At 41.1% G+C, this 288,358-nt stretch overlaps 3 protein-coding genes across 6 annotated transcripts; 2 read left to right on the top strand and 1 right to left on the bottom strand.

Annotated features, from left to right (window-relative positions):
* The first annotated feature begins 29,727 nt into the window (after positions 1 to 29,727).
* STMN4 (stathmin 4) lies at positions 29,728 to 37,501 on the top strand. 2 transcript variants are annotated; one of them, XM_032216640.1, is made up of 5 exons: positions 29,728 to 29,740; positions 31,143 to 31,238; positions 31,785 to 31,990; positions 36,625 to 36,816; positions 37,442 to 37,501. In XM_032216640.1, exons 1-5 carry the CDS (start codon positions 29,728 to 29,730, stop codon positions 37,499 to 37,501), a joined length of 567 nt encoding a protein of 188 aa, XP_032072531.1. The 2 variants fall into 2 exon arrangements, with proteins under 2 accessions (XP_032072531.1, XP_032072530.1); XM_032216639.1 differs by having other exon boundaries at positions 31,782 to 31,990.
* A 44,592-nt stretch (positions 37,502 to 82,093) lies between these two features.
* POMC (proopiomelanocortin) lies at positions 82,094 to 85,903 on the top strand. Its single transcript, XM_032216464.1, has 2 exons — positions 82,094 to 82,225; positions 85,244 to 85,903. The coding sequence occupies exons 1-2, from the start codon at positions 82,094 to 82,096 to the stop codon at positions 85,901 to 85,903; spliced, it is 792 nt and encodes a 263-aa protein (XP_032072355.1).
* Positions 85,904 to 130,651: 44,748 nt separating this feature from the next.
* EFR3B (EFR3 homolog B) lies at positions 130,652 to 243,411 on the bottom strand. Of its 3 annotated transcripts, none has more exons than XM_032216443.1 (23): positions 243,209 to 243,411; positions 200,148 to 200,224; positions 197,159 to 197,286; positions 184,569 to 184,719; positions 176,159 to 176,280; positions 168,184 to 168,333; positions 165,798 to 165,932; positions 163,942 to 164,020; positions 162,463 to 162,598; positions 161,788 to 161,949; positions 156,188 to 156,299; positions 152,449 to 152,500; positions 150,675 to 150,847; positions 149,089 to 149,164; positions 148,359 to 148,520; positions 144,596 to 144,727; positions 143,242 to 143,309; positions 142,450 to 142,577; positions 138,278 to 138,369; positions 135,104 to 135,152; positions 134,346 to 134,452; positions 131,891 to 131,940; positions 130,652 to 131,149 (listed from the first exon to the last, which is right to left on the bottom strand). In XM_032216443.1, the coding sequence occupies exons 1-23, from the start codon at positions 243,213 to 243,215 to the stop codon at positions 131,044 to 131,046; spliced, it is 2,454 nt and encodes an 817-aa protein (XP_032072334.1). In that variant the 5' UTR covers positions 243,216 to 243,411; the 3' UTR covers positions 130,652 to 131,043. The 3 variants fall into 3 exon arrangements, with proteins under 3 accessions (XP_032072334.1, XP_032072335.1, XP_032072336.1); XM_032216444.1 differs by having other exon boundaries at positions 162,463 to 162,592; XM_032216445.1 differs by having other exon boundaries at positions 243,214 to 243,411.
* Between the last annotated feature and the right edge of the window lie 44,947 nt (positions 243,412 to 288,358).

Raw genomic sequence — 288,358 nt, 5'->3', positions numbered from 1 at the left:
AAGGAGATTTATGGGGCTAGAAATAGACCCAGTAACTCTCATTGGCTCAGATCTGAGAATATTATGTCATCATTGCCCAGTCAGGGTAGTTCACCTTCCTATCGGACAGATGTCGAAGACTAGCTGAGAATTAATTCCTTTGTGCTTCTGGAATTTACTTTGGGTATATTTCTAAATGTATAGTTCAGTATCTTATGCAAAACTAGAAAATTTCAGTAATCAAATTAAGGACCTTGTATAATTGTATAACTCTTTTTTCAGCACTGCTGGTGGAGAAAATGTTGAAACTGGGAAAACAAAGAATTATTCTGTAATAAGGTCTCCTTTGTGTACTGATTTTAGCCTTTGCGGTGTCCTATACCCCCTTTCCCCTTCCAGGCGTTTCATTTTCTGTTTTATGGCTATGCAATCATTAAATACAGTTCCATTTAAATTCTCCATTTCACTTAAATTGTCTAACAGCCACTCCTTTTAATCCCTTTCTTTCCCGAAAAGAGGTTGAACCATATTGGGTCATGCAGTGGCACTGCCTGTGCTCTTTATTGACACCTCGGCTTTGTGATATAAATCCCAACAAAGGAAAACCAAACACATGTTGCAGGCTTGCAGGTTTAACTGCGAAGGGGCCGCAACTAGTGTTAAATTCTAACAATGCCGAAATGTTGGTCCTGTCGTGCACAAACGTCCATCCATTTTCAATTGCATTTAAAATCTTTTTATGGTACTTGAATTCTCAGAGATGTGAAAGGTAACTAAGAAATATTAAATGAATGAAATCCTTAACTAAAGCTAAACCTTTGAAAGCTAAGATCTGTGCCAGATTGATCAAAGGTCTTTGTCAATCAGCCTTCCATTCCTACACTGTTAGCTGTACCAGTAGGAAATTCCCAAACAGCAACCGAGAGCCAGTGGAGTGTAATAGTAAATAGCTGGACTGGGACAGGAGAAACTAAAGATCAATTTTATCCTCAGTTATGAAATCTGGCTGAATTTAGACCAGACACTATTATACAATCAAATCTACCTTATAGAATTCTTGTGACAAAACATAAGAGGTGGACTCCTTAGGATCTTGGAGGAAAGACAAGATATACTGTAAAGTAAGTCAAATGATTAATGACAATAATAGTGACCTTGTATGTCAACAAGATTTCTGCCAACCTAGCAGTTCTAAAGCATGTAAAAAATGCAAGTAGAAAAATAGGGACCACCTTTGGTGGGAAAGTAACAGCATTACGTGCCCCTTTGGCATTTAGTCATGCCAGCCACATGACCACGGAGACATCTTTGGACATCACTGGCTCTTCGGCTTTGAAATGGAAATGAGCACCGCCTCCTAGAGTCGGGAACGACTAGCACATATGTGCGAGAGGAACCTTTACCTTTTACCTCAATAAGAATGGCCTCATGTCTTCTGCTCTCCAATAACCAGAACTGAGAGAAAATATTCAGCCACTGATATCCCTGATTACTTTATAAATTTGTGTAGTTTTTGGGTTACACACCCAACAGCTTTTTGGGCAGTTGTGCTACTATCATTATTCCTTCTTGGCTGCTGCTGGAGAAAAGTGCATGTAATTCACACAATCGGGGAGAATCATGTGGGAATTTTCCATTGGTTCTGTGAAATTGGATAGCTATGAAATCACTAGTTGGATTATTTTGGGGGCAATGTCCCAAAGTAGAGAGCAGAATGAACCTGAAGACAGAAAGAAGAGCTACTGCCAAAACATGGTCAGATAATAGGAGCTTGAGCTCGGGCCAAGAAAGAAACAGACAAGCCCCCTGTCAGCTTCTTGAGGTAGTCCTGAAAAGAAGCAGAAACCACAGGTACTAAGACGACCTTCATTGTGAGGTTACAGTAACAGAATCCTGCAAGTCTGAAAGTTTTTCTCCCATCCTTTATTTTTACTTTCCAGGAAATTAGGGCGGTTCCCTTCTGAGGCGCTTCTACATATCCTCCTATTTCTGCAGGCTGAGATACCTTTTGCATGATGCTGCCTAGTCTGCAGCTCTTTCTCCTGTCTCCCAAGGTTATTCCTACATAGCATCACAAAGATAAAGTGAAGGAGTGGGAAGCACATTCAGACTTGAAAGTTACTATAAAAACGGTAAAGGTTGTCCAGTCATGAAGACTCTAGGAGGCGGTGCTTATTTTAGTTTCCTAGCCAAGGGAGCCAGCGTTGTCCAAATACACTTCTGTGGTCAAGTGGCTGGCGTATACGATGCTGTTACCCTCCCACCAAAGTGGTACATATTTATCTACTTGCATTTGCATTCTGTCGAACTGCTAGGTCGGCAGGAGCTGGAGCAAGTAATGGGATCTCACCCCATCACGCTGTCCTTGGGTCTGCTAGGCCATCATACTCCATTCTGTTACTATAGCTGTTACAATAAAAGTATTTCTGCCCTACATGGCATCTGTTTCTAAGTCAGGCCTGTCTTGTTTGGCTGACGCCCAATGGTATTCCCGGGGAGGTGTGAAAGTTGGCCATATGGTGGATGGAGAATGACAATCCCTTTTCGGATATATGCTAAAATTGCATGCATGTTCAAAAAAGCTATGGTTTTCAATGCAATCGCCAAGATTTAAAATAAATCCCTATTCCTTCTTGCGTACACTTCATATTCTATTCCTTCTCAGGAATAATCCCTTTTATAAATTTGACTCGCCGTCAAAAGCAACACATGGGAATTTTTCCAAGAGGAATTCTATCACTTACAAAAGCTTGTCAAACTTGGTGTCAAAAGCAACATATGGGAATTTTTCCAAGAGGAATTCTAACACTTACAAAAGCTTGTCAAACTTAGCATTCCATTATTTGCATCTACTGTACATTCTCCATGGACTATTAGGGAGGAGCTGTCTTCACCCTTTTTATCTCGCACATAATAGGTAGTCTAAGTTTTTGGAATGCACCCCTCCTTCCTGGGAATCTACCTCCTCATTCCATTCCATTGCATCTAGCAAAGTGCTGAAGTGCTAAAGAAATTCACATTTGATGGATTTAAAAAAACACACACATAGAAAAACAATTCCTTTCTTAACCAGCAATTCTTCAGTGGAAAGGAGGAGCTCAGAAACGCTCCTCTTCCTCTGAAGAATTGCTGTTTAAGAAATCAATTGTTTTTCTGTGTTTTTTTTAAAATACATCAAATGTGTAGAAATGAAAGTGAACCATGGTTATTGTTCAAAACCAGCCCACATTTATAAAGGGAAAATGTGCTAAATAACAATCCTGGAATCCTGTTTACCAAAGGATGTGAGCCTTCCTCTGTTTTAGTTCTTAATCTCCTCTTGAATATCCCCAGAAAAGTGTGGAACTTTTTGACCCCGCCAAAGAGAACAGGATACAAATTCGGTAAAATATTGCTTTAGGGTTAAAAGTTCTCAAAAAAGAAAGCAAAGGAACGCATATTGTACAGCTAGGATAAATACTAAGATTTAAAAATACTAATAAGTCCTGGTATGATATCTAAAGTCAATGGATGAAATGTCTTATTAGGGCCTTTCTTGATCAATAAAAATACAAAAGCAAACATTGCAATATCAATAGAGTCAAAATACTGTATAAAAGAAGTTCATAATAAGCACATATATTTTATAATAAATTTAAAAATGATCCTCCTAACGGAAATCCACCTTGACATCCTTTGGAAGAACAAATTTTGGCCACCAAATGGCCAAAGCCACCAAAGAGAATTCATTGGAAAAGCCTCAGATGTTGGGAAAGAATGAAAGCAAAAGGGGAAAAAGAGGCAGGGGATGAAATGGCTAAATAGTGTCATTGATGCAATGAACATGAATTTGGGCAATTCCAGGAGACAGTGGAGGGCAGGGGGTCCTGGTGTGCTGTGCCCATTGGGTGATGAAGAGTTGGACACAACTGAACAACAACAAAAATGATACATTGCCATTTAAAAAAAAAATCTAAATCTTTATAGCAATAGCACTGAGACTTATATACTGCTTTCCAGTGCTTTACAGCCCTCTCTAAGCAGTTTACAGAGTCAGCATTTTGCCTCCAACAACCTGGGTCCTCATTTTACCCACTTTGGAAGGCTGAGTCAGCCTTGAGCCTGGTAAGATTTGAACTGTCAAATTGCAGTCAGCCGGCAGTCAGCAGCCTACAGTACTGCTTTCTAACCACTGCACCACCGTGGCTCATATAATATAATGTGCCCATTTATAAATAAAAAAATAACTACCATGTTTCCCTGAAAATAAGACAGGGTCTTATTTTCTTTTGATCCCCAAAATAAGCTCTTGGCCTTATTTTCAGGGATCTCTTATTATTTTTCAGGTACAGGAGGCGGAGAACATTGTCACCTCATGACTGCTGCTGTGTTGCAATATTTTCAGGGAGGTCTTATTTTTGGGGAAGGGTTTATTTTAGCGCATGTGCTCAAAAGACCGAATTGACTTATTATCTTGGGAGGTCTTATTTTCAGGGAAACAGGATAGAAACCTTGATCTCTAATCATGCTGGGATGCTACTAGTTTTTGTGCAAATAATGAAAAAACAACTGATTTAGTATTATTAGTTTGAAGTTTGAAGTTTTATTTTATTTATATGCCGCCCTATTCCCTATAGGGACTCAGGGCGGCGAACAACTCAAACGGGAAAGGGAACATACAGATACAAAACAGACATTTAAAATAACCAACAACCACACCTGTCGAGAGGGGAAGGGAGCTCATCAACCCCAGGCCTGCTGACATAGCCAGGTTTTAAGGGCTTTTCGGAAGGCCAGGAGAGAGGTGAGGGTCCGAATCTCCGCGGGGAGTTCGTTCCAAAGGGCCGGAGCTGCAACAGAGAAGGCTCTCCCCCGTGTCGTAGCCAGAGGGCATTGGCTAGTAGATGGAACCTGGAGGAGGCCGACCCTGTGCGATCTAATGGGTCTTTGGGAGGTAATTGGCAGCAGGCGGTCTCTCAAGTACCCAGGTCCAATACCATGAAGGGCTTTATAAGTAATAACTAGCACCTTGAAGCGTATCCGGAGACCGATTGGAAGCCAGTGCAGTTCGCGGAGGATAGGTGTAACGTGGGTGTATCAAGGTACACCCACAATCGCTCGCGCGGCTGCATTCTTAGTGTTTCTTAGGTTGTATGTTTATATATGTGCCTGTGTGTGAACCTGATAGTTACACAAACTAATTTCCTGGGCAGAAAATTATGTTTTTTAAAAGGAAAAAAAATGCCTGTGGAGATTCTCAGTCATCCAGATCCTGATTGTCCCAAAGGTGTTTTTTTTCAAGAGGCAACTGGACTTGTTTTTTCTTTGAAGACATTTTGCTTCTCATCCAAGAAGCTTCTTCAGCTCCTTCAGAAAAAAGCACCTTTGGAACAAAAGGAAAAAAAAATGTTCCTGATAGAAGATATTGTATTAAGACCTATCTAATGTTTATTTAATTTTAATATTGTGTAGAGGAAAGATAAATATTTGAATAAATTATTAATACAAGAAAAAATGCAATGGCAGAAGGCTTTCTAGATTGCTCATACTAGAGGACACAGTTAACAGTAATCAATTCAATAATGAGCAGCTACACTGTTAAAAACCACAAATGCTCAGCTGATCTGATAATTTATACCAGTGTTTCTCAACCTTGGCAACTTGAAGACGTCTGGACTTCAACTCCCAGAATTCCCCAGCCAGCGAATGCTGGCTGGGGAATTCTGGGAGTTGAAGTCCAGACGTCTTCAAGTTGCCAAGGTTGAGAAACACTGATTTATACTAAAACATGCAAGAATATAATTTATTAATTTATGGCAAGAGGCCAATAAAACAATGCACACAAAAGCAGGATACAGGGGATTAGTAATAAATCTCTAAAGATACAAAAATAGAATAACATAAACATAATTAAAAAAATAAAAATAAAAGATAGATGTGAAAGTTCAGTCTTGCCCTTAATCTGCATGAGAATGAAATCCATTGGAACTGAGCAAAGCTTTGCCTCATTCCTGGGAATTGCAGTGGAGAAGTCAGCGGGTTAAAAAGTAAATAACTTTTAATTTCCTATCAGCTTGATCTCTTCACACTGAGCACAACACAAAAAGCAGTGAAATAAAACATGGCTTACTGATTTGTTAGTGCAGTGTTGGAAAACATGCAGAAACATTGTGCATTGTGCATGTTGGTGTGTTGTATCTCCCATCAGCATGTGGGGTAAAGCGTTAAACTTTGCTCTTCTCTGAGTAGCAGAAATACAGTGGTAATTGGGTGTGTGTGAAAGTAGTATGGAAGACGTCCCTAAGACAACAGCAGGGGTGAAATGCTACTTGTTTCGGACTGGTTTGCCCGAACTGGAAGTAAAAAATGCTACCGTTTGCCTGAACTGGTAGTTAAAAAATGCTTTAAAAAGTTTTTAAAAAGTTCCGACGATCAGCTGTGCGACAATCAGCTGTGCCTGATTGTCTATGAGGTTCCTGCTTGTTGCAGAGGCCATTTTATGTGAAATCCAGCTGCTTTTACATTGTGTATGAGTCAGTTGTGCAGTTTTATTGTTATTTTTGTGTAAAGTGTGATAGTTGGTTTTTGAGCTCTCCGTGAATCTGTGAGTTTCCTGCTTGTTACAGGGGACATTTTGTGTGAAGTCCAGCTGCTTTTACATTGTGTGTGAGTCAGTTGTGCAGTCACGCCCACTTGGTCATATGATCACCAAGCCACACCCACCCGGTCACATGCCCACCAAGCCATGCCCATAGAATCGGTAGGGAATTTTTTTTAATTTCACCATTGGACAGTAGGGTGGATTTTCAGATCTGTCTTTATCTAGTTCAAGGATGCTTTACTCAAGTTTTTGCATGGATTTGCCTTTTCCCAATCGTAGACGGACCAGAATAAAAAAACCACAGAAGGACAAATTGTTGGCAATTATCTTCCAAGTCGAAGTATCCTTATTTACCAAAACCAGTTGGGCCAGCAATTCACCCCAAATGGGTCTGTTTTAGCTAGTATTTCAGATGACCAATCCTCATTTGAGGCGCTAGAAAGGGGCATCCACATTTTATCCAAAAATAAAAAATCATATTCTGATTGAATTGAGAGACCCATAATAAACTTCTGATGAGTTTAGATCAAGAATAGAATAGAATAGGATAACAGTTACAAGGGACCTTGGAGGTCTTCTAGTCCAACCCTCTGCTTAGGCAGGATACCCTATACCATTTAAGGCAAATGGTTATCCAATTTCTTCTTATAAACTTCCAGTGTTGGAGCATTCACAACTTCTGGAGGCAACTTGTTCCACTGATTAATTGTTCTAACTGTTAGGAAATTTCTCCTTAGTTCTAGGTTGCATCTTTCCTTGATTAGTTTCCACCCATCACTTCTTGTCCTGCCCTCAGGTGCTTTGGAGAATAGCTTGACTCCCTCTTCTTTGTGGCATCCCCTGAGATATTGGAACACTGCTATCAAGTCACTCCTGGTTCTTCTTTTCATTAAACTAGACATACCAAGTTCCAGCAACTGTTCTTTATATGTTTTAGCCTCCAGTCCTCTAGATCACATGGCTTTCAAAATGTGAATACAGGTAGTCCTTTATTTGCAACCGTTTGTTTACTGACTCTTCTACAATGGGTCCTTGCAGCTGCTACTGTCACTGCGTCCCCACAGTCAGATGATGAAAATTCAGATGTTTGGCAGGCAGTATATATTTACAATAGTTACAGCTTTTGGGGGTCATGTGATTGCCATCTACAATTGGTTTTCAACAAGCAGAGCCAATGGAGAAAGCCAGATTTGTTTAACCCGTGTATGATTCACTTACACCTGCAGTGATTCACTTAACAATTGTTTTTAAAAGGTTGTAAAATTGGGCATGACCCTCTTGTTTAGCAACAGAAATTCTGATCCTAGTTATGGTTGTAAGTTGAAGACTATAATCAGAGTATGCACTAAATTGGACACCAAGGAACAGTAGGCTCAACACCTTAGCACTGAAGATATTAATGGCTACCTGGAGCAATATATTCCCATTGCAGCCAGCTAATCTCATGACTTCCTAGGCAGTTTTGTAAGTTCAGACTGTGAGCTGTCAGGTTTGCCATATCCAGAAAGTGGAAATAGATGCCAAGATGTTTAAATACTTTCACTAGCTCAGTGGGGTAGCTACCAATTTCACATACCTGCTTGGGGAAAATCAACACTTTCATTTTTGAATAATTTGTCTCCTAATTTAGCAATGTGCAGCCAAGCCCTGATGGATACACTGGAGTCCAGTTTGGGTGAGGGAAGAAAATAGTTATTTTGTCAGCATAGAGTATAGAAATTAGTCTCCAATTTGGGGCTGGTAAAAGTCATATTTGAAAAGCCTGAACTATCACAAGTGATTTTTTTTTAAAGGGAGGGATGTACTCTTCTTGAAGCTTCCCTTTTGTGTGGAGACTGGTGCTATCAAAATACTGCTGATATTGCTTTAACTTTCATTGAATTGCCTTCATCTGTAGGCAGCAGAGGGAATGACTTTGAAGGACAGGAGGAAGAGCTGCTACCAAGGCAGTGGTCCAGAGGTTGGTTGCTCCCAGTTCGGCCAAACCAGTAGTGTTTTTTTTGGCCTGGGTCGTGGAACTGGCAGCGACCCAGGCTGGCCATGCCCCCAACCCCATTTCCTGGTCTCTGCTGCCATTGCTGGCATGTTGTTTTGTAGTGTGTGTGCTTGCGCATTTCACATTAAATTGTTCTGCGCATGCACAAAGAACCATTTACATTGAACTGCGCACATGTGCACTGCGCACATGTGCACTGCGATAGTGCGCAAAGCGTGCACGACGTAAACCAGTAGTAAATCTGGGAGCAACCCACCTCTGCAGTGGTCAGATAAAAGGGGTCTGAGGCAGGGCCAGGATAGTAATATGAATACATGCCTCAAACAAGCTGTTTTAAAATAGCCGCTTTGGCCTTGATAGGGTACATTTTTTACTGATGCAGAATTTTGAGGGTTTGACTGTAAGAGTCCTTAGTACAGGAATAGCATTATCTTTAAGTTATTCTTTAGTAAGCTGCAGTAATTTGAATAGCTAAAAGAGTCTATCCCCAAACTCCTCTTGTTATGCCTTTATCTTCCGTGTTATAATGGCAACGTTGAGACTGGCTACATTCCAGTTTGACAGTACAAGTAGTCCTCGAATTATGACTGTAATGAAACCTTACCTTGCCCATCATAATCATCATGAGTCAACCATGTGATCAACCCTTTTTTTACTGCAATCCTTAAAGCAAACCAGTGATTCTCTATAAGCCACTTTTGCCAAAACCCAGAAGTAAATGTTGGTTTGGGGAGAACCATCATAAAACACAGTCTCATGACCATGGGATTCTGCAAACGGGCATAAATATGGGCTGGTTGCCTAGCACCTGCTACGCAAGCATGTGACCTTGGAGAAATGGGGGTTTGGGACAGCCTTTAGAACTTAGAAAGTGGCCTGTAAGTACTCCCAGGGAGGTCCATCCTAACTTTCAAACAATTGCTAAGTCGTAAATTGAGGACTATCTATAGGGTGAGATCAGGAACTGGTTGAGGGGATCTGACAAAAGGTGGATTATTTAGGCATGGGGAAATTTTATTTGAGTTATATCTCATGTTGATATACTTGAACAGGGAATGGGCTTCTTGAGGTATAAACGGATGGGCTGCTACAGGTTCACCCAGGTTCGGGAGAACCCGTAGCTAATGTTATGGCTGGTTTGGAGAACCTCCAAATCCCACCCCTGGCTGGTCTCTCTCATCCCCCCTCCCCTCCCACTCTTTCCCTCCCACCCTGCCCCTCCCAGGAGTCTCCACGCGGCCCGTTTTGGATGTGAGGTAAGTGTAAGGCCTGTGTGGAGGCTCGGGGAGGGGGAAAATGGGCCTCATGGAATTTCCAGAAGGCTGGAAATGGGCTCATTTCCAGCCTCCGGAGGGCCTCCGGAGCCTAGGGGAAGCAGTTTTCGCCCTCCCAGAGGCTCGAGAAAAGCCTCTGGAGCCAGGGGAAGACGGCCCTACCTGACGGCTGTGGTACAGGATGCCGACTAGGCCATGCCCACCATGGCCACGCCAACCCAGCCACCAGACAGAGAACCATTGCTGAAATTTTTGAAGTCCACCATCACTAGCTGAATGGCTGCTGAACTGTGGCCCAAAGCAGCTGTTGGAGTAGCAGTTAATATTCTTTTCATTATTGCAGAGGAAATTTGATGTTTGTGGGTCAGTGACTTCTGTAGTCCAGTGTGGATGCATGATCAGGCAAAGTAGGAGAAGAATGAGGTAGAGGTACAAGTGTAAATGTTGGCAGATAGGAATTTCGCAAGCAATTCGTCATCAGAGTTTACAGTAATAGAACTTGTATTAGGTCATCTACTCATGAAAGAGGGCTCAGCAGTTAAAGATGCTGAGATTGTCATCTGGAAAGCTGACAACCCGAGTTCGAGTCCTGAGTGCTGCGCAATGGGGTGAGCTCCCATTCCCCCCCCCCCATGCAATTTGAAAGCATGCAAATGCAAGTAAATTAATAGGTATCCCTTTGGTGGGAAGGTAACAATGTTCCATGCACCTTTGGAGTACAGCCATGAACTGGCCACATGACCACAGAAAATGTCTTCGGACAACATTAGCTCACTCAGTCAAGAAACAGAGATGAGCCCTAGAGTCAGACTTTACTTTTGAAGTACTCCTTTGGTAGCTGGGTAACTTTGCAAGGTTTCTTTGGGGAGGACCCTGGAGCTGAGAGAGTTAAATGGTCCTTGAACAAGTCACGGATATCTGTGTTCAAGGCTAGATTATCTTCTAGTTGATATTTTGGAAAGTACCGGTAGTTGTGTTTGAATAAGAGATTTGGCACAGCGCCCTTGTTTTATGTTAGATAGCCAAACTTTAACTTTATGCTAGAAAGTCACAAGAAACATGCTTCGGGTAGGGTTTAAAAGGACTCCAGATATTTTGAGTAGCAGGAGCAGGATAATTGAAGTTTCGAATTTAATTAAAATTTTGCAGTTAATGAATTTAAGAAGCCATTCCATTGTTTCTGAGTCTCTATGGAGACTAGTGCTCCTAGCAACTGCCACAAAGTGAGACTGGCTGACTATCGGCATCAGTTGCTAATGTTGTTTCTAATAAGAAGTTTGAGCTGAGTTGGTCATAGAGAAATTAGATGAAACATCAGCCAGGATGGAGTAAATGTGTTTCATTGTGATCTGTAGTCACTTTAGTTTCCCCAAGGAGCAATACATTGCCCCTTCCTCATCTATAAAAATAGCCTTTCAGTTTTCCAGCAGTCAGAAGAGTGACTTAAAAGGTTGTATATAGCATCATATTTTTTGTCAATGGGTTTAAGATTCAGATAGATTGAAAACACTGTGTCAGCTTTAAAAAGGGGGAAAACCCCCACTATTTTGCCAGCAATTCAGGTTGAATGGCTGTTAAATTCTTGGTCAGATCCTCTGTGATGGAGCTGTTCAGTTGGTTATTTGACAAAGGGTCTAATTTCCAAGGAGAGGGCTCATTTTTTTATAGCTCTATAGGTCTTCAGGTTCATTTTCTGTTAAACGTAGAAGGACAGGTGGGTTATTTGGGGTGAATAAATCATCCCCACATACTGAGATTCAACCCACAGTCGGTATTTACTTGTCACTCTTATAGTAATTGTTTTGAGGTTTTCCTGGGATTTGGGTGGGTGGAATTTGTTCAAACCATTTCTCTTTTAAAAATTCAAGGTTTTAAAGAAATTAGTTTCCTAGGATAAAGTTATTCCTAAAAAATGGGATGAAGGAAGATGAAAACAATAAAATGAAACAAAATGAAACTTATTGATGAGAATAACTAGGGGGATATAAAGGAGTAAAATAATAACTATCTCATAAAAACAATATTAAAAGAATGGCAGAACAGAGAGAACTAAAGCAGCTGTATAATTCATATGCCATCATGAAAAATGAAAAAAATAATATAAACATTCCTCCTTCATGATATTATTTGGTACAAATATTGATTTGAAGATACAGTTGTTAATATAAGACAATAAAAGCAAAATATGCTTAGTTGAATGCACAACATGAAGGAGGAGGTAAGGCAAAACTGTGATGTCTGATTCTTTAATTTATGGATCAACGTAGAAATAATTACTGTGGCAACGATAGTGGGGAGTTGGTTGGGGATGCAAACATTTGTGTTCTTTTGTATGTAGTTTCAATTTGTTGCTGGAACATCCAAATGTTTTACAGATAAATTATATGATGTGATGAAAATAGATCTGAAAACTAAGAACAAAGGTTTTGGCAGCAAAAAGTAAAAAGTCGGTAAAATATTGATAAAAGTTGTAAAAAATTGAGAAATTTTAAGATGGGGGCAGAAAGATAGTAGGTAACATGTGGTTAGTTGCAAGAAATGTTTGTTGAAAGACGTCATTTTGTTATCTAAATTTATTGTTCATGCTTTAACCCTTGTTTTAAAAATGTAAATTTGTTTGATGCTGTAATTTGGAAAAAACCCCCATATAAATCAATATTCTAATCCAATATGAAGGCCTTGACTTTTCACAACGAGCCTGCAAAAATACCTTTGGACAAAAGGCTTTGCACAGGAAATCCCATTGTCTTGGGAGCCATACAGAAAAGCACCCATCTCTCTCTTATTGAAGGTGAGGAAGAGACACTGAGATGATCTCAACAGCTAATGTTTGCATAATACCGGTAGTGAGTCATATGATAGTGGCACTGGATCGTTTCTCATTAAAGGCAGCCCCCTCCAAACTCTTTTAATTCCTTCCAGCAAGAAATGATGTAATCAGTGCAGTATCCTCAACACTGCATTTACAGTCTGCCAGATCCTGAAAATACCTTAGCATCTCATTCTAAATCAGTTGTTAATTCTCTTTGAAATAACCGTTCGTATGAAAGCAACCAAGGTGTCAGACCTGCAGCCAACTTTTCTTTTGGATGTTTGGCCTGCTATACTTTCTATTATTCTACTATGCATTTTCTATTGTGGGAAAATGGGAGGGGGGATTGTACGGAGTTAGATGCTATGTAGCCATAACAAAATTCTTTCTAGAAAGCCAAGGTCATCCTTTGTCTCTGCACCTCTGCACCTGACAAGAACTGGATGGGTGGCACTTCCAGCATGGCAGTGGAAGATTGGACCATGTGATGGACTTGTGGGTGTGGGGGCAAGATCATGAACTTTCAACTGGGTGGGGAAAACCCAGGAAGTTCAGATTTGGGTTTCCCCAGATGTGCCAACATGGCTCTCTTAATAAATTGGAACTTTGAGCAATACTTTGCCTTCGACTCTGATTTACTTTTGGATGCTATTTGGAACCCTGACATAAGGTATAAAAAGGTGATTTGCTGCCCAGTATCCTAAAGAAAGCATATGATTCTATATCAATCAGTTGCAAAAATAATAATAATAATAATAACAATAAGAATCTAAGAGGGTTTTTCAATGGAGGCTTTTTCCATTGGTGAGTTGAAGTGCTATCCACCCAATTTTGTGTTGGCAGATAACTGGATTGGCATAAAAATGGTGCTTCCTGCCACTGATTCCTATTCTGCCTCTATTGTATCTAGTCCAAATCACTGCCAGTCCCCTAGTTCTGCTCCAAGTAGCGGCATCTGCAGAGAGGAGTTAGTCAGGATTTGCATCATTGACTCTTTCCCTCTGTCAGCCCTTTGAGGTAGTCCAAACAAGAAGCACCAACCATGAGTAGTAACACTACCTTTATTGTAAACTTGCAGTAACAATCTTGCAACTTTGAAAGTTCCTCTTCCCTCCCTTACTTTGACTCTCCTGAAAACTAAGGAGAGTTACTTCTGAGATGCTTTCCTCACTCCCAACCAGTGGTAGGATACGACCAGTGTTGGGAGCACCAGGTACCATTCTGGTATGGTGCTCTGGAGGGCCTACCCACTGGCCTTACCTGTATTTGAGCTGATCAGGGCTTCCGCGCACGCACATGGAGCATATGGCACCTGCACGACGCTGCACCCAGCAGCTGGAGCGTCGCGGAGCTGTTGTGGAGCATCGCGGTCGGTAAGTACGCGTGTGTGTGCTGCATGCATGTTGCGCACGTGTATGTGGTGGACGCCTGGTCCCGTTGCAGCATACCGGTTGCAACGGAATCTGGAACCCACCACTGCTCTCAAATAACTTTCAGACTCAAAATTTTGATTATTAAACCAGTGTTTCCCAATCTTTTGAACAACAGGGACCAGTTCTGTGACAAGAGGCTTTTCCGTGGACCAGAGGGTGTGTGGTTTTGCATGCTGCCTGCATCCCACAGATGGGGCTTTGCTTGTTTGCATGGCCCGGTTTCTGCCATGCTGTGGCTTGGTGCCGGTCCATGGACTAAGGGTATATTAGACCATTGGCAATGTGAGGGCCCTTCTTCCTCCCTCCCAAGGTCATTTCCACATACCATTGCATCAGAGGTGGGTTTCTCCTGGTTCAGCCCGGATCAGCTGAACCGGTAGTGGAATTCAGACCTGGGTCGCAGCAACCCAGGCCTGCCACTCCCCCAAACCGGTTTCTTCACTGCCCCTGCTGCGCCACCATTTTGGTTTTTAGTGACTGCATGGGCACAGTTCATTGTAAATTGTTCTGCGCATGCACAAAGAACAATTTACATTGAACAGCACATGTGCGCGGGTTGCAAACCGGTAGTAAAACCGGCAGAAACCCACCCCTGCATTGCATCATCTGCTAACAGTGCCACCTTTAACACTGTTGCACTAGGTGAACAACTTAACAAATTTTACCCATCTCAAGACTGCCTTGACTGTTAGAGTAAGAGGAGAAATGCTATTTTAACACAGGTGTGGTTAAGGATGACTTACGTCTTATTTGTGGGATGGAGTTGAGGCAATTGTGGGACTACCACAAAGACAAAGATATTGCCAGGGCATCCGAATGATGTGGTTCAGTACATGCAAGGAAAGGTCTGAAAAGTTATAAGCCAAAAGATCTTGGCAGTATTCCATTATTTCCTTCCTATCGGCTTTTCTGCATCAGGAAAAGCACAGCAAAAGATGGGTGGAAAACAGAAGGTTTTAAAAGAAAGGCAACATAATAAGGATTCTGTATAGGACAGTGATGGCGAACCTTTTTTGCCTTGAGTGCCAAAAGCACGCTGTGTGTGCCAACCCCAAAAATGTAATCCCCCCGCACCGTGCCCACTGCGCATGCGCATGTGACCCCTCTCCGCTGCCCTGTGCATGTGCACATGGCTTTCTTGGAGCCTGGGGAGGGCAAAAACGGCCTCCCGTGCCCCCTGGAGGCCTTCCAGAAACTGGAAACGGCCCATTTTCTGACTTCAGGTGGGCCTGGTAGGTCCGTTTTTCTCCCTCCCAAGGCTCCAGAGGCTTTCTAGAAGCCCGGGGAGGGAGAAAAACAGCCCAACACACAAACTGGAAGTTTGGGAACAGATTTCCAGGTTGCCCCTTGGGCCATTTTTCTCCCTCGAGAGCAGGGGTGGGTTTCTCGCCCTGTTCCAACCGGTTCGGTTGGAACGGGGCTGGCGGCGTCCTCGTGCACGTGCGCGGTGCACGCATGCGTACTAGCGTCTGTGCGATGCTCCAGCTGCTCCTGGAGGATCACGCAGGCGCTGTATGCGTCCTGCACATGCGTGGAAGCGCAGAACTTGTCAAAACCGGGTAAGGAGCGTGGGCGGGCGGGTGGGCCCTTCGCCATTCCCAGAAGTTACTTACTTCCGGGTTCGCCGACCAACCTGCTCCAGAGGCTTCAGGAGGCTTCCCTGAAACCTCCAGAGAGTGAAAAACAGCCCAACACACAAACCTGAAGTCCATTCCCGAATTTCTGGTTTGCCGTTGGGCACTTTTTTGCTCTCTGGAGATTTCAGGGAAGCCTCCTGAATCCTCCGGAGGGTGAAAAACGGCCAAACTCAAGGCTGAAAATCAGCTGGCCCGCGTGTGTATGCGTGCTGGAGCTGACAGGGCAACACCTCACATGCCTTCAGAAATGGCTCTGAGTGCCACCAGTGGCACACATGCCATAGGTTCGCCATCACGGGTATAGGAGGTTTTGGCAGTGGCTGACAGGCTGGGAGATGCAACTCAACCTCCAAATTTTCTAAGGCTGGTTTTTCATCTTTTTCTTATCCTCTTCTTCCTCTTCTCAGCTTTTAGCTGCCATGATACATCAATGACAGTTACACAATCTGGATCTTTTGGCAGAACATTTGTGAAAAGAAGATAATCTATTAAGGGAAAGGACTTCTGTTCCTAATGTCTAGTTTCTTGCTGTAGGAGGGCTATTGAGTTATATAACGTACAATGTCAAGAGAGGCTGAATTCACACATTACGGTACACGTACAGTCTGCTTAGGCCTCTTTAGCTCTGACTTAGCTAAGACCAGGCAGTTTTGATGCATTCAGTAAAACATCCTTAAAAAAACATGGCTTAAAGTGATGTCATGTGGCAGATCATATGTTCCTGAAAGAGATTTGACTATTTTATAAAATGACATTTAAATGGGGAGCCATTCAAAGTGGAACTGCTAGGCTAAAATTCTTATAACTGGACGAATAAGATCTTCCCTTTCAACAAATATTGCCTTTCATAAAGATTTATTAACGGTCAGCTGACAGCACTGAAGGAGCTAAAGGTGATATCCACTGAAGCTACTATGCATCAGAGGTGGGTTCCTACTGGTTCAGACTGGTTTAGCCAAACCGGTAGTAACTTGGCGACCTGCCACACCCCTGTACCAGTTCTCTCATGGGGGCGCCATCTTGTTTTTCGGTTCTGCACATGTGCAGAACAATTTTCAGTGGAAATCCCCCCCATTTGTTAAGATTTTGCGCATGCGCAGAACTTTTTATTTGCAAATGTGCCCGCGTGCGTAGCACAATTTTTGAGGCACTGAACCGGCAGCAATACCGGCAGCAACCCACCCCTGCCATACATCACAACAAAGGTGCCCTGTGAAGTAGGCTTGACTGGACAGAGAGATCAGCCCAAAGTCATCAAGCAAGCACTATGGAGGTAATCCTTGACTTACAACAATTGGTTTAGTAACCGTTTAAAAGTTACAAGGGCACTGAAAAATATGACTTATGACAGTTTTTCGTGGTTACAATCTTTGATGATCATGTGATCAAAATTCAGGCACTTGGCAACAGATTCATATATATGACCGTTGCTGTGTTCCAGGGTCATGTGATCCCCTATTGCGACCTCCGTACAAGAAAAGTCAATGAAGAAGTCACATTCACTTAACAACCAGGTTACTAACTTATCAACTGAAGTGATTCACTTAACAACTGTGGCAAGAAAGGTCATAAAATGGGGGAAAACCTCACAAATGTCTCACTTAGCAACAGAAATTCTGAGCTCAATTGTAATCATGAGTCGAGGATTACCTTTCATTGAGTGGGGATTTGACCTTGGATCTCCCCAGACTCATTCAACATTTTAACCATTAAGCCTCCTGATCTATCTGAGTTGGAGCACTCATATTGAGTTGCAATAACTCTGTCTTGCTTTTCCTGGCTCCTGTAGGTCATGGGACAGAATCAAGTTTCCACGCCGCTTAAGATTGAAAAGAAGAAAAAGAAACAATGATTAGTAGAGTTACAATTAAGCACAGATGTTCCAGCTGGGCTTGCAGAGCATTTTAGAATTGGCTAAAATGGAATTGGGCAACTTGTGTACTTTTTGTGAATTAGATTATAACATTAAGGCAGAGTGTGGTTGATTTCTTTTGACATAGCAGGGAATGTGAGCAGAACAATTGTGTTTAACTCAAGGGTTTAGCTTTCAATTTGTTTGGGAACCAAGTGCTTAAGTGGGAGTCTAAGCCTGAGCATTTGCCTGCATCCTGTCAGTGTTAATCATGCCATGGGATGATGATCTTCAGTGTAGCTTTTCAATACAGGCTGATATCAGAACAACTTCACAAAATGTTCTTAATGATCAGAAATGTTTTGATGAACAGACAGATCTATTGGCAGCGCAGCTGCTCTAAGAGAAATTTTAAAAAAAAGAATGACTCCCCATTTGGTGTTATGTATTGTATCTTGTATAAAGACCTGGTGTATGTGTGTGTGTGTGTGTAAGGGATGCACACCATATCCTTGTGTGTAAAGTAGGGATAGCTATGGTAGCTAAAGACTGCATGAACTTTGCTAGATGATTAGATCCATCTAGTTGATTGCTCGATTTTCAGTAACAGCCCTTTAAATACTTTTGAGAAGTTAAATAGAGCATGAAAGGAAGTAATCCTCTTCTATGCTTTTAATCTGGTCCTCTGCCTTTGAACATGAACATTCCAATTATTCTGGAAGGCAATCTTGACCTGGTAAGCTAAGAAGGGGAAAAAATGAGTGAGGTCAAAGAGGAATTGGAATTTAAACAGCCTACCTTTCTGTCCAAATCTCACAAAAGTTCTCACAGATCTTACAGAGAACCTCTGAATCATTTCAAAAGTCAAAACAAAATTGTTCGTAATAAATTTCTTTTGTTCAATTAGGCCCAGTTCTTGGAGACTGCTTGGACAAGTCCCTACAATTTTCTTGGCCATTTTTTTCCAGAAATGGTTAGGCATTGCCTCCTTCTTAGGGCTGAGAGAAAGTGACTGGCCCAAGACAAAGCAAAGAGCTTTCTCATGGGAACCAAGGTCATCTCCACTGGTAACAAATAAGGTCGGGGAAGGAGTGACTGGGGAGTCCGCCAAATAACCTAATTGGCCAATGTAACCTGTGACACCTGGGGATGGGGTTATTTCCTATTTTAATTACTGTATAATGAAACCACGAGAATTATTTAGAGTTGGTTTTCCTTCAATCTGTGCCGATATGATGTAATCAACAAAGAGGTTCTTTGAGGTGAATTCAAGTCTCAGAGTTCTGATTTGCTTGGATTCATTCGTTGGAGCCTTAACAGACTGACTGATACTTTTAAAGCCTTACATAGCATGACACCAGTGTATCTGAGGGACCACCTTACTCCCATGGCTTCTCTTCCCATTAAGCTGGGCAGGAGGGGCATACACTGAGTCTCATCTATTAGTGATTGTCATCTAATGGGACCCAGTAGCTGCTCCTGCTGTCTAGAACACCATATCACCTGAGGTTCACCTGGCCCTGACTCTGCTCACCTTTTGAAAAACCTTGGGGACTTAGTTGTTTTTCCTGGCAGGGGGCCAGGACACTAATTGAGTCCACACTATCGGTGAATGTTAGGTTCAGGACTCATTTTGTGCTAACTTTCTGGAACAGTATTTTTTATTTCTTTAGTATACTGTGTATTTTTATTATGTTTTAATTCCTGTTAGCTGTCCGGAGTCACATTGATGAGTTGGGCAGTCATATAAATTGATATATGAAAAATAAATAACCATATTTAGCAGGTATGCAAATCATGTTACAGAAACTCATATACAATTCTGACAAATCCTCTTAAAATAGATCTGCTGTGGAGTTGTGATTACTGAGATGTCCTTCACCCAGAATTTCCCATGCTCTCATCCGCCATAGCATGTAATTGCAATACATGTAATGTTACATACTATGGCTGGGTGGGTTCACACAAAAAATTAAAAGCCAAATTTAGGTTAATTTATTATGGCTGATTTGATTTGGCTCATGCAACTTGCTAAAACAAAGAATGGATTTTCACAAGATGCTGAATAATTATCCAAGCCCATTTTAGTTTAATATAGCAACTGAGTGAACCCAGTCATTAAATGCATTTAAAAAAAACCTCCACTCCCACTTCAGCCAACTTCTCCCTAAATTGTAAAATAAAATTCATTTTTTTCTCCAAACAACCAAACAGTCTTGATTTTGTAGAGATTCTTCCTGGATACAGATGTAGAAATGCAAATTTCTGGTCCAAGCTTCACTCCCCCTCCCTTGTATTTAGCTTGGATAACAATAGCTAGTTGCCATAGAGGATGGAGGCTTGTCTTAACAGCCGTGGTGTGGGTAGCTTAGATTTCCTATGATGCATCCTTTTGAAGCAGGGGCTACTGCGTTTCCTTCTTTATCTGAAGAAAATCACATCTTTTGTGTGACATCATCCTCAACCCACCTGGCTCATCAAGAGATTACTCAGGCAGTTCCTTCTTCCCAAGAAGATGCTGCCCAATCAGCTGCTTCATTACCTTAGCCAATCAGCTGCCTCAGAGATGATGTCATGGTGTGAACTTGGCAGCCTGGTGGATGCTAAGTGGATCTTTTAGCATCACTCCCTGAACAAGAGCAAACGAGAAGCTGGGAGCGGCTGAACCAAGCATTGGACTTAAAAAGAGGTAAGTGCAGCAGGATTAAGAAAGGGTCCCATCGGGAACTGGTGCTGGGCAGATGGAGGAAAGAATAAATTTCTACCAAGTGTAGAAATTCTCTCTTGAGAGCTGGGCTTTCAAAATGAGGAATGCCAATAGGGGGATAGGTACAGACAGGATCCATGAATATTACTATTGGCTTTTGGAAACCAGCACTTAAGACTCTGGTTTCTTCTGGTCTTTCCATCCCATTCAGATCTTCAATTGCCTCTTTGCATATCTTACATATTAATATCTGCTTTACTATTTTCATAAACACATTCCGTCTCTGCATCTTGCTTTCCTTTTATCGGTGACCTCATTCTTCCAACTCTTGACTATTTAGTACTTTTTTTCTTTTTCTTTCTGTGCTGACACTGAATATGTCATCAAAACAGATTTATTTTCTTTTTTTCTCCCTTGTCTTCAAAGTCCCCTGTCCCTCCCCTTCCTTCTTAATACTTTTTTTATATCTTTGTATTTCTAACAATCCCCATACCAAGAAATAGCTGCTTCCTATTACTTGTTGTAATATGTGTAATACACTTCACATAACCTGCTTCGTGACCTGTGATCCAATATAAAATCTGAAACCCTTGAGATGTTGGGTTGAGAGACATCAGTAATTTTAGATCAGCAATGTTGTGGAAAACAGCTTCCAGACTATAACAAGTAAAGTCTGGTGATATCTTAAAGACAGACATTTATATGACAGCAGCTTTCATGAAATAGAGTTCATTTAGAGACAATGCCCCCATTCTCTGGGAGGTTATATCTTAAGTGCCATAAGTTTTCCTCAAAAGAAAAACATGGGTATTATCACAGAGACAAATAGAGATCTTTTACATCTAGCCATTTTTGCTCTGGATGGATGGAGGCACTTTTGTGTGTTTCTGTGTGTGTGTGGGGGGTGGCAGTGGATAGTTACAGAACATTTCTTTCTTCCTCTTCGCAGCTGTTTCTTCTCTTGCAAATTTGCAATGAACTCACCCTGATCCAGACAAACTAACAATGGGCAAGGCTGCTTTTATGGCACAATGCTTTCAGAAGGCAGGAAAGAATAGTCAAGTTAATTGGATGTGGAATTCAGGTCCCCGAAACATCCCTGGCTTTCTTTCTTCATAATTTCTTTGTTGATAGAAAGTTTCTTTTCTTCAACCTGGGCTGAAACCTCATTGCTGAAACCTCAGAAACCCGAGGAATGGCTGCATACATTTCCTGTGTTCAAGGGGAGAGTTGCTTTAATAGTTTTCTAAAGCTGTTCTTATCCAGCAAATCCAAGATTGATTATCACCCCGCCCCCCTAAAAGAGAAAAGCATTTGGACTTCTTTGTGTCTGCAAAAAGAAATAGATGTTTAAAACAGGAACGGTCAAATCTGGTTTTGTTAGCAGAGAAGATAGCTAGCAGATTTTTCCCCCAAAGGGAAAATTATGGAGTTTTCATAGTCTTTTATTATCGGTGCAAAGTTAGCTCTGTTAATTTGGAAATTCTCTTTCTGTGACTTGTATAATGATTACATTCATACACAGCACCAACCCTGGTCTCCTTAGGCTAAATGGTAATATCCATTGGCTGAATCTTTCTATGGCAATTGTTCTCCAGATTTAATTTTTTCTCTCCGCCTACTGCCCCCAATCCCAAAAAGTACCTCCGAATGCCTATAGACATCAACAGACTAAAGCCTTTTGACTCCATTTCTGGCTGGAACTTTCACATTACATGGTATGATCCCCTTTTCACCCCAGGTTTCACTAATCAGCCCACTTCTACTTTATCCTTTTCATATTGTGATTTAGGCTAAAAGATGAGGGGGCATCAGGGCTTAATATCGTCAAGAGTCAGAAGGGTTTTCTTCCTGAGGACTCTGTTTTAATCATCATCAGACAACCTTGGCAAATGTGAAGCATTACAGTAATGAATATCCTGGGACCATGTGCAGAGTGCTTTCCAAATAGCTCCAGGGCAGAAAAGAATGATTGGAAATGACAAGTGAACACATGGGATGCTTTGATTGGTTATAGGTTTCCCAGCAAGTCACATGTTATCAAATGCAGGTGGAAAGCAAATGTAATCTTTCCTGCCTGCACTGAAATTCCTCCCATGTAGGTAAAAGCAGTAAAATCAGATTCCTGTGGCATGAGGTAAGTGAGCATAGCATGTTCAACAGCAGGAACCCTTTGCTCTCTTTTCCTTTCCTTTATATTTGCGGATAATGTCTTTGCCACAGGTAACCTCATGACAGAAGAGCCATCTTCCTTCCCTCACTGCTTCCTTCCTTTAGATTTCATTGGTGGCATCTGAAGAAAGGCCAGCCCTCCATCTTTTCTTCCCCCCACCCCATTTCAGTTCTTCAAATGCCGAACAAAAACTGCAATTATTTGTCAGGGGTGGGCAGAGTCCTGCCTTGAAAAAGGGAGAGGTGCCAAATTATTGGTAAAAATAGAGACAGAAATGTTTAAAGGAGAGAAAGCACACATTCATACCTGTGTGGTTAAACCTGTGGTCTATATTAGTAATGGTGGATTTTATTTTATATTTTTAGAAAAATAGGAATCAACATGTGGCCTTTTTCTCTCTCTCTTTCCCTCCCACATCTGGAGATGAAGGCTGAGAGGCCTCTCCCACTTCCATGGCATTTATCTCAAATGGGTGTGGGATGGAATAGTTACTGAAGGGGGAGCAACAGCTGTTTTCTCTTTTAAAAAATTTAAAATAGTTTTTTTTGTGTGGAAATTGATTCACTTCTTTATTACCTAACCCTGTCCTCCAGCCACCACGGCTCTTGAGAAGGTTTGCACAACCACCAAGTAAAAGAACAAAGTCAGAGATAAATGAAAAGGCACAGAGAAAAATAAAAAAAAAGACAAAGTAAAGGGAAATATTTAAGTGAAGGGAATAGCGGCGCAAAGATCTAAAAGGTACGAATGAAGGTTGTTGGGTTAAAAAAAAAAGAGAGAAATTTAAAAGATCACGAAAGGGAAGAAATATATAGGCTTTCACTTGGCATTAAAAATGGCACAGTGGAGATAGCAGGGTCCTTCTCGATTACGTCTGTGTGTTTGGAAATATATGAGCACTTACTTTCAGGAGAGGGAAAGGTGTCCGATTGTTAATGAAACAAGCTCATATTGTACAGAGGCAAAATGTCTGTAAGTTCTCCAGCTCATCCTTTTTGGACAAGGCTGCAGTGTCAGGTCCTTATCATGCCCTCCGTTTTCTCCTCCCTCCCTCCCTGCTTTCAGCTGCTGTGAGCTCATCCCACATTATACAGTAACAGGGCTGTGGCTTCCACCTCCCTCCCTCCCTTACCGACCAAGCGCCACACAGCATGCCTGGTGGAGCCATTGGAAAGACAGCAGCCTTTCAAACGTCTAGGGCTCACTCTGTGGATTTGCCTCCCAGCCAGCCCCACGCTTCCCAAGCCGGCTTCTTGAGCCAAGCGCTTTCCCAGGAACCAAAGCAGGGGGGGGAGAGGGAGTCTTAGCAATAAAGCAATAGCGGTGAAGAGGGGCTGTGGGCAGATCACAGCCAGTCCCCAGAACTGCCGGTGAAAACGCTGAGCGCATGATCTCCTAACAAAGGAAAGGAGAGCTGTGGATCTTGGGGACTGAATAATGTCGGCTAATAGGTCTTGGATGAAAAGGAAGGGGGCTGCTGTGACAACCCCATTTGTAGAAACAGAGATTTCCTTTACATGAAGGGAGAAGAGCTTTTTTGAGGCTACTAGATAGGCAGAAGGAGGTGGGGACAGAGGAATGAAGTTTTGAATGAAGAACATGTCTTCCAAGTGGAGCAGCAGGAATTTTTCTGAGGTTGTGGGCAAACTCCACTTTTTTCACCAGGAGGAATCCCCAGTCAAATTCTAGAGGCTTAAGATTTAACAAGAGGACTTTTGGGTGTTGTATTAGGGGATTGGAGGCTAAAATATATAAAGAAGAACAGTTGCAGGAATAGGATATGTCTAGTAGGTTAATGAAAAGAAGGACTAGGGGAGACATGATAGCAGTGCTCTGATATCTCAGGGGCTGCCTCAAAGAAGAGGGAGCCAAGCTAGTCTCCAAAGCACCTGAGGGCAGGACATGAAGCAATGGGTGGAAACTAATCAAGGAGAGAAGCAACTTAGAAATAAGGAGAAATTTCCTGACAGTGAGAACAATTAATCAGTGGAACAACTTTCCTCCAGAAGTTGTCGATGTTTCAACACTGGAAGTTTTAAAGATGAGGTTGGATAACCATTTGTTTGAAGTGGTGTAGGGTTTCCTGCCTAAGCAGGGGGTTGGACTAGAAGACCTCCAAGGTCCCTTCCAACTCTGTTATTCCTATTCTATTCAATTGTATTCATTAGCTGTTGTAATTCAAGTAGGTAAAAGCAAAAACAAAATCATTTTAAAACTAGCATCAATCCTAAGAGGCACCCTTGTCTTTCTCAGTGTTGTGGCCCATTCCTGGGAAGTTATCATGGGGAGAGGGGGAAGGGATTCTGAACACGTGCTTCCTTCCTCTCAAATGAACAATCCTCATTGGTTTTGGGAAATGAATATAGCATTGTTCCTATACTCAGGTCTAAAACTGAATTACACCATGTTTTTTGAGAGCAAGCAAGCAGCCCTGGAAATGCACCCCCCCCCTCCAGTTTAGCTAATTTGACTTTCTGAATTGCTGAGCTAAAATCTAACCATCTTTTTTGGGGGGATCTCTATCATTCTTTTGTACTTACCTGCTGCAAAAATTCTGTATTCAATGACAGTAGCCCCCAACCTTTTGGACACCAGGGCTCGGAGGGGGCGTGGTTTCACATGCTGCCTGCATCCCATGTATTTCTGGCATGGCACGGACCAGAGTTTGGGGACCCCTGCTCAAGGAGACAGAATTCCAGGCAAATGGAATTCTTTCACAATTAATAAAGAGGGGTTTTTTGGGGGGGGGGGCAGACTGAACATTACATATCTCCTGATAGTTGAGAAAAAGCCATCTAATAATAAATAATGGCAAGTTTTTTTTGTAGTTCTAGTTTTATTGCAGTTTTATTGTAGTTCAAAGCCCTTGTAAGTTCAAAGTCTAATTTATGTGTTGCTTATAGAAATGGATTAAGAGTTCATTTTTCAACCTACACTCACTGTACACTGGAAAGCTTCTTCTTCACTGCTGCAACCTATTAGGTCTCATAATTAGTGAGTGGGGTGATCCTTATGGTTTCACAGAAACTGGGTCAAATCAAATGAACAAAGAATGGATGTATGGAACGCTGCTTTTTTTCCAGAGTTTCTTGTAGCAGCATCTGGAAGTATCCATGCATATACGATCAAACTAGTCATTTCTGGAAGAAAGGCACTAGTCTACATCAGAGGTGTTGAACTCAAGGCTTGGGGGCTGGATCTGGCCTACGGGGTGCTTCGATCTGGCTTGCAGGGCTACCCTAGAAAGAGCAAAAGACCAGTCTGTGGTGACTCTGCTAGCAAAAATGGAGCTTGGGAGGGTCACGTGTGGCCCTCCCAGGCTCCATTTTCAGCTGTGATGGCCTCCTGCCACCCTCTGCCAGTGAAAATGGAGCTTGAGGGAGCAACATGCAGCACCCCCTGAGTTCCATTTGCACTGGCAGAGGGCAGCAGGAGGCTGTCGCAGCTAAAAGTGGAGCTCTGGATCCTGTTTTTATTGGCAGAGCGCTTGGGCCACCATAGACGTCCCCGACATGAGTGATATCAAGCTGGCCACGCCCACCCTGGACCCAGAAGTCAAACACAATCCTGATGTGCCCCTTAATGAAATCGAGTTTGACTCCCCTGGTCTACATTGTATGAGAAGGACTGAATCTAAAACATCTCTTGTGTTCCACCTTTGTGTCATGTTCACACAGAACTGAATGATTCTTTCAGCTGGAAATTTAAGTACTCTAATATCTTAAACTGTCTGGACTATAAAAGAATGTGTTTCTGATGTTCTTGTTATTCTTCCTCCCCATCATTATGATCCGATTCATGTTGATGTTGATGTTTGATGTTTATTTTATTTATATGCCGCCCTTTCCCCCCGAAGGGGACTCAGGGCGGCTCCCAACTCAACTAAGGGAGGGGGATACAGACAAAAAAATTAAAACAACACGCAACAATACATAATTTAAAACACACAACAGTCATACCATTCGAGAAGGGGGTAGAAGCTTTTTAGCCCCAGGCCTGTCGGAATAGCTAGGTTTTAAGGGCTTTGCGGAAGGTCTGGAGGGTGGTGAGGGTTCGAATCTCCACGGGGAGTTCGTTCCAGAGGGTCGGAGCGGCCACAGAGAAGGCTCTCCTCTGAGTAGTCGCCAGTTGACACTGGCCGGCGGATGGAATTCGGAGGAGGCCTAATCTGTGGGATCTAATCGGTCTAGAGGAGGTAATTGGCAGCAGGCAGTCTCTCAAGTACCCAGGTCCAATACCATGAAGGGCTTTATAAGTGACATGTAACCATGGTTTGATGAATAAATTGCAGACATCTGAATTTGCACGTATGCTAGGCCACATTATGGCTCAGCACCATACCTGCACCCAGTGGGTTTTGTTTGCCAGACCCTTTTCAAGATCTCTGCAGATTTCTTAAAAGGCAGCGATCTAAATTGCTTCTGGGTGGAGCAGTTCCATCTGCCATTTCTTCTATTGTTTGAGCTACATTCTTCCTCCCTGGTTGTGAGAGCAGTGTTCACGCATGGAGTCACCCCAGACATGGGGCCAATGTGTTCCAAGACTGAATCAAACTCTCAAGTCAGCATTGCTTAGTGTGCTTCTTCAACTTCTTTAAAATGATCTCTGCAACTGAATGAAATCTAATCTTGATAGTTCATGCATGCGTTTTATTGATTTACAGAATTTATATGGTTGCCTATTGAACACATATAGGCATGTGGTGGCTCAGTGGCTAAGATGCTGAGCTTGTTGATCAGAAGGTCGGCAGTTCAGCGGTTCAAATCCCTAGTGCTGCGTAACGGAGTGAGCTCCTGTTATTTGTCCCAGCTTTTGCCAACCCAACAGTTCATCAAAAGCACGTAAAAAATGCAAGTAGAAAAATAGGAACCACCTTTTGTGGGAAGATAACAGCGTTCTGTGTACCTTCAGCATTTAGTCATGCCGGCCACATGACCACGGAGACGTCTTTGGACAGCGCTGGCTCTTCGGCTTTGAAACGGAGATGAGCATTGCCCCCTAGAGTCGGGAATGACTAGCACATATGTGGGGAACCTTTACCTTTACCTTATTGAACATAGCCATGGCTGTCTAACAAAAATCCAGAAAAGCATATTATAAAGCCTCTGATCACAAAATGGAAACAATATTAAAGTAACCATAACACCATAGCCAGGGCACCATTACAGACTCATAACACAACCACACTTAGAGTGTCTCAATATCGCATCCAAGGACCTGAAATATCACATATCAGTCATTGCAGCCTTCCAGAAGGCCAAGAGAGTTGTGGCCCTCTGGATCTCAGAGGTCAGGCTGCTCCATGCCAAGCGTCACAACAGTGAAGGCACATTTCCTAGGTCCCACCAGATAATATTGAGCAGAGGGGACCTGGAACACCCAAATTCTGTTGTGCCTGGTGGGATGGACAGAAATCCTCAAGAGAGAGGCACTCCCGCACGTTATCTACCCCGTTTCTTCACCATGGGCTCCCTTTAAATACCTTTTGTGGCCACAGGATATAGCCACGGACCCCCCAAGATTTAACTGAAGATTTAAACCAACTTCACCCTTATTTAAAACCATAACATTTCTTCAAACCTTCGTGGATTCCCTGTGATGATTTCATGCCCCCCCCCCAGGGGTCCATGGACCACAGGTTGAGGATCACTGATGTAAGGCTTTAAAGGTGGTAATTAGAACCTCAAATTGCACCCAGAAGCACACGGAGAGCCATTTCAGCTGGCACAACAGTGGCGTAGCACAAGAGAACCTTGGTGTACCCAGAAGAGAGCATGCCACTGCATTCTGAACCAGTAGAAACTGTTTTTTTCAAGGACTCATGGAGCATATAGTAGCAGCAGTCCAACTGGGAAGTGACCAAGGCGTGAGTGACAGTGAGCAGAACCTCCCAGTCCATGCATGGGTGCAGTTGCCACACAAGATGGATTTGTGCAAAAGCCCTTCTAGCCACAGTTGCCACGTGCTTTTTGGTAGGAGCCATCAGTCCAGGAAAACTCCCGTGATGCATACTACATTTATTAGGAAATGTGCTACCCTGGGAAGCCACTCTTGTTTTGCTCAGATTGACCTGTCGTTCTCCATCTAGACACTGATAGGCTCCAGACTCCGTTGATGGAATGATGGCATGATTAAAGTAAGATAAACTACAGTACCCTTCTGATGATTTAGGCTATGAGAAATGTGTGTAAACATATGCAAAAGGCATTTAATGCTACTTTTATGAATGGTGTAGTGGCCTAGAGGTGGAGCTCTCAACTCACAATTAGGAGGCTGTGAGTTTGATCCTAGATAGAGGCAGATATTTCTCTCTCTGGGCACACAGAGAATATATCTGCTGACCAAACTCTGCATTGGTGACAAGAAGGGCATCTGGCCAGTAAACACTCTGCCACCTCCATTCAGTTGCCTACACTCCACCTGGCAAGGGATTATGGGGTCGTTAAAAGAAGATGATTTAATGCTACCTTTATGAAATATGCTGTGTTTCTCCATGAAACAGAAAAAAGGTTGATCTTCACTGGCCAAATAGGCAGAAATTAAAAGATTAAAGGCCCTTTTTATGCTTGACTTATTGATGTTTAAATGCATCAAGTAACAACTAGGGAAACAAGACACAGAGTTTTGAATTGCACGTAATTTTGATCTGCATCTAAGAGTTGAAGATGTTTAGCACTTCCACATCAAAAGCCCTGCATTTCTGGGTCCTATATCTTTGTGGCCATCCCTCAACTAAGAGGTTATCAGTTAGTGAAACTCAGTCTTAGCAACTTTAAGGTAGGTGGACTTCAACGCTTCAAATGGTGTTTGATGAAAGAATTCTGGGCGTTGAGAAACACTGAGTTAAACTATTCATATTCAGCAGACCAATACTGGGACATTTCATAACATATTATAGTAGACTAAAATAAGGGTTTGGTCCTTGGTTGTTCAGAGTTAAAATAAGGAATCTATCCTTAAATGGAACATAGGGAAATTGGGGATAACAGAGCTGGGCCGAGTCTAATGGCTGATGGAAGGAACGTGAAGCTGCCGGGGTGAACAGCTCGAGATCTTTGTGGGAAATTCACTTTTGAGCACTTGACCTGAAGTGTCTTGCATATTGCATCCCCTTGCAAATCCCACCGCTCATTTCCTTAAAGGGACAGAAGCAAATTGAAATTCACTCATGTGTTGTTTTGTCTTTTGCTTGTCTCCTCAGGTTGCTAGTAGGCTCCACTGGTTGTGATCTTCCCCACCCCTGACAGCCACCAAAGCAGCAGGAGACTAAGAACATCAGACACCATGACACTGGCAGGTATGGGAATGCTTCCTTTTCAGGGCTTTTCTGCATTGGCCTTTGAACATAGTATAAGCATCCCCTGGTTACATTTCCACTCTGCTATTTCCTTATAATGTGGCCATATGTCACTCATAGTTCTGCAGGTGTTACAGTAGCGTGACCTTTTAGTAGGGTAACCCTTTAGACTGATTTCAATGCCCATGCTTTTAGTGACCCAAGAAAATGGAGTCAGCTCAATGCCCATTAGCCAATTCAGGCTTGTTTGGCACCACTCTTCCATCTCTGGTTTTTCTTCTATGTTATTAACAGAAACAGACCTTGAAGTGGTTGTGTTGGGTCTCTAACAATGCTTTGAGCTCTAAGCACATAGCGTTTATAAACAGTATCCTGAATAACAGGAAACGAGCTTCCTTTAATCTTCTCAGCTGTCCTTATCACTCTCTGTATGGACTTTCTATCTGACGCAAATCCTTGTGACATTCTCACAGCTGGAGTATAGTGCTCGTGCATTGGTTTAGTTGTAAAGTGGCCAAAAAAAGGGAGATAATATGTGTGACTATCCTGTCTTTCACTCTTCCATACTCACATCAGATATCTAATATTATCAGATATCTGTTTCCCTGGCTTCCCATGCTTTAGTTAAATCCCCAAGGAAGATATCAAAAGTATTTTTTTCCCATGGGATGTTTTAGCAGTAATGAAATTGGCATAGCTCAGGGGAAATGGAGAAATCATTGAGGGATTTTTTTTTCCTTCTATGCCTAGAGGAATTCAGATGAATCATCTCTGTATTTAATTTCTCTCCTTGAAAATTTGCTGGAAAACCTCTAAAGACCATTGGGCACCAAATTAACTACCCTGTTTCCCTGAAAATAAGACCTCCCGGGATAATAAGCCCAATTGGGCTTTTGAGTGCATGCACTAAAATAAGCCCTCCCAGAAAATATTGCAACACAGCAGCAGCCATGAAGTGACTACACTCGCTGCCTCCTGCACCTCAAAAATAATAAGACCTCCCCCAAAATAAGGCCAAGTTCTTATTTTGGGGATCAAAAGAAAATCATATCCTGTCTTATTTTCACAGTAATTGATTTGTCTTCTCTCTATATGGGTGCCTCTTTCCTCTCTTTCCCCAGTTCCAGAACTTCCTTTTGAGATATAATCACCAGATGTGGACACACAGCATTTCAAGTACAACTGTATTATGAATTTGTATAAAAGCATTATCAGAACTCAGCATCTGAAAATGAAGCCAATAGCAGCTCTTCCTCTCCCCTTCTCTGCCATTCCTTTCCATATCGGCCATGAGATGAGCATGAAAGCAGAAAAAACCCTGTCGCCAGGAACAAATGCCAGGGAAATTGCTAATAAAACCTCCTTTTTTGTAATTGTATTTCAATTTTCTTATTTCACACAGCCTACAAAGAAAAAATGAAAGAGCTCCCCCTGGTGTCCCTCTTCTGTTCCTGCTTTCTCTCAGATCCTTTAAATAAACCATCATATAAATATGAAGGTAAGTGGAAACTGATAGTCTTGCCAAGAAAGCTATAGTTTGTTTGTTTGTTTGTTCATTCTCTCTCTCTCTCCCTCCCTCCCTCCCTCCCCCCTCCCTCCCTCCCTCCCCCCTCTCTCTCGCAAAAATAGCTAAGCCAACCAACTTTCATGTTGCTCCATGGCAGCTGCTAGATTTCTAGATGAGCCAATAATATGAGTTGTATGAATTTAGCCTTTAAGAAGAAATATATATTACTGCTTCATTTTTATCTCTGGCTCAGTGTCATTTGCCAGCATGATGGAAGAATAGGCAGCAAAGAAGGGATTTTGCACACACTGATTTCCAAACTTGGAAACCTTTTCCTTTCATGCCTACTTCTTTGCTGATGAATCCCATCATGTCTGCACCAAAGGACCTCAATGTTGCAGGGGACACTTCAGATCCTCTGTGAGACACAGATTTCCAGTAGTTTTCCCTGCAGCCTACAGTAATTCTGCCCACTGCTAGTTAAACTGCTTCTTGGCATATTGATTCTTCAGCTTTTCTCTCCCTTTTGTTCAGTAGACACTGTAGACCTGACCTGGTGTGTCATATCTGACATGGAGGTCATTGAACTCAACAAGCGCACCTCTGGACAATCCTTTGAGGTCATCCTTAAGCCACCGTCCTTCGATGGGATCCCTGAATTCAATGCCTCCCTGCCTCGACGGCGTGACCCATCATTGGAGGAGATCCAGAAGAAGCTAGAAGCTGCTGAGGAACGACGTAAGGTGAGAAATAGTTTGTACCTGCATGATACCCACAGTGCAGTTAAGAAATTTAATGGGCTCTATGGTAACAGCAGGCCATCCCTTTGGATAGTAAAACATGTTATTTATTCATCCATTGAGCTAACCATCCTGTTTTGAGGATTCTCCCTCTCATTCTGCAGAGTAAGGGATTTAGTCTTTGCCTTTCCCAATGGCACCAACCTTGGTAAATAGTTTAGACATTGTAGAGGACAATTTGATCATGTGAATAAACCAACAGGGAATCTGCCCCACTCTTTTTAATGCCAGGAAAAGTATGAAGGTTTGTTCTAGAAACAAAGATTGTTCTCCAGAGTCTACCAAATTACTCTAGAAAAAAAACTCTCCCTGTTTGGGTGCCTCCAGAATTATGGACATTAATTTCTAGAATTCTTCACAGAGCCATGCTGGTTGGGAATTATGGAACTAAGCCCAACACCTGGAAGGGTCCCAAGTTGGGAAGTCTTCTCTAGAAGACAATATATAGTTGCTAATTTTCTGTGTTCTAACTAAACATTACAATGAATTTGAAAAACTGACCATTTTACACTGCCTAGTTGAGTTCATTCAATGTACTAGTTGGGTCAGGTAAGGGCTTCCTATAAGTGCTTCCATTTATAGAATGTGCAAAACCTGATTAATTTTAATCTTAGTTAGAGGATTCCCCCCACCCACATAAAGTGTTGTATAAACCCAGCTTCTTTGGTTAGTTTAGGGTTCAATATATTGTCCCTCTGTGAAGGAGATGGGCTGTTCCAAAATATGACAAATAAATCATGCAAACCAGATTAAGTATATTGTACAAACTCAGCCTCTCTCTTAATTGATATTATTCATATACATGTTTTATTACAGTTGAGATAGTTAAGCATTTGCTTAATCTAACCCTGTGATGGCAAACTGATGGCTCCTGTGGCACGCGGAGCCATATTTGGTGGCACACCAGCTGTCAGCTCTAGCACATGCATGATAGCTGATTTTTCACCCTTCCAGAGGGTCAAGGGGTGGTGGTGCGTTTTCACCCTTCCCATGCTTCAGGAAAGCCTCCAAAGGCTGGGGAGGGCGAAAAATGGTCCCAAGTGGCCAACTGGAAATTCGGGAACAATCTGTTTCCGGCTTCTGGAAGGCCTCCGGGGGAGGCCGTTTTTGCCCTCCCCAAGCTTCAGAAAAGCCTCCAGAGACTGGGTGGTGGTGGTTCATGCACACATGCGTGGGGGTGTGTGTCACACTTGCATGTACAGGTGGGTGGGGAGATTGAGTGGGCACGCGTGAGTGGCTTGCTGGCCATGTGATTGGGTGGGAGTGGCTTGCCGGCCATGTGACTGGGCGGGCATGGCCAACTTGTAAAATGTGGTGAAACTCACTTAACAATGCTCTTGGTTAGCAACCAAAATGTTGCCTCAGAAACTCTGGAATTTGTAGCACACAAGTCTTAAAGTTGTCAAGTTACAAGATTCTTGCACCCCTAACCCTTTAGAAAAAAAAAAACCCCAGGGGTGTTCAAACTTGACAGCTTTAAAACTTGTAGACCTCAACTCCCAGAATTCTTCCTCTTGCTCTTCATCTTGATGATGTGCGGACGGGTGGGGGGAGGGAGCTGGAACCGGTTCTAAACGGCACTGTAGATTCGTGGAACCTCTTCTATAGAAGAGGTTAGAAGTGGCAGGAACCCACCCCTGCTGTAGACCCATGACAAACTAAAGCTTGGATTTCAGAGAAAAATCAAATATAGGGCCAAACTTAACCCACATCACCAACTTTGCAATGGCTTCCTCAGTGAGGTACCCTTTGTGCCATCTTTGTTGTATTTTTGGCACCGGGCAAAGGCATTCTTTTTCTTCTTCCAGGTTTTTAATCATGATGGTGGCCATGAAGGTGTGATCAAAGCCCTGCTTATTTTATGTGCATTGCAGCTGGGGCTTAGATCATGGATGCCATCCAGGGGTGGGATTCAACTGGTTCACACAAGTTCGGGCGAACCAGATGCTAATTTTACATCTGGTTCACTGAACTGGTAGTTGGAAGGACTGGCTGGCCCCACCCTGCCCACCTCTCCCCATCCCTCCCAGGAGTCTCCATGCATCCTGTTCATCATGTCAGGTAAGTGCAGGGCTCGCATGGAGGCTCTGGGAGGGTGAAAAACCCGCCTCCCGGAAGTCTGGAAATGGGCCTGTTTCCGGTCTCTGGAGGGCCTCTGGAGCCCAGGAGAGGCCATTTTCATCCTACCGGAGGCTCGAGTAAAGCTTCTGTAGCCTGGGGAGGGCAAAAATGCCCCCCCCCCATGGGGCAGGAGGTCGAGTAGGCCACGCCTCTCATGGCCATGCCCACCCAGCAGCCGGGCAGAGAACAGGTTGCTAAAAAATTTCAATCCCACCCCTGATGCCATCTTAACTTTTTTGACCATTCCTTATGGAGATGCTTGATAGTGCTTTAAAGTAGATATCTGTTTGAATTGTTTTGTAAACCATTTTGAGATTTGTTTTGAAAAATGTACAAATAAAACATGGAGATATTTTGTGTCAATGAATCAGGTGCCATGGTTTGCCATTGATTTCTAGTAGGAGCTGAAAGAAATGAGGTTCTTTCAGCTCTAGCTTTCACATAGACTTGCTATATTGACAGAAACAGAAAACAAAACTGGGCAAATTCTCTTTAAAAAACAACAACTAGGGAAAGCAATCCATCCCACTTAAGTGTTATCAGGAGGCCATGGAAAATATTTTTGAAAATGCTGTTCTGCTGAAAATAGGTTACTCGCTTTTGCACTACGTGATCTTTGAAAGGTCATATCTGATCCATCTCATTACAATTACTTGACATTTTACAAATTAAAAGCCAGGTTAGCCTGTTTGGGCTGCTGGTTAATAGTATTCTATAAAGCAGTGTTTCTCAACCTTGGCAACTTGAAGTCAAGTTGTCAAGGTTGAGAAACACTGCTATAAAGTACCCCTTAGGATACATAGATGGAAGTGAGATCCTGACCTGCAAGGGAAACTGGTATAAGTTAAATTGAAAGATTTTGTCCCAACATTGTTACTTTAACCATAGAGAAGAAGGCTGGGGATATTAAAAAATCTGCATTCATGACACTGAACAGGTTTCCTGCTGTACTTAAGCATTCAGCAGGTGAAAGAAGATTTCCCAAATCTATCTTGATGAACACAGATTACAAAAAATATACTTGGTTGGAAAATGGCGATTGACAAATGTCAAAATCCCTATAAGGCAATTGGAAATCTGTCTTAGCAATAGCAATAGCAGTTAGACTTATATACCGCTTCATAGGGCTTTCAGCCCTCTCTAAGCGGTTTACAGAGTCAGCATATTGCCCCCCAACAACAATCCGGGTCCTCATTTTACCCACCTCGGAAGGATGGAAGGCTGAGTCAACCCTGAGCCAGTGAGATTTGAACAGCCGAACTGCAGAACTGCAGTCAGCTGAAGTAGCCTGCAGTGCTGCATTTAACCACTGCGCCACCTCGGCTCTAGCCATAGTCTTCTTAGCCATTCATCAATTTAGCTATGTACTTTAGCCAGGGTGGTGCAGTGGTTAGAGTGCAGTACTGCAGGCTACTTCAGCTGACTGCTAGCTGCAGTTTGGCAGATCGAATCCCACCAGGCTCAAAGTTGACTCCGCCTTCCATCCTTCTGAGGTGGGTAAAATGAGGACACAGATTGTTGAGGCAATATACTGAGTTTGTAAACCGCTTAGAAAGGGCTGTAAAAGTACTGTGAAGCGGTATATAAGTCTAAGTGAGCCAAGTGAGCCAAGGTGGCGCAGTGGTTAAATGCAGCACTGCAGGCTACTGCTAGATCAGCAGGTCAGCGGTTCAAATCTCACCGGTTCAGGGTTGACTCAGCCTTCCATCCTTCCGAGGTGGGTAAAATGAGGACCCAGATTGTTGGGGGCAATATGCTGACTCTCTGTAAACCGCTTAGAGAGGCCTGAAAGGTCTATGAAGCGGTATATAAGTCTACTGCTATTGCTATTGCTATTGCTAAGTGCTATTGCTATTGCTATTGTTGGACTACAGCTCACATAATCCTAAACCAACATAGTCAGTCTGGACAAAAGATTTTTGGAAAAGGAAAAGAAGGAAATCGCGATACAACATTTGGGAATGCCATCTATCCCCAATTTTAAATCAGGTAAAATAGAAAGTTTCTTATAAAAGTAGTGTTGCATACTTCACACGTATATATTGATATTTGTGCTGGAGTGTGCATGATATATTCCAGCTGCGTTCATCTCTTGTTGCAAAGCTCTTAGTAATAAACATCCCTAATTTTGTTTTTGGGCCAGGCCAGGAGGCAAGGGTTAGACATGAGTGAACTCTGACATACACAGCAAACAGGCTACTGAAGCCCAGTGCTGATATTTGACTTTTTAACAGGTTGTCTTTCTATCATCAGTCATTTAGGTGTTGAAATGTCTTTCTTCATCAAGTCATCAGATCCAATCTTGTTATCAATGCAAAATAGCCCAGTAAAGCATAGATTTTGTTAGCTGAGCTTCATTTGGAGCCTTCTGTGTCTAAACTAGGCTCTGCTGCATTGTCCTTTGGTCATTGCACCCGATATATGTACATCATTCTCATATTATTCTATGGCTACAGTACCAGGAAGCAGAACTCCTGAAGCATTTGGCAGGAAAGCGGGAACATGAGCGGGAGGTCATCCAGAAAGCCATTGAGGAGAACAACAATTTCATCAAAACTGCCAAAGAGAGGCTGATACAGAAAATGGAGTCCAACAAGGAGAATCGAGAGGCACATTTAGCTGCTATGTTGGAACGTCTTCAGGAGAAGGTGAGGGGTCAACACTAGTAAGGATGGAGATGGAAGGTGTGGATTGCACTGGATCAAGGCATGTGTGCTAGACTACAATGCGTGTGAAGAAAAACAGGGTGGCTCCTCTTTCAGGATTTTTATCTTCAGTTCAAAGAGCTGATAGCTGCTGAAGGTCCATTAGATGTATCTTGTATGAACCCAGTAATTGTGTTTCTATGGAAGCCAACTAGATGTCTCTAGGCACATGATAGCCTGTTTTTCTTTCATGGTTATTGATATCCAGAGATGTGCAGCTTCTCAAGAAGATTGATGGAAGCCATGGGACTCCTATGCATGAACATCATGGTGGCCTAGAGGTGGAGCTCTCACCTCACAATCAGGAGGCTGTGAATTCGATCCTAGCGGCAGATATTTCTCTCTCTGGGCGCAAAGAGAAAATATCTGCTGTGAGCTCTGCATAGGTGTCAGGAAGAGCATCGGGCAGTAAACGCTCAGTCCATTCAGTCACCCTGATTCCACCCCCAGTGCAAGGGATTACAGGGTAGTTAAAAGGGGAAAAAATGGGAGTCCTATGCATGAATTTGCCTATCCCACTAAATTGATGACTCTAGCCACATCTTGTGATATCTTTTTTTTTTTAAAGGATAAGCATGCTGAGGAGGTCCGGAAGAACAAGGAATTAAAGGAAGAGGCCTCAAGGTAAAGAGGCCTTCAAGCAGATAACAATTTGGACTGACAGCTCCAAGGAAAGATGGCAGCAGGCGGCAGTACATGGTGGAGGCTGCCTTAATGCAAAGTGTTGACTGAGGAACTGGGATTGTCCTCTGCTTTCGTTGTTTGTGAATGTAAGAATTGATGGGGAGAAGCCATCTCGCGTGTTTCAGGGAGGGAGGGGGACATAAGGGGAAAAGGAAGTTGTGAAGAAGAAATGTGCGTATCTGGGGAGGGAAGAGGGTGGGCATGGATGAGAAGAACCCCCCCAAACAATGAGATGATTTGTTTTTTGTTCCCACATGGGTCCTTCTGAAGATGGAATCCAAATACAGGAGGGTTGGTAAGAATACTAATTTTGGAGGGAAGTATTCCAGAAAGGGTGGGGGTGGGCTGGGTTAATGAAGAAGAAAAGGCAATCTAATTTGGTGATGAGCCCAGAGCAAGCAGAGGAAGTAAAATCACCTCTGGGGTGAGTGTTGTCTTGTGTGTTTTGCCATTGTTAGTCTCCCCTGTGTGATAAAAACACCCTCGTTTCTGTATCCCTTTGTAACTTTCCATCGTGTCTCTTAACTCCAAGGTATTACAAGCCTGATATTGCTTAACTAAAAGTGGCTGGGGTGCTGATTTTGACCTCACAGGCCTCTGTTTTAAAAATAATTGTAACAATAATGCCTTTTGCCAGAGATTCACCATGGTCAGCTATGGATATAATTTCCCCTGCTTTCCATTCAGATCTGTAGGGGAGACCCAAGTCTTTGAAGGATAATGAGTTTAGGACAATTGAAACATCATTTCCTTGGGATAGTAATAAAAAAAGAATATTTGCATGGATACTCTCTCAGTAGAAGCTATGAAACTATGTGATAAAACAAGCAGATTTAAACACCCACCCCACCCCCTGACTTCAGAACATAAACCTATAGACAGACAGGGGTGGGTTTCTTCTAGCACTACTGCTGGTTCAGTGCACACACAATTTTGTGCAAGGGCCTGACATGTACTCAGCGCACACGCAGTTGCCTATAATAGGTCTGTGCATGCGCAGAACATTTAAAAAGGTGAAAAAAAGATGTCGCGGGAAACGATTCGGGGGTGTGGCTGAGCATGGCCGTCCCTACCGGTTCAGAGACCCAGTTGCCATTTTCACTACCGGTTCCACCGAAACCAGTGTGAACCAGTAGGAACCCACCTCTGCCTATAGATCTTTATATGGCTAAGAATGAATTTATTCTGAAAATGAGACTTTGAGATTCCAGAATTCTCTCAAACCTTCCCCTCACGTCTACACATTGGTTAGCATTTTCTTTATTTTTACAACATCCCCTTTAAGAAGCTTGTTTGATAAACTGCTTTTAGAAAGAAAAACCATCTTTGGAAGAATATTTTGCATTTGATAATGTAATATTTAACATCATTTTTAAGGAATACACTAATAGGCAGGGTTAATAAGGCACTGTGAACAAATGATCAGCCATACAGCTGATTTGGTTGTGGAAAAACAATTATAACAGAGAGCAATATATGAATGACAAAATGGTAGGACTAAATAAAGTTTTAAATTCTTATGCTTTTCAGTGAAGAGTTAAACACCTATCTCCTACTTCCCATTCTTAAGAAATTCTACAGTTATATTTATTAGTTCATGTGCTACACACTATTGTTTCTCAACCTGGGCGGCTTTAAGATGTCTGGACTTGAACTCCTGGAATTCCCAATCTGCACAACTGAAGGTACAAAGATTGAGGAGGTGCTGTGGCTCAGTGGTTTAATGATGCTGGGGATAGTCTTTGTTTTGGTCAAGTCCCTAGCACTGTGTGATGGGGTGAGGCTCCCCATCCACTGACACTCAGCTTCTGTTACCTAACAGTTCTAAAGCATGTCTATGCAAGTAGTATAAATAGGTACCACTTTGGTGGGGAGACGAATTGGTGTTCCATGCAGTCAGTCAGATTCTGCTGGCTTCCTAGTTGTCTGGCACCTTTTTATGAGGCGGGTCTGGGGAAGGAGAGGGCCCATAGGATGGCGCTTCAGGAACAGCTGCTCATCTTTCTTTCTTGGTGCAAAGCCAGCTCGCTCTCCTCTGGCACATCTTGGGAAGCACATGAGCATATCCTACAACACAGCTGGTAAATTGGCAGATAAATTACTATTCTGCAAATGTATTGTTGTCTCCTAGCTAACACAACAATGCCATACACTAACAACAACAACAACAGCAAAAACAACCAGGATTGGGAAACATTATACTATACATTCCCCCAAACGGTACTCTATTCTTTGGAATAGCGTTGAGGTGTTCCTGTTTGTAAGATGCTGGATTCCTGCACATTCTGAAGCACAATTTCTGGATGAAATCTGAAATATGCACAATCCTAATATTTTATACTACAGTATAGGCTCCCAGTTTTTGTGGTCCTCAAACAAGAGGACCAGTGTACAAATAAAATAAGAGATGAGGCTAAGTTGGTGAAAGAAATGCTTAAGTTTTCTCTAAATTTCAAATAGAAAGAACATAGGCTGATTTTGTAACCGTAACTTGGCTAAAATATTGTCTAATTTGTAAGGTTTGAGTGTAGTCACGTTTATCTTTCCTAATGTTTGGTTTGGTTTGATTTGGTTTATTAGATTTATATGCCGCCCTTCTCCCAAGGACTCAGGATGGCGTACAACATTAAAAGAAACACATAATACTAAAGTTTTAAAAAAATTAAATAGAATATCCCAAACAAACCCAGTTAGAATTTACAACATTTAAAAAAAAATTGAATTAAAATTAACAATGATCAATAATTTATTTTGTTTTGTTCAGGCCAGGCTGGCTTGCTGGAAAAGCCAACTTTTTAGGGTGCGTCGAAAGGACCGGAGGTCGGCAATTATACGAAACTCTGGGGGCAGCTCATTCCAGAGGGAAGGCGCTCCCACAGAGAAGGCTCTCCACCTAGGGGTCGCTAGCCGACACTGTCTGGCCAATAGCACCCCGAGGAGGCCAACTCTGTGGGATCGCACTGGATGGTGGGAGGCTACCGGTAGCAGTAGGTGGTCTCGCAGGTACCCTGGGCCTAAGCCATGGAGTGCTTTAAAGATCATAATTAGTACCTTGAATCGCACCCGGAAGACAACCGGCAACCAGTGCAGGCCGCCTAAAAGGGGTGTAACATGGGAGCACCTAGGTGTCCCCATGATAACCCACGCAGCCGCATTCTGGACCAGTTGAAGCCTCCGGGTGCTCTTCAAGGGCAGCCCCATGTAGAGAGCATTACAGTAGTCCAGGCGGAGAAAGGACGAGGCATGAGTGACTGTGCACAGAGCATCCTGATCCAGGAAGGGGCGCAATAATAATACACAATCTATGTACAGATAACAGCAACCAAGCGGATTATGTGTGCAAATGCAACAGCTAAAATGTAAACTGGCCTCCTCAAGCATGTTGTATGAACACACATAATTGGATGATTTTATTAAACCGTAATTCAGTAAAGTCAGTATGTCGTGCAAATACAGCCATAGAGGTTTTTACAGCAGCTCCCTTCTGGGATGTTGTATACAAACCATTTATATTTGCAATGTTTGCTGAGTTAAAGACTGTATTTTGGGTTGAGGTGCCCTGTTAATTTCATTCATTGACATATCGGTTAATTAAAATGCAATCAACTAATGTGATTAGTCAGCAGCAGTGACGTGCGGTGAGCTTCATGGCCGGTGAGGCAAGCGCGAAAGCCCTGCCGAAGCCCCGGTGCCGCGTCTGCCATAGAGCAGGACCAGGACCTGCTCTATGGCGGACGCGGCGCTGGGACTTTAAAGCCCTGCCGCCACGGCAGGGCACCGGTGGCAGGGCTTTAAAGTCCCGGCCCCATCCGCCATAGAGCGGGACCCCGGTCCCACTCTATGGGGACGTGGCGCCGGACTTTAAGTCCTGCCGCCGGTACCTGCTGCCACTTTAAAGCCCTGCCACTGGAGCCTGAGCAGTCATGATTCCCCTCTCCCCAGCCAGCCAGCCTACCCAGCCCAATCCTCCCCTGCCACGCTGTGTCCAACAGGCCAGGCGTCTCACATTTATGGCGGACATAAACGCGAGATACCTGGCCTGTTGGACACAGCGGCGGAGACGGCCCTGCCTCTGCTGCGCTCCGCCGCCTTGCCCCTCCGAAAGAAACACACGCACACACACACACACAAATTCCTTACAAAAATTACAAATTAAATTATCATTTTGAATCCCCCCCCTCCTCCGTCCGATCCACATACCTTTTCCAGCTGTGGATTTCAACTGTCTTCTTGTCCACCCGCATGATGAAAATGGAAAAAATTAAATAAAAAAGCAACTTACTTAGGCAAGGCTGCCAAGGCATGATTTGCTGCTCCCAGAACAGGAGGCGGGAGAATCACGTGCCTCCTTTGCATAAGGATTTTTCGCCTTTTAGCCCTTGCTTAACTCTGAGCAAGTGTTAAAAGGCAAAAAATTCCTTATGCAAAGGAGGCCCATAGTTCTCTCGCCTCCCCCTACAGTTAGCACTAAGCAGATTCAGAGTCACTGTGACTCTGGAGTCTGGCAGCAGCTACCTTAGCCTTTTAAATTATTTTAAATATTCTTTTCTTTTCCTCATTACACTGGTGAGGCCCCGCCTCCCCTGCCTCCCCTGACTGCACGTCCCTGGTCAGTAGTCCTTCAACCTTTTCATCATTAGGGCACATTTAAAAATTATAATCTGATAAATCCTTTTAAAAGTCTTGGAAGGAAAATATACCCAAAAGCTTTTGGGAAGCACATGGAATCCTCTGTGCACGTTTAACCAATTTTTATGGAACAGATATCAGAATACACCAAGGAGAAGACCCCTCATCCCAAACATGCAAAACCAGAGAACAATTTTAGGAAATGAATTTTAAGGGAATACAATTCCAAAACCCTTATAATGAACATTAAGTTGCTGTAATGCAAGAGAAAACTGACACTGTTGTTGCAGTGAATAGGACCCATTAGTGACTAATGGTAGATGCTCTATATTGAATTGAAAGCTTCTGTACATCACCCGGAACACTCAGCAATGACCAAGGATTACTGAAGGGTAATCAGGCAGATTTGCTGGAGTTCCAAAGGCCCCAGAGGAATGAATGCTTCTTTAAAGACATGTCAGAGCATTTCATATAGGCAATTCCTAGCGCTAGCGCTCTCAGTGGGAATACCATCCTTTAGCGTATCCAGCTGCTATGGAGGTCCCCAGTCACTCTTCCAGCCCCCCTGGTCTGATCAACTTGCCTCCAGAAGTTGTGAATGCTCCAACACCAGAAGTTTTAAAGAAGAGATTGGCAATCATTTGTCTGAATAGTATAGGGTTTCCTGCCTGAGCAGAGGGTTGGACTAAAAGACCTCCAAGATCCCTTTCAACTCTGATTCTATTCTATTCTATTCTATTCTATTCTTCTATTCTATTCTATTCTATTCTATTCTATTCTATTCTATTCTATTCTATTCTATTCTATTCTATTCTTCTAGGTTAGCTGTCAGTCTGCCCTGTGAAGCAATTCCCCTTCCTTGGCAGCAGATGGCACTGTAAGCAAGCCAAATTTGCATGTGCACTTTTTCTTAAGGGAGATGAATTGTTTTTCCCTAGCTTTCTCCCCAGCCTGTCAGTGCTTACTTCAATCTAATAACATTGGATGTAATAATTCCCTAGAAATCTCAACAGCCAGTGGACCATTGATAGTGTTCTTCTTGACTCTAGGCCACCACAACCTCAAATCAATCATACAACCTCCAGTTACCTTCATTAGCGAGACTAGCCTTGCTAATGAGACAACAATAAAATAAAACCAGAAATCCTACTCTAGAAGCTGATACCCCCTGCAGATATCTATAAAAAGCCACAATTGCATTTCATACATCATTGCATTATTGCATGGGTGTACTATCATCAAGGGTTTTTAGGGACACCTATGATGAAGATTATTATGTTTGAAGGGGTGGCAATGACTGAGGCAAGGCAGTGACTCAGATAACAAGGTTTTATTACAACAGCTAACGCAACAGCAACTCCAGAACCAACAAGCTTGAACAGTTCCCGTTTGACAGCAATTTATATGCAGGGTGCCCCATGGGTAGCCAATCACTGCGCAGTAACTTTCCCGCTCCTGCCCTGCGCACGCCTCAACCAATGGCGAGACTCAGAGATGGAGCCACGTCTTCGAGGCTAAGACATAACACTCCTCTCCACCAGTCTGGCGCATGCGTAATCCTGCAAATATGCAGGCCGCCTGTGCGTGCGATCCAATCTTCTTGGCTTGGCTGGAACTGACCCAGGAGGAGGAGTAGGAGGAGACTTCTCCAGGGGAACTTCCCGTGATTGCACTAACTCTCCGACTGGCAACTTTGGATGCAACCGTGATTCCCCAGGTAAGTCTGGCACCAGAATGGTGGACTGCCTGGTCAGGCAACGCAGCGTTTCTGTAGTGGTGCCCAGAACAAACGGGGGTCTATAGGACCAACTGGGAAGAGATCAGCTGGCATCTGCGTCAAGGCCATACACGGTCACAGCTGATCAATGTGGCGGTGCCAAATGCACCCATCGCCTAGGCCAACTCTGTAAAAGCAGGGACCCGTTAATTGCAGAATGCACCCCGGTAACCACCTCGGCTCACCCCCATAGTTCCCCATGGGTCCCCCATTTCAAAACCCCTGGCATGGTCATTGTTGTGTAGGTTTGTCATTGCAGTATCTGGGGTTGAAGTCAATCAAGATTGGTCCAGAGACGGCGGCCCATTAACACCTGCAGGCTGCGGTTGGTTAGGGGACATGGAACTGTGTGGTACTAACGTTATCTGTCAATTTGGGCCTGCCATTTCCCCTGGTCCTAGCCTAGCCGAGACTCCTTAACAGATGGCCTTATCCCGCTCGCCATAACCATTGCTTGAAAGATGTAGGGCCACCAGACATGGCGGATGCTGTGTCCCGCTAGATAATCTGAAAAGACGCAGACTCTTGGGCCCCGTTATCATACCAATACATCCGGCACCCTGAGTTCCGAACATCTTTTGCAATGCCCTAATCAAGCCTTGGTAGTATGCTGATGGCATGAGAACGACTTCCACCCACGTTAAATGCATCACCCTACCCGGAACCATCGTCCATGGAAAGGTCCTGCACAATCCAAATGGATCCTAGCCCAGGATCTTGTGTCTTCCCACTTCCTAGGGTGTGCCGTGGGGAAACTGGCCTTGGACTGTTGACAGTCCTGACACCTACCCCCCAATGCTCAATATCCTGATCCAGGCCAACCACCACAACGTACTCTGGCCCAGGCCTTCATCCTGACTATCCAGGGTGCCCCTCGTGCAGACAGTGGATGATGTTCCTGAAGTTGAGGAGGAACGACCCTCTATGGCCCCACAGTAGGCACCCTTCTTGTACCGACAGTTCATGCTGCCTGTGTTTTGATGGCAGAACTGCGAGGTAAACTGCATCTGCGCCAACCTCTCCTTACCCAATCCAAACCTGAGCTAGATAGCATCCCTAGCCGAACGTGTGGCAACATCTGTGGCCATAAGGGAACCGGGCTGTGTCCTCTATCATAAACCATAGGTTCAGGATCCGGGTCACCTCGGTCACTGCAGGGGGCAACGACTTAGTCATCCGCATGCCCCCTGTTCCCGAGCCGATAGATCAGCTTATGAATTGTAACGCCCAAGGGATATCCGACCCAACGGGACATTGTGAGATGCGTAAGATAGAAGGAGTTGTCTATCGCCTGCCAATAAACCCAATAAGATTATGGTCTGTCACTAACTCAAAAACGTCCGTAAAGGTAGTTGTGGAATTGTTTAATTCCAGCTACCGCTGCAAATGCTTCCTTGTCTAATTGACTATATTTCGTTCCGAGGGACAAAGTTCTTGAAAAGTACGCAAAAGGTGCCTCAGACCCATTTGGAAGCTTGTGGCTCAGGATGGCACCCATCCCAAATAGTGGCGCATCACATGTGAGCATCAGAGGCAGGTGGTCGCAATACTGGACAAGGACAGCATTGGATGTTAAAAGCTCCTTTACAGCCAAAAAAGCGGCTGCCTCCCTAAGACCCCACCTCCAAGTGGCCCTGCTATCGAGGAGCCGATGCAAAGGCTCCGCTACAGAGGCTTTATGGGGCAAAACATGGAGTAGAAATTTAGGAGCCCAAGGAAAGCTTGCAATTGGGCCTTATTGGTTGGTACAGGAGCCTGCTTAATGGCTGCTATCTTTGAGGTGGTAGGATGGATGCCCTTGGCATCATCAGATACCCCCAAAATTCCACTTTGGTTACCCCTATCTGACACTTAGAAGGCTTAGGCTTTAACCCCCCGCCTGGAACTTCGACAAACAGCACTCAACCTTGCCATGAGTTCAGTGCTGTTTTTGGCAGAATAAGCACATCGTCGAAGTACGAGACAACTCCCAGATTGGCCATGGATAAATCGCTCCATGAGGCTCTGGAATATGCCCACGGCTACACTGATACCAAACTGGAGCCGCCGGCATTTAAAGCTCCCCTGTGGGTGACGATAGTCTGTGCTCCGCAGCAGCAGCATCCACAGGAAGCTGCTGAATGCCTGAGCAAGGTCCAGTTTGGCGAAAATGGAGCCCCGTCTCAACGTATGAGCAATTCCTGTACTACAGGGACAGGGTAGGGGTTGGATTGGAGACCCCTGTTATCGTGCATTTAAAATCCCACACAATCTAATGGAGCCATCGGATTTCAAAGGAATCATGATGGGGTTCTCCCATTTGGAGTAATCCATGGGCTCTAACACCCCTTGGGCAATCAACTTGTCTAGTTCAGCATCCACCTTCGGACCAGGGCCAGGGGAACCCTCCTGGCTTGAGACAGATGGGAGCGATCTGAGGGTCCAATTAAAACTAGTGGGGTTCCCCTTATTATTACCCTAATGACCATCAAAAACGCAGCAAACTCCTTAGTCAGGCCTACAAAATCGTCAAGACCCGTCATTGCATGCACCCCAGTGACACTGAGGCCCAGGGCATTGAACTAGTCCAGGCCCAGTAGACTGGGGAGGTTGCCCTGGATGACGATGAGGGGAAGCCTGCCCTCAAACCTCGGAGTGACCACTTGGAACCGGCCATGCCTACTACTGGAATATAGTTCCCCCTGATAGTTCCGCAACTTAATAAAGCAAGGTGACAGGTGCTTCTTTGATAGGGAAGTCACCAAACACTTGATAGTAGGCCAGGATACAATAGACTTTGAAGAGCCAGTGTCCACCTCCAAGCAACAGGGCTTGCCCTCGAGTTGGAAGCTGAGATAAATTTTATTCCCTGATGTCGCATTGGTCTGGCTGTTAGGCAGAGCAACCTGCCACTGTTCATGAAAAATTGCAAAACAGTGTGGTAAGACCATGACTTTGGCAATAAGTTGAACGGTCCAGCTGGTGACCTTGGGGAGGAGATGGTGCACGGCACACTTTAGCCAAATGTCCTTTTTCCCACACTTGTGGCAAATAGCTGATTTGAAATGGACACAGGCACGGGCATGGTTCCTGCCACAACCAGCACAGTGGCTCTGAGGTAATTTCATTCGTGAACGCCCTGCTCTGCTACCTGCTGTTTTGAGGCAGTCAACACCAGCCTCATCAGTGTCAGATGAAGGATGTTCGTCCATCTCCCCGTGATGAATAGACAGTCTTAGTAGATGGTGATGCAGGGGACGCTGCAGCTTGACCCCTTTCAATCTCGGCAGAGAATTCTCAGAGGCACGAGCCTCATCTAACACTGCTTGTAGGCTGAGCTCAAAATGGGCCAACAAACGGTGACACAGCCTCTAATCGGTTACCCCACAAACGAATTGCTGAAGTAGGGAGTCATCTAGATTAGGAAAATCGCAGTGCAACGCTGCAGCCCTGAGGGCAGCCATGTACTGGTTCCACTAACTCCCCCCCCTTTCTGTAGCCTTTGTTGGAACGTATAGCACCTAGCTATACAAGATGGAGCTGTGGCGTAATGGTTCTGCAGTCTTGCCAACAGAGTCTCCCATGATAGGGACTAGACTGGTTGCGGTGCGGCCAAAGCCCTGGCTGTTCCGAACATCTTGTGCCCACAAGCATTCAGGAATTTGGCTCTCTTTCCCTCACTAGGCAAGTTAGCCAGATTGTTTGCCTCGAGGAAACATTTGAACCGGTCAATGTACGCCTCCAAGGACTCTAAACCTGGAGCAAATGGTGCAAAATTGTTCAAAGTGGGCATTCTGAGAAAGACACGTTCTGAGGAGATTGCCTCAGCGATTAACCAAAAAGCCTTGTGTTAATAAAAAAAAAAAATCTTACGTGATACAGCTCTTCCTATGCCTCAGAAGATCCCATCCTCACTGCCAATATTATGTTTGAAAGTGTGGCAATGACTGAGGCAAGGCAGTGACTCGGATAACAAGGCTTTATTACAACAGCTAACGCAACAGCAACTCCAGAACCAACAAGCTTGAACAGTTCCCGCTTGACAGCAATTTATATGCAGGCTGTCCCACGGTAGCCAATTACTGCGCAGTAACTTTCCTGCTCTTGCCGCGTGCGCGCCTCGACCAATGGCTCGTAGATGGAGCCACGTCTTCGAGGCTAAGACATAATAAAGATGGCTAACAGTGACGGCCACATCTCAATAGGGAGAGACTGTAGTTGTAGCCATCTGATGCTGGAGTTAGCCATTAGTTGAGATGAAATCCCAGTTTCTTCTAGAGAAGAGGTTAGAAATGTGAGGTAGATCTTCTAGAGCAGGGGTATCAAACTCAAAGCCCCTGGGTCGTATCCAGCCTGAAGGATCTGGATACGGATCTGGCCTGGAAATACTGAAGGACAAACCTGTGGTGCCTCTGCCAGCGAAAACATAGCTCAGGAGGGCCACATGCGGCCCTCCCAGGCTCTGTTTTCACTGGCAGAGGGCTGCAGGAGGCCATCATGTCTGAAAACGGAGCCTCAATGAGTGATGTCAAGCTGGCCATGCTGATCCTGGCCACGTCCCCTGGGTTCAACGAGGTCAAACACAACCATGATGCGTCCCTCAATGAAATCAAGTTTGACACCCCTGTTCTAAAGGGTGTAATGTTTCCTACCTTTCCAGATATATGAAAGCATTTGTTGCCATGGTTTCCATAGAGCCAGGGGCCTGTTATGTAGGACTAAGGCCTAATCAAGCTTGGCTTTGCATTATTTCCATCCATAATCTACACAGCATTGCTATCCTTAAAAGATGGTGAAAATAAAGAGTTGTTGGACATGGCATAGAAGATGGGAAAAATAGTTCTTTCAGAATGGATAAAATTACCAGGAAAAAAAAAACCCTTTGGTTCAACAAAACAATGTGGCACATTCCCTGAGCAAAAACTGAGGCTCAAGTCTTCATTTCCAAGTATTTCTGCAGAGAATGAAAGTACAATTGTGATGCTCTGATCTTGCAATTAGATGCTTCTGATAGTGGGAAGCTAGGCAAAAGAAAAAAAAAGAAAAGAAACAAAAGAAAATAGCAGAATCTAAGCATAGCATTTTAAGGAGAAAGTATAAATTAGGGGAACTAATAAAAGAAAAATATAATCTCTAGTGAACTCTGGCTATCCCAGATACTTCATGGTATAGGTGGACCTGTTGTTTAATGACTGAAGTTATAATGGAACTCCTCCTCTCCACAAGTTGTTATAACCAAGATTTGAAGTTGCGATGGCTGGCCCCCCTCCTGATCATATGATCATATTTTGGTCACTTAGCAACTGGCCTGGATTTACAACTATTTGCAAGATCCCTGTGAGTCCCTCGGACTGCAAGGCAGTCAAACTGGTCAGTCCTAGAGGAGATCAACTCTGACTGCTCTTTAGAAGACCAGATCCTGAAGATGAAACTCAAATATTTTGGCCACCTAATGAGAAGGAAGGACTCACTGGAGAAGACCCCAATGCTGGGAAAGATTGAGGGCAAAAGAAGAATGGGACGACAGAGAATGAGGTGGCTGGATGGAGTCCCTAAAGCAGTGGGCATGAGCTTGAATGGACTCCAGAGGATGATAGAAACAGGAAGACCTGGAAGAACATGGGGTTGTGATGGGTCAGATACGACTTCCCGACTAACAACAACAACAAATGGTTATGTGACCATGATTTATTTGTTTGCATCCCACCTTTACTATTTTTACAAATAATTCAAGGCAGTGAACATACCCAATGTACCTTCTTTCTCCTATTTTTCTCCTAAAACAACCCTACAAGGTATGTTGAGCTGAGAGAGAGTGACTTGCCCAAGGGCTTTCATGGCTTAGACAGCTAGAACTCACGGTTTTCTGGTTTCTTGCCTAGTGCCTTAACCACAAGACCAAACTGGCTTTTTTAAAATGATGTTTTCTGCCAGAAACCCGTGTTTACTTCCATTTTTTGGGAGAAAAATGCCCATGCACTTTATAATGTTTGCTTTATGCCCGTGGCACTCACTATATGAACACTGCAAAAAAGGGTGTAAAATTGGATGTGGTCAGATGATTACCTGCTTAATAACCTGCATACTGATGGCTGTAATTCTGGGCTCAATTATGGTCATAAGTCAAAGACTACCTGTATTCCAGATCACCTCTATCAGTGGAAAGTAGGAGCATCCAAATCCCATTTATTTTAGGGGTCTAGTGTAGTAGAATGAAGCCGGGTGAAGGCTTATGCTCAGATTTATTACTGGCAATTCTGAGATTGGTGGTGCTTTTATGCTTGGATAGAAGCAACCGCTTTTACGCAAGATGAAGGATGCAAATTGCAGAGTTATGCATCCGGATAGACTCTCTAAACAAATTTTGAATTCTACTGTCTGGCAAAGATCTATGAGTCTTAATAACCGACAATATTGTTTCTTTCTAAAGCGACCAAACATTCATCATCATATTGAAATATTTGCCTTTTCCTCTCCTCCATTGGGGGGGGGGAGGGTTCTATTTTAGTACCCTCGAGTCACCTAGCAATGAAACAGTGTGCCTTCCTTTCTAAACAAATCAAAGGAGAGCTATTTTTCATTTATAGTTTAATCAGCAAAAGATGATTGAATTGTTAAGAGATAATTGCAATTAGTGAGGTTAAGCACATATTTTTGGTGTTTGAGCTTTTGACTATGGAAATATCACTCAATGTAACTGATTAATTGACCAATACCATATTTAATTCATTACTATTTACAAATTTCCACAGCATTTAATTCCAAAAGTCTCTGGGCAGAGATACATATTTATTCATCGCATACATTAAAAAACCATGCAAACAGCAGGCTAAAAACCTTGAAAATCTTTAACAGTTATGAATAAAGATATATTCCACTAAGAAGGCCACATGATGGAAAAAGACAGATTTAACTAGGGTAGGAATCCCTGTGGATTTTAAGTCCACTAGTTGTTGTCAACTATCAGGGTTGGTATTCATCTCCATTTCATTAACTGGGATCTGTAAAAAGCAGAGGGTATAAGATATAATCTCTAGGGTTAAGGTGTTCTGCAGATAATTTCAATCTAAGTCAAGGTGTCCATAGGGTGAGATAAAAAAAATCAAGATGGAAATTTAGATTTTGGGTATTCTAGCTAATTTGCTTTGATTTCTTCAAGCCAAGCTTAATGAAACTCTCCCCATGCTCCAGGCCATGACTAATATTACCCAAAATCTTGGTAACCACTAGAAGGCAGCAAAGTAATAAAAATAGTATTATGTTGTTTTTTGCCACAACAGAAAGCTTGTTTGCCTGCTTATCTGGCATGAGAATCTATGCCTACAATGTTAATAGACAACCACATCTTGTATATTTTCCTGTTGTGTGTAAGGATATTGGGAAAAACAAAACAGAAGGATCCTTTTACTTTTAACATTTACTTTGGTCTCAATGCACAATATGGATATAATTTACCGTAGTTTGGGAACATTTTAACATGTAGCCTGGCCATCATGTAAAATCCATGAATCTTCTGCGTACACTGAAATGGATAGTTTGACCTGCAAGTAAGTCACAAGGGGGAATTTACATTTATTTTACTTTTTTATTTATTTTATTTCATCAAGCATGAATTAGATAACAGATATATGTATAGACATGATTATGAATACATGAAATGAATGTGAATACAAGGGAACAGTAGGACAAGGATGGTAGGCACGCTGGTGCACTTATGCACGGCCCTTACAGCCCTCTTAGGAATGGGGTGAGGTTGACAGTAAACAGTCTAAGGTTAAAGTTTTGGGGATTTGAGGAAGAAACCTCAGTGTCAGGTAGTGTATTCCAGGCATTGACCACTCTGTTACTGAAGTTGTATTTTCTGCAATCAAGTTTGGAGTGGTTTACCATAAGTTTGTATCTATTGTGATAGAATCCCTCCTTCAAATGATTGAGAATATCTTTCTCCAACCTTCAGGTAGTATGTTCTCTGACTACTAGGTAAAAACATCCTTGGAAGCATATTTACAGTTTGTGGCCTGCACTGCCTAGGGACATCTCCAGAAGAAAGTCAGGCGGGTTAGGTTTGATTCCATACAAAGATGATTCCTGAAAGGAACAAGATAGCCAATTCTACCAGTCTCTTGGCTAACTTAAATGAAAACAAGCTTGATGGAGAAGGTAGGCTGATTCAAAGGAACACGAGGGGTTTATTGTGCTTTAATGTTTTATGGCACTATAAATAGTGGGAAATGCTTTTTGAAGTAAACTGAGATGAAAAATGGTGACCACTGGAGGCTCAACTTGAGTTTTTGGAATTTTAGCAGGAGAGATTATGCTGGTTGGATCAAGAAGTTTCTCTTTTCTAGGCAGGAAAGCAGCACCACACTTGTCAAACAAGCCAACTTTTTCCTCTTTGCTGTTGATTTTGTTTAGCTTCAAGGTCAGTTCCACAATTTTATTATTTTTTATTAAACCTATTGTGTAGCTGACCATCACGTGAAAACATTGCCAAGAAAACCTTTGATCTCTGTTTCTGCTGTGTCTCATCTCAGAAGGAGGAATAGAAAGCTGGAAAGACGTTGAAAAGACAAACCAGAGTTATCATGAGGAAAAGAAATCAGCTATTTTTAAAAAGAGAGAAGCCATCTACCTCCTTCACTGGGAAGGTCACTTCCATTAATATTTTCATGCTGCACATCAAAAGCGGTGCTTTCTGATGCATGCTGATGCAGGCAGTGCTGTCTGGTTCACTTGTGCCTCATTTGCACAATGGTCAGCACCCTAGTTCTTCTTCAGTCGTTAACTGATGCCCTTCCTGGTCATATTGCCCTGAGCTACTGAGCAGTTCTCTTCTAAGAGTCTACGACTAGGAATCTCTTTTAGTTTTTCTCATTTCACTGGGGGCTGAGCTTTTCTTTCTTTCTTTTCTACAGATACACAGAAGGCAGGTGAGAGAAGACTTCATTTTCTTCATTACTGCATTCAGTTTTGGTCACCACGATGTAGAAAAGATGTGGAGACTCTAGAAAGAGTGCAGAGAAGAGCAACAAAGATGATTAGGGCACTGGAGACTAAAACATATGAGGAACGGTTGCAGGAACTGGGTATGTCTAGTTTAATAGAAAGAAGGATTAGGGGAGATATGATATCAGTGGTCCAATATCTCAGGGGTTGCCACAAAGAAGAGGGAGTCAAACTATTCTCCAAGGCACCTGAGGGTAGAACAAGAAGCAATGGGTGGAAACTAATCAAGGAGAGAAACAACTTAGAACTGAGGAGAAATTTCCTGACAGTTAGAACAATTAATCAGTGGAACAACTTGCCTCCAGAAGTTGTGAATGCCCCAACACTGGAAGTTTTTAAGATGTTGGATAGCAATTTGTCTGAAATGGTATAGAGTTTCCTGCCTAGGCAGGGGGTTGGACTAAAAGACCTCCAAGGTCCCTTCCAACTCTGCTATTGTATTGTATTGTATTCTTTATCTGTGTGTAATTGATAAGAGATCTGCCACTTCCCCTTCCAACCTGTGCCTAGAACAAGCATAAAACTGTGAAGTCTCTCTTTCCCTCTCTAGATAAGCTCACGAGTGGGATACTGAAAGGATAAGACTGTGGTTTTTTTTCTTAACCAAGTTGTATTGGTAAGAGTTCAGACAGTTTCCCCTTCAGCTCTTCTTTTTATCTGGTTTACCAGTGGATTTACCTGAAGAGAAGGTGTCAAATACAAGAGGGGAATCAAAACTGGGCAGGAGGATCCTACAAAAGGTCTAACACTAGAAATAGGTGTGGGCCACTATGGGTTCGCCTGGGTTCGGGAGAACCCGTAGCTAACATTATGGAAGGTTCAGAGAACCTCATTTTATAAACAGACAAGTCTCCCACAAACAGTGGGTGTAGGGAGATTTTTATGCATGCAAAGAAGGTCCTATAAAGAATATATTTATGTAGATGTGAGCTTTGACTGCCAAATGAAGAATGCTGTGCTGCTGCCTTGAGGAATTGCCACTTTTTTCCCTTTTTGTACATATTATTTTATTAATTTTTTATAAATTTTGAAAGAGAAAAGTAAGGGGGGAAAGTAATATAAATGAAAAAAGAGAAAAGAAAAGTAGTTTTTGATTTTCTTAACAGCAGTTACACTTTTCTTTTACCCACTTGAATGTTACAACAATTTTTCCTTCTTTCTATTGTCTACCCTTCTACCTTTTCTAATGGTCAAAGCCATATATCACAAGTTCATTTTTTTTAAGCAAAAAATCCATAAAGAAATTCTACACTTCTTTCCCCAGAGTTTTAAAGAGTCAATTTTGTTTAACTGAATTAGAATTCAGCAACTGACCCATTGCAACCTCTGTTCTCTATCTTTTCTACTGTATGTGATAAGAGTGGGGTGGATTTTCCAAGTTGATTATCTGATTAAGTAAAGTAAAAAAACAAAAACACAGTTAAACATCATATTATTTTATAAATAACTTAAATGTAAAGTTAACCACTGAATTTTTCTTCTAGCAACTATATCCATGCAGTTTTCATGGCAATGCTACAGAAGCCATTGTCTTCTTCCTAAATGTTTTTTCTTACTTTCAATCTAGCTTGTAGGCCCATCTTTACCATCTGCAAACTAAGTTGATGTTGACTCTGGCTATTTGCAAAAACAGCCAAGATTTGCTAGGTCTTATTGCCTGAGGTTTAAAGGGTTTATTGGTACCTGATATGATCCAAATTTTCTTGAAAAATGCACAGTAAGGTGTGTTACTGTAAGCAAAAAAAAAAGTTACATTATGATTTGATATTATTAAGCTTAAACATTGTTTATCTTCCCTCTGCAGCTGCTGGTGGCTTTCATATCAATGCATTCCTTCTTTCTAAAACAGGAGTTCATTTTGAATATTTCTATATGGAGTTTTTGATTGTTCTGCTTTTTCCCTTCGTCACTGCAGCTTCCTGAGGAGACATGCAATAAGTAAATTACCTGTTTGAATTTAAAGGTCATCACATTCGTCTTCTGAGAATGAATCAGACACTATTGCCCTGGACTGAGAGTGAGTCAAGACTCACGTGGAAGGGGGTCTATATCCAGTAAATTCAAAGAGATTTGATACACGCTACAAAAATGATGAAGATCTTCCCCAACCTACAATAGGTTGCAGTGTAATTTCCTACTCTCATCACTTCCAACCATCACTATGATAGATTTTTAAAGAGACAAGATATACCCATATTTTTCGGAGTATAGGACGCACCGGAGTATTTTTTAGAGAGGGAGAGAAAGAGATAGAGAAATACAGTAGGTAGGTAGGTAGAGAGAGAGTGTGTGTAGGTAGGTAGGTAGGTAGAGGGATAGCAAGAGAGAAATAGAAAGAGAGAGAGCTAGAGAGAGAGAAATACAGTAGATAGATGGGGGGGGAGAGAGAGTAGGTAGGTAGGTAGATGTTTCCAGGTGCATTTATCCATGTGATGGAGAAGGAAATCGCTGACAATCTGCAGCACCTAAGACTTTGTTTCTGCTGGCACAGCACTTGATCAAAGTAATTTTCATCAATCAGTTAAAGAGCTTTCCAAAAGGAAAAAAAAATGTTTTTGCACTCTGCAAAGCTTCCAAAAATGGCCCGCTTTTTTGCGAAAACAGGCCCGTTTTTTAAAAAGGCATGAATAGTCTTGGGGGGGGGGGCTTGCAGAGTGCTCCGGGGAAGGGGGAATGAGCAAAAACGGGCCCGTTTTTTGTCAAATAAATTGCATGCATAGCCTTATGGAGGCTTATAGAGTGCTGCTGGGGGCTGGGGGGGGGGGGCAAAAACGGCCCTTGTTTTTGCTTATTTCTGCCCTCCCCAGCCCCCAGGAGCTCTCTGAAAGCCTCCATAAGGGTATGCATACCCATTTTGGTGAAGGGAGCGGGGCTTCAGGAGGCAAAAAATGTTGTATTCGATGTATAAGATGCACCCAGTTTTCCAGCCTCTTTTTTGAGGAAAAAAGGTGCGTCTTATAGTCTGAAAAATATGGTACTCCTTTTTTCTATTTGAAGCTCAGATGCCGCTCAGGATCGAGCAGTTAGAATACAGTTCTTTGTTTTGCTGATGTATTAATTGGTTAGTTTATTTTATTGTCATTGTACGTGTTACACTGAAATGAAATGCCATCTTCAGTGTACATCATACATAAAAAAATTATAAAAATAAAACAAAAGCACACATCCTTCACATTCTATACAACTGAATTGAAAACCCCTGATACTGCATTAATATTGCACTACACAGTAGAATTAATAAAATCCACCCATAGTAAATTTGGAATTGGGTGGTACCTAAATTGAATACATCAAATTAAAATATTTTATGGTCTACCCATCAGCAGTTTGGAACGGTTCCTGATCTATGGATCTGCATCACAAGTTCACAATAAATCGTTTCAGAGAAAGCATGACAGTCATGATAAGAGATCATGGGAATTGTAGTCTGGCACATTGAAAGGGTATCCAGCTAAAGAGTAGCTGATACAGACGTCTCCTTTAATATCTAAGCCAATTTATGATTACTGAACTGGTTGAATGTTTTCAAATTTCTACATTTGAAGATTTTTGTTTTCATCAGACCAAGTGGATAAAATTCTGAGAAGAAAGAGAGCTAGAGGGAGAGGAAAAAAAAGCATTATATGGATAAACTTGGCCAGTAGCAGATGAAATGGAGTAAAGGAGACTCTACAGGTAGTCCTTGACTTACAATAGTTCATTTAGTGACTGTTCAAAGTTATAACAGCACTGAAAAAAAGTGACTTATGGCCATTTTTCACACTTATGACTGTTGCGCCTTCCCAAGTGATCAAAATTCAGATGCTTGGCAACAGACTCATATTTATGACGGCTGTAGTGTTTTCAGGGTCACATGATAACCCTTTTTGACCTTTGGACAAGCCAAGTCGATGGGGAAGCCAGATTCACTTAACAATTGTGTTACTAACTTAACACCTGCATTGATCCACTTAACAAGAAATGTTGTAAAATAGGGCAAACCCTACTTAACAACTGTCTCGCCTAGTCACAGATGTTTTGGGCCCAATTGTGGTCATAAGTCGAGGATTACTGTATTCCTATATCAAGAAAGAAAAGGGTTAGGAAATTTAGAACTTGGAAACTGTTGTGTAAGTCTCCAGTATGTTTAATAAAGTTAATGCCTCAATATGATTTTGATCTATGAGTGGTTTTGTTTAGAGTTTCCTTCTGTTGTATAGGTGGATCGTCTATATCAGGGGTGTTAAACTCGATTTCACTGAGGGCCGCATCAGGGTTGTGTTTGACCTTGGGGGGCTGGAGTGGATGTGACCAGGGTGGGCATGCCAGAGAAAATGGCCTCACAAACTCCATTTTCGGCTGCGATGGCCTCCTAAAAACCAGTGAAAACGGAGCTTGGAAGGCCCCATATGGCCCCCCTGAGCTCCATTTTCACTGCCAGAGGCACCACGGGCCAGTCCTTTGCTGTTTCCAAGGCAGCCCTGTGGCCAGATCTGCTTAGATCTGGCCACTGGGCCTTGAGTTTGACACCCCTGTTCTATATTGAATGAGAAGTTGAATTACTCGAGCGGCTGTACTAAAACTTGAGAGGGGGCACATATTCATAAAGAAATGCTAGTTGCTCATCCCTGTGATTCAGCTTTTTCCCCTAACTTTTAGTATCAGTCTTCTGCTCTTTATAGTGTGATCTTCTTTCCTTCAACATCCCTCTGAAAAATCATTTCTTTCATGTGTTTATTGCTATTCAGTCATTTCCAACTAATCATGATAATGGAATATCACCTAGCCAGGATTTTCTATCAAAAAATACATTCTTTGAGTTCTTATAAGCTCCTGTTTAAGTCATCAGTGATAGAATCTAGACATCTTAACCATTGCAAGCTCGAATTTTTCAAAGCATCAATGCCTTCTCATTATGTCTAAAACATCTAGCTTAATAATTATTGTTTCCACTGAACAGTCTGGCTTTATTTCACTTAGTATTGAATTATTTGTTTTTCTTGATGCTCAAAATATTTCATATTTCAGGATCATGTTGATGTCTTGACTATGAATGTCTATAGTATTTGGTTTTCTTGGTGGGATACTGGAATGGTTGCCATTTCCTCCTCTGAGGGGAGGACAAGAGAATATGTAATTTGAACTTCCAGCTATGACTTGTTGCAGTAGAATTTTCAACAACAGGCATTTCCAATGGCACAGCTCATTGCGTCAATAGGATGCATAAACCACTTCATCAGTACAAGATCATAATCCACAAAGTAGAAAGCTGTCATTTGTTGTTGTTAGTTGCGAAGTCGCGTCCAACCCACCGTGGCCCCATGGACAACATTCCTCCAGACCTTCCTGTCCTCTACCATCCTCTGGAGTCCATTCAAGCTCACGCCTACTGCTTTGGTGACTCCATCCAGCCACTTCTTTCTCTGTTGTCCCCTTCTTCTTTTGCCCTCAATCTTTCCCAGCATTAGGCTTCTCCAGTGAGTCCTTCCTTCTCATTAGGTGGCCAAAGCCTTCATTACAGAACTTGAATTTCAGTGCCCCAAATCTGTATCCAAGTAGTTGGCCTATTGAAAAAAAACATCAGGCATATTTTTTCCCTATTTGCAACAACCATTTTCCCTTGGTGCTGATTGGTGCTGGCTGTTTGTCTATTGTTGTTTCGTGTTGTAACAGCCTGGGTGGTGGGTGGGGCTCGTTTGTTCACTAAGGCTGGTTTCCAGATGTCTGGTATTGACCAGCCCTAGTCAACAAACGAGCCCCATCCACCACCCGGGCCATTACAACACGAAACAACAATAGACACACAGCCAGCACCAATCAGCACCAATCTACCAATCATGATACAACCACACAATCAATCATTTCACTTACTGAAACAAAGCCAGCACTCCACACACACAAACTAAGATTTTTAGAAAGACTGCAGCTCTGATCACACTTTAAGCCCAAAACCCACCTGAAGATGGCTAGTGAGACCTCGCTGAAACGTTGCCAAGGCAATCTCAATCTTACACGGGAAAACACCCAAATACAACAAGACCAGCATACACACACACACACACACACACACACACACACACACACACACACACACACAGTATATGTATGATAATTATTATTTACATATTTCTTTTCTCAGTTTTATTTGGAATGCTCAGAATCATCTTAGACACCAACCATTTTAACTGGAGTATTTAAACATCTGTGATGGACAACATTATATCCCAAGATAGGGTTTTAGAGACTTAATCACATCTGACATATTTCACTTTCAATGTATTACTTAGAGAGATACACATGGAGGCATAGTTAATTTGACTGCCCTAAGCAGCATGGGAGTTCCAAAGCTGCTTCTTTTTATGATTAATGATCAGCCTCCATTAATTGCAAGTGATTAGGTTAAATTCCCCACCCTATAAAATCCATTACTACCACCTTTCTCTTAAAAGGAAGAACTGTATCTCCAGAGTCCAGTCTTTCAAAGGAGCTAATTTATGTCCTTTCCCAACATGTTTGTCATATTGTTCTTAGGCTTCAAAATAGATTTGACCTCCAACTTTCTGGATTTTTAGCTGGTTTCTCCAACTTTGATAGTTTACCTTTAAACTAATGAAATCTAATGGCTGATGTGCAGCACAAATAGGCCACGAGAATCAGAAAAGCTCTTAGTCCAGCAATTTCTTCCTGCTTTAAATTAACAACTCACAATGCAATGTTGAGATCAAGGTCCTTCCTCTACATCCATGCTGGTAACTACCCACTTCAGCTAAATTAAGCTGGTGATTCTATCTCTCAAGGGAAATAGAAATGGATATTTTGCCATCCTTCATCTGTGCTCTGAGTTGTTTGTGCAGGATTCAGAAGAAAAGGAAAATAAGTGAAATCAATGTAATGGCTCTTTGAGAATTTTAGTCAAATGGAAAAATTCTTGAGAAAGGTCAAGGACCAGACGTTGTCTATCTCTTTTATCTACTCACCATCTTACTTAATTGCCTAAATCACCACTAATGGACACTCTAGTATTTTGGAATCTGATTTTGTAAGTGCGTAGCGCAAAACAAATTGTAATAGATTAAAGTCAAACAAGATTATACTCTTCATGGTTTTAGAGAGTAATATAAACATGTAAGTGGGCAACAGAAGTGGGCAACCTACAAAACAAGGGCCACAACTGGTCCTATTGAACATCTTATTTTTGCAGTCTTACCTTACAAAACTTTTGAGTTTCAAACATTGGGGGCATTTTCATGGAGAAAAAAAAGAAAAAAAAAGCACATGAAAGCCTTCCAATATGCTTGGGGTGCCAGAAAAAAGTGGAAAAGAAATGTTGGCTTTTGTAACGTGTATGGCATCTTAATATTGTCTCCCCACCCCTTGTTCTGCTTGGAAATTATGGTATTTGTGTGTGTCTGTGTGTGTGGTATGCGTGTAATGCTTCTGGTTGACTGTCCAAAGGTTTTCCAATCATCAAATTAGTTGAAAAGTAAGGCATGTGAGCCATTGGATCGGAGGCAAAATATAATCAGAAATATTTATTTATACATTGCAACTGCTTTTGTGGTGCTTCAATTGTGCCACTTGAAGCAGCTTACATCAAAAGCACAAATTGCCGAACACCTCATTAAACCTTATTAACAGAAATTCAACACAATCAAAGAATTATAAGAAACTATGGCATCTTCTAACATGGAGACACTCTGATTGATCCCAAATCAGATATACTTCCCACTCTTATGTTACTCTCTAAAGCCAAATGGGAAAAGGCATGCTTTAAAAGTTTCCTAAAAAATGAGAGTGAGATTCTTATTAGTAGTGGGAGGTTGGTGGGAGATTAGTGGGAGATCAGAAATAGCCCTGAAAAGTGTATTTCACTCTTTTGTTAAAATTCTTTTTTTCTGGTTATCAAGAGAAAAAGTACCAGCAGCAAAAAATTCAAACCGGTGGTCTCACTGTGAGCTTCCGTATTGGGAAGTTGACATCAGTGGCAGAATTGCCCTGAATGCAAACAGCTCCAGATCTTGCAGGGGGAAAAAAAATCAAGTTAAGGGAATTTTTTCTGCCTTCTTACTTACCTTTTGAATGCTTGAAGTCCTATATGAAAGACATAATATAAACCAGAATGAAAAATAAATAAATCAAAATGATTATATCACTAAAAACAATGTAATTTTTCTGTCCTTCCAACTGAAAATGCCAGAGCTTATTTTCAATACTGGAAAAGAAATGGAAGTGGAAATATTTGGATACAGAATATTCCGGCTGTCGCATCCTAGCTTGTATGTGTCAAGCCCAACCAAAGTGATATTTTGCCAAGCTCATTAAACACTTGTTTTTCCAGCTAGATGTAGTCTTAAAAGAGATATAAAAAAAGTTTTAATCCAATGACCTTTTCATTGTTGATGTTCTCCTGGACTTATGCCCAAGTGTTTGTTTAAGTTCCTTCTGTTTGTATGTGTCACATTGCTTTTTTGGGGAAAAAGAAGAGCTGATGCTTCATATCATAACATAACATCATAATAAACAGGCAAACAAGGACATTTATCTCTTTCAAAAGGCAAAACGCTACAGATACTTTTGAGGCAAGTATTTGACCACATGAATGCAACCGTGCCATTTTCTTGACAATAGTGCCTGAAGTATTTTGCCATTCTCTTCCCTTTCCATTGAATACTGCTAGTTCTCGGCTTAGGACCACATCTGAACCCAACTTTTTTGTTGCTAAGCGAGATGGTTATTAAGTGAATCATTGCAGTTGTTAAGTTATTAGAATAGTTGTTAAGTGAATCTTGCTTCCCTGTTGTCTTTGCCTGTCAGAATGTCGTAAATGGGGATCACATGACCCGGGGGCACTGCAACTGTCATAAATTTGAGTCAGTTACCAAGTGTCTGTATTTTGATCATGTGACCATGGGGATACTGCAATGGTTGTAAGTGTGAAAAACAGTCACAAGTCACTTTTTTTAGTGCTGTTGCAACTTCGAACAGTCACTAAATGAATTATGTAAGTCGAGAACTACCTGTTCAGTATGTGCAGGTCCTCATATTAGGTCCCTTGATCTAATATTCTCTCCCTTACTGAATAAACTCTGCTTAGCTTCCAAGCCAGAGGTGGGTTCTTACCTGTTCGGCCCAGTTTGGCTGAACCGTAGTAATTTGGTGGCTTGGGTCACTGGAACCGGCAGGAACCCAGGCCTGTCATGACCCCGAACTGGGTTCTCTTGGAGGTGCCATAGGTGCCGCCATCTTGTTTTTGCCTTCTGTGCATGCACAGAGCAATTTTTGTTGCACTGCGCATCAAATGCGGGCGCATCATGTCCCTGAGCAAACTGGCAGTAGCGACAGCTGGAACCTACCCCTGTTCCAAGCCCAGAAGGCTAACCAGGTCATAAAAAGTTAAAGGTTCCCCTCACACATATGTGCTAGTTCTTCCCAACTCTAGTGGGTAGTGCTCATCTCCGTTTCAAAGCCGAAGAGCCAGAGCTATCTGAAGACGTCTCCGTAGTCATGTGGCCGGCATGGAACGCTGTTACCTTCCCACCAAAGGTGGTTCCTATTTTTCTACTTGCTGTTTTACATGCTATCGAACTGCTAGGTTGGCAGAAGCTGGGACAAGTAACGGGAGCTCACTCCGTTACGCGATGCTAGGGATTCAAACCACCGAACTGTTGACCTTTCTGATTGACAAACTCAGCATCTTAGACACTGAGCCACCACGTCCCTCACAATTATGCTACCTGCCACATCTCTTGGAAAATAAAGAGTAGCTAAAGTTTATTTCCTTCAAAGGAAAGTAGGAGAAGCACCAGAGTCAGTTTTTAAATTTTTTATGATAAAGGGAGATGTTGTGCCTGCATATATTGTATTGCAGATTTTAATGCTTTAACTCTGAATATAAAAAATTAACTTGCTATATTGAATTTACAAAATATTAATTAGTTTATTTTATATTTTATATGTATGTACATTCTAAGTACTTGAATATACGAAATTGTTGATTAGTAAAACTTGAAAAAATACAAGACAAAAGCAAATTCAAATACAGATGAGATAAAATTCTAGCAGAACAAATATAAAATAACAGATAAAAATGGAACATACACTACTATAATGGTGTGTTAATTACCTGTGCAAGTGTAACTCTAAACAGTTGCAATCTATAATATATATAAAACATGACAGCTAACCTATTAACCCAAAATGATGAATAAAACAGAAGTGGTTATTTCTGTGGTCATCATGGCCACACAGGAGATGATCTGAGCATCTTCCTTGAATTTTGAATCCACCAGGTACAAAGATTATTGTGGCTCATTTACATGAAATGTTGGTGGTATAAGAGCAGGGGTGGGCTTCAAAAATTTCAACAATGGGTTCTCTGCCCGGTTGCTGAGTGGGCGTGGCCATAGTGGGTGTAGTCATGGTGGGCATGGCCTAGTAGACATCCTGCACCACTGCGGGGGAGCATTTTTGCTTTCCCCTGACTCCGGAGGCTTTTTTTGACTCTTTGGGGGGGGGGGAGAAACTGCCTTCCCCAGTCTCCGGAGACCCTCCAGAGGCTGGAAACAGGTCTATTTCTGGCATTCTGGAACTTCCGGAAGGCCCATTTCCCCCCTCCCCAAGCCTCCACGCGGGGCCTGCACTTACCTTGCATCCAAAACGGACCATGTGGAGACACCTGGGAGCGGCGGGATGGGGTGGAAGGGGTGGAAGGGGTGGAGCCAGCCAGGATTGTGGGATTTGGAGGTTCTCCGAACCGGATATGGCATTAGCTATGGTTCTTCCAAATCCAGGAAAATCCATAGCAGCCCACCTCTGTATAGGAGTGACCTTCATAGAATATGGGGGGGGGGAGAGTTATAATTGTCTGGGGGGGGGGGATTAAAAATTATCTGGTGGGACACATTTTTTTACAAGGGAAAATAGCTTTAAGAAAATGAGTTTGAGTGTGCGTTGAGTTTGCCATGAGAGATGTAGGCCTCAAACTGATGAGACAGAACACCCATATAGCTGTTTCCTAATTGATATCATTCTGTTCTGTTTCCTCTGATAAAGATTTGTCCAAGTTGGTAAGCTGATATTTTTTCTTAGCCATAGCTCCAGAATCTTGTGGAACCCTCTACGACAGGATAACTTTCTGAAAGACTCTGCTTTCATGATATAGTCCAAATATGGAGCCAGAAGCTTTTGGAAGAAACGAGTCTAGAAAGAATTGAGCTGCCATCCTCTGCAACTACTAACCAAGGCCATTTGAGCATCTTCCAAATGAGAAAAATTATCAATCCATGCTTTTTATAGATTTCTCCTTATGTTGCCTTTTCTAAACAAAAAAAAATGTTGAAAGCAATAATAGTCTAACATACCATAATGGCAGATTATATCAAATAATATTCAGTAGCTACAAATAGAATTTCAATTTCCTGAGGCAATCCATGAACAGCTTAGTTTTGAATATGCTTATAAACATGGATATACCCAGAACAAATAATATAATAATACAATAGCAGAGTTGGAAGGGACCTTGAAGGTCTTCTAGTCCAACCCCATGCCTAGGCAGGAAACCTTATACCGTTTCAGACAAATGGTTATCCAACATCTTCTTAAAGACTTCCAGGGTTGGGGCATTCACAACTTCTGGAGGAAAGCTGTTCCACTAATTAATTGTTCTAACTGTCAGGAAATTTCTCATCAGTTCTAAGTTGCTTCTCTCCTTGATTAGTTTCCACCCATTGCTTCTTGTTCTACCCTCAGGTGCCTTGGAGAATAGTTTGACTCCCTCTTCTTTGTGGCAACCCCTGAGATATTGGAACACTGCTATCATGTCTCCCCAGTCCTTCTTTTCATTAAACTAGTCACACCCAGTTCCTGCAACCGTTCTTCATATGTTTTGGTCTCCAGTCCCCTAATCATCTTTGTTGCTCTTCTCTGCACTCTTTCCAGAGTCTCCACATCTTTTCTACATTGTGGCGACCAAAACTGAATGCAGTATTCTAAGTGTGGCCTTACCAAGGCATTATAAAGTGGTATTAACACTTCACGTGATCTTGATTCTATCCCTCTGCTTATGTAGCCTAGAACTGTGTTGGCTTTTTTGAGGTAATTTCTTGTTAATCAATTTCACATCTTTGTACATTAAGAATAACCGATGCACTAACTACTCTTTTAAAATTGAGTTCTAAAAAACCTCTAATCAGGCAGAATTTACAATGAATTACAAATCTATCAAATCAGACTAAACCCTGATAGCAAGCAAGGAAAGCAGTGTGAAGCTCATTTTTACATTTTTATCTTCCAAAAATATTAATACAAAATGTGATGCTCGTGCCCCATTTCTGGTCCCAGGAGGCTTCAAGGATCAAAGGAGGCCTGCTAGGCCCAAAACTGGGCACAAGGGGGGGTGCGCCCACCTCCCACGGCCAGTTTTTGGTCTCAGGAGGCTTCAGGGAGGCCTGCTAGGCCCAAAACGGACTGGGCGGGAGGTGCTAAGTCCTCGACTTGCGACTGGTCCTAAAGTCCTCAACTTACAACCAGCTGCAAGTCCTTGACTTACAATTGACAGCTGTCAACAGCCCAGCCACGCCTGATTGGCTAAGATGCGGCTGGTTGAGCGCGGGCTGCCCGAAGCAGTCCTATTAACTGAATTCGCTGTACATAGTTTGTTGCTGTTTTAAAATAAATCGCTGTTCACTTACCTCAGCCGCCTCCCGCCTCATCTGTTCCTTCCAGCTAACAGGTGGGAAGTGCGGTTTCGGCAAGTGAAGACAAAAAGGTTAGCCATCACTGCAAAATTGTATACTTTACTCTGTACTGACCTGGCATTCAACATCAATATCAGTTGCCCTGAGGCAAGCAATCAGGTAACGAACCTCTGGATAGGGAGAGGAATGGGAATCAGAAGAAATAATAGACACAAAATGTTTATTCCCACTTTTCTTTACCTGCCCAGTTGACTCTCCAATGCTGTATCTCCCCCTACTTTTGGCTATAGTGGTAGGGGAACTCATGCCTTTCCTCATATTTCCCAGTGACATAATTAAAATATGATCACACAGTTTTTAGGAGACTGATGGGTCCACCTTGCCAGCCTTGAAGAATTAGCTGTAGATGGACTTTGTAATACTATCACTTCAAATGAAGATATTGTGATGTGATGCTTTGTAAAGATTTAGTTTGCTCTCTGTGGAAGCTTACAAAACCCCTGGAAAGATCCTGAAAGCAATATTGTGCTGTCTTGTAGCACAACCTTCACAATCTGGTGCCATTCAGCTCTATCAGCCATTGCTTCCAGCCTATTTCAAACCCACATTTTTATGTGGGTTAGAAGATATCATACTTTATTTGGGGGGAAATGGGAGAAGAAAAAAATAAAAAATTTCAGCCTCTCTTGCAAACAGGTGTTCTCTGCCCAGTAAAAATATAACTCTTAAGCATTTTGGAGAAGAGTTTTCTAAATTTCATGAGGATTCCTTTCATCGCAAAGATCAGCTGAATGCAGGAAAATGTCAGAAGATATATTCAACAAACTTCTAATGTATTTAAATTGCTTTAATTTGTATCTGCTTTCTGTTTCTCAGTATCTTTACATAGACTGTTTTTCAGATCTTATCATTTTTATTTATGCATTTATCTATAAAATGTGTATATAACTGATAAGGCATTAATAAAAAATCAATATTAATAAAATATTAATAAAATCACAACAACACGGGCAAATAGCAGATTAGCAATTAAAAGCAGCAGCGATGAAATAAGCTCTTTAACAAAATCTAAAATGGTGTTTTTAAAAATACCCTTGCAACATATATCAGATTAAGTTTAAAAACCTAGTGATTAATCTTCTTCTCCCTTCATGCTAGGATTTGTAACATACCTGTAACTAGAAGAATATTTTTATCCTTTTAAAATATTCTTTTGCAAGGATTTTTTTTTTTAAAAGATCATTTTTAGGTTGGCCTTTAGGTAGGGATAAAAATCGATAGGAAATTGTACTACATAATTTCATAGATTGTCAGTTTTTATCTGTGCGATGTTGGGGGAAGGGGCTTTCATAATGGGGTCCTTCCCTTGCAATCCTCAATGAAAACCAGTCCTTGGTTATGTTTTGCAGAGAGCTACTGTCATTATAATGGTTCATTCCTATTCTTTTGGTGGTGTTTTGTGGCTGCCAGATGTTTTGTGGTGTGGGAAATAGCAGGACAAGGCTCCATAAATCATGACCTGAAGACAAGGCACCATGGAGACAGGGCACAATTCGGGTTGCTTCAGCATTCCAAGGATGCTTAAGTGATCAAAGAAGAAAGACTTTAAATGAAGTCTAAAGTAAATCAAATCCTTTTTAGCTTTTCTCCTGGCCATGCCAACTTTTCTTTTTCTTGATCCCTCTATATTTTGAAGTGAAATCTATGACACATTATTCAAAGCACAAAAGGTTGATGATGTACTGTATTCTGGCTTTAGATAGTAACTGGCAGAGGAAAATATGGTGCGGAGGCGTCTTCGAGAAGGAGGTCTGAAACTGGAAGGGGGTGGGTGTGGTGTTGTAACCAAAGTCCCACTCATTTTGTATATGTATTCCCAACCCAATCACAGAGATACACACTCACATATAATGTGAAACTTCTTCGGTGCTTGTATCTTATAATAACAGAGCAACTCTAATAGTGAGAGATGGAGGAAGACTGAAGACAACTGAAATGTGGATCCAAGACAGGGCATGTTTGGAGAGCAGGAAGGAAGAAGGAACCCTACATCCTGGGCTGGAAGTCAAGGTAGGCAAATGGGAGAGAGAAAACTGGGTAAGTGATCCAGGATTGTGGCAAGTGGATCCAGACAGTAGGAAGGGATATGGGGCAAAATTTAACAGAATAACTGAGTTGGAAGGGACCTTGGAAGTCTTCTAGTCCAGGGGTCCCCAACCTCTGTGCCGTGGCTCACTACCAGGCTGTGGCCTATTTGGAATTGGGCCATGTAGTGGCTGGCTGGATCATGCGCCTGCAGCTTGACTTGCGTGTGTAGCTCTATTTGTGTAAATGGAGGGCCGGTGAGCAATTGCATGCATGCGCCTCGGCCCATCATTTGTGCAAGTTGAATTGCGCACATGTGCACCGGCTTGCTACTCATCTGGCCCAGTTCCCTTGTCCTCTCCTCCCCCAGGCTGCTAAACCACTAAAGTTGGGGACCACTGTTCTAGTCCAATATCATTCTCAAGCTGAAGACCTATAGCATTTCAGACAAATGGTTTTCCAGTTTTTTTTTTAAGCTTCCACTGATTTATTGTTCTGTCTAGGAGAACTAATTATTAATTAATTAAAAGGTAAGACAAGAACCAATGAATGGAACGTAATCAAAGAGAGAAGCAACCCATTTTTCTAACGGTGAGAACAATCAACCAGTGGAGTGTCTTGCCTTCAGAAGTTGTGGGTGCCCTGTCACTGAAGAAGAGACTAAACAGCCACTTGTCTGAAATGGTATAAACTCTCCTGCTTGAGCAGGGACTAGATGATCTCCATGTTCCCTTCCAACTCTGTTATTCTATGATCTATTAATAATTAGCAGAGAGGCCCATGGGAGTAGCTGAGAGAGAATGGCAGAATCTCATGTGGACAAATAAAGGTTGAAAATGGAAGGTTCCAACCTTTTAAAAAAGACAAACCAACATGGAATCCTGCTGATTTACAATCTTTTTAGATTCCAGCCTGGATAAACTGTTAATAGACTGAAAGACAGATTTTTCTAGCTCTTAACAGATATAATGGTAACTCTTATTATTACAGATTTGGGAGCCTTAGGTTATCAATGGTGTAAACAATCTTTTCCCTCATTATTCTTGTTGTCTCTTGAGATATTCTGCATCTGCTGGAGTTGAACTGAATGCACGAAGTTCATCAGGATTGTGGAGTTTATTTACACACAATGCCTTACTCTTAAATTAATGTTGCCCTTCTCCCAAATGCCATCAATTACGTGGCTGAGTAATCCAATACCCCCATTACTTTTACAGCACTACTATGTCAACAACATGTGGCCTTTACCCAGGCACCCTGCTCTCCTTACTAGCTTCAACGTTTGCATCATCTCAGCTAAGAGAAAATGGTTAATTTGTAAGTTAGAAGACTTTATGATTTTGTGCCACACTCAACCTAATAATAAAAAATAAAGATCTTTTAGGGCTATCAGATTTGGCATGCAAACAACCAGGAGAATGAAACTCAGTATAAGCAAATAATTATTATTTTTTTCTGTATGTCTTTTAATATAACAGAATAACAGAGTTGGAAGGGACGTTTGAAGTGTTCTAATCCAGCCCCCTGTTCAAGCAGGAAATCCAATACCATTTCATATAAATGGTTGTCTTAAAAACTTCTATGTTGGAGCACCCACAACTTATGGAGTCAAATCGTTCTGCTGATTAATAGTTCTGTCAGGAAATTTCTCCTTAGTTCTACGTTGGATCTCTCCTTAATTAGTTTCCATCCATTGCTTCTTATCCTGCCTTCAGGTGCTTTGGAGACTAGGTGGCAATATCTGGCAGCCCCTCAGATATTGGAACACTGCTATCATGTCACTCCTAGTTCTTCTTTTCGTTAAAGTAGACATACCCAGTCCCTGCAACTCTTCTTCATGTTTAGCTTGCAGTCCCCTAATCATCTTTGTTGCTCTTCTCTGCACTCTTTCTAGATTCTCAATATCTTTTTTATATTGTAGCGACCAAAACTAGATGCAATGTTCCATGTGGCCTTACCAAGATATTATAAAGTGGTATTAGCACTTCTTGTTATCTTGATTCTTTCAGTCAGTTAATATAGGCTAAGACTGCATTGGCTTTTTTGGCAACTGCAGCACACTGCTGTCTCCTATTTAAGTGACGGTCCTAAAGATCCCTCTCACAGTTACTTCTATTGAGCCAGTGTTGGAAGAAATGTCTTTCTGGGTTCAGCTGCAAGTGAGGAAAAAGACACTGGAGACATGGAGGTTGCTTGGAAGGATGGTTTAATGCTGGACAGGACCACATGGCTTGAGTCCTGAACAGAAAAGGTGATCACATGCTTCAATGTTGAGTAAAGAAGAAGACAAGAGAAAGAAGGCCTGAAAGTTCCTGGCTTTATACTCTCTGTTCGGCCCCACCTCTCTGTTTCCTGTTCCTGTGTAAGAAACGTATACTGATTGGTTGTCAGGCTCCCATGGGGCCATCCAGGGGCAACTCTCTAGGCTTTGTTTTGAGTCCAAGTTTGAGTTTCCAGGGGCCATGTGTTGAGGGCTAATACTATCATGCCTTAATCCCATCACTCTGGAGCTGAAGGGGAGAACTCTTTATTATGTAGAATAGACTGGCTTGGGCATCTTAATGGCCCATTAAGAAAGTGGGGGCTATTAACAGTGAGCCTGTTTCCTGCCTAAAAACATGTTTCTCCATTCTGATCCAGGGAAATATAATATTCTGCCTTCTTAATATTTCCTAGGACATTTCATTCTTCTAGGATAGGGGTGTGTACTAACTTTCTACACCAGGTACCGCCTATTCTATACCTGTGTATTTGGTTTTTCTTACCTAAATGTAGAATCTTATCTTTCTTTTAGTACCTCTGTGAGTCATCTCGATTTTTTGCAGGCTGTTTCTGAAAGCTCTGATGGTGGAGAGGGCTCTGTAGTATGAAGCTGTTCTATGTTTTTTAAAACGGCATACTTCCAAGCAGTGTTAGAATAAGTTACAACTGCCAGTCTAGTTGTCTCTTGTATATGGAAAAGATTGGAAGATGACAGGGTTTGACCTGGCAACAACTGTCACCTATGAAATAGTATTTTCAAACCCCATGCTGATGTCAGAGATAACAAATAAAAGGGAAAAAAGAGGAAATAATGTTTATAATGAATCTGACCTTGTGTCAAGATCTGTACTAGAGGATTCAGCCATTTCTTGCTGATAAACCAATCTCATATGAGATAAACTAAAATAAACTGTTTTTTTTAACAAACCATAAAACATTTTAAATTTTATGTATTCAAAACGCAGATGTTCAACCAAGAACTTGTTCAACTACAGATTGTAGGCAAATAATAATTTTATTTTTGAAAAAAATACAATGTGTCTGGCAGAAGCTGCTGCTGATCTGCTTGCAGTTTCAAATTAATATAAGTCACCAAAAATAAAAAGGGGAATATTCTCATGCATGCTCTGGGATGCATTGAAAGGCAGATGTGAAATATAATTTGCTAATTTGTAAGAAAAATAAAGAACTGCCAACTAAAGGCACATGACAACAGAAATTGAAAACTTAAGGCAATATTCCTGGTTCAACAGTTTATTCAACTTTTGCAGAAATAGAAGACTTCCTGAAACAAAACTATACTTTCTTTCAAGGTTTTTGGATTGTTCCAGCTTGGGGTTCTAAACTTTTTTGAGAGGCAATTGGGGAGATAAAAGCCTTTATTTCATATCCAATCTCTTCAACCAGCTTCTTGAGCCTTTGTTTAAAAACCAAATACCTTTTCTATTTTCAGCAGCATTAATGGGTTGAAGTATTTTATTTTCTTTATTGTCTCCAGTCTAGCATGCAATCTACCTTCATAATAGCCCCCTACTCCAGTAGCTAGATTGATTGGGTTATTTTTCTAGGCGAAATGGATTTAAGTAAAAAACCAGAAGGACATTATAGTGCCAGGTTTAGGGTGCTGAATACGCCTATCCTGAACTTTATTTGAACACTCAATCATGGAAGCAATAGTTCAAATTTTTAATTTACTTATTATCCAGCATTGGATAATCGACTGTTATACTATGAAGCGTACGGTTCCCCTCACACATATGTGCTAGTTGTTTCCGACTCTAGGGGCCAGTGCTCATCTCTGTTTCCAAGCCAAAAAGCCAGCGCTGTCCGAAGACATCTCCAAGGTCATGTGGCCAGCATAACTAAATGCTGAAGGTGCAAGCAACGCTGTTACTTTCCCACCAAAGATGGTCCCTATTTTTCTACTTGCATTTTTACATGCTTTCGAACTGCTAGGTTGGCAGAAGCTGGGACAAGTATTAGGTGCTCACTCCATTATGCAGCGCTAGGGATTTGAACTGCCAAAGTGCCGACCTTTCTGCTCAAGCTCAGCATCTTAGTCATCTTTGGTTTAACTGAAGACAGTTCCAGTCAGCCAATAACAAACCATGGCCTTGAATTAATTACTGATCTTAAACAATTACTGTGTTAAGTCAAAAGTTTAATATGTACATATTTCTCATATTGTGTGACAGGGATAAATATATATTTGCAGATGAAGAAATGAATGATAATTTCCCCCCCAATATTGACTAAATTGTGGAGTCCTTGGGGCTGTTTGAGCTTAATTGCTTGCTTTCAGAGTTCCATTAGCCAATTAGGGAACATCATTAATAATATGACAATTGTAGTCAAGGCATCAGAAAAGTAAGTAGTAAGGGGTAAGAAATAGGACTAAAGAGGAAAATCTGTCTGGTCTTCTCTGTCCAAACTTTAAAAATAGAAGCAATCAAGCAGAAGGATGACAGACAAAGCTAAATAAAGAGAAAAGCAGGAGGGCAGGAACCCAATTTGCACAGAGACTGTCATAGTGCTTAAAACGTGGTTCTCTATCTCTGCATTCCCTATCCAAATTCTTTATTGCTCTGAATGTCATCCTTTTGAAACTGATTTGTTACTACCAGTTAGACACCCAAACTACTTTCTGTTGAGATGTGCAAAGATGAAATTCAAGACAATAGCTTGGCCTTTGATTGGGCCCCTTTTGACTATCCAAATAGCCTTCCATCAAAGCATAATGTTTCCCAAGATAGATCAGGCTGCTAAAATTGGAAGCCCCTAATGCTGGCATTGAATCTTCCACTAGCATGAATTCCCTACAGATAGTTTCTGTAGGGAATAATCTCAAGCAGTCAGCCATCTATCTCTGAAAATCAGTGTCAGTTAAATTAAATTATCATTTCATTCTAAAATTTCAACTCATCTCCAAGGTTATGGGAAATTTTTTGGTGCAAGGTAGCAGTGATAATAGCCTGCAAGAGTCTTAGCCATATGTAATCATTGTTATGACTCATGCGTTTTAAGGTGAAAGATGACTAATAAGCAACTTTACAAGTGAAATCATATATACAAAATTGGCCTCCTCTTGTATTTTACTGCCGTGTGTTTGCGGGCAGGCTGGGGGCAGTTTGAAAAGTCAGGTTGTGAGTGTGATTAAAGAACAACCCCCTTTTAATGTGTTCCCCTGCTTTCTATTTTAATTTATCTTCTACAAGGTATTTTTCTTTAAAAAACCTGTTTATTTATCTGTTGTGCATACATACAGTACATTTCTCCATAGCTTTGGGCTCTTGCGGCCCTTAAATGGTCATTCGCAGCCTGATGTCCTCCTCATGATTTGGAAGATTCTTATAAACCTGCTTCTTTCACCCATGCTGCCTGAAAATGTTAGTTGAACTCATCTGGAGAGCATTGGGATGGGAAAGGCTGCTTTGCTTTATTTGCTAAGGTTGCTAAGGTCCAACTTGCACATAATGCCATTAAAACATCAACAAAAAATTAAGACAGCTAATTAGCCAATGATTTAAACCTCCTCCAGAATGAGAGTCTTATAATCATTTTCTGCTCAGTAACTCCCTTCTCTCAGCTCCTGTTTGCTGTGGAGATATTTAATACACCCTCCCATGAGGACCATGAGTGAATATCACTTTCAGAAACTATATGTCCTTTATAGGAGGACAGGAGCCGAGGTGGCGCAGTGGTTAAATGCAGCACTGCAGCCTACTTCAGCTGACTTCAGTTCTGCAGTTCGGCTATTCAAATCTCACTGGCTCAAGGTTGACTCAGCCTTCCATCCTTCCGAGGTGGGTAAAATGAGGACCCGGATTGTTGGGGGCAATATGCTGACTCTGTAAACCGCTTAGAGAGGGCTGAAAGCCCTATGAAGCGGTATATAAGTCTAACTGCTATTGCTATTGCTATTGCTAAATTTGATATTTACCCCAATCCTTCTGTTTTCTCCTGGCCAATGTGTGGGACTGGAGAGCTCTGGACTGAATCCCGGGGGAGTTTAATCACACTGAATCCTTTTTTTTTTGCTTTAGGTACTTCAATCTTATGCCATTCAGATCTTTATAAAAAAAAAAAAATCTGAGGACTAAAGACTCAACTTTCAACTCTCACCCTTTGGGGGTTGATGAGAACATTTGGAATTCTGAGAACATATTTTGGGCACTCTCAGTTCTGGGCTGTCATGGAGATTGTTTATTCATAGAATGGTTGCATGAGAGGTGAACAAAAAATGACTATGCACCAGTTTATTAGCTTTCCATCTGACAGTCTCTCAGATCTCCCCTCCTTCAGGAGGCTCTCTACTAGTCTTGCTTACTTTTGACCTTTTTCTGGACTGGTGTGCATACTTCCAAACAAGGAGCTAGGTTGTAGCTGCCTATCACATCTATGCCCTAAGAAAGCTTATAAGGTTTGTTTTGGTATTTGGGAAAATGAAAACAATGTTAGAGGCATTGTTAGGTGCATTGTACTGTGGTATGATTTTTTCTCCATATCTATTTTTATCAATCTTTAAATCCCCCTTAAAATCTGAAAAGAAGATGGGGTAAGTAGTCACCCACAAGGACTTTGAGGGTCCTAGATTCTGATTCTCAAAAAACCAAATCTCTAGGATCCCACCCCCAGCAAAACTCTGGAGGTACTGTGGCATTGTGTTCCGTTCAAGATGGTTCCTGGATTACTGGCTTGTGATTTTTAGCAGTCTATGGTCTTAAGAATAAGGAGGTAGTTAGCTCATATCGTGAAAGAAATTATTTCCTCAAGGACCCTATAACCTGGATGTGACTAGAGGCAAAAGACTTTGAAATTTACACATTGGCTTTGTTTATATTACACTTAACCACATTTTTCCTTTTGAAAGGATAGCATTCTCTGCTTTTCCAAAGTGTCAAAATTCTTGGTGCACTTCTTCGTTTCTACCACTACTTTAAAGAAACAAAGAAGGAAAGAACAGAATGAGACCCCAGGCTTGCAAACTAAGTAAGAAGAGCAAAAAAATAAATAAATAACTGAGCTAGACAGGACCATTACCGGTAGATGTTTGCCTAAAAGATCCCCCACCTCCACCTAATCATCCATATCTGATTGCATTATACCACTCCATAATCAATATTCTCTGTGTTCCATTACTGAAATATTCTTAAATTTCACTAAGTTTCAACCAAGTGAATTCTTCCCATCTCCCATCAATGAAGCCTATTTGATAGACTTTGCCCTGTGGGGCCATAATAACCAAATCTTTGCCACTACCTGTTAATGAATGATCCATTTCAAATTTTTCTGTCTCAGTTTACTTTAGATTTCCAAAATGCAACATTTCAAACTTTCTTTCCTTATTCTAGTCTAAATCCAGCAACCCTTTTTGTTTCTGTTCCTTCAACATCTTTTTAAATTCACCCCTCTATAAATGGCAGCACTTAAATCTTCTTTTCTTCTATGAGGATCCTCTCATTCTGCAATCTCTACACTTTCCCATTTCTATTTACTCAAAGTAAACGGCATCTCTTGTTGTGTTGCTAAATGCATCTTTGTAGGGAACACAATATCCTTATTCTGGAAGGTAAATAAAATGATAAAAGAATGATAGAGGGATACAATCCCCACCCCCCCACCCCCGTTGCTGATGTGTCACTGTTTAGCTATACATACTGGGCAGCAATTTAAAATTAAGTTTACTTTAAATAAAGAACAGTTGAGTACATCATTCTATTGCTAAAACAAAAACAGAAAATACCTCTAGCTTTTCTAGTATTTTCTACTTGAGATAAAATGGAAAGGATATGATTCACAATGGGGAGCCACATTTTTGGGTTGTGTGGCAAGCCTATGATTACACACAGTCCATTAGTATCAGAACCAGATTGTAAGCCTAACATTATTGTGGTTGATTGCACAGTCAGCCAGATGTTTAGGTTAGAATTGGCATTTTTATACATCTATCGAATCGTTTCCAAGGTCCTTGAAAAGGCAGATGTTGTTTTTTGATAGTATTAAAAGTATTATCACAAGATAAAAGATGTTCCAAGTAAAGTTTACATCTAGAGTGGACTGATGATGATTTTGCCAATGCCAGTGGTGTTTGAGAGGTGCTCCAAATGTTTTGGGATTGAACCAAGGTGCCAATCACTATTGGTAGTACCTTTGCTTTCTTTTGCTACTTCTACTTCTATTTCTATTTGCAGGTCTTTGTTTTTTGTGATTTTTCTTCCTTCTTTTCTCTTCTATTCTGCTGTCTCCTGATACTGCAATGTTCACTAATCCAGGTTTTTTCCTCTTTCTTATTAACAGTTGTGAAATCTGGGGTGTTATGTGAAAGGTGCTTGTCTGTTTGAATTGGGAAATCCCAGAGCATGTTAGCTTCTTCATTTTCCATTACTCTGCCTATTTTATGGTCCCACCAGTCCTTGCCTGCAGGCAAATGGTATTTCTTGCAGATTTTCCAATGCACCATTGTTGCTACTTTGACATATTCTTGTTTGGGGTTAGTTTGTGTGATCTTTTTGCTGCAGATATCTAGGTGATCCAGTGTTTCTTCAGCGTCTTTGCAGAGGCAGTGTTTGGCATCTGTTGCCTCCTCAATTCTGACTTTGTATGCATTTTTTTCTACAGGATTCATCTTGTGTAGCCAGAATTAGCCCCTTGGCCCTTTTCTTCAAATTTTCTGCTCTTAGCCATTGCCAGGATATGTTGTTATCTGCTTTGCCTGGTATTTATGTATTGACTACATAACACTTTGCCTTGCCATGTTTTTTTTTCCTGTTTTTCATTTGGTCTTCCTTGTAGGCTAGTTGGTCTTATCATCATCATCATCATCATCATCATCATCATCATCATCATCATCATATTTATTTTTGTCAACCCAAGGCATTAGATAGATGTTTTCTTTTTATGGCTTTTTAAAATTAAATTACTCTAAATAATTAATACTATTCTAACATAGATATGCTAAAATATTTCACAAATATTTGTAAACATGATGGGTTGTCCTTTGTCATTCCTCAAATCTCAGTTTAAGCAAGATTTTTGGGGATTTGTTTTGTCCCGAGTGACCATTTAGCTCATGTGCAAAAAGACGTCTTTCATATTCTTTCATATTCCTCAAAAATTATTTAGGTGTTTTCTAAACAAAGACCCCTTCAATTTGGTTAAACATTTGGTGAAATGTGCTTTTAGATTATTGAGGAAATCTAAAATAAAAGTTGGAAATCCTTAGATAAATAGGAAGGGAAATCCATAAAGCTCTTTAGAGCTGATTGCAGTTATAATTTGGGGGATGGAGGCATCATTTAAAAACCAGGGAATTTTAGAGGGGATTGCTTAAGATGACTGTAGCTGGAGAGGCATGGCATCCTACTGTCATGTCATCTGAAATCTATCTGACCAGAGTGGTACACAAACGTTACCATATGGACCACCAGTTGAGGCTCTTTTTTCTTGCCAAGCTGAACAAAAGAACTTTACAAAATGCAATTTCGAAAGGGAGGGGAATAAAAGGAGAGATAGTATTGAACAGATGTGTGCAATATGCATGCAAAAGTGTTAAACTTCTATGAACCAATGTGCCATTATTACTAAAGGGTATCTGGTTTCTAATTAAAAAATAATAATAATCACCTGTCTACTCCTGATCCGCACAACCAATTTAAGGGGCTAAAATGTGGGAAGTTTTCCTCTGCCTCATTCTGGTAGTCCTCTTCACATTGGGGTGCTAATCCTCCCTCCACCTCCAGCTGCCTTTCGTGAGCCTTTCCCTACGTATGTTACATCGTCTTGGTGGATGCCTGCTAATCTCTCCCATTCTTGTACACCTGGAGCTTTCCTGGTCACCTCCCCTTTTATTGTTGCTTCAAAAGGTCTGTCCGGAAGGTTACTCTGGCACTAAAGACTAGCTTGTGTGGTATAAAAAGGGGCTGGGGTTGCAGCTGAAACCTTGCAGTTGTTAAGAGGAAGAAAGGGAGAGAGACCGAGAGAGGAAGAGAGGGAGAGAAGAGGGAGGACTCTCGTGGCAGCAACAGGTAAGTAATGCTCTTCCCTTAGCTTCACTTTAATTCTCCAGATACTGATCCCGTAAGTTTCTATCTGAAAGTATGGCAAGGCTTGCTTTATTCATTTTCTTTCAAGTGTAGGTGAAGAAGCATTGTCTTTAAAGTTCTGCTGTGCAGATCCCAGCTGACAAACATCAAGAAGGGAAAAACTCAGACAAGGGCAAGGTAGGAGGTAGCTTTGAAGGCAATGAAGCAAGTTGCCATCCATGGCATGTCCTGCTTCTAAGTTTCTATCATATTGCAGGTAGCCTTTAGAAGGGATCTGATCCGCTTTTATTTGCTTCTTTCCCAGCCAGGTGAAGAGTGGTAAGAGTTTATTTCACATGTATAGTTTTGCTTGCTCTTTTTGTAGACAAGTTCTGCTCTCTGCTTAATTCTTCAGGAGTTCTGCCTGCATAGGCTGTTGCGAATGCAGTATCCCAAGTGGGTTGAATAATTATAATTTAACAGGGCAGGAACTAAAATCTTCTGAGAAAGAGGACTTTGTAGTTATGTAACTGTTGAAGAATAAAACCCATCCTTTCTCCAACTTCAAATCCATATTGAAGAATGGGATGACAGTTCTTTTAAAATACTATTAATTTTTATTAGACTAAAACTATTTTTATATAGTTTTATATAGCTTTTTATATAGTTTTTTAAAAACTTGCTTTTTGCAACCAGGAGAAATAACAGCTTTATTTTGCTTTTAGGAAATTGTTATCCCCTAAAACAGTGGTAACCAACCAGTGGTCCATAAGAAAATTTTGGTGATCCACAGAAAAAATTATTTGCATTTTTATATTGCACTAAATACTATTTATCTTTTTAAAAGTTCATATTAATGGTCTGTGGGATTTAAAATTATGAATTTAGTGGTCCCTGAGGTCCAAAAGGTTGGTGACTCCTGCTCTAAAACACATGTGGAAGAAAATATGAAGATGTAAGATATCTTAAAGGGGATCTAATTCACTGAAGAAAGAGAATGCACATTTTTGACATTGATAATGAGTAATTGTTCCATGAAGCTGCTATGCAAATCAAAAGTTCCAATATTTTGGAGATAAAAAAATCCAATTTTGTTATTACATAGAGGATGTGTGTAAGATTCTTGCACATCTGAACGTGGTAAGACCCTGAACGTGGTAACAGTATGGTAATAGTATGGGAAGACGAGAGAAATTCAATCTCTAACAAGGTTCTCTTGGTGGTGCCTATCCATTCTTGTCCTAAATGCCATGGACCCAATCTCCTGCAGAATTTTTCTGTAAAAGTCTCATTGAAATCCATGAGAGCTGCCTAAGGAGGCTATGAAAGTCAACATAGATCCTATTAACTAAAAACCTCCGTGAGGAACCATATCCTTGACTCCAATGAGCCGTCTTCTCTTCACAACAGCCTTGGTCCTCCGTTTGGGCCTTTTTTCTTGCTCTATTGCAGTTTCACCATGGAAGAGGAATGTCCTGACTGTCTGGAATACTTGGCAAACTCTCCACTTTAAAAATATTTTACTAAATTTACAAGCCACCCATCTCACTGTTGAAGCAACTATAACCTTCTATGCACATTTCAGTTTCTTTTTCTCCCTTCTTGTTTGCTGCTTTTTGTGTTCTTATTCATTTCTTAATTATACAGCTTCAAGACAGCATCTCCTTCAATTGCCAAGATCCTTACAGCTCACGAATGGAGGCAAATATACATGTCCCAGGATAATGTTGCAGGAGCCAATCTGAGTCAGTCTTAGGCTGCTCTTAATCTTCCAAGTTTTATGCTCATGTTGGAGCCCATCCCCAGGGAATTTCTCTCACACAAGATTGTATTCTGATGAGAACACTTTTGAATGAGAGAGGAGTTCTCTGAGGAGCTCCAGCAAAAGTCCGAAAACTCAGAAGATTAAATCTCTGGTCCCAATGACCGACCCACATCGGATCCGGCATATTTAAGTTTCTCCCACAGCATCTTCACAAATTTCAGAGTTACGTGCATGCACTAAGAACAGCTCACAAATAGACAATTCCTTCCAGAATACAATCAAGTTCTTCAGATTTCAGTTTTTAACGGGCATTCTGTTATTGTAATATTAATCTTCTAGAATGAACTAGCAAATTAACTTGGTAGTAGAAGGACAGACATCCCTGGAGAGCAGCCTAGTCATTTTCTGTTTGGAGCCACATGGCTCTATGAAAGTTTCAGCAGACCTTGAAATAATAGAGGGGAAAAGTTGAAATGTAAATGTTGAAATGAGAGAGGGGAAAAAAATCAAAACCACTTTTCCCTTGCACCATATGTGTTTATTTATAGGAACATTCTTGAAAATACCTGCTAAGAATAATGACACAGTCTTGCCCAACATCTGGAGGAGATTTGTAATAATTTTTAATGTACATAGAAATGTAAGTAGAAAATAGGCTTATAGATAAATTGTAGAAGGTGACAGGGTGGTGGTGGAATAGTACAAATAGTCTAGTGAAAGTAGCCTACTGCCCAAGAAGATTAGCTCCATCCCTTTTTCTTTTGTAATAAATTTCATTTTTGTATTTCTGTAGAATTAGCAGCTGGTTTAGTGGGATGGTGGTGGTTGGGTATAGTATCATAAACCATAGTAATCGTTTATTTCAGCCATTGGGACTTGGGTTTTGGATAAAATAACATACCAAGTGATCTTCCTTCTTTCATGAAGATTGTACCTCTATTCATGGCAAGGCAGCAAATACGCAAAAAATATTCTAGGAAACCAGAGGTGGTATTCAGCCGGTTCTGACCGGTTCTGGAGAACCTGTAGCGGAAATTTTGAGAGTCGGGAGGGAATTAGGATTTTGCAATTTCTTTCCCCTGCCACGCCCACAAAGCCACGCCCATAGAACTGGTAGTAAAAAAATTTGAATCCTACCACTGTAGGAAACCCATTAGCACCATTGGCTAGTTTCACACATTGTTACTCTAAGGAATAGTTTGTTTTAACAATGGCTTATTGAACAAATCACAGTTTGGCTGTGTTCCTATACTTCCACTGTGGTTGCCAAGCATGGTGGCTGGACTTGTGCAACAGGATAAGGCAGAAGCAAATCAACTTTATTAGGGTTTATCATAGATGTGTCAGCATAGCCTGTGTGGGAGAGGTTAAGCAAATTAGTGGGAAAATATAATGTTAGCGAGTTGAGGTTGGCTGTATTAGAGAATAGGGAATATGCATATCTCTACAAGTGCCAACCTCTAATGCTAGAATTGTCTAGCATTTAAAGCAGTGGTTATCTGCCTTTTAGGACAAATACAGCAAGCACATCTTGAATTCTGATAGCATGTGACAGACATTGTCATAAAAATAGTGTCAGATAATCTTTTACCATATTTAAACAAAGGACAGGGCTGCTGACTCTGAACCATTTATTTTATTTTTCCACGAATGTCTCCAGGTTCTATATGAGTCTGAAGACATTAATGGAAATGTATTATGCTTGAGACTGGATGTTAGTGTTGCAGCCTGCAAGCTCTTATTCTTACCTAAAATAAGTAGGCAGGTACCAAAGAATGTGCTAGAAAGACTTTGCTACTTTAGCCAGGAGTTAACATTTTGGGAGAGATTTCTGAAGAGATACTCCTAGAATCCTTGGGGGAAAAAACCTTATTTGAGGCAATATAGTATTATCCATCAGTAATACAGATAGAAGAAATGAAGTAAACCAGGACTAGGTAGTAAGCTTAGGATAAATCTGGACTAAACCTTTGATAGTTCATGCACCCCATCATTTCATGCTACTTACAAACCCATATTTTTCCTTCTATTCAATTATGTCTGATTCTTATAGACTGTCTGGACAATCCCCTGCGGTTTCCTTGGCAAGGTTTTTCAGAAGTAGTTTGGCATTGCTTCTTTCCTAGGGCTGAGAGAAAGTGACTGGCCCAAAGTTACTCAACTGGATTTGTGTCTAAGGCGGGACAAAGATTCACAGTCTCACAGTCTCACAGTCTCACAATCTCTAGCGTGATGCTTTAACTGCTACATCAGACTGGCTCTCCTTAATCTATATTACTTTGCTTTCTTTGGTGGCCAATATTTTTGTCTCAGCAGAAACAGTCTTCTTTCTGTGAAGATGCTGAACTCCCAGTGGAGTAGTCTTTGGGCCATTATGGGAGTTCTCCTCATCCATTCAGTGGCAGGAGTGCACAGCCTCTGTTGGGATAACAGTTGGTGTTGGGACATGGACACGGAAGTAAAAATGATGGTAAGTGGACTGTTCATGTAGGATTCTCTTTTTCTTAGATGGCTGCATTTGGAAGAGATGGCACAGAACTTAGACCATCCAATGAAAAGGTTGTCAATTAAATTCAGGTTTTCCCAAGAAAATGCCTTGTAATGTTTGTATGGAATTTGATTATTAATGTTTGTATGGAGATTATTGTCCTTGCTGCTCTCCGAGTTTGGTTATTGTCTTGAAGACATTTCTTTACCCAAATTAGGTAACTTCACTAGTGCACTGATGATGTTAACTAGTTAGGATAATGAAACATCTGCAAGAAAACAACCAAGCTCAAAGAGAGCCATGTATGCTATTTAAAAAAAACACTGATTGAGGGCACATTACATAATTAAAATCAAATAATATTTTTTAAAATCATGCTTTATTATCTATATACTGGTCTAGACTTCCCTGGCCAGTATCTGTAGTGCAATGTTGAGCTTCAGAGTTTACTGACCTAAACTAGACAACAGATCTCCTGACATTTTACCAGCAATGATGGCTGGCATGTTGAGAGCATCTCCTTTTGTCCCCATTCTTAGTACATCTTCTTAGCATTTCCTTTTGTCTTCACTCCTGCCGTCTCTAAAAATGTTGTGAAATTGGGAACTGTGATGATGCAATATGTTTGCTTGAAAAGATCCTTAGCAGTACAAGGAAGCTTTTTGCAGTCAGAGACCATATTCCATGTCTGTTTCTCTGCCTGCCTGCCCCCTCCTCCACTCACTCACTCACTCACTCACTCACTCACTCACTCACTCACTCACTCACTCACTCACTCACTCTATCTATCTATCTATCTATCTATCTATCTATCTATCTATCTATCTATCTATCTATCTATCATCTATCTATCTATCATCTATCTATCTGTCTATTATCTATCTATCTATCTATCTATCTATCTATCTATCTATCTATCTATCATCTATCTATCTATCTATCTATCTATCTATCTATCTATCTATCTATCTAATCTCTCCTGCTGCTGCTGCTGCTGCTGCTATCATTTCTCTTTCTCTGTGCATGAAGTCTGAGAGTGCTGTGATACTTCATTAGGAGAGGGGGAACACACTTTCCATCTCTTGTTTTCATTTCATTTCTGTTTTCATTTGAGGCAAAATGGTAAGCTGTGCTGAAGTTTAATCCATCTGTTTTAGCCCCACTCTTCCAGAAATCTTCCCCTTTCATTGGGGAATGTAGTCCATGGGTACAGATGATATAATCCAGCTACAGAGGGGAAACCCACTGATGTAAGGGACTATGGAAGAAGAGTGTACCAGAAGTGTACCAGAAGCAAGCTAGGCTGAGTTACCCACCGAATAGCTGATAAATAGGATTTTAATTTCCCTATTGTATTATCTTTGATCTTCTTTTCCAGACCACCAATCTTTCCATTTATTAAGCATTTATAATGCATTTTAAAATTAAAGCCAAAAAATGCTGAAAAAATTACCCTTTTCAGACCTATGTCAGTATGCGCAGCAGATCCATATCTTTGTATGTCTAGAGCTCATCGAGATGCCAACCAATAAATGTCAATAATTGACACCTTTTTTGATTGCTGATAACTGAACCCTGCCTCCTGAACCTGAACAAATCAGTTGAAGTCCCTCGTCTCCAGCTAAAAGAAAAATATTGCTCTTCTACCACATTGTTGTGCATATTTGGTGGTTTGCAACAACAAAAACATCTGAGAGCTGATAGAAATGCTGGGAAGGGAAGGGTACCCTTGTGGTCAGCATGGCGGCAAGCCTGCATGTATTTGAAAACCTCAAGGGACACCCCAAATGTTAGCAGAATGGTGGCAAAATCTTTCCAAATGGCAACCTATGGGAAGCTTGTAACAAACTGGTGGTGTCAGGCAGTGCTACCCCCCCCCCCAACACTAGAACATTGGAAACTGATTGCTGAAACTGCATCTGACTTGGTTTCACATGGAAATGAAATAGTTAAACTGAGCACGGAAAGAGGAGGTATGTGATGAGAATACCCTCCCAAAGGAAAACAGAACCCTGACCTGAATTACAGAAAGGCTGAGCTTCTTGATGTAGTAGCGAAGTCAGTAATTGTGCAGATTTGAAAGATCAAAATAACTATTTCTTGCTGGGGAAAATAGTGGGGGCATGAGGCATTTATAATGGATTAGAGGTAGGAGGGCTTCAACAATGTGGAAATTGCAGGTAACTCAGAAAATGATGTCTGGAAGCTCAGGATGTTCACAGAGGAGAGAAGGACCTCATTCTGAACGTTCTTTAAGAAGCAAAGGCAGGATGTGAATCCAGTGGAGACGTGAAGCATTGACAGGAGTAATTCTGTCTTGCTATCTAACTTCATTTATGATTTCAAACCATTTATCTCACCTAGTCTAGGATCCAATTTCCAACAATGGCTGGAAATTCGTAAGTGGGAAATAGAAAACCAAAAAAAGTTTCCCTTTTTTTGGCCACCTATCATCACTTAGAAAAGCAGTTTTTGCTGGTTCCTGACCAAGTGAAACATTTGGGAAATTCTTTTGGTAGCAGGATGCAAAAGTAGATATGAAAAAAGTGGTTTGACTGGCTAGGTGAGAGTCAGTCAGCTTTTTGGAGGTGCCAACTCTTCTTAGATGAAAGCCTTCTCCCAAATTGCTTCCTACTTTAAAGGAACACATAATCCATGCACTAATAAGATTTTAAATACGACTGAATTAAATTTAAATACAAACAGTTCAGCTTTAGAAAAACTTGCCTGCAAATTAATAAACACATGGCAGATTTGCTGGTGAGCCTGACTCTCATTGTTGAGGCACTAACCCTGAGAAAAGGAGGAAGGAGCTTTAGGCTGAATTGAAACTTTGTACAGTAGTTTTGAAGTCAGTATCTGTTGTGGTCCACTAGCGGCCTGTGGAGCTAGCAGTAGAGTTGGACAGTGGGGAGGTTGGGGAGGAACATGGGCCAGTCCTGGAATCTGGGTTAGTTTTGAAGTCAATATCTCCCTTCCTGTCCCCTGTTTCCATTGCAGGAGTGCCTCAGGGCCTGCAGAACGGGCCTCTCAAATGAGTCTCCAGTATATCCAGGAAATGGTCACATGCAGCCTCTCTCTGAAGATATTCAGAAGAACATCCCCTGGAAGAAATTTGGGAAGAGTAACAGCTTAGGCAACAAAATAAAGAACCCTTCCGGTGACTCTGGTGCAGATCTCTTCTCGGCTTCTTCAGAAACCCAAGAGAGCTGGGAAGGAGACTCAGAAAGCCACCAAGAGTCCCGTGAAAAGCAAGAAGGCAAGAGGTCCTATGCAATGGAGCACTTCCGATGGGGAAAGCCAGTGGGCAGAAAGAGGCGACCCATCAGAGTCAATCCAAATGGGGCAGCAGATGAATCCGAGGAGAGTTATCCCGAGGAGTTCAGAAGAGACCTTTCCTGGGAGATGCAATACCCCGAACTTGACTCCCCGGAGGAAAAAGAGAGCAGTGAAACCATTAAGATGGACAAAGAAAAGCAGCTGAGAAAAATTAAAAACGATAATACTGCCTACAAGATGCACCACTTTCGGTGGAACGCCCCAGCCCTGTCCAAGAAGAAGCGCTACGGCGGCTTCATGACCTCAGAGCACAGTCACACTCCTCTAGTGAATCTTTTTAAGAATGCCATCATCAAAACTGCTTATAAGAAAGGCCAGTAAGGGTGAGGGAGATGAGGACCAACCCCACCCTGGCATTGTAGCCCTGGGAAAAAGGGTCTGGGCACCTCACATAGGAATTTCTCTGACATATTTCATGATAATATTATTAACGGATATCATTTATTTTCATTGTTCCTACTTATTAAATAAGAAACTCGCTGCTTAGGAGACACTTTCGCGTTTGCCTTCTGGTTTTGAATATACCAATAATTGGTGGGAAGCGTGGTTGGGAGATCTTTAAGGGGACATCTGCCATTGTGTGCAAGTAAGCAGGAAGAAGAGCTAAAGGAGTAGTTATCTTTCAGAGGGACAGATTATTTTTATATTTTAAACCAGCTGTACAATACTGTAAATGAAAGGATTAAAGTTATAAAATACTACTACTAATACATTCTTTTTGCAAACTAACCAAGTCTCTGAAGTTGTCTTTTGGTCACTTGAAGTGCAATTTTCATCATTTCAGAGCCTTCAGCCTTGCAGCAGGCAGGGAAGCAAGGTCAAATGGGGTCAACATTAAAAAAAGAATGACAAATTAAGAGAAGGTTTATTTTTGGAGGGGGAAAACTATATTTGGACTTGTCTTTGTAAGCCAGGAGTTAGTCTAGGTGAGTAGACCAAAAAGCAGGCAAAGCCAAATCACTTTTAGGTACATATCTCGACGGATGCCATCTCTTTAGGATGCCATCTCTAAATATTTACCTTCCCCCCCCACCTCCATTACATTGGTTACTAAATTTGGTGGGGAACCGTTCTGTGAATACACCACCTGGCACAATTTGACTGAAAAAGAGGATGTGCTTGACAACCAACCAAAAGAACCACATAACAAGTTTTGACTCCTTGGTTTCATAAAAATCTATCAACAATTTCATCAAAACTGCCAAGGAGAGGCTGATACAGAAAATGGAGTCCAAGAAGGAGAACCATTCAAATAATTTAGCAACCGGTTTTCTGCCCTAATGACCATTTTAAGTATAAAAAATAATAATAATATTCTGTTATTTCTTTGGGGGAGGGGGTGTGTCTAACTTTACAGCAGATGAGAGATAGAGAATAGCAGTCTTTACAGTATCAGAATGAGGGTGGTGTATAGTTTCTATAGTTTGTCCCAAATTCAAGCTTTGTCATTTTACTCTTTGGTGCAGAGACTTTGGGTTCTTCCTAATGGCTGAATTAAATTCCTATTCACTACTGCTTGAACTAACAGAAAAATATCCCAACTTAAAATTTATTGGTCCAGGGACATGATTATGATCAGCATAATTTTGTGTGTTCCACTCTAGTAATGAAGCTGATAGCCAACACTATTTTTACTATTTTAGCATCAAATTAAGGAGACATTGGAGCAGAGGCAGCCATGTTAGTCTGCAGTGTCAAAAAATGAGGAGTTTGGTAGCACCATTTCCAATTAACAATTTTTCTCAAAAAACTCACTTTTTGTGAGTTTCTATCTCACTTCATCAGAAATGCTTCTGCCTCTTTTTTTAAAAGGTTAGTCAGTAAAGGCCCCCTGCAGCCAGATTCTTTCTGAAGTTAAGGAGAGCAATCGATGTCTTTTCCCTGCCACCAAGCATCCCAGGTTGGTATGGAAACAATTGCCAATCACTCTTTCTAAAGTGGGGATGAAAACGGAAGGGACAGGTTGAATGGAAGGTTTAGGGGTCGATCAAGTTGCTTTGATCACCTAATGAGAAAGGACTCGCTGGAGAAGAGTTTAATTCTGGGAACGATTGAGGGCAAAAGAAGAAGGAGCCAACAGAGAATGAGGTGGCTGGATGGAGTCATTGAAGCAGTAGACGTGAGATTAAATGGACTACAGAGGATGGTAGAGGACAGGAAGGCCTGGAGGAATGTTGTCTATGGGGTTGCTATGGGTTGGACACGACTTTGCCACTAACAACAACAAGAAGTTGCTTAACAGATGACAAACACAAAGGGAAAGGAGAGAGAAAGGGACAGGAGGGCCTTCTCCCAACGCTCTTGCTAAGGCAACTGCTCCCTTGTGCCTTTTCTGGAAAATAAAAGAGCCCAAGGGAACATGGGAGAAGAAGGTCATAAGGTGAAGCTGGAGGAGCAATGGTATGCTGCAAGGGCATGGCTGGGAAAGTGACTGATAAACTTTCAGTTCTCTTGTCCAGGGGCATCCCAAAGAAGCAGCCGGGGCTATCAAAACAGGAATGGAACAGACAAAATTATACCAATCATCCTATGGTGCATTGCGCAGCAAAACCCAAGGGAGCTGGATCTGAGAACATCAACCAGTCAGGGCAACAGTGTAGAGTTGAAAAATTAATAAAAGTAGTAAAAACAGTAAAAGCCTGGCTCTAAGAAACTCATTATCATCTGGAGTATAAACACCCCCCCCCTTTGGTAATTGACTTAGTAATGGCCAAATCAGAAACATATAGCTGGCAGAACCCAACTTTCCTTCCTGATATAAATTGACCTCTTGTGCAGCATAAGATTCAAACAGTCTTTCAAACAAAATTTAAACTGGTGTTGAACTAGCACATTCAACTCTCTTTTTCATGACCAGAAAACCTACATTTAAAAGAAGCTTGTCAAGGACCTAGAAAGTACCAGGGAGGCTTCCATCCACAGACACCTCTGGAAAAGGCAGGTGTTAGCTCCTGTCTGCCTCTCCAGCCAAAAGGACCTTGGAAGGAATGCATGGGGGACGGAGGACGGGACGGGACACATCAGTTTAAGAAACTAACAGGGGCTGCCAGATTCTCTCCCCCCCCCCCCCCACTCTGACTGTCAGCAACAACTGGCGATGGAGAAAGTAATGGAAGGAGTGTGAAATAATGGGTATCAGAGGATACCTTTATCACAAAGTTATCGAAGTTCTCCGAAAAGAGCAGAAAGCGGAGGAGAAACGGCGAAACTTTATTCCGGGATCTTCATTCGGGGCTGCTTTGGAAGGAAAAGAGGGGATCCTGGCCCACAGAAAGAAAGAGGGAGATCCCTACACAACCGGGGTGGAGGAGCGGGAAGTCTGAAGGAGCCGATTCGTACAGGCGTTCTGAGCAAGAGAGACGCGTGTTTGAAAGAAGGAAATAGCATTCCCCCGCCCCCCCATGAAGCGAAGCTGCGCCTTTCCCGAGAGAGCCGAGGGGAGGATTTCCCCGGGAAGGGCGGGGGAGCTGGGGAGAGAATCCGGCAGGATTAGATCCCTGCAGATCCTCTCCGCCTCTGCCTGGTTTAGCTGATTACTTTCCGTAGCTTCCTTTCGGATTGGGGAGTTTCTGTGACCCCCAAATCTTCCTTGGCTATGGATGCGTCTCCTTCTTCTCATCCAGCGCAGCACCTATGTGCGTGTGTGCGCGTGTGTGCGTGTGTGCGCGCGCGTGTCCCAGCCACATGCATCCAGCTCCAGATGAGGAATCGGTGGTTCTGCATTGGGGAAGGGGAGGGGGAAGGGCACGGGGGAGGGAGAGAAAGCGTTGATCTCGGACTTTGGAGGCGGGAAAGGCCAGAACCAGCGGCAGCACCAATGGGAATTCTCCCTGCTTGAGCGTCATCGGTCTCTAGGCAGAGTCCTTTGTGACTTCACCTGAAGGAGGAGGGAATTCGTAGCAAAGAGAGAAGCGGAGAAATTGGGAGGCGAGATCAGTTCGGTATTGGGGTGGGAGGGTGACTGCAGCTCAATGGGGGCTTCATGACAGCCCTAGACGGGACCGTCCACTTCTTCTGCTCTCTTCCTTAGCCAGGGATTCCCGCTTCCCCCTTTTTATTTCCTCCCATTGACATGCACAACAGCGATTCTTGAACCCAACACCGAGCTCTTATTTGGGGTGGGTCAGAAAACCCCACAGCGCTGTGGATAGAAGCGGCCCTCCAGCAGCCCTTTTGCCAGGAAGACACACCAAAAAGCTTTTGGGAAGCACATGGAACTCTCTGTGCACGTTTAACCAATTTTTATGGAACAGATATCAGAATACACCAAGGAGAAGACCCCTCATCCCAGACATGCAAAACCAGAGAACAATTTTTTAGGAAATGAATTTTAAGGGAATACAATTCCAAAACCCTTATAAGGAACATTAAAGTTGCTGTAATGCAAGAGAAAACTGACACTGTTGTTGCAGTGAATAGGACCCTTTAGTGACTAATGGTAGATGCTCTATATTGAATTGAAAGCTTCTGTACACCACCTGGAACACTCAGCAATGACCAAGGATTACTGAAGGGTAATCAGGCATATTTTGCTGGAGTTCCAAAGGCCCAGAGGAATGAATGCTTCTTTAAAGACATGTCAGAGCATTTCACATAGGCATTCCTAACGCTAGCGCTCTCAGTGGGAATGCCATCCCTTTAGAGTATCCAGCTGCTATCGAGGTCCCCAGCCACTCTTCCAGCCCAGTCCCCCCTAGTCTGATCAAACTTGCCTCCAGAAGTTGTGAATGCTCCAACACCAGAAGTTTTAAAGAAGAGATTGGACAACCATTTGTCTGAAATGGTATTTCCTGCCTGAGCAGAGGGTTGGACTAGAAGATCTATTCTATTCTATTCTATTCTATTCTATTCTATTCTATTCTATCCTATCCTATCCTATCCTATCCTATCCTATCCTATCCTATCCTATCCTATCCTATCCTATCCTATCCTATCCTATCCTATCCTATCCTATCCTTTCCTTCTAGGTCAGCTGTCTATCTGCCATTCCTCTCCCCTGTGAAGTAATTCCCCTTGCTTGGCAGCAGATGGCACTGTAATCAAGCCAGATCTGCATGTGCATTTTTTCTTAAGGGAGATGAATTGTTTTCCCCCTATCTTTCTCCCCAGCCTGTCAGTGCTTACTTCAATTTAACAGCACTGGATGTAATAATTCCCTAGAAATCTCAACAGCCAGTGCACCATTGATAGTGTTCTTCTTGACTCTAGGCCACCACAACCTCCAATCAACCATACAACCTCTAGTTATCTCCGCTAGCGAGACTAGCTTTGCTAATGAGACAACAATAAAATAAAACAATAAATCCTACCTTAGAAGCCACCCACTGCGGATGTCTATAAGAAGCCACAATTGCATTCCATACATCATTGCATTATTGTATGGGTGTACCGTCATCAAGGGTTCTTAGGGACGCCTATATGAAGATGGCTAACAGTGACATCTCAATAGGGAGAGACTGTAGTTGTAGCCATCTGATGCTGGAGTTTTTCATTAATTGAGATGAAATCTCAGTTTCTTCAAGAGAAGAAGTTAGAAATGTGAGGTAGATCTTCTTGAGGGTGTAATGGACCCCACCTTTCCAGGTATATGAAACTACTCCATTACATCTCTTGATGTCAGAGTTCTTCAGATAATACCAGCCATTCTGTGACTATCACTGAAAAAAAGAGATTGGAGGTGCAGAAAGTCAGCACCTAACCCTCAGGAGAATGAAATATTTGGGAGATATTAAAAAGCCAAAATATTATATTTCCTTAAAGGAGAAATGGAGAAACATGATCTTAAAAGACAGAAAGTGGACTCAATCTCCCTGCCCCCTGCAGATACTGAGGCCAGCTTTTAGAAATGCAGATTTGATAATCCATTTAAGACAGGATATTTTGAAAGAAAGGCAGAGTGATAGGATTAGCCCTCACTCAAGATCCAACACCATGCAAAGCCATTAAGCCACAATAAGGATTGCCCAAGAGCAGTCCAAGCTTTAACCAAACCTGTTAGCTGAGACCAGGGGTGGGTTTCAATTTTTTTTACTACCGGTTCTGTGGGCATGGCTTATTTTGTGGGCGTGGCTTGGCAAATTTATGTTTCAGATTGGAGATGGGAAATAAAATATGCTGTACACCTTTTTTGAAAAAAAGGCCAAAGAAAGCAGCAACTCAAGCCGCACCGAGCTGAACACAGGAGAGCTGGAGGGTCCATTTTGTTCACTGCCTGTGAGCTCCGGGCTGGGGGGGGGGCAGCAGCCAAGTAAGATCCTGGCACGCTTGCTTGGCTGCTGCCCCCCCCTCCCTGGGAGCTCACAGGCAACAAATGAAACTGCCGCCTCCTGCCTCCATGCATCGAGGAGGAGGGGAGGCTCTGTTGGAAGAAATGTCCTTCTGGGTTCGGCTCCAAGTGGGGAAAAAGACACTGGAGAATGGAGGCTGCTTGGAAAGATGGTTTTAATGGTGGACAGGACCACATGTCTTGAGTCCTGAACATAAAAATGTGATCACATGCTTTAATGTTGGTGGAGAAGGGAAGGGGAAGGGAAGCTGAGTCCCTGGTTTTATGCCCTCTCTGACCTTTGATCTTGAGCTTGTATTCTGATTGGTTGTCAGACACCCATGGGCCCATGTAGGGGCAACTCTCTAGGCTGTGTTTTGAATCCAGGTTTGGTTGCGTTCTCAGATGCCATGTGGTGATTTGGGTAAAGGGCCAATATTATCATGCCATAATCCCATCACTCTGGAGCTGAAGGAGAGAACTCTTTATTATGTAAAGTGGACTAGCTCAGGCTTTAATGGCTCATTGACAAAGGGGGATGGGCAGGAAGCTGCAGGTAGCTGTTCTGTCTTTTAAAACACGTTTCTTCCTTTTCAAATCCAGAGAAATATTCTGCCTTTTCAATATTTTCTAGGATATTTCATTTTTCTGGGAGAGGGCTGGGTGATAACTTCCTACAACTCAATCCCACTTAGAAGGCGGTGGTTGCAAAGCTTCAGGGCTCCCTGAGCAGCCCATGCTGCTTACCTGTGTGTAGGCACTGGGGGACAGTTGTGTGGATGCACATAGCGAAGATGAGGCAGGGCGAGCTTCCAAGCGTACCAGTTCAGGGGTGTGGCCAGCCAGCGCTACCGGTTCAGTGACCCACACCCAATTACCACTACTGGTTCTCTGGAACCAATCCGAACCGGGAGCAACCCACTTCTGGCTCAGACAAACACCTAGGATTTGTAGTTTGCCTGTAGAGCCAGCTATAACCCCTACATAACCCTTACATGGACCCATGGGAGTCTGACAACAGCCAATAGAATACATGTCCTTGCACAGGAACAGGAAGTTCAAGTGCAAAGCCCGTATAAAACCCCCTCACTCTCAACCCCATTTTGTCAGCTGCAACAGAACCATGTGCTTGGTGGGCCTGTTCATCATTAAACTTTCTTTCCAGTTAGCCTTCATGTTTCCAGTGTCTTTCTCCCAGCTTGGAGAACATTGCCCTGAGCTACTGAGCAGTTCTTTTAAGAAGAATCTGTAACTAGGAATTTTTTGCATTTCACTGGTGGTTGAGCTCTTCTTTCTTTTTTTCTACAGAGACACAGAAGAAACAGTGAGATAGAAGACTCTGTTTTCTTTACCTGTGTGTAACTGATAAGAGACCTGCCACTTCCCCTCCCACCCCAAGTGCCTAGAACAAGCATGCCTTGGGGAATTCTACACTTCTTTTCCTTTTGTAATAATCATAATTTTATTAATTTTTGAACACTAAAAACAACACAAATTTTGAAAGAGAAAAGGGAAAAAGTAATAAATAATTGAAAAAAGAGAAAAGAAAAGTAGCTTCTGTTTTTCTTAATAGCAGTTACACTTTTCTTTTACCCAGTTGAATGTTAAAAACATATTTTCCTTCTTTCCATTGTCTACCCTTCTACCCTTTCTAATGGTCAAAGCCATATATCACAAGTTCATTTTCTTCTTTTTCAGCAAAAATTCCATAAAGAAATTCTACACTTCTTTCCTCAGAGTTTTAAAGAGTCTATTTTGCTTAATTGAATTAGAATTCACCAACTGACCCATCGGCTAGATGCAACCTCTATTCTGTATTCTTTCTATGTGATAAGAGTGGGATGGATTTTCCTAGTTGATTTTCTGACTAAGTAAAGTAAAAGACACAGTTGCATCATCATATTATCTTATAAATAACTTAAATGTAAAGTTAACCTCATTAACAACTAAAACTACATTCATGCAGTTTTCATGGCAATGATACAAAGCCATTGTCTTCTTCCTAGATGGGCCTGCAAGCTAGATTGCTTTCAAACAATCTGCAAACTAAGTTTGACCCTATTTTGACTCTGGGTTTTTGCAAAAACAGCCAAGTTTTGCTAAGTCCTATCACCTGCAGTTTAAAAGGTTTATCGATACCTGTTATGATCCAAATGTTCTTGAAAAATGCACCATAAGGTGCGTCCAGGACTGTAAGAAAAAAAACTAAAGTTGCATTACGACGTGATATTATTAAGCTTAAATATTATTTGGCTTCCCTCCGCAGCAGCTGGTGGCTTTCATATGTGCATTCCTTCTTTCTAAAACAGGAGTTCATTTTGAATATTTCTATTCGGAGTTTTTGATGGTTCTGCTTTTCCCCTTTGTCACTGCAGCTTCCTGAGGAAGGACATGCAACAAGTAAATTACCTGTTTGAATGTAAAGGTCATCACATTTGTCTTCTGAGAATGAATCAGGCACTGTTGGCCTGGACTGAGAAGTGAGTCAACACTCACCTGGAAAGGGGTCTCTTATCAAGTACTTCGTTTTCTGACTCTACTCACTGAGAACCAAACACATACATAGTGGGAGACATACACACAGATATACAACCAGGGGTGAAATGCTACCGGTTTGGGATGGTCCACGATGTGAGGGGAGAAAATATCTATTGGAAAGTTGCAGGTAATAGTGTTAAGTCCTCAGACTTACGACCGGAGTCGGGCCGAACTCGCCCGGTCTTCCCTGATTGGTTCCAGCGCGCCTGTTGGCGGGCGCAGAAACTGCTGCTTTTGAATTGGCTACCCGCCTGACAGCTGTCATATAAATAGCCGTCAGGCGGCCGCTGTTGTTGCTTGTTGCTTGTTCTAACATCGACTTGTTATTAAACGATTCTATCGCAACACGCCGTCTGTTTTACCTCAGCTTGCAAAAAAAGCAAATAGGCCTAGGAGTGAGCTTGCAGGCCTCACTGAACCAAAGTTTAAACTAATGTAATTGCAAAGTGTACCAGACTAATATTTCTAATGTGTCTGCATTTTCCGCAAAGTTTGTACTTATATGGATATATTTATAGCAAGAAGAATGAGATAGTGGGAAATGAGGAACTGAAAGTAACAAATGTACACCGGTGTTTGCAGAGAGTGACAGTCAGTGACAGTCAGTAAGAAAGAACAAGGAAGTGAAAGTTGCAGAGGGTAGCAGATCTCAGATGGGTACATTCAAGTACGGTAAATGGAGGAGGGCTCTGCCAGAAGAGGAAGTTACCTGGGTAATATTCTAGGGAAACAGAAGGTATGTGAAAAAAGGTATAAAAATGAAGGCTTGCGATCATGTCGACACCATTGGTAGCTGCTCCTCACTGGACCTAGCTGCTATCTCTGACCCGTGTTGCAACTCCAACCTATGTAAGTGCAGTCTTACTGAAGTATTGATGTAAATCTCTGGCATTTTCATGTTTGAACTAATCATGAAATAATAAACCCAATTCAAAGCAGAATTGTGGTTGCATGTTTCCATTTCTATTTTTGTGTCTCTCGTTTTATAATAACTCAAACCGGTGGTAAAAATGCTACCGTTCGCCTGAACTGGTAGTAAAAAAATGCTTTAAAAAGTTTTTAAAAAGTTCCGACGATTAGCCATGAGACAATCAGCTGTGCTTGATTGTGTGTGAGGTTCCTGCTTGTTGCAGGGGCCATTGTGTGTGAGTGCAGCCACGCCTACCTGGTTACATGACCACCAAGCCACACTCATCAAGCCATGTGCCCACAGTACTGGTAGGGAAACTTTTTGAATTTCACCACTGCGTACAAAATACATGAGAAATTGCCTCTGAAAGGAAGCACTGTGACATTGTTTGAGCATACTTGAAACATTGATTAATAGAAAGGAAATCTGAAATGTTTTCAGATATTGCTGGCATGATTTAATAGAAATGATACTATTATAAGAGAAGGAAGCATTTGGAGGAAGAAGGAGGGACAATGGAAGGACAATGTGCCATATTATTTACCAGAGGAACCTGTGGCTGCTTTATGAAGGTGAATTCATTAATCAATCTGATAAATAAGTGTTATTAGATCCATTCATATCCTTCTCTTCTCCTAAGTAGAAACCATATACAAAGGTTACACTGAATGGTATTTTGTGCAGAAAGATAATTGAATGATTGCACCATACCAATTTATTTCAAACTATTTCCAACCATTTTTCCAACAGCTAAGGGAAAGACATCTGATCAAGACATGGAAAAACCATCATCTTCTACATGAATGCCTGATGGAATCTGGATTATAGTAACTTTGAAAACATGAGAAAAATCCTTGCTGCTTTGAATGCTTTCAAACAATTATTCTTATTAAAATAATCTTGGTTTGCAAATGAGTATATGAGCTTTTCTATGTCTGAAAATCATTGAAACACATTATTGGAATATTGAACAAAATCCAATATTTATCCAAAGTGTAAAGTCCCCAAAGATCCTACTCAATAATAATCATTAGACACTTGTGGTTTATACAATGACTGACAATTCTGGTCAAAATCACACTGGCCAGATCTGAATAGCACCACCCTCTTTAAGCAGCTAAAGTAGTTAATAGGCTAATACAGAAAGAGAGTGAGGAAAGGAACAGGGAAGGAGGGAGGGGAAGACAGGGGAGTGGATGGATAGAGGAAGGAAGGAAGGAAGGAGGGAGGGAGCAAGGGAGAGGGGAAGGAAGGAAGGTTTCCAATGCTCTCTTCCAACTTCCCATAAAGAAGGTCTATGGGAAAGCTGGTAGGACACCAGGAATTGCTCCTGTTCCTTGTGCATTACACCACAACAATTTTTGAATCTAGGAATCTCAAATCTGCTTGCTTAAAGAATATATTAAAAAATCTGGGACCAATTACTGCTGTAGAATGGAAATTTCCATGAAGCTAATCATTTTGGGCTGAATGAGACTAGTGACTCCAAATCATCCAGAGAGTTTCCATAGATAAGGTTGCCTTGAACCCAATTGTATCCAATCCTAGTCCAACATATACCACCCGGGCTCTCAAAGTTATTTCAAGAAAGAAATAAAGTTTAAATTCTTATGCTTTCTTGGAAACCAAAACGCTATGGTCCAGATTTTAGATTTCCTGCCCAAAAATGTTCATGAGAATTTCCACTGTAATTTACAGTGATTTTCACTGATATTCATTCATTCACAAACATTACTGTGTGAAATGATTTAACATTAGGTTGTAACAGCGAACTGAAATCTCAGATATGGACAAAAGTTACCTAGGACTTTTAATACTAGGATTTTGTTTAATGAAAAAAAGCCAAGATCAGATATTTAATTAGGCAGGAGTGTTACATTTATTTATTTATTTAATCAAAATTTAAATCTGCCCTTAACCTCACTGCAAGAGTTGTATGGAACTGTTGTTCATTTGAATGATAATTATAAGAAATATACAATAATAATTGCAACTTTTATCTCCATTACAAGGGAACTGCCTCTGTTCCAGATCTTACTGTTCAAGACTTATGGATGCTCATATTGTTCTTTCCAGATTATTAACCTCTATAGTGTTTCAGATCCTTCCAAACTCATGACATCCTCATTAGTTACTCTTAGCTGCTTGGTACTTTTTTAAAAACATAAGAGCCAAAAGGTTTTCAGAAACAACAGACTGGGACCCAGTTAGTGTATCCATTCAGCTGACCACTGGCAGAAGTTCTACAGTGTCCCATATTAAGATACTACAGAAAGGTAGAAGATTTCATCATATCAACAAAACTTTTATCATGTCAATAGCTTCCTTACTCTCCAATATATTTGCATGCAATATTGTATCTTTAGTAAAAAAAAAAGTAGAGCAAAAAGGCAACAAAAGAAGGAGCATGGGCACAAAAGATCAGCTCCTAATTGATAAAATGATATTAGAAAATTGTAAGAACAGAAAAACAAACTTGAATATGGTCTGGATTGATTACAAAAAGGCATTTGACTCATTGCCACATAGTTGGATCATAAAATCCTTAGAAACAACTGGCATTAGCAAAAATATTACATATTTTACTGAAAAAGCAATGAAAAAGTGGAGAACTGAGTTGGCAGTAGGGAATGAGAACTACGGAATGGTTAATATCAAGCAAGGAATTTTCCAGGGTGATTCACTTTCACCTCTTCTCTTCATCATTGCGATGATCCCACTATCAGTAATCTTAAAAAAAATGAAATTAGGCTACCAAACAGCCAAAGAAGCTGAAAAAACTTCGCATTTATTATATATGGATGATTTGAAACTCTATGGAAAGTCAGAAATAGAAATCCAATCATTGACAAACACAGTCCGAGTATTCAGCACCGATATTTCAATGCAGTTTGGCATGGAAAAATGCGCCACTGTATCCATAAAAAGGGACAAAATCACTGCATGTGAGGGAATTGAAATGCCCAATGGCCAATTAATTAAATGCAAAGAAAATGAAGCCTACAAATACTTAGGCATTCTGCAGTTGGATAACATCAAGCATGGAGAAATAAAAACTATTGTCAGGCGAGAGTACACCAACAGAGTCAGGAAAATTTTGAAATCTAAATTGAACTTATGACCATTGCAAGTCCTGTGGTCACATGACCACAATTTGGAGGCTTGGTAACGGACTCATAATTATGACAGTTGCAGGGTCCTGGGGTCATGGGATCCCCTTTTACGACCTTCTGACAAGCAAACACTTCACTTAACAATTGTGTTACTAACTGAACCACTGAAATAAATTGTTCAAAACAGGTTGTAAAATGGGGCAAAACTCACTTAACAACTGTCTCACTTAGCAACAGGACTTTTGAACTCAGTTGTGGTTGGAAGTCAAGGGCTACCTGTATACTTTTCTCTACTTACACTCCTCCCTCACAAATCATTGCACCTCCCCCACCCCGCAGATTATGTGGGGAGAGAGAGGCAGAAAGTCGCATTTAAATATGAATAGGAAAGTAGGTTAGACAGGACATCACAGGCTGCATCATCACATCCTCACTCCCCTGGGCCACATCTTTGCAATGATTTTCAGGCATTTAAATACCCTGAGTCTGGATTGCATAATGTACTTAACCAGATCAGTTCAAAACTTTTCACTTGCATATTTTTTATTTTATTTTATGTACTAAATCAATTTATATGGCTGCCCAACTTGCAAACATGACTCCGGGCAACTAACTATGTAGTAAAAGAGTAGGAAAAAAAAATGCAGTATCAGCAAAAAATATATTAGTCCATAGGAACAAATCAAATACTCACCCAACAGGAACAATAACATCCTCACGGCTATCTAACCTTAATGCCAACTTAATGTTTGTGGTTTGAATAAATAGAGGTATGTATTCAGGTTTGATTGATGCTTTTAACTGTTGGCTAGGAGATGTCTAGAGATTGATATAAGATGGACACTTATATCAATGTGTTGAGTAAATAAATACCTCCCAACTCTGATGCCCTGGTTATAGAACACTGTGGTTGGTTGGTTGGTTGGTTGGTTGGTTGGTTGGTTGGTTGGTTGGTTGGTTGGTTGTTGTTGTTGTTTTTGCTTTCTGTGGCCTAACATGTTGCACAATTGGGGCCTGTTTATTTTATGAGTTAGTGCCTCGTGTCTGCATAGAAAATAGGTTAATTTAAAGGTGGGATATATACAGGGGTGGGTTCCTGCCAGTTCTAACCTCTTCTACAGAAGAGGTTCCACAAATCCACAGTGCCATTTAGAACCGGTTCCATGCAAGTAGAAAAATAGGGAGCACCTTTGGTGGGAAGGTAACAGCATTCCGTGCGCCTTTGGCGTTTAGTCATGCCAGCCACATGACCACTAAGACATCTTTGGACAGCATTGGCTCTTCAGCTTTGAAACGGAGATGAATACCGCCCCTTAGAGTCAGGAACAAGTAGCACATGTGTGCGAGGGGAATCTTTACCTTTACTATTGCAAACCTTTAACAGCTATCATCCTTTTATGTTAAAAAAACATGCTCATTTACTTTTTGGTTGAACACAAGGAAGACTTTGTTGTAATGAGGGATGACTCTTTGTGAACAAATAAATTGACTAGCAGAATTTAAAGTTGAGGAAAAGTATAAGGGATTAATGTGAACATGAAGCATATTCTTTTAAGGCAGCAAGGTAGACAAGAAAATCAGAATGCTACTTTATATCTTAGAATAGGGAAGGAAAATAAAATCACCATGCAGCTTATTTATGGATTTTCCTTCAAGTTCATTCCTCTTTTCATTTGACTCTGTGTGACTGTTGAGTCCTATGGCCCATTTTGTGTCGGTGGGTCCTGATCTTTGATTCAGCAAATTTGGAAAGCCTTGACATTGCCAAGGTCAAAGGCAACTTAGCCCAATTCCTTCTTTAAATACTTACACTGTGTACGTAATTGTCAAGAAATGTTGCAATGCCTCATTTAGAAAATCTTAGAAAGTACTGTGTGATCGTAGCATTTTCTTTCCTTCACAAGGCAACATCTTGCCTTTCAGACCTTATTTTTCTGAGAAGAGAGTGATCTTATGCACAATGTTCCCATTGTTTTCAGACTAATGCACTCCATATACTTTTACTTCATTCAAACATCCTTCTCTCTTATCAGCTGCTTGAGGAGAAGTCTTCCTCATAATTGTTCAGTGAGTCATGTTTTATACTAGAGAATGGGATAAAGGGCTGCTCTAATCCCGAAGACAATTTCATATGGGACCAAATGAATGTTTTGAGATATATGAGCTGAGGAATGGGTGGGAACAATTACTCTTCTCCTAACCATTCCTGTTCAGAAACCTGTGTAGCTACTTGCTCCATTTAGCTTTTATGCTGAACCAGTTTCGATGGGCTATTAGACAAGAGGAAGATAAACATTTTGAATGCTGGCTGCAATTATCAGCAACAGCCAACATGACTAGGATATGATTACTAAGAAGGTTTTCAAGCCACAATCTTCCAACCACATCCTTGGGAAAAAAAAGTTTCTGACAGAAATATATCACCAACTTTGCTACACTTAACTTTGGAAGACCTTGAACTAGTAAGCACTCTTCCTCTAGCTGACCAATAGAAGAGTTAGGCAGCCCCTCAGATATTTGAACACTATCATGTCACTTCTAGTTCTTCTTTTTGTTAAAGTAGACATGCCCAATTCCTGCAACTGTTCCTCATATGTTTTATGTTCATCTTTGTTGCTCTTCTCTGCGCTCTGTCTAGAGTCTCAATATCTTTCAACCAAACCTGAGAGCTCAGACAAACACCTAGGATTTGTACTTTGCCTGTAGAGCCAGCTATGACCCCTACATAACCCCTATGGGAATCTGACAACAGCCAATAGAATACATGTCCTTGCACAGGAACAGGAAGTTCAAATGCAAAGCCCAAAGAAGGTATAAAACCCCCTCACTCTCAACTCCATTTTGTCAGCTGCAGCAGAACCATGTGCTTGGTGGTTCTGTTCATCATTAAACTTTCTTTCCAATGAGCCTTCATGTTTCCAGTGTCTTTCTCCCAGCTTGGAGAACATTGCTCTGAGCTACTGAGCAGTTCTCTTAGAAGAATCTGCAACTAGGAATCTCTTTTAGTTTTTTTGCATTTTATTGGTGCTGAGCTTTTCTTTCTTTCTTTCTTTTCTTTTTTTCTACACAGAAGAAACAGTGAGATAGAAGACACTCTGTGTAACTGATAAGAGACCTGCCACTTCCCCTCCCACCCCAAGTGCCTAGAACAAGCATGTCTTGAGGAATTCTATACTTCTTTTCCTTTTGTAATAATCATAATTTTATTAATTTTTGAAAATCATATTATCTTATAAATAACTTAAATGTAAAGTTAACCTCATTAACAACTAAAACTACATTCATGCAGTTTTCATGGCAATGATACAAAGCCATTGTCTTCTTCCTAGATGGGCCTGCAAGCTAGATTGCTTTCAAACAATCTGCAAACTAAGTTTGACTGGGTTTCTGCAAAAAACAGTCAAGTATATTTTGTTGTGTATTTCAAAGGGAATACAATACATATTTAATTTTACACATGTTAACAGCTGCTGGAATTGTGTTTGCACAACAGTGGAAAAACAAAGATATGAAATGAATAAATATTAGAATGTGCAGGAATTAATAAATTTACAATTAAAATCAAGGAGGCTTTGAAAAACTTTTAATGTTGAATTAGAATTCACCAACTGATCCATCGGCTAGATGCAACCTCTCTTCTGTATTCTTTCTATGTGATAAGAGTGGGGTGGATTTCCCCAGAGTTTTAAAGAGTCCATATTGCTTAATTGATGCAACTGTGTCTTTTACTTTACTTAGTCAGAAACTCAACCAGGAAAATCCACCCCACTCTTATCACATAGAAAGAATACAGATTTTCCTGGTTGAGTTTCTGACTAAGTAAAGTAAAAGACACAGTTGCATCATCATTAAGGTGACCAGATTTTCAGATTGGAAAAGAGGGACGCCCTTGACCGGGGGGGGGGGGGGGGGGGGGGCTTGATTAAAAAATTTTTTTTGTCAAAAGGTCACCCCAGGACACTGAAACCAGCATAAATACGAATCTGTTGCCAAACAAAATTTTGATCACGTGACCATGAGGATGCTGCAACGGTCGCTAAGTGTGAAAAATGGTCGCAACGGTCGCTAAGTGTGAAAAATGGTCATCAGTCACTTTTTTCAATGCCATTGTATCTTCCTGATTATTAAAAGTGCAAATTCACTCAGTGTCAATCATGACTCCTGAGTCCATTTCAAAATATTGTGCATAGAAATTTTAAAAATGGCTTGTTTCAATTTATTTTGGATAGAATCTTTTTTTAAATAGTTTAAGACAATTTAAAAAAAGAATCAACACAGAATAACACTATTTTTAAAAATCATATGCACAATAAATAAAATATTATTTTAAAATACATTAAAAAAATAAAAGAAAAAACCCAGCTCACTTACCAGCAGGCAGGCAGAGTCAGCAGATCTTCGTAGGGATGGATGGAAGCACACAGGGAGCCTATATATACGCAACTGCAGTAACAATGACAATGATGAAGGATTGGATTGAGTTAAAGAATAAAAGAATTCTGATCTTAGAAGGCCATGACCTGCAGGCAGGCTGGCATAATTTCTTATGGAATGAATGACAAACATAAAACGCACAAATACTTTCAAAATCATTTAATTAGAACTTTACTGCAACAATGGCTCAAAATCAAAAAAATCCACTATGTGAAAACCCCAAATTGGCTATCACCAACAGAAAGAATGACACACCCAAATTTTACAGATTGGAACAAAATTCTAAGATACAGAGATCTAATTGACAGACAGGGAAATTTAAAAACAATTGAAGAATTGGCAGATCAGAATATGAAAGGTGACTGACTAACCTACCTCCAAATTAAAACTAAATACAATAAAGACACTAAAATATATGGTATTGAAACAGAACCACACAAATTGAATAAAATTATTCAAAGTCTGGACAGAAAGATGATAGGGAAAATATACAAATTCCTCTTGAAGTATCAAATGGAAGAGGAAATTGGAAACTGTAAAAGAACCAATGATAAAATGGGCACAGAACTTTGGCTATAACATTGAACTAGACAAATGGGAAAAATTTTGGGGAATAAATTTAAGAATGACACTATCAATCCCATACAAGGAAAACCTTGTTCTTTCAATCCTTCCAATATTTTTTTCCTTCATTCCCTTGTCTGTTTCAATATTAAGTACATTTCTTCCTTTCTTCCTATAATTTTTTCCATTTTCTTCCTTATATTCTTTTCCATTTCAACATTGTCTTCCTTTTTTCCTTCCTTCCTTCCTATACGTCTTTCCATTTTCTTCCTTATATTATCTTTTCTGTTTCAACAGTCTTTGTTTCTTCCTTCCTTCCTTCCTTCCTATACTTCTTCTTTCATTCATTATATTTTCTTTTCCATTTCAATATTAAGTGTAATTCTTTGTTCCTCCTTCCTTCTTTCAATCCTTCCAATACTTTTTCCTTCATTCTCTTTTCCTTCAATATTAAGTGCAATTCCTTCCTTCCTTCCTTCCTTCCTTCCTTCCTTCCTTCCTTCCTTCCTTCCTAAGTTATTTCCATTTTCTTCCTTATATAATATTTTCTGTTTCAACATAAACTGCCTTCCTTCCCTCCCTCCCATCCCTTTCTTTATGTTTTCTTCATGCTTTCTTTTCTTTTTCCTCTGCTCTTTTTAAATCCCCCCCTTCTTCTCCTCCTCTACATTTAGGTTGGATTAGTTTGTTTATTAGTTAAGTCAAACGTTTTAATAAAAGTTTCATCTTTTAAGATTCGTCCAACACATCCAATTGTAACCTTAACAGAATCCCATTGATCCACAGACAGCAGCGGGAAGCCCCAGAAGCCAGAGGACGTTCTCTACTGGGCGCCGCTCCCCCGATATCTCTTCCTTCCGCGGCGAATCCCATGGATTCACGAACGGACTCCACGGAAGGAAGAGAGATCGGGACAGCAGGGGGAGGCCCAGAAGCCAGAGGACGTTCTCTGCTGGCGGCGCCGCTCCCCCGACCTCTCTTCCTTCCGCGGTGAATCCCATGGATTCACGAACGGACTCCATGGAAGGAAGAGAGATCGGGACAGCAGGGGGAGGCCCAGAAGCGAGGGGACGTTCTCTGCTGGTGGCGCCGCTCCCCCGACCTCTCTTCCTTCCGCGGCGAATCCCATGGATTCACGAACGGACTCCACGGAAGGAAGAGAGACCGGGACAGCAGGGGGAGGCCCAGAAGCGAGGGGACGTTCTCTGCTGGCGGCGCCGCTCCCCCGACCTCTCTTCCTTCCGCGGCGAATCCCATGGATTCACGAACGGACTCCACGGAAGGAAGAGAGATCGGGACAGCAGGGGGAGGCCCAGAAGCCAGAGGACGTTCTCTGCTGGCGGCGCCGCTCCCCCGACCTCTCTTCCTTCCGCGGCGAATCCCATGGATTCACGAACGGACTCCACGGAAGGAAGAGAGATCGGGACAGCAGGGGGAGGCCCAGAAGCGAGGGGACGTTCTCTGCTGGCGGCGCCGCTCCCCCGACCTCTCTTCCTTCCGCGGCGAATCCCATGGATTCACAAACGGACTCCACGGAAGGAAGAGAGATCGGGACAGCAGGGGGAGGCCCAGAAGCGAGGGGACGTTCTCTGCTGGCGGCGCCGCTCCCCCGACCTCTCTTCCTTCCGCGGCGAATCCCATGGATTCACGAACGGACTCCACGGAAGGAAGAGAGATCGGGACAGCAGGGGGAGGCCCAGAAGCCAGAGGACGTTCTCTGCTGGCGGCGCCGCTCCCCCGACCTCTCTTCCTTCCGCGGCGAATCCCATGGATTCACGAACGGACTCCACGGAAGGAAGAGAGATCGGGACAGCAGGGGGAGGCCCAGAAGCGAGGGGACGTTCTCTGCTGGCGGCGCCGCTCCCCCGACCTCTCTTCCTTCCGCGGCGAATCCCATGGATTCACAAACGGACTCCACGGAAGGAAGAGAGATCGGGACAGCAGGGGGAGGCCCAGAAGCGAGGGGACGTTCTCTGCTGGCGGCGCCGCTCCCCCGACCTCTCTTCCTTCCGCGGCGAATCCCATGGATTCACGAACGGACTCCACGGAAGGAAGAGAGATCGGGACAGCAGGGGGAGGCCCAGAAGCGAGGGGACGTTCTCTGCTGGCGGCGCCGCTCCCCCGACCTCTCTTCCTTCCGCGGCGAATCCCATGGATTCACGAACGGACTCCACGGAAGGAAGAGAGATCGGGACAGCAGGGGGAGGCCCAGAAGCCAGAGGACGTTCTCTGCTGGCGGCGCCGCTCCCCCGACCTCTCTTCCTTCCGCGGCGAATCCCATGGATTCACGAACGGACTCCACGGAAGGAAGAGAGATCGGGACAGCAGGGGGAGGCCCAGAAGCGAGGGGACGTTCTCTGCTGGCGGCGCCGCTCCCCCGACCTCTCTTCCTTCCGCGGCGAATCCCATGGATTCATGAACGGACTCCACGGAAGGAAGAGAGATCAGGACAGCAGGGGGAGGCCCAGAAGCCAGAGGACGTTCTCTGCTGGCGGCGCCGCTCCCCCGACCTCTCTTCCTTCCGCGGCGAATCCCATGGATTCACGAACGGACTCCACGGAAGGAAGAGAGGTCGGGACAGCAGCGGGGAGGCCCAGAAGCGAGGGGACGTTCTCTGCTGGCGTCTGCCGCTGCCACGACCTCTCTTCCTTCTGCGGCGAATCCCATTGATTCACGAACGGACTCCACGGAAGGAAGAGAGGTCTGGTCTGGGCAGCACGCACAGAGCGGGAAAGGCAGCACCAAAGCCTGGCCGCGAGCGAGGGAGCGCGCGGCGAGCAGCGATGCCGGGCTGCTTCCTCCTCCGCCGCCGCCGGCGGCTGCTCCCTCTGGGGCAGGAGAGCTGGGAGCAGCCGCCCGAGAACTTCCACGTGGTTCCAGAGGTTTTGCCGCCCGTTCCAGCGCAGCACAGGGGCTGGCTGCGAACTCCGCAAGGGGGCTGTCTCCTTCCCCCAGCCCAGCGCCTCCCGATTCCCACTGTACCAAATTTAATACAAAACATGATTTACTCACCACCAGTGAGTAAGCGCAGCTGCCCAAAACAAAGACGAAATAAAATGGAGACTGGCGCATGCGTCCTCAGCTAAGGAGTCCAGCCAATCAGTGAGCTGGTTGGCCAGCTCACTGATTGGCTGAAGTCCAGCCAATCAAATCAGTGAGCGGCAGGCTGGGCTGGCTTAAATTTGTAGGTGGTAGCATAGAACAGAACGATGAGCCAGCCCAGCAGCTGATGGGCGGGAGCTGCAAGCGCCAAAAAAAGCGTGCCTTTTTAAAAAGCGGGCGGGATGCGGGAAAATGCATCAAAAAGCGGGGGTGTCCCGCCAAAAGCGGGACGTCTGGTCACCTTAATCATCATATTATCTTATAAATAACTTAAATGTAAAGCAAGCTCGGTGATCAGCTGAAACGAAGGCCCCAAAGGATCCCCAGATTCACCGAGAGTCCAGAGACGTGGCAGGCCGCTCCAACTGGCTTCCTGTCGCTGCCTACCCCCACCTCCAGCCCGCGGCTTTCATGAAGGAAGGCCTTCCTTTGCGAAAGCTGCGGGCTGGTGTACCCTCGCCTCCCGCTGTGCTTAGTTGCTTACCTGAGGGAAGAAGCAACAGCAGCAGGGAAGGCGAAGCAAGGGCCCGATCAGCAAGCCTACCCCCCACCTCCAGCCCATGGCTTTCATGAAGGAAGGCCTTCCTTTGCGAAAGCTGTGGGCTGGTGTACTCTCGCCTCCCGCCATGCTTAGTTGCTTACCTGAGGGAAGAAGCAACAGCAGCAGGGAAGGCGAAGAAAGGGCCTGATCAGCAAGCGACGACATGACAGGTGTTTTGGAAAAGAGGTAAGTGGGCCGTTTGTGCCACAGTTTTAATTAGGCTCTTAGAGGTGGACAGGGCGATTGGTGAGCCAGCCAATCAGTGAGCGGCGGGTGTGGCTAGCATGGTGTGGACAGGTGGGGGGAGCGAGTGAGTGGCGACAGAATGGGCGGGGCAAGCGAGCAAACAAGCGGTGACCAGACGAGCAGGGTAAGCGAGCGAGGGCCGGTGGGGCAGGCGTTCCAGTACTGTCCCACCACAGGAACAGGTTCTAAAAGGTACGATAGATTTCTGGAATCTCTTCTACCGTACTGGTTAGAATCGGGAGCTTCTGAAATTGGGGAAGCCTTGATGTCATCCTTATCAATGTCAGATCACACCTGAATTACCATGATCCCTTAACCTCACAGAGAGAGTTGTATGGAACTGTTGTTCATTTGAATGTTAATTATAAGAAATATAGAATAATAATTGCAACTTTTATCTCCATTACAAGGGAACTGCCTCTGTTCCAGATCTTACTGTTCAAGACTTATGAATGCTCATATTGTTCTTTCCAGATTATTAACCTCTATAGTGTTTCAGATCCTTCCAAAACCACGACTTCCTCATAAGTTATACTTAGCTGCTTGGTACTTTAAAAAAAAAAGAGCCAAAAGGTTTTCAGAAACAAAAGAATGGGACCCAGTTAGTGTATCCACTCAGCTGACCACTGGGAGAAGTCCTACAGTGTCCCATATTAAGATGCTACTGGAAGGTAGAAGACTTCATCAGATCAACAAAACCCTTATCATGTCAATAACTTCCTTACTCTTAAGACACTGAGCTTGTTGATCAGAAAGGTCGGCAGTTTGGCGGTTTGAATCCCTAGTGCTGCATAACGGAATGAGCGCCTGATACTTGTTCTGCCAACCTAGAAGTTTAAAAGCATGTAAAAATGCAAGTAGAAAAATAGGGACCACCTTTGGTGGGAAGGTAACAGCGTTCTGTGCATCTTTGGTATTTAATCATGCCAGCCACATGACCACATGACAGCTATCGTCCCTTTATGTTAAAAAAACATGCTCATTTACTTTTTGGTTTAGATGGGGAACCAGTGGCGCGCTGGAACGCCCCTGTGCTTTGCTGGCAGCCACGCGCTTTGCTGGCGGCAAGTTCAGGGAGGTCCTATAAGGCCGGCCGCGCCGCACAAGCTACTGCCCGCGAGTGGCGATGGAACGGGCCAGGGAAGCAAGCAAGGGGGGGCGGGCCAAGCGTTCCATGAGGAACCTCTTCTAACCGGTTCGGTAGATTTGTGGAACCTCTTCTACTGAAGAGGTTAGAACTGGCAGAAACCCACCCCTGGAGCTGAGGAAAATAAAATCACCATGCAACTTATTTATGGATTCTCCTTCAAATTCATTCCTCTTTTCATTTGACTCTGTGTGACTGTTGAATCCTATGTGGCCCATTTTGTGTCGGTGGCCCTGATCTTTGATTCAGCAAATTTGGAAAGCCTTGACGTTGCCAAGATCAAAGGCAACTTAGCCTAATTCCTTCTTTAAATACATACACTGTGTATGTGATTGTCAAGAAATGTTGCGATGCCTCATTTAGAACATCTTAGAAAGTACTGTATGATTGTAGAAGTTCCTTTCCTTCACAAGGCAACATCTTGCCTTTCAGACCTTATTTTTCCGAGAAGACAGTGATCTTATTAACAATAATAATGAAAATAAAATAAAAAGAACACTCCGAAAAAGAAAAAAAAAACGAAAAAATAAATAAAAATAAAAAATTTTTAAAAATCTTTTGCATTATGCTCAGCCTCCCATCATTCTTAAAATTTAAACAGTGTAAATCATTCCATTTATATTTTGTCCTCGTCCCTTACTTCTTTGATATTTACCCCCTTCTTCCTGTAGACTCTCCAGATAGCCTTTCTTAACCTTATATTCAAATATTAGTTTATACAAAAATCGATTTATCTTCAAATACAGAGCAGTCTAATCATAGTTTCGCTACTCATCTTCCTACCCTTCATTTCTCATCTCCATTCCTCCCAAGCCCAAATTCCATAAGATTAGGATCTCGCTCTTCACTTTAAAATCCTGAGCTTTTTATGTTATACTTCAAGCATGTAAATCCGTAAAATATGTGCCCAAAATCCATACCACTTCATTCAATCCCAAGATCCCTTCATCGATATCCCGCTCCACCTTCCCTTCTGCCCCACTCCTCCCGACTCCATTCATCCCAAACCGCATTTCAAATAAATCTTAGTCCCCGCTTTCCTCACAGAAAACAATTCATGCGCAGTTTGGATTGAAATTCAAATAAGTCTTATAAAAGTCCCGTATAATATCTGTCCAAAATAAGCAATGCTTCTTTCCATTCCCCATCGGTACACAGCTTTGCCATTTCATACCAGACAGAAATCCTAAAATTTTAATCAGTCCAAGAGCTTAGAAAGTATTTTAAAGACATCGCTGGATCTATATTCTTTACTCTTCTGCCCTTCCGGAAAGAGAAGGCAACCCTCTGCCTTATGACCACGTGTCCCGCTGCTTTGAAAATATGGCTAAATCCTCAGTTTCTGCTCTTCTGCCTCTCCAGTAGAGGGAGAACAACTCCCTCCTTCTTGTAACCAAGTGAATTGCTGCTTGTCTTTCCTTCACCTTGTCCCTCCGCATTTCCGAGTGAGTCAAGAAGCCCCGCCTTCAGAGTTTTATAATAAAAGTCCCGAGCTTCCGAAACAGAATTAATACGAAATCTTTGATTTTCGAGTGTAACTGTGATTCCAACTGGAGCTTCCCATTTATACTGTATTTGACGATTTCTAAGTTCTTGGGTTAAAAAAGTATAGCCTCTCCTTGCTTGCAGCATCTGGAGCGGGATTTCTTTAAAGACAAACAAATCATGGCCATCGATTCGGAGCCTGTTGTGAAACTTTTGGATGATCGCATTTCTGGATTCTCTTGTGAAAAAGTATATAATTATGTCTCTTGGTAGCTGTCGTTGTTCTGCTACACACGAATTCTGGCGATAGATTTTTCGAATATTCCAATCAAAATTGAATCCCGGACCTCCCACCGCTTGGCTGAAAGCTTCTACAAACGTCTGTTTCAAGTTCTCTCCTTTCTTTTCGGGCAGTCCTCTGACTCTTATTGCAGACGCTTTTCTGTTATAATTTATCATTGTAAGTTGTGTTTGAGTATCTCTAATCTCTTGTTGTAATGCTTGGATGTTGGAAGTCAAATTAGAATTAGCCTCCTCCAAAGTTTCCAGCTTAGTCTCCATTTCTTCGATATAATCTGTCAAAGTAGACATAGCTTCAAACATATCCACCTTTATTTGGGCAATTTTAGTCTGTATTTTGTCGCATAAATCCAGCACAAATTCTTTGATTTCTTGTTTAAAATCATTGAGTATTTGAAAAAGAAGCTCCTGTGTCAAGGAATCTCCAGTAGGGGGTGTAGGAGGCAAAGGCAGCGATTTACTAACAAGTTCTTTAAGCACATGCGGGGGGGATTTTTTTGCCTGCTTAGACCTGGGAGGCATTATAGATAAAAGCTGAGAATAAACAGATAAACAGTGTCTTCACTTGGTCAGTTCTCAATAAATTATTTGTAGATTTTGCTTGTTAATGAGTAGCAGTCTCCGGGGAGATAAAGCTGGTTAATTACGTCATCAATCACCAACACAGTAAAAACGCCATTTTGTAACCGGTTGAACAAAGAAGTTTCAAAGGAAAAACAAGGCTGGTGTTTAGATAGTTATAAAAAAGAAACATCACAGGAGTAAGACCCGCTCGTGTTAGCCTTAAGTTGCTTTAAGCAATTTATCATTGTCCTGAGGGGGGGGATCGCCTGTCTAGGGCTGCAAAAAGGCAGCTGCGAGGAACTGGCTGGAGATAAGAGCTCAGTTACGCTGGATCTCTTCTCCGTTCGCAGCCCAAAAAAAAAGGAAAAGGGCTGTGAACTACGAATAAATCCTAGCACCTGAGCTTCTGCCTGCCCCTTTCTGCCAGAAAGGGGTGATATCTATTGATCTTAATTAGATATACAGACCAGAACTCTGAGAGGGGCTCCGTTGAGCTCCTTCGGCGACAGGCTCCGCCCCCAGGAAGTCAAAGACAGTGATCTTATGCACAATGTTCCCATTGTTTTCAGACTAATGCACTCCATATACCTTTACTTCATTCAAAAATCATTACCTCTTATCAGCCGCTTGAGGAAAAGTCTTCCTCATAATTGCTCAGTCAGTCATATTTTATACTAGAGAATGGGATGAAGGACTGCTCTAATCCTGAGGACAATTTCACATGGGACCAAATGAATGTTTTGAGGTATATGAGCTGTGGAAGAGGTGGAAACAGTTACTCTTCTCCTAACCATTCCTGTTCAGAATCCCGTACCTACTTGCTCCATTTAGCTTTTATGCTGAATCAGTTTGGATGGGCTATTAGACAAGCAGATTACCAAGAAGATAAACATTTTAAATGCTGGCTAATTTAAGAGTTACAGCCAACATGACTAGGATATGTTTTCTGAGAAAGTTTCCAAGCCGCAATCTTCCAATCACATGTATCACCAACTTTGCTACACTTAACTTCGGAAGACCTTGAATTAGTAAGTATTCTTCCTCTAGCTGACCAATACAAGAGTTAATATCTTTTGGTATTGTAACAACAAAAACTGGGTACAATATTCCAAGTGTACTCTGAGATGTATTGAAAGACAGATTTAAAATACAATTTGTTAATTTGTAAGAAAAATATAGAACTTCCAACTAAAGGCACATAACAACAGACATTTAAATTCTAATGCAATATTCTTGGTTCAACAGTTTATCCAACTTTGGCAGAAATAGAAACAAAACTATCATTTCTTTCAAAGTTTTTGGATTGTTCCAACTTGGGGTTCTAAACTTTTTTCAGAGGCAGTTGGGGAGATAAAAGCCTTTATTTCATATCCAATCACTTCCCCCAGCTTCTCTAGCTTTTGTTTAAAAAACAAATACTTTTTTTTCATTTTCAGCAGCATTAACATGTTGAAGTATTTAATTTTCTTTATGACCTCCATTCTAGCATGAAATCTAGAATGCAGTAGCTAGATTGATTGAGTTATTTTTCTAGGGCAAAATGGATTTAAAAACAAATAAATCAGAAAGACATTATAGTGCCAGGTTTAGGGTGCTGAATACGCCTATCCTGAACTTTATTTAAGCACTCAATCATGGAAGCATAGTTCAAATTCTTAATTTACTTATTATCCAGCATTCAATAATAGGCTGTTATACTATGAATCTTATCAGTACACAAAACAAAGGTTTGTTTTAAGCATGTTTTCTGGTCCAAACCAGAGTAATTTTTGCAGACAAGTAATCCTGATTTTAATCAATTGATCTTTGGTTTAGCTGAAGACAGTTCTGGTCAGCCATTAACAAACCATGGCTTTGAATTAATTACTGGTCTTAAACAATTACTGTGTTAAATCAAAAGCAAACAAAGCACGTTCTAGTTTAATATGTGTGTATTTCTCATATTATGTGGCAGAGGTAAAATATATTTGCAGATGAAAAAAATGAATGATAAATGTTTTTCAAATGTTAACTGAATTGTGGAATCCTTGGGGCTGTCTGAGCTTAATTGCTTGCTTTCAGAGTTGCATTAGGCAATTAGGGAACATCATTAATAATATGACAATTGTAGTCAAGGCATCAGAAAAGTAAGTAGTAAGGGGTAAGAAGTAGGACTAAAGAGGAAAATCTGTCTGGTCTTTTCTGTCCAAACTTTAAAAATAGAAGCAATCAAGCAGAAGGATGACAGACAAAGCTAAATAAAGAGAAAAGCAGGAGGGCAGGAACCCAATTTGCACAGAGACTGTCATAGTGCTTAAAACGTGGTTCTCTATCTCTGCATTCCCTATCCAAATTCTTTATTGCTCTGAATGTCATCCTTTTGAAACTGATTTGTTACTACCAGTTAGACACCCAAACTACTTTCTGTTGAGATGTGCAAAGGTGAAAGTCAAGACAATAGCTTGGCCTTTGATTGGGCCCGTTTTGACTATCCAAATAGCCTTCCATCAAAGCATAATGTTTCCCAAGATAGATCAGGCTGCTAAAATTGGAAGCAATTCCCTACAAATAGTTTCTGTAGGGAATAGTCTCAAGCAGTCAGCCATCTATCTCTGAAAATGAGTGTCAGTTAAACTAAATTATCATTTCATTCTAAAATTTCAACTTATCTCCAAGATTATGTGATTTTTTGGGGGTGGTGGTGGTGGTGGTGGTGCAAGGTAGCAGTGATAATAGCCTGCAAGAGTCTTAGCCATATTTTAGCATTTTTATGACTCATGTATTTTAAGGTGAAAGATGACTAATAAGCAACTTTACAAGTGAAATCACATATACAAAATTGGCCTCCTCTTGTATTTTACTGCTGGGTGTCTGTGGGCAGGCTGGGGGCAGTTTGAAAAGTCAGGTTGTGAGTGTGATCAAAGAACAACCCCCTTTTAATCTTGCTGTCCTAATTTATCTGTATTCATTTTCTTTGTTCACGTTTATGTTTATACTTATACCTGTTATCTTGTACATGTTTGACAAAACAAACAAGCAAACAAACAAACAAAATAGTTCCATTAATGAAATATTCTTAAGTTTCACTAAGTTTCAACCAAATGTATTCTCCCCATCTTCCATCAATGAAGCCTATTTGACAGAGTTTGCCCTATGGGGCCATAGTAAAAAAAAATCCTTGTCATCTTCTGTTAATGAATGATCTACCTCCTATTTTTTTCTCTCAGTTTACTTTAGATTTCCAAAATGCAACACTTCAAACTTTCTGTCCTTATTCTAACCTAAATCTAATAGTTGTATAGACCCAGCAACCCTTTTTGCTTCAGTTCCTTCAACATCTTTTTAAATTCACCCCTCTATAAATGGCAGCGCTTAAATCTTCTTTTCTTCTATGAGGATCCTCTCATTCTGGAATCTCTGCACTTTCCCATTTCTATTTACTCAAAGCAACCGGCATCTCCTGTTTTCTCACTAAATGCATCTTTGTAGAGAACACAATATCCCTATTCTGGAAGATACATAAAATGATAAAAGAATGATAGAGGGATACACTCCCCCCACCGCCCATGTTTACCGATGTGCCACTGTTTAGCAATGCTGGCCAGCAATTTAAAATTAAAATTAGATCTACTTTAAATAAAGGACAATTAAGTACATCATTCTATTGCTAAAATGAAAACAAAAAAAAATACCCCTAGCTTTTGCTAGTGTTTTGTTACTTGAGATAAAATGGAAAGGATATAATTCACAATAGGGAGCCCAATTTTGGGGTTGTGTGGCAAGCCTCTGATTTACACATTTAGTCCAGAACCACATTGTAAGCCTAACATTATTGTGTTGGTTGCACATTCAGCCAGATGCCAGGGATGCTCCAAATGTTTTGGGATTGAACCAAGGTGCCAATCACTATTGGTAGTACCTTTGCTTTCTTTTGCTACTTCTACTTCTATTTGCAGGTCTTTGTTTTTTGTGATTTTTCTTCCTTCTTTTCTGTTCTATTCTGCTGTCTCCTGATACTGCAATGTCCACTAATCCAGTTTTTTTCCTCTTTCTTATTGACAGTTGTTAAATCTGGGGTTTTACGTGAAAGGTGCTTGTCTGTTGGAATTCGGAGATCCCAGAGCACGTTAGCGTCTTCATTTTCCATTACTTTGCCTATTTTATGGTCCCAGCAGTCCTTGCCTGCAGGCAAATGGTATTTCTTACAGATTTTCCAATGCACCATTGTTGCTACTTTGACATATTCTTGTTTGGGGTTAGTTTGTGTGATCTTTTTGCTGCAGATATCTAGGTGATCCAGTGTTTCTTCAGCGTCTTTGCAGAGGCAGTGTTTGGCATCTGTTGCCTCCTCAATTCTGACTTTGTATGCATTTTTTTCTACAAGATTCATCTTGTGTAGCCAGAATTAGCCCCTTGGCCCTTTTCTTCAAATTTTCTGCTCTTAGCCATTGCCAGGATATGTTGTTATCTGCTTTGCCTGGTATTTATGTATTGACTACATAACACTTTGCCTTGCCATGTTTTTTTTCCTGTTTTTCATTTGGTCTTCCTTGTAGGCTAGTTGGTCTTATCATCATCATCATCATCATCATCATCATCATCATCATCATCATATTTATTTTTGTCAACCCAAGGCATTAGATAGATGTTTTCTTTTTATGGCTTTTTAAAATTAAATTACTCTAAATAATTAATACTATTCTAACATAGATATGCTAAAATATTTCACAAATATTTGTAAACATGATGGGTTGTCCTTTGTCATTCCTCAAATCTCAGTTTAAGCAAGATTTTTTGGGATTTGTTTTGTCCCGAGTGACCATTTAGCTCATGTGCAAAAAGACGTCTTTCATATTCTTTCATATTCCTCAAAAATTATTTAGGTGTTTTCTAAACAAAGACCCCTCTAATTTGGTTAAACATTTGGGGAAATGTGCTTTTAGATTATTGAGGAAATCTAAAATAAAAGTTGGAAACCCTTAGATGAATAGGAAGGGAAATCTATAAAGCTCTTTAGAGCTGATTGCAGTTATAATTTGGGGGATGGAGGCATCATTTAAAAACCAGGGAATTTTAGAGGGGATTGCTTAAAATGACTGTAGCTGGAGAGGCATGGCATCCTACTGTCATGTCATCTGAAATCTATCTGACCAGAGTGGTACACAAACGTTACCATATGGACCACCAGTTGAGGCTCTTTTTTCTTGCCAAGCTGAACAAAGGAACTTTACAAAATGCAATTTCGAAAGGGAGGGGAAAAAAAAGGAGAGATAGTATTGAACAGATGTGTGCAATATGCATGCAAAAGTGTGTTAAACTTCCATGAACCAATGCACCATTATTACTAAGGGGTATCTGGTTTTTAATTAAAAAATCACCTGTCTACTCCTGATCTGCACAACCAATTTAAGGGGCTAAAATGGGGGAAGTTTTCCTCTGCCTCATTCTGGGAGTCCTCTTCACATTGGGGTGCTAATCCTCCCTCCACCTCCAGCTGCCTTTCGTGAGCCTTTCCCTACGTATGTTACATCGTCTTGGTGGATGCCTGCTAATCTCTCCCATTCTTGTACACCTGGAGCTTTCCTGGTCACCTCCCCTTTTATTGTTGCTTCAAAAGGTCTGTCCGGAAGGTTACTCTGGCACTAAAGACTAGCTTGTGTGGTATAAAAAGGGGCTGGGGTTGCAGCTGAAACCTTGCAGTTGTTAAGAGGAAGAAAGGGAGAGAGACCGAGAGAGGAAGAGAGGGAGAGAAGAGGGAGGACTCTCGTGGCAGCAACAGGTAAGTAATGCTCTTCCCTTAGCTTCACTTTAATTCTCCAGATACTGATCCCGTAAGTTTCTATCTGAAAGGATGGCAAGGCTTGCTTTATTCATTTTCTTTCAAGTGTAGGTGAAGAAGCATTGTCTTTAAAGTTCTGCTGTGCAGATCCCAGCTGACAAACATCAAGAAGGGAAAAACTCAGACAAGGGCAAGGCAGGAGGTAGCTTTTTTTTTTAATTAATTTTTTTTAATTTTTAATTTAAAACAAGTACAACATCTTTCTTTACATGCTATAGAAAGTGTGTCAGTCGGTCACAAATAAACTTTCGTGCATCTCCTCCACAGTCAACAAACATAACTCATGTTAACTCGAGCATTTTAACTCAAATATTCATACATATCACCATCATCATATATCCATTTTCATTTGACTGTAGCAGGAGGTAGCTTTGAAGGCAATGAAGCAAGTTGCCATCCATGGCATGTGCTGCTTCTAAGTTTCTATCATATTGCAGGCAGTGATGTGCAGTGACGGTTACCGTTGGTGAGGCAAGACCGCAGCAGCGGCGAGAAGCAACGTCCCCGGCACTGTGTCCGACAGGCGTCTCGCATTTATGGTGGACATAAACGCGAGACGCCTGTCGGACACAGTGGCGAGGGTGTTGCTTCTCACCACCGTCGCGCTCCACCACCTTGCCCCCCCCGCCTCCTCCGACAAACAATCCTGATGCCCCGGCCTGCAGCCAGCCCAGCACCGAGCCTGGACTCACCGCTCTTCTCCTCCTCCTCCTCCTCGTCCCCGCTCGGTGCTGGGCTGGCTGAAGGCCGGGGCATCAGGATTGTTTGTCGGAGGAGGTGGGGGCGGGGGCAAGGCAGTGGAGTGCGACGGTGGCGAGAAGCATCTCAGATGGAGCCTTTAAGTGCCAGCTTGCCTTCCGGGTGTCCTGGCTCCATCTGAGATGCTTCTCGCCACCGTCGCATTCCACTGCCTTGCCCCCCCCCCACCTCCTCATACGGACAATCCTGATGCCCCGGCCTGCAGCCAGCCCAGCACCGAGCCTGGACTCACCGCTCTCCTCCTCCTCCTCGCTCAGTGCTGGGCTTTAAAGGGGTCTCCCCTCCCCAGCCAGCCAGCCCACCCAGCCAATTCCTTCCACCACCACCACTGTGTCCAACAGGCCAGGTGTCTCGCGTTTATGGCGGACATAAATGCGAGACACCTGGCCTGTTGAAACACAGCAGCGAGAACGTCCCTGCCGCTTCCGTGCTCCGCCGCCTTGCCCCCCTGCCTCCTCCGACCCCACCGCTGTGAAGAAAGAACACACACAAACCTCACAATAAAAAATTAATTTTTTAATTAAATTACAAATTACAAATTAAATTACAATAAATTTGAACCCCCCCTCCCTCCATCTGATCCACCTTTTCCAGCTGTGGAAATTCTCTCAACTCTCCTCTTGTCCGCCCAACGTAAGCGTGCTCAACGTAAGCTCTTAAGGCATGATTCGCTGCTCCCCGATCAGGAGGCGGGAGAATCAGTGCCTCTTTTGCATATGAAAGTGTTCGCTTGTTAACTCCGTCTTAACTTTTAAAAGGTGAACAATTCCTTAGGCAAAAGAGGCCCCGAGTTCTCTGGCCTCCTCCCATAGTTAACACTGAGAGCAGACACCAAGCCACTGTGACTTTGAATCTGGTAGCAACTACCCTGGCTTTAATTATTTAAAAAAAATTATTTAAAATTCTTTCTTTCCCTCAGGAGACTGCTGAGGCCCCGCCTCCCCTGCCTCTAGTGACTGCACGTCCCTGATTGCAGGTAGCCTTTAGAAGGGATCTGATCCGCTTTTATTTGCTTCTTTCCCAGCCAAGTGAAGAGTGGTAAGTGGTAAGAGTTTATTTCACATGCATAGTTTTGCTTGCTCTTTTTGTAGACAACTTCTGCTCTCTGCTTAATTCTTCAGGAGTTCTGCCTGCGTAGACAGTTGCGAATGCAGTATCCCAAGTGGGTTGAATAAGTAATATTAAAAAGGGCAGGAACGAAAGCCTTCTGAAAAAGAGGACTTTGTAGTTACATAACTCTTCAAGAATAAAATCAATTTGTGTCTTTTTATCAGTTTTTCTTTACCTCCTTTACATCCTTTCTCCTAGCTTCAAATCCATATTCAAGGCTTTATAAGCTCTGGGGATGACAGTTCTTCTAAAATATGATTAGTTTTTATTAGACTAAAACTATTTTTAGTCTATTAGCTTTTTATATAGGTTTTAAAAATATTGCCTTTTGCAACTAGGAGAAATTACAGTTTAATTTTGCTGTGAGGAAATGGTTACTCCCTAAAGCACATGTGGAAGAAAATTATTAAACAATGTCCATTGACATTTCCTTGTTGTTATTATAATTGGCTAAAATTCATTTACTATTTATGTTCCATCTCCTCTCGTCAGACCCCCCCCCAAAAAAAAAACCCCTTACACCTTTATGACAAGATCTAAATAAAAATTTGTTAATAAGATTTATAGATCTTTTTTCCAGGTCACAGTTTGCAATTTATATCCAAATTTCTTTTACTAGTTTGCCAGTACATGGCTATATCATTTAGCTGCATCCATTATCATTTCATTATTGTTATTATAGTTAATTATTTGTTAATGAATAAACATTTAATAACAATCTAAAACAATCTAGGAGTTACTAAATTCTTACTTACTGATCACCAAAATCAACTAATTTTTTTTATTATCAACTTTGTCAACCTGTATCTTTCCAGTAACAAAACAGTCTTATCTCTCTTGCCAATTGTGGTGTCAGTCTTCTTTTTATCTCCTTTATAAGATTTTTATAGACTTCTCTCTGCACTTTGTTGCTTGAAGGATCTTTCAGGTAATCTCATTGCCCTCCAGCTTTTACTAAAATTATCTTGTCTTTAGTTGTCACTCTTGCTTCTGAAACAATTTCTCTTCTTAAGTCCATCATCATTACCATTTTTTTCTTCTGTATTTTGGAATCTGGGGTAGAGCTCCAATTCGTCAAATTCCCTTTTCCATATTCCCTTCTTTCCACTTTCACCCACATTTGTTCCATTAATAAATTCATCTATTGTCTTGTCTTTATCTTCTATGTCTTCATTCTCCCCTTTTGATTTTTGGGGCTCCAACCCCTTCATCTTTTGCTCCAAGGAAGACTAGTCTTTCCAACTTCTTCTCAATTCTCCCATATCCTTCCAATATATTTTGAATTCCAGCCAAAATATTTTGGAATTTTAAGGTTTCCTCATCTGAATATTGATCCATGTTTCCAAAGAAGAAGAAAAAAGACTAATAGCCACTGCCACTCTAGGCTTCTAGGCCTCTTTTATTTTTTAATTTTAGGTTAACTTGAACACAAGTTCTTTTATGCTTTTCAAAGAAGAAGTGTTCTGTTTTCCCCCCTTTCTTCCCCTGCCAAAATAGTTCTCTGTTCTGACCCCCCTCTTTGCTCGTTCAGAAACGACAGCCACACACAGCTTGCAAAGGAATGTCTTTATCAGTCCCGGCTTTTGCTGGCTGCGAGCCCAAAATAAACATAGATAAATTCTCTGGCAAAAAGTTAAACAGCAAATGCAAAAACAAACTCTCACAGCAAACCAGGTTTACATAAAGCAAATCACTTATCCAAGTGCTTCTTTGAATCATGAACACAAACTAGAACAGGAACGGAATGGAACTGACGAACAAACGAACGATGTTGACTTCTGCAACTAAGGCGTGGCACCATCAGTCTTTTATCCACAGGAGGAGATCCTTAACGAGCAACAGCTGCTTGTTACCTTCTCCTGTGAGCATCCTGAAACCACTCACAGTAAATTTCTGTGTCAGTCTGATAGCAGCTCCAAAGGCTCCTACCGAGCCACAATAGTTCTCAAAGGAACCTGTGAAAACAATTCATGCCCTTGGCTCTTTATCAATTTCTGTAAACAAATTGCAAACCCTTCAGCTACAAAGTCAGTGAAATCAAAGGAAAGAGAAGAGATACATTGTTTCAAAAACTCCAGCCTTTGACCTCCGAGTGGCAGTGTTGCTACTTTTCACTTCCTAATATTTCTCTCTGGCTTATAGGAAACAAAGTTCTTTAGATTTCTTTTAATGAAATTTAATAACAAGTAATAGGAAGAACATTTCCCGTGTTTGCTCATACTTTGATGATGTCCCAATTGCAGGGGAATCAGGACCAGTCCTGGTGGAACATCTCCGCACAGAACTCCAATGTTTCCACAAGACAGGCCTAAAACTTGAGAGGAAAAAGTGCCAGATCTGCGTGAAGTCCACAGAATTCCTGGGTTTCCATATTGACTTTGCCAGAATCCACCATCTAAAGCAAAGCTAAAGACAATTCAACAAGCACCCACACCAAAATCCAAGGAGGAGCTTCAGGCATTCCTGGGCTTGCTCAATTTTTACCACTTCTTCTTACCGCATAAGGCTGCCTTGACAGAACTGCTACACCACCTACTGGACAAACAAGCCCTTGAAAATGTATTTTATATTCTATCAATTAGAATTTGTAATCCATAGGGCCTGCTGCATCCCCAATCTTTGGTAGTCCAATGTTTGAGGAAAAAAAAGAGGGATAAAAAAGAAAAAAGAGAAAGAAATAGGGATGATGATGATGATGATGATGATGATAATGATGATGATAATAATAATAATCATAATAATCATCATCATAATAATAATTCAATGCAGTTTGGCATGGAAAAATGCGCCTGTCAAAACCTCTCCATTAATTAATTAGGAAAGAAAGACCACAAGACTCTATGTGTGGAAATCAAGTGTACTTTTACTAATTAAGAATGATTAAAGGCATAGCGAAGCGAAGTCTGATTATTTAGGCGCGAAAGCAATTGATATATAGAATAGCCCATTCCCCACCCCTTGGCATCACAGTTCCAGTCCAATCATAAGTCTTCCAAGTGTCAGGTGTGAGATAACTTCAAAAGGCATCACAAAGATGGAATGTCAGTGCCGTTAGTCCTGGCGGGAAACACCCATGCATGCGTAGTCCGATCAGCCGGTGAACTCCAGAACCTTCCTCCAGCACAATGAGTAACCCCTCCCAAATACCATGCCCTCCCTCCCCGTTTCATGGCAGCCGAAGCGATAGCAAAGCAGAGGCTGACAGCGCCACTGTATCCATAAAAAGGGGCAAAATCACTGCATGTGAGGGAATTGAAATGCCCAATGGCCAACTAATTAAATGCAACAAGAATGAAGCCTACAAATACTTAGGCATTCTGCAGTTGGATAACATCAAGCATGGAGAAGTAAAAACTATTGTCAGGCGAGAGTACACCAACAGAGTTAGGAAAATTTTGAAATCTAAATTGAATGGTGGAAATACAATCAAGGCCATAAATACCTGGGCAATACCAGTTATAAGATACACAGCTGGTATAGTTAACTGGACACAAGCTGATTTGGACCTTTTGGACCGAAAAACCAGGAAACTAATGACAATGCACTACAATTTACATCCACGTGGTGATACTGATAGACTATATCTGCCCCGAAAATCAGGTGGCAGAGGATTATAACAAGTGAAGCAAACAGTTGAAGAAGAAAAACATGCACTGGCTGATTATTTAAAAGAAAGTCAAGAACATCTATTAATCGAAGTAAAGAACAAAAATCTACTGAAGGCCCAACAGACGAAACAAGAATACAGAAAAGATGTGATAAAATCAAGAATGGAGAGTTGGCAGAACAAAGCACTGCATGGCCAATTTCTGGAAAAAATAAAAGATAAAGTGGACAGTGAACAAACTTGGTTATGGTTAACAACAGGTACATTAAAGAAAGAAACAGAGTCACTAATCCTGGCTGTGCAAGAACAAGCTATCCGCACAAATGCCATTAAGGCCAAAATTGAAAAATCCTCTGATGATGCCAAATGCAGACTTTGCAAAGAAGCTGATGAAACTGTTGATCACATACTCAGCTGCTGTAAAAAAATCGCGCAGACTGATTAAAAAAATAGTGATAAATTAAGAGAAGGCTTATTTTTGGAGGGGGAAAAACCATATTTGGACTTTTCTTTGTAAGCCAAGAGTTAGTGCAGAAGTGAGTAGATCAAAAAGGCAAAGCCAAATCACTTTTAGATACATATCTCAAAGGAAATGGATGCCATCTCTAAATATTTACCTTTCCCTCCTACCACCTCCATTACATTAGTGACCAAATTTGGCGGAGACCCATACTGTGAATACCTCGCTTGGCCACAGGTGTACTTGAGAACCAACCAAAAGTTCTTCCACATAACAAGTTTTCACTGCTCAGTTTCTCCAAAGCATTTTGAAGCTGATTTGGAGCCATCTTAGTTCTAGTGCAGTGTTTCTCAACCTTGGCGACTTTAAGTCCTTTGGACTTCAACTCCCAGAATGCCCCAAGTCTCCAAGGTTGAGAAACACTGTTCTAGTGGAACTCTGAGAATAGGCAGGGCACGGCATGAGGCAATTGATGCTGCCTCCAGCAAACTAATCGGAGAGGATCCAAAAATCCCCAATGACTCCATGCCCTGATTTGTGGTTCCTGTAGGTTAGAAAAACTCATCACAAATCCCACCCTATACCAAAAAATGGTGGTGTGTGTGTGTGTGTGTGAGAGAGAGAGAGAGAGAGAGAGGGAGGGAGGGAGGGAGGGAGGGAGGGAGGAGGAGGAGGAGAAGGAAGGAAGGAAGGAAGGAAGGAAGGAAGGAAGGAAGGAAGGAAAGGAGGGAAATGATTAGATTTCCCCCTGTGTTTGTAGTGCCTGTGGTATGCATTTATTTTTCAACAATCTAAGCTGTCAGTGCAAAAGAAAACTTCTTAGCCATCAAAATGCCCCAAACTGGAAATTTAGTCTAAACCCATAATTTTCATCCAGATGTTCTTCCTAATTGCAGCCTATAGTTCACAGTTTAGGGCTATGGGCCTGGTTCGCATTCGCACCTCCCTTCCGTGCATGCTCCTGGCTTTTCCACACATGCGCTTTGCATGCACGTGCGTCTTCCACACATGTGCCCAGCCTCAAAAATGTGCCTAAATATGATGGCATAGAGCCAGGGCGGGTGGGCAGGCCCATCCGCTATTTCAACTACCGGCTTGGGTGAACAAGTCCGAGTCGGCTGAATCCCACCTCTGGTTTTTAGTCTGCTTTATGTTTGTTTTTATATTAATGTTTTTATTATTATGCCAGCCACCCAGAATTCCTTAGACAGTGAAATGAATGACAGATAGATTTAATAAATAATTTTAACTTAAATAATTTAAATACATAAAAAATGAGCACCTGCAGGCTGGCCTGCATTTATCAGGAAGCTTAATACTATATATTGCAGGGCCTTCTGAGGAGTGTTATGTATGTTTGTGTCATGTAGTTGTTTCCGGCTCTAGGGGGCGGTGCTCATCTCAGTTTCTAAGCCGAAGAGCCAGCGCTGTCCGAAGACGTCTCCGTGGTCATGTGGCTGGCATCACTAAATGCCAAAGGTGCATGGAGCGCTGTTACCTTCCAACCAAAGTGGTCCCTATTTTTCTACTTGCATTTTTTATGTGCTTTCAAACTGCTGGGTTGGCAGAAGCTGGGACAAGTAACGGGAGCTCACTCTGTTACACGGCGCTAGGGATTCAAACCATTGAATTGCCAACCTTCTGCTCGGCAAGCTCAGTGTCTTAGCTACTGAGCCACTGCGTCCCTCATTACTGTACTTTCTGATAAATGGTTATTTTGTTCCTGGCATTTGCGTTGTTTGGAAGCCATTAGTGTCCCAGCAAAACACCAATGGCTTGATGACGCAGAAATATTTGCTTAAGCCTGTCTTAAATGAATGCTACAATGCTATAAGAGATGGAGGTATCTACTGGCTTTGCGAAGAGAGGACTCCCTTGAGGCAGATCTGACTTCTGATTACCTAAACACATCCTTGCAAGTTTGTAGCAGTAATATGGAAGTGGTTTGACACTGCTGCCTTCTTTCATGGGTTTTTAAAAATTTATTCCCCTGTCCAGCCTAAACCTGAGTTTTCCTGCAGTCTCTCATCCAAGTATTAACTAGATCTGATGCAGTGATGGGATTCAATTTTTTTTTTACTACTGGTTCTGCGGGTGTGGCTTGGTGGGCATAGCATGGCTTAGTGGGCGTGCCATGGGAAGGTTACTGCAAAATCTCCATCCCCTCCCGATCAGCTGGGACTCGGGAAGCAGAGTATAGATAGGGGCAGGGCCAGTCAGAGGTGGTATTTACCGGTTCTCCGAATGACTCAAAATTTCCACTACCGGTTCTCCAGAACTGGTCAGAACCTGCTGAATACCCACCTCTAGTCTGATGCCACTTTAACTCTTTTCAGGTTAGCTAAGTTGGTAAAATGTAGCAGTCAAGTCGACCTTCCCTTTTAATAATGAAATTTTGCAGTTATTTTCTATTCTCCTTGTAAATAGAGTGGTGCACTTCTCATGTGTCCTTCCAGGTCAGCAAAATGAAGCAGCAGGTTGCTGAAAGGTATGAAAAAACAAATGCTACTTTACCCCATTAAGCGGGGGGACGACAGAACACTACCATCTTGGGGAAATATCTGAATTGCATTAAAAACAAAGAATTTTGAGTAACTGTAACTTCAAATATTATGGCAAAAGATTTAGATGAAGGTTTTCTAGGCTGGTGGGTATCTAGGGATAAGATTTGGTGTAAGTGAAAGTGCAACGAACAGACAGGGGGCATACCAGGAAAACAAAATGCAAGATCTGGAACAGTAACGTTAAATCTTCTGTACGGATAAACTAAGTAGTGTGACCATTCAGGAAGCATCATATTTCATTTTCTTTCTCCTTCAAACTCATGCTTTAAATATTGTTAAAGATGCAAATTGGTAACATATAATATTTATTTGAAAAGGGCACTCAGATAACTTTATTCAAAAATACACCAACTCTATCCCTATTTACAAATGACCTTTGGGAAGATCAACAGTAAAAAAAAAAGCTTCAGCTAATACCTAATGCAATCTGCTCCCCCACATAAAGTGCATATTGGGTACCTTAAATACCACAATTACAACATCTATGCCATTTCAAGCTTTCTTAGATGTAGCCATACAAACAGAATGAAATATTATCTAACGTGGACATGTTCCATCTGCTTCTAGTGCAGAGTCACACTTTATCTACAAATGGTTGGGAATTAAATATGTCTAAATATATAAATGCAATTATTTATTCAGCAGTATAAATTACTCAATGGTTGAACTTCCCATTAAATCTTTTGGTAAGATCAGTATTATCTGAATGAACATTAAGAGCAATGTATATTCTAAGAGGGAGTCCGATATTCCTATTAGTTACCTACGTAATAGATAAGTTAATGAGAAAGTCTTAATTGCAGGATAAAGACCTTTGAATATTGGTAGGTGTAGCATGGCTTAGTGGGCGTGGCAGGGGAAGGTTACTACATGATGATGCGGGTTTTAACATGCTAGATTTTCAGCTATGTTTGGATGTTTATTATACTTGTATACCACCCTATTCCCGAGGGACTCAGGGCGGCTAACAAACAAGTGGGGAAGGGGGAAATACAAAAAACAAACAAGACAGAAACAAGATACACAAAACAGATTAAAAACAACACAACAGTCACAGCAATTCAAGTGGGGCTGGGAACTCATCAGCCCCAGGCCTGCCGGAATAGCCAGGTCTTGACGGCTTTGCGGAAAGCCAGAAGGGTGGTGAGGGTCCGAATCTCCACGGGGAGATTGTTCCAAAGGGCCGGAGCAGCCACAGAGAAGGCCCTCCCCCGAGGGGTCGACAGTCGACATTGGCTAGCTGATGGTATTTGGAGGAGGCCTAATCTGTGGAATCTAATTGGTCGTAGGGAGGTAAAGCTATATCATTGGGCCTTCGTTTTAACATTTCTGTTGTTTTGAACCAGTTGTTTTATGATTATTTCCCTCATTGAGCCATTTTGGAGAATGAATGCGTAACACTTCTGAAACCTTGGCAGGTTTATGGCTCAGGAATACTAAACTGGGATCTTCGTTTTGAACTTTAAAAGCTAGCAGGCATATCTGCTTATTTGTAAGGTTACATTTCATTTCTGCATCACATGAGAAGCTCTGGGATAAAACTCAAATGTGAAAATAGCATGAAAGATGTTTTACTGGAATGTTTGGGCTAACCAAGGGATCAGCACCTTCTTAAATCTCTTGATTTCCAATAGTTATCTGAAAGACTTGAGTATTGACTATGACTTATCTACAATATTTATTTGGTGATATATATAAGTAAAGGTTTTAAGCTTTATTATTATTTAATAATGTCAGCAGTACCCCCAAAGTGGTCTATTTCCACAGTACCAGAGGTGGGTTCCTACCAGTTCGCACCTATTCGGTAGAACCGGTTCGTCAAATCTACCGAACCAGTTAGAAGAGGTTCCACCAGGGGACCCGGAAAGCAGGCCACACCTACAGAAGAGGTTCCAAAAACTTTTGAAACCCACCACTGGTCCTTGGATATGATTATTCTACACTATCATGCTCATATTTATAAAACCCAGTGCCTCTGTGAAAGGCAAGGATGACTACTGCGTTTGTGGTGCAATCAGAACATTGCATGTGTTGAAGTTGTTTTAACGGAAACCAAAGATGTCTTTTAAAAAAACAAGTTTACATCATATTCTTATGCATGGTGCTGTGTGTGAGGTAATTTAAGGTGGTTCTGACAAGTGTCGTCGGCATCTTCATATCCGGTCACATGGGTGGCAAGCCACTCCCATCCGGTCACATGGGCAGCAAGCCACTCCCACAAAGTAGGCCACACCCACAGAGTAGGTTCGAACAATTTTTGAAACCCACCACTGCACAGTACCTAATGCTAGGTGAACTGGGTGACTTTACTAGCTGTTGTCAGTTTTCCAAGCGCAGCCATGGCAAATAGTCACATGCAAGTCGACATGATGGCTACTGCAGTTTTGTTCAGCAGATCCAAAGCTCCATAAAAGGTAAGGGTAAAGATTCCCCTCACACATATGTGCTAGTTGTTCCCGACTCTAGAGGGTGGTGCTCATCTCTGTTACAAGCCAAAGAGCCAGCGCTATCCGAAGACGTCTCCATGGTCATGTGGCTGACATGACTAAATGCCGAAGATGCATGGAACGCTGTTACCTTCCCACCAAAGGTGTCCCTATTTTCCTAAAGCTCCATAACAGCAACATATTTGAATCCCATTTCAATATTAACTGAACCACCACAGTATATTGCCCAACTTTACAATGATAAAAGGCTGATCCTGAAAACTTTATAGTGTAAAGAGAAGAAACATCTGGTCCTTTGGATGTTAGGACATCCTTCACCATTGACCTGCTGGCATAAGGTTGTGGGGAGCTATAATTTAGCAGGAATGTCTTTTATTGTTTGGCTCCTTTCTAACCTGCTTGCTTAAATGAGTTTTATCCTTAGTCTGCAGAAGAGCTATAGATGAAAGAATGCCCCGGTCCAGATTTTGTCAGCAGTCTACAAGTACATCATTTCCTTATATTTTTAATGTAGGGTTTCCACAACCCCTGATGACTGGGCATGATGGCTGAGGCTGATGGAATTTGGAATTTATCTCAAACATGGCAAACAGGCCACTTTTTCTTATTTTTAAGATGGTCAATTAAAACCAGATGATTGAATTAGAAACTAGTATGTTGCAACAAATAGCTCTATCTTCTATATGTTTGTTCTTTCTCTACATCAGTTCTTCTTACTCAGCAAAAATGTATGGGCTTTCTTAGTAAATAAACATGATGGCTATCTATAGCCTAGCAGACAAAAAAACCCTATAAGGGTGAATTTGGCTGGTATTCTGGAAAAATTAGAGATCGGAAGAGAGCCTTCTAGCAAATAATTGCTCTAAAATAGGAGTGTCAAACTCAATTTCATTGAGGGCTGCATCAAAGTTGTGTTGGGCCTAGGAGGCCGGGATGGGCATGGCCAGCTTAACATCACTCGTGTCGAGGATACCTGTGGTGGCCTGAGTGCTCTGCCAGTGAAAACGGGCTTCTGAATTCTGTTTCTGGCTTCCTGCCGCCCTCTGCCAGCGAAAATGGAGCTCAGGAGGGCCATACATGGCCCTCGCAAGCTACGTTTTCAGTCGCAATGGCCTCTTGCAGCTTTCTGCCAGTGAAAATGGAGCTTGTGTATGTGTGTGGGCTCCTGTTTTGCTGTCTGAGGCACCGCTGGCCAGTCTGCTGTTTCCAGGGTGGCCCCACGGGCCAGGTCTAAGCACCCTGCAGGCCAGCTCTGGCTCCTGGGGCCTTGAGTTTGACACCCCTGCTCTTAAAATCTTAAGCAGAACAGAATATTTTTATATATAGTGACAGTCAAGAATTGAACTGGGTACTGGTGTATGGGCACTAGCTCAATTCATATCTCTGAATCTGAAATTGTTATTGAAGGAAATCTGACAAGTTTCTAACTTTGATGTTTCAGGGCAAAATATAACATTTCAAGAAATGGAAAATGTTTCTTAAGGATCTAAAAAAATCACTTTTCTTTACTCTCCTTGCCTCTCTGAGGGAATCTCCAGGCTTTTGGTCATAGAACGAACAGAATGACCTTATAATGGTAGGCACCAGGCAGATTTACTTTGTACAAATATCACAGTAGGCAGGTAAAGCTAACCTGGAATCAGAACTATAGGGAACTGCAGGAGGGGGCATGGAAACAAGGAATGAAATAAGAATCATAATGCTATGATGCAAATTTTTCCCTGTCTGTATGCAAAATTACAACACTAATATGAAAGGTCAGAGGTGTTGTGGCATCATAATACACATTTCACAATTTTGGGGTAATCTTGGTTAGGAATACATTCCAGTGGACAGGACAATATTCCTGTGTCATATGCAACTTTTACTCCTTTGGAGAGACCACAAGGCTGGAAGGAACACTTTTCTCCATATGGATGAACATCTTTGTAGGGGAAAAAAACCTCCTTTAGTTTTAAAAAGTTGGTGTTTTTTTTTTGCCACAGCTGAACATTTAATGAGCAGCACATTTCCTGCAGCTCCTCCCTGTAGTTTACTTTCTCTTTGTTCCTCCCAAACAATATGAGTCAGTGTTTTCTTTTTCATTAGAATGGAACAGTTTTCTGCACATTTTAAAATTAGAAAAGGGCAGCTTGAGGTCCCGAGATTGTATGCGGGCTCTCAATCATGCTTCCCCCATTTAATAGCAGGTGGAACTTCAACCAACAGTTAGGATGGAGACTGCAACAGTGCAGGTGAAGTATCACCTGTAAAAAGGATGATGGGTTTAAGAAAAGGGGCAGTGGGTCTATTGTAGCTGCCATCTTGGCTTATTTAAACCTCTCCCCCACCTTGCTAAAAACCCTTTCTGTCATTATGAGGTTTGCCACATGTTAATGGAAGAAGAGCACTAAGTACTCTTAATATTGCTAAAATAATACATCTGCATGCCTATCTATGTGGCATGGCCTTGTAACATCATGTTCTCCAAAAGATTAAGTACCGTATTTTTCAGAGTATAAGATGCACTTTTTTCCCTCAAAAAAAAGAGGGTGAAAATCTGGGTGCGTCTTATACACTGAATATAGCATTTTTGGCCTCCTGAAACCCCACCACCTTTGCAAAGATGGCCTTGCATAGCCTTTAGGCGGATTCCAGAATGTTCCTGGGGGCTGGGGAGCAAAAATGAGCAAAAAATGAGCCATTTTTTGCTCGTTTTTGCTCCTCCATCCCCCAGCAGCACTCTATAAGCCTCCTAAAGGCTATGCATGCCCTTTTTTTTTTGACAAAAATGGGCCAATTTTTGCAAAAAAACAGACTGTTTTGGGGAGGTCTTCAAGTGCAAAAACTTTTTTTAAAAAAAATTTGCCTCTTCAAAATCTTGGTGCGTCTTATACTCTGGTTCATCTTATACTCCCAAAAAATATGGTACACACCTGGGCACCTAAAATTTCCCTTGCTTTCATTACAACATTTGAAACGAAAAGTAAAATTTCAGTTATGAAGAGAGGAGAGGAGAGGGAAGGAGAGGGGAGGGGAGGGGATGGGAGGAGAGGAAAAAAAAATCCGAGGGAATTACTCTGAACAAGGAAACACACACACAAATGAGACAGACCCACAGAGAATAAATTCATTTTATGTAATGGATTATCAACACACGCTTTTACCGGAGAGAGGAAACATTCAATTCTTCAGCACTATTAAAACAGCTTCTAGAAAAAGAAAGCAAAAGAAATTGCCACCTTTTCCCACAGTCTGTAAAAGGCTCTGGGGGGATGCACTTTGTGGCTTTTGCCATGACTGAACACGGGTTGAGCACGAAGAAGGGAGAGAAACCAAGTACAAGTGAGTGGACTCTAAGGGAAGTGTCCTCTTGCTTGAAAGGGATGTTGAGTGGCTGCTCCCTGACCCCAGGAGCTCCCAGCAGCTCACAAAGGCGGCATGATAGCATTCAGCATGGCCCAAGAGGATTTGTGGCTCAGCTTCGTCTCGGCATGCAGTCTGGCTCTCAGTAGACACACAGATCCGGGAACTTCATCTCATACACCGGGATGGAGTGGTTTTGAGGCTGGCCATAAGCAGCTGTGATGGTTCCAGAGGGACTGGGAGGAGGTCTGCAATGGAAGGGGACAGGAAGAGAGGAGAAAGAAGTGTGTAGGGAGAGGAAGGCACAAGACATTTGAGAGCTGGAGAAAAAAGAAAATTTCAACTGTCCCAAAAAATAAACTACAGAATGAGGTGGGAAAATTTGTTCCGCCAAGTGGGAAGGAAGAGCAAGAAGCAAGAGCAGTAAATCATTATTTGAGGAAAGAAGAAAGCTTTCCTACCGCCCTATTCCATATAGATTTTGAATCATACCAATATGTTGGTCAAGGGAAAAGTCTGAAAAGTTGGCTTCTTGAGGTTGTGATCTCTACAATGAAACAACCTTTTGGCAACGAATGCTTATTGCTCGAGTACTTGGTGGAACTCATAGCTACTAGATGCTATAAAGAGCAAAAATAAATAAATAAATAAAAAATAGAGATTTTCTTGAGCCACCTAGTTGCTGCAGGATCCCATAAAAGGCAAGTGTTCTTTAGGAAGAAGCCAATTGGTTCAAGAAGATTCCTACAGAGGATCTAAAGCAGTGTTTCTCAACCTTGGCGACTTGAAGTCCACAGGACTTCAACTGGGACTTGAAGTCCACAGGACTTAAAATCGCCAAGGTTGAGAAACACTGATCGAAAGCATCCTTCCTTACTTCAGATCTATTGCCAATCTTGCTGTCTTGATGAACCACTAACATTGCTATTTCTCCTAGCAATCTGCTGCCTGGATATCCCTAAGGAGAAAATTATGTCACCTTCCCTTACCGTATTGTGATCTCAAAAATCTGGTTGAGCTTGTTCTGTAGTAGAGTTGCCTGCAAAAAGAATATCACATTAAATTTAAGTACTGCCAAGTGGAAAAAATGAAGGTTTTTTTTTTTCATAAGAGTTTACATCAAGTTCTACTTACTTTTTATGGCTCTGCAACAAAATCCTTTACATTAAATTTACTACAATTCTCCCTCCCCCGCAACCTAGAGTGGATCCCTTTTCATGAGTAGCCCTGCAATTCCAGTGGGACTGATGGCATTTTATTTCAGAGCAAATAGGAGCACTTTGGAAAAATCTTTTATTTTATTCATCGTAGGCATTTTCAGCCTTGGTATTGTGGTGATTTATGGCACCAGAATAACAATCCATTGTTATGGTCAACAACGTGGGCAATTAAAAAGTTGCAAGTTAAACGATACTCATATACCTTCCAGTTTGAATATGGAAAAAGTGATCTCCACAAACATTCCTGAGAACTTCAGCTCAAAATCTTGCCTGAGCTAACGCACTTCAGATCCCATGAATAATAAAATGTTTATTTAACCAGCATCTTGACCTTAACACTAATTTGATGAACAGAGGAAGTTGCTAACACCAGATCAGACCGAGTGATGCGATTCTCCCGGTTAACAATCGGTTCGGCGATCGGGCAATTTGCTTTGTGCCCGTGCGCAGTTTGAACAAATCTTCACTTCCAGGTTACTTTAGAGGAGTAACACAATCAATCTGCTCTGCTGTGTGAATCAGCTGAGAAGATAAAGGTAGGAAAATAGCACGGGTGGGCAGGCAGATCTGATCGTCGGGGTGAACTGGTTCTCTCCCAGCTGATTGTCGGAGCTACTGGTTCCCCTAAACTGGTCTGAAGTGGTAGAATCCCACCCCTGGATCAGACACTTAATGTATCTGGTTAAGAATCCATCTGGAAAGGCAGCAGCTCTTTTGGGTGCCAGACAGCAAGATATTTTTCTCCCCTTTGTTCTCTCAACAGAGGCCCACAAGCAACCTTTAGGGCAATCATCTGCATTGTGCCTCTTCATCTCCTCAAAATGATGTGCAGTTCTTGGCCATCATAAGGTCTTCCTGACAACCCCTCTCCCCACCAATTAGAGAGAAATGCTGCATTGCCAGGGACTGCAGTTTAGTTGCTCTATATAATCAATCCAAATGAGATAACACTGAACTATGGGACTCCCCCATTCTAACAATGGTATTTGGCAAGTTCCCTGCTTGTTGACTTCAAAATGACTTCATTTTGCTGACTTCTTTTGTCTCCCTAGACAAAACCTAGCACACTCATCAGCACTGCAGTTGACTTGATCAGAAGCTTGAATTTGCTCAGTACCTATTGGCCAATTCACACTGCTCTGGGCACACACACACAAAGACATCACTTGGCACTGTACTCTATAGGCATATTGGCCTGGATTGTGGGAGTGAATAGATATCTGACTTTGCAGATTACTGGTGTGTTCCAAAGCACTCGTCAGAACTTACATAAGCAGGGCAGCGGTGCTACTGAAATGAAAGGCAGAAACTGGCAGGCCACACTCTTCCAAGCATGGGGAGCACAGCCGACTCCTGTACCAGCAGTAGAAGAGGAGGTGGCGCTGTTGGCTGCAGCCATAGAAGCCAAGGCAGCAGATTCACTGTCTTTTTTACATGCCTGTTTCAGGAGGAAGTTCTGTCCGGCACCGGGGTAAGAGATGTGCCGATCAGGAAGCAGTCATGATCCCTTGGCAGAAGTGGCTGGAGGGGGAAGCTGTGCTGGGGTGTGTGTGCTTCATGGGCACTCTTCCGGTTTCTGGCACACGCATGTGCACCGGCCAGTTGGTCTTCACGCGTACATGCACACCAGAAACCAGAAGACCAGGTGGTGGCCAGCACGCATGTGTGCAACAGAAACCAACTGCTCTTTTGATCTCCAGTATATGGGCTTGTGGGTTTGCGCTCACAATTTGGCACTTGGTGCCAAAAATGTTCACCCACACTTCTCTACATTGTCTGCATAGATTGTCTGTAATGATCTAGCACAAAAAACACCACTTCCATTCTGGAACACCTAAAACTATCTCAGCTTGTCTTAGCAGTGGACTACAATGAGACAGACTACAAAGGAGGAAATGTGAGGACGTTTCACTTTGGGCCATTCTACAAGCTGTAAAACATCATTACTGATCTGCCTGAACAAGCAAAATAAGAAAAAAATAATCTTACTTAACTTTTATCAAGCTGAATCAACACATAAAGATACATCAAGGATAAGTTATAACACAAAAAGAACACACTTCTCTTCTATTGACATGTGGCATGATTTCATTATTCAATCTCCTACTTCTTTCAAGATATGCTATCCTCCATATGAGGATTGTTCTTCAGTATACACCAAGGGAAACAATATAGGCAGGCGGAGCAGGAGAGAAGGGACACAATTAGAAAACCTGATACTTACTCGGGCCCCACAATGTGCTGCAATTTCTTCAAACGGAGCTTTCTGGAATTTTTCAACCACCTGCCTTCTCCTTTCCCTCTCTTGTTCCTCTACAGCGACGCTGTCGACTAACAAGAAAGCAAGATCAGCAAGATTAATGACTGGGGAGGAGTAGGATTAAAATCCTGCCCATTTAAATTTGAGTTCAGCTTCTGGGCTTAGGCTGAAAGCAGAATTTGTCTTAATTTTTAAAGATTCCTCCAGCTGGTTCTAATTGCTGTGCTATTATTCTGGGTTGCCTATAGAGAATAGGAGAAGGATGGAGCGGGGTTTTAATTAGATCAGAGATTTTCAAAATCCCCCCTCCCCCCCAATCAATATAACTTTAGCAGAAATAGTATGCAGAGATATGGGACGCGGTAGCTCAGTGGTTAAGACACTGAGCTTTGTCATTCAGAAGGTCAGCAGTTCAGCGGTTCAAATCCCTAATGAGCTCCCGTTCCTTGTCCCAGCTTCTGTCAACCTAGCAGCTCGAAAACATGTAAAAATGCAAGTAGAAAAATAGGGACCACCTTAGGTGGGAAGGTAACAGTGTTCTTTGTGCCTTCGGTGTTTAGTCATCCCGGCCACATGATCACGGAGACGTCTTTGGACAGGGCTGGCTCTTTGGCTTTGAAACTGAGATGAGCACCGCCCCTAGAGCCGGAAATGACTAGCACACACGTGCATGGGCAACCTTTACCTTTTTAGTCTGCAGAGACTGCCATGAAGAGACTTACCAATTGCTTTCTTGAGGGTTTCATAAGTGATCTCTTCAGCTGGTGCTCTCTTTGGGGGATTGATGGGAAGAACACAACAGACAATGGTAGAGTATGTTAGAAACCAGGCATGTTAAAATCTGATAGAGGTTTAGAAAGAAATCCTACTTTAAAGGAATAGTAGTCATCAAGAAACTTTATTTAATAGAAGAAAAATCAAATTACCTCATTAAATGAATCATCTGTATATTACCCTAAGAATATAAACTAATGATAAACCCCCTTTTCCATATTCTTGTCTGGTTTACATCCCTCTAACTAAACCTCCCTTCAAAACAATTCTGCCACTTGCCCAAAAATCTTCTTCTTGCTGCATGCCAAACTTCTAGGTGACCCAAGGCTCTGGAGACACTCAACTACCTTACTAGGGAATTCATCTTCATACATTTGATTAGGATTTGATAAGCAGTCCATTATTTTCTTTTCTTAAATTTTACTATGGAGTTCATTTAATTAATGAAAAGCATTTGATTTAAAAGATTTATTCTCATACTTCTATGAACTGTCTTGTTGCTAAGATCACACAAGTAGGACAGATTCAGAACAAAAACAGACGGAGAAGCACAAGAGCAACAATGTAAAAGTACATAAGCTTCATTGTTACGTGCCAGAATAAAAAAAAAAAAAACATTTGGCATTTCATAATTACCCAGAGTGGGCTTCTGACCAGTTCGAAGGAAGTAAAAAAATAGATCACAGAGCGTTATCTTGAATTAAAAGTTCTTATCCTTGAACTACCATAAAATAAGAAGCAATGTGGCAGCGTCTCTATGCATCTGATGAAGTGAATTGCAACTCATAAAAGCTTATGCCTTTTATTAAAATATGTGAGTCAGAAAAGGTGCTGCCAGACTCCTGATTTATTGTTACTATAAATACAGATTTTCACTTAGATTAACTTTCCAACAAATTACAAGAATTGAATAAGCCATTTAGACCATTCAGCCCCATTTGTTATTTGTGCAAGAATCCTAATTAAAGCATCCACAACAGGATATTCAGTTTCAATATGAACACATTCAACCAACTGGTGCTCACCATCTTCTTTGGAGAACTGATTCCACTGATGAATTCCTTCTACTACCAGGATTTCCCCCTAATATTCAACTATCTTTCTCTAAATTAAAACATTTATTCCATATTCTGCATTCTGGGATAATAGAGAATGGTCTTGGCCTTTAGCGTGATATCCATAGTTGAACAATGTTAATGCATCTTCTCATTGTCATTTTTCTCAAGGACAGATATAACCATTTTGTTCAGCACCTCATTGAAAGCATTTCCAGGGCTCTGATTATTCTGGATTAATCATCCACAAAGATAATCAGGACACTGGAAACTACAGCATATGAAGAACGGTTGCAAGGGTGATATGATAGCAGTGGTTGAAGGGGTTGCCACAAAGAAGAGGGGGTCAGCTAATTTCCACAAGCAGAACCAGAAGCAATGGATGGAACTTAATCAAGGAGAGAACCAACCTACAACTAAGGAGACATTTCCTGACAGAACAATTAATTAGTGGAATAACTTGCCTCCAGAAGTTGTGAATGTTCCAACACTGGAGGTTTTTAAGAAGAGATTGGACACCATTTGTCTGAAATGGTGTAGTGTTTTTTGCTTGAGCCGGGGTTTGGACTAGAAGACTTTCAAGGCCCATTCCACCACTATTATTCTGTTATTCCTTACTACGTCCTCTGTAATTGTACTCGTTTTTTCCCCCTGAATATTGCTTAAAACATGTTATTCAGAAAGGGGAAGGGTACTCAACATTGGATTGAAATAATGCAGAATACAGTGGAACTATCTTCCTATGATTTAAAAAGGACACTATTGTTGATGAAGTCTAATTCAACAGCAAATCACATTGCTGTTTCAAAAGCTTTTTCAACAAACATATCACAGTGCTGATTCAAATTCAACTTGTGGTCAACTTAATATCCAGATATTTTTACCATATAATATTTCCATACTAGAGTTATGTAAAATCCAATAATTTCATCGGGATGACAAAACAAGTGCTGTGATGTTACAAGATAAGATCTGCCTTTATGAATGTGCAGTAATGTGACATCTATACAAAAGGCACGGAGGGGGTCATGAGACGCTGCGATGTTCATTTTGACACTTGTGCAACCTCTTAAAATGTCCATGGGTATAAACCTGAATCTGTGCATTTGAGCTTGAGTGCATTCTTCACTTAAGGAAGTGAAAGATTCTGGGTTTTTATCAATTAAATTTTATTCAATTCTCTTCCTCAGCCTTTTGAAATAATTTTGAATGTTGTTTTTGGCTTCTGAAATGTCAGGCATTCCACCAAGTTTTCACTAATCTACAAACTAAGCAAGTTATTAATGAAACTGTTGAAGAAGATCGCAAGAGGGGTGGAAACCCTGATGAACAATGCAATGTTTGAGTAAAGAAATGAACTCAAGATATACCGCATTATGTCCATAGTGTTCTCACTATGAATATTACTTTACAAAAAATAAAGATAATTGACATCGCTTATTGTTATAAGTAATGCATATTCAGGTTAATTTCTTGTAAATGCTGCAAATTTTTCAAGATCCTTACAAACTTAATCTCTTATAGATTATGATCAGTTTTAGAGTTTTCCCAGGTTGCTCTCCTGCCAAAGATAGGAACATCGGTCATTCCTGTAATCACCCTATGTTCTCCAGGATTTCCAAAGATAATAAATAGGGATTTACCAACGTCGTCCATGTTCCTTTGGTACTTGGAATGCAATTCATATTGCCTTAAAAACTAGAACTTGGAAATCTAATTCAACATAACATAGACTGGAACACAACAGAACTAACCAATAAACAAACATATGGGATGAAGTAAACCGTTTTCCAATCAAGGTCTTATTACAGATTATCTGTTTTAAAGCCCTCCATTTCTTATTGTTTGGGCAAATGAACCCAATAAACCAGTACATAATGTTGTTAGGTCTTTAAAAAACAATTCCACAATAGGTATAAAATAAAATCCCCAAAAGTATTATACTGGGAAGATAACAAAGCAAAGAGCACCTCACAGGACTGGTAATAGGTTCCCAACCATCCATTTCTCATTCAATTTATACTTGCTGAGCCTACCAAAAAAAGGGTACATTGAGAATGGCATTACCTCTTCTTTCTCGGGGCTATTTCTGGATTCCACTTCAACTTGTAGAGAGATGGTCTCTCCAATACTCCTCCTCTTAGACAGCCTGTCTTCATCTAAAAGGAGAAAGGGAATTAAAATCATTTTCCTTCCCAGCTGGAAAGGTTATGTGTCTAGCATTTTGTAAGGGAAATATAAAGTGAGAGGAATTATTTGGACTGGGTTTCCTGTGACAGTGATTGATAAATAAACACATGCTGCCTTAGACAGATTGGATTTCCACAATATGCTAAACTCTTAATATGAGTTAACAAAACAGAATTGGTGTGTTTCTATGAACATCTATAGGCAATAGCACAAACCATATTACAGCTCAACATGCTGGCCCAATTTCACACAAGATTCTAAGATAATGAGTTCCCTCAATAGGTTGAATCATTAACCAATCCAATCTTTGCTTAGTTTGGCAAGTTGTCTGAATCCAGTCAAGGAGTTGCATACTGATTTGTCTTAATCCAGTTTCCTGTATCTGCTTTCTTTGAGATTCTGGCTACAGTTGCAGCCAAAATAGTTATAGTGGAGGGGCTGCTATCGCTTAAATTGTGGAACATGCATTTCCCTGACAAAGAGACCTTGCTTTAATTTCCTAGCCTTTTTGCTTGTAATCCTTTAATTAAAAAAAACACTGTGAGCATGTTCTCACAATACTCAGAGGACTGTTTTAAGCAAAAGCAATCAGGAAGTTTATAAGCATAGAAGACTCCTGGAAGATAGGACAACTTGTGAACATGAAAGAGGCCATGGTTTTGCATCTCTAATAACTAATCAGTACATTTTAAAGTCAAGGCAAGTGCTTTGCTTTAGGGAATTAGTTATGATTACAAAGTCCTCAATTTTCCTTGAGGTTTTCAAGCATACCTTGTTTTCAGAATGCCTTATCTTTCTGCAAAATTACAAACCACTGAATCTGAACCAATGATTACATAAGACCTCCCTAGATAATAAGCCCAATCAGGCTTTTGAGCACCTGCGCTAAAATAAGCCCTCCCTTGAAAATAAGTCCTCTCCGAAAATATTGCAAGACAACAGCAGCTGTGAGATGACCACGCTTGTTGCCTCCTGCACCTCAAAAATAATAAGACCTCCCCGAAAATAAGGCCAAGTGCTTATTTTGGGGAGGGGGGATTCAAAAGAAAATTAAGACCATGTCTTATTTTCGGAGAAGCACGGTAAGAACAAGTGTGACTGTGCAAAGCAACCTGTCAGGCCTGCAGCCATCTTTTCTTTTGGGTCTTTGGTCTGCCACACTTTCTATTATTCTGTTATGCATTTTCTATTGTGGGAAAATGGGAGGGGGGATTGTAAGGAGTCACATACTATGTAGTCACAACAAAATTCTTTCTAGAAAGCCAAGGTCATCTTTTGTCTCTGCACCTTTGCACCTGACCGGAACTGGATGGGTGGAACTGCCAGCATGGCAGTGGGAGATTGGACCATGTGATGGACTTGTGGGTGTGGGGGCAAGATCCTGAACTTTCAACTGGGTGGGGAAAACTGGGAAGCTTTCCCAGATGTGCCAACATGGCTCTCTTCATAAATTGGAACTTTGAGCAGTACTTTGCCTTGGACTCTGATTTACTTTTGGATGCTATTTGGAACCCTGACACTAACTGGAACGCTGACACAACATTGCTTCTAAACCGGTATGCACTAGATGAATCCAAAGGGTCAATGACTTTCCAATCCTTGCGTTCTCAGATCAGTGCCCCGCCCAGTAAGATAAATATCACACTATAAAGCAACAACACATAGTTCTTGAGGTTGATGGACCATACAACTATTTTTCACTCCCCGCCCCCCTTGTTGGGGTGAGAGACCCACAGGGTTTAGAAAACTATAAGAGGAAAATTGCAAATGTTCAGTTAAATATGGGTAAGAAAGAATGGCAATGGGTATCCTGTAAATACAAGAGTTAAAAATAAAGTGATGTTGCCATGCAACTAAAATCCTGCACAATAACTAACACTGGATGTAGCAAAATGAATACATCGCATAATTTATCCAAAATTGCTGGTCTGCGTAAGTTATTTCTGGTTTTTGCTAGTCCTGAAATGCTCTATTACATGTAGAAGGAGTAAGTTTGTTTTTGTTAACTGCAGTTTTTCAAGTAGGCCGCATAATTGAGTTTGGTGCCTTCAAGCAGCATTTTCTGGGATGCTTCTAAGTCTTAAGCAGGAAAAGACAATCTTCATTTTATTGTACTAGCTAAAACTAGCTCATCCTCTTGAATCCAACGCACTCATTTTCCATCAGGAAGCCATGGTTGATAGAGTGGACTGTGTAAATACACAGATAACTTCTAGACCCGAAGACTAGTCTAGAAACCTGGGAGGCTTGAAGATCTCCTTTCAATTCTGTTATCTAGCAATAGCACTTACCATATTTTTGGAGTATAAGACGCACCGGAGTATAAGATGCACCAAGATTTTGAAAAGGAAAAAAAAAAAAAAAAAAAAAAGATTTTGCACTTTGCAGACCTCCCCAAAATAGCCCGTTTTTCATGAAAACGGGCCCATATTTTTGTCAAAATAAGGGCATGCATAGCCTTTAGGAGGCTTATAGAGTGCTCCTGGGGGCTGGGGGGGGGGGGCGGCGGCGGCAAAAAACAGACTGTTTTTTGCTCATTTTTGCCCTCCCTAGTCCCCAGGAGCACTCTGGAAGCCTCCTAAAGGCTATGCATGACCATTTATGCATAGGGGATGGGGTTTCAGGAGGCCTAAAATGCTGCATTCAGTGTATAAGATGCACCCAGATTTTCAGCCTCTTTTTTGAGGGAAAAGGGTGCATGTTATAGTCCGAAAAATATGGTAGACTTATATACTACTTTACTGTTTTTTACAGCTCTAAGTGGTTTGTCTCATAAATGTGAGTACTTTGAGGCTGTAGGTAATTCATCTAACATGGCTGGGCATCACAACAGGGAAAGTCTGTTTGTGGGTTCCCTAAACATCCCATTGGTTTTTACAGGATATGGAGTGCTGAGACTTCATATTCATATTCTTATGACTCTGTGTGTTCCAAATGTTTTGGACTGTAATAGCAATAGCAATGGTATATAGGCTTATATACCACTTCATAGTGCTTTCTCTAAGCAGCTTACAGAATCAGCATCTTGTCCCCAACCATCTGGGTCTTCATTTTACTCATCTCAGAAGGATGGAAGGCTGAGTCAACCTTGAGCCTGGTGAGAACCTAACTGCCAAATTGGAGACAGCTGGCAGTTAGCAGGAGTAGCCTGCAGTACTGCACTCTAACCACTGTGCCACCATGGTTCATTATAAGAACTCTGGTCTTTATTCTTGAAGAACCAGTGTTACAAAAAGCAAATCTTCATTGTTGTTTTCTCTCTGTGTTACCCAGTTGTGGGTGGAAATAGGTTACTCCCTGGGTCCCCCCTTTGCAGATTACCCCAGGGTAACTCTTTCTCACCTTTTATTCAATATCGACATGGAATGACTGGGGGAAATGATAGGCCAGTTTGAGATTTGATTAACTATATGTGCCAAAGTTATAGGCTGGCCAAATAGGGCTGTTGAGGTTCTGTTCCAGTGTTTGGAGGTTATGTGGCCCTGGCTGGAAAGGAATAGTCTCTGATTCAATCCTATCAAGATCAAGTAGCTGAAGATGTTAGGGCCGTGATGGCGAACCTATGGCATCTCTACGGGCATGCAAGCTGTCACCCCAGTTTAGCTCCACCGTGCATGTGTCCCCCGTCCTCCCCCATGACCTGTTTTTGGTCCTAGGAGGCTACAGGGTGGCGAGGGGAGCACAGAGGGAGGGTCATGTGCGCATGTGCATGAGGTGTTGCAGAAACATTGCATTATGAGTGTGGCCGTGCATGTGCTTTTGGCACGCGACAACAAATAGGTTAGCCATTGCTGTGCTAGGGCCTTCTAGATTTGGAGTTAGAAGAAGACTAAGTGAGTACATTAAAGCCGAGAGGGATAAATGAAACACAATGCTGTGTTTGAGTGCAAAGCCCAGCTGTATGAAACACAAAGACCACAATGAAGAATCAACCGTCATCAGTTTGGCTCTTTGGAATACTTTTAAGTCAAAAACCCCACAGAAACCTGCACTAAAAATAATGATAAAATTCTTGAGTAGAGAAAATATACGACCCATTGCTCTCATACCTGTCAGCTGAGGGATGTAAGGTGTGCTGAGCCTGTCTGAATTGTAGCCACTCCCTCCCAGCACTTCACTGATCTTGCTCTGCCGGAAGAGGATCTCGGGGCCAAGGTGATCCAGGTTGCGTGACAGCCTTTGGGTCAAAACAAGAGAAACAATACATGACTGTCCCAATGACTCCCCAGTCCCCAGGTACCCATATTACTCAGCAATTGGTCTCCAGGAAAGGAAGGATACCTGTGAAAAACAGAGCTGAAGGCAAATGATGGAAAAATTAAGCAGGTTGAAAAACACGTGACCCGTCAAAAGCGCAAACGTCATAAGCGTGCCGACAACACCGCGGCGCTAAAACCGCGGCGCTAAAACCGCGATGTCAAAAGCGCGCCGACAACAGCACGATTTAATTTAAGGTAAGATTTACAGTTAGGTTTAGGGTTAGGTTTAGGGTTAGGTTTACGTTACAGCGCGCTTCTGTCGGTGCGCTTTTGTCGGTGCGCTTTAGGGCTAATTAGTCGCTCATTCGTCGCGCGGTTTTGTCACTGCGCTTTAGACACCGCGGTTTAGTCAGGCGCGCTTTTGTTGTGCGCGCATTTGTGGTGGAACCGAAAAACATACCTGTTCAAAACATCATTATCTAAACTAAGGTTTCTCAAACTTATCGATGTCGTAGACTCACTCTCAGAATCCCCCCAGCCAAAAAAGTCAATTCAGGAAACTGAACCCCAAACATCTTAAAATTGCTGAGGTTGATCTAAATTACAGTAGGGGTGTAATCAACATATTTTAAGCTCTCATACCTGGGTTTCTCTACAAAGACACCTTCAGGGAGCAAGTAGGGAGCCTCCTTTTTTCTCATCTCTATAACCTGGAGAGAAAAAAAAGCAAGACTTTTTTTTTTTACCAGTTCCCACTGTAAAAAATAACAGATTTAATCTGATCAGATATCAGTATTATCTTTGCATGCTCTGCTTGGCAGCGCGAATACGTTCTGGGCTGCTCAGAGCTATGGCCATGGTAAGTATGAGCAGGTATTGTGACATAACCACCAGGTACAACTGCTTGTGACTTCATCAACACTAGTCTCTAATGTTTGTCTAAATATTACTGGATGCCATCAGCAATGATGACTAAGACCAGTGGTTCCCAAACTTGGCAACTTTAAGACTTGTGGACTTCAACTCTCAGAATTCTCCAATTCTGGGAGTTGAAGTCCACAAGTCTTAAAGTTGCCAAGTTTGGGAACCATTGACTAAGACTAAGAGATGCACAGAATGAATGAGTCAGGAGAGAGCACTGCTATCTCTCAATTAGTACTACTGGGTTAGTAAATGGAGTTCTCAGTATATCAGATCTGGGAGCCTGGTAACAATTTCAAATATGCAGTTGTTGATAAAAGCACACAGTCCTTAATCACATCCAGCTGAAAGCTGATAAAAGTTGGTGCTTCAGAATCTCTTTCCTCCATATGAGATAGGCAATGATGCAATGAAATGGCAGGAAACCACTTAGTCTGATGATTCATAACATATTGAAAGGCAATCAGAAAAGATACAGAAAAAAAATTCAGGAAATGTCCAGCAAGGCTTTGGGTGGGTGGGTTTAGTCCAGAAATGTCTCATACATGTGAGTACTTTGAGGCTGTAGGTAATTCATCTAACATGGCTGGGCATCACAACAGGGAAAGTCTGTTTGTGGGTTCCCTAAACATCCTATTAGTTTTTATAGGGTATGGAGTGCTGGGGACTTCATATTCTTATGTGAATATGCATACAAATGAACATTTGTGTGCTCCAAATGTTTTGGACTGTAATAGCAATAGCACTTACATACCACTTCACAGTGCTTTCTCTAAGCAGTTTACAGAGTCAGCCTATTGCCCCCAACAATCTGGGTCCTCATTTTACCGACCTCGGAAGGATGGGAGGCTGAGTCAACCTTGAGCCTGGTGAGATTCAAACTGCCAAATTGTAAGCAGCCGGCAGTCAGCAGAAGTAGCCTGCAGTACTGCACGCTAACCACTGTGCCACCGTAACTCCTAGAATTATCAACCAATATTTGGGCCAAGCTGAAGGAGGTTTCCTGGTTGAAAACAACAACAACAACAACAACAGGCAAAGGAAAGATAAGCAAAGGTAAAGCCAAGTGGCACACCTCATGAATATGCTGGCAAAAGGCAGGCACAGTGGTCAATTGGCTGATCAGGTTCAGGTAGGCAGCTCCAAGGGCATACAGGGCACAGCGGCTGTACAACGGTAGGTTATCCTCGTTCACCTGGGCCAGTTCCTGCCAACAGGACAGCAGCATTGTAGTCAAAGGACAAGCAAGCTCCCCCAACCCCCATGTTCCCTAACAGCCAAGTCTACATTCACTCATCTTGGACATGGAATCTGTATCGGCGTCAAAGCCTGAAGGTGTATAAAGCCAATCATCAAATTCCACCAGAGAGAAAGAAAAAAAAAAGTATCTTTTTTAAAAAAACCAAGTGTAGTTGGGAAAGGCCCCAGAATTAAGTGGCCTAAATCTTGGGAGGGTCCAAGAAGAATGGAGCAAAATCTGTTTCAGGAAAAAAGCTACCTTTCAAAGGTTGAATAAAAATTAGATTGAAATATTCCACAAATCATTTTTAATATGACGTGCATATTTAAGTTTAATTCTGGTTTTACTTATTATTTGGATTGATCTCTCTTTCGGTATCAATTTTTTTTATTAGTTTATCAGAAAAAGATTTTTTGCCTTTAAGGTTAGAGAATTTGAAAGAGTATAGTGACTTTTGGTAACATAAAGGATGATGGTAAGTATAAAGATTAGTAAGTGAAAACAAAAATATATTCTATTTTCCACAGCAAGAAAAAAGTAGAGATAGTCAAACCGATTGCTTTACTTAAAGAAAAGGACATCTAATTTTATTTTCATTTGGAAACCATGTCTGGGTTTTGTGCTTGTGATAGGATTGATCTCGCTTTCATAGCAAAGGGGTTGGGTTTCCCAGGTACATATAGGGCTAGGAGGGGCACTATAAAATCTACTTCCTTTTTATTACAGATAGTCCTCATTTAGTGACTGCTTCATTTAGCAACTGCTCATAGTTATGATGGTGATGAAAAAGTAACTTTGGGACCAGTCATTCCTCGCATTTATGACCTTTGCAAGTCTGTAAAGCAAAGGAAAGTTGAAGTAAGGTCGTAAGCCTAGTCATGGCTTCAAGTAGGGACTGCTTTGCTTAATGATACTAGTGGTCACAGTTTGTGATCACTAACAAGGAGTGCCTGTAATATATCATTTGGTTCTTTTTTCTTTCCAATAAGACACAAGGAGTATGGGTCCCTAACTCACAGACGAGGCTTAGAGGGAGGACAACAGTAGTAGTCATCTTCTAGTAGACAAGTGATGACAACACTAAGGCGCTAGGGTGTGTAGACCCAGAAGAGAGAGGTGGTTGAGACCTCTACAATTCTAGCTCTGTGGGTACAATCGTTATTGAATCTGAGCATGCATTAGATTAATGCCTTCATCAACTTCATTTTAAGAGATCAAAACTGCCCCCCACAATCCTAATTTATTAATTAACATTTTATTTTTATTTTTTTAAATTCATATGCTTTATCTTTGTGGTTCAAACTGAATTGTACTGTTAGCATTCAAGAGCATTTTACAGTAATTGGCAGGAATTGTATAACAGATCCAACTCCTTATAGAAAGTACATGCAAGAAACTCTTGCAAATGGCTTCTTCAAGGAATCTAATGAATCCAAGAAGGGCTGGGTTAAAAAACACAAAAACATGCATACTTGACCTCTTCCCACACTAATTGAGAGTGAACTGTTTCTTTTTAAATTCCTCCTACTTTTAAAAAACAGAAGCCGGCCAGAGTCGTATGGATTCAGGCAGCCTCTAAATTGTATTAAATTGCATTAAATAAATAAATCTCCTCTAACCAGATGGAGTCTAAGTACAATGGGAAGAAGAGTAAATATGGGTGTGTGGCATATGGGATAGTTACATATTTATTTATTTAAAAGATTTATATAGTCGCCTGTCTTCTAACCAATTCTGGGTGGCTCTCAATCAAAAGTTAAAGCAACATGTAAAACCATATTAAAACTATAAAACTAAACACATTGAAACATTAAAAACAACAAAAACCTGGTGCCAACTCAACCTTCTAATGTGCAGTCATCCAATCTTATCCCAGTGCTTAGGAGAAAAGCCAAGTCTTCAAAGCCTAATGGAAGGCTGGCAGGGTAGAAGCCTGCTGAACTTACAGCATTGATGGTCAACCTTTTTGGCATTGTGTGACAAAAGCAGGGTGAGCGGGTTGCCCATATGACCATTTTTCTCCCTCCGGAGGCTTCAGGGAAGCCTGCTAAAGCCTCTGGAGGGTAAAAAATGGTCCAACGTGCAAACCGGAAGTTCGGAAACTGCTAGGTTGGCAGAAGCTGGGACAAGTAATGGGAGCTCACTCCGTTAAGCGGGCTAGGGATTCGAACCAACTGCCAACCTGCTGATCAACAAGCTCAGCGTCTTCGTCATTGAGCCACCGTGTCCCTCTAATAAAAGTATAGCAGTTAACAAATTGTAAAACATGGGTTCACCAGCTTTTGGCCTCCAGATGCGTAAGGCTGAAATCAGGACATGAACTGCAGTTTCAATGCGTTTGGCGGGAGAAGCTGTTTTTGAAGGGATCCATCTATGTAGAATTCATTTATGCCAATTTCCCCAGGAACAAAGTCTAAAGATGTTCAGTCAAAACAAGTTATCAAGGCTTCTTTGCTTTGCTTGGATTTGTTGCAGCACACCAACACAAGTCCATTACAACATGTGCTGCATTTTTGCAGTCAATATAATTTGTCTGAAGAAGAAGCGGTAGAGGTACATATTTGCTTAATTAAGGGAAAGTCTGGGCAGGAACAAATTTTAAAAGAAATATAAATTGTTTTTGCTGATCTCTGTGTCACTGTTAGCATTTGAAGATGACTAGTTTTTCATTGTTTAAAAATTCTGGAACAGATTTTTAAGGCTATTAGCACTAATACTTAAATACCGCTCAACAGTGCTTTACAACACTCTCTGAGTAGTTTACAATGTCAGTAAATTGCCCCCAACAATCTGGATCCTCATTTAATGACCTTGGAAGATGGAAGGCTGAGTCAACCTTGGGCCGATTAGGATCGAACTCCTAGCAGTAGTTAGTTTGCATTCTAACCAGTGCACCCCCCACTCACTATTGCTAATGAAAGCACAGGCTTCTAAGTTATTGCTAGTAAATTTGCTAGGTATCTCCAAAACAGAATCACCTTCCATATCTAACCCAAAAGTGTTTTTTTTCCAGGAGGCAACTGGACTTTGTTTTTCCTTTTGAAGACATTTCACTTCTGATCAAGAAGCTTCTTCAACTCTGATAGGAATGGAGGATTTATATTCCTTGCAGACAGATAGTAATCTGCATCCTTTTGGAGGGTCATTGAAGCACTTGAAAGTTTATCTGTGTCCTCAATGTCACCTGAGTAGTACTCCTGGTTCCTTTGGTCTGCAATTTTTCCCCTATGGAAATCCATTCCTACTCCCACACCATTCAAAGGCTGTTCATCCCAAATTGTATAGCTAAAATGAGCAAGGAATAAAAAATTGTTCCATTCCGCACTATCCTGTCAGAACTGAAGAAGCTTCTTAAATGAGAAGCAAAATGTCTTCAAAGGAAAAACCAAGGAAGTCCAGTTGTCTCCTGAAAAAGCACCTTTGGGACAACCACGACCTGGATGACTGAAAATCTCTACAGAGTTCCATATCTAACTTTAGTAGTAGACCTTATAAACCTGTTTCCGATTTGCCACCTGAAATATAATCTTGTCTTTCTTGGAAGTTCCTTTTTATCCTTCCTGCTAGGGAGTTGAAAGATTCTTCAGCCTGAACATACCTGTATGGCCAAAACCAACCGGATGAGGTCAACTACCACCTCTTCATTGGCCAGTTCAATGCTGATGAGTGCCAGTAGACTGTAGACAGCCTCATAGTGAGTATGACCATTATTGTCTTCCTTGCAAGTAAAATACATGTGTCGATACAGCTGCTGGGAGTGCTGTGAACAAATATAGAGTTTTATGAGGAAGTTGCCATTTCATTGAAGTATTGAAGGCAATGCTTTTACATTACTGTAGCACAGGGGTAACAAACTCAAGGCTCATGGGCAAGATGCTTATATGGCCCGCAGGGCCACCCTGGATACAGCAAAGGACCCACCTGCGGTGCCTCTGCCAGCAAAAATGGAGCTGGGGGGGCATGTGTGGTACTCCCAAGCTCCGTTTTCGATTGTCATTGCCTCCTGCAGCTCTCTTGTCAGCGAAAACGGAGCTTGGGGAGGGAACGCATGTGCCTCGTTCTCCCAAGCTCCATTTTCGCTGGCAGAGTGCTGCAGGAGGCCGACGTGACACAAGTTATGTTGAGCTGGCCATGCTCATCCATCCCTCCCCTCCCCCGAGGTCAAACACAACTCTGATGTGGCCCTCAATGAAATTGAGTTTGACACCCCTGCTTTAGCATGTTCAAGAAGATACATTTTTGCAGGTTTATCATATACTGCTAGTGACTGCAACCAATCAAACCCTATCTTTTTTTTTAACAGAGCGTTTTTGGCAAGTCCCCAATACCTTTTTCATGAAGACAGTATCTTGGCGTGAACATTTGTCCACTTTCAGCTTCAGGATGGAGATATCACTGATAGTGCTGTGCAGAAAAACCAAATGAGAAAAAATTAAATGGGTGTGTCCCTGTGTAGTAGAAGCAGGTCATAACAAATGGGTGGAGAAGATTGTCCATTTCTCCTCCTTTTTGGCAATTCACATGATATTTCAAGGAGCGGTGGAATTACATTTTTATGTATAATTTTTTTTTATCAAAGAAAATTTTAACAGAATAGGAACAATATAAATTTTGAAACATAAAAGTAAGAACCGTAATTATTAAAAGTAAACAAAGTACTAAAAGTAAGAAAAGTAACTACTGAAAGAAATGCAAAGAAAGAAATAGAGAAAGGAAAGGAATAGAATGGAAAACTTATGAAGAAACAGCTTCCAGACTCCTTAATATAAAAAATCATTTAGATTTTACCTTCTCTAATGCTACAACATATATTTTTTCCCCAAAAAACCCACTTTCTAATAATGAAAGGGAATGGTAAAATTACAGCGGTGTTGTCAATCAAAGAAAATTTCCAGCAAATTATATAATAAACCTTGAGAAGGAAGGATACATGTATTTCAAAACACTGTAAGTCTAAGTCTAAATCCCTCACAAATTTTAATTCAGAACAACTGAGAAATAGTTCTTATTGATAGGTAACTGGGACAAATACTATATTTTTCGGAGTATAAGACCCACCGAGTATAAGACGCACCTTAGTTTTTGGGGAGGAAAATAGGAAAAAAATCTGCCTACCAAGTATTCATCTGGCTAGTGTCCTTAGTCTGGTCAGCTTCAGAACGTAGGTTTGCTGGTTTTAAGTGCACTTATGTGCGCTTTTTATCCCCTACTTGTGGATAAAAAACAGCTTCTAAAGCACAGCTGATCGTTGGAGAGAGAAGCAATGAGAAAACCAGGCAAAGCATGGAAGATCACTTCACTTGTTAGCGCCTTATTAGGGCTGGGAAAAAAAAGCTAAATTCCGAGTATAAGACCACCCAAATTTTTAGCCTCTTTTAGGGAGGAAAAAAGTGCGTCTTACACTCCGAAAAATAGGGTATGTCTGATGCTCTCCAGATCATCACCATGTAGACAATCTGGAAGAATATAGTCACAATGTTATTATGTTTATTAATGCAATTACCAATTGACAGCATTGTTCACTTGGCCAATCTTGATGAAAAAGCATTCAAGGGAAATTCTGAGCAATGTTAGGGAAGAAGAAAAAAACCTTTTGGTATAAATATTCTTTGCATATATGTATTTCTATTCTTCCTCATACATTTATTCATACATTTAAACATTTAATCATATATTTAATCTGTGCATTCAGAATTGCTGAATTGAATTTTGGTTCAAGCAAATGCCATAATCATTAGACTTGCTAAGAAGGCCATCAGAACAATGAATAGGATATTGTCCGGTTTCTAGGAATTAGGAAGACAGAAGGAGAGCAATATGTATTCACATAGTTTATAGCAAAATTATCTAAGATACTTTCCCATCTCATATAGCATCTCCACTCTACCACAAGAAAAAAAGTGGATCCACAAACCTGATTGTCTGGAATTTGTGCTTATTGTCATGGCGGTCAATGAAGCTGATGAGAATCTGCAGAACAAAAAGGCGAATCTCTGCATCCTCCATTAATGTAGCTGACAAGAGCCGGTCCAGGAAGGAGCTGGGAAGGGCTGTGAGCATGTTACTGCATTGGAAACCAGTGGAAACCTGCAGGTTCCATAGAGTCTCTCCGTTAATCAATGCACAGCAGTTTGTTCACAATGCACTCAATAACAATGACTAGAGCAGCCAAGATATTGCTAAAACAACCTTCTCCCATTATTCTTAATTTCTTTTTCACAGTCTTAATTTGTCTAGATTTAATTTGTGTCTCAGAGATACAGTGGTTGGTTTCACATATCAGTCTAGGTCAGTGATGGCTAACCTTGTTGCCATCGCGTGCCATAAGTGGGGGGAGCGGAGGCATTCATGCCTGTGCGTGCCCACACCCATAATTCTATGCACCCTCCTCCCCCACATGCGTGTGACCCCCTTCCACCCATGTTTGGCGTATGATGGCAGGTGGACCTGTTTTTCGCCCTTCCCAGGCTCCAGAGGTTTGGGAACAGATTTCTGGGTTGCCTGTAGAGCCATTTTTCTCCCTCCAGAGGCTTCAGGGAAGCCTCCTAAAGCCTCCGGAGGGAGAAAAATGGCCTAACACACAAACCGGAAGTCAGTTCCTGAACTTCTGGTTTGTGCGTTGGGTTGCTTTTCGCCCTCTGGAGGGAGAAAAATGGCCGAAAATGAAGGCGGAAATCAGCTGGCCAGCATGCACATGCGCACTGGAGCTGAAGCTGATAGGATAATGCCTTGGGTGCCCTAAGAAATGGCTCCACATGCCACCTGTGCCATAGATTCACCATCATGGTTAAAATGGCATTGGGCGATTTGTAGTTCAGCATGTGGGATAGAGGTGGTAGACACAGCAAGTTGTAGAAATACAGCAACTGCCTTTGGTTAACCCTGGTTTAGTTTATGACTATAACTTTTTTGCTTGTATCCTTACGATTTATTGTTTCCTGATTGCTTATTTGTACCCCATGACTATCATTAAGTGTTGTACCTTATGATTCTTGATGAATGTATCTTATCTTTTTATGTACACTGAGAGAGCATATGCACCAAAGACAAATTTTTTGTGTGTCCAATCACACTTGGCCAATAAAGAATTCTATTCTATTCTATTCTATTCTATTCTATTCTATTCTATTCTATTCTATTCTATTCTATTCTATTCTATTCTATTCTATTCTATTCTATTCTAGTGTTATTAGACAAGTCATGACTCTTTGGATCACTGTTTCAGTGATATTTCCTTACTAGATTCCTCAATGCCTTCAACAATGGCAGAGCTTCTAATGTACTGGAAACGTTCTTTAAAATTCAGGGAGATATTCAGAGGTATCGAAAGCACCCCATGCTGAACTGGGTAGCAGTCAAGCATCAAGCATTATCCACAAGATTTATTTTATGATATTTTGTACTACGCCATAAAATCCTTTAGGATGATTGTTACGCCATAAATATTTTATAAAATCCCTGAAATTTCAATTGCATGGGAGTCAGAGGCCCTGGATTTTGGACACATTCTGTAAGTTAGCCCATTTGAGATTCAAAAGGGATTGTTCCATGACGTACCATTTTGCCCAGTTAAAGATTACAGTTATGTGAATTTTAGTAGACCAAAGTGTACATTATTTCCTACACACATGTGGTATCTAATTTTCTCTGCAAACCTCAGATGAAAATGGAACATCTTTGTCACATACCTGCAGGAGAGATTTCAGCAACATGATCTGCGTCAATCGATTCCTGTTCTCCCTAAAAAAGAAAAGAAAAAGATAAACATTCAAGATTGGAAAAAGATGGAAAAAATACAGCCTACAAAACTAAAGGCCAACCAAAATCAGGACAGGATGAATAAGAAAATCATCAGTTGGGAATGAAATTGTGTATGAAACAGAACCAAGCACGCGCAACCTCTTATAAAGATGTATCATTAGGCAGCAAAATAACATTCCTCCAGCCATAGGGTGGGGAAAATCTGAACCTGCTGTGGTTATGTGGGTGAAGCAAGCAGACAGGAGGAAAGGGTCACCAAAGCAGATGCGCTAATGGGAATGGAGTATGGTGAGGAATGCCGTCATGCCAACTGGTTCTTCCACTCCTTTCAATGTTTTGAAAGAATAGGGAGTTTGCACCCTTGATTTCCAGCAGTTCTAGACTAGAGTTTCCTCTAACTCTATGGGTTATAGAAAAGGGATGTGGGAACTACAGATTGCCTGCCATACAGCAAAATATTCTAACAGCTATTGCTACAACTTCTCTCCTGTCACATACCTATTCAAAAAGATTACTGCTTTTTCTGCCCAATTGTCGATGACCCATTGCCAATTCCTCTTCAACTAATTGCTTTTTGCATTATTGAGAAATAGAATCATTCTTTTTCTCTGGCAACATAGGCACCCTGGATAGATTTTGAAAAAGTTAATATTGGTCAGAGTCATTTCCTTCACCCTCCCCTCTGCAACCCAACCCCAAGAAAGAAAAACACCTTGATCTAAAGAGCCAGGAATTTCTAATTGGACGGATAAACTCTTCACAACATGGACTTCTAATGTGCCATTAGATATTAAGGGACAGCCATTCTACTATGAATTGGCATATCTAAGCCAGCTTTTACATCAAGCTACTCAAACATGAATCTCTTTCAACATCTCCATGTAAAATCTGTTTAGAAATGAGTTGAGGCTTCCTGGTTTTTTAATGTTTCCTACTCCCCCTCTCAAAGAATTCACAATTCTCTGACAAGACACATTATGTAGAAAGGGGCCTGTGATCAGCCAATTACTCTTCACTATATATATATATATATATATATATATATATATATATATATATATATGTATGTATGTATGTATGTATGTATGTATGTATGTATGTATGTGTGTGTATATATATATATATATATATATTTGTTATATTTATGCTGATAAATAAATAAAGGGAGACTAGTATAGATCTATTTCAAGCTATTTAGCTCTCATCAGCTAGCCATACCCAAGTTTTTTTTTGGGAATCAGCATAAATATAACAAATGTAACAAAAAAGGCAACAGTAAAAAATATTGGGTTTCTGTCTGGATGGTCTCTTGTGACGAGCCTAATGACAGAGAGTGGAAGTGTGACCTTCCTCCCATACTTGGGCATACCAGGGGTTGTGACTTTAAAGTGTGTATATATGTATATGTATATGTATATGTATATGTATATGTATATGTATATGTATATGTATATGTATATGTATATGTGTATATATATATATATATATATATATATATATATATATATATATATATATATATATAGAGAGAGAGAGAGAGAGAGAGAGAGAGAGAGAGAGAGATAGATATAGATATATATAGATATATATAGATATATATAGATATATATAGTGTCACAACCCCTGGTATGCCCAAATATATACTAAATACATACCTATTTCCCTGGCTCAGCTGATAAGGAGAACCTTGTGGCTTAGTGGTTAACACATCTGCCTAACATGTAATACAGCCCAGGTTCGAATCCCAGTAAGGGTATGGCTAGCTGATGAGAGCTAAATAGCTTGAAATAGATCTATACTAGTCTCCCTTTATTTATTTATCAGCACAAATACATACATACATACATACATACATACATACATACATACATACATATCCCTATCCCTAACCCTAACCCTACACACACACACACACCTCTTTCCATATTGCTGCCAAGACAACTACTTGGACATACTGAAAAATTTGTCAAGAGACAAGTTCAAATTGAAGTCTTTTCTTTTATTAGTATTGTGGGAAATAATCATCAAATGTCCAATAATAATAATCAATTCTCCCTTAACCAGTTATCTTCTGCATGCCAGTGTCCATAAGTATATCAATAATAGCAAGAGCAGCAATAGTTAACTCATCATACTAACTGTAAAGGCACTCACCTCCTCATAAACCTCCAATACCATCTATCCATACTACTTGCTAGAATGATCTTCCTAAATTCATTCACCCTCTCTCAAACTTTATACTGCTTATCACAGCTTTCCAGGTTGTTAAGTAGAGTTGATTCCCAGTTGATGACAATCTCTGAATCTGGGCACTGAATTTTCTAGGGAAAATTCTGGTAACAGAATATCAAGTATCTTCCCCAGAAAATGTTAATAATCCTGTCTGGGGTGACATAAGAGTAAAGAAAATTGTGTTTTGGCTTAAAGACCAATTAACTGATTACCGGTATGTTTGGCTTGTATCCCTTTCTGACTACAATAGAAATTAATATAAATTATCATTGATTCTTATTCAGAGAAAGCTAACAAGGCTCTATATCAATGTTTCTCAACCTTTGCCATTTGAAGATGTGTGGACTTCAACTTGGCAGGGATGGCTGGGGAATTCCTGGAGTTGAAGTCCAAAAATCTTCATGTGGCCAAGATTGAGAAACACTGATCTATGTATATGGGCTTTTGATGAGGTAATAACATCAAGGAGCATTCAGTTTTATGAACCGGAAGAGTTACAGCCCAGAAATAAATTCCTTTCCTCAGAAGCCTATATTTTTTGATAATGTGATGTAACTCAGTATACGTATAGATTCCACAACTCAGAAACAAAATTATTTTTAATAAAAAAAATCCAGATTTTTTCAGTGTTGTGGAAAAAAATACACTTAAACAGTTCCTTCTTCTATTTTCTCTACCGCTGCCTTTTTAAAACAGTTGTCTTTAAGATAAGCATGTTGGGTACAGACTACGGGAGTTTAGAAAATGGGCTGTAGATAAAAAGTTTTTCTTGAAACATACAACTTCCCTGCACTTTTCTGTTCAATTAAATAATTATATAAACAGAGATATATGAAACATGACTTAGAAATTAATGAGTAACTGCTTGGATTACATGTGATGGATGTGAAAATGGACAAGGAATTAGGAGATTCTTTGGACAAAATTATATGCCTTTTAAGATTAAAATATCCTCCCATTCAATTTTTGCATTGTGATACTTAAGATGGCAATTTTTTTTAAAAAAAAAACCTTATTAAAAATGATCTTGAAAGGAAAAGGAAAAAACAGACAGAAGGATAGAGTAAAATAACTTGCCCCAAATTGGTATCCCCTACAGCGGGGTTGTCAAACTCCCGGCCTGAGGGCCAGATGCGTCACACACTGGCCACGCCCACACCCGGTTTAGCGAAGGGGGGAAAACTCCCAATACACCACGTGATGCCGCCGTGACGATGTGAGTTTGACACCCCTGCCCTACAGTGTTCAATAATACAGCTATAATTATTAGATAGCACAGCCAATCGCAGTGTGATAATAATGGAATCATAATCCAGCGCACTTAGAGGGTTCCAAGCTGGGGAAGTTTAGATCAAAGGAAAGGAAATCAAAAGAGGGGGGGGGGAATGAAAAAGAAGGGGGGAAAAAAGGAGTGAAAAAGAGTGTTGTCCTCACCCAGCTTTGCCCATGTCTACAGGGTGATGCAGAGAAGGAAGCGGAACTTTGCTCATGATAAACAGCATGACCTCCGACCTCTGATAGGTGGGCAGAGTGCTGGCAAAAGAACCTGGGAAAAGACAGAGCAGGAGAAGCATGCAAGATAGTCTAGTAGGGGGTGAGGAAAGGCACAGAGCTGATATGGGGACCCAATCTAGAAAGGACCAAAAAAAAAAAATTCACCGGCAAGAAAGTACGGATTTTCACCAAGATTTTCTTACTGCCAGGAAAAACCCCTCCTTTTCCTATCAGAAGGAGAAGCCACAAACCAGATGCCCAAGGAGAAGAGATCAGGTGCCTTCTATGAGTTGCTGTGGAAGTTGCTGGGGGCATACTACTTTCAACTCTTGCTTGGCCACTGTAGGGATGTAATGCTGGATCAATAGAGGAGAGCCACACAATGCTGGATCTCTGGACCGACCTAGATTGCCAGGCTCTTCACTTTTGTTTAATGGCCCTTTCCCTGAACTGGAACGATCTGGAACGATCTCCCCGTGGAGATCCGGACCCTTACTACCCTTCCGGCCTTCCGCAAAGCGGTTAAGACCTGGCTGTTCCGGCAGGCCTGGGGCTGTTGAACTATCCAGCCCCATTCGAGGTTACGGCTGTTGTAGAATTTTAAATTGTTGTTGTTATTTTATTTTTTTTGTATCCTCTCCCTTTTTTATTGTGAGCCGCCCTGAGTCTCTCGGGAATAGGGCGGCATACAAACTCAATAAAACTGAAACTGAACTATCTTGGTTCAGCAATAAAGGTGTAGCAGGACAATTAAGGCAATCTACGTTTCAACAAAGTGCTCTTTTACTAAAGCACTTAATTAATTAATTAAACACACCTCTCAATGGTTTAATGGACAGGTAGTCCTCGACTTACAACACTCAATGGCCGTTCAGAGTTACAACAGCACTGAAAAAAGCGACTTATGACCATTTTTTCCCCACACTTACGGCTGTTGCGGCATCCCCATGGTCACGTGATTTACATTCAAATGTTTAACAACTGACTCACATTTATGACGGGTGTGGGTATGGAACCCAGGGTATTCAATCACCTTCTGCAACCTTCCAACCGGGGAAGTCAATGGGGAAACCAGATTCACTTAACAAATGTGTTACTAGTTTAACAACTGCAATGATTCACTTGATAAGTGGGGCAAGAAAAGTCGTAAAATGGGGCAAAACTCACTTAACAAATTCCTCACGTAGCAACATAAACTCTGGGCTCCATTGCAGTTGTAAATTGAGGACTACCTGTATGAGTATGTATGTATGTAATGTACACATATACATATACAAATGTGTGTATTTTTAAGGGAGAAAATAAACTGAGTGTGAAAAATAAGAGTCTGGGACTACTTCTGAAAGGGTTCCAGATTTTCCTGCACTCTCTTTTTTAACGAGTCGAGCCTGATGGGCTAGATCAGGGCTGTCAAAGTCCCGGCCCACGGGGCGCATGCATCACCTGCTGGCCACGCCCATGCCCAATTTAGCAAAGGGGAAAAAAAGTCCGATATGTCATATGACGCTGCTGTGACGCCCTGAGTTTGACACCCCTGGGCCAGATGTAAAACTATGAAGAACTGTTTGAGATAATAGGATGCATGCTTAAGGTGAAGAATATTCAAGGCTGTATATTAAGACAGCTTCAAAATCTCTCCTTCCCCAAAGAGCAACCTCAGGAAACCATTGGAACAATTTATTCTTTTCCTTCTACCCCTCCCCACCCGTCTCAGGTGTTTAGGGATTCCCAAGTCTGGTGACCTCTGCTGGCCATGCAGTGCATAAAAGTGAAGAGTTAAAAAATATTATCTTCTGCTTTCCTTCTAGATCAGGTGTGAAACTCCATTGAGGGCCACATCAGGGTTGTGTTTGACCTCAGGTTGTGTGTGTGTGTGGCCAGCTCGACATTACTCATGTTGGGGGTACCTGTGGTGGCACGGGCGGGTCTGGGGGGGATCCTCCATGCGTGGCCCTCCTGAGCTCCGTTTTCACTGGCAGAGGCACTGTGGTCCTTCACTATATCCAGGGCGCCGCCCCGGGCCAAATCTAAGCACCTCTTGGGTTGGATCCGGCCCATGGGCCTTGAATTTGACACTCCTATTGTAGATTTTAACGTCAGGGTGCCCATAACATTTGTTACTTGGGATTTAGTGGGAGCTACAGAGCAGCCTTAGAATAGTTTTTAATCTGCTCAGTGTTAGAACCAACAGACTTTTAAGAGCACTATTATAAGCGGGGGGGGGGGGAGGCTTTGTCCTCATTATTAAGGAAACTTCTCTATTATTGACTTAGACTTCCAGCCTTCCGAGGTCAGTAAAATGAGAACCCAGATTGTTGGGGACAATATACTGACTCGGTAAACTGCTTAGAGAGGGCTGTAAAACACTATGAAACAGTATATAAGTCTGTGCTATAGTTATTTCCATACAACAAAGATCAGGGAATCCAGGCATCATGGTTTAAGTACCAGCCTTCTAAATCTTTTCTAGTACCTAACTTTAAAAGTAGATATGGATGGCTATGTATGGTCCACCATATACTGCTGTTGTTGATTTCATCACTAACACTTGCTGGGGTGACAGTAGATGCAGTTCTGCAACATTTGGAAGGCCACAAATTTACCCTAGCTTTGCCATGAAGCAAGGATGAAGTGGGGCTGTAAGCAGCTTCACAGAGTAATCCTTCCACTTACAAAGTATACTACAGATGACTGACAATGGAAGGTGGGGCTGTCATATCAAAGACAATACATTATTGACTGAAACGGCCTTGCCTGTTTGGATTAAAAACCAAGTTTAACCCGGCATTGAAATTAGTTCAGAGCTCTCACTACCAACTCCAATGCAATGTTTTCTCTGTGCCTATGGGAGTCATACCATTTTTGTATCAAAACCGCATCAAATTGCTGCTTTAGTATGAGGCATGTAAAGCATGGCACAGAGAACCATATATTAAAAGGGAAAAGAGAAGGGGCAGGTCCTTATCCTCCCCACCAATCTCAAGGCCAGTGGATTGGTCCCAAAGTTTCCCGTAATAATTAGTACAGTTCTGGACTATCTATGGGTGAAAAATATAGGGAAAAATAGGCAACTTTCCATTGGTTTTTTGACTAAAACTCAACTACTGGATTTTTTGGACACACCTACATTCACAGGAGGAAAACAAGAAAAAAAAAGTTTTTGGCCTCCATGTGTCATGTTTTCGCCCTCCCCAGACCCCAGAAGCACTCTGCAGGGCTCCACATGGCCTGTTTTCACCAAAAACAGGCCTGGTTTTGGGCTCCCAAGCCCAAAGGGTGTTGCGTTTTCACCCTCCCTGGCACCTAGAAGCACTCTAGTGGCCAAAAATTTTTTCAGCGAAAGCAGGTCATGTGGAGCACTATAGATTGCTTCTGGAGGCTAGGGAGGGCAAAAACATGACACTCTGAGGGCTTGGGAGCCCAAAAATGGGACCGATTTTGGCAAAAAATGGGACGTGTGGAGCAGAGTGCTTCTGGGGGCTGGGGAGGGTGAAAACACGATGTGTGTGGAGGGCTTGGGAGCCCAAAAATGCTCGTCTTCAGTCTATAAGATGCACCTACATTTTCACCCACTTTTAGAGGGCAAAAAAGTGCGTCTTATACTCCAAAAAATATGATAAGTATTATTGGTGACATCATTTGTGCCCTAGGTTCCCCCTGGGGTTTTATCTTGGAAGGCAATAAGAACATTCACACTGAACTCTTCCTTCCAGATCAAGCGAACTGCTCTAGAACTGTTTAAATGTCTATTCATTATAAAGGCAGCAGAGTTCCATGTGCCTTTTGGTGCAAATTTCAAGGAATCGTTCTTGTCTGGCAGAAAGTTCCAGCACAGGGGTGTAAACTGAGGGCCGTATCAAGGTTGTGTTTGACCTTGGGGGGGGGGGGCAGGGAGCATGGCCAGCTTAACATCACTTGTGTCGGGGGCCCCGAACGCTCTGCCAGAGAAAATGGGCTCATAAGCTCCGTTTCCCATGGCAGAGGCACCACAGGCCAATCCTTTGCTGTTTCCAGGGTGGCGCCACGGGCTAGATCTAAATGCCCTGTGGGCCGGATCCAGCCCCCGGGCCTTGAGTTTGACACCCCTGTTCTTGCACAAAACTTGGACTACGTGAATTTGATGTCATCTTAGATACAGTTCATGTTGGACTCATGTAGCCCAGAAATGTCTATTAAGATTTACAACAGTTTACCAAGGTCTTCCCCAAGTTATGCTTCTCAAAATCCTTCTACCTGGAGATGCTGGCTGGGGAGTTCTGGGAGATAAAAGTTCACATATGTTAAAATGGCTAAGGTTGAGAAACACTGGTCTAGAAACTCCAGTTAGTCCTAAAAAAATCCCAAGAGATTATACTGGGCTGTGAGCCATGCAAAAACACAGCATGCATCCAACTAACAGCCCCTCACCCATTCTTAGAAAGATATTGATTCCATTGCAGGGCTAGAATAGTCCCTTAGGGACTTAAGATGGCTCAGCATGGTTTTTCATTATTTTAATATGGAATTTACTTGGTTTCGGAAGGCACAGGCTGATTGTTTCAAACTGCTTTTTTATTGCTAATTATTACTGTGCCCTGAGCAATCAAGGAGGAGGGAAAGGGCTGAGTTAATTTTTTTAAAATGGCTAAACGGAGGCAAATCTAATAAAACAGTAACACAAAGGATTGCAGACTTGACTCTAATTCAGGATTTCTCAATCACGACCTAAAGGCCACCCTGCCCATCTGGGGCTAATGGGCGTTAAGGAAAACAAGTCTAATTCAAGTAATTGACAAGATAAAGAATTAAAAAGGAGTCTAACGAAGGTTCAAGTTTTGCTGTAATGAGAAAAATCAACAGTAGTGAAGGAGTTTGGTTAAAAACCTAGACAATTTTTTGTAGGTAGCTTATAGAAAAAGTAGGGCATTTATTCCTTCCTTCCAACACCAAAGACACATAATTGACAGATCTGGATGGAAAGTTCTGATGGAACTTTCACATCTGAGCTGTGCTTTGGCCAAAATTACAAAGTGCACGTGATCTGTAGAGATTGGTTGAGTTTGGAAGACAATTAATGATATGTAGTTGCTAGTTTCCTATACATAAAGATATAGAAGAATCTGAAATATCAGTTTATAATTTTGATCTACTGGCCGTGGTGGTGATCAATCATAACTTTCATCCTTTACCAACAAACAATCAACTTGCCTCTAGGCTCATGATGTTTGAGAAGCTTCAGAAGATTCTCATCCAGGATCTTATGTGTTTTGGTGAAGGAATGTTGTACATACTGTATGTCTTTGATTTCCTTCTCTCTGAATCAAAGCAAGACATGCAGCATTCAAGAAAAATTACTGAGATGCTGTTTCTATTTTCCCATCATTGTCTTTTTGCTAAATTATGAAAAAAATAAAGAGTTGGCAGGATTCATTTCAATTTACAAGACTAATGGAAACCTTGGATAGAGAAGGAAGCATCTGCAGTGCTAGATAAAACCAATAGTCCCGTCTTCCTAGTTTCCAAGCAAAAATGGCACCAATGTTTGGGGTTATTTAGCTTACCTGTGGTCTTGATTATGGCCTCCTGGAACATTCTTTCTTCATGCTCCTTAATGATCTTGGTGCCACCAGCAATGACACAATCATAGCTACCCGTCAAGGCATAATCGATACTCAGCCGCAGCTGCCTTAGAAGGGTATTGAACACCTCCAGCACAGTGGGTCCTAGAAACAACACACAACGTATCTTTGGAAGAAAGAACATTTGTGGGTTTCTGTGCATACTGACTCCAATGCTAAATGTTATAGGAATGTTGGATCCCAACAAAAACAGGATGTTTCTTGCCTAAGGATTTGAATGCATCTATATTCCAATTGAACTATCCAAATGCGAAAATGAGAATTTCTGGACAGAGCTGATGTTGTCCTTCTAGTTCTCCAATTTTGTCACTTTCACTTGTGTTGCCCTATAAATCCCATCAATGTTTTAAAAAGTCCCTGTTGTTAAGTACAATGTATTTATTTTCATGTTAAAAATCCAGTCCATGCATTAGGCTGCTCTTACAAATCTAGTTTTGGCTACTCTGAAAGATCTCCCAAAGAACAATTCTTGATCAATTATTATCCAAATAGGCTGATCCGTACATTAACTAGCCTTTTGGGAAATCCAGTGTTTGGAATTTGAGAACTTTGATTCTGGAAAAGATAACCCTTTTTAAGGTCACCCAGGCTGCTTACCAACAGATCCAGAGGCTGCAATGATGGCTGCTTCTGAGAGGACCTCAACTATCCCTGCCCGCACAGTGGCAGCACTTTTGCTGTTGGCATCCAAATGGCTCAGGAGCTGCTGAATCACCAAATGGGAATGCTGTGGCTAGAGAAAAAAAAGCTAGAGCAGATCCGGAAATAACACAAAGGGCTATAAATACCATAAGAGGAATCTGAGAGGTTGAGTTATGGAAGCCAATGATAAGGGTGCTGAAGTTTTCACACTCAACATTTAGCAGCAAATATGTCAGGTCACTGCACATCTCTCCCTTCCAGGTTAGAATACTTCTCTACTCAATGAAAACAAAAGACTGGTGATTACAATACCAATCATAGATTGGTATGGTAGACAGAAACTTCATGTTGAATAATTTTCCTCCTCCTTTGGCTTGGATACAGAAAAGTTTTATGTGCCTAAATATGTACAGAATATTCCTAGAGTCTTTTGTCATACCACTTGAACATGGGTGCATATTTAGTTATAGTGCATGATTGGACTAGTTCATGTATCTCATAATTCATTTTTTTCAACCTAAAAAGTACATGAGCATTTAAGCCTCCTTAAGGAAAAAGATACTGAATCACGGAAGCTGAGCACTTTTAGATTCACCCACATTGCCCTTGTTGTATGAGCTGCATTGGCTCTTAGTTTCCTTCTGGGTGCAATTCAATATGGTGGCTATCATTTTTAAAGATTGGATAGGAAGCCATTTTTCAATAGGCAACACTTGCCTGAAATGTTGCCATGTAGTGGGACCTCAGAAGCATACATTTTTAGTGGCTGCTGTTCTTTTATGGAATACCCTCACCCCATGATCTGGCAGGAGCCCAATCTTTTAGCCTTCTGGACATGTCTTTCTATCTAGACAGTAGGGTAAAGTGAGGATGTCTTAGGTCGGTTGTTGGGACATCTCAAGGGGATGAACAAGGTACAGGATCTTGGTTGTGTTTTTATGATTTTAAAAATATTAGTTCTGTAGTTGTATTGTTGCTGTGAGCCATCCAGCGCTGTCTTTTAAGATAGGTGGTCATATCAATGTAATAAACAAACAAACAAACTATTGATTTTACTATGGGTCATGCAAAGTTTGGTGTAGTGATTAAAGTGTTGGCCTAGAAACCAGGAGATGGAGAATTCTATTCCATGAAAGCTGGTTAGGTGTCTTTTGGGCCAGTCATTCTGTCTGAATCCAACCCACCTCAAAACGTTGGCATGGTGGGGAAAATACTAAGAAAAAAGAGAAGGCAGCGTTATGTATGTGAGCTGCCTTGAATTACTTTAAAGTAATAAAGGCAGGGAGAAATATCAATCAATCAAATAAATAAATAGTATTTAGGTTGCTTGTGATTCATCAAGGGAGTTTCTGTTCTGAAGTTTAAGCTCTAAACTAAACATCCTTATGCTGTAGCAATAGAAAAATAAAAATGCCCTCTTAATGCAGATCTCACCTGAATGGAGTACATGATGATCTTAAAGCAACGGATTGCGAAGGTATTTGGCTCCCAAAGAGAGTGGTTATCTAAATGGCTTTGGGGAAATAAGAAGGAGATACAAATTTTAGCAGACTTGATGTAATTGACTAATTATTTACCATATTTTTGGAGTATAAAATGCACCAAGGTTTTGAAGAGGATTTTTCTTTTAAAAAGTAGGTAGGTAGATAGAGAGGGAGAGAAAGAGAGAGAAATACAGTAGGTAGGGAGGGAGAGAGAGAAGGTAGGTAGGTAGTTAGGTAGCTAAAGGGATAGAGAGAGAGAGAAATAGATAGAGAGAAATACAGTAGGAAGGTAGGGAGAGAGAGTAGGTAGGTAGGTAGATGTTTCCAGGTGTATTTATCCATGTGCTGGAGAAGGAAATCACTGACAATCTGCAGCACCTAAGACTTTGTTTCTGCTGGCACAGCAATTGATCAATGTAATTCTCATCAATCAGTTAAAGAGTTTTCCAAAAGGAAAAAAAAAAGTTTTTGCACTCTGCAAACCATACAAAAATGGCCCATTTTTCACAAAAATGGGCCCGTTTTTTTTTTTTTAAAAAAGGCATGAATAGCCTTGTGGGGTTGTGTGTGGCAGAGTGCTCCTTGGGGGGGGGAGTGGGACCAAAAATGAGCAAAAAAGGCCTGTTTTTTGTCAAAAAAAATGCATGTATATGGCTTATAGAGTGCTCCTGGGGGCTGGGGGTGGGGGAGACAGAAAACGGCCTGTTTTTGCTCATTTCTGTCCTCCCCATCCCCAGGAGTTCTCTGAAAGCCTCCATAAGGGTATGCACAACCATTTTGGTGAAAGGGGCGGGGCTTCGGGAGGCAAAAAATGCTGTATTTGATGTATAAGACACACCCAGAATTTCAGCCTCTTTTTTGAGGAAAAAAGGTGCATCTTATACTCCGGAAAATACGGTAAATTAGAAAGATAAGCATTTTCAAAGATCAACAGCTTTATACCTGTGAACCACAGACATAACAACAGGTCTTAAGATGGTTTATTTTAGAGGATCACCGTGCACATGCTAAGCTGGGATTCAGCCTAATTAAGCTTTTAGCTTAGACCAATTCACAGCCTTGTTACAATTTACGGGAGTAAGGTGAGATCACTTTGTGCAAATATTCCCAAATTTCTTGGAAAAACACTTGAAGGAAAACATACCCCCCCATTTTCCTCAAAATAAGATTTCCCCCGATAATAAGCCCAATCTGGCTTTTGAGCGCATATGCTAAAATAAGCCTTCCCCCGAAAATATTGCAAGACAGCAGCAGCCATGAGGTGACCACGCTTATTGCCTCTTGCACCTCAAAAATAATAAGACCTCCTGGAAATAAGGCCAAGCGCTTATTTCGGGGGTCAAAAGACCCTGTCTTGTTTTTGGGGAAACACGGTGTTAATGACAGTGTCATCATCATTGTTCTGCCCATGAGTTATTAAGTGTGAGGAAGAAGAAATTCAATGCACCCGGTTTTGATAAACATCTCAGAGGGGAAACTGAGGCAGCTGTAGAACACTGTGACCCGTCAAAACTGCGCCCGATTAAACCGCGTCGCTGACGTCATCAACAGGGCGACAACAGCCAGCGCGGAGAAAGAAGGGCACTTTGAAAGCAAGCCGATTCAACTTAAGGTAAGGGTTAGGGTTAGGTTTAGGGTTAGGTTTAGGGGGGTTAGGTTTAGGTTTAGGGGTTAATTTTAGGTTCAGGGTTTACAGCGTGCTTCTGTCTCCGCGCTGTTGTTGCCCTGTTGATGATGTCAGCGACGCGGTTTAGTCGGGCGCGGTTTTGTGGTGGAACCGTAGAACACACAATGCAAGGGACTTACATGAGGACAGGCTTGATTGCGTTTTTGATATTGCCATAGGCTGCCCGGCCCAGGAGCTCCCGCAAACACCGTTCAGCCAGCTCTGCTGGGTTCTCTTTCTCCTTCTCCGTTGTTTGCAAGGGTGAGGGAGAACGGCTGAAGGAAACAAGGAAGGGAAAAAGAAGCAGTTACATCTTAAATGTCAAAACATCCGTTTCACAGACAACATGCAAGTAACATTTGTTTTATATACTTTTGCTTAAAGAGACCTTGGGAGACTGAAGTGCTCATTCCTTTCTCTCAGCACACGGAATGGCACGCTTTCCCTTATAAAGATTTTATTAGTGGGAAAGGATTACAGTACAGGAAATGTTCATTTCTCTGCAGACAATGGCCATAACTTTCCATATGATCCACATCTCGAGAATAACACGGACACTTGATGAGTCATGAAGAGATCAGGCGGACGGCCTCCTCTGCGTCATTGTTGTGTCTCTGTACTAAGTTCATTGATCTAATGAATGCAAACCAATCTGTGTCAGGACAATGAATCACACCAAAATAGGAGTTTAGAAATGTAAGGCGTATCCTTACAAAAAATTCTTCGTCTCACTGGCCAGAATTGTGTACTCTGAGCACAATCGCTCGCCAGGACGTCAGTCAAAGCCTCTTTCAAGCCAACCTGCAAATTGTGGAGGACTGAACGTGGAAATTTCTGCTTTCTAACTAATTAGTCGATTCCTGAATTACTGTACATTTTCTCCCCTTAGTTTAAAGAATTATTTACAAATTCCTCATCACATGTTAACATGTCAGAATGATCCTCTCAAAATTGAGAACATGGTTTGTACTGGCAGGCTATATCCGTGATGGTGCATGCGTGCCAGAGGTGGCACGCAGAGCCCTCTCTGTGGGCATGTGTACCATTGCCAGCTGCTCTTCTGGTTTCCGGTGCACTGGTCTTCACAAAGCCCAGAAAGCAGCCTGAAAAATGCCTCCCAAAACAGCCAAAAAAACAGGCCGTTTTTGAGCAACAAACGGCCAAAAAACAAGCCGTTTTTGGGCCACAAACGGCTGAAAAATAGCCTGAAAAACAGTCTGAAAATGGCCCCAAAATGGCATGAAAATGCTCCCCCCAAGGCCAAAAAAACAGGCATGTGTGCACCATCCAGCTGGTCTTTGGGTTTCCGGTGCTCCCCGAAGATGAGCTGACTGGCGCGCATGCAACTGCTGGAAAACCAAAAATCAGCTGGTCTTCTGGTTTCCAGTGCTCCGATGTGTGCGCATGCACGCACATTCCGGTTTGGGCACTCAGTGGCGAAAAGGTTCACTATCACTGGGCTATATGAAAGCCTGGATCATAGCAGGAGGGTTTCCAGTGTTTTATGGGTCCCATTCTCTCCTTTGCAGACAAAATCATGAGAAGTCATGCAGTTAAAATCTGGCCATCTACTCCAAAGGTCAGTGTTACAGTCCAGGCTTCTGGGAAGGAATCTTTCAACACAATGCTAGGAAACTATTTGTGGCTTACAGCCATAGGTTGTCCACCTCTGATATGTGTCAGTGAATAGAACTATTTCTATTCCATAAGTCTTCTATAACCTCATGACTTTGATAAAACAGAATGGTAGGAATGTCAGGATAGATAAAGGCAAATTCTTCATACAATACATTGTTACACTCGCAATTTACTCTTTGGAAATACAGAGGAGGCTGCAAATTTGAATCACTTTAATAGAGGGAATAGAAGAACTGCTTCAGAAAGATGGTGTCAAGATAAAACTGGGTGCTATCTTGTGGTCTAGAGGAAAGTTGGAGCATACACCTACTAAGAGCCACGGTGGCACAGTGGTTAGAATGCAGTACTGCAGGCTACTTCTGCTGCCTACCGGCTGCCTGCAATCCAACAGTTCAATTCTGACCAGTTCAAGGTTGACTCAGCCTTCCATCCTTCTGAGATCGATAAAATGAGGACCTAGATTGTTGGGAGCAATATGCTGACTCTGTAAACCTCTTAGAGAGAGCTGTAAAGCACTCTGAAGTGGTATATAAGTCTAAGTGCTATTGCTACTTATTAGATGCATGACATAATCAAATTAGTGGTATAAACATAGAGACAAACATGAAAAAAGACGAAAAAAGACAAAAAAAGACTGTAGTAAGAATGTTACACAGTTCAAGCAGAAAACAAATGAATCCAAGATTAAATCAGTGTGGATGGAGGTAACCTACATCTTGATGAACAGATGTTGGAGAAAGGAGAATTATTTCTGTAGAGACCAAGCTACTCATTACAGGGTTCATGGTCTCAAATTTGCTAGGCAAATCTCTGATGTGTTTCCAATTTTAGATTTTCACGAATAGCGAAGTCTAATTTTGCAAGAACATTGCCAACAATTCCAGTTACCTTTCTGCTTCCTCTGCATGCTGAAGGTTGAAGAGCAATGAAGGCACAATCTTGTCCATATGTTGGGGGTCCCAGATGTTTGCCTGCAACTCATCATTAACTGTTTTCCGAACCACACCCTGTAGTCCTTTGATGCCAGACATCCGGATCCTTTAGGAGTGAAAGACTAATTTTAAGAAGGTAGCAGGAAATGGGGTTTTCCTTCTATTTGTATCTCTTTGTAATGCTTGGCTCCTGAAGGATATGGAACGTGTACATTCTAGGACAATGGTTCCTAGAGTGCCACATGGAATGCATGGAGGCACTGTGGGATATTTTACTATTTAATAAACAGCACTGTTAGTGAATTAGCTGCAGCACCCCAGGATGTCATAGCACACAGTTTGTGAACTGCTAAGGGCACTTTGAACCAAAGAAGTTTGAAAACTTTGGTGCTTAGGAGGTGGGAGTAATTCTCCAGCAATTAGAAAGGAGAATCTGTGGTAACAATGGCTTGTAACAAAATTTTTAAAAAGCATTTTGGGCATCAAGACCCACAGCAAAACAACTGTTCCTTATGTTTAAATAGTATAAACAATGATACGGGCAAATTCGATGCACAAATCAATCAATCAAACCTTTATTGTCAATGTACAGTATATGTACAATGAAGTTGAAAGATTTCAAAGATGATTATGGTAGCAGCAGGCCAGTTAGAGAATATCAAAGCCCCTTAACATCCCAGTTCAAATCCTTATTTTTTCTATAGGCTATATACATAATTTAGTTGGCCATTTTAATCTTGGTCCAGAGTCCTCTCTTAGCTTAGTGAATTTGATGAAATCATTGTAAGGCAAGTAGGAGAGAAAACTATCTATGCTGTTTTGGGGCTTTTGGGTGAAAAAGGAATTAAAAATATAGCTAGAGAAATAATTACTAACAAATATATTTAAAAATACCATTAATATTACATTACTAATGCAATGTAAGAATAACAGACCCAAGTTGAGCATTATGCATGTACAAGTTGAGCTTGTAATTAATGGAATGTGTTATTTTGAGTTCATCCATTTCATACACTGGCAGTCTACCCATGAGACAAGTAAGAAAAATGGGGATGTGTGAATGTGAAGAGAAGAGAGACAACTCTGTATTTTGAAGTCAATTTCCTTGCACCTGGGTATTTTAGTATTCCTGAACTGGATGATCTGCTTTGGAACATGGTACCTTATGGTAACATTTTCCTCTCTCCCTCAAAATAAGGATAAAAATCTAAGCATCTACTCGAATATATGGCATGGTCGTGAATTGCATTAGTAAATTTAAAACTCAACTGAAATAACCCTTTCACATTAATCTGTTCTGAACCTCCTGCCAAACCAGGTGGCACAGAATTTTAACCCTAATATGAGGGAGGACAACATTTGCCCCAACCCTCAATTCTAAAACATGTAGAAAAGAATAAAAATAACAGCATTAATAAGAGGGAAGTAGCTGATGAGGGTTAGTCACTAATTAGGTGACTACATCAAAAGACCCCCCCTGGCGTATTATATTGTACACTACCACCTTCACCCTTAGCCTTGGCTTTTCATTATCCCCCAGCTTCTGAAAAGCTTTTCCAGGCTTCCATATTTGTCAAAGAGCAAGAAGAAACAATTAAAACACATCCTTAGCAAATTAATTATAGGACACAGTTCATCCTAAGAGCAGCAGGGAGCATGATAGTGGGCAGATGTGAAAATACATCTAAGACAGCAGCAACCCACAGTGCTTGGTAGGTGGGGAAGAGGAGGGCAAGAAAAGACAAATTGCTTTTAAAAGGGGCTATGGCAGAGGCAGAGCTGGCGGGAAGTAAATATGCATCAGACTTCTACTAGAGCAGGTATGTCAAACTCAAGGCCCGTGGGCTGAATCCAGCCCGTGGGGTGCTTAGATCTGGCCTGTGGAGCCAACCTGGATACAGCAAAGGACCAGCCAGCAGCCATCACGAGCTCCGTTTCACTGGCAGAGGGTTGCAGGAGGCCGTCACAGCCTAAAATGGGGCTTGGGAGCCTGTTTTTGCTGGCAGAGGACTCAGACCACCACAGGCATTCCCGACACGAGTGATGTCAAGCTGGCCATGGCCACCCTGGCCACGCCTATCCTGGCCCCACGAGGTCCAACACAATCTTGATGCGGCCCTCAATAAAATCGGCACCCCTGTATTAGAGGAAGAATCACCTTCATCAAAAGAGAAGGAGGATTCTCTATTAAATTTGTCCTTTCGGAGATTACGAGCTCCACAGATAAAATGACGATCACATCCAGAATTCTGTTTTATCATTCTTGCGATATTGCAGGAATGACAAATTGGAAGGTTGAGGGGGCCTACTGATTGAAGAGATTCATATTCCTCGGTTGTATTTGTAGCGATTAATCCCACCCAACTCAGCTGACTTGAAAAATCGCTACAAATGGCAGACGAATTGGAATACAAGACTCATTAATTAAAAGTGAAGGATCCAGTATAGAAAAGAGCAGAGGGATGAAGATATCAGAGCATGCTTGGAATATCTGAAGGGTGCAAAGTTTGTGCTTCACTGTTCCTGAGAACAAGATATATGGAGCGGATTTAAATTACCGTATCTAGATTTCAATATTTGGAACTAGTTTTTTAATAGAACAGTTTGATAGTGGAGTAAAGCTAATTAGGAATGTCTAATCAGGAATTCTTCAAATACAGCTTGGACACCGTGGGGGGACATTTTAGGTTTTGGAAAACCTGTGTTGAAATAAAAGAGGAAGTTCAACTTAGTCAAAATTGTTCCTTCCAATTTTAAAGTTGTTCGATTTAGGAAATGCTCCTGAAAGAACATTTATTCTTTTTGCCTATAAACTAAATTAATGCTGGACACCATCACCAGAAAACAATCTGTCTACGTTTTACACTGAAGTTTGAAAAAGCAAGATTTATTTATTTCATTTCATAGTGTCCTGGGCACCCAAGCTTTAAGGTAAAGTTAAGGTAAAGGTTCCACTTGCACATATGTGCTAGTCATTCCCAACTCTAGGGGGCGGTGCTCATCTCCGTTTCAAAGCCGAAGACCCAGTGCTGTCCAAAGATGTCTCCACGGTCATGTGGCTGGCATGATTAAATGCTGAAGGCGCACAGAACACTATTACCTTCCCACCAAAGGTGGTTCCTATTTTTCTACTTGCATTTTTATGTGCTTTTGAACTGTTAGGTTGGCAGAAGCTGGGACAAGGAACGGGAGCTCATTAGGGATTTGAACCGCTGAACTGCCGACCTTTCTGATCGATAAGCACAGTGTCTTAGCCACAGAGCCACCGCATCCCTAAGCCTATAGCAAATACTTGCTCCTGGGTCTGGATACCATGATGAATTAGAAACAGCGGGAACCACTTCATACCATTATGACACTTTTTGTATCGGGCCTGATTCATCTGTCTAACTGATTCAGGGATTTGGTTCTAGATCATGGATCTTGTCTTGTTTGGAGGGACTCCATTCTTTCTTCCTCACCTTGCCTTGTCAACAAAGGACTTTGCAATATCCGTACAGATTACTATACTCAGAGTTTGTTAGGGAAGTTCAACAGGAGAAAGAGAACACATACTTAGGGAAGCTATGCATTTGAAAGGGCTATGTGCTCAATTGAACAACTGTCTAATATAACATTACTTCTTGAAGAGTAATAGGGTAGAAGGAAAATAAGGAATGAGCCCACAGAGCAAGCAAATAGGTTTTTTTAGGTGAGCTTGAGGTTTGGGAGGGGGGCGGGCTCTAGTAATTCTAAGTGAAGAATGTGTTCCGTACTTAACTACTTGAGAAGTGAAGATATAAATGTTTTTTCTTGGATGGAGACTAGAGCAATGTTTCTCAATCTCAGTCATGTTAAGATGTGCAGATGTCAACTCCCTGAGTTACAACCCATGGGAGTTGAAGACAACCCTCTCAAAACAGACAAAAATATGAGAATTGCAGAAATGAGTGAAAGTGTGCTCTAATAATACCTATTACATCAGCAACAGCAACTGAAATATATAATTTGTTCACAGGAACCAAAGCAACAGAAAGGGAGGATGTACGCTAAATTACCTATCTCTGCCCTAAAATTAAAATAGGTGCAAGAGAGAACAACTGGGTAAACTAAATGGAGGGATAAATGAATAAAAGCTGTAACTGATATTTGCTTGTTGCCCAACAAAAAGAAGATGTGGGTGATACTTTCCAAAGGCAAACCTCAGAACTTCTAAAATGGTATGAATTATTAGTGATGCAGGACTACAACCATGTAGTGATGCAGGACTACATCTGTTGGTGGTGGTGGGGGGGGAAGCTTCCACCAAAGATGGTTCAAGAAATTCTCAACTTCCCTTGTTGACAAATTTCTCTTCCAGAGGAGGGACGAAAGCAGAAAAAGGTCGGTTAACTCTGACCAACATGATCACCACTTTGATCTAGTGCTGCACTAGAAATCAGAAGAAGAAAAATTCTGCTTCATTAGGCACAAAGATTAGGCATGGCTGGGTGATTGTGGGCCAGTTATTCTTTCTTAGTCCAACCTACCTCATATGCGTTGTGGAGAAAATAGGAGGTGGGAATATTAGCTATAATGCTGCCTTGCTGCCTTGAGTTGAACAAAAAGAGAGGCAAGACAAAAATCTAATAATACATGTAAATAAATAGGTGGTCTAAAAAGGGAGACACTGAAAGCACAATTACAGTGGGGAAAGGAAACGAGGAGACCCAAAGCTAATATGGTAGAACAAAAGTTTACCGAATATTTTTAAAAGGTGATAAGAGGTAATAAAAAGGCCTTTATTAGCAGCAGAATAGACTTCACAGTCTAAATAGTTTCTTCCTTTTCTAAGACACTGTTTTAGGATTAATGTCACCATTAATCCTTAAAATCATGCATATTCATCATACCCCCTCTGCCATCATGCAGAATTTCTAGACTGCCATGTGTCCTAGAAAACTTGAGAATTGAAGGCAGCCTCTCCAGTAATATGCTGAACCTATGATACACAAGGAAGGATAAATGTTTCTCATGTTGCTTTTGCTTGCTCTTAGAACAGCATCTACACTCCTCAAAATGCAGGTACTGTTGGCTGTCCCCAAATTTATTTAGGTTCCAAGGACTGAGTCACAGGAAACATTTTAGAGATAACATTTGTGATGTCAAAGACAGATATCACCAATGGGGGTGAAAACTGGGGGAACTCATCCCACAGATGCGCTCACGAACTGCATGGGGGTAGAATGGTGTGGAGGGGAAGACTCCAACACACCAGTTCTATGTCTTTCTGGCTGTTTTTGGAAGACAAAAGCACATTTTCCTCTCCTGAGAATTGTTGTGTTTGAGGGGATGTAGTGGCAACTCGGCATCTATTTATACCACTAGATGGCACCTACTGTTCTCTCTCTTTTTTAAAAAATTCAAAATCGTGACAATATCGTGAGAGTTTGGCTATTAAAAATGGATTTTTTCCCAAAACACAACACTGTTTGAAACTATGAATTGTGCTCACTGGCTGAAAATCTGCATTGACTTACAAAATGAGTCTAGAAAGCTAGTATGAATGCAAAGTGAATCTAGGAAGCTACTGTTCAATTCCACTGATGGAAAGATGGGGTTTTCTCCAATATTCAATTATTAGTTGCTACACATTGATCAGTGCAGCATGCTACACTTTACTAAAATGGGGTTAGATGGTTTGCCTGTTCTGTAAATATGGTTGTTATGCTACTCCATTCTATGTTTTATATTATAGTTTGTTTTATACTATCTATCTATCATCTATCTATCTATCTATCTATCTATCTATCTATCTATCTATCTATCTATCTATCTATCTATCCATCCATCCATCCATCCATCCATCCATCCATCCATCCATCCATCCATCCATCCATCCATCCATCTATCTATGAATTTGATCATATTATATAATATTTGGTCATACTGTAGAAGCTTGGTATAAGAACCAGTTTGGTTTAGTGGTTAAGGCATCAGGCTAGTAAACAGGAGATCATGAGTTCAAGTCCCACCTTATCCATGAAAGTCAGCCACATACTTAGGATCAATTGTTCTCTCTTAGTCAAATCCACCTCACAGGGTTTTTGTCATGGGGAACATATGAGAAGTATTGTGTGTATTTGCTGCTTTGATCTTATTTGTAAAAATAATAAAGGTGGGATATAAATAAATATTTATCTGGTTTATATTTTAATACAGTACATGTACATACAGTACATACATGCCCACCACACTAGATAATTTGCATTATGCAAAGCACAGGAAGGCAGTAAGAAAAAGTAAGCTTAAAGGCATGGGGAAGAAAAGAAAATTGAACTCAACTATATATCAAACCTGTTTATTTATACCTCTCTGTACTCTACTTCTTTATGCTGCTTCACATACGCCATGGCAATGTGATAGAAAAAATTGAGGGAATTATTATAAATCATCCTATTCAGTTGGGACTGGATGGAATTGATGAGGTCTTCAAAAAAAAAGAGGGGTTTAAGAATGAAAGCAATATATACAGTGGTATGTCTGTGGTTTAAACTAGAATAGTTTGCAAGGACCGAAGATAATGTATAAATATGGAATTAATGGAGTTGTTATAACCTAGATTTAGGTTTTCTTTTCCTTTTTTCTCTTTTACATTTTAGTATCTTTGGTTATTTCTTATCCTTTTTCTATACTTGGCTTAATGTTGTATGAACGAATAGGGAATAGTATGAATGTTATCTATGTAAATAGCTGGGTACACCATGAAAAAGAAAGAATGAATTTTGTAACCTGCTTTGAGAGCTTAGCATGCTGTGTATAGGTACCATATGGCTTTGTCTGCAGAATATATATAACCTTGTTACTTAATTTATCCATTTTCTGAGTCTGCACAGTACCAGTGAATCATAAAATAAACCTAGGAAGGAAATTTGCAGAGCACATTTATGTGCTTCAAAAATCTAATCAAGGCCATCAGTAACCGAGCCTAGGGCACACTAAGTTTTTAATCTAGTTGTGTGGTTAGCACCTTTACTAAGCAGTGGCTGGGAAGACAAAAGGAATAGAAAAGCAGAAAATCAAGAATTTCTTAGGCTGCTAAAACCACCAGCACCCATTTAGGTCCATAGAATACAGAATAAGAATTGGAAGGGACCTTGGAGGTCTCCTAGTTCAACCTGCTACCTAAGCAGGAGACCCCATGCCATTCCAGAAAAAATGATGTCCAATCTCTTCTTTACAACCTCCAGTAATGGGAGTACCCACAACTTTCACTGGTTAATTGTTCTATCAGGAAATTTCTCCTTAGTTCTCTCCTTGATTAGTTTTCATCCATTGCTTCTTGTCCTGCCTTCAGGTGCTTGGGGAATAGGCTGGTCCCCTCTTCTCTGTGACAGCCCCTTAAATATTGGAAGACTGCTATCATGTTACTCCAATCCTTCTCTTCGTTAAATCTACACGTACCCAGTTCCCACAATCACTCATCATATGAAATGTGTTTGAATATTAGTAGCTCGGGTTGGTAGTTAGGCTGTTGGTTTGAGCTCTGAGCCTGGCAATTTGGTTGCAAATGTTTCATCGCCATTTGAGAAGACATTGCCAGTGCATTTTGAATTGTTCATATGTTTTAGCCTCCAGCTCCCTATTCATCTTTGTAGCTCTTCTCTGCACTCTAGTTTCTAGAGCAGGGGTACTCAACCTTTTTATACCTACCGCTCACTTTTGTATCTCTGTTAGTTGTAAAATTTTCTAACCGCCCACCAGTTCCACAGTAATGGTGATTTTATGAAAACATAATGAAAATGTTTTTAAATAATGCTATGAAATTTTTTAAAAAAGTCAATGAAATTTTAAAAAAAGGAAAGTGCTTCAATATCAGACAAAACCCCTACCGCCCACCATGAAAGCTGGAACGCCCACTAATGGGCGGTAAGGACCAGGTTGACTACCACTGTTCTAGAGCCTCTACTTACTTTGTCCGGATCTCCATGTTATCATGGCTGGAGTGGCACATTTCGCTGAAGCGGGAGACAAAAAAGTCATAGCTCCTGTGATAAGACGGAGTGTCTTCTTCAATATTTGCAAACTTCACAAACTGGAGAAGAGAAAGGAGCATCAGAGCAGAGAAAAGAAGACATTAAAAATACTACATTCATGAACCAATCTATTAAAATCACCAAATAATATCTGTCCTTGTGAGAGAAAAGAAGACATTAAAAATACTACATTCATGAACCAATCTATTAAAATCACCAAATAATATCTGTCCTTGTGAGGGTTTTAGTTCAATAGTCATCATCATCAAGTCCGTAAGCAGACCAGGGCAGTGGTCAACAGCACAAGCCATATCTTGCACTCATAAAATACACATGTGTTACTATGGATTTATTTTCTTCAAAATCCAAGTTCGTATCGAAAGCTATGTTTAAAAGCACACCAGGCTTAAGAGTTTAGGAATAAAATGTGACATGAGGTACAGCTCAGATAAAAGGCAACAGATTATCCCAATCTGAGCAATTGCTTTCTAGATTAATGGGATCAAGAGGCTTTTGATCTATGCAGCTCTACCTCATCTGAGGCTTTATATGGTCTCTGGATTAAATTTCTCCTATCTGAGGCTCTTTAGTCGCTCTCAAAGTTTCTTACAGGAGGAGGTCTTTTCTCCAGAATTCATTTAATGGAGGCAGGGCCAGCAAAGCATTTTGTTATCTGAAGGAAAAGGACGAAACGATTCCTGATTATGGATTTCGGCTTCAGTTGGCCTTTTTATGGTTAAGAGATACAGTATATAGAACCTTAGTTTTGGTATGGATTACTTTTCCAGTAGGCAACAGCTGACAAGAATATGACAGTTTGTGTCAAATGTCTGACAGGAGGGAACAGACCAAATTATCTTAGCTGGAATTTTGCACCATTTTAAATATAAATCCAAGGGATCCAATAGGAGAATATCACAGTGAGTGATGGATTTGGGGAGAGTAGATGAGAGAACTGACCTAAAAAAAACAACCAGGTGAATATAAAGAGATGTTGCAAATTATCTGATAAAGACAGGCCTGATGCCACCTAGGAAGTTTCCCATCTTGAGGCTGAATTTGAGCATGGATCCTACCTGCCCATCTTTTATTCTCATATCACTGTATCATTGTTTTATTTTTCACTGTTTATTCTATTGTTCTATTACTTTACTACTGTTATATTTACACTTCTTTTCATTTCTCTGTTTTTATTGCTATAAGCCTCCTAGAGAACCCCACAGTGAGATAAGTGGAAAGGAAATAAAATCTCTCCAATACCAATCCTATCCTTTACCAGTATACCGTATTAAATTTGCTGCATAGGGGACAAATAATATTCTATCATTTCATATGTGACTCTGAAGTTATCATATCTACTGCACAGTTGTTGAAGGAATAAAATATAGGGGAATTAATTATGTACTAAACTAAACCAAACCAAACCAAACCAAACCAAACCAAACCAAACCAAACTCTAACTCTAAACCATGGGAAAAGGCTTCTTAAGATTTAAAATAAGAGAAACATTGGTTTCAATTTCTGGAATTCTCATGTGTCCCTAAGTCTCACTGGGTTCAGTGGAGTTTATGCCTCAGTTTCCTTACACCTAAAGCAAAATTTCTTCACTTCCACTCTTCCCAGCTATGAATCATACAGCCTCTCCTGTGGAGAGTTAAAAATGTATGCATGCATATTTTTTCTGGAATGTCTTCATTTTCTATCAAAATAGTTTTATGGTGTCTTATCATAAGCAGCAGGAACATTTTTTACTGAATTAATTTTAAATATTGCCTATGCAAAAATGTATGTGCAATGCCATCTAATTTTTGAAATCCTGGTACCTCTCCAGCTGCAAAGAGGAGTTCTCCAGAACAGCCAAGACAGAGAAAGAAATTAAAGAAAGTGTACAATAGTCTTGAATAATTATATTAGTGCAGTTTTATCATCCAATCTTCCCATATAAAAACAAAGCATTGGGAGAAATTCAATTTGTAGTTTAGCTGCTAGTTTAAGTACAATAAAACATTAACATTATATCTTTCTTTAGAATAATATTTAAAAATGTGGGGAATTGCATTTATTGGCTGAAAAATAATAAAGTAGCAAAAGTCTTGAGGAATCTTTTAATTAAAGATTGTTGATATGAATATGAGTAAAATAAGCCCTAGCAGAATACGGTACCTCCATCTGTACAAATGTGTTTTAAACAGGAACAGTGAGGATAGGTATTTAAAACTTGGTCTCTTTCCTTATGCTCTTAATCTCTACAAATCCTTGATTTACAATCATTTGTTTAATGACCTATTGAAGTTGCAATGACACTGAAAAAAGTGACTTAAAATCAGTCCTCGCACTTACAACTGTCACAGTTTTGGAAGGGTCACATGATCAAACTTTGGGGGCCTGGCAACTGGCAAGTAGTTGCAGCATCCTGGGGTTATATGTTCCACATTGATGATTTTCCCAGTTGACTTTGATAAGGAAAATGGTGGGGAAGCTGGATTTGCTTAACGACTGCATGACTTGTTTAACAACTGCAGAAATTCACTGAATAACTGTATCAAAAAAGTTGTAAAATTGAGCACAACTCACTTAGCAACCACCTTCCTTAGCAATAGAAATTCTGGTACCAATTGTGGTCTTATGTTGAGGATTACCTGTACCTATAAAGGTTTTCTCTTTCTGCTTACATATAACAACTATTTGATTTTTTTTTTGTTCTTACAAAACTTTTGTTTTCAATGTTTTGTTAACTACTCAGTGTTTTTAACTCTCTTGGTGGAATGTGAATTATTTCTATTTGCATACCTCGACTTAGTTTAAAATTTTAGAATTTTTCTTCAATCCCCGAGGATCCTTTTCTTATCAAAGTCAACTGGGAAGATCATCAATGGGGAACACATGACCCCAGGATGCTGCAACTACTTGCAGTTGCCAGGCACCCAGAGTCTGTCTTAGGTAAATTGCTAGGCCAATGGTAAAAGCATGTTCCCTGCTTTAGGATAATCATTTGACTCCATTCGAAATGGAATTTTGATTATTTTTCCTCTAGTAGCTGTAAAAAATTTATTTAAGCCGTAATTTCCATAAATGGCATTTATAATCTTCATTTGTCCCAGCTCATGATTTGCAGGTGCTATTTCTTCAAAACTTCATCCACAGAAACGGGGCCAGTCTTATACGTAGATTACAATGGGACTCTCTTAGGCTGAAGTGAAAATAGCCTGGCTTGGTTTTTTTTTTAAAAAAAATATCCACCATTTTTTCCATTTGGGGGTTAACCTGGTGCTAGAATTTTACATAATCAAAAAGCAGTCATACTTTTCATGTCTATTCATGATATCCGCCTTGGCAGATGGCAAAACTCCCTTGCCTCGGGAGCTTTTGGAATGGGAAATTAATTTAAACGTATGAAGAAAAATATACAAAAAGAATGTGGGTGTACATATGGAACGAGGAGGGCATGACAATTCATAAAGCAGATTTGTTCAGCTCTGTGTATTATGATAAGCACTGTCTCTATTTAGCTCAAGTGACTATTTTTCAAAGCAGGCATCATTCTAAAGGAAGTGCTTTGAAGGGGGAGGAAAGCAGGATTTCTTAAAAACTAGGCAGAAAAACATTGCAGCAGCTGCCATCTTACAAAGAAAAATATTTCCTGTGTGAGCTTGAATGGAGAATTCATCTTCAGGGGAACCAGACAATTGTACTCCTTTTGAGTAAAAGTGCCAGAAGTTGTTAATAAAAATTTAAAAATAATATGCATATTAATTGGGATTCCATGATGTTTACATGATCTGTTATTGGTTGAAACGTTAGTGAATGAAACATTAATGTATGAGAATCTTTCAAGGACCATATGATCTTTGCTTATCGGCATACAGTCTAAACTGGCACACAGCTAGTGTAGTCTCTTACGTCTTCCCCTTGACTTACAGGGCTTCAAAGTCTTTTTTGTAAATGACATGGGTAGCATGGTTAATTCCTAATTTTCCATGGCCTATATTTATTTTCTTTCTTTTTTTCCCAACAGGAGGTCTTGGATTAGGGTGGCTGAATACTTGCATCAGTGAGATTGTTTGAAGATGTGGATGTGGTTAACAGGTTCTTGGTTTTTTTTTAGAAATTTATTCTTTTATAATTTTTGTATTTTCTATTTCGTTTGGCTTTATTGTACATCGCCCAGAATCAGTTTGGAGCTGAGTGGTACCTAAATTGATTAACCACAGATGTTGTTGCACATACAGCATAGCAGCACATAATAAATATTTGGCTTTTTCACAGTTAATAGTCTTCTTTATGAATGCAGTTCTTCAGTAACAAACAGCATATTGTGTATGTATACAGACAGAACAGAGAGAGATACATGTTCTTAAACCTGTTTTTGTTGTATATTTCTCATCACTGTGACCATTCCCCTTCTAATTTAATAGTACTGTGCTAGCAAATATTGCAGACATTGTACATCATTATGAGTTATTCCACGTCTCCTGGATACCCTCGTAAATAAATCATAGGGATAAAGGAGTGTGTTCAGGTTGCATGATTTCTCTATTCACAGAGTGGAACATCTGTCTTTGTTTAGATGGCTACCAAGTGATTCATGTGTCATGGACTCCAATGTTTGCAGACATCTCATTAAGGTCCAGCTCAAATGCTGTTCAGATCTTCCTCTCTCTATGTCACCCACCTTGTCCTTTTACTTTTCTTCTCCCATTTACCCTTATTAAGTTAAAGGCACTGAAATTATGTTACAGTTAATTTCTATACTTCTCTTGCCACCTCCTCTCCTCCCTCAACTGGATAGGTCAGAGGCTGTTCATTGCTAATGAATCTTTATAGTTCAAGCAAAAGTACAGGTGTGATGCACATGATCAATTCTTTCTCCAAATCCAACCGCTCTCCCTTCAAAGGTGCTCTTACCTCTAAATCACTCCAGTTCATTTCTGATACAAACAATTGTTCCCTCCCAAACGGTAAACTCGGATTAGGAGACTTGCATCTGGCCAACCAGATGAGACAGGCTTTATTTTGCAATTAACAGAAGCAGAGACAGCTGCCTGCTGCCACACGCCAAATCAATTTTTATTGGTTCTCTTTTCATTTCTACCTTTACTGCCTTTCTAGTCAGCTGATGGGAAAGGAAAAACTTCCATATCGTTGTGCTGAGCCTAATATTCCTTCTGGATATGATTTCTTCTTTCTGAAACCTTTTTGGCCATGCAAGGAGAGGGGAAGGAAGGAGGTTGCACTATTTCTGCCCTCCCACATGGTACTAAGACCATCTGGTCTTGCTAGAGAAGGCTTATTAACCATCAACATTCGGGTGGGAGATATGCAGCTTTCCTTAGACGAAGGCTTGAACCTGGCTTATCAAATAGCATGTACAATACTGCATTCCAAAAAATGGGTGAGATAAAATTTAAATAATTTTGCCCTTGACTATTAAGATATTTTCAGAAATGAATAGAATCTTTTAGACAACGTTATAGATTTTTATACAGTAAAAATGCTAGAAAAGTGTGTGAAAAAAGCATGGCTCACCATAAATTGCATTAGCTGCATAGCCCAGACAAAACATTACTTTTAACTGCAGTAATTAAAGTCCTGGCTACTGAAACAGTGTGTCCTGAGATATCTACAAGGAAACTTGGGGGCAAGATGTCTAAAGAACACAATTGTGCAGCATGGTTATACTCTTGAAGGCCATTTGAGATGGGGATCATCATTATTGCAGCTATGTAGAATGAAGGAGACTTGGTGGCTGTGGAGATAAGGCTATCTGGTCAAATTTCCTGTGTTGATGGAGGTGGTTGCTTAAGGAAACTACTGTATTTTTCAGAGTATAAGACGCACCTTCTTCCCTCAAAAAAGAGGGTGAAAATCTGGGTGTGTCTTATACACTGAATACAGCATTTTTGGCCTCCTGAAACCCTGCCCCCTTTGCAAAAATGGACATGCATAGTCTTTAGGAGGCTTCCAGAGTGCTCCTGGGGACTGGGGAGGGCAAAAATGAGTGAAAAATGGCCTGTTTTTTTTGCTTGTTTGGGGGGGCGCCCCCAGGAGCACTCTACAAGAGTGCTAAAGGCTATGCGCCCCCCCTTTTTTTTTACAAAAAATGGGCCCATTTTTGGGAGGTCTGCAAAGTGTGCAAAAACTTTTTTTAAAATTTGCCTCTTCAAAATCTTGGTGCATCTTATAATCCAAAAAATACGGTAGTCATTGTGGGTCCCTTGGGAGAGGTAGGAGAAAGTAAGCAATGTCAACTGGTCATTGAAACACAAAGCCCAATAAGAGCTGTGCATTTAGCGGCAGCTCAGTGGGCGGTTGTGGTTCATTGTGACTGTTCCTTGAGTGAGATGTCTCTGTGGACAAGGGTTGGGGAGGGAGGTGGCTTTAAACCTGGAGAACCTGAGTAAGAATTAAATTCTTGGGGGAGAGGAACAGAAGATAGAATGGAGGGGAAGTAAAATGAAGCATAAAGTTTGGTTTGAAGAAAAAGTATATATTTAGGAGTTGAAGAGTATTTGCTTGGTGTGGTGATTATGGATTGGACTTTGATTTGCCAACGATGTGGAGAGGGAATATAGACAACCATTGAGCACCTACTTGATCCCTTCAATTGGGTGTGTGTGTGTGACTAGAGCTGTCAACAAGATTGCTTCTATGTGGCCTCTTGCTGTTGGATAATCCCAAAGAGTTCTTCGGGATTACACAAATTCTCCAGGAGGTGAAGAAGCAAGGAGACGGCTGAAGAGACAGTAGAGAAATATGAAAGGTAATCTGGTGGAACATGTTTATACAATCATGTCTGAGTCTACATCATGGAAATATAAATAGTAAAGCCCTTGCATTTCTCTACTTTTTTGGTCACTGGGTTGTTGTCTAGCAGTCTTATTTAAAGTTGTCCTGTTAGAAATTATTGGGCAAGAAGATCTGCTCCTTGGTCATTATGATTTCTTAGCACAACACTTTGCTGTCCAAGTCACTCAAATTTTCCACAAACCTGACTCTTCAAAGGTACAATGAGATATAACAATACCTTTTATGTTATCTGGTACTCATTTTAGCCTGTACTTTATTGTATAATCTATGTCACTTGTGAATTAGATTCATGCATCTCCTAGGCCAGGGCTGTCAAACTCCCGGCCCATGGGCCGGATGCCTCATTCACTGGCCAAACCCACACCCAGTTTAGCGAAGGGGGAAAAAGTCCCGATACATCATCATGTGTCGCCGCCGTGATGACGTGAGTTTGACACCCCTGTCTTAGCCCCTTTGAGTTATTGGGAGAACTGGAAGGGTAAACAGTCCACACCTTGCTGAAAGGGGTTGTATTTTCATCTGCTTTGAAGGAGGTAGTGGTACTTGTTGGTCTCTCACTTGTGGACTCCCATAGGGTTTCATTTCTTTTTCACTGCTGTTTGTATCAAACTGCTTTGTATCAAACCACTGTTAGAGGGCACCCATTATTCTGAGTTGAGATATCAGCTGTATGTTGATGATACCCAGCAGCAGCACATTCCCACCCTAGGTCAAGCTGGTCATTTAGACTGATGCTAAGAATCTACTTTCTTAAGATCAAACATTCTGGCCCAGAACTTGACTCAGCTGAACAAATGCAATGGCAGCTTCAGGAGACACCAAGCTAAGAATCACCTGAAACTGATCACATAGAGGCCCATCAAAACAGCTGGAGTAATCAGAAGGCATATAGCAATAGCACTTCGACTTATATACTGCTTGTTATTCACTTGCTTGGCTTGGTAATCTTTGTTCTGCTCTCTTAGGGTTTGGAGCCACCATGGCACGGTGGTTAGAGTGCAGTACTGCAGGCTACTTCTGCTGACTGCCCGCTGACTCCAATTTGGCAGTTCGAATCTCACCAGGCTCAAGGTTGACTCAGCCTTCCATCCTTCCGAGGTCGGTAAAATGAGAACCTAGATTTTTTGGGGGGCAATATACCGACTCTGTAAACTGCTTGGAGCACTGCACTCTAGCCACCGTGGCTCCAAACTCTAAGAGAGCAAAACAAAGAATACTAAGCCAAGCAAGTGAATAACAATTAAAGACAGTTGCCTGAAGCCTGATTGAAGAAGGCAACCCTGAGTTCTGCCCTCCATTGGAGACAATAGATTGATCTCCTGCTGGGATGACTTATTCTATTCAGCCTTAAGTAAATTACTATTTGAAACAGGATGAATAGCTCGTGAGGTAAGAATTGAACTGGAATCTTCCAAAACCAATGCTCAGTAGCTTAGATACCTTATTAAATTCCCATTTTAAGATAGAAGGCAGACTATCTTAACATCCTAGGAATATCACTGTTAGTCTCCTCCAGACCATGTCCAAAGGAAATGCTTACCGAATTGGTGCCAAGGATTTGTAGGTCAGGCTTCTCCGATTCCAGCAGCTTGGCCACCATCTTCAAGAAACTCTCCACAAAGAGATTGATGCTCTGGCAGTGACAGGCCATTAATAGCTGATCCAAGGCTTCCATTGCAATGCACACATACCTGTGGGTAGGTTGATATAAAAGTACATCCAAAATAAGAGGTCGCCCTAAAATGATGGGAACCGAAATCTACTGTATTTTTTTGGAGTGTAAGATGCACCAAGATTTTGAAGAGGTAAATTAAAAAAAAATATTTTTTTTGCATTCTGCAGACCTCCCAAACCCTCGGCACACCTCATTTTTTGTGAAAAACAGGGTATGCATAGAGTTTGAGAGGCCTGCAAAGTGCTTTTGGGGGCTTTGGGGGGAGGGCAAAAGTGAGCAAAAAATGGCCTTTAAAAAAAAAAAAGGACCCTTTTTTGCCAAAAAAAGGGCTTGCATGGCCTTTAGGAAGCTTGTAGATTGGCTCTTGGGGCTGGCCAAAAATGAGCAAATAAAAGCATGCTTTGTGCTCGTTTTTGCCCTCCCCAGCCCCCAGGAGCACTTTGCAGGCCTCCCAAACCCTCTGCATGTCCATTTTTGTGAAGGGGGTGGAGTTTTGGGAGGCCAAAAATACTGTATTCAGTGTATAAGACGCACCCAGATTTTCTCCCTCTTTTTTTGGGAAAAAGGTCCGTCTTATACTCTGAAAAATACGGTAAATCATCCAGAAGGTTAAAGTTAGAGAAAGTTGCCACAGATGGGCAAACTTTCCCTAGCCAAGGTGAAATCAATTTTGAGAGTATGGGGATGAACTTTGATTTTTATTCAACCTTTCCCTTCCTGATGCTCCCCTTCCATTGTTCATTCACAATCGGGTCTGGCCTCAAATCAGCCAAGGGGATTCATGGCTGGCTGAAAATTAAAATCTACTTTTTCCCAGGTCTTGGGGAAACACAAAATATAAAAGATTTTAATCTGAGTTCTCAAAATATTTCCCAATGTGATGACCTGCGTTCACCCAGTATGCTTATTAAGCCACAATCCAGTTGCCAATATAAAAGTAATTGACTGAGAAATCCAGATCCAAATCCAGAAATATTCTTGAAGCTTAGTGTATGTGTCTTTTCCCTTACAAAAGGAGAGGCTTTTGGGACACAGCAAGCTGCAACAGGAAGAGAAAATATAAATCATGGTTTGGCCCAACCACATGAAGCACTAGGAGAGAGGTGTGGGGGGGAAACAGGTTAAAACCCCAAAGGACGTATACAGAAAAGGGTAAGTTCACTGACCCTTTTGATATTATTGGCAAAGATGCAAGGGCTTTGAAGTTTTTGTTTTTTTCTCAAAAATATTTTGTAAACTGGAATAACCAAATATAGGAGCACACAGGTTTCTCCTTTTTCCACAAGAGTGTTTTAGTGCTTTTCACTTTCAATGGGATTGGAAAAAGGTTGAACTGGAATACGACACACACTCCTACTGTGTATTATTTGGATTGTAGAGAGTCTTAAAGTAGATGACTTCAAGGTTTCCAAATGCAGCAGCAAAATGCCAGGTATGACATGTAATGAATACAGTACATCATGTCTCTTTGTGTGTGGGGTGCGTGTTCGTGTGTGTGGAAATGGAGGAAACATGTGCTGCAGTTATCTTAATGCGGATTGACAAATTAAGTCTATTTTTAACCTACAGTACTTTCACAGATGTTCATCCTAAGTTGTTCCATTTTATTTCTGTAGAAACATATTTCAATATGTTTTTTTTATAAACTGTTTTCTTTCCAAGCGTGTCTTGAAATAACTTCAAATATGGAAGTTTGGGAACCCTGAACTATGCTGGAGTGATTTTGAAGCATAAACGTTGGTGGATAGTCACATCCTAATTCATGCACTAGTTCGGAAGGAAGAACTGGGTGCAACAGAAGCCGAAAAACATCAATTTCTTCAAGCATATTAACGAAAAGGTACAGAGTCTCTCAAGTGATGCTAATTCTTGATGACTGCACTCAATGCAATTTTTTTTAGCAAAGTTATAGAAGTAATTTGGTAGAGTTACAGGTTTCTGATTCTTTTTTTTTCTTTTTTTCTTTTTATATTTTTAATTATATAACAAGTTTTTATTTTTTCATTTTCATAACATAATCACATGTATACTATTACATAGCCAACATTGTATTGTATTATTAAATGTTTACATCAATTCATCTTACCATCAACTCCCAAAAACAATTATTGGCTCTTCTGCTCTATACACCATATTTGTACCTTTTCGATCACTTTCTTCTTCCTCTTTCCTCCCCCTCCCTCTCTCCTTTCTTCCCTCTGTCATCCTTCCCTTCTCTACTTTCCCTTCCTCTCTCCTTCTCTTCTCTCCCCTTTTCACCCATTTCTCTCCTCCCCCCTCCTATCCCTCTCTTCTTCCCTTACAGGTTTCTGATTCTGTTCAACAACCCCAAAATTCATAGGTTGTCCTTCAACCTAATATTAACCAGGGCAGCCCTAATTAACCTTCCAAGATTAGCTATGTGTCTGATTGCATTCTTTTAGTTACTGTGCAATAATTCACTGAACAGTAAAAATGTCAACATCTCAAATATGCCAATTACTGTTGTAAATGAAAGGGACTCACTGGAAGAACTTGGAGCAAAATTGTAAGCTAATGATAGAGCACGTAGAGGATCCCAGGTTCAGTCTTCAGTATCTCTAAAGAGCTGGAGAGGAGATATTCCCCGCCTGAAGACCTGGAGAACTATTGCCAATTAGTGCAGACAGTATTAAGATGGCTCAAGGGTTGACTTATTATAAAAGCCTCTTATTAATTTTTCTTAAGATTTAATACCAAGGGTTTCTTTTGACTTTTTTTTTCCTAGACAGCCATTAATTTGGGTTCTTGCATTGCGTAGAGGTTTGGGCCTGATATCTTAAATTACTCTTTCCAATCCATTGGCAGAGTTTGTGTGACACTGTACACTAGGCTAAAATGAGACTGAACTGTTTGTTTATTCATATGATGTATAAAGCTAGTGTATTCAACTCCTAAGTACTCCCAGGAGCTAGCTAGCCTAAACTTAAAAAACTAATTAAACACACAAAGACATACTACAATAGCAACATAATTGAGGCCAAACCACAACATATTCCAGTTCCAGAATATGGAACAAGACAGGTGTTAGAATATTCATGACTGGGAGAGACATGGTAACAAGGTCAGCCAATGAATAGGCATAGCAACTAAGTGAGTCAATGGGAGCTTAAAACAGATCTGAGTCTGTGCTGAGAATCGAAATTGAAACTAGTCTGTCTGCTCTGAACTCTGAAATGAAGACAATTGTTCTCTTCTGCTTGCGTTTGCTTGTAACGACCACTACGTTGGAGAAAACCTATTGGTATTGTACATTTATGTTCATGTGTTAAGTGATTTTCTGCAACAAACTCTAACAACAGGCTAATCCAATGATTTTGACCCAGTGCTTGGGGAAAAGCCAGGTTTTCAAGTTTTTATAGAAGGTCAATAAGATCTGAATCTTGGGTGGTATACTATTCCACAGGACAGACACTCCTACAGAGAAGGCATACTTTCTGGGTCTCATTAGGTGTCACTATTTGACAGCAAGAACATTCAGTACATTAAATATTAAGACTCTGCAGAGATATTTGCAAATAACCCAGCCCTGTGCTATGAACCATTTTATAGGTAATAGCCAGCACCTGGAAGCATCTTAAGTATAGATCACAAAGTAGTGTGGTTATGTAGGTATACAGAGGTGCAGCCAAAATGACCTGTATCAGTGCATTCTGGCTCAATTGCAGCTTCTGGGTGGTTTTCAAAGGCAGCAAGAATCTACTGCAATAGTCTAATTAGGGGGTGACAAGTGCATGACACCAAGCTGGGCCTCCTGATTCAGGAATGAGTACACACTGGCATAAAAGATTGATTGAAGAAAGTTCCTGCATTCAACCACACATAACATCATCACCTGGGAAGTATAAACTATGAAGGTCCTAAATCTATTACCTAGGTGACTGTACTTACAACCCAAGGTACCCGTCCACTTCTTCAGGCACAACATTTATCTTGTCCCAAAAAGTCTGAACCTGTCCTTGCAAGATTGTGTCTCAGTCAACTCCATTTTTTCCCCACAACGGGACTGGCAGGGAATCTGAATGACTTTATCTAATAATTGCCTAGAATATGCTTTAGAGCAGCCTTGCAGATGTTGCTCCAGCCCCTCCTTTCCCAGGAGGAGCTGGGACACCTTAAACAAAGCCACTGAGCAGCCATCTGCAGAAGCAACACGAGCAGAAAATGATTATATTTGCTGTTCTGATTGCTATGAGGTAATCCTTAATCAAGATTCTTACCCCTACACCATCAAGTTCTCTCTTTGTTTTCTTCCCTTTAGAGAGTTCATTTTCCATATTTTCTCTGAGAGCCAGGGATTTCTCTGGGATCCAGGGCCAGAGAAAGTTCACAGATAATTGTGCCACTGCCCTAAGGTGATGAAAAGAACTAACCTGTGACTATTGCTATAAATCAGGGCTACTCTAACTGGCTCCGTAGTTGCCTTAGTGGTCAAGATGTCCCAAGCTCCCTTTGACCCATTGCCCAGGGAAGGCAGATTAAAGCCCCCCTATACCATGAAACTCCACTGCCAATCCAGACATGTCATCATCAGGCATCTTGTGTAGGAAGGCCAGGGTAGCAGCAGGATTCTCGTCTAACGCCTATAGCCAGGCGGTTCACACAACCTATTATCTACAAAGCAGCAGCATTAAAGCAACCAGTGTCTTGGATGACTACAACCACTCTACCATCTCTGCCTTAGGATCATAACTGGTGCCATCCTCAAAACACAATGGGCACCTTTCCAAAAGGGATACCAGGTCAACCACCTCATTCACTTCAATGGTCAAAGAAGGCCTTATTACAGGTTAAGTTGGCTTTCAATACTGAATGCCCAGGCATTGGGACTGAGCACAATGGGCTAGAATGAAGAATCAGTCTTACATATTAAAGATTGCCTACCCAAGAGCAGTTGGCTCCTGTCTCTGGTTCAGGATGTTGTCAGAAAGCAACGTTAGTATTTTGCATGAAGCCTCCAGTCCCTGGGTTGTTCAGGCATTGCATTTTGTGTGAACATTGCAGTTGTATTTATACATCTGATCCCACTTTCCTATGCATATTTCTCAGTTAAACCTGAGAACTGGAGTTCTTATTATTGATTGGATTTATCTTCTACCTCAGGTAGGGTACTCACACATTCTAAAAATGAGAATTACCTTGGCTGTGGGCAACAAAAGTTATACACAGGGGACAAAATAACAGCATATATTCTTTCATTTAACAAAGCCAAAGGGGACCCAAGTTCTGCTCTCTACTGTAATTGACGTCAACAGAAAACACAGAGGTGCCTGCCCTCCTTAGGGCCCAGTCAGGCCAACAGGAAAAAAATAAATCACCTGTCAGAAGAGAAAACAAGAGCACTTATAGATTGCGATAACTGACAGTCAGTGCTGCTATTGCAGCAAATGATTGAAACCATGTTAAATCATCCTTGTAGCACTTTAAATGAAACAAGGAAAGAAAGAAAGATGAAGAGAGCAAACACAAGAAAAATAGGGCATTGGCAGAACATGCACCTTGACTGGACATAAAATGTTGAGTGGGAGGCTTTGCTTAAGTTAGGCCTTAGCAATAGCACTTATAGCACTTAGACTTGTATACCGCTTCACAGTGCTTTTACAGTCCTCTCTAAGTGGTTTACAGAGTCAGCATATTGCCCCCAATAATCTGCGTCCTCATTTTACACACCTTGGAAGGATGGAAGGCTGAGTCAGCCTTGAGCCTGGTGGGATTTGAACTGCCAAATTGCAGGCAGCCAGCAGTCAGCAGAAGTAGCCTGCAGTACTGCCTTCTCGGTGGCTGCTCCGACCCTCTGGAATGAACTCCCCGTGGAGATTCGTACCCTCACCACCCTCCAGACCTTCCGCGTAGCCCTTAAAACCTGGCTGTCCCGACAGGCCTGGGGCTAAAGACTTCAACCCCACTCGAATAGTATGACTGTTGCGCTTTTTTAACGATGTATTGTCTTCATGTTTGTAACTCGTTTGTCTTTCCCTCCCCCTGAATTGTGAGCCGCCCTGAGTCCCCTCTGCTGCCGAGGCTCAGTATTCACCTGAAATGATTTTGGTTGGGGATTTCTGGAAGTCCACACAGAAATAGAATTATCATTAAAAAGTGCCCAGCCATGCAACCTATCATAATCCATCACAGCCTATGAAAAGGATAACTCTCCTGCACTTGTACCTTCCAGAGACATCTAACAGACTCCCAACACTTTCTTGATATCACTGTAGAATTCAACTCAATGAAATCTATATAAAACACCTAAAGGAAACCCAAAGACTTCTACTCAAAGAACAAACAAAGGAAGTCATCTAGAGCAAACAATACATGACTTGTAGCAGCTACAGGCAGGCGTTAAAATTGTATATCACCTGGCGATTAGAAGACATGAAAATTCCTTAGTCTCGGAATTAGAGGACAAAACCAACCATAAGTTCAACTGGAAAACTGCCAATATTTTAGATAAAGTGATATCCAAAAATGATAGTTAATTCTTGGAAGCTTGATGCTCTGACAAATCAGCCACTAAAAAAGGCAGAGAGATAAATGGTAAGTGCCTAAAAAATAAAAATAGGAAACAAACAATCCAGAGTATATCCTCCTCAGCAATCAATATTCAGATAAGCATGGAAGGGTGAATTGTGTTGCTTGTTTATATGTGGTAGGTTACCTTGATGCGCCTCTTGATAGTTCTTTTATTGGGGTATTGCCTATTCCCTGATCACTTATCTGGTGCTGATAAGTGATCAGGGAATAAGTAATACCCCAATAAAAGAACTATCAAGAGAGCATGGCAAGATAACCTACCACATATAAACAAGCAACACAATTCACCCTTCCATACGCTGCTGTTACCTAGTTTGGAAATGAAAAGTTTGAAGGACAACAATCGAGCTTTAGAGAACACAAAGAACCTGACTTCTATATTGTCTCAAGTGTTTAAATTCTAGACTTCTTCCACTCATCCTTCCAAATAACAAATACTTGGCATACTACCCAGTATCTTGTATAGTGATAGTATGTTTACATAACAGCCATCACTGTTGTGGCCCAGCAGGATCCGGTTGAGCTGCTGATGGACTCGGATAGCGAGGAACCATATGAATCTGCCAGGGAAGATGTGGAGGACCCTGGGCAGGGTTCAGACTCAGAGCAGGGACCAGAGAGGCTGGCTGGCCACCAGGAGGTGCCTGAGGCATGGAGCAGTGGGGAGGACTCAAGGTGGTTTGTTCCTGACGCTAGACAGAGAAGGGTGAAGAAACGGAAGCAGCAGCTGCGAAGGCAGACTCAGAGACAATAAATGAAGCCCAGGTGGTTGTGGCTTGGCCCCTCCCAAGAGTGTATATAAGTAAAGAAGTGGGGAGGAGTCATTTGCAAGACACAACCGTTTGAAACTGTATTGGAATACTCTATCTGTTGTGTATCTGTGCCTGTTGGATCTTCAACTAGTCTTGCATGTGAGTCGTGTCTGGCCCTTCAGCCAAAGGAGTTGATAAAGCCGTGATTAAAGAGTGGCAAACAGCCAAGCCTGTGTCTGGGTGATTTGCAGGTCGGAGGGGAGGGTGTCAGAACATATCACTAACTTGGAAACAGCTGGTTCCTACCTCACCAGCCTCAATCTTTTCACTATGACGTAAACAGAAAATATGTTCTTCAGTTGAACTCAGCACATGTGATTACATAGACCCTATATTGTAGGAAGAACGTGGAGTCCTTGGTGCTCTCGGAGTTTGCTTGTTTTCTTGCAGATGTTTCATTATCCTACTAGCACTGATGATGTTACCTAAGTTGGGTAATGAAACACTGCAAGAGAACAAGCAAGCTCAAAGAGCACCAAGGAGCTACAAATGAGCTACAAGCCCTGTGCTACAAATATTCTCCTTTATTAGGAAGGGTGTGGCAAACACAAACTGATCTACTCTCTTCTTTCAGGAGGATGGTTTTTAACACATATTTAGTCTGTAACTGCAATTTTTCAGTAGTTTCCCCTTCAAATAGCAATAGCACTTAAACTTTTATATCGCTTCACAGTGCTTTTTACAGCCCACTCTAGTCGGTTTACAGAGTCAGCACATTGCCCGCAACAATCTGGGTCCTCATTTTACCCACCTCGGAAGGATGGAAGGCTGAGTCAACCTTGAGCCAGTGGGACTTGAACTGCTGGCAATCAGCAGAAGTAACCTGCAGTACTGCACTTTAACCACTGTGCCACTGCAGCTATACTAATCAGATTTGATTCTGTCTAGTTCAGATGAGGTCCACCAGTGCTGCTACCTATTAATGTTATCTAAGAGATAGATTGGACATAATCTTTTCTCCCAACAACTTAACATCTGCCATTATTAATCTTATTAATAATGCATTATTAATAATTTTGTAAGCCTCTGATACAAATCTGAAGGCACTAACAGCACAGCTGAAAAGACTTTTCTTTGACTTGGAATGTTTTTTATTTTATTTTATTTTGTGCCTTAATGTTGCTTCTTCCTCTTTCCCCCTTGGTCTATGGCAGAGAAAAGCTATTCATAGTGTGAACTGTAACAGGGATATTTACGTATCTGGATTGAGCTGGTCAGATTAAAAAAGGGATTCCAGCCCAAAACTATTTGCAGACCATGTTCCATCTGTTCATCCGATAATTCTAATTGGAACAGCAGTTTATTCTTGGCAACAACACACACCCACACAAGATACATGGATGTACCTATTTTTCCCCATAAACAGCAGCTCTTCAACAAACAGATGCACTTGTGAAATGAACGGCAAGTGCTAGGAGAAGGAATACAGATATAGAATTGACTTAGACAGCTGAGTCAAATTGTGCCCAGAAGCAAAACACTATCACTTGAGGGCCTGTTAAGAGACTCAAGCGGCCTTCTCCAGCGTGGTGTCTTCCAAGTATATACAATCCCATAATCCCCCTCGACATTTGGAAAGCATCCCAAGCTATTATGGAAAAGTTATTTAAATCACAAGATTATATTTTGCTCATTTCATGAGGATGCATATTCAGCCCAGAAATATGCATCCTAAGCACGAGTTCCTCGCAATAAAATCCAATATTCAGCTAATGACTGCTGCATATCCATGCATAAGTCAGCCTTGGTTGACTAGCAACTGTGAAAAGACTCCACTGAACACATGATTTTGTGAAACACCACGCAACAATACAGTTGTTCTTTCTGTACTGTTGCGACAGCCATGAAGTACTCATTCTGATCGCTGGGAATTAATTACTGCGGTTCAGGGACAAAGTATGGATGGAGAAAGGAGTAATTCCAATCCATGACATCACAAGAAAGCAGGATATGGAATAAAATATTTTTCTGCTTGGGAATCTAAAGGGATGCAAGCAATTTGTTCAGGGTTGATGTGCCTCATTATTATATAATGCACCTTTCTATGTCCCCAAGCTATTTTCTAATTTGCCCATTTTCAATTTTTTAAAAATTGCCTAGGTAAAGGTTCCCCCCACACATATGTGCTAGTCGTTCCCGACTCTAGTGGATGGTGCTCATCTCCGTTTCAAAGCCGAAGAGCCAGTGCTGTCCAAAAAAGCCTCCATGGTCATGTGGCTGGCATGACTTAAACTTGGAAGGCACGCGGAACGCTGTTACCTTCCCACCAAAGGTGGTTCCTATCTTTCTACTTGCATTTTTACATGCTTTCGAACTGCTAGGTTGGCAGAAACTGGGACAAGTAATGGGAGCTCACTCCATTACACGGTGCTAGGAATTCAAACCTTGCTGACCTTTGTGATTGACAAGTTCAGCATCTTACCCACCACGATCCTTTAAAATTGCCTAACTGCTGTATTTTTTTTAAACACGGGCCCACTTTTAAAGAAGACAAATAAGGCCATCTGCTCTTCTAGCTCCCATCCCTTTTACCCCTTCCCTGCTGCGCCTCACTACAGTACATTACAGGAATAAGAAGCCCTAAGGAAATGAATTTTCTCAGATGTCTCACAGTTGTATCTAGAATGACCAGCAGAGTTCCCAATACTGAAGTGGGGTATGGAGGGGCAGCTCCCACTGTTGCAGGAAGAACTTGATGGTTCAGCTACAAGTAAATTCTGTACATTCTCTTCACTACTCAGGAAATTGTTCAGCATAGCTGCATTTTATTAGTTCCAACTGAAACTTTGTCCGTGCCTTCAAGTTATTGTTGACCCTCAGAATTGCCTGGACAAAGCCCTGCAGTTTTCTTGACAAGGTTTTGTTTTTGGAAGTCGTTTGCCATTCCCTACTTCCTAGGGCTGAGAATGGCCTAAAATCACTCAACTGTCTTTGTGCCTAAGGTGGGACTAGAACTAACAGTCTCCCTGTTTCTACTTTGATGCCTTCACCATGCTTGCTAAGTGAAATTTAACTGAAAAATAATATGCCCAATAGCTTTCTTCTCTGAGATGAAAATACTGGATATGTATGACAGTATTCTTAAACTACATCATCATCATCTTTTAATGACCCCATAATCCCTTGTGGGGTAAACACTGGGCAATTGAATGGAGCTGAGTGTTTACTGGCCAGATGCCCTTCCTGTCGTCAATGCAGAGTTATGTTCAGCAGATATATTCTCATTGTGCCCAGAGAGAGAAATATCTGCCTCTACCTAGGATCGAACTCACAGCCTCCTGATTGTGAGGTGAGAGCTCCACCTCTAGGCTACCGCACCACTCATTCTTAAACTACATGAAAGAAGATAAAACTCTATTCCTTTTCCCAGTCCATGCATGGGCTCAGGAGTTGTCCATACATCTTAAAGTTGCTGAGATTGAGAAACATTGGATTAAAAATATAGGAAGGGAGATACTGTTAGGCAAACTTGGTAACAGTAACTGTATTTGGACACTGGAACCAATTACTCAGATAAGTAGTGAGGGGTGTTGAAACATTGCTAGATAATCATCTGCTGAAGACTTTTAAATTAGATTCCTACACTGAGCAGGTGTCTAAGCAATGCTCCCAAATTTATGATTCATTATAAAACTTACTGGCTGTGACATATCGTCATCATTAAAAATTAGTTCATATCATAGTTTTGCTTCTTTCAGGATTGTGGGGGAGTCTTTAAAAAAAGCAGATAAGGCTAAACAGAAACAAATATTTGAACATGACCCCAGGTGGAGAGTGATCTGATAGGTGCAACAGCATTCTCTGTTTGTCCTTGTTAGGTCAGGTCAATTCTTGGTGGAAAGTAAAACAAAACAATAATGTATGTATGTGTTTATGCTGTAGCACTGCTTGATACACTGCCACTGGCTGGTCAAACAGTTCTGTCCATCTACTAAATGAAAAGGCTGGATACAAAATTAAATAAAGGGCTTTTATGCAGAGTAATGACAGAGGAACTGGCTTTGCTCGCAGGAAAGTTCTAGATATAAACTTCAATTAGGATACAGCAAATTGAAATCTCTGACAAATCTGTTTCAATGTTTTTCAAACTTTCCGCAATTCTGAACTATTAAATAAGCATTTACAAAATACAGAGATTGTTCAATTTAACAGTCAGCATTCTCCCCTTATTTTAGTCTTTATCTGTGAGATAGTTTGCATTTGGGGGCCAATAAGATGATTAAGGTTGGATTTGTGCATGCTTTCTAATTCTGTCCGATTTTAAAAGTGCGAAACTATATCTTGAACCAAAATATTTATCACATGTTTTTCTTTACCACTTAAATCATTTTATGTAATTCATGCTACAAGAAGAAGTCTTAACACAAAATTGCTGGTCAAGGTTGTTTTTATCCCTGAATACAAGACTAAAGTCAAATCAATTACCAAGCCAAAGAAATCTTATATTTTAGTTATTCCTAATCCCATTCACATTATTCTTTTGGGGTTGTTGATTATCATAGTTCCATTTTGCATAGGACACATGGGCTCACAGTTGAACCTGAAACTATTCCATTAATGTCTATTTTATAAATTTTAGTACACACATTCTTACTTGTATGGCTGCCACTTGTATTACCACTGGTAAACCAGTTTTCAGATACTGTTCTATTCTCAAAAACCAGTTGACTGCTGGAACATTTGGGAAAATGAGGCTTAACATTAATGTGTGAAGGCTGTGATAGGTTATTTGTCAAACTTATTTGTGTGTGTGTGGATGGTTGTGAATCTATCACAATCTATCCTTTATCTATGGATTTTGAATGTTGCTGTCACTGGGTGGGAGTTGGGCGATTATATAAATTTGTTTAAAAACAAACACACAAACAGCTCAGCCCGTGGTTTGCTGCCCTAGAGAGATGTTAATAGTTGGCATTCATAAACTTGAGTTAGATGAACTGATAAGATGGCATGATAGAAACTGGATCTATATATCCAAACCCAGAAACATATATTTTAATAAGAAGAAAGGATTAATAATGACAAAGAATGGAAGTTAAAAAAAAGAAAGAAACATTTAAAAAAGCATTTCTGAAAATACACAGCATCCCTTACCCGTATCGGTGCCTGCCCACATCTCTGATTAGTTTCTCTGACAGGTAAGCTCCAATGCGATCCAGCTTCTCTGGAGCAGAGAGGGCATAGAAAGTCAGCTTCTCCATGTTGGTCTTTACCAACCCATCCTGCAAGAACATTTTCAAGCTGAAATTTAAGCTTATATTATTAAATATATTAATCCCCTACCCAACACACATTGTCAGCGCTGCCTGGTTCAGCTTGGCACCTCAAAGGCATCTACAATCAAAGTGGGGAGGAAGGATGGAAGGGCAATAAAGCTACCATATTTTTTGGAGTATAAGACTTCAAAAAGAGGCTGAAAATCTGGGTGCGTCTTATACACTGAATACAGCATTTTTTTGCCTCCCCAAGCCCCACCCTCTTCACCAAAATGGCCATGCCGAGCCTTTAGGAGGCTTTCAGAGTGCTGGGGGCTGGGGAGGACAGAAATGAATGAAAAATGGGCTGGTTTTTGCTCATTTTTGCTCCCCAGCCCCCAGGAGCACTCTACACGCCTCCTAAAGGCTATTCTTGCCTCTTTTTTTGGAAAAAAATGGGCCCGTTTTTGTGAAAAACGGCTCATTTTTGGGAGGCTTGCAGAGTGTTTGCCTCTTCAAAATCTTGGTGCGTCTTATACTCTTAAAAATACGGTATACAGTATATGCATACATGATGGGAAATAGGAAGGGGGAAATCACAGGTGATAAAGACCAGAGCAGCCCAGACCCAATTTTTACCAGCACCCCAAGCCCAGGCACCCTGAGAAAATATGCAAATTGCCCCCATTCTCAAAACATTTTGGCGATCTCTGGCTGGAAATGGACTGTCACAGAGGGAGCTATGAGCTGCAGGTGAACCTTTCTGTATCTCTTGAGCATGGGAAAATTTAGAGTTAGCCTGACTTTATTGCAACCAAAATCTTTAGCAAAAGAACCCTTTGCTTTAACCAAATGGAGTCGAGGGTCTTTCTTTCCTAAGGGATCAGATTGGGGCAGGTCTGACACACATCAGATTTCCTCTAGCACACACACACACATATACAGTATACATATATACACACACACATACATACACTGTGTATATGTATGTATGTATGCGTGTTTGTGTGTGTGTGTGTATGTATGTGTGTATGTATATAGTGTGTGTGTGTGTGTGTGTGTGTGTGTGTGTATGTAATGTATCCCACATTTACCCTCAAAACAATCCCTTAGTTAGATCAGTTCAACAGAAGGAAAGACCAAAAATCAACTAGCAAGTACTCTATGGCTGAACATACACTTCGGTTTGAATTAGTGGACACATGAGTACCAATGAATCACATGGCCAGCTAAATAAAGAGATAAAGACATTGCTTCTAGATGACCGCAGCTTCTTAAAAGCAAAAGGAAATATGTTACAGTATCATGTGAATGTATAACTAGTGTCCTCATGTGCACTCATATACACTACAAGCTTTAAAAGGATAGCTCCTCTTTTTTTTTCTTAAAAAAAAAAAAGGGATTTGGCAATTCTCTCAGATCTCTTATTTGTGTATTTTCTGCACTTTAATTCAGAACCGAGAATGGAATATGAAAGTAGATGGAGAGATGTGATTATGTTTCTTTGGCTGTTTCCTTCTGTTTTATTAGTTTTTAAGTTTCCAAGTTTTGTGTGCGTGCGTGTGGGAATGTGCGTGCATATATATGTGCATGTATATAGAACTTTTCAGGGTCACATGAGATCTCTTAACCTAGAATCAAGTTAACTTTGATTCAATAAGCATGTCCACTTCTCACATATTAAATGGGGTGACACATGAAGTCATGTAGCCCCATTTGCTTTGGGGCTTTCACACGAAAAGCTGCAGAAGGTAAGCAAGGAAAGATGTAAGAGGTACATTTTACGTATATGACATATATAATTTATATGAAATACAAAAATATGGACAGATAAATGTTTCCTCCCGCTACCGTGTTACCACTCACAGTCATCTGATGAAACCAAATGCGGGGAGATTTAAGGTGACTAACAGAAATAATTACTCATTTATGCTACATTACACAAGCATAATCTATTGCAGTTACTGTCATGGGATGGATAGCCATATAAATCATTTAAATAAAATAAAAATAATAATTGCAGAATGATCTGCTGTCTAATTTGGTAATGGCCATGTAAATAAATTGTTTTAAAAAATAGACTGGACAAATTGGTGGAGCCCAGGGAGTTAAGAGGAGGATTGAGTTCATGGAGTGTCGTAACCCGCCGGCAGCCAGTGGAACTAGCAGCAGATTTGGACAGTGAGGAGGTTGGGGAGGAACATGGGCCAGTCCTGTGGGCTGAGGAAAGGGCTCTGTGTTGGAGGCAGAGAGGGAGCTAGACAGCAGGCAGAGGAACAGCTGGAGCCTGTTCCCAGTGTGCGCATGCGCAGAGCTGCCAGAAGATAAGAACAACTAACAAAGCAGGGTCGACTTAGGAGTAAAGCCACATCTTGGAGGTGATTGGCTCCTCCCATAGAAAATAAAAGAGGCGTGAACAAGAAGTGGGCTTTTGCAGGAAACAATTTGTTCATTCGGTTGTTTCAAGAGTGGAAAGTTCTGTTTGTAAGAGACTCTGCGCCAAACGAGATAAGGTTCGTGTTGATACACTTTCCTCTGAAAGACTGTTTGTTAAGTCTTGCGAACTATGAATGAAAAGGATCACAGTTGTGTAAATAAAAGAGGTTTTGCCGGGACCAAGACTCTGCTTCTTGCTTTTTAAGGAAGCCCGAGTCAGAACATGGAGGTAAGATCAAGCAGCTTTAGTTTATTTGGACATGAAGAAAAGTTTTCAAAGACTGAGAAAACCCAGAATAGTTTTTTTAAAAATTATGAATTGATAATTGCTGTTTGTTAGTTTTGAGATTGGGTTGATCCTTAACATTGTTGCATGCATTTGCATTTTTCTTTTCTTGAATGGGTTAGCATATCTCACTTACTGAGATAGATGGTCATATAGATTCACTTACCTCTGGATCTTCTGGGAAGATATTATCAACAAGTCTCTTGTAACGGGGACGCAGTGCTCCACAACAGCCACACACACCTGAAAAAGAAAGGAAATTAAATCCTCCACATAACAAACGAGTAGTAGAAATGAGATCTAGATTTGTTTTCAATTAGTTATGCAGATCATCCCTCTTATGATCATAAATAAAGCTATGGAATCCTAGAATTAGTAGGGACCATTTTGACCCTCAAACTGTGCCCTCATTCATTACTGAGATGCAAATGAAAGCAAATTTAAATAGAAGAGAATATACGCTGCTCAGGGTTGAACTGTAGAGTCCTTGGTGCTTTCTGAACTTGGTTGTTGGCTTGCAGATGTTTTATAACCCAACTAGATAACATCATCTGTATGAGGTGAGCATGGGGTTTACTCCCTTTTTTTTAATATAGTAATTTGCCCTGCCAGTTTTGGTGGTTTTCTCCTTGGTAGTTCCTTGATTAAGAATATTGGATTATGAATAGCCTTGATTAGAGTATTGGTTTCTGTCTGATTGTCTGGTGTTAATCCTTGTATATTGTCTGGGTGTTGTCCATTTATAGAGCATGTAATCTCTATTTTCTTTTTAGATAGTTTATCATCCCTTTTAAATAGTGCATAAATACGGTTATTTCTATGTGTCTATTGATGGCTGCTTTGTCTGAATACCAGGCTTTCAGGAATTCCCTGGTATTTTGGGATTTGACCCATAATGTCCCAATTAAATCTATGGCTGAATCTATTTGTTAGCTTAAGCATTTTTCATTGTGCTTTATAACTGCTAGTTGATGTCCATGCATGCACTCTGCTAACCTTCTGTCACTCTGCCCTACGTAGACACTGTTGTAGTCTACACTGTTTGTTGTAGATGATTCCTATATTTTTCTTCTTCTTGGCTATATGTCTTTTGGTTTACTGAAGATGTTTTGGAGATGTTTGTGTTCTACAGTGCTGCTATGTAGTTGTATGCAATAGAGTAATACTTCTGTGTCGGAAACATCAAAGTGCTTCTGTGGTGAAAGGATTTGCTGGTGACATCACTGATGTCTGAGGGAAGCCCAGCTGGAGGTTCCTTTTACATCTCCGTGAAGTTGCCCACCATAATAGTACCCATTTATCTATTTGCGGTTGTCCACAGCAGAGCTGGAGCGTATAACAAGGCCTCACTCCACCCCATGGCAGCAACGGGTTTGGTTGCGGATTGTCAGCCCAGCATTTTAACCTCGCAAACCACCATGTTCCCTTATGTAATAGACTTTTCAATAGATAAAAATTTATAATTGGATCCAACACTTTTCAATTTGTTTACTTGAAAGTTTATCCCAACTAGTATATTTTTCAGTCTGCCTTATATTCTTGCTGATGAAATCTCTGTCACAGTCCATTACAGCAGCCTTTCCAACCTGATACCGTATATATGGGTTGGACTACATCTACAAAAATCTCCAAGCAGCAGGTATCAAGCTTGAAACACCATGATTGCATATTCTTCTCAGAAAATGGCAATTAAATGATAAGGTGCTGAGCAAGAAAACTATTGAGAGTTGATGACTTAGTTTTTAGCAGCATAACTACTCAGCAATAAAGATCCCGTGAAGATTCAGTGAGATTTACTCCTAATTTATAGATATAATTGATGGAAATCTAATTATGGTTAGGTTCACACATGTCCTAGTACACTCTTTAATTCTGGTTTATTAACTGGGTTTACACAGCATACTGTCATACACCATGGTTTACAAATCACAACAGCTGGATTCACAAAATAAGCAAGAATATAACTTACATGCAACTCAACAACTGATATGGTTACTTTCCTGCAATTTCAATAACAGCTGCAATAACAATAATAGTGATAGCAGTAAAAAAAGAATATATACATATAAAAGGTTTTCTGGATATTGTAAGAGGTGGTATTGAGGGGGGGGGACATTTCAATGTGCACAAGTATCTACTTTGTCATTCCATCCTAAACTGATGCAACGCAACAATCTAAATATACAGCATAACAAATCAAAGTTTGACCTTATCACCCATTTATACAAAGCAGGGGATGAGATATCAGGGGCCTCCAGAGTTGATAGATTAATGTGTTTCTTGCTTCAAGCAGATAATACAAATGCTGTAAACACATGCAGTCTATGTAGAGGTAATTCATAGAACTTAATATATGTCCCCATTACATTTTTATGAGTCAAGGAGAGTAACAGAAGCTTCACCAGTCAAAAACAGAAAAATAGCTGAGACAGAGTACAAGAAAAAAGGGAACTGCTTCACAGTCTTCGCCTTGTTAGATTTTCCCTTTTCCTTCCTAATTGCAATTACATGCATTCTTTATATAAGACCGTCCAGAATGCTTCCGGGGTATCGTAATAACAAGCTTGCCTCCTTTCTTCTTAAACAAAGAAATCATCCAGCAGCCCTTCTTCACAACATTAACATTAGCCTCATTTCTGTCTTTGTCCTTAGGAAATGCTGGAACTTGGATGACCTGGAGGTGTTTGGGCTTTCCCATCCTCCGATATGCTGAGATCAGAACTTCCACAATTCCTTAGGGAGCATGTTCAGTGATCTCCATGGCTGAAAATGTTGGGAGATGCTGTCTTAAAATGTCTGGAGGACATAGGATTGGCTAATATTTTCCTAACACTTCTGGAGAGCACCAGGTTGGCAAAGGCAGCATTATAACACAGAGATAAAGAAAGCAGAAATATCCCTATTATAATTGTGAGAAAAAAATATTTTGTCCTACGTTCCACAAAAGGGCAAACCTTGGACCAAAGAAGGGGCAGTCATCAGGAAGTAAGCAAGCCATCAAAATGTGTAGGATATTGTAGCTGCTCCAATTCCTCAGAGACAAAATAGGCTGAAATCACCTTCCAGTTAAATACGTGCTCCAAAATGTCACCTTGTTTAAGTTCTAACATAAATTGGAGAGACCAAGGTTAGGAGGGCATTTTGCACCTTTTGTCCATGAATTTAGGTAACTAATGAGGAGAAATCTCTTCCAACAAGCATTTAATTTCTAACTGAATTGATTCAAATGAAATTTATTTTAATTTAACTCTGATTTCAATTGTATTGCTTTTCTCTGAATGGTTCATATGTTATAATCGCAACTGTAACAAGCTTCCTTGTTTAGACATATATCGCTTCATCATGCTTTACAGCCCTGTCTAAGCGGTTTACAGAGTCAGCATATTGCCCTCAACAATCCGGCTCCTCATTTTACCTACCTTGGAAGGATGGAAGGCTGAGTCAACCGTGAGCTGATCAGAATTGAACTGATGGCAGTCGGCAGAATTAGCCTGCAATACTGCTTTCTAACCATTGCAGCACTACTTAAAACCATTTGTTCAGCAACTGCCTGAAATTATGACAGTGATGAAAAATGGATTTATGACCTGGGACCAAAATTATGGCGGTTGACACAAGGGATCAAAATTTGGGCACTTGGCAACCTGCATGCACTTATGATTGCAAGATAATTGCAACTTCCTATTGCCCCCCCCCCCCCTTTTCCATTCTATGTCTTTTTGGCAACCCTGCAGAGCAACACTAATCAGTCAGCGGAAATCTCAGCCAACTGTCATTCTCCAAATGAGTGGAGCTCTCCACGCAATGAGACTCAGTTGAATGCCAGCATGGAGAATGGCAGGAGCGTGTTCTCCCGATAGTTCAGAAGCCTCGTGTGATTTCAATTTGGTGCAATTTGCTGAAAAAGGCTTCCAAAGTATCACGAGATTTGGATGATGGCACAGCCAGGAGCTGTCAGTATATTCTACACTTATTTTTTTTATCCTAGCTTTAATCCTTAGCAGATTTTTCATTATTTTTAATATAGGGTATTGTAGGAAGTTATCATCCAGCCCTCTCCCAGAAAAATGAAATATCCTAGGAAATATTGAAAAGGCAGAATATTTCTCTGGATGTGAAAAGAAAGTTACATGTTTTAAAAGACAGAATAGCTGCCTGTAGCTTATGCCCATCCCCATTTTGTCAATGGGCCAAGAAGGCCAAGCTAGTCCCTTTACATAATAAAGACTTCTCCACTTCAGCTCCATGGGGATGGGATTAAAGCAGGATAATATTGGCCCTTTACTCAACTGACCACATGGCATCTGAGAACTCAACCAAACCTGGATTCAAAACGCAGCCTAGAGAGTTGTCCCTGCATGGCCCCATGGGAGTTTGACAACCAATCAGAATACAAGCTCAAGATCAAAGGCCAGAGAGGGGACTCAGCATCTCAGTCGGCCCTTCTCTTCTTCTCTTTTTCTCCACCAACATTGAAGCATGTGATCACATTTTCTGTTCAAGAGCCAAGGTGGCGCAGTGGTTAAATGCAGCACTGCAGGCTACTGCTAGATCAGCAGTTCAGCGGTTCAAATCCCACCGGCTCAGGGTTGACTCAGCCTTCCATCCTTCCGAGGTGGGTAAAATGAGGACCCAGATTGTTGGGGGCAATATGCTGACTCTCTGTAAACCGCTTAGAGAGGGCTGAAAGCCCTATGAAGCGGTATATAAGTCTACTGATATTGCTATTGCTATTGTTCAGGAGCTCAAGCCATGTGATCCTGTCCACCAATAAACCATCTTTCCAAGCAGCCTCCATGTCTCCAGTGTTTTTTTCCCCACTTGGAGCCGAACCCAGAAGGATATTTCTTTCATCAGTATATATATTCTTTTTTCAAGCAATATTTTTTTAATGTAATAGTTTCATAGCTATAGTTAATTTTATAAAGAAGTGTTAATTGCAATGCTTTGGAGCAAGTTAATTATGTTTTCAGTGATCACGGAAAGTAAGGTCATCGGCAAGTAAAGCAAGAATTCCTTACAAAGAGCTTGCTTTGTATTAAAAAGAAAAGAGTCAGCTATTTGTTTGTTTGGAGGCAGAAACCAAAGAGAATAGAAAGTAGAGATATAGGTATACCCTTGGGCCAGGAACCTTAGTCATTGAGTGAAGAGGTTATTAAGCGAAACATCACATGATTACCTCACTCAACTGCAATCATGGTATTCTGGGCTGCAGGCACTGAATGAGAATTGTGAATCATTAAGCAGATGAGTTCCATGATAAAGTGTACAGGAATGCCCCAGGGAGATGGGGGAGGCCATTTCGTCAGTATATATATATTCTTTTTTAAAGCAATATTTTTAATGTAATAGTTTCAGAGCTATAGTTAATTTTATAAAGAAGTGTTAATTGCAATGCTTTGGAAGTGTAATAAACAGTGCACTGTTTAACAAACACCTTACTGTTTTGAATTTTGCCTTGAGTCCTGTCAGAGGGCAGTATAAAACAGAGCAAGTTAATTATGTTTTCAGTGACCACGGAAAGTAAGGTCATCGGCAAGTAAAGCAAGAATTCCTTACAAAGAGCTTACTTTGTATTAAAAAGAAAAGCGTCAGCTATTTGTTTGTTTGGAGGCAGAAACCAAAGAGAATAGAAAGTAGAGATAGGGCATCATTAAATAGATGGCGACAAACCGGACACCTGCAGAACTCAAAGTTACAGGTACTCCTCAAGGTATAGCCTTGGGCCAGGAACCTTAGTCATTGAGTGAAGAGGTTGTTAAGCGAAACATCACATGATTACCTCACTCAACAACTGCAATCATGGTATTCTGGGCTGCAGGCACTGAATGAGAATTGTGAATCATTAAGCAGATGAGTTGCCTGATAAAGTGTACAGGAATGCCCCAGGGAGATCGGGGAGGCCCTGAGAGGCCTGGTGCAGGCTGCATGCAAGGTGGGGGTGGTTCAGTTAGCTCAACCCAGCCCAGTAGTATTTATGACTACAGGGGTGCTGCAACCCCCCCCCCAATCACACTTCCCCCCCCCCCAATCCATGTCTTTTTGGTCACTTGTACAATGATACTCAGTGATGGCAGTACTGCTTCCACTACCCCCCAGGCCTGGATTTCAGCTCCGGTGCCACTGCTGGCACCGAGAAATGGACATGTTCAGAAGCAAGGAAATACTGGACTAAGATAAGAGTATGGTTAAAGAAAATGTTACAAGAAGAAATAGAATTTAGACCAGAGATATTTTTACTAGGTATTATCCCAGAGAAATTCAACAAAGAGGATGCTTATTTGATTAAACATGTAACTACAGCAGCAAGAATTGTATTTGTCCAAAATTGGAAACTAAATAAGCTACCAACAGATGAAGAGGTAGTAAAAAAGATATTAGATTGTGCAGAGATGAATAGGTTGACAATGAAAACAAAGGATAAAGAGGAATCGGAAGACTTCAAGACATGGGGAAGATTTTATGATTGGCTAGAGAAAGGAAACTAGAAAAGAAAGTAGGGAGAAGATATAAAATCCAGACGATGCACTGTTAAATGGAAAATGGGGGGGGGGAGAAGGGGAAAACAGAAAAGAAAATACTAAATATATAAGTATATATACAACAGCGAGATACAAAGGGGGGATATAGTTAGGATAGATTAGCGAAGGTAAGGGAATAAGAAATGATATCAAATTATATTTGGGTTAGGGGAAATATCATCCCAAGAAAACATAAACTGATACACTAATAGAAAAGAAAGAGAGAGAGGAGGAAAGAATGAAAGGAAGAGGGGGGAAAGAAGAAAGAAGTAAGGAGAGGAGAATGGAAGGGAGAGGAAGAGAAAGAGAGAGGGTAGGTAGGGGAAGAGGAAGAGTAGAGTAGGAGAAAGGGAAGGGAAGAAGGAAGGGAAAGGAGAGGAGGAAGGAAGGAAGTAGAGAAGGGAGGGAGAAAAGAAAAGAAAAATAAGGTGGTGTTACAACAGGAGGAAGGGATGGTAAACAAAGCAACCTAAACTGTATATTATAACTTATTAAATGAAATAATAAAAGTATAAATGATAAATGTAAAGAAGAATAACAATTATGTGAATGTATACTTAAAATGGCATGTAAAAGAATAAAAAAACAAAAAAATTCTGATAAAAAAAGAAAAAGAAATGCCAGTTCAATCCCTATACCACAGCCAGCCATGTTAGCACATTTAACCAAGCCCCAATTCCCCTCGGAGCCCTGAGCTCCACAGGAACTGCCGTGGGCCACTCCCCTTCAGTCATTTCCCCCCTGCAGAATCCCTTTGAGTAAATCAAAGCTGATAACTTCTATAACATATGCGTATTTCAGAATTATTTAAGGCAACATTATCAAGCATAGAGGAGACTATAAAAATAATTTCCGTAGCTTCTCATAGCATCAACAGCCATTGTTGAATTAATAAAACGCCTGTCCATATTACTGTTATTCTTGCACAACGATGGCTATTTGACTCTGGAAGATGCTATAAATCACTAGTGAGGAAATTAAAGATTGGCAGGCAGAAGTACCATCTATCCTGTTCTCAAACCATTTCCCCCCATGTGACGCCATTACTTGTGCAATTTCACTCCATCAAGACCCAAGACTATAAATAATTCTGAGGAAAAGAGTGGTTAGGGGGGGGGGAGAGAAGACACTTCAGAAGGGTTAACGGTTATAAGAGTGGCTACATTCACTATATATTGATTTATTTTGCATACAGCCTCTCATCCTACATTGTTAGTCAGCCAAGCATTTGATAATATATAGCTCTATTCTTAATAAACTTTATTTACAAGATTAGCATTTTTCTATTTGAAAATTACTCTTATAGAGAACAAATGTTGAAAGTTGTCCATATAACAAGTGTTTTGTTTTCTCCCAATATGATACCGTAAAGTTTTTGAAAATTCAATTTTTACCACTTATATTCAGAAATTCATGATCAAATAGTTTATTATGGTCATGCATCAAATCATTGATCATTTGTGACCCTGAATGGGTTCTTTGTCTTTTTTATTAGCTCTTTTAAATGCCGTCTTTGACAAATTAAGATGTGTCCTTGGCTGAATTAGACTTCTCCATTTCTACTTCTAATATGTCACCCTACAGGCTTAAACTCCCATACTTAATGTCAGCATTTTCCCCTGTATATCTATAGGATTCCAAGTGCTCAACCATTACTAACTGTAACTGAAAAATATCCAAACTACTGGGATAAACAGGTAAGCCAATGGCATTCTTTCTGATGCCAAAAATAAAAGTGCACAACAAGCCCCTTCATTGCACCATCACACTCCAACCAAACTTATCTCAGACAAACTCCTAGAATGGGAGTCTGACAGCAGCCAATAGAATAATTTCTTGCACAGGAACAGGAAGCTCAAGGGCAAGGCCCAAGAGATGATATAATTAACCCTTACTCTCCACTCCATGTGGTCATCTACCCAGGACCTCAAACCCTTGTGGTCCTGTTCATCAATAAAACCATCTTTCCTATCAGCTTTCATGTTTCCAGTGTCTTTCTCCCTACTTGAAACTGAACCAGATGGATATTTCTTCCAATAATGGGATCTGCGTTTCCATAGAACTGTGATGGCAAACCTATTGCCCAAGTGGCACATGGAACCATATTTGCCGGCATGCGAGCCGTCAGCTCCGGTGTGCATATGCGCACTGGCCAGCTGATTTTCGGTCTTCCAGAGGGCCGGGGGATGCCGTTTGTCACCCTCCCTAGGTTTCAGGAAATCCTCCAGAGCCTGGGGAGAGCAGAAAATAGGCCCAACATGCCAATCAGAAGTTCGTTCCCAAATGCACAGGTGGCCGGGGTGCTGTCTACTTTCTGTGTTGACATTCCATGCAGAGCGTCGGCGGAGCCAGATCTCAGATTACAGTAGCTGGGTTGAGATGAATGAAGCTATTGGATAACATGATTTATGACAGATTGAAGGGAGGACAGAAACACGGGCAAAGTTCAAAAGCAGATAAAGAAAGCAAAAAAGATGGCTACGAATAAGAAATGCCTAATGAAGTTGTTAATAAATCACTGCTTTTTGTATTACAATATTGGGTCACTTATTATGAAGCATCGTTAGGGTACTTTAAAGGTGCATTGAGTTGTGGGTGTGGGCAAAATTTGGGCACGCCTTTAGAAAAAGGTTCACCATCACTGCAGTAGAACATGCAAGAGGAAGCCAGAAAGAGACAAGGTTTGCCTTTTGAAAAATCAATCAGCCCATCCACCCAAAGTTACATAACAATCATTTTTAGATGATTTTAACCTCTAGCAAACATTCACCTCCTGAGCATGTGTTGGAATCATTTTAAACACCTCTTTCAACTAATTCCCCATCCCTTGCAGCAGCCCAAATTCATGCCAGCTTTGAAAGATGATTTAGCATGTCTTAATTCTCACCTTCCTACTTTTGCCAAAGCACAGACAGCAGCAGTGTTCGTTATATACCACATCAAGAAATAGCCTGCAGAGGGAATTCCTGCTTTGTCAGGCAAAATTCAACTGATTTGGGGTAGCGATGCAGTGAAGGCTCGAGGGGTGGATAGAGTTTCTTTCTCTCTGGAACGGAAGGATCTTTCTCTCATCAAGGAAAAGCAGCAAGATGGGAAAATGAGAAAAGCCCTTCTGGCCCCTTGCCAGCCAGCAAAAGCCTGCGAGCAATTTGCATAATAAGGCCTAGCTTTTATCTCATTCTTGCCATGTTCAACACAATTTGCAAACATTATCCAATTAATCTACATAACATGGGACTCACCTCCCTCCTTCTCTCTTCTGCAAGAGAAGCTAAGTATCCCCACTCTTTTTTTTTTACAGTTCCATAAAAACTGATACAAATTGCCAAATAGGCATAATCAATATAGCCTAAAGAGGGTTTTTTTTTTAACAAAAAAGAAAGGAGAAAAATAACTGTATTGGGAGCTGAGATTCATTACCATCTAATCCAGCATTCCACTTCTAAAGGGACAAGGCAGAGCTTTCAGGATGCTCAGAAAGGGACATGGAAGGAACTACAATTTCTGTTGTTTTCCAATGCAGAAGCTCTTCTTTTTGTGCCAACATCCATCATTGGCCGTTAACGATCATGTTGTCGATCCTATTTTCATCAACAGCCGCATGAAAAAATGCTGCCGAGTTTTGTCCAAACCAGTCCCTTAGATTTTGAAGCCATGAGGTTCTTCTTCTGCCTGGACCTCGTTTGCCTTCAATCTTTCCTTGGAGGATTAAGAGAAGGATGCCGTATTTTTCCGGGTGTCGCATCACATGTTCAAAATATTCTAACGTTTGTTTTTTTATGGTTTTAATGATTTCCCTTGGCTTTTCCAGGCAGCTTATTGCCTCCTCATTTCTGATTTTGTCAACCCAACTTATACGTAGCAGCTGCAGAACCTCTACTCTTCACTATTGCCAACAATAGTTCCTTAGGACAGATTCAGGGGAAAGAATGTCTAATCCAACCTTTCGTGCCTCAGAGACTAATAAGCCATAATTTTAAATCCTGTGGACCACTAATATGATTTTTTTAAAAAGAAAAATAGTATTTTGTGCAATATAAAACATGCAAATAATTTTTCTGTGGACCACCAAAATTTTCTCATGGATCACCAGTGGTACACAGACCACTGGTTGGTGACCACTGGTCTAATCTATTACTGAGCTGAAAGTAACTGTACAAAGTTGCCTTCTCTGCAGTCAGAACACTAGTTGATCAATCTTAAGAGTGTTGGCATTAACAGCAGCTTTTCTGAGTTTTCAAACTAAACATTCACCTAGGATTGAATTTGTGAATGTTTACAGGCAAAGCAGTTGTTCAACCTCTATGCTCTTTTCTTAACAGGTTGTATTTGATGAGCAATTAAGGGTTTTGTGGAATCAAAGTGACATGTTCAAAAAACATCAACATGGCTCCCTTTGTGATCAATTGAAATTATTCATAATCTCTCTGCAATGGTGACAGCAACGGCACCTTCTTTTCAAAGTTGGACTTTGTTCTTTCTGGTGGAAGCAAGAAAGGGAAGGAGGAAGGAAACAATGCCTTTCCCAAAGTTGCTTTTCCAGAAGGTAACTGGACTTTCTTGGGGTCTTTTTCCATGAAAGTGTTTCACTTCTCAAGAAGCCTCTTCAGTTCAGAGCTGAAGAAGTTCCTTGGATGAGAAGTGAAATGTTTGCAAAGAAGAAACCAAGAAAGTCCAGCTGCCTTTTAGAAAAGCACCTTTGGGACAATCTTGACCTGGATGATTGAGAATCTCAATAGAGAGAAAAATGCCTTGAACCAGTAACTCCCAATCAACCATAAAAAGAAACACAGAAATTCCCACGTTCCTACAATGGGAGATTTTTTAAAAAAATAGAATTTATTTTTATTTTCAAAACAAACACAACACGTAAAATCTTCCTTCTTTACATACTGTAGAAAGTGTATCAGTTGGTTACAAAAGGTTTTCGTGCATCTCTTCCACAGTCATCAAGCATAATTTATATTAACTCAAGTATTTTAATTCAAATATTTATACATGTTACCCTTATACCGCCATTTTTATTTGACTATAATTATTTAAATGTCCTTCATCATAAAATATACCAAGATTTAATACATAACAACATACTGGCATTTCATTTAATATTTCTAAAATCCTCCAATAACACTGAATCCTTATGTCCTATTCTAGCTAAACATCCATAATATTTAATAACAAACTTTTCTAATCCTCCTTTCCAAACCACTGTTGGCAATTTTCATCTAGTTTCCTTATATTATACTCATACATATATATAAGTTGTAATTATTATCCCTCCTTTATTTGACTATATCCTGTATCATCACATTTCCCCCCCAATAATCAAAACTTAATCGTATCTAACTTAATTCTTTTTTATTAACCTTTGTATATAATTCAAAAGGATTTCTAATCTTCCTTTCATGGGTACCATTCAATATTCATATCAAATTATTACTTATCATAACACTACATGGGAGATTTTTTTAAGGAGGCACTTTTCTTTTTTTCTTAGCCCTGGAATTCTCATCCAAAGAAATCCAAACTAGTGGTTATCAATATTACCATCATATATCACTACGCTAAAGTCTATGAATTAATGATCTAGTTCAGTGGTAACGAACCTTTTATCTATCAAGTGCCCAAATCACATGAGAGTGCATGCCCAAACTGGACATGTGCACATGTACAGCTGAGACCCAAAGACCAGCTTGCCGGCGGGAGGCAGGGCATCACAAGACTGGCTGCACGGCAAGAGGTAAGATTCTTTTCTTTCGTGAGCTTCTGTTTCGTTGTTTGCAGGGAAACAGAAGCTCACGAAAGAAATGCCACGGAAATCTGACCTGGGGCGATGGCACGCATGCCAGCAGAGAGGGCTCTGCGTGCCAGCTCTGGCACGTGTGCCATAGGTTTGCCATCACGGATCTAGTTTGTGTATTGTAATTATTTTGCCTGGCTTAGTTCCAGTGATAGTACTGGTCAAACACACTCTCAAGAACTTGGCCATTGGTGTGCAAGAAAGCCATGAGTCACACATTCAAGAATCACCTATGCAATACAGGTAGCCTTCAACTTATGACCACAATTCAGCTCAAAATTTCTGTTGCTAAGTGTAACATTTGTGAGTTTTGCCCCATTTTACGACCTTTCTTGCCACAATTGTTAAGTGAATCACTGCAGTTGTTAAGTTAGTAATATGGTTATTAAGTGAACCTTACTTTCCTATTGACTGTACTTGACAAGAAGGTTACAAAAGGTGACCACGTGACCCTGGAACACTGCAACCATCATAAACCGTTGCCAGGTGTCTGAATTTTGATCATGCAACCACGCTGCAATGGTCGTAATATGAAAAATGTTCATGTCACTTTTTTCAATGCTATTTTAACTTTGAACAATCAACTTTGAGCTGTTGAGGACTAGCTGTAATATGATCTGGTGGCCATCAGCCGTGCTTCTTCTAACTATTTTGAGAATGACAGCAACGATCCAACATACGAACTGATAGTGAAGACTTCCTAAATGAAACATTACATTTTAACTCTTAGGCTTAGTTATCTAAATCAGTTCAGACAATGGTGTCCAGGTAATAATTGGGGCATGGCACTAAAGGTGCTCAAAAGGAGTATAATATTACTAGTCACAAAGCAATCCGGCTGTGCCATCTGTCCAGTTGATCTGCATCTTTATAAGCACCAAAGTTTGCTTAATCACAGCCATACACCCCCTCAACATAGACAACAGGAGAAAAAACAGACTTTCTGGGCTGCTTTGCAGCAGAGTTTGAAAAACCTGACCTGTCTTAAGACTAGACGAACCAACTCCCTTCGATGACTGATTCTGAGAGCCAAAGAGCGAACATATGTGAATGACGGAAATATACTTCACGGGGGGCATGACCTACAGGCAAAGAGAACTACTTCTATAGGCTGCAAAGCTCCACTTCCTCCAATCCCCCCTTGCAGATGGTGTCCCATGATAAAATTATACAGAAGCGCTAAACTGAATCTGCTTTTCTAAAAGCAGCTTACTGGTACAATGAGTAACACCAGATAAAGCCATTGATGGCAACCAAAATAATAATTAAAGAAAAAAAAAAGCAAGTGCCAGCATACACAGAGAAGTACCCTCCACCCCAAACAGACCCACAGTCTGCATATAGTATATGTTACCCTTCCTCCATCCCCCAACCCCTTGATTTACTTGTAGCCACCATCTGCTGCTCGGAGGGGATCATGGAGCCGGCGACAGCTAAAATCTCTCCCTTTGTCTTTGTGACAAAGAGTTAAATGAACCCGATAGACAGAGGAACTGCTCCGTCAGCAAACCCAGCCCACTCTGTGTCCGTGATATGCTGTACCAAGGACCAGGACCATCTCAGTGGCCTCGTGGAAGCCTCTTGCTCTCCAGGCATTGAGGTTAAACAATGCTGCCTTCTGCCTTCATTATGAGGTTGGGACTGCTTACCAAGGGAGGAATCCCTGGGAACTATTTGCCTGGCAAAGGGCATCGCCCACATGTTAGCACTCCTGGGGCTCATTAAAGACCCTGCTCCATTTTCCTAACAACAAACATCTTCCTTTTCTCCTCCCTGGACAGGAGGCTCCCCGCAGGCTGAAGCAGATGGGATATGAATCCACGGGGGTCAACACCATAGGATTTTCCTCTGCAAGGAGAAGGTAAATATAGACATTTATTCTGCCTCTTAAAGAAAAAGATAACCAGATGCAAGAGTTTTGTATTTCTTTTACTCCTGAACAGCCTCTGTATTTGAGAGGTTTAAGAATGGAAGAACAGAGAAGGAAATTTAACATGGAGCAATGTAAACTTAGTTCTACTGAAGATGGAAGTGGTAGACATATCTGCAACATAAACCACTGTTACATCTGGCAACTTAAATGACTTTCAGCAAGCAAACATCCATTCTATAGTGGTAGACTGGTACCAATCGGGTACATTAGTGGATGAAGGAGCAGCAGGTAAGTAGCGAGGGATTGTAACAAGCAGCTGCCAGTGATTTCAACTTTAGAAAGTAGGAAAACCACCAGACTGTACAATAGGATTAATGGTGCAACAGCAGCAAATAACTTTTTGCCTTCCCAGTACCCGGTGTACTTTTAAGCACAGGCTTCCAATCAATTGCAACTCCTGATTGAGCTAAGAGTATAATGTTGCAATTGTTTTTTTCTTCCTCCCAGGCGTGAAGTATGGAGTGACCTTTCCAGAAAGCTAAACATGAAGCCAATGACTGCATTTACCATTTTGTAGCGTAGATATCAATGGCCTATTTTCAACATTTGCTAAATATTTCCCCTTATATTTGTTTCTGAGGAAATGAAATTCTTCCCCTAGTTACTATTTTCAATACTTTTGAAGAGCCACTGTTTTTAATTGCTGCCAGATGTTATAAAACTGGAAAGTTGATATATTTCTTTGTTTCAGACTTAAATTATGACAGATGTTTATCAATGTGCACTTCAGACACTGGATTTTCACTGATGCAAACAGATCCATTTATATCTTTGAAAAATCCTTTCTGGGAGATTAGTTGCTGATGCACAGAGTTTTGTGAAACTAAGAGAAGGCAAGGGAAAATCAGAGCACTGATGTGTAAGTTTACAAAAGCTCCATTTCTACTCCTCCACTCCTACATTCAGGACTTCTGGCTGAATTCCACCCTATCCTTTGTAGGAGAAACAGCCTCTTACTATGCAATGCGGTTCTTAAATGCTTTTAGTGTAGTTTCCTCAGAATAAGTAAGTCTTTTTCCCCTCCTCCTATGGATATAGCCATCTATTTCTTACTAACATTTGAAAGCTTTTTCCTGAATATAATTTATTACCAAGATGATTATAATCAGCCCAGCAATATACTTTAACAATAAGCAATAATTAAATGTAAACAGTAACATCTCTTAATTTCTTCCTTGGCTATATAAAGTATATATACTGTAGGACAGGGGTGTCAAACTGGTGACCCGTGGGCCGGATGTGTCATGCACAGGCCACACCCACCCCAGCTCCATGAATGGAAAAACGTCACAAAATGTCACGTGATGCCGTGGATTTGACACCCGTGTTGTAGGAGAAGGCCAAAATAGGCTGCACACATCTTCCTGACTTCTGTCCAGTAGCCAGAGTCAAACCACAACTACTGATGCCTACAAGCACATCAGCCAACATGGTAGGAACTGTTTAAAATTGTTTCTGACTTCATTTACTCTCTAAATTTTGGGGGCCTCCACTTCTAGATATTGCAATCCCAAGAAAAGTACGAGACCGTCTGTTGTTACTCTCACTTAGCAATGTTGTTGCTGCATGGTACCAATTCTGCTTACTAAGGAACCAACTCGCTGGGTTCAAATATCATGCCATACTCTAAACACAAGTAAAATCCAGTATAATTTCACCATTATATAACTTATGCCCAAACAATTAAGGCTTAAGACCAGGATGTCATTCAGACAATGCACCTATTCACCAATATGTTTATTGTGTGACCCGTCAAAACCGCGGTCCACAAAAGCGCGCTTGACGAAAGCGCGCATTTGACGTCATCACAGTGCAACGAAAAAAATTAAAAATTGAAATAAAAATAAAATTAAAGCAAGCCGATTCACATAAAGGTAAGGGTTAGGTTTAGGGTTAAGGTTAGGGTTAGGTTAAGGGTTAGGGTTAGGTTTAGAGCGTTAGGGTTACGTTTAGCGTTAGGTTAAGGGTTAGCGTTAGGTTTAGCGTTAGGTTAAGGGTTAGGTTTAGGGTTAGGTTTGCGGGGATTAGGGTAAGGTTTTCGCTTTATTTTTACATTTATCGATCACAGCGCGATATTTTCATCGCGCTGTGATGACGTCACGTACGCGCTTTCGTTGAGCGCGATTTTGTTGTCCGTGGTTTTGTGGTGGAACCGTTTATTGAGGCATCAAACCTCAGGGCCATTTCAGTTCTCCTCAATAGGACAACCCAAAAGGCAAGAGATTAAAAATAAAGAGAGAAAATCACTCTTCCAGAACATTCATTCACATAAAAGCAAAGACTAAAAAAAAACACACAACGGTACCTCTGGTGAAGTGCACCGCCTTCCAGCACTATGCCAGGCTCATAGCAAAGGCGGAGGTCATCACTTGCCTTTTTCAGGAGAGGTGAAGGAGGCACCATGAGTCTCCAACATGCCCTACTTCTTCCTATGCTAGATAATCAAGTGTGAAAAAGCTGGCTGGGGCGAGAGTGTTTTTTCACCTGCCCGGCAATTCTGCTAGCAGAGAGAGCTCTGTACCCAAGCCAGCAGCCTGGTCCATTTGGCAGCAATGGATGTAAATGAAGCAGCCTTTGCTGGTGCAAGCAGAATTCTGCTGAGTCACAGAGGTGCTTCTTGAGAAAAAGTTCTAGGTCCCCTGAAGTCAGGAAGGGAGCCGTGATGTTTCCTCCCAGTATAGAATGAAGGGGGGAGGCCAAACACTGGAGCAAGGTGCCTGGCTTGCATGGAAGCCCAGCCATGTCCTACAAAGTCATTGAACACTGATTTTTTATTTAACACAGGCATGCATTAAGGCTTCCAACAAATACAGGGATTCACTAAAGCGATTCAAATGATGTTGAACATTTTCCAACTATACAGGAAGACCAACTAGACTTCGTAAAAAACGGGAGGAGGAAGAAGAGAAAAGTAGGGCATTTAAATTACCCAATATATAGCAACAGTCTTTGAGAGGGATGAGATGCCAGCAGACCTCATGTCACTTCCTCAGGAGATTCCTCAGGTTCAGTGAGATCTCTGAACCAATCTTTGAAATGGAGACCTGGATTAGCTTAAGTAAGAACTGACAGTAGAAATGTTAGGGTAAATATCAGATGGAATAGGGGAAAGATGGGTCTCTCTGCTCTATATGGTGTTAAGCTCCTACCTAAGCTCCTACATGGAGCTTACGCCATATAGAGCAAAGAGATCCATTTGTTAGCTATTGCTTGTTAGTTATTGTTCAGACTGCTTTTGAACAAGAGTTTAACATTATTTCAGGAGATCAGTAAATGTTAATGTTTAACGTTACACAGATTTAATGCAATTCTGGAAACGCCAAAACAGCAGTAGATAATGAGGGAAGTTGTTCAATGGGGCACCATAGAGAAAGATCCAGTTTATACAAATCCCATCCCCATTCTTAGCTGTCAGCTGATGCTTTTTAACAGAGGTTCGCCACTTCTCTAAATGAAAACTGGTTTAGTATGCTTCTGCAAAAAAACAAAACAACACATTAAACCTGTGTTCAAAAGCCTGGCTAATGAGTGCTATCTATAGTTCAAAGTTGTGGTGGGATTGCACAATGAAACAACAGAAAGGACATGACACTGCAACCTATGCTTGTAAGCTATTTGGATTGATTGATCAGGCCAGGGAAAATGGAATGCAAATTCAGACAGGTGATTAAGCCCATCAATGCAGCTATCTGCCCAACCATTACTGTATCAACCATAAGTACTGCTGTGACTGGCAGATTATTTCCCTGCTGTTATTAGAAGGTGAATGGTGGGTGGCAGCTTCTTTGCACAAGAAATAAAAATATTGTCCTGTGGCTGCAAACCAGAACAGAGACAATACAATGTGGCAATGAGAACAGCAAAAATGATAACAATTATCCTTAAGCTGGCTTGCAGATGACAGCAAAATGCTTTAACTCAGGCAGCCTGCGGGCCAGATGTGTCATGAGCAGGCCAAGCCCACCCCAGCTCCACAAAAGACAAAAAATGTCACAATACATCATATGTCACATGATGCGAACGAAACAGGCCTTGGATTCACCAGATTCTTATCCAGAAGGCCCCAGATTTAATGGCCGACACTACAAGATTAAAGAAATATCCATTCACCCCAATGAACCTGAGATCTATCTACCTTTCTCTTACACTGGAATAAACCATTTTTAAATATCTGGGACCCCCATTGTTGCATCTAGAGCAGCGGTTCTCAATCTGTGGGTCGTGACCCTTTTGGGGGTCGAACAATCCTTTCACAGGGGTCGCCTAAGACCATCAGAAAACACATATTTTCGATGGTCTTAGGAATGGCGTAGACCAGGGGTAGTTAACCGTTTTATACCTACCGCCCACTTTTGTATCTCTGTTAGTAGTAGAATTTTCTAACCGCCCACCGGTTCCACAGTAATGGTGATTTATAAAGTAGGGAAGTCAACTAGATTAAAAAAAGGAAAGTGCTTCAGTATCGGACAAAACCCCTACTGCCCACCATGAAAGCTGGAATGCCCACAAGTGGGTGGTAGGGACCAGGTTGACTACCACCGGCGTAGACTGAGCTCAAACTACAGCTCCCGGCATCCCCTTCTGAGCCAGGAAAAGAAAGGCTGGGTGTCATCCGGCTGCTCCTGCTCGGCAAAGCTTCTGATATGCTCTTTGGGAGAGCCGCTCTGAGCCACAAGTGCTGAGCGGTCACCCCTCCTTTCCTAGAAAGGGAGCCTCACTCGGCCACGGTAGCCTCTGGTGGCCCGGCGAAGATCTTGGATGAGAAGAGCAGGCAGTGAAGGGAGCAGGCCTGGGGCCGATTGCATTGATCTACTGGGCTCCTGCTCTTTCTTCGGCCAAGGCAGGAAGGAGAAGCTGCCGCCTCTCTTGGGAGGCGCGTTGGCTGCTTTGCCCTGCTAGGTGAGAGACAAGCCGAATCGGCGACGGCTGTTTGGTGCGGCCTTTTTTCCCCCACAAGATGCCTCCGCCATCTTACGGAATATCCCGTGCCGAGCAGCTGAGGGAAGCATCTTCACCGCTTTCCCTTCAGGCTGCCCCGGCAACCGAGAGAGAAGAGCAACCATTGTGGTAGCAAGGGGGTTGTGCCAGCTTCCCCCTTTGAGGTTCTTGAGCCAGGCAGCGGGTTTTAACTTCAAACTAGGGAAGTGAGGATCCGGGGCTGCAGCCCACTGAGTCTCAAAGGAGGCGTCCTCTCACTTTGCTTACTTTGCTGCATGAATTTAACCTGTAACTTTGCACGGTGCTCGAGTATCAACTTCGAATCCAGTTGGGTCAGTGCCCTAATTCATATTCAGTTAATTATTGTTTTTATATCCCCTCTTCCTTCTGGAAGTTTAGAGTGCCCGGCCCGGGGATCGCCATTCAAATAACAACCTTTGAGGAAGGCCAATTTGAGTGTTATCAGCCCCAAGTCAGCCACTTTCTGGTCTCTTCAGTCCAAGCCATAATCAGTATTAATTCTTGCCTTAGCCCTGTATTCATACGTTGCACTAGCAATGAATCAAACTACTGTTGGGTTCATGGCAAATTGAATTATAAACTATATAATTTGTTATGTAGTCATGTACTATGGTGGCTAAGTACACTGTGAGCCATAATGATTTTAATATTGGCTGAACTCATTCAATATGTTGGTGACAATAGAATTATTATTACATGGAAGAGATTTTGCAATTGTTTGTGATGAGTTTAAAAAGGGTAGCCTTCTAAGCTTCTAAAGAAATTTCCAGAAAGCCTTCTGACTTTCTTCTAGTTACATATGTCTAGTTTATACAGTATGTGAGTGACCTGTGGAAAGGGCCAGTTACATCTGTTGATGCTGTGCAGCTGAAGTTCAACTGCTCTTGAATCTGAGTGGTTTCATTATCCAGAAGTAATAAAATTTTTCACAGTGGGCCTTTCAGACTTATGAAATTTATGAAAATCGTCTTTTCTGTCTTTAATCAGATGCAATGATGTGGCAAAATATCTCAATTTGATTGTTGGATTTTCACTGTGTGGATGCAAATGTGAACTCTTACTAGGGGTTGGACTCAAAATAAGCCTTTAATTAATAATGTTCCATTTGTAATAATGAAAATACATCCTGCATATCAGATATTTACATTATGATTCATAACAGTAGCAAAATTACAGTTATGAAGTAGCAACAAAAATAATTTTATGGTTGGGGGTCACCACAACATGAGGAATTGTATTAAAGGGTCACGGCATTGAGAAGGTTGAGAACCACTGATCTAGAGGGAGGCAATGTTTCTCCGGACATCTTCTTGGATACTCCCAATTTTACATTTGAAAAGTCTGCTAATAAAATAAAAACCCAAACCAAGCACACTATAATATACCGCTTCAAGCATCATTGGGCTTTAAAAAAATACTCAGATAGGTCCCATTAGCTTTCTTATGAAATAAAACTAGGGGCAGATACTGTCTGATATTTTGCTTAGAGATAAGTGCATCTTTCAGAAAAATGACAAAAATAAGGAAGAGGAGGATCCAACATTGCGATGACCGTTTTTGACACTTTTGCCGCTGGATGGTCCATTGATACCTAAACCGTCCTGTAGAGATGGTGATCAGGAAGACAACGAAGTGCTGGTCTTAGGGACATCGCAAAGTCCCTGATCGACCCAAGGGAAGCGCTTCAAGCCAGCGGTAAACAGGCAGCCCCCAGGCTGATGAAGTCGGGATGGCTCCAGAAGGAAGGATGTGAAAAGAGAAAGTGAGTCCATCTGGTGAAGATTTTTTTTATTTTGCGAAAGACTGCCCAAAGAAATTTTTCTTTAAAGCTAAATTACATCCTTAAGCAAAAGAAGTAAGCGGCGAAATTAACTTATATTGGATTGCTTTGGAAAAAATTTTTTCTTTGTAACTATACTTTGTGGATTGAAGTGCTCGCAACGTTTCTTGTTTCTCCTCTTAAAGTGAATGGATTAATTTTTTTCTTCTGCTTTTTGTTGCTTTATTTTTTAACTTCTGGATTAAAACATTCCTTTTTATTTTAATACTTCTTCCTATTACTTGTTATTAAATTTTATTAAAAGAAATATAAAGAACTTTGTTTCTTATAAGCCAAAGATAAATATTAGAAAGTGAAAAGTAGCAACACTGCCACTCGGAGGTCAAAGGCTGGAGTTTTTGAAACAATGTATCTCTTCTCTTTCCATCTTTGATTTCACTGACTTTGTAGCTGAAGGGTTTGCAATTTGTTTACAGAAACTGATAGAGCCAAGGGCATGAATTTTTTTTCACAGGTGCCTTTGAGAACTATTTTGGCAGGGGAAGAAAGGGGAAAAAAACAGAACCCTTCTCCTTTGAAGAGCATAAAAGAACTTGTGTTCAAGTCAACCTAAAATTAAAAAATAAAAGAGGCCTGGTAGGCTAGAGTGGCAGTAGCTATTAGTTTCTTCTTCTTCTTCTTTTTTTTTTGAAACATGGATCAATATTCAGATGAGGAAACCTTAAAATTTCAAAATATCTTGGCTGGAATTCAAAATCAATTGGAAGGATATGGGAAAATTGAGAAGAAGTTGGAAAGATTAGTCTTCCTCATGGCAAAAGATGAAGGGGTTGGAGTCCCAAAAATTAAAGGGGAGAATGAAGACATAGAAGGTAAAGACAAGACAATAGATGAATTTATTAATGGAGCAAATATGGGTGAAAGTAGAAAGAAGGGAATATGGAAAAGGGAATTTGACTAATTGGAGCTCTACCCCAGATTCCAAGATACAGAAGAAAAAAAAATGGTAATGATGATGGACTTAAGAAGAGAATTTTTGTCAGAAGCAAGATTGACAATCAAAGACAAGCTAATTTTAGTAACAGCTGGAGGGCGAGATTACCTGAGAGATCCTTTAAACAACAAAGTGCAGAGAGAAGTCTATAAAAACTTTATAAAGGAGATAAAAAGAAGACTGACACCACAATTGGCAAGAGAACTGTTTTGTTACTGGAAAGATACAGGTTGACAATGAAAGTTGATAATAAAAAATTAGTTGATTTTGGTGATCAATAAGTAGGAATTTAGTAACTCCTAGATTGTTTTAGATTGTTATTAAATGTTTATTCGTTAACAAATAATTAACTATAATAACAATAATGAAATGATAATGGATACAGCTTAATGATACATTCATGTACTGGCAAACTAGTAAAAGAAATTTGGTTATAAATTGCAAATTGAGACCTGGGAAAAAGACCTATAAATCTTATTAACAAATTTTTATTTAGATCTTGTCATAAAGGTCTAAGGTTTTTTGGGGGGAGGGGATCTGACGAGAGGAGATGGGACATAAATAGTAAATGATTTTTAGCCAATTATAATAACAACAAGGAAATGTCAACGAACATTGTTTAATAATATATACATGCTATGGTATTGGCAAAAGTAACTGGGATATAAATTCTAAACAGTGAGTTGGGGAGGAAAGGGGGGGGAGTTTAGAAACTTTATTAATTGACTTTTACTTAAAAGATGTTATAAAGGTTTAATGTTATTGGAGGATTTTTTGAAATAGCTAATGAATGCCATTATGTGGTTGTGTCTTTAAGTATGAATGATTTGAGGTAAAAGCACGTTCAAATAATTGTAGTCAAATGAGAATTGTGGTACATAATAGTAAGATATACAAAGATTTTTGATTTAAAGTGTATAATCTAATATGAACTATAAGTAATGATGGATGTGGAAGAAATGCACGAAAGTTATCTGTAACCAATCGACACGCTTTCTACAAAATGTAATGAAGGATGATTCTTTTTTTGTGTGTGTTTTTGTTCAATTAAAATTAAAAAAAACTTTTCAAAAAGAAAAAAAGAAAAATGACAAAAATAAGTAGTGGTATCAGAGAACATAGGAGGATAGTAGGAACGGCAGGTAACCTTCTGATAAATTAGTACTTTTGTTTTACTGAATACTGTGCAAGGATAGTCTCCAAGGTGTATCTTGGAGTCAGTGAACTCCAGTAACCAGGAACAGATCAGAAGAAGAAAGATAGGGATCAGCATTGGGACAGCACATATCACATATTTCAGCCAATTCAAAGATGGGTGGATTTTATAGTAACATGATACAGGGTAAAGGACCTTTGTAACTGGTTACCATCTACCCAGAAATCATTTTGCAGAACCGCCCTGCTTTAAAATGCACAACAAAACAATCAACATCGATTTGTATCCCAGACTGACCTTCCCTATGACTCAGACTTTTTTTTTCGGAGGAGGCACTGCAAGAATCGTGTAGAAGAGAGCAGAAACAATTGTCTAAATAACCAGTTTGTCAGTTGATCTTTCCTTCCTTGGCATTTTTAATTAACAGCAACATTGTGTTGCCAGAGCAGCCTGAAATAAAATTCTGCAGAGAAACCTATCTGTGCATAAGATGAAAGAGAGAGGGAGGGAGATGAAATGCTGATAAACATGGCAATGCATCATTACAGCAGATCAAGAAATTGCAGTGTTAAAATATTGCCTTGCAAAGCTTGGACACAGAAAGATAATGGAAAATAAGAGCAGCCATATCAATAATTCATAAACTGCCAAGTGAGTTTATTCAAAAAGATGCATTAGAGCCTATAAAGTTAATAGGTGCAAGGGATTATTAATAACATTTAATCAACAGTTCTCTGTAAAGTTATTATTTAAAAAAAATAACCACGAGAGTATTTTGAGACTCAAGTACTGAATGGTTAATCTTTTCCAATGAAGTTAGACTACAGTTCTAGTTATACATACGGCAGATGTACATACTCCTCCATGAGTATACATTACTCTGGTCAAGAGGTAAAACTTCTACACAGAGAGAAAAATGCACTTCCTGTCCAAGATGAGATGGAAAATGACCACTCCCTGCTTCCTTCTGACAACAATTTAACTGCTACAACAAAGTGCTTTCTTTAAGTCAACAGTGATTCCAGCAAATGTTTGGGGTGGAAAAAAGTTGTAGGAGAAAATGAAAATAGAATTATTCAGGTGAAAATGGGGGACTTTTGTTGGTATGCATGGAAAATGTCTATGAAATATATCCTCTGGGATTCCCTGGAGATTTCCCATCCAAGTTCTAACCAGGCATGATGTTACTTAGCTTCTGAATTCAAATGAGGTCAGCAGCGAGGCACTGCCACCTGCCAAGACGCTGCAAGCAGACTGATACCATAAAAACATGAAAAATAGATGTTTCAGAGCTGGGGAAGTTGATTTAACAGAGGATAATTACAGTAATTCATCTATAACCAGTGCCACTTGGGATTGCAACCTTTATTTAGCTGCTTTGAAGCCTGCATGAGCCATTACTTTATTATAATAAACACATTAAATGCATTTTGAACTTCTAAATGAGTCTCTGCAGCTCCATTGAATGACAAGGCACAGTTGGCCATTGACAAAACATATTAAGAACCATGGCAGGAGGAAAAAATGTCTGCAGAGAATTTGCAAAATGAAGGTATGGGCCCACTTTTGGACTCCAGCGGCTCAGTCTGTGCAATTGAGGTAGAAGCATAGGATCAGACTTCATTTTGGGATTCTTCTTGCAATAAGAGACTTCCTGGAGACAGGTGATCAGTTGACAGAATATGAAAGTCACACATACTGGAATAAGCTGGGGCTCCTGTTAAATGAGGAGAGAAACGTCCCGGGCTCTTTGCTGGCAACTCCTAAGGCACCTCCAAGAGCACATCACCGCTGCCAAGACAAACCAATATAGTTTTAGTCTACAGCAGAGGTGTCAAAAACGATTTCATTGAGGGCCACATCAGGGTTGTGTTTGACCTTGGGGGTCGGGGTGGGGGTAGCCAGAGTAGGCATGGCCAACTCAACATCACTCATGTTGGGGTGCCTGTGGTGGCCTCAGTGCTTTGCCCACCAAAACAGGTTGCCCAACTCATTTTCAGCTGTAAGAGCCTCTTGCAACCCTCTGCCAATGAAAACGGATCTCAGCAGGGCCCCCTCCCAAGCTCCATTTTCTCTGGCAGAGGGTTGCAGGAGGCTGCGCAGCTGAAAATGGAGCTCGGGAATCCATTTTTTTCTGGCAGAGTCACTGCGGGCCGATCCTTCGCTGTCTCCAGGGTGGCCCATGCGGGCCAGATCCAATCACCTGCATGCCTGTGGGCCTTGAGTTTGACACCCCTACTCTACAGCAATAGAACACTAAAGAGAAGGCCAAAATATGAACCATTTTAACTATCTAAAGAGTTACATAATCTAGCATAGGAATTAAATCTTTTAGCTCTCATCCATACTACCTTTCCATGGATTAGAGGATGGAGCCATCTTACATCATCCATTTTTCTATGCAGGAAAAGATGGGGAACTGTCTGTCACCTTTCCATGTGTGTTGTTTTGAATATAATCTTATCAGAGAGAGGGATATATGTTGAACGACTTCAGTAACTCATCTCAACACTATTTGCATGAAGCATCTCATCTGGAGCAAAAAAGATATGTAAGCAGAAAATCAGAAAATGTCCCTCCCTTCCTGTCATTTTGAAAGCTCTATTTTAAAAAATGAACATTTATTCTGAAAATTGAAGGTGGAAAGTAAAGCAAAAGTAAAACTAAGATAAGTTGGACTGATTCATACCAGTGATGGGTTGCTAACTGGTTTACTACGGTTAGCATACGCAGAAGCGTCCAGGTGTGTGAGTGGAGCCTCCTGCCATCACAACTACGGGTTCAGTCAAACCGGGAGTAACCCACCTCTGATACATACATCTGAATAAAGGTCTGATTTTTTTTTTAAAAAAAATGAATATGGCAATAGCAACACAACAAAGAAGGTTAATTTAAAGAATTCAAAAGCTACTTTCAGATGAAGAAAAATGATCTGTAATTAAAATAATCCATAAAGCTTGAGCTGTTAAGAAAGCAGAACTGACAGTAAAAGGCAGGGTTTTCAAATGAACAGACAAAACATCAGGTATGAAGAATATTGCTGTTATCTGTACAGATAGGCTGAATAATAACTTGCTTGAGAAAACCCATTTGACTGCAGGCTTGTGGTGAATAAGAATTATCCCTGGATAAGCAAGCAGAATTTAATCCTTTCCCTCAGCCCGTCATCTATAATTGGCAGTTATTACAGTTAGCTTTTTGAATTTGATATATTTATGTGTGTATATTATATCGATATGTATTGATATTATTGTGTCATCACATAAACTGATTCTTGTATTTAATTGAAGAGGCATAAAAGCACATGCAATAAAATGGACCCAATCTGATCAAAGCCTAGATGTCCAATAAAATTTTGCATATTTTCCAAGTAATTTTTTCCCCACTTTGTGAGTAAATTTCATGTTTTGAGACTATTTGCAAACATTTTCTCAAATGGGAACCGCAAACGGTACAGCCAATCAGATCTCCTGATTTATTTATTTCATTTTTCTCTTGCCTTTATTAATTCATAAATAACTCAAGGCAGAGAACATACATATTTCCCTTTCCTCCTTCTATTTTCCCCACAAGAACATTGGCTGAGAGACAGAGTGACTGTCCTAAAGTCACCAAGAACTTTAGAGCTGAAGAAGCTTCTTGGATGAGAAGTGAAACGTCTTCAAAGAAAAACCGGAAAGGCCAATTCTCGCTTGAAAAAACACCTTTGGGGATAATAACCATGACCTGAATGACTTGAGAATCTCCATAGACATCACCAAGACTGTTTTCATACCTAAAGTGGGACTAGAGCAGGGTTCTCCAACCTTGGCAACTTTAAGACTTGTGAACTTCAACTCCCAGAGTTCCTCAGCCAGGTTTGCTGGTTGGAGACCCCTGGAATAGAGTTCTGAAGTCTCCTGGTTTCTATCCGGATGCTTTAACCACTAGACCAAACTGTGTAAATTATGTAAGGTAGAACAACATAGAATTTTAAAAGCTTGTGAAGTTTCTCTGCATCCCATCTTATACAACTGGTAGTTTTTAACCTAGAACAATTGGGACCAGAATTTTATCACTAAGGGATGTGGTTGTGAGTTGCACCTGATTTTATGACCTTAGCCTTGTTGGAAGCCCCCCCCCTCCCGGAAGGCTATAAATGGTGATCACAGGACCCCGGATGCTGGAACCATTGTAAAGGTATAGTGATTGCTAAGCACACAGAATTTTGATCCCATGATCACAGGGATGCTACGACAGTAATAAGAATAAGAACTAATAATAAGTCACTTTTTCACCACTGTCATAACTTTGAAAGTTTATTAATTGAATAGTGGTAAGTTGAGGACTAAGTGTAAATAAAATCAAGGTGCATGCAGTTATTTTTCCCCCCGTTTCTCAAGACTGTGTAAACTCTATAGTAAGTTCCCTCCTTCCTTCTCCAAGGTCAGCTCCATCGTCCTTTACAACTGGCGAGGTAGATTTATTTTCAAACAAGGTAGCAAGTTGCAGGTACATAACATTTTTATTTTTAAGGCAAACCTATTGAGTTTATATAAGATTTGGTGATATTTTTGTAAATGAAAATGGCATTTACACTTGGTTTTCCAGCATGGTCATTTTCCACTTGCCTTTTGTTCTTCTATCAAAACATTTTAAAAATTAATAGAAATCAAGACAAGGAATCTGACAGGCATAGAGGGAGTGGCCACAGGGATATTGGTATGTATGGGTCTAGGTGGCCTACCCCCAACTTCATATGGAAGCTACGAAATATTGAGAATATGGTTCAGCCCAGTGGTGAAATTCAATTTTCTTTACTACCGGTTCTGTGGGTGGGGCTTGGTGGACATGGCAGGGGAAGGATACTGCAAAATCCCCATTCCCTCCGCACTCCTGGGGGGAAGAACATTGCAAAATCTCCATTCCCACCCCCACTTTGGGGCCAGCCAGAGGTAGTGTTTGACAGTTCTCCAAACTATTCAAAATTCCCACTACCAGAATCTGTCAGAACCTGCTGAATTTCATCCCTGGTTTAGCCACAAAGTATGCAGGCTGCTTTTAAAGCCATAAAAGTGGCTCATTGGCAGAACTGAATTCTAAAAGAAAAATAAAAAAATCTGTAGAAGATTCAAGCCAAGAAGGAATTGTCAAGAAGACATGATAAACAGAAAACGGAACTGACAATTTAGAAAGCATGGCATTTTTACCAATTATTTCGATAATTGTGCCTAAAGAACGGGGACACCAAAACTGGAGAACAAAATGTTCTTTCTTGAAATGAGAAGCTCAACAATTCCCATTTTTCAGCAGCCAAATTCAGCCTGTTTTCCCTTTGCCCTCTTTCCAACTGTCTTCAAGAACAAGGCTGTAAGAAAACGGCTGCCAACTTGAACATACCCGAGTGGCACAGAGCTGTTGGGGCAACGGCTCTCTTGGTAACCCCTGGAAAAAATGGCCCCAATGCACTGCTGTTAGTACATAAGGGCTCCATCTTGCTATGCAGCACAACAGACATCAAACTGTTAAGTTGATGCCTTTTGAGACTTTGGTTTCCCTCTGTCTTTATTCCGATATGCTGTTAGTAAATAGGAGCACTCAACCTGAATAGAGCTTTTATCATCCTTGGAGTATAACAGTCAATTGCTCCAATCAGACAAGAATTGGTGTGGAGAAATAAAAAAAAACAGACCCTTGGGTTATCTAAGTACCCTGATGCTATTTACTAGAAGAATCTGAGAATGACCTGATCCACTTATTGTCAATGTATTTTAGTGTGTATGAAGATACACATGTGCTCAGATAGGCAGATGAGGGAACAGAGAGTCAGACTATGAGGGAGATAGATGGATAGATGATAAACAAGCAAGCAAATAAATGAAACATCATTCTTGGAAATTCCTTTAAAAAAAAAAAAGCTCAGAGCAAGGAATTAGAAAGACCTCCTTCTCTCAATGACCCCCCATGAGAGTTGCTGCCAATCAAAGCAAACAACACTAAACTATGTGAACAGTAAAGTGACCTGGCATGCAACATCTTTCTATGACTGTTTATGGTTGGTTTAAAAAACTAAGCAGGATTTGATCTGAGAGCATTTTGATGGGAAACCATCAGGAAATCCCAGAACTCACAGGACAGACCATATATACATATAAAATAATAACATCCTGGAGGAAGTAAACAATGGCATATCACTTCCATGTTGCTGCCAAGAAGACTGATTTCTCCATGAAGTCATCCAGAGTCCAGTCTGCTTTGAGACTTTACCATTTTTGGGATCATATCTGCAGAGATGAGCTTGAACTGCTTCCTGTTTTGATGACTCAAGATCTAAGTATGCATTTTCTTTTAAACAGTTTTCAAGACAACATATGTAGGAAGCATTTTCCGTGATTCAGGTGTTTCCTTCTAAGAATTGTTCTTCTATTTCCTAAGGCCTTTATGGCGGGAGAGGGGATAGTAATCTCTCTTTCCCACTGAGATCGTCACATAGACAGGCAAGCTTGCAAATCTTGCCTTCCATGGATTTGGGGCTATAATTTAGTCTGCCAATCTTCTGGAAGGTCAAAAATCAATCATCCATTTTGGCCTCCCTGGGCTCCAGAGATTTTCCTCAAGCCTCTGGGAGGATGAAAACAGCCTCCACAGAACTTCCAGAACTTCCAGTAGGCCTGTTTTTCACACGCCCTGTACTTACATGCATCTAAAACGCGCCACATGGGGATTCCTGGGAGGGGCAGGGTGGGCAGGGACAGCCAGGAGTGGGATTTGGGGGTTCTCCGAACTGCACAGGATCTTAGCTAGGGGTTCTCCCGAACCCCTGAGAACCCACAGCACGCCACCCATGAAATTCTCTGGCCAATTCAAAATGTTGGCACTGAATTTTATAATCCTAAAATGTTATTGGATCTGAAACTCCTAACAACCTGTGATTCTTCATCCATTTTATTTGTGAACATGGGACCATCCTTCTCTACTGCCTATTGCCATTTAAGCTGCAAAGGACCTGGAAATGTGGGTATTGCCAGATACCTTTCACTAGACAACTCAGTCGATTTTCTATCCTTTTTATTTCAGTCATAAGGGGAAAAATAAATTAGTATAACCTGCGTTTTACACATTCTTTTAAACAAAATGCAATTTATTTTCCAATACTCCTATCTTATTATTTTTCCTGGCTTCAGGCTGTTGGAAAATTACCATTGGTAATTTCCATTTTAATTTGCATTCAGCATTGTCAATTCTTATGTTCAAATCTGATCAAGTACACATTACTCAGTTAAGCTAGCAAAATAGAGCTAAATGTTCATTTATTAAACATCAGCAAATATAAAAAAGTTAATGGAAAAATGGGTTAAAGCCAGGCAAAAAATTACAGGAGACCAGAAAGTAAGAGAGAGAAATAAACAGGCAAGAAATTATGTTACCTATATATCTATATCTCAAGGATATAAGTTTCAGGGCCATTGGAAATAAAATTGGAAATGATTGGCATAGACCAGGGTTATCAAAGTGTTGTGGTCCATCAGGAGCCATTGGAGCTGCCACCAGACGCCGACAGTGAGGGGCCCTATGACTTGGCTCTGGAGGATGTGGAGGACCCTGGAGAGGGTTTCGACTCCGAGCAGGGTGCAGAGAGGCTGGTTGGCCACCAGGAGGCACCTGAGCCTTGGACCAGTGGGGAGGAGACAAGGGAGTGTGTTTCTGACGTCAGCAGTGAGTTGTTCCTGGATGCCCGGCACCAAAGAGCTAATAGGCGTCAGGAACAGTTGTGCAAGTACAGGAGGTAATTGCACTCAGCTGGTAGTAATTAGGCTCCTCTCCAGACTATAAAAAGACTGCTTGTACACACGCCCTTTTGCAGAAGTCAACACAGGAACTAATGTCGGAGAACATTATTGTGAGCTTGGTAGGCTGGATTGCTGCCACGGCTTATCTGTGTTGGATTGCTGCCAAGGCTTATCTGTGTCGGTTGCTGCCAAGGACCTGTCTGTCTGTTAATTAAATGCCGTAACTTATCTTTGGCTCGGAGTGTGTATTGGTGTGGGACGAGGGGGGTCAGAACGTCAAAGTATCAACTCCCAAGGGTCAATGGGAGTATCCAAAGTCACCTCCTTCTCCTCTTCCATCATAGACTGTCACAAAGGGACCGGCCTTTGTTTATTTCAGCCTTAACCCATTTTTGTACATAACTATACTAGAATAGAGATGACAAGTTAAGATAATTATTTTATTGTTCACAATTAAGAAAATAATTTGGAGATAGGGATGATATATCTGATAGGCCCATATATCTATAGGACTACAATCTCTGTTTTTCTCACGGGGTCAGCATGCTCCAGATATCGTCTGTGAGACAATATTATCTTGCAGAATGCTGGACAAGGGTCTTCTCCATGGCTGCCCAATTTGTGGAAGCAGATACCCCAAAAGTTTGCATGGCCCCAATCCAGCTGGCCTTCATAAGATAATAAGCGCTTGGCCTTATTTTCAGGGGTGGGGGGGGTGTCTTATTATTTTTGAGGTTCAGGAGGCCCCTAGCATGGTCACCTCATGGCTGCTGCTTTGTTGCAATATTTCCAGGGAGGGCTTATTTTAGCGCATGCGCTCAAAAGCTCGATTGGGCTTATTATTCAGGGAGGTCTTATTTTCAGAGAAACAGGGTAGAGTCAGGAGTCTCAAGGGGTCCATGACAGACAGAAAATTGAAAGATATTCTACTTAATAAAACAAATACCCACAGGGATATAACAGCCAGGTGTCAATAGCTGGCAATAGCAATTTTCTGGGCTATTTTCTGATCCGTTTTTCAAAAATAGATAGGCCAGAGAATGAAGCTAAGTCACTTACATCCATAGCATCCTCTGTATCACTAAGATGTAAGTCTTCACTATATTTCTAAGGTCTACAGTATGTTCATTCAGTTTATGCAGTAAAATGAAGCAAGGATGGGTGCATAAAGTCAAAGCTACGGGCAGAGCTGCATCATATGTTGATGGGACCTAGATAGTAGATCAGATTTAAGTAACAGGGAATTTTAAATGTTTTGAGAGGGGTGAGAATACAATATACAGATCCCAAGTATTTGAGCAAGGAATGTTGGATATTGATGCTTTTGGTGATTTGTAATGGGGAGACAGGATGACTTAGACAAATGTTTGTGGTCCACTAGATTCTAGCTGATAAAGAGGCTTGGAAATCTTTTTCACTTGGGACCCATGTTTGGATCAGAATTTTTTTTTTAAAAAAAAGCAATCAGAAAACTGGTATGCTTCCCTTCTAAGAATGCATGAATTTTACTTTTTATTGACATTATAATAAACTAAATTGAATATGCTAGGAATATACCTGTATGACACATGTTCATGATTGTATTAATACCTTGATCAACAGTTAATCAAGAATTGCTACACTGGTCTATTACAATTTATGATCGTTCTTTGGAAATAATGTCATTGTTTTAGGAAAACCAAATCAGGCCAATGGGAAATAATATTATAATACATTTCTATACAGTATTGCTGGTGATCCCAACAACATTCCTAATGTGTTCCTGAAATCCACCCTTAGGCAAAGGCATTCATATCAAGCCACTTTTAGAGCAGAGCTCTGGAAAAAGGCAAGTTGTGGTAGAGTAAGTTTGACACTCAATCTTCTAGACCTCATGGCTGCGGTACCACTCAAAAACCTGTGGGAACAGAGGGTATCAGCCCTTCTTTGCCAGCCCAAAGTTTGACCATGACTTAACAATACTGAGCAAATTTCTATTCCATAATTCTTCCCAATATATTTATTTTTCAAATTGGCCACCTAATGAGAAGGAAGAGCCTAATGCTGGGAAAGATTGAGGGCAAAAGAAGAAGGGGACGACAGAGAATGAGGTGGCTGGATGGAGTCACTGAAGCAGTCGGTGTGAGCTTAAATGGACTCCAGGGGATGGTAGTGGACAGAAAGGCCTGGAGGAATGTTGTCCATGGGGTCGTGATGGGTCGGACATGACTTCACAACAACAACAATATTTATTTGATCCATACTATGAAAACCTTCTTGTAGACTGTATGTTTCAACCTGCTTCTGAATTCAGTGTCCTAGAAAGTTTTGTATCCAGCATATTGCCTAAGGCTTTATGAACCTGGAAAATGCCTTTTATTTTTCTTTGCTCTTTCACATATTAGAAAACAGATATTCAATGCTGTATACGTATTTAAAAAATGGTTCTGGAACCCCAAATTCTCTATTTTTTACAAGGCAAACCTCCCCCTACTCCCAATAATACACCTTTTTACTTTTTCAGAATATTCAGGACATTTTAATAACACTAATTATTGAAACAAACTTTAATTTATTAAAAAGGGAAAAGAGTAATTATTAAAGAGATGCAGAAAACATTTCAACTAAAGCTTAGAAGTTAATATAGAATATATATTTACTGGAAACATTGAGAGCATAGTCTCAATGACGACAGCAGAAATTAAGGGCATTCTGACTTGGAAAAAATATGATCTTGAGATGAAATATACAGGTATACAGCTGAAAAATACTGGAGAACTTATGGTTATCAGTGTAACTAATGCTAATTAAGGCTCTGGATGTTTCAAATTTATATAGGAAGAAACATTTCAGATCACATGGGAGCATAAGTACAGTACTTTTTTGTGGCTTATTAAAATAACCGTATCTGATTTTTTTTTTAATCACACATCTATAATTTTGAAAATAGGCTTGGCTATTTTAATAAGCTGCATACAGGTGCTGCATTCAGGTTACTGTATGATCCAAAGAATTTTCAGTGAATCCAAAAGCACGTAGATTTTACTACTATAAGCTAATTCTAACTATGGTTGTTAGCATAATAGCCTGATATCTATATCTATCTATATATGTATGTATGTATATGTGTGTGTGTGTGTGTGTGTGTGTGTTATGTATACACACCCACCCACCTAGCCCTTTTACTGTAGCAACAAAGACTACATTCACCCATTATTCTGGGTTCACACATAACAATAAGTGAACTCTAGCAGTATAGAGTAGTATATACTCTACTAGTAAAGTAGGTTGTTCCTATGTCACTAAATTCTACTAGGTTGGTAGTACCAACCAGACTTTGGAATGGAAGCAGCAACATAGGTAGGTCTAAAAGGTAGATTTGAGAACTTTATTATGCACTACAACATGTTTGCTACAAGGACATAAGGAGGTTAGGTCATACTTTGCCCAGCTGGTTTATTATTAGGTCACTCTCTTTGCCCATCTGGTTTAAAATAATCTTCTTTGATCGGCAGCAGATTTTCAATATATGGCCATGACCAAACTGACATGCTTTGACACCAGAGGGCAGGATCCGAGGAAAGCAGCAAAGAAACCCCCACCAGTAATGCACCATTTCTGTATAGGTTTATGAAATAAAATAAAAATGAATTCTTTATTTTACTAATGTTGAATTTGTCCCTCCCTTTACCATCTAACTGGATGTGTCTGATCCGACCAATTATTTGATTCTATGAAAAGATCCCAGGGACGCAAAGGAAAAATCTAGGCCAAAGCTATGTGACTCTTGCTTACAACTTTCTTTGTCTCAAAATAGCAGTAATGAGAACAAGATTCATGGGTGGATGGTGCTAGAAGATGTTATAAAATATTATGGGGGATTTACTATAAAACAATGTAACTAAATAATTTATGAACTCAGGGAGATAGACAACTCTCAAGCATCTTTTCCATTCTCTTTCCTAAGCTCTGTGATTAGCAGAAAACTACCTTAATTATTTCCAGCATTTGAGTCTGAAAATAATGCTACTATACGCCATAAAAGAAGATTTAACTCAAGTATCACCAACATCCCCCTTCCAAAATGCAGAGCAACAAAATCCAATCTAAGTTGGGGGCCCTTTCCCACTACTTCACTTGAGTTCTTCCCAAAATATTTCCCACCACTGATCAAGCCCACCTTAAAATGTAAAGGACTCTGCTCCATTTTCCTGACCACAATTGGCTGGGTTTATATAAAATGCTCATCCCTGAACTGTGGCTGATCCCTGAACAAACCAAAATGACTTGATTTGCACATGTTAATCCAAACAAACCACACACAGCACAATACTTGTTTGAAAAAAAGCCAAGAGAGAATATGCAGGCATGCACACCAATATGATGGGTTCACTTCTAAAACCAATACACAGAATACCAACAAAAGTCAAGTGATGCAGACAAAATGTAGATTACACTTCCCTGAATTCCCAATATCTGGGTGACACATGACTTGAAAATATATGCAGTGTGCCATGTATTCCCATTCCTCTCTCCCCATTTTTCTTTTTTTTTATATCAGTCTTCTGCATTCTTCTACCACTCATCATCCCTGTGTTTAGTAGTGTTAGAATGCATTAACTTTCATGTCTCATTTGGTCAGGCAGATTATTTACAAAAAAACCCTACAACCTTTTTTTTTTTGGACATTGAGTCTTCATTGATTAGCCCTTGGTCCATATCAAAGTGCAAAGTTCCAGAAACAAATTATTACTTAAAAGTTGATAAAAGCAATTTAAAATGGAATTTGATAAAATACAATTTAAAATGAAATTGGAATAAAATACGATTTAAAAGGGAATTGGAATAAAATACAGTCTAAAATGAAATTGGAATAGAATACAATAATTTAAGATATAGATCAAATATGATAAAATTATATTTTGGTGTCACCCCTGCAATCTACTCCAATCAGTCCCACATATGTAGATGTCAACCAAACCATTTTGTTTAAGGACTGTGCTGTGTTAAATGCTATTTTCAGGTTCTGGCCGCACCTAAGGTAAGTTGTTTTGATATGGGGATCCCAATGGGTCTAATCATATAGACCAAGGTACCTGTCTCTCACCCCCTTATACAAGCAACAATCAAACAGGATGTGACCTACAACCTCTTATCGTGAGAGTGGATGCTTCTATAAAGCCAGTGATCTTCAAAAAGCCACAGAAACCACAGATGACGTTTCTGTGACAGATTTAGCACAGCAGCGACCCTTCTGGAACTCTCGTTGGCTGCAAAAGATGTGGAAATTTAAGAAAAGCAAGCAAGCAAATATCCCATAAATAGAAGCTGCGCACCAGAAACTTTAAAAGTAAAATTGGCTAGGCCATGCTCCTATCTCTCCCACGGCAACTACTAAAACAGCCTTCCTAACTTAACTTTCCTTTTTCACTCCCACCCAATAACTAATTTCTGAGTAGCTAATACAGTACAGTAGCTAATTTCTGGGCTCATGAAAGATCAGAAATTCTAGTAGCTTCAGCCTCCTCCTCCTTCTGAGTCCGGAAAATCACTCAACAACCCACCTGCACATTACTAGTTAGATGAGACAAGCTGTCCTTCAAATTATTCCAGGTTGCAAAGAGGGGGAGGCAGTGAATGATGGAAAGCAGATAAACATTGGCAGAACTGTTCTCTATTACTCATGCTCTCTTTATTGTTCTCTTGCTCGTTGGATTTTTCCTGCATGTTAAGAGGCACTAAGAATAAGCGCCCTGGCCCCCAAATACCTCAGACACGATCTCCAGTCTGTCCAGATCAGCATCAGTTTCTATACTATAGATGCCATTGTGATAGTCCTTGAGAATTCCTGGAACAAGTTATAGAATTGCACAGTTCCAGGTATCAGTGTTATGCGAAGCTTGAGGTAGAATTCTGTATCCCTTTTAGAAACAAAAAAACTGCAACTAGGTAGGTAGCATCAAGATTTAATGAACCAGCAAATGGACCTGGAGATGAACAGATTATTCAGGACTGAATAAAGCACATCTGCTTTATCTGTGTCCTTTATGTGGGAAGTCAATCAGCCTTAAGAGAGAAAAATGCCTCCAAAATGCTGCCAAATCAAGCATTTTACCCACAAGGTTGGATGTTAGCTTTGCAAAAAAAAAGAGGCAATATCCGAAAATCCAACTGTCAATATTCAATGACTACAATATTGTTCATATACAGAGTATTTTCTTATTTTTTGAATGTCTCCCTCTGAAGCAACCATCTTCTATTTTACTTGAGGTTGATGGAAAACAGCATAACTTTCTGTATGCAAAGGATATATTTGCCTGTATATATATTGATAAAAGCTGCTTACCTCCTTATTATCACCTTCTATGATAAGGGGATAATAAGGAGTTTCCTGCCTGTGTAAAAACCCAGTTCCATTTTAGGGCAACTGTATAGGCTCAGGTCTCTGAATATTTCTTTTTTTATGTATCTATGTCTGTATATTTGAACTTTGAACGATTATTTAAACTCTTTCTTCCTCCTCTTTTATGATAACTGGTTCCCATTTTTTTTCAAGTGCAGCAAGTAAGTTGGCAAGGATGCACTTACCACTTAAGAAAATGTTCCTCCATTCTCATATCCATTTTAACAAGGATTAACAAATATATGTTCATGTAGCTGTGAGAACGGTGCCTGCAAGGTAATCATTCTTGATTCATGCCATTGTTACGGATTAAAACAAAACAGGAACAAGAGGAATAAATATGCTCCTTAAATTAATGGCCTAATGGAATTAAGAAATATAGAGAGAGGTGCTTCTGATCCAAGTCTGGTTAGCCTCATTAAACATAAGGACTTATGACTGAAGATTACAAGATGTTGTTTTCACCAAAATAGAAGTTTTCTAAATTCTCCTTTTTATATGTTCAGAGGGCTCCTGTTCGATACAGCTTGGGTCAAATTGCAGAAAGCTTTAATTTACTGTCCACCTCTTCTATGGGGGTCTCTACCTGATACAACTAGTTCTTACTCCTTCCGTCTAGAAGAGAAATGGGGAAGAAATCATACTCCCAACTGCCCTCCTAATCATCATCTTATGATGCAGCACTAACTGAGATGTTCCATCAGGGCTGTTTTCCTTGGACAGATACTTCTGCCAAGTCATCTATAATTGAACGCTAGCCAGCTTTCAGCTGTGCAAACTTCCATTTAATTAACAGGTAGACTGACACTCAAACCAGCTCAGTAGCTATATCTTCAAGCTATCTTCCAGGGACCCCATGAGTTCCTCAGTGAGAAATCATAAATGATGAACAAGGATTTTTGCATAATAAGGAGGTCACCATTCAGCTTACTCTCTAACGTGACCTTTACCATACTTGTTCAAGGAAGGACTAATAAAGGGCACTTTCCCAAATAATATAATGGCATAGCAAGCCTAATCAGGGAATGGTGCTTGGGTTTGGTGCAAAATCTTTTGCAAAAGAACATGCAGATCTTATAAGAGTTGCCAGTTTTATTTGAAGCGTTTTGCATATCCAGGAATCAACTAAATAAATTCAGCTGGGTAAACAATGCAATGCTTAATAAATCAAGACTATATCAACAAGGAAGTAAAAAAAGTCTTGATGCAGCAAAGAAAAATTCTACAAGATGAGTAGCAATCCATCAAAAACTGAACATTTCTTACCGAAGGGCTCAGTCACCTCAAGGCAAAGGGATGAGGCAGTTTCTCTGCTAAAGGCAACATTGAAAAGCATGCAATTAAAGATGCAGAACAAAGGTAGTGTCGTACAGAACAGGGCTCAGAAAAAAACAGGTTCAAATTTCAACTTGACCATAAGCCTCACTCTGCTTACTCTAACCTAGTTGTTTGGAGGAGACAATCTGAGACCCCTTTGAACTCCTGAAGAAAAATAAGCATAAATGCTCTAAATATGCCCATTAATCAAAGACAAGTAAAGTAAAAAGACATTTGTTCCTTGCAACTTCTGCAAGCATCTACTATGATGCCTTGTCAACCTCTGCTGGATACCCTATTGGTAAAAAGATGCAAAAAGCTTTTCTTCATCTGTGTAAGCTCACAGGAAATGTACGTTTTTGAAATTTGACAAACCCATAGGTATGCGTGCCACTTAATCCTTTTTTATTTTCTTGGATACTAAGGCTTTCTCTTTTCAAATAGATTCTCCATGGTTTATATGCAAACCTTCCTCCGGAAAGGCAGCTGTCTCCTTAAAAATTAATTAGCATCATGTGAAAAGGTCTATTATCAAACACATGAGCATCAGGGCATGTCCATGCCTGTACGGTCTCCCCTCAGCCTTTTCTTCACCTCCTCAGGAGAATCACCAGCAAAGGATCATTAAGAATTAGAAATACACCAGAATTCCCACTTTACCACCTGTTCATGCCCACAGAAACCTTGCTGTTTAAACTTCTGTGTAGTAAATAAGTGAAACTGCCTACGGCAAGAAGCACAACCCATACTGCATATTTTAAATATCTGATATAAAGAGTAAGATAACAAGAGCAAGGACTAACCGGTGGTCCTGCAAGAATCACCCAGAAACAGATCAAATTCCCATCTTGCTAAGGAAAGCCCAAGACAATGAACGCAGTGCAAACTGATTATACCTACTCATCCCCCCCAAAAAACCTTGAGATACCAGGTACCAGCTCACCACTTCTGAAAATTTGGCGGCGGATGCTTTTTGATCACAATATTCCTCCACCAGTTCTTCTTTTTGGGGTTCCTGGTTCAGACAGGAACCCTGCAAGAAAAGTACCCCATCCAGAGCAGGAAATGACACAAATGTCCTTTTACCCTCGCTGATGCAAAAAAAAAAAAAACCAGATGGACACAAATTTAATAATCTCTTGTCACATTTTTAAATCTGGCATGTTCAACATTAAGGATCAACTTTAATGGAAGAGGAAGGGATTTGGTGATCTGTTTGACATGAACAGCCCTATAAGTGTAAGGATTTGTCTCTTAGGACCCTTGCCAAGTCATTGGGCTTTTAACAGGGCTAAAAAGGGATAAAATGCATACAAATTTAGAATAGTGTCAGAAAAGAGCCAAAGAGGAAGAAGAAACCAAGTGACAGACAAAACATATACATATTTTGTTTATTTGTACCTTTCACTGAACAGCTAAGAGCTGTGTAGGCATTTGAAGAGCAAAGAACATTTGATAAATATGTGCCCAATGATTCTAGCTTTTCTAGAGAAAGCAGAATCTGTGCGGTGCTCACCTATAAGATAAACCAGATTTTGGAGAATCCTGGCATACATTTCATAGATTTTCTTCTACATGGGCCTTTCTGTCAATGAAACTAAGCTGAAGTTGAAATGTTAATCTTAGCATATTGTCTTAACTGAATTTCTGTCTCATGTCCCTTGTAACATGGGTCCTGAACCCCTGGATCGTGAATTGGTATCGGTCCACAGGCTGTTAGGAACTGGACCATGCAAACAGTGGGTGAGTGAGTGAAGCTTCACCTGTGCATGCGCTGGAACAGGGTTGCACGTAAAAACTATCCCCTCCCCCTGGGTCTGTGGAAGACATTTTTTCTTCCAAAACCAGTCCTTGATGCCAGAAAAGTTGGGGACCACTGCCTTACAAAACTGATTTGTAAATCAGATTTGGGTTACATTTAAAAATAACCTTAATACTTTTTTTGGTAAGATTTGTCATCTTATATTTTTATCATGCAGAAATGTCTACTGCAGTATGTGGAAAAATAATAGCCAAGGTTTTCTTGTGCAATGACAGGGAATTTTTTTCTCTTCTATAGCTATCTAAAGCTGCTGGTTCATGTCACTGAAGAAGAGCCAGTAAATAAAAATATACCACAAAATCAAAACTATATAAATTATAGTTATAAACAAACAAACTAATTACAGTAATTGAATCTGAATTGGAATTACTGTGAAAAAAAAATCAACAATATGAAAAAAAGCAATGCATATCGTCCCCATCACTGTATTTTTATTCTTTTATTCTTTTTCTTGTGTTTGTTTGACAAATTCTAATAAATAATTAAAAATATATAATCATGCCTAACTTGAAAGCTAGCCAATTTATTATCACAAAAGATTTCATGGGTGTTACGGTATACTGTATGAGATAAACAAAGTGGCTATGATCTATAACACTTACATGAAAATAAACTGCTTAAATTTTAAAATGAACAGTTGTCTTATTTTTGCTGCAATATACTAATGGTTTTCTTTCTAGAATTTATAAATAAACTTTAGAACAATGCTGAAACCGGCCACGGAACAACTCTGCTATTGTTTGCAAGGAGGAAACATTTAAGAGTTTCATTCAGCAGGACTCAGCTAGGTATGTGTTCACCATGGATGCACAACCAGGGATTGACTTCTGGCTTCAGAGTCACTACTGGAATGGGCACAGCTGAAACCTCCCCTCCCCTCCTCACTGAGTGGATGGAAGGGAATGGTTAAGGGGCAAAATAGCTAACTTAAGCTTTGAAGATGCTTAAAGTACACACTTCACTCCTCAAACAGAATCCCCTTCCTTCAAGCTGGGCTCTATTAGACTGTAGTTCTTGTCATGCCAAGCAAAGCCTGGTGCCTGAGTTGATGGAGATATATATACCCTTCTATGTTTAATGAATCCCTTCTACTATTCATCCCACTCCTGATGCTGCACCAACTAACAGCGACAGCTGCTGAATAGTATGCATCGCTAGAGAGAGAGCAGCTCCATCTATACTGATTGTTAGAGCCTGCTACGTATTCAGGATGCAGGGAATGTATGACCATAGGGGAGGGACAGTGGTTGATACACCCCACTTCATTTGCTCCTGGTGTGTTCTATATATGCCCGCACCAGTAACTTGGATCTTCTAACTTTCAGTTATCAAGCTTTTCCTGTTCTCAAAACTTTCTACTGAACTCACTCCTCCTCCTTGCATCAACACAGCGCCAGCTGCAGACACAGACTACAATAGCCGGGTAAAACTGCAGCCAGTGCAGTACAGCAATCCAGGAGCATTAGGTAACTTATACAAGGGACAGGCAGGGGAGAAAGAGGGTAAGGTAACCACGGCCTCTGCAGCAGATCTGCGACAATCATGCAATATAAACTGTAAGCTGTTTGATTAACTATCAGTGAAGCAAGTTAACAGGATGAAGAAGACCATAATGCTACTTTGCATCTCCCTGGGCAGTTCTAAGTGTTTGTCATCTATTCTGTTTGGGCCCAAAGTGTCAAGAGAACTCTGATTTAGGTGTGTGCATGAGAAAGAGAGAAAACAGGCAGTAATGTTTTCCTTGGAAAGGAGCAATTTGGGTTTCTAATGTTGCTCAAAGGGGGTTTATGCAGGGTTTCTTCCTTTCCAGAAGTGGCTAAGCTGTCTTCACAGAGGGAATTCTTCTAAGTGCTAGCAAAACAAACAAAAAAACACCCCCTGACAGAGAAAATTTGCCAAGATGGAGATCTTTGTGGTCAGAGAGGGAGATCATAAAGGACATGTCCCCAGGCAGTAATGCCCAACGCATGGCATCTCAATGAAGAAGCTGGCTCCACAAGGATGTTTTAGATCAATATTTTACTTTGTAAAAAAATCATAGGAGAGGCAAACACTACTCCCACCCACCCCCAAACAGTTTTCAGTTCCCAACCTCGGGCCTTTGCTGGAACAAGAAAGAAACACCCTTATTTGTCTGATCAGCTCTTAGAAATAAAGAAGGGGCGATTTTCAAAGCAGCCCGCTGCAATTTAGATGAAATGTGAACTTGGCTCCTGAAACATCTCGAGTCATTCCCAGGATGAGCCAGCCAGCGCCCGTAAAACCCCACCAGAAGTCCACCGGCTACCCACAACTCCTAACCACGCTCCCCTGTCAAAGAATCTCATTGTATCACATTGTACAATCTCACTGTACATATGTTGTGCACTGACAATAAAGAACGATCATCATCATCATCATCATCATCATCATCATCATCAAAAGGATGCGTGGGGCGCTGGGAACGAAGCCTGGTCTCACAGGCTCTCTGGAGAGCCCGTCAAGGAAAGTGTCGGGCGGGGAAGGGAAACCCCCAGGGCCAGGCACGAGGACGTCTCCGGAGCAAGAGGCTCTCGAAAACACCGTGCAGAAGGGAAGTGCCTGGTTGCCTCCGACCGGGAAGGAAACGGGGAAAGGGGGTGGGGGACGAAACGGACCCGCGCGGCTCAAATAGCAAGAGGTTTAAAAGGGGGGGGGGAGGAAGGGGGAAAGAAACCTTCCACCGGACCCAGGCAGGAAAATCCAAGCAGCCAATCCTCGGGGTGGGGGGGTGGGGGTGGGAGCGAAAGAAAACGGACGCCCCGTCCTCCCTTACCGTACATGGCTCAGCTGACCCTCCGCCGGTCGCCGGCCCGCTCTCCAAAACTCAAGCTCCGCGGCGCGGGCTCGCTCTGCCTCTGCGGCGCCTCTGGCGTTCATTCAGCCTTCGCGGCGCAGCCAGGAGTGGGCGGGACCAGCAGGGGGCATGAATGAAGCGACAAAGCCCACGCGGGCGGCGGCGGTGGCGGCGGCACAATAGCGGCCCCTTGGCAGGCTGCGGCTAAGGCTTGCTTTGCGCATGGGCGAGGGGGATTAGGGTGGCGACCAAGCAGGAGGCGGTCCTTTTTCTCCCTCCTCTACCTAGACACGCCCCCACGGACCACGCGTCTGAAATAGAATAGAATAACAGAGTGGGAAGGGACCTTGGAGGTCTTCTAGTCCAACCCCCTGCTTAGGCAGGAGGCTTGGTATATCGACTCGTTGTTCTAATAACAAACCGGGTCTCTAAGGTGCTTTATTCAAGAGGCAACTGGACTTGCTTGTTTTTCTTTTGAAGACGTTTCGCTTCTCATCCAAGAAGATTCTTCAGCTCTGATAGGATAGTGGGGAAATGGCTGAGCTGAAGAAACTTCTTGGATGAGAAACGAAACGTCTTCAAAGAAAAACCAGAAAGTCCAGTTGCCTCTTGAAAGGTACACCTTTGGGACAACCATGACTTGAATAGCTGAGAATCTCCATAGACAACGCACGGGATGTTCTGCTGTGGTGGTGTGGTTTAGGGGGAGCCTTCTGTACCATGGTAAGGGGTGGTCGGATTTGTAGTTCAAAAGGTTCAGTGCCGGGATGGGAAGAATTGGGTTTTCGAGATCAGAAGCCAAGAAGTGCTACAAGCAGAGGGATTTCAGTTGAATCCCCAAGGGATCGTGTTCCGAGTTAGTTGTTCTCTTGGTTTGATTCAGAGGTGGTATTCAGCAAGTTCTGGCCAGTTCCGGAGAACTGGTAGTGGAAATTTTGAGTAGTTCGAAGAACCGGTAAATACCACCTCTGACTGGCCTTGCCCCCATGTATTCTCTGCCTTCCGAATCCCAGCTGATTGAGAGGAAAATGGGTATTTTGCAGTAACCTTCCGCTGGAATGGGGTGGGAATGGAGATTTTACAGTATCCTTCCACTGCCACGCCCACCAAGCACGCCACGCCCACCAAGCTATGCCCACAGAGCAGGTAGTAAAAATTCTTGACTCCCACCGCTGGTTTGATTGGGTTTTTAAAAAAAAATTATTAGTTTTGTTAACTGATGCTAACACCATAGCCAGCGTTTTCCAACCTCAGCAATTCTAAGATGCATGGACTGCAGCTTCCAGAATTCTCCAGTTTAGCATACTGGACAGGGATTTCTGGGAGTTGAAGTTCATATATCTTAAAAATTGAGAAACAATGAATATGTCTTTTTTTCCCCAATTAAGCTCTGTCTTCAACTTGCTTCAAAGCATGTGATACCCATTGCCATTGTAATGGAGTTCATCTATTACATGCTGCTTGTTGTCTTCTCTTTCCTTCCACTTTCCTAAGTATTGTGATGAGTTCAGGGTTTTTGAGACTTTGCATAATATGTCCAAAATACATTACTACAACCTGAACCAGATCACTTATGCCATGACTGATTTGTTCTATTATCCATTTGTTTGTCTCCTTGGCTACAGAATTTAACTTCCAGTACCAAAGGTTCTTGTAAGCACAGCATATTGTCTTAAGTTAACTTGAATGTTGACCTCCCTATTATGCAGTATTTTTGTATTCACTTTTTAATCTCCTTTGAATCAGTTACTGTTGTTGGTCCATTGATTTCCTTTAGCATGCTAATTTGAGGTTCAAACCCACTTCCGGAAATCTTTCAAAAAGCTTTTATTGCTTTTCTGTTTTTTTCATCTCCAGTGTCTGTACGGATGTTGTCATAATACTGCTTCTTGTCTCTTCTAAGAAGTCTCTGAAATTCTTAAGATGCTTTCCTGAGATATCTGTCTTTCTTGGCTTTGCTTTCTCTCTTGTCTTTTGGGTATTTTCCAAACTGTTCTAACATATAATTTATTTTGCTCTATTCATATTGGGCACTCTCTTTTCACATTTGTTCTTTAGGGCTTATTTGATTTCACTGTGCAGCTCCTTTAGTTTCCTATTAGTGAGATTCAAAGCAGTTCTCTATGTTCTTCTTGAAATTTATGGTTATATACTCAATATCATATTGGCTTTGTTCTTTTACTTTGGTTGGACAGTATGTGATCTGTTCTACAATTAGCCCCTGGCCACATTTGTTATGACCGGGCTCTTTCATTTCTTAGTACTAATAATATAGTCAATTTTATTTCTAGGTGCTCTGTCTGGTGGTGTCTATGTATATAGGCATTATCTTGGTTGTTTGAAGAATGCCCTGGGAATGAAGAAGGCAGAAATTGGCAAGTTGTCCTCCTACTACATTTCTGTTCCCTAGAAATTAATGTTTTTCCTCCTTGCTATTACCAACTTTGACCTTCCAGTCCAAACACAAGCAACATATCTTGGTTGCATATATTTCAAGTTTCAGGCTGAGCTTGATCATATGCATGTCAATATCAGTGGCTGGGGAATAAACTTGAATACTTGTCATATTAAAGAAGTGTGTGCAAAAACCTTAATTGATATTTGTTGGTCATTGCACCTAAGGTACCTGCCTTTGCTATATTCTTCCTGACTATGATAGCAATGCCATTATGGTTTTGGATTGGGAAGTGTGTGTGTATGAGAGAGGTGGGGGAGGGAGAGAGAGGATGGATGGATGGAGGGAGGGAGGGAGAGAAAGACCAAGATCTAAATAGTAAAGATTAAGATTTTCTTACTAAGAGTATCCAGTTCCCAAGCCTTTTCAATTTGCTGGTACCCAGAATGTCAATGTGTAGTCCATTTATTTAATCTTTCAACATGTTGAGTTCCCCATGTTGATACTTTTTATGTGTTTTCACTATAATTCTGTTTTTGCAGCTTCAGATTTTCTTTGTGGTATTGTCAGCAACTAGATTTAATCTGGTAGCATCATAAGCACTATTAGTATTCAAGAAATCCTCAGTTCTTTCTTATTCCACCTGAGGAGCCATGTCCAGCATTGTATTGATAATCACTTTTTTTTTGCCTGTCCATATGCTTTTCCTAGTAAAAGACAGGAGTAGTTCAACCACTGCCTTCTTCTGTGCAGTTTTGAATGGTATCTTCTTTGTTGTCCACTAAAGTGATAATCTCCAGCACCTTCCTGTATTGTAAAATTGAACAATATAAGGACTACGGTGAAACTATAGGAATGATAATAGAAGTGATGGCAGGAACCCTCCTTCATTTCTCCACATACATAGAATTTCATCTCACCTTTGTTAGAATTTGTAAGGTTAGTGGCTGCTTAATAAAATGCCCTCTTCTCTAACATTTTTCCAATGGCAGCTTCATCTGAAAAGCATGACACTGTCTTAAACAAGTGTCAGTCATTAGAAAAAATGTGCTGCCATTAGCATACAGCATCATATTCATGCACCAGTTGAGATGTGTGCACCAAATCAATGGGACAGACCTCCTGAAATATTTCACTACATGAAATATCCCAAAATATTGTAACTCTGTGTTCCGTATTTAACACACATTAAGTATGTTCACCCAGAAATATTTTCATCAAAGCAATAAGCATTGTTTTTAGGCAGCCAATGAAGCGGCTGTTCAAAGAGCTGATAAAAAATTGGATTTAAGATTATGCTGTGATGAGCGAAGAGCTCATTATAGAGAAAATCAAATATAAGGAAATAGTGCTGCTGCAGTTGTAGGAAGTTGTCTACACCAGGGATACTCAACTCGGGAGTATCCTCCTGCTGGGGATATAAAGAAATTCCAAGTGGGAGAAAGGATGTGAAGTGCTTAGCAAAATTATCAGTATAAAAAAACTATTGGGATTTTCAGATGAAGATCTAATGAACTGAGATGTAATAGGAGAGTTGAGGATGGATGAGTGAACTGCTTGGATGATCTGGAAAGATTGGACTTCTGAAGAAGCCATGGTGAGTTGAAGACAGCTCTTCAAAAGTTGAGTTGACATCTGTGGCAAACTGGTCTGAGTAGACCGGTTTCTTAAAACCATTGTGAATAAGAGGATGATAGATCACTCACATCAGAGGTGGTATTCAGCAGGTTCTGACCAGTTCTGGAGAACTGGTGGTGGAAATTTTGAGTAGTTCAGTAAATACCACCTCTGACTGGCCCCACCCCATCTATTCTCTGTCTCTCAAGTCCCAGCTTATTGAGAGGGAATGGGGATTTTGCATAACCTTCCCCTAGAATGGGGTGGGAATGGAGATTTTACAGTATTCTTCCCTTGCCACATCCACCAAGCCACTCCGACCAAGCTATGCCATGCCTCCAAACCACAGAACCAGTAGTAAAAATATTGAATCCCATCACTGGTCCACAAGTGCCCTGATGGCTTCCCCTCATCAGGAGACCACAGGACAATGGTTTTCTGTAGGTTTGAGGACCAGGCGATAACAAGATTAGCCATCTTGTTTGCAATTGTGGCACAGGCTTTTAAAGGACACAGTTTAGAAATCTTACTTTTACACTCTTTTTCAGAAATTGCTCATTAACTGCTAAGTTATTAAAGACTTTGGAATGTCAAGTTTGAAAATGCTGGATTACCCTTTAGTCTTGAACTTAAGAATTTAAAGAATCTAAAACAAACAGCAAAGTCTAAATAAGATTTTGATCATAGAATGTTATAGGGTCTAGACAGCACCTTAACTGTGGAATTCATCAAGAGCTTAGTGGTGCAGTAGAAAAACAGGTTAATTAAGAGGCAGCTCCATCCAACCAAAGGGATTTCAGGAGGCACAACTATTTTTATATTGTTATTGGATAACATCTATACTAGATGCTTTAAAAGTACGAGCAGCGTCATTGTCCATGTGGCCAAAAATAAAATAAGCTACAGCTTATTTTAAAAGAAAATAAATATTTCAAAAGAAATGAGTGAAAACTAGGCTGAGAGATGAAACTTCTGGTGAGATAGCTGAATGCAAATTTGGAAAGGAGGAAAAATACAGCACATGTAAATCTTCAAAGCTTTAATTTAAAAACTGTGTTGGAGATAGTGCACCTTCAGAATGCTCTGTGGGCTGCGTAACTTGCACTGTACCAAACCCAGTTTCCATCACATTGAAAATGTCAATGCCAGAAGTCCCAGTCTTCTTTCTGGTTGGCTAATTTTCCAAATGCAGGGAATGGCCACACCTGCAATCAAAAGTGATGCAGTCTAGAGGTGAGTTGATCCACCTTCATGTAAAGGGAGTATCATATCATGAAGAGAGTAAAAGAATTGAAATGTAAATGGGCTGGTCACATGGCAAGAAGAACTGTTGGCAGGTACACCAAGGCAGTCATAGAATGGATCCCACTTCATAAAAAGTGTCCATGAAAGAGACCTAAAACGAGATGGATTGATGACCTCAGCAAGTATTGCAGGCCCCATTGGCAAAAGAAATCTCAGGAACATATTGGTTGGAAACATATGAAAGAGTTGTTTATGCTGCAGTGTTTAGACAATGGCTAAAATGATGATGATGATGATGATGATGATGATGATGATGATGATGATGATGATATCGTTAAATAAGCCCAAAAGCAAATTATAAGGAAAAAGCCCTCTGGTTTCTCACAGCAGTTGGAATTCATTATCATTATCCTCCATGCTCACTCACTCATCTTTCAATGCCACTCACTGGCATGGAAAAAAGAAAGAAAACTAATGGAAGAGAGACAGAGCATTACAAAACGAATGGCTATTATCTCAAATAAGAACACTGTATTGTACTAAAATGTTTTGCTGCACATTCTATTTGTGGCTTAATACAGCTGCATCACTTCTAAGTTAAGAATGCATTTCTCAACTGGCAAAACCCCTCTCGTTGTAGCAAATAGACCATTAAGTCTTATTTACCCAAGTTTCATCTGAGTTCACAGTCTCATCACTCTGCCACCTAAAGTCATATATGACTAGCAAGAATAGGATTTATTGTAACTAAAGAAACTATTCATCTCAGTGGAGGGAGGGAGGCACTGGACTCCCAGGATTACAAACTCAATCCCTCATGCTGACACCATAATTGCAAGCATCTGCAGTGCAGAGAGATATAATGGACATACTGTAATTATCAGTGTGAGAATGCCTTCTTGTAGCAAGCAAAAAGACGAGAGGGGTTATGGCCTCGTGATGGAGCATCCCCTTGTGAATACATAGATTCAATGCCTGGCTTACCTATCTAAAGAGACCAACAAAAGCAAAACTGTTGAGAAAAGAAAATCCATTATGCCCTAACCAAGGTTAGCTGTCATGTCTGAGAATGGTGGTAGTTGATAAACATATCTCCAAAATGTTTATATAATGTCTGTGAGGTTCCTACTAGAACTTCTATTGTAGATCTATCAGTGTATGGGCTGCAAAACTCCAGGGCAGCATTAGGTGACAGCAAAAATATTAAATATCCTGTATCTTTTTCCTACCATTTAGAGATCATAAGAATGTTTGCAGTGCAAACATGGTCACCTAACCTTTATGGGCATTAGTAGGGGTCAGTATAAATCTAAAGGCTATATACAAGTGAGAAGAGAGACAAAAGATCTAACTTGAAATCATATTAATACTTGAGGGTAAATCCTATACTTGAGAGTACTTGAGAGACCGCCTGCTGCCAATTACCTCCACCAGACCGATTAGATCCCACAGACTAGGCCTCCTCCGAATTCCATCCGCTGGCCAGTGTCGACTGGCGACTACCTGGAGGAGAGCCTTCTCTGTGGCTGCTCCGGCCCTCTGGAACGAACTCCCCGTGGAGATTCGCACCCTCACCACCCTCCAGGCCTTTCGCAAAGCCCTTAAAACCTGGCTGTTCCGACAGGCCTGGGGCTAAAGAACCATGCCCCTATCTCAAATGGTATGATTGTTGCGCTTTTAAATTATGTATTGTTGTGTTGTTTGTCAAATTGTTTGTATCCCCCCTTCCCTTGTTTTGAGTTGTGAGCCGCCCTGAGTCCCCCTCGGGGGAAAAGGGCGGCATACAAATGAAATAAACAGTTAAACAGTTAAACAGTTAATTAAATGTACAATCTTATTCAATCTTAATTTACCCAGGAGTAACCTCACTGAATTAAATGTATTTAGCTAAACAGCTATCTCTCTTCCTGGTTGTTTGGTAAATGTGTGTTACAGCCCCTGGCATTTCAGAACGGATTAAAAAACATGGGATTCAGTACCGGTTAAAACAGAGGAAGGAGCTAAACCAGAAGTGTAAAGAGTTTAGGGGAACGGGGCTTTATGCTGTTTGCCAGAATCCCTTTCGAAGTCCACAAAGCACTCTCCCATGATGTAGAGCCAAAGGTAAATTCCACCTTTCCCGTAGACTGGCTGTTCAGTTTGTGGGTATGGTTCTTAACACATCATTCAAAGACTGGTATGGTCTGAAGACCAGCAAGGGATTCTGCAACCTTAGCTCAGTGGAGAGTGGTTTCTTATAGTTCCATCATGCATAAATAGAATCTAGGGTTTAGCTTCAGGGTCCCTCTCATCTGTCTTCTTGGCCATATTTGCATTCCCATTTAGATTTGATTGTCATATCTGCAAGAGGAGCAGATGGTTAAGTAGAGCCTTTCTTAATGTTTCTTATCCAATTTTTCTGTTTTGGTTGTATCTTCTTCTGCAGCCATAGGTAAGCAGGAGAGTATAGTTATTGTAGTTATCTTAGTAGAGCATTTGTTATTGGCCACATTGCAGAAAAATATGAATACAGTTCAGTCTTGCATCACAGGCCTACAACTCTTTGGTTTCAAATCTAACACAGATGTAATGTTGCTTGATTTTCTTAAGTGGATTTCTCAGCTTCCCCTTTGCAAGTAGGGATTTATACTAAGATAATACTACTACTGCTATGAACTTATCTTACTAGTTTGTTTACAAGGATTCTTGGCCTCAGCTGTTTGAACACTCTTTAAGAATGTGAGTGGGTATTCTTAAAATTCCATGGAAGATACAGCTTGAAAAGGGATGTGTCAGGGCTCCAAATAGCATCCAGAAATAAATCAGAGTCTAAGGCAAAGTATTGCTCAAAGTTCCAATTTATTAAGAGAGCCATGTTGGCACATATGGGAAACCCCGAATCTGAAAGCTTCCAGGTTTTCCCCACCTAATTGAAAGTTCAAGATCTTGCTCCACACCCACAAAACCAATGGTCCAATCTCCCACTGCTATGCTTGAAGTTCCACCCATCAGTTCCGGTCAGGTGCAGAGGTGCAGAGACAAAGGATGACCTTGGCTTTCTAGAAGGAATTTTGTTTTGGCTACATAGCATCTAACTCCAACAATCCCCCCTCCCATTTTCCTACAATAGAGAAAGGCATAGTAGAATAATAGAAAGTGCGGCAGGCCAAAGATCCAAAGGAAAACTGCAGACCTGACAGGATTCACATTTTTGGAAATGAATAGGGAAGCTCATCTCTCAGTGTGCAGCCTTGGTGGGATTGAAAGAGCTTGATGTTTGTGTTTATATATAAGCTGAAATGACCAAGAACCATTACTTCCACAACTGACGACAAGACTAGTTCCCAAAATGTCATTCTTCGCCTATGTTTGCATACAATTTCCATCATTCTGAAATGGCTATTTTGATAGAAATAACTTTTCCATCACCGTGCACTAAAGTTTTTTTCACTTTGTATTGAATGGGGGAAAGGGGGAGAAGTAAGAGGAACACCTTTCCCTGTTCATTTTTTTCTACAACCTTGAGCAAAGAAGACCCTACCACTTTTGTCAGCAAAAGAAGACAAGAAATGTTGCCAGGAGAAGGTACTTAGTTCCAGTGGCAGCTTCCTTGTTGAATTAATTAAGCAATTGCCACCTACTTTTCCAAGTTAAGCCACCAGAGGAGTCCATGCAAATGCAAACAAGTCATTGAGCCAGAAAATGAAGAAAGGGGTGGGAAAACCACAGTAGCATCAATAACAGCAGCAGGGCCTGTTTCTGAGCAGTTGGTGGGGCAGGGATCTCGGGGGCTCAATTTCCATTGCTTGCAGATTCCTGCGTTCCTCCAGCCTATTTTTGGTCTTTGTTCTGAATGTGAAACAGCAAGCAAGAGGTGTGCATTTGGGGAGCGAGTGATGCTGACATGTTCTGAAGAGAGATTAAAATGGAGAAGGTGTTGAGTCTGAAGGGCTATTTCTCAGTGTAAACATTTCACCCTTTACTCCTCTCTCCCTCCCTCTCCCCCAAATACCAAGAGACTTTGTCAGTAGCAGTAATAGCCACTGCAGCAGTTCCTTTGGATGGACTGCAGTAGTTCCACATAATTTCTGTGGGCCAAGGACATCTTTAGAAAAAGGCTGTCAGAACTTGGCATCCTTAAATACTTGAGTAATTATTAGGATGCCTGGTTAGGCTGTTCCAGAGAACAGAGAATGGTGCCAAAAGCCTTTCAAGGGGGAGGATGAAACAGCATAGAACAGCCTGAGGCAGGCAGGCAAAAAAACAAGTAAATACAGAGAGCAGTAAATAATGATGCTGTCAACTGGGAAAAATTGGGCAGGAGGTGGTGTCAAATGAACTGCAGGGATTTTATTCTTACAACTGTGAATGTGTATGTGTAGGAGACAGCACTGTCTTCTTCTGGTCGATGTGGAGCCAGCAAGACCTAAGACCTCTCTGGAGAAGACAACTTTGAATCAGGGCTGTACAGCATCAAACAGCAGAGTATAAACCAAGGAACTGAAGGTTCTGCAGGACCTCGGAGAGCTCCCATGGAAGGTAGATGTTGCAACACCTGCCCAACTAAATACTGTAAGATACTGTCTAATCTACAGTGAACCTACCTGTTCTGTGAGGACCTCAAGGAGAGGGCTTGCTCAAGAAACCATCATGATGTGATCTTACGGGTGTATGGAATAGAAAATAAGTCATATCTGTTTCGCCCCCCACTTTGTAGAATATTCTGCCTTCAGACTTAACACCTGGGTTATTCTTTTCTGGCATCATTATGTTATTTAAAAGGGCTCTTTATGTCTAAGTTAGATTGGTGAACCTTCATGTATTGTTATTGTATCTGGTTTAAATGTCTTTTGAAATTGTTTTCGTCCTTGTATTCTTTTCAGAATCTTAGGATAGAGATACACAAGGATACACATATACATTGTTCATAATAAATAAATGGCCAAAGAGCTACTTCTTCCTGGATTCATCCAACATGCTAAATGTCAGATTTTTTTTCATTATGTGTTTGCATAAGATCTTACACAAATCATATTATGGGTTAAGGGGAGGGCCTTGTTATACAAGGTGCTAAAAGAATGCCAAAATAATGGTTAAGCTCCCACAAAGTTATCCACTTAAACCAAACCTTGCTTGAACTGCTCAGTAATATACATTCCATTCTCTTCTGTTCTTGAACTCACCTTAACCCTTCAGACAGATGGGGATCCCAGGAATGCTACTTTATTGTCTTAGGATATAATAACACAAATTTTGAAAGCATATCCATGTTTGCCCTTACAGTAAATAAAATCAAGGTAGAGTTCATTTGAGTTTCTTTCTCATGCTTCCTTTTAACTGTGGACTTTCCAGTCTATTAATCATTGCTGGTTCCTCCCCTCTCCCCATTAACGGCTCCCTCATATATTCCCCAAGGTCACTTTTACACATATTAAGAATCTGACTCATGTAGAAGCTAAACACTTGATCTGATTTTTGTCACTAGGCAGATGCAATGTGATCTGAGTGGATAAAACATTAAAATATATCCCTTATCATAGTCAAATCACTATCTGATTGCTTTAGGAGCAAACAAACCCACCAACTTGCATAGGGAGAAGACATCTATGCAATCAATCTGTCCTAAGCATCTAATAGAACTACTGAGTTTCCAGAGACCTTTTGAGGCCCTAGTGGGCAATTCTTCTGCTCCTGAGTAATCTCTCCATGCTGACTAATTCAAGGAAAGCTGTTTGATCCTGAAGAGCTCCAGGAAGTGAAGTGGCAGATGAGAACGGTAGAACGCTGCTGGTAGAAAACAAGTAGTGAACCTGCTGATTGCACATATTAGAATATATTTTTGAACTTCATGTTCCTGGAAAATACCCAGCACTTGGTTCACTTGCTAACAAACATGCAATGGCAAAGTACCTACTCTGCATGCAGAATAAACTAAGAAAGCATGACTAGCAAATCACCTTTTGTAAAGTGACCTTGACTAGTTGCTGTTAGCTGGAGGTGATGCTTCTAGAAGAGATGGTTTATCCTTGAGTAGAACAATCTTTGTATGTCATTTTTCTTTTTGTTCCTGTAATCATGAAGGCTAGAACTTGAACCTTGACTGTAAAATAAAGAGAAATGTTTCCTACACATTACCCTGTGGATTTAATTTATTAATTATTATGATTTATATAGCTACCCATCTCTCATAAGTAACCCTAGGTAATTATAAATATTAAACACACACATGACATAATTATTTGGTATGAACACTTGCAGATATCAACTTCAGCTGGCCAAGTGGTATCTGCTTTGAATGGCAGATATAGTGTAAATAGGAGTATTTTCCAGTCTTCTAACCAGAGAAGTTTAATGTCAAAATTCCAGGATTCCTAAAGAAGCAAAATGCATGGTGAGGCAGAGAATTATTGTTGTTCCCCTCTCTCCCTTGTCTTTTGTGAGCTGCCCGGAGTCCTCCGGGAGTGGGCGGCATACAAGACAAATAAATAAATAATAATTATGGTCCTTTCAGAACTAGCTTGGCCAGCATAATCCTCAAGCCTACACCTGTGGCCATTATTGGTAATACAATGTGCCAATTTGAATTAATGAAATGTTACAGGGGAAATCATATTCCTGAAATGGAATCATTTCCTCTGCCTACAGACAGTTCTCATCCCCATAGCAATAGCACTAAGACTTATATACCACTTCACAGTTCTTTACAGCTCTCTCTAAGTGGTTTACAGAGTCAGGCTATTGCCTCCAATAATCTGGGTCCTCATTTGACTGACATCGGAAGGATAAAAAGCTGACTCAACCTTGAGCCGGTGAAAATCGAACTGCCAAACTGCAGGCAGCAGAATTAACCTGCAGTACTGCATTTTAACCACTGCGCCTCCACGGCTCACAGAAAAGGAAGTAAACTGTAAAATTGTAAGTACTCTATTTTCTCAATAACCACAGCAATATAAAGTGTGCTCAAACTTTAATGAGATTCATCAGCGGTAATGAAGGCTATCTGTTTTAAGATGGTGCAATTTGGATCTGAAAGCCCTAAATGGATTAGAGAATATTATATTTAAGAAAAAATAAAGCCTACAGAAATAAAGATGTGCACCGTTAAACAGGAGCCTTTTTGTGTTGTTTTCTGCCAAACAAGAGGATGCTAATTTATGTCATAACAAACCTTTACCCAGCCTGGTATCTTACAGCTGTTCTTGAGAAAAAAATTCTCATGGGGATGATGGTAGTAGGGTAAACAGTCATTTTAGTGATAGCAGATGCAATTTCTTTACTTTTCTATTTTCTTATTTCCTGGGATCTCCACCTAATGCTGAAAGAGACTGATGCTCATCAATGTAATGAAAATAGCACTAAAGAAAAAAATAGATTCTTTTGTTGCTTCAGCTAAAAGAAGCTACAATAGATCTTCCACATGCTTGAGCTTACCAAAAATGTGGCAAGATTACCAAGAATATATGGCACAAAAGAAAATCTAAGTCTGATCACTGATCTGAGAATGATCTCTAGACTACACCAGCACAGTTTTTGATGCCATCAACAACAAACACAACCTATAAACATTTCCTTCCTAACATGCCCTTTGAACCTGGCATGATTTTTATGCAGGAGGATTATTGGTTCTATTCCAGTAACCAAAATATCTTCCTGAGCAAAGCATAGATCCAGAAAAGGTCTGTTTCTTAATGTAAGTGCACATCAGGGGTGGGTTTCAACCGGTTCGTGGCGGTCCCTGCGAACCGGTTGGTCGGCGAACCCGGAAGTAAGTAACTTCTGGGAACGGCGACTGGCCCGCCCGCCCGCGCTCCTTACCCGGTTTTAACGAGTTCTGCGCTTCCACGCATGCGCAGGACGCATACAGCGCCTGCGCGATCCTCCAGGAGCAGCTGGAGCATCACACAGACGCTAGTACGCATGCGTGCACCGCGCGCATGCACGAGGACGCCCCCGGTCCCATTCCATCCGAACGGCGACTGGCCCACCCGCCCGCCCGCGCTCCTTATCTGGTTTTAACGAGTTCTGCGCTTCCACGCATGCGCAGGACGCATACAGCGCCTGCGCGATCCTCCAGGAGCAGCTGGAGCATCGCACAGACGCTAGTACGCATGCGTGCACCGCGCGCATGCACGAGGACGCCCCCGGTCCCATTCCATCCGAACGGCGACTGGCCCACCCGCCCGCCCGCGCTCCTTATCTGGTTTTAACGAGTTCTGCGCTTCCACGCATGCGCAGGACGCATACAGCGCCTGCGCGATCCTCCAGGAGCAGCTGGAGCATCGCACAGACGCTAGTACGCATGTGTGCGCCGCTCGCGTGCACGAGGACGCCGCCGGCCCCGTTCCAACCGAACCGGTTGGAACGGGGCGAGAAACCCACCCCTGGTGGACATCTTAGGAACACAAATTAAAATAGGGAAGAAAATGGTAAGTAAGGACCTGTCTACCCTAGATGAGTTCAAATCACCAGGACCGGATGGATTACACCCCAGGGTTCTGAATGAACTGACACAGGAGGTCTCAGAACCACTGAACTATATCTTTCAGAGATCCTGGAGCACCTTGGAACTGCCAGAGGACTGGGAAAGAGTTAATGTGGTTCCCATCTTCAAAAAAGGGAAAAAAATAGATACAGGAAACTACAGACATATCAGCCTGACCTCAATACCAGGGAAGATTCTGGAAAAAATAATCAAGCAATGAATCTGTGAACACCTAGAAGTAAACAAAGTAATAACCAAAAGCCAACAAGGGTTTGATAAAAACAAATCATGCCAGACTAATCTTACTGCATTCTTTGACAAAGTGACAAAATTAGTGGAGCAGAGGAATGCTGTTGATATAATTTACTTGGACTTCAGTAAGGCCTTTGATAAGGTAGACAATAACCTACTACTAGATAAAGTAGAAAAGTGTGGGTTAGACAGCATCACCACCAGATGGATTCGTAACTGTCTGACCAACTGCACTGTACGTGTAGTCCTCAATGGAACTGCATCTTCATGGAGGGAAGTATGCAGTGGAGTACCCCAAGGCTCTGTTTTGGGCCCAGTACTCTTCAACATCTTCATCAATGATCTGGATGAGGGGATAAATGGGGAACTCATTAAATTTGCAGATGACACCAAGCTGGCAGCAATAGCCAACACTCCAGAAGATAGGCTTAAGATACAGAAGGATCTTGACAAACTTGAACATTGGGCACTATCTAACAAAATGAAATTCAATGGTGAAAAAAGTAAGGTTCTATATTTAGGCAAGAAAAACAAAATGCGCAGGTACAGTATATGTGGTACCTTGCTCAATAGTAGTAACTGTGAGAGGGAACTTGGAATCCTAGTGGACAACCATCTAAAATGAGCCAGCAGTATGCAGCAGCTGCTAAAAACGTCAACACATTTCTAGGCTGTATAAACAGAGGGATAGAACCAAGGTCACACGAAGTGTTAATACCATTTTATAATGCCTTAAGGCTACACTTGGAATACTGCATTCAGTTTTGGTCGCCACGATGTAAAAAAGATGTGGAGACTCTGGAAAGAGTGCAGAGAAGGGTAACAGAGATGATTAGGGGACTGGAGGCTAAAACATGAAGAATTGTTGTAGGAACTGGGCATGTCTAGTTTAATGAAAAGAAGGACTAGAGGAGACATGATACAGTGTTCCAACATTTCAAGGGTTGCCACAAAGAAGAGGGAGTCAAACTATTTCCCAAAGCACCTGAGGGTAGAACAAGATGCAATGGGTGGAAACTAATCAAGGAGAAAAGCAACTTAGAACTGAGGAGAAATTTCCTGACAGTCAGAACAATTAATCAGTGGAACAGCTTGCCTCCAGAAGTTGTGAATGCCCCAACACTGGAAGTCTTTAAGAAGATGTTGGATCGCCATTTGTCTGGAATGGTATAGAGTTTCCTGCCTAGGCAGGGGGTTGGACTAGAAGACCTCCAAGGTCCCTTCCAACTCTGTTATTGTATTCTGTCTACTGCACTGAGATCCTATCTTGCAGATGGCTCCAGTGGGTAGATCAAGAGGTGCTAATAATAAACAAAACAAATGCTACAAAGCTGCACTTCCCCCGTAGAGCCAAGAAGGGCTCATCACTCCAATTAATTTGGTTGTTACCTTGATTTCCCTATAGCCATTATTTATGTCTATCACTCAGAATATATCTGTAGTATAATCCCTTTAGAATTCTACAAAGAGTATGTAATTGATATCTTGCCCACCCAGGTTAATGGATGCACACGGCAGGTCAGTCACGTTGAGTGAACTGTGTCAGGGAGGTGTCAAAAGTGGCACTTGTGAACAGATGTCAGTTGCCCTGTCTGATTGGCTGCATTGAGCAAGATGCTCATTTGTATTATTAAACAGCAATGAATGGTGACTCAGACATCTGCCTTTCAGGGCTATTGATCAGTCAATTAAAACCAGACGTTTGATAAAATCTTTTATCTGATTTCCCTTGAAATTGAGAGAATACAGAGCTAATGAAATAAATTCAAATATATATCTGCCCCAAGGCCATAGTCTTTGTCTTCCTTCTAGTTCAAGATCGGTTGGGGAAATAATTAAAAATGGGGTACAAATGTCTATGAGATCTTAAGAGCAAAACAACTCCCCATAAATCGTCCCCTAAATAACTCCCTAAAGTTTGATGTAAAATGAAATGAAAGAAGAGTGTGGTTATATGAGAAGGCCAGTGATTGTGATCAAGTGTGCCAGAGATTAGATTGTGAGATAAAAAGTGAATGCTGTATATTTCGGTAGGAATCTGCCATCTTTGCTTGCAATAATAGAGTGGATAGTTGAAATAGATGGGCACTGAGCCAGAGGTGGTATTCAGTGAGTTCTGACAGGTTCTGGAGAATTGGTAGTGGAAATTTTAAGAGTGGGGAGGGAATGGGGACTCTGCAGTATCCTTCCCCTGCCATGCCCACAAAGCCACAGCCTCAGAACTGGTAGTAAAAAAAATTGAATCCTACCACTGCACTGAGGTGATCTGCATGTAAATCTTTATTCAGCCTTAGGGATTGCTGGTTTGATATTGATTCTCAGATGAATGTAATGATTAATCAGCAAGATTTTATAATACCCTGAACCAGGGACATGCAGTCAGGAGAGGCAGAGCTTCACCACTGTCATCATGAAAAAAAAATGTAAAAGGAAAAAGGCAAGAGCTTAGGTCAGGCTGAGCTAGTTGCTGCCAGAGTCACCATGGATGACTCTGCTTAACTGTTTAAAAAAGCCTCTAAAAAGCGCCCTCTACAGGAGGAGGCAGGAGAACGACGTGCCTCATCTAGTCTGACTTTGGGTGTTTTATGATCACTCGAGCAGAGTTAAGCAAGGGTTAAAAGCCTAAAAATTCCTGGCGTAGGTGAGGCATGTCGGAACTGAGAATGCCTGGCTGTGAAATTCTGGGAGTTGAAGTCCACAAGTCTAAAAAAATTTGAAACCCACCACTGTGTCAGTGCCTCACCAGCCATAAACCTCACCACACGTCACTGCCCTGAACAACATTACTTTGGTAGTATAAAATCTCACACTGTTGTTGGGCAGATAAAATAAGCCAATTCTTAATGTATTCAATAAAATAGTTTCTAATATCAGTAGCTACTCATCAGTGAGAGCTTGTGCTTATGCTTAAAGACCAATGTCTATGGAGATTCTCAGTCATTCAGATCATGGTTGTTACAGAGGTGCTTTTTCAAGAGGCCACTGGACTTAGTTTTTCTTTGAAAATGTTTCACTTCTCATCCAGGCTAAAGAAGCTTCTTGGACGAGAAGCAAATCATCTTCAAAAAAATATATATCCAGAAAGTCCAATTGCCTCTTGAAAAAGCTCCTTTGGGATTTATAGACCAATATTTCTCAATCTTGACAATTTTTAGGTGTATGGATTTCAACTTCTAGAATGCCCTGGCCAGCTTCTCTCTGATTTTTTACAATAATATTTTTATGCTTAAAAATGCTTCTTCTCTCTGGATAATTTTGTCTCACTATAATAATGGGTAGCGTTAAGCTATCCATGACAGGGAATAATTTTCTAGTGAGATTATTAATAGTAATATTTACATACATTATACTATATAGACCCCAAAGTAAAAATACCCTGAGTTTAAGACAATCTCCCCCGGAGGAGGATTAATCAGAAAAACCATACTTGCTTCCATTACGATTCTCTCAACAACTCTAAAAAGATCTTACTATTTTTAAATTAATTTAACTTTTTAAAACCCTGATCTTCCCTTCCAAATGATAGATTCTCTCCACACAGGAATACTGTAATTATTTCTCTAAGAGGATGTAATTCAAGAATATTATTATCATGCATCTTAAGAAAAGCATGTGTACAGTTTTATTACACTTGCTAGGAATGCTAAGGAGGTTTTAAGTTCTATTATTGCTGTTTTGGCAATATAAGCAAAGGTCTCCCAGAAATCGAGAAACTGATGAAAAAAGAAATTCTAAACGTTTGAGACATTTCTATTTCTTATTAAAGAAGTAGATTGTCAGAGAATCTGATCCCTAGCTTGATTAATACATTTGTACCTCCAGGCCTCAGCCTGTCCAGGCTGAGGCTTGGACAAATGACAGACATCTCTTAGACCAGAATATGTTCTGGAGGCTTACAAAGGTGAATAGTGTCAGCTAAAAATATTTGCTGTTGGAAGCCAAGTCTAAAAATGCCTCTCTCACTCTTACAGAAAACAGTTCAAAACTGATGAGTACAATCTGAATATCCTGAGTCATTTCCATGCTCCCCGCCCATCCTGCATCTTGGATATCGTCCATACTGAAGCTCCAGAAGATGGAGGACAACATGCATTTTATTTATTTATACATGAAATTTAAAAACTGCTCATCTCACTCCCGGAGGAAATCTGTATGGTGTACAACCAAAACATAATAACTAAATAAATATAATATATATATTATATTAAAAATTATCTGTCACAGGGAGGCAGTTAAAAGAAGAATAGAATAAAGTTTAAAAAATGGGAGGAGGCCCTTCTGGAGCAATTCCATAAGGGAGTTACTTCTGAAAGGGCAGGAGAGTGGGGTCCTACCCAGAGGTGTATTCAGCAGGTTCTGACCAGTTCTGGAGAATCGGTAATGGAAATTTTGAGTAGTTTGGAGAACCGGTAAATACAACCTCTGACTGACCCCACCCCCATCTATTCTCTGCCTCCCGAGTCCCAGCTGATTGGGAGGAGATTTTGCAGTAACCTTCCTCTGGAGTGGGGAGGGAATGGAGATTTTACAGTATCCTTCCCCTGCCATACCTATCAAGCCACGCCCACCAAGTGACCTCCACAGAACAAATAGTAAATTTTTTTGAATCCCAATGAGTAAAAAAATGGTTCTGGATTTGATTATGTGCCATCAAGACAATGTTGGCTTGTAATAACCACAAAGATAGATTTTCTCTAGGACCCTCATCCCCAGTCTGGTCCTTCAGATCCCAATGATGTACTCATTGCTGCTGTGACCTGATGATGGTCATCCTTTTTTCCTTCTTTTCTTCTGTCTTTTTATTTTATCTCACTTCTAGATGTTAAATTAAATCATTTTTTTATCCTAGGCTCACATATGTTTTGGGGCCATTTCTGATCATAGCTGTTTTTGTGTGTGTGTCTGTGTTTCTCTCTCTGTGCGTGTCTCTGTGGGTATCTGGTGTCTGTCACTTACCAGCATGCCGCACATGAAGGTTAAGTGTCACTCTTGCTTCCCCCCCATCCCTGCCAACACTCACTGCAACTAATTAATGAACAACGAAGGAATCCAAAAACATTTGATGAGTAAACTGTACAGTAGGAAAAGCTACCTGGAAAGAATTCCTGCAATAGCAGCATTTCAAATGCAAGCTCAGATTTAGATGAATCGGTGTCTGCCTTTCTTGTGCCTCTTTCTCCTGTCTGCCCCATGTAAAGGACTAGACTCCGGGCAATGCTGCATTGCAGTCAGGATTGCTTGTTTCTGGCTGGATTGGGGGATTTTCCAGTGCCTGCCTTTCCCTTTAGAGATTGTCCCCTTCTCACTAGTCTCCGTCTCTTTCCTTAGCTTTCCTAGACATCTGCACACATGGATGTCTTCACCAGTTGTTCCTTGCGGAAAAGAAACCCCATGAGATCATTGTTGCTCTGCCGCTATAATCAAAGCAATAGGGAATATGTTGCTGTTCCTAGGCTCCTCTATGGAAACTTTTAGCAAGGAAGAGCTCATAGCTCAGCTTCATAGAAACTGAGTAGCAACAGTCTTAATTTTCAACTTCAAAATGTCTGTAGAGATTCTCAGTCATGCAGGTCAAGGTTGCCCCAAAGGTGCTTTTTCGGGAGGCAACTGGACTTCTTTTTTTGAAGATGTTTTCCTTCTCATCCAAGAAGCTTCTTCAGCTTTGAAAGGATGGTGGGGAATGGAAGGATTTATATTCCTTGCAGACAGCTTTTAATCCGCATCCTTTTAGAGCAGTGTTTTTCAACCTTTTTTGTGCAAAGGCACACTTTTTTCATGAAAAAAATCACAAGGCACACCACCATTAGAAAATGTTAAATTTTTTTAACTCTGTGCCTATATTGACTATATATAAAGTAATTCTCTTGAATAGGAATCAAATAAACAAAAAGAAATTATTTTATAATTGTTCGTATTTCTGTTTACTTACTCAGTGCGAAACCTGGGCCTGTTTTTCTGAACACAAAGCTGATATTCTGGCAGGAATCGAAGAAAGACACACACGTAGCTCTTCATCAACAGCTCTCAGTCTCTCTCTGTCTTTAGTTTTTATAGCAGTCAGGCTTGAAAAGCTCATCTCACACAGATATGTAGTGGAAAATGGGAGCAATGTCAAAATAGCTTTGTTTGCCAGAATGGGGATCTCCTTGGCAGTATCCAACCAAAAACTGTCCAAAGGTAGATCAGCAAATCTTAGCTTGAAACCACGATTTTGTCTCACTTCAGTTAGTTCCTCCTGCTCCTGTAAAGTCATGTCCTTTCCACCAATTGATGCTGAGCTAAAAGGGTCCCTAACCCAGTCAAGGCATTCAGTGGAGACTGAAGAGAAATAAAATGACAACTTCTCCTCGAGAGTTTTTAAATGTTTAGCTATTATCTCACACAGTGCAGCAGTGTGAACACCTTGCCATTGCTTGGTGAGTGTGAACATTTCAAGATTGCCACTTTCCACGTGTTGATGCCAGAGTTGCACCTTTGAACGGAATCCATTTATTTTATCTGTACTTGTAAGCAGGTTTTCATTTCGGCCTTGCATTCGTGTGTTCAGTTCATTCAGATGATGAAAAATATCTGCCAGGTATGCCAGCCTTGCACACCACTCTGTATGCCTGTGTACTGCCCCACTTCGGTGCTCGGAACACCGAAGGAGACGTGCCGCTGGTAACACTTACCAAGTTGACAGCGCGCGTTCTCCTTGCTGCTCCGGTCCTCCGCGATTGTTGCTATGGGCGCACGCATGGGACGTCAGTGACGTCCCTGCGTGCGCTACCTCCCGGCGGTCCCCGCGTTTTTAAAGTAAATGCGGGGCCGCAGGGACTTAATAGAGGCATCCTGTGTCCTGAAAGCAACTTTCAGGACACAGAGATGTCCCGAGGCAAAAACACCCGGCGGGTGTTTTTCCCACGGCACACCTTACACTATGTCACGGCACACTAGTGTGCCGCGACACAGTGGTTGAAAAACACTGTTTTAGAGGATCCTTGAAGCACTTGGAGGCTTATCTGAGTCCTGATGGTTACCAGAGTAGTGCTACTGGTTCCTATAGTCTGCAATTCTTCCTCTGGAAATCCATTCCTACTCCCGCACCATTCAAAGAGTGCTCATTCCAAATTGTACAGCTCAAAGTCTGTAGAGATTCTCCATCATTCCAGTTCATGGTTGTCCCAAAGGTGCTTTTTCAGGAGGCAACTGTTTTTTTTTTTTTTGGAAGACATTTTGCTTCTCATCCAGGAAGCAGATTAACAGCTGTCTGCAAGGAATATAAATCCTTCCATGCCCCACTATCAGAGCACTGTCAGAGCTGAAGAAGCTTCTTGGATGAGAAGTGAAACGTCTTCAAAAGAAACAACAAGAAAGTCCAGTTGCCTCCTGAAAAAGCTCCTTTGGGACGACTTAAAAATGGTTTTAAAAAAAGGAAAGGAAAGGGAGAGGGGAGGAGAGACAGGGGAAGGGAAGCTTTGAAGTACTTTGCATAAGAGGACGGAAAAATACTTCACTCAGGGCAGCAATCCAAAGTGTGCCCACTTGGAATTTTAAGGGCTAAAGGAAGCATGAGTTTCAAGGTTTGATGGCATTTCATTGATTAAATGGAGGAACATCTGGTCATCTGCAAGCTTAGAAAAACTCAGCAATAGCTGGTCACCAGAAAATAAGGTAAAGGTTCCCCTCGCACATATGTTCCCGACTCTAGGGGATAGCGCTCATCTCTGTTTCTAAGCCGAAGAGCTGTCTGAAGACGTCTCCATGGTCATGTGGCTGGCATGAATAAATACCAAAAGCATACAGAACGCTGTTACCTTCCCACCAAAGTGATCCCTATTTTTCTACTTGCAATTTTACATGCTTTCAAACTGCTAGATTGGCATAAACTGGGACAAGTAACAGGAGCTCACTCCGTTACGTGGTGCTAGGGAGTCAAACCGCACAACTGCCAACCTTTCTGATCGACAAGCCCTGCGTCTTAGCCCCTGAGCCACCGCTTCCCTTTTCACCAGAAAATATAGCAGCCTAAGAGCCAATCATTATTGGAGCTGCTACCTGAACAGATCAAAGCACTGGAGACCATTTGCTCTGAAGGTTTTGGGTCAGAAATCAGCCATTTTGAATCAAAGCTAGTAAACATGGGTGTAAAGCAGTTTGCAAGGGGTTATGAAGGTGTGGAGACTCTAGAAAGAGTGCAGATAAGAACAACAAAGATGATTAGGGGACTGGAGGCTAAAACATATGAGAAACGGTTGCAGGAACTGGGTATGTTTAGTTTAAAGAAAAGAAGGACTAAGGGAGACATGATAGCAGTGTTCCAATATCTCAGGAGCTGCCACAAAGAAGAGGGAGTCAGGCTATTCTCCAAAGAACAAGAAGCAATGGGTGGAAACTAATCAAGGAGAGAAGCAACTTAGAACTGAGGAGAAATTTCCTGACAGTTAGAACAATCAATAAGTGGAACAGCTTGCCTCCAGAAGTTGTGACTGCCCCAACACTGGAAATCTTTAAGAAGATGTTGGATAGTCATCTGTCTGAAATGGTATAGGTTTTCCTGCCTAAGCTGTGTGTTGGACAAGAAGACCTCCAAGGTCCCTTCCAACTCTGCTATTGTATTGTATGAGTGAGAGGAAGATATTGGCAGTTCTTGCACTTGGCAGGCTGTGGATGGTATGGGAGGTTGAACTTAGAATAACAGAGTTGGAAAGGATTTTGAAAGTCTTCTAGTCCAACCCCCTACTTGAGCAGAATCCTATACCATTCTGAACAAATGGCTGTCTAATTATTTTTTGAAAACCTCCAGTGATGGAGGCAAGCTGTTCCACTGATCAATTGTTCTATCAGGAAATTTGTCCTTAATTCTAGGTTGGATTTCTCGTTGATAATCTTCCATCTGTTCCTTCTTGTTCTGCCCTCGAGTACTTTGGAAAATAGGTCAATGCCTTCACTGTGATAGTCCCTCAAACATTGGAAGATTGCTATCATGTCACCTGTTGTCCTCCTCTTTTTTAGACTAGTCATACCCAGTTCCCACAGCCATTCATTGTATGGAAATCATTGATGGGCTAAGTAGAAAGTCCAAATCAGTCCTCTTTCCCTTTTTTTCCTTGTTTTGATCACAGCCTGATATAACATGAAATAGTTTACTTTGGATCAAAGGGGAACTTTCACAAGCCTAAGGCCTCTCCTTAGATAACTCCTGTGGAGAAGCAGAGATGAATAAAAATGAACAGTTGGAGTCACTGGATTTTTATAAAATCTACTTTTGATGAAAAATGGTATTATTGCTAGGAGTACAATGTGACATTTTATGAAGTGTACTTTTATTTATTCTGAAGGGCAAATGTTGCATAATCTTTCATGAAAGCTGCCTTTAGGGGAAATGTAAACTTTTTTAGCTGGTTTAAATGAATAAGACAAACATTTAAAACTCTTGCTTCTGTCCTGAGCTCACCCCAATCCTAGCATTCTACAAAAACCTTGGACCACAGATCCCATCATGTCCAGCTACCAAGGCATGCTAGCTGGGAATATGGGAAGTACAGTCCAATACATTTTGAGGACATTAGAATGGGCCAGCACAATCTAGGTGCAGTGAACTGTAGATTTCAAAGCAGTAGTATTCGGAGTGAAAATCTGCAAGACAATTGAAGGCCTGGATCAGTAATGGTGAACCTTTTTGGCACCAAGTGACAAAACCAGAACATGTGAGCTCAACACCAGAAACCTGAAGACCAGCAGGCCATTGCACAAATGCCTGGTTTTTTTGTCATTTTCAAGGCTGTTTTTCTGGCTGTTTTCAGTCTGGTTTTGGGCTGTTTTCAGGCTGTTTTGGGGGCATTTTCAAGCCAATTTTCTTGGCATTTTCAGCCCATTTTTCTGGCTGTTTTCAGGCCATTTTTCTGGCCATTTTCAAGCTGTTTTCAGACTGTTTTCTGGCCATTTTCAGGCCATTTTTGCCCCCAAAATTGGCCTGTTTTGGGGGCATTTTTCAGGCTGTTTTCTGGTGCTCCAGTGCCCACAAAGACCAGGTGGCTGGCGCACATGTGTGCACCAGAAACCAGAAGAGCGGCGGGTGATGGCACGCTTGCCCACAGAAAGGGCTCTGTGTGCCACCTCTGGCACACCTGCCATAGATTTCGCCATCTTGGGCCTAGATTTTTGTCTGAGCACTGTAGCTATACCAAAGGCCCTAGGTTGCTTATTTCAACCCCGTCCCTAGAAGATACCAATGAAATCCAAACCACTTTTATTATCTGGATGAAATATATATTAAAAGAAAAACATATTTCTGTGTCATGAGAAAGGACCTCCGTAACTATTCAACTGTGTGTGGGAAGGCAGGCTGCCCACTGCATTCAAATGCTCTTATCAGCCCGGCTGGGTTTTATGGGCTTGCTTGCCGCCTCTGCATTTAGACTGCGCCAGGATTCAAAGGGCTATGAGGGCTGCTGAGTCACAAAGAGGAATGATACTAAAAATCTCCCATCGCCCACAAACTGTGAAAACGATATTTAAAAATAGAGGCAGAGCTAGCAAGTGCAAATGATCAGAAAATAGGGACAGTTGGAGCTTCTGGAAAACTCAGGCTGTCTTCTTCACATGGTTATATAATGAGCAACAACACGTTTGTCATACATTCAGTTTGCACCTTTTAAAGCTCTCAATTCACACCAATGTATTTAATGCCTCTGAAATCATTTCTAGGTAAACATGCTTGACACCAGATGAAGGTTATCATTGGAAGAGAATATCTAATGCTCAGGATTGAACTGTGGAATCCTTGGTGCTCCCTGAGCTTGATTGTTTTCTTGGAGATGTTTTGTTATATGGCTAGGTAACATCTTCAGTGCTAGAAGGGAATGGGGTTTGATCTACTATATATTAGCTTGCTCTGTCACGTTGATGGAGGTCTTGTTTTCTTCTTGGTAGTTCCTTGGTTAATTATTGTTTGCTACTTGATTGTTTGTCTGAGTTGGTAGTTCTCTGATTAAGGTTTTGTTTACTGCTTGATTGTTTTTCTGGTGTTGTTCCTGATGCTAATCCTAGATTATTTGGGTGTTGATTGCCTCTTTTGAATAGTGCATAAATGTGGTTTATTTCTATGTGCCTCTAGATTTGTTTGAGTGCCAAGTTTCAGGAATTCCCTAGACGTTTTTGGATTTAGCTAGGTGTAAGATGCTCAGTTTCCCAGCTGAAATGATGGTTAAATCTATTTTGAGAAATGAAGTAAAGTTTTCATTGAATGAATATATATATATTCATGGCTTAGTGGTTAACAGAACTGCCTAATACGTAACACAGCACAGGTTCAAATCCCAGTAAGGGTATGGTTAGCTGATGAGAGCTAAATAGCTTGAAATAGATCTATACTAGTCTCCCTTTATTTATTTATCAGCACAAATACAACACAAATGTAACAAAGGCAACAGTAAAAATATTGGCTTTCTGTTTGGATGGTCTCTTGTGATGATCTGATAGACAGAGAAAGGAAGCAGTATGCCTCCTCCCATATTTGGGCATACCAGGGGTTGTGACACTAAATACTAAATATATATATAGCTAGCCAGCATGCTCTTGACTAGTAATTGGGGATTGCTAGCAGAAAAGAAGCAGGCTGGTCTTGGTGACCCATTTTTGGCTAGCAAGCAACAAACATTTGAGGCATCTGAACATGTGCAGTGCAAGGATGGGTTCTGACAGGCACTACTGCTGGTTTGCTTGTGTGTGTGCTTTGCGTGCATGTGCAATGCAATTAAATTGTTCTGCACATGCGCAGAACTGAAAAACAAGATGGCGGCGCCTATGGTGCTGCACAGAGAACCGGTTCAGGGGTGTGGCAGGCCTGGGTCACTGCTAGTTCCAGCAACCCAGGCCGCCAAACCACTATTGGTTCAGCTGAACCAGTCCGAACCGGTAGGAACCCACCATTGGTGCAGTGGCACCATTATATATGTTCTTCCTACAGCAGTATTACAGTTTAGGCATATGAGAAAGATGCTTGCACACTATCATTGCTGTGAGGTAGGGCTTGCTATAATTTGTCCATTTTGCAACAAGACACTTCCAGTTTAATATTCATGGAACAGGGGTTACTTCCATCAAGTGTGCAACTAAGGAGGAGTGCTTGATGCCAGCTTTGAGATCTACAAATGCCATTTGAAACAAAGCAAAGGCAACATTAAAAAAAATACCACCCTCTAATCAGTTTTAGTCACAAATAATGATGGAAGTTGAATGGCAAGTGGTAAAAATGCCATTAGCATGCCATAATCAAGGGTTCTCCTGTTTAGCTTGCCCAGCTATGATGGAGTCATTTGCTGAGATACATAAAAGCTTGTAGCAAAGAACCAACCGCAACTAACCTCAAGTCTCACTAGCTACAGATTCAAATGGGTTCTAAAATTATTTGGCTTTTATTGTCTGCCCACAAAAGGAGAAAATGTCATCTTATATATCTGAATACTGCTGCTGCAGGTCCTAAATAGAAAAATATCATTAAAAATGCAGCCTACTATAGCATCTAAAGAACTAGCATATTTCCAGTTCGGCTATAGGTCTGGGAAATCTAGGAAAAATAGATTGATTGAATCTAGAAAGTGCTTTGTTGCAAAAGATTGATGGAAGCATTTATGTGGGTTAGTGCTATTAAAGAGCTATTATACTTATAGGTAAGTATAATCCTCCCCATTAGAAGAGAGAGATTATCCAAAACAGTAAAACAAGATGCAGCACTCAAAACTCTTGTATGACATCCCAAAGTCTTTTCCTAGCCCAATTGCCTATTGGTGATATGGTATACTACACTGTGAGATAGCAAACACCCATTAACTCTAATATAATAACTAAAAATAGGGAGAGTTTTCAAAAAGGAGGGTAAATTGAAATGCTGCTCATGAGGATGAGGCTTAGGGAATGGTCAGATAAGAGGCAGCCTAACCCCCGGCTGGATATTTGGTGGGCAAGAAGCTTGGAATGAACCTTCCCTAGTTTCCCTGGTTTATAAAGAAGATGGTAGGATAATTGTGCTTTTACACTTGCAAGATTCTATTAATGTAGCTTTCCAATAAAGTAGAACTAGTTTATTTGGTTGTGTTTTCTATCTTTCCTTCTTACTAAGGCTGATATAATTAGAAGATCCATGCTTTTGTTATGAACCCATAAACTCAAAACAGTATTAGGAAATTTATTTTGTTACCTTTTTATTATATTTTTTTTTCACAAAAATCCCTTTCAATCAAATGCTTTTTAAAAAAATCAAACAAGAACAGCATTCTTGAAAATCATCAAAGTACAAGACTATTTGTCGTCGGGTGAGATTTGCATATTCAGGAAAGTGAATCTTCAAATAAGACACGTGGATTAACAAAATTGAAGGATTTTATGAAATAACATAAAACAGCTTAACTTCCCTGCCACTTTCTAGTTATATTGAACTGCAACTCATATCACCCAGCCCAGGTCCATGTTGAGTGTTTGAGGTGGGGATAGTAATCAAACATGTCTGAAGGATGCCAATTTGAAAAGTATTGTCCAAACTTTTCATCTCTTCTATTTTATTTTCTTCCTTTCGTCTGTTGTTACTTTTCCTAGGCTGATAAAACCATGGAATTGTGGATCATTTAGCTTGTTGAAACCAAACCCCTGTTCAGTGCAGGAATGCAAATCAAAGCATTTCTGACTGATTTCTCTCTAGGCTTCTGCATAACCACATTCGGTCACTGATTCCATTATCTTAATTGATACTTAGGAAGAGTTTTTCTCCCTCTAATATTGAATTGGAAACTGTTGTCCTGCAAATTATTCTCTCTTACAGTGAGAAATAGGAAAGATCTTCAGAGACATTTGTAGAAGCTCCCTCTCTATTTTGGCAAAGCTGTTATGTGCTTCCTAACATTACACTAGCTCCCCTCTCAACTTATGGGCCTAGCGTCACCTTCCTGATTCAACTAATGGTTCAAGTCTTTCCCTAGAAATAGTGAACAAAAATGCACATTGTAGCACAATCTGGTGAATGAAGATCTCATCTAAGTCCACAGTTACTATCCTAATATTGCCTACACCCCTTCTCATGCATGAGGAACTTAATATAATCTTTACCGATCCTGAAAATATAGCTTGCTATAACGATGAGGAAGATGAGGAAGAAGAGAGGATGACAGGACTTTGACTACAGTTTTATGACTGCAGTATCTTTACTGAATAGATGAACAACAAAGGAATGCATTGAACTCCTTTGGATTTAGTTCTGAGTCAGATATGCATAGAACTGTGTTGTCATGCTCTTATTTGCTGTAGCATTTTCATTATTACTTTTAAGGATTGCAATTTTTGTGAAAACTCAAAAGTACTGGACAAATAATAAACAATAGGTATCACGTTACATTCATAATATCTACCCTAATAGGAGAATTACTAATTCTCCTATTAAAAAAGATATTTTCCATTGCCTTTAGAACTTTGTAGAGAAACATAAGCTGCTTCACCCCCATTGCCCTCTAAAGAACATACAGTCTAAACTAGACACATATTTCATAAGGCTCTCTAAAGTGAATGCAATTTAACACATTACTAAAGAAATCTCAAATAGCAGTTCATAAGGATATAAGCAGAAACAATGCAGGCACATACTTTAGCTCTGTTTTAGATGCATTGACCTATAGCAATCCATCCTCCCTCCCCTTCTCTTTTGCTTACCTGTCATTCTGGAATCTAAGTATCTCTGTTTTCCTGTTGAACTTCAGTCTGGCTAGCAGATATCTGGAGATCTTGTTGGTGCTGAGAGGGATTTCTGAGAACAAAACCAGGTAAGTGGATATTGTGTCACTCGGGAAGATCACAGACACGCAAGGACCTGGAGTTGTCACTTAAAAGATGGCAGAGTTGATGAACACGTTTCAAGATTCACAGCCAGCCTCTCGTAAACAGTTCACACCCATCTGCCGCTGTTATGTACTCACATCTTCCAGATCATGTTGCCTGCTTCTGTATACCTCCTGCTCTGCTTTCAATAAAGGCTAGAGAATGAGGACTGGGTTGGTGTTCTCCCAAATTCATCTATTTGGTGGGTAGATCAGAGGGGTGACTCTTGTTTAATTTCCTACCTGCTCAAAGTGCTAAAGTCCCTATGACTCGCTCACACTCTGACCCTGAATGACTGCTAGCTACCCTGCCACGGGCTCCAGAGTCTGAAGGAGTGTGTGATCCTTTGTAAGTCAGATTCCTCCCTCGACTGCCTGTTTCTACCTTCCTCCTGGGCTGCCCAAAATTGTTTCCATGGACACGGGCAGCAGCTGTCAGTGGCAACAGGGGTCTTGAAAACTCTAGGAATCCATCCATCCATCCAAACATCAAATCGTCCTTCCAGGACAGTGACTGGACAATGCTGAGCTTGCTCCAGAAGGCAAACTTTCAGTGAAATCCTGCTTTGTTTAAAGGCGATGAAGAAAGGGAAGAAATTGGCACCTAGACACAAATCAAGTCACTAGAAATTGGAGCAGAGTCTTAACATCCCTTGGGAGGTAAGCACCCCCAGAAAGTCAAAATTACTTGAACTATGATAGTCTCCTCCTTTGGAAGGTAGGCCCTAACAGAAATGGATGAGGCAGACCGATCTTCCAAGGAGATTGAATGCAGATTTATTATTAGCACAAGGGATATCTAAGAAATGCTGTCAGCTAATGCTGACCAGTTGTCCCTTCATATGCAAGCATTTGAAAGCTGGCAGCAAAGGCAGGAAGTGAATGACGGAGAGGGACATGTTTTGCTTTCCTCTTTTTTAAAAAAGGCAGTCAACTAATCAAGAGGCAAATCAACTCAGAGTATGAATTTCAGATAGTTACTTTTATATTGGATTGGTGGGACAAATGAAGATGGGGAAGATATTACCTGCTTAATTTGTTCGCTAAATAGTTCATTTCTGATTGTGGCAGAATCCAATCTGAGACCATGATCTGGAGGTAATGTTAGCATTCCTAATTTGGGGTAGACAGATGAAATTGGAGCTCCAGACTATAGGATCTCCAAATTCACCATTGCACAAATATTAATCAGCTGAGATCTTGTCCAATCTCCTTCCCACCTCCCAACCTTATAGAAGCTCTCTGGAGAATTGAAAGCTTGCTCTAAGGCCACTACTGATTCTGTAACTATGAACTTCTTCATAGTTAGTGTTGCATTTTAAACTTGTTCTCATTATTATTATTTTGTAGAACAATGTTGGATGACCATAGAAGACATCTAGGCATAGCCATATTTCCATGTTTACCCAACTGTGAACTTGAGCCACCCACTATTTCTGAGGACAAGGATTCATGAAGTTATCCTCAATCCAACCCTATCTTAGAAGTTAACACAAACACAGCTTATGTTTTCTGGTGCTACATAAAAAGTTTATTATAGAACCAGAGATGAAATAGTGCAAGAACAGAACTGTGTTTGTTTTTTTAACAAATGAAATTGACAAGAATTCTGTCCCTTCTAGCCCAAGTGATAGGATAAATGCTTAAAATACCTACCTACCTACCTACCTACCTTCCTTCCTTCCTTCCTTCCTTCCTTCCTTCCTTCCTTCCTTCCTTCCTTCCTTCCTTCCTTCCTTCCTTCCTTCCTTCCTCAAGAAGCAGAATCTAAATATGGAGTTGTATTAATTATGATCCAAACCATTACTCTGGCTAAAAAGAAGAATTGGATTGAAATCTGAAAAGGGATTTGTTAAACTTCATTCCTGGTAGAACGGCTTGCCTTCAGAAGTTGTGGATGCTCCATCACTGGAGGTTTTTAAGAAGAGAGTGGATGGACCATTTGTCCAGAATAGTATATTGCTTGAGCAGTAGGTTGGACAAGAAGACCTCCAAGGTCCCTTCCAATCCTGTTACTCTATTTCTATTTCTGTTTTTCACACAGAAGACAAGCTTCTGAAGGCTGCATTGTGGAGAAACCCTAAAAGTCACATGGAGGACTTCCCCTTGGGTGTAAATCACAGCCATTTTTAAAAGTAAACCAGAAAAAAAGGAAAAAAGAAAGGAAAATCACAATGCTGTAGCAATTTCCACAAAGCTTAACACATTCCATAAATTGAACAAGCATATAAATCACCACATTATAAAAATAAAGGCTCCCTCAAACTGTCCTTGATTCTTTGAGACTGCATGGACATCTCCATATAGTTTTCTTGGTAGTAATGCAGAGGCTGTTTGCCATTGGCTTCTTCCAAGAGGTGTTTTCCAAACTAGCCAGGGGGGAAATCCAGCAGATTCTCATAGGTTCTGGAGAACCGGTAGTGGAAATTTTGAGTAGTTTGGAGAAACGGTAGTGGAAATTTTGAGTAGTTCGGAGAAACGGTAGTGGAAATTTTGAGTAGTTTGGAGAACCGGCAAATGCTGGCACAAGAGTGGGGTGGGAATGGAGATTTTGCAGTATCCTTTCCCTGCAGTAGGGTGGAAATGGAGATTTTCTAGTATCATTCCCCTGCCACGCCCACAAAGCCATACCATGCCCACCAAGCCACGCCCACAGAACCGGTAGTAAAAAAAATTGAATTTCACTACTGAATCTAGCCTTTAGCTTTGGGGTTCCCTGGTAATCTCCTATCCAAGAACTAATCAGGTCAGACCTTGCTTGGCTTTTTGAGATCAGCTAGGGAATTTTAACAATTTTTTTTTTCTTGAAGCTGTTAACAATTTAAGCTATTTGAAATAATGTAATTTAAATGATTTTAAACTGTCCCAGGGGTTCCATAAACTACTTTAGTGCATCAGCAGCAGTAACCAGAAACTAGGTAGTATTTCAATAAAGGCTTTAGAATGAAAAAGAAGAAATAGCTTCAATAAAGCAGGAGCATATCAGCTTGCTGAATTAAAAGCCTGAGATAATAATAAGATGCTTGATGCCCAAAACATATATTTTTTTCCTCTATCCTGCTAATTCTCAGCTGGAACTGGAAATGCTGAAGGACTTCATTGGATGATCAGCAGATCTTCAGAGACACTTTAATGAGATCCCCTCCCATTCATTGACAACACAAAGGTACCAGCACACTTGGGTGCCACTTTCATTGTGAGTCTTCTTATGCCTCAGAAACAGCTTAGCAACTGATGCTGTCCTCATAAATTTATATTGCGACAATTTAAAAAAAGTGATTGGTAGAATCCTCTGGAGCAAGGGTGTCAAACTGGCAGCCCATGTCGGATGCGTCTGACGCAGGCCACACCCATTCCAGCTCCGTGAAGAGAAAAATCATCGCGATATGTCACATGATGGCAACATGATGCCGCAAGTTTGACACCCATGCTCTGGAGTCATGTGCTATTAGGAAAAAAACCAACATAAATGCTTTTTCTGAGGGACGACGTGAGATATGACAAACAGCTGGTTCTTCTCTAAAAACCTGCTCCCAACCTAGCCGATATCTATATCTGTGTATTCATTTATATATCTCTGTATTTGTATTTCTGACAGATTGAACTTGGCAAGCAGAAGCTACCACTTCTATTCACATGGAAGAAGGCGGATTTACCAAACAAAGCATCCTCCCTCTCCTATCTTGTAGTAAAATTGCCTGCCTCCTGCAGATCAGGCCCTGAAATCCTTGTGGCCTGCAGGTAGGCGGGGGGGGGGGGGGGTTGTCATTCTGCTTGGTAAAGCAAGAGATTGCCTACTTTACTAGACAGAATGCATCCATGCAGTAAATACTACACACTTTGCCTCAGAAAGTGCATATCAGGTACTATGGCAGGAAAATGGGGGCGGTTACTATCTCGCTTTATTGGGCAGAATGCACTCCCCCCCTCGAGATCAGGCACTTCAGCACAATGGAGGTGATGGATGACTGTGCTTTTTGACAGATGTCTAGTGGCCTTCAAGAAGATGGCTGGTGATCTGTAAAAAAAAAATAAAGGCTGCAAAACAAGAAGGGAAAAGCAGCTTTTAGCTGTCAGTTATTCAATTCTCCTCACTTTTCCTGCCATAATAATTAGGGAGTTGCATTGCTCTGCTCTGCTTATCACCCTTCTTTCAGACCAGTAAAAGAAGTGGGGAGAACAAGATTTATCCTTAAAATAGCACTTTTTTTTCTCCTGGCCTGGAAAACGAGCAACAGGCAGAATAGAACAGTACTAGGGACCAATTTAACCCCATTTCCCTATCCTGGTATCCATTTTGGGGAGCTGACACAATCCATCTACGATTCATGCTGAGAACTCACCAGAACCAGTTTCTTCATGAGGGAATTGCATGTTATATAAATACAATTGTAAATGGGTTTAGCAAATACTGCAGACGGAGTCATTGCAGTGGTCAGATTAAACCTTTCTTAGGTTTGAACTCACCTGGCCTGTCCAGACCAATCTTTCAGTAGAAGAGTATATTGACCCACAGAGCAATTTGCCTCTGAGTTTTTGACTGGTTCCTTGATTATAATAGAACTCCATACAGGTAATCTCTTCCATACAAATCACATAGTTTTGTTGTGGTCAATTATAGCTTTCAGAGTAGTTATAAAAGAACCATGAAGAACCAATCCATGAGTCCTGGACCAAATAAAGATTGATTGCTGCTTTGAGATTTTGTTTTTTTTGGGGGGAAGAATTATAAGATTGAAATTCCAAGCATTTTTCCTTAGAGTCATGTGTGATTGAATCTGTTTCAATGACACATAATATTCTCACAGTCTGAGTTCTTAACTACAGTTTGTTGAGTAAATCACAATGGCTAAGCAGATCTCTCTCTGATGCTTGCCCAAACAGTAAGCAGTTGTCTTAACATGGCATCAATCTCCCAGTAGTTGAGCTCTGCAAACTAGCAGAGAACTTTGTGTTAAGCTTACAACCTATTTAAGCAATCTTCATGTCATTAAGGAGGATGTGATTTAGACTCCTATAAACCACAAATAGGCAACAAGATTGACTAGGGTATGTTTTTAGGCTAGGCACTGATGTAAGTAAATACTGCAGATGCTTGGTCTCAGTTTAGGAAAAACAGCTGGCCTTGGAGTGCCATCTCCTGGATATTTTGTGTTCCTGCTGTCCTTGATGGCTGCTGGAGAAGAAAAATGCATGATAAAAATGTGTGACTCTGTTAATTTGGGTTACTTCATTTTTGCAAATATGTCAAATTCATTTAATCAGCCATGATTTTTAAAATTAGAATTAGAATGAATTAAAATTAGAATTAATTAAATACTTTTGCATTTTAAGGGAACTATGTACATATTTTAGAGGAGACATCTATTGCACATTTTTTTTGCAATTTGGCCTAGTGGTGAAGACACCTCCTACTCGGAAGGTTGAGAGTTTAATCCTAAATAGCAGCAGATGTTTCTGTCCTAGGTTGCAAAGAAAAGATATCTTGCAAACTCTGTGTGCCATTAGGAAGGCCATCCGGCCAATAAACACCCAGCTTCATTCAGCTGCCCTGACTCTACCGCAAATTAAGGGATTACAGAGTCCTAAAAAGGAAGGGGGTCCCCTCCCCCCTGAAATATGACAATTCTATATATTATGTCCATGAATATATGCAGTTTTGACCAGATCTATGATTATTTTTAAATGGACAGTGAACTTCATGGCAAAAATTGAGGGCAAAGGGTTTTGAATGATAATAACATTTGGTTTGTGCTTTAGTTAGAAAGGGGAAAATGACATTATATTTAAATGCAAATTACATAATTTTCTCTGCAGTCGCTAATCCATAGGTCTGTGATAACTCTGCTTTCCACTTCCATCCGTTATTAAGTGATTCCAAAGAGTCTGATTGGTTTTTTATGAATTTGTAAGCAGTTTAGGGCTTTGAGTTCTCTTCTATAGGTGTTCATTCTATTATCCCTTTTCCTTGGAGTGATCCATAGATTGGCTAGAAGTTTCTCTTCATTGAAAAGCTAAAATATTCAAATGCATATTCTTAAACTTTCTGCTATCTTAACTCATTTTTTCCTTATGAGGGTAACTTTCTGCTCCCATCATTTGTCTGTTTAGTTCACAAGACCACTCCATCCTCCTTATGCAATACAAATCCAGGACTTCTAGTTGGATCCAGGAGTTAATAGACGGGGCCTGGATCCTTTCTGCAGAGCTTCAGGGAAAGTAAAGGCAGAACATTTGTCCTTTAGCATTCCCAATTTGTTCAAAGATGCAAAGAAATGAGGCTGAAATATTTGGTTTACACACTTTGGGGTTGCAAAAGAAATGCTGGTGAGCCAAATGTGTAGCACTTTTAAACTAGCTAGTCTTAAGCAATTTGGGATATTTGTTGCCAGTGGGCACACCAATCACAGATGGTAACAGGATACATTTCAGTAATAATTGCATAGATTTATTTATTCAACATTACAAAACAATTGCTCCTTAGTTCATTTCTCAATTCCAGCACAACATAGTACACAGAATGTCAGAGCTGGAAGGGATCTTGGAGGTCTTCTAGTCCAACCCCCCACTCAAGCAGGAGACCCTATACCATTTCAGACAGATAGCTGTCCTGTGTCTTCTTAAAAGCCTCCAGTGATGGAGCATCCATAACCTCTGAGGCCACTGGTTGATTGTTCTCACTTTCAGGAAAATTCTTCTTAGTTCTAGGTTGGATCTCTCTTTGATTAGTTTCCATCCATTGTTTCTTGTCTCGCTTTTGGGTACTGTACTTTGAAAAATAGAACCCCCACTTCTTTGTGGCAGCCTTTCAAATATTTAAACACTGCCATCATGTCTGGTCCTTCTTTTCCCTAGACTAACCATACCCAAATTCTCCAACTGTTCAACTTACGTTTTAGTCTCCAGACTGTTCAGAGAGATCACTGTCTTCTCAGGATAAGCAAGGAAGAATCTGAGTCTTGATAGGATTAAAGGAATGTTTCCTAGTATTCTCCTGTTGTAGAGAGGTTGCATGTTCATATTTGCATTAGATAGTAGCGGAAAAGCTAAAAACAAAATGTCAACTCAGAAAAACAGTTCCTTTAATCTTATTCACCATTCTTCATCCATGCATAGTGTTCATACTCCCATGATACGTGGTTACATTTCATTTGCCATTGGAACAATGGGCCACAAGCCCTATCTGCCTTTGGATTATTTGCAATAGAACTAGGATGGCCAAGCCATCACTGATAATCTGAGTAGAATTGATAAGGGGATTTTAAATGAAAAGAAAAATGGAATGAACTAGTTCCTCCTCTCTAATTTTTGAAGTACAAAACAGAATGGTGCATTTGATTTAACTTCAGATTCCAACTTTCCACAAAGTGTCCATGCCTCAGAATGAGATGTTTGGTTGTTGATTGTTGGGTCATGTTTCTTGTGTGGTCCCAGATGTTCTTTGCTTATCTTTGATACAATAGTGTTGAACCGGGGTGGAATGTTTTCTCATCCACTCTGCCATGCTTCTTTCATTAGGCATGTTTTCAAATGAACAGGTCATTCTGACATGACTTTTTGTTAAGCTGACAATTAGCCATGTATTGAATAAGTTCCCACAGATTACTTTTTGCTCAAATAAGATACTCCTAAATTTAGTCAGAGAATATATGCTTCTGTATTTTGACTCACAATTGTCCAGATACCATTCCAACATCCCCCAATCTCACTTTTTGCACCTATGATTTAGTCTTTGAACATTTTGATTAGCATTTGAATGAAAAATGTAACTACCTACAATATTCAATAGAAAACTGCAGAATGTGTTTCACCAAATCTAGGGCATGAAAGAGCAGGCTTAGCTCTTTAATATTCATGTATATGCATATATGGTCCTAGTGGAATATTTTCAGATGTAGAGAAACTTTAATTCTGAGATCCTGCATATAGCATCCGTGGCTACAGTGGGCCTCTGTACAACTCCTTTGGCGTCTGCCAGGTACCAAAATACCTCATAATTAAAAAAAATATATTGCATTTTTTTTTTTAAAAATAGGAAGATGCACCTTAAAGAAAAATGCCAATCTGCATCTTCACCTTTATTTCTAGGACTGCAGGTTGGCCTCCAATGACCCCAGAGCTTTTAAAAAAACAAATTAAAACAGGCATTTACATGGCAATTCTTTATTTAGAAGCATGCATATTTGCCCAGAAAGAAAGGAGAAAAAACTGTAATAATATGGAGTTTCTGAGAAGTGAAGGCAGATGGACAAAGCTATACCTGCCATGGCAGTTATTTTGTAAAGGGGCAAGAGTTATTTTACTAGTATACCCATATATTGGTTCTGAAAAAAAACACTATTATCTCATATGGTTGATGAATACTGTCCTCCATGGTCATGTTGGCTGGGGTTGCAAAAGATCCTAGATACCTGCTCCCCCCCTCTCTCTTATACACTGAAATATTAGTCTCTAGAGAACAATAGTCCTGTCAACCAGGAACCTCTTGTTTATTCCGTATTTTGACATGGGGATATTGATAATTCAGTGGAGCGTGCTGGAGTCTTTTGTGGTGCTTTTCAGTGTATGTTTTGCATGAGCTGGGGAAAAAAGGGCATGCACACAATTGTGGAAGGTGAGGTGGAAAAGAGAAGAGATTCTGTTTTACCAAAAATGATTCACAGGTGCCATGGATTTCAGGAGTGAAAAAAAAGAGAACAATCCTGGTTTTAGTTTCTCTGCTTTGAACCTCAGGTCTTCCAGTCATTCAGAGCTCTTTTTTCCCCTTTGACATAAATATTTTGATCTTTTTCATTCACAGAACAATCCATTTTCTAGAATACCAATCATCCTGTGGGAATAGAGGAGGTGCATATGGTGCTATCTAGAAGTCACCTGGATTGCAGTCCCAAATTTTACTTATTTGAGAAGAAACTATAAGATTGTAGCTCAGAATGGGGAAGAGTGCAGAGGACATCCCAAGGAATTCTCATTCAGTAAATGAAGGGGGAAGGTGCTGCACCAGCAGTATATAGCTAGTGTAGGAATTAAGAACTGTCTCCTTTAAGAAACTACCTCATGGAAAATGCAGGCAGAGACTGCCTTATGGGAAATGTAGTTCCATGACATGTGATCACATCTCTGTTTATGATTGGCCACCGGGGCATCTTGCCCACATGCAAAGTTTATAACCGGGCAGTTTAATTGCTTTTGTGAACCGGAATAGTAGCTTTCTACATCTCCACTCAGCATGGGGATAAAATCATCATCTTTTTACACTATGTGATGGGACAGATCATGGAAAGTCAGAAGAATCTTAACACTGAATTGTAAGTTTTGCTATTAAGGAGGTTCCACCACAAAACCGCGGTAGACTAAAGCGCGTGTGACTAAAGCACGGTGACAAAACCGCACCGTCAAAACCGCGCAACAACAGCGCGCCGACAGAAGCGCGCCGACAGAAGCGCACTGTAACATAACCCTAAACCTAACCCTAAACCTAACCCTAAACCTAACCCTAAACCTAACCCTAAACCTAACCCTAACCCTAAACCTAAACCTAACCCTAAACCTAACCCTAAACCTAACCCTAAACCTAACCCTAAACCTAACCTAACCCTAACCCTAACCCTAACCCTAACCCTAAACCTAACCCTAAACCTAACCCTAAACCTAACCCTAAACCTTACCTTAAGTTAAATCGTGCTTCTGTCGGCGCACTGTTGTCGGCGCGCTTTTGACGTTCGCGGTTATGTTGTGCCACGATTAAGGATGCCTGATAATAAACGTGGTCTGAGAGAAATTCCTAAACGTGGAGTTAACTGGCTGCCTGAGCAGATCTCATTGCCCGGGGCAGAACAGGGAAAGGTAACCATTTTAGAAGAAAAGATGGAAAAGAGATTGGTGATTATCTTTGCAGAAATGCTGGAATGCAACAGCATCTCATGACTGGCCTCAGGTGATTCTGTTTCCCACACCATCCTAAATTTTCCTCTATCTTTCTCTCTTACACAGATATCCCCCTCCCTCTTTTCCTTTGCCCCTATGCCCATTCTGCAGCTTACGAAGAACAAAATAGATGAAGAGTATGTGCGTTTTCTTGCTAGCTTCTCAGCAAAAAATAAAACAACAAAAAAACAAAACAAAAGGGGGAGAGCCTTCTCTGTGGGAGCGCCTTCCCGCTGGAATGAGCTGCCCCCGGAGCTTTGCATTATCCCCGACCTTCGGTCCTTCCGACGCACCCTAAAAAGTTGGCTTTTCCAGCAAGCTGGCCTGGCCTGAATAGAATTAAATATAGGATTAATTTGGTTGTTAATTTTAATTTAATTTTTAAAATTTTATTGTAAATATCAATTGGGTTTTTTTTGGATACTTTATTTAATGTCCCTTTTAATTTTTGTAATATGTATTTTCTTTTATGTTGTACGCCGCCCTGAGTCCTTGGGAGAAGGGCAGCATATAAATCCAATAAACCTAACCTAACACCCCCCCCCCCCCCCAAAGGCTCACAATGGCTTATTCAAGACAAGAGCCGAGGTGGCGCAGTGGTTAAATGCAGCACTGCAGGCTACTTCAGCTGACTGCAGTTCTGCAGTTCGGCTGTTCAAATCTCACCGGCTCAAGGTTGACTCAGCCTTCCATCCTTCCGAGGTGGGTAAAATGAGGACCCAGATTGTTGGGGGCAATATGCTGACTCTGTAAACCGCTTAGAGAGGGCTGAAAGCCCTATGAAGCGGTATATAAGTCTAACTGCTATTGCTATTGCTATTGCTATTCACAAAACAGGGATGTGGAGATCAACAGAATTAACAGAAATTAAGAGAATTAACAGAGTTGGAAGGGACCTTGGAGGTCTTGTAATCCAACCCCTGCTCAATCAGGAAACCTTGTACCATTTCAAACAAATAGTTTTTTCAATCTCTTGAATCAATGGTCAATGAAGGGTCTTATGAAAATGTATTTTCCTATCTGATCAATTGGTGGGTTCTTCAAGATGAACAGAAGTGAGGTGGATAGTGTGTATGTTTGTGTATTTGTGGGTTTGCTTCTTTGTTCTTTTCCCCCCATAGCACTGCTGAAATGAAACCCAATAAAAAGAAGAAATGTCTGACACAGGAGGAGAACAGAAAGTCCCATAACCTGCTCCCCACATGTTCTGGAGAGTGATTGGTGAGTTTTATTGGGTGGTGATACTGGATGGGATGGGAAATGAAGTTGGGTAATCATTGCCCTGGAATTGTTTTTCATTAGGAAAAAAAATCGGTCAGGGGCAGCAACGGTGTCCAGCCTCATTACTGAGAAGCAGCAAAGCTCTACTGTGATTGCAGGCATTACAATATCTTTCAGTTGGGTGAAACTCACAGGATTGGCCATGAGGAACAGAAGAACAGAATAATAGACCTGGAAGGGATCTTGGAGGTCTTCTAGTCCAATTCTCTACTCAAGCAGGAAACCCTATACCATTTCAGACAAATGGTTGTCCAATCTCTTCTTAAAAATCTCCAGTGTTGGTGCACCTAAAGTTCTGGAGGCAAGTTGTCCCACTATTTAATTGTTCTAACCATCAGGAATTTCTTCTTAGTTTTAGGTTGGTTCTTTCCTTAATTAGTTTCCAACTAATGACTCAATGCTGAAGGCACACGGAACGTTGTTCCCTTCCCACCAAAGGTAGTTCCTGTTTTTCTACTTGCGTTTTTTTACGCGCTTTCGAACTGCTAGGTTGGCAGAAGCTGGGACAAGTAACGGGAGCTCACTCCGTTACGCGGTGCTAGGGATTCGAACCGTCGAATTGCTGACCTTTCTGATCGACAAGCTCAGTGTCTTAGCCCCTGAGCCACCGTGTCCCTGTTAGTGCCACTTTATAATGCCTTGGTAAAACCACATTTGTAATATTGCATCTAGTTTTGGTCACCATGATACAAAAAAGCACCAAGAACCCCACATTTCTCCTCCTCCTCCCCCCATACCCCATTCCCTTTGAGCACTTATGAAGTTACCTAGTTGGGGTAATGAAAAGTGCTTCTTCTTTGCCTTCAGGTGCTTTGGAAAATACATTGACAACTTCTTTGTGGCATCCCCTTAGATATTGGAAGACTGCTCTCTTATCACCCCCAGTCCTTCTTTTCTTTAAACTAGACACATCCAATTTCTGCAACTGTTCTTTGTATGCTTTAGCCTCAGTCGCCTAACCATCTTTGCTGCTTTTCTCTGCACTCTTTCTAGAGTCTCAACGTATTTTTTATATTATGGTGACCAAAATTGGATGTAATATTCCAAGTGTAGTATTATCAAGGCATTATAAATTGTTATTAACATTGCTGTTCTGTTCTGTTCTGTTCTGTTCTGTTCTAAAGAACAATCCTTAGTTCATTCTGTTGGGATTGTCTACATTGACATATTGTAGATATCTAAAAAGTCAGACTTCCTTTGCGTGACCACCACTTGATGTTAACTAGTGATGTCCTGGATTGAATTTTGAATCTTCCATACATAAAGCAAATGCTGGTAAGTTACATCTCCCTTCATGGATTCAACTTGTTGGGACATGTTTTATTTAAACTTAGTTTATTGAATACATTAACATTGGCTGGTTTTGCACTACACCCTAAGTCATAAATTATGGTCTTTTAAACACAGAGGCTAGAATTGCATTAAATAAACCACAAACTGGCTGTGTTTTCATAATGCACTTAACATCCTTACTGAATTTTCTGGATTTACGCCATACATTGAAATGAACTATTAGTTAGCCAAATGGATTGGGGTTACAGAACACACTATACCACAAAAATGTAACCTAGGTTAATAATGTCCAAACTATCATATTGTGCAAAGCTGCTAGGTCTTTATTTGACTTGATAGTTTGTGTAAACTAGAATAATATATACAACTAGGAATATAAAGGTCTGTCACTGAGTCATTTCATTTCCCTCCCACAAGCCCTCCAATGAGTCCAATCTGACATTTCTTTTTATTGGTCATCCTAAGAATATGGTCCATTCATTCCAAAACACATCTCAGGGTTGTTTGGCAGACACCATGATGATCAGTTGTGCAATCAGGCTGAGAACAGTTCTGACCTGCAGCCTAATCCACTTGTCCCCCATAATGCTCTTAGCCTTTTCTTCAGTCAGCTTCAAAAATTTCAGTCCATATTACAGTGGGTTCACAACACAACAAGACTGGAAATAAGACACTGTATAAATCACATTTCATTTCAATGTTAAAAGGCAAAGAAACCACTTCAGTTTTGGGAGTGTAGCCCTTGGCAGGATCCTCAAAGACCAAGAGAAGACTTTGAACCAAAGCAAAATATGCACCTCTATTATAAAGGATGCATTGTATAAAGCTAAGTGTAGAATGCACAATTTTGCCATTTCCCCCTCTTATTCCTCTACCTTGCAAGAGATTTGTCTTGATAAACAGTAAAGCTGCCTTTTTAATCTGGCTCCCTGCCAGATAGTGAAACCTCTAATAGTATGGTTTAAATACAGTGAGGAGACATTCTAACCTAGTTTGCAAATCCTACATACATTTTCATATAGCATTCCTGGCTAACCGCCTAGAAACTAAAATGTTGGGCAGCTCCACTGTAGCAACTTGACTCTACAGCTCCAACTTGGTTGGGTTCACCTTTAGGTCAGCTTATGTCTGTATTTGCACAATATGCTGTAATTTTAACTTTGATAGTTTATTTTTTGGGCAATGTTGGTAATTTAATTTGGTATATGAATCAACTCTTAGGTGTGGTTTATGATTTAGGGTACTTTTCTGACCCCCTCCTCCGTCCAGTAATGAATGCTGAGACAAGCTTAACTGGAATGTATTTTAATAGCAAGACATCAAAACCTCGGTGGCTGAAAGCCAAGCAGAACAAACAGATAAGGACCTTGGCAGCAACTCAGACAAACTCAGGCAGCAATAAACACAGATAAGGCTTGGCAGCAATCCAGCCTGCCAAGCTCACAGTAACGTCCTCCGACATGCAATCCTGCGTTGACTTCTGCAAAGAGGGCCGTGTGCACAAGTAGCTTTTTATAGTCTGGAGAGGAGCCTAATGACCACCAGCTGAGTACAATCACCTCCTGTAATTGGGTAATTGTTCCTGACGCATAGTAGCTCTTTGGTGCCGGGCATCCAGGAACAACTCACGATTGGCCTCCAGCTCACTCTCCCTTGTCTCCTCCCCACTGGTCCAAGGCTCAGGTGCCTCCTGGTGGCCAACCAGCCTCTCTGTGGCCTGCTCGGAGTCGGAACCCTGTCCAGCGTCCTCCACATCCTCCAGAGCCGACTCAGAGGGCTCCTCGCTGTGGGAGTCTGGTGGCAGCTCCAACGGCACCTGCTGGGCCACAACAGGGTACTATGCAAATCCAGATCTGGAGTTAAGCTTTTGTAAAGGATAAGGCTGGCACAACATATATGAGATTTATAAAGGTTGCAGATTTGATGCGATTTGCAGCCCTCTTTTCAAATATTGATGTAATGTAGCGGTGGCACATTAATTAAAGCAGTCTCCCTCAAGCCAGGCATTATCAGATAGATGTGTGAATTTCACCATACAAAATTCTTGGCAATGATCTGCAGTTGGAAATTCTGGGAGCTGAAGTCACACATTTGGAAGGGCACCCAAGAGTCCTATCTTGACACGCAGACCAAACAGAAGCAACTTGTTGCCCTTTTGAAACATGGAAGAGCTTAGGACAGTGTTTCTCAACCTTGGCAAGTTAAAGTCCACAGGACTTAAAGTTGCCAAGGTTGAGAAACACTGGCTTAGGTGATTCTTTTACTTCAGGGGTGTCAAACTCAAGCTCTGCAGGCCAGATATGGCCCACAGAGTGCTTACATCTGGCCCGTGGGACTGCCCTGGAAACAGGAAAGGACTGGCCCATGGTGCTTCTGCCAGCAAAAACAGAGCTCAGGAGGGCCACGTGTAGGCCTCCCGGGCTCTGATTTTGGCCGCAATGGCCTCCTGCAACTTTCTGCCAGTGAAAACGGAGCCTCGACGAGTGATGTCGAGCTGGCCATGTCCCTCCTGGTCACCCCCAGCCACCCAAGGTCAAACATAACCCTGATGCAACCCTCAATGAAATTGAGTTTGACACCCCTGTTCTATTTGAAGGTGTAACAAATTTTCAGAAGCATCTTCAATATAGATTTCAAGGTTTGGTGTAAGGCTAGCATAATGTAACCTGCTTTATAAAGGAATGTTTCATCATTGAATCAAATGGAACAACTGCTTTATTTCTGGATATAAGCAAAAGAGCTCCAGTTTTGTTTTTCCTTTCTCCTTTGGCAGGAGCTAAATTGACGGTTGGCAACATCATCTCCCTTCTGAGGAACTGAAGCCATCTGTTTTTCTGGCTGATCTTCTGCACCAATTCAATGCAGCATGTCTTTGACTTCTTGTAAACATCACCAGCAGGGTGACCCAGAATTGAATATTATTATGACAATCTACATTTATTCAAGTGGCAAAATTCCCATTGACGTGAATGTCTTTCTGGATCATGGCTTTAGCTTGTTTATGTTCCATCTGATGCCTTGACATTCTATTTTTAATAAACTCAGGACTGTCAAAAAACTGAAGCAGGGACATAAAATGCAAAAGGGATACAGGTTTTTCATAAGGGGAAATGATGATGAAAGTCATTAGCATATAAGGTCCTTCTTTCAGTTTCTGGGATGCCAATAAATTGGTTCAAGGAAGACCTCAACTAAGAAAGGAAACAAGCTCTTAGAGATCTAGACTCAATTCCTAGATTCATACATCTTTATCATAATTTCTTGCAGGGTGGAGTCTGGGCAAATAAATGGAGCTGAATATTTACTGGCCAGTTGCCCTTCCTGTCACCAATGCAGAGTTATATTCAGCAGATATATTCCCATTGTGTCCAGAGAGAGAAATATCTGCCTCTACTCAGGATCGAACTCACAGCCTCCTGATTGTGAGGTGAGAGCTCCACCTTTAGGCTACTGCACCACTCAATTTCTAGATTCATGCATCCTACAGTTTATTTAAGCATTTAGAAGGAAAAAAAAAACTCATTTGCCTAGGTTTAGTCTAAATCAAGACTTCTTAATCCAGGAATTGATCAGATGCCCTATCAATCTCAGGTGATAGCATCTATCAGACATACATTGGATACGTCATGCTTTGACTCCTGATAGAAACTGAAAAGATAGGAAATATTTCCTAAAGTAGAAGAAAAATACGGTAAGTTGGGAACGTGGATTTTTAAAATAGCATATCTTTTACAAATCTCTCTCTCTCTCTTGATAAAGACCTATGAATGAATGATCTGGTAGTATGAAATGTTACATTATGGTGCCATAGCAAG

Source organism: Thamnophis elegans, chromosome 4, assembly GCF_009769535.1.
Source record: "Thamnophis elegans isolate rThaEle1 chromosome 4, rThaEle1.pri, whole genome shotgun sequence".
NCBI classification, from domain to species: domain Eukaryota; kingdom Metazoa; phylum Chordata; class Lepidosauria; order Squamata; family Colubridae; genus Thamnophis; species Thamnophis elegans.
This window is presented reverse-complemented; position numbering and strand designations above follow the sequence as displayed.

Bases quoted from the DNA above. Each gene is read 5' to 3' on its own strand.
- STMN4 (XM_032216639.1), top strand. The intron at 31,991-36,624 runs GTGAGAAATAGT...CTATGGCTACAG, and splicing joins CTGCTGAGGAACGACGTAAG to TACCAGGAAGCAGAACTCCT. The intron at 36,817-37,441 runs GTGAGGGGTCAA...TTTTTTTTAAAG, and splicing joins TGGAACGTCTTCAGGAGAAG to GATAAGCATGCTGAGGAGGT.
- POMC (XM_032216464.1), top strand. From the start codon at position 82,094: ATGCTGAACTCCCAGTGGAGTAGTCTTTGGGCCATTATGGGAGTTCTC. The intron at 82,226-85,243 runs GTAAGTGGACTG...TTTCCATTGCAG, and splicing joins ACACGGAAGTAAAAATGATG to GAGTGCCTCAGGGCCTGCAG.
- EFR3B (XM_032216443.1), bottom strand. The intron at 152,501-156,187 runs GTGAGGACAACA...TTTCTTTTTTAG, and splicing joins GTAGACATGGGCAAAGCTGG to GGAGAACAGGAATCGATTGA. The intron at 150,848-152,448 runs GTATGTGACAAA...TGGAACCTGCAG, and splicing joins TGCTGAAATCTCTCCTGCAG to GTTTCCACTGGTTTCCAATG.